The 288,358-nt window shown below is 39.6% G+C and overlaps 1 protein-coding gene across 1 annotated transcript; it reads right to left on the bottom strand.

The window, feature by feature from the left end:
* Positions 1 to 67,783: 67,783 nt before the first annotated feature.
* On the bottom strand, positions 67,784 to 266,714 carry LOC126234331 (uncharacterized). The gene is made up of 6 exons (XM_049943016.1): positions 266,587 to 266,714; positions 259,212 to 259,304; positions 239,504 to 239,702; positions 153,455 to 153,540; positions 87,411 to 87,552; positions 67,784 to 68,234 (listed from the first exon to the last, which is right to left on the bottom strand). Exons 2-6 carry the CDS (start codon positions 259,287 to 259,289, stop codon positions 68,074 to 68,076), a joined length of 666 nt encoding a protein of 221 aa, XP_049798973.1. The 5' UTR covers positions 259,290 to 259,304; positions 266,587 to 266,714; the 3' UTR covers positions 67,784 to 68,073.
* Between the last annotated feature and the right edge of the window lie 21,644 nt (positions 266,715 to 288,358).

Raw genomic sequence — 288,358 nt, 5'->3', positions numbered from 1 at the left:
CATCCCTCAGAGCTACCCATTCTTCTTCTACTGTATTTCTTTCCCCCATTCCTGTCAATTGTTCCCTTATGCTCTCCCTGAAACTCTCTACAACCTCTGGTTCTTTCAGTTTATCCAGGTCCCATCTCCTTAAATTCCCACCTTTTTGCAGTTTCTTCAGTTTCAATCTGCAGTTCATAACCAACAGATTGTGGTCAGAATCCACATCTGCCCCTGGAAATGTCTTACAATTTAAAACCTAGTTTCTAAATCTCTGTCTTACCATTATATAATCTATCTGATACCTTTTAGTATCTCCAGGATTCTTCCAGGTATACAATCTTCTTCTATGATTCTTGAACCAAGTGTTAGCTATGATTAAGTTATGCTCTGTGCAAAATTCTACAAGGTGGCTTCCTCTTTCATTTCTTCCCCCCAATCCATATTCACCTACTGTGTTTCCTTCTCTCCCTTTTCCTACTGACGAATTCCAGTCATCCATGACTATTAAATTTTCGTCCCCCTTCACTACCTGAATAATTTCTTTTATCTCGTCATACATTTCATCAATTTCTTCATCATCTGCAGAGGTAGTTGGCATATAAACTTGTACTACTGTAGTAGGCGTGGGCTTTGTGTCTATCTTGGCCAGAATAATGCGTTCACTATGCTGTTTGTAGTAGCTAACCCTCACTCCTATTTTTTTATTCATTATTAAACCTACTCCTGCATTACCCCTATTTGATTTTGTATTTATAACCCTGTAATCACCTGACCAAAACTCTTGTTCCTCCTGCCACCGAACTTCACTAATTCCCACTATATCAACTTTAACCTATCCATTTCCCTTTTTAAATTTTCTAACCTACCTGCTCGATTAAGGGATCTGACATTCCACGCTCCGATCCGTAGAATGCCAGTTTTCTTTCTCCTGATAACGTCGTCCTCCTGAGTAGTCCCCGCCCGGAGATCCGAATGGGGGACTATTTTACCTGCGGAATATTTTACCCAAGAGGACGCCATCATCATTTAATCATACAGTAAAGCTGCATGTCCTCGGGAAAAATTACGGCTGTAGTTTCCCCTTGCTTTCAGCCGTTCGCAATACCAGCACAGCAAGGCCGTTTTGGTTAATGTTACAAGGCCAGATCAGTGAATCATCCAGACTGTTGCCCCTGCAACTACTGAAATGGCTGCTGCCCCCCTTCAGGAACCACATGTTTGTCTGGCCTCTCAACAGATACCCCTCCGTTGTGGTTGCACCTACGGTACGGCCATCTGTATCGCTGAGGCACGCAAGCCTCCCCACCAACGGCAAGGTCCATGGTTCATGGGGGAAGATTCTCTTCTTGTCTAAACTATTTAATGTCCACGTTTCACTTCCATACATGGCTACACTCCATACAAATAGTTTCAGAAACGACTTCAAGAATCTTAAATCAATACTCGATGTTAAAAAATTTCTCTTCTTCAGAAACGCTTTCCTTGCCATTGCCAGTCTACATTTTATATCCTCTCTACTTGCGATGATCATCAGTTATTTTGCTCCCCAAAAAGCAAAACTCCTTTACTACTTTAAGTGTCTCATTTCCTAATCTAATTCCCTCAGCATCACCCGATTTAATTCGACTACATTCCATTATCATTGTTTTGCTTTTGTTGATGTTCATCTTATACCCTCCTTTCAAGACACTGTCCATTCCATTCAACTGCTCTTCCAAGTCCTCTGCTGTCTCTGACAGAATTACAATGTCATCGGCAAACCTCAAAGTTTTTATTTCTTCTCCATGGATTGATTATTTTAGTAATTGAAAACAGCAACACATTTTTTTTCTGAATAGAGCACGTCCCCCGGGGACGGCCACGGCATGCCAAACTGCACGCGTGTACAGATGTGCTGCACCGCGTGCCGTCCAGGGCTCGGTCCGCCTCGCCACTACTCAGCTTTCCTCGGTCTTTCGCGGCACTTTGCGACATTAGACCAGCTGTGCGATGCGACATCTTTTCATCCGACATAGGGTGCATTGTTTATTCGTAGTGGCAGCCATGTTTCTTCCTCGCTATTTTTAGCGATTCGTGGGAAGTTTATAAATACTGTACAGTGGTTGTTGCAATGGAACACACGCTCACAAAGAGGCAGGGTAGTGACAACTTCACGAGCCTTCAGAGCTGAATGGGAACTGCAATATTTTTTCGAAGAGAAGGATGAAAATTCTCTATGTCTATTATGCAGTCGCATACTCGCCAGGCACCGCAAATTTGCAATAGAACAGCCTTATAACACCACACACAAAGGACTTAATGATTTAGTTGGGTTGATAGGTCAAACAAGTTGGCGGAATTAAAAAGACGTAGTGTTATGCAGCGAGACGGACCGAACGCGAGTACCACTTACAAATCTTTGTGTTTCTGATGTTTGTATTTGTACATATTTGTCATTAGAATTCGAATTTAGAATTCACTCAATTTTTGTTTCTTTTTTTTAGCCTGCAACCGCACGTAGCGACCTGTCTTTACGAGCAAGCTACAAAATAGCGCTCAAAATTGCAAGAGCGAATAAGCCTTTCAGTGATGGTGATTTCATCAAGGAGTGTATTGTTGAGGCGGCGGAGCTCTTGACGCCACTGGAAGTAAATAAGTTTAGTGAAATTAGGTTTTCCAGACAGACAATAGCTCGCCGCATAGCTGGTATGGCAGCGGATGTCTACAGGCAGTTAATTGATAGTGCCTGCAAGTTTATTGCATTCTCGATTGCTTTGGACGAGTCGACCAACATTTCGGACACAGCACAACTTGCGATTTATGTTGGTGGAGTCGACACAAATTTGCACGTGACGGAAGAACTGTTAGATTTAGTACCAAACAAACACACAACGAGAGGTACCGACTTGCTAAAAGCAGTTGAAGAGGCAGTTGAAGCCGTTGGCCTGAATTGGAAAATGTTAGTTTCAGTCACCACGGATGGAGCGCCAGCAATTCGAGGTGCTCAAAATGGGCTTGTAGCATTGTTGCGTAAAAAAACTAGGACGATTGACAGAAAATTTGTACGGAATTCATTGTTTTGTACACCAAGAAGCTCTTTGTGCTAATTATGCAAATTTGGAGCACGTGATGAAGTTGGTAGTCACCATAGTACATTTTTTGAAGTCACGTGATTTAGTAAACCGTCAGTTTCAACAGTTTCTCATGGAACTGAACGAAGAGTACGGAGATGTTATTTATCACTGGGAAATACGTTGGTTAAGTCGAGGATCATGCCTCGAAAGATTTTTCAATTTAAGACTCGCTATTGTTGAGTTTCTGAAGGAAAAAGGAAATGCAGAGCCAAAATTAGAAGATCCAAAATGGATTGCAGACCTCGCCTTTTTAGTTCATCTGACTGCACACTTGAACGCTCTCAATAAGACTTTGCAAGGTGAGTAGCAGCTTATTTCTGATCTGATGAAAAAGGTGGATGCATTTAATAAGAAACTCGCATTGTGGAAGGAACAACTCATGAAAATGAATACCGCCCATTGCCCTACGCTCTCTAAAGTCAGAGAAAACGCAACTTCTGGCAAATTCGTTTCTGTGTTGGAGGAACTACAGGCACAATTTTCTAAACGTTTTCAGGACACTGCCAGTCTGACATCTGTTTTTGATCCATTTCCTAGACCCTTTGCCGTTTCAGCTGATAGTACTCCAGTGCATTTGCAAATGGAATTGATCGATCTGCAGTGTAATACCCGTTTAAAAGACAAATTTTTTTACGTAAAAACTGCCCAGGAATTTTACGAAGGCTTTCCTCGGGAAGAGTTTCCCCGTCTCCACAATGAGGCTGCAAAAGTTGTATCAGTGGTTGGATCGACATACGTGTGCGAAAGGTTTATTTCGATTATGAAACTAAATAAGTCAGGATTACGTGGCAATCTGAGTGACGAAAATATGAGAAACTGTATGCGTTTGTCCATGTACCGTCAAAAAAATGGTTCAAATGGCTCTGAGCACTATGGGACTCAACTGCTGTGGTCATCAGTCCCCTAGAACTTAGAACTACTTGAACCTAACTAACCTAAGGACATCACACACATCCATGCCCGAGGCAGGATTCGAACCTGCGACCGTAGCAGTCGCACGGTTCCGGACTGCGCGCCTAGAACCGCGAGACCACCGCGGCCGGCTCATGTACCGTCAGTTTGTGCCGGATATGTACTTTATTATGTCTACAGTGAACCAAAAATAATTAAATTAATGGTGATAATTATGTTGTATTTGTCATATGTTTTGTTGAGAATTGTAGTTATTGCAAATTTTGTACAGTAGTTCCAGAATATAAAGTTTGCTTGTTTCACATGTAGTTGGAATCACTTATTCCACATCATACTGCACGCTGTAGGCTACTTTCAAGTCTGTTCCTATATCTCAGCTTAAATGTTGTAAGGATTTTATGAGTGACGATGTGAGAAGCACGACATTGTTGGTGTGATGCAGTTCCAAACCCAGCGTTATAGTTATTTTTCTGTAGGTGTACGAACAGCCAACAAAGATTCAGTATTGCTCAACATGATGTGTTGTACTGAGCTTAATATTATCAAATGTCGTAATATGAAACTAAGCCACATGCTAGCAGGGCGGTGTTTCTTACGCGAATGCACTGTCGCGTGCGGCGTGTTTGTAGTTCCGCGCATGCGCGTGCAGTCAGCTGCTGAGGTAGTGGGGGACGTGTGACGTCAGAAGGCAGCAATCCACACGCCTGTGAAAGCTCGGCACGCGTTCATTCACACGTGCCGCGTTTTTGGCCGTCCCTGACGTACACTATGTGATTTTGCCTACTTTATTTCTTCATTGATAGTGCTCGGTGTCGACATACTGCATTGTTATACTAGCTGAAAAATTGGGGGGGGGGGGGTGGAAGTTCAAGACTGACTACTGTAAATGATGTAGCTGACAGTTGCAAAATTGCATTTCACATGTCTTTATTTTCACTGTTCACAACCCTTCAATGTTACACAACCATATGGCCACTTCACTATTGGTAAATGTTGATAAGCCTCAGTAATAGGCTGCAAGCAACATCAGCATACTGCTCCAATAGTTTGCTGTTGAACATCTGTGAGTAGTAAAAACCTGACCACACAGTTCACAGTTCTTGCAGAATAATACGATAATTTTTCAAATAAATTAAACAGACATTGTCATTAACTGTTCTAACACGCAGCCTATTTTTGTTACTCTTATGCCACTGTTAAGTTGATGCACTGTTGTTAATTTAACCAATACATGTTTCATTGATGAAAATCGACCGTGGATTGACTGTCTCGGGACCAAAAATCAGTCCTTTATATATCCTCAAAATAATAAGCACTGAAACTATACATTGTTCGATGTTTACATTACGGAACTTACATTTAAAACGTAACTCGTTCAAGTAACTGATACATCGAAAAATTCTTCTTTTTAACAGTTCCTTCTACCACAAATGTCAGGCTGAATTATTTGTTTAAATAACGAAATTAACAGATATAGTTATACAAACAATACTTTTGACAAATGTCGTATTTATTTTGGAACTAATTAAGGGTTGGCTTTGCTAATATGTTTTCGAATAGAGTGAAATAAATACTTTAAGAATCCTAGTAGTTCCTCTTCCAACATTTACAATTAGTACAGAATTTGTATTTGTTTATAAGTCAATAATAGAATCTAAGTCATGAAACAATTACGAGTTCACCGTATAATGATCTGTAGCAAAAGATATTAACTAGGAATGGTCAAAATACATTAGGAAATTAATTACATACACACACTATGCAGATTACACTCATGCATGTTAATGGTAATTAGGCAAAAATGAAAACAAAATGAAGTTAAGGAGGCAGATGGCAAAACAACAGAGGAAGTAGAGAGGACCCAGCTTGCTTCATCACAACCCTTCAGAAAATTAATATGTAATTCCTGCTACTATTTTATGAGAATAGACAGTAGCAAGCAATTGAAGATTTGGCAATGCAACTATGTCGCCTCATTTAGATGAATACTTGTGATGATCCTGAAAATTGCAGAAATGTAACAGAACCATAACGTCCTATTTTATTCACTTTGTACATGATCCCAAAGTACTGCAGAAAGTAATATTTATCAGCTACATGTCTTATCTCTCAAGAGACTAATTTATTCCTTAAATTACATTTCCAGACGGATTCCACATCATTACTCATCTTACTTGCTGCCAACTTTCCTAATCAATCAAGCAACTTAAAGTTATGGAAAATTCAGGTTCCTCAAAATAATTGACCTCCCGCCTAACATTCCACAAGGTCTGAACATGTCTGATGTACAGACTATTCCAAAACAAAATAAAAAGTACCACTGTTGATGTTAACATGACAAAACTGAAATAAGTATAAAGGGGATATTATTTGAAGTGGTAGTGGTCTTCCAGAAATTTCACATCATACTAGCCGTTTAACTATCCTCTTTTGTACATTCATATTAAGTTTTTTCATGGCTCATTGCAAAGAATAAATACCCAGTCAACACTGATCATAAACTTATTGTGATTCACAGCTACTTTACGTGATTAGGCTGAGAAGACAGTGTGCTGCTACAAAGCTCCTTTTCTGCTGGATTCTATTTCCTGCCTTCTGCCACCAACAACCCTCTGTGCTGATCTGCAGCAAGTCTTTATGCATTCCATCTCTCCACTCTTTCTTTGGTCTGCTTAGCGGTCTTCTCTGCTCGGAACAAAATCCATGGATTTCAAAGACCATCAATGTTTTTTAAACCAAATGATATGACCTGCCCATACAAGCCTTTCAGTTCTCATCAGGCCTTCAATACTTGGTTTGTTGTCAATCCAAATCACAATCTAGATCTATATATAGATGATTACTCTGCAATTCACAATTAAGTGCCTGGCAGAGTGTTCACTGAACAACCTACGAGCTATTTCTCTACCATTACACCCTCGAATGGTGTGGAGGAACAAGGAGCGCTTAAATCTGTCTATGCCAACTGATTTCTCTTATTTTATGTTGATGATTCTCCCTATGTAGATGGGTGCCAACAGAATATTTTCAAAATTGGAGAAAGTTGTGACTGAAATTTCACGAGAAGGTCCTGCCGCAATGAAAAATGCCTTTGTTTTAATGATTGTGACCCTAATACACATATCGTAACTGTGCCACTCTCTCCCTTATTTTGTGATAATACAAAATGAGATGCTGCTCTTTGAACTTTTTTGACGTCCTGTCAGTGCCATTTGATGCAGATCCCACACCACACAGCAATACTCCAAAAGATGGCGGACAAGTATGGTGTAAGCAGTCCCTTTAGCAGATCAGTTGCCCTTTCCAAGTGTTCTGCCAATGAATCACAGTCTTCAGTTTGCTTTCCCAACAAAAATGCATATGTGATCATTCCAGCTTAAGTCATTCATAATTGTAATCCCTAATTACACTGGATGATCCATTCCCAGGTGAATTAATTTTGAATGGGATCATTTCAGAACCTGTAAGAGGTTTCCACCCAGCATATGCATAAAATACGAAGAAGAGCAGATAGAAGAGGTTGACAGTCTTAAATTCCTGGGATTACAACTTGATAATAAATTCAGTTGGGAAGAGCACACCACAGAACTGCAGAAACGCCTTAACAAATCTGTATTTGCAGTTCGAGTGTTAGCAGACATAGGCGACATAAAAATGAAAAAGCTTGCATACTTTGCCTACTTTCATTCCATAATGTCATATGGTATAATATTTTGGGGTAACTCTTCAAGTCAAACAAAAGTTTTCAGAGTCCAAAAGCGTGTAATACGTATTATTTGTGGAGTAAATTCACGGACGTCCTGTAGAAACCTCTTCAAAGAACTGGGTATACTAACTACTGCCTCTCAGTATATTTACTCATTAATGAAATTTGTCTTTTTCCAACAAACAGCTCAGTTCATACATACAATACCAGGAACAAAAATGATCTGCACAAGGACTTAAAATCACTTACTTTAGTTCAAGAAGGGGTCCACTACTCAGGAACACACATATTCAATAATTTGCCAGTAAACATAAAAAATTTAGTTACAAATAAAGATCAGTTTAAAAGGAGTCTCAAAGACTTACTAGTGGCCAACTCCTTCTACTCCATTGACGAATTTTTTAATAGAAACAAATGATGTATTGTATATATTCATACTATTAGTATTGTTATTTCAGCTTAAAAAAAAAATAAATTGACATGTTCCACATCCACGAGGATCTCCTCAGCACGGATCTATGGAACGAAAAACTAATCTAATCTAACGATCGACTTCAATGTCATGAGACTGCTATATACGAGGGTCCCCACAAAGGGGCATTTGACAAACTTGGAGAGCGAAGGGATAGCCGCGCATCCGCGCTCCCTGTACTACAAACAGGGAAGAAGAATGTAGCAGTTGCTTTCGCACCCTTGGAACGAGTACAAGTGTGTGAAAGTTTTTCCTGTTGCTAACGTTTTTTGGTTACAATGCTTCGAAGTGAACACATAGCGAGTGCTGAGGGACTTGCAGAAGATGTTACCGACGATTCTCTACACAGCGAGAAATCGAAGTTGCTGATTAAAGATGCAGTTACCCATTTCCATGCACTGCTGGTTGAAAACGATGTACTAGCGTCAGAAGGTTTGCCGTCAATTCCACACGAAGCTATGCTGATGGCACAGAGGTTGTACAACACTGTAATAGATTAATTGAGTGAAAACACTATCGTGGTTGATGAGGAGTTACTTCACGAAAATGAAGGTGGTGAAGATGTAGAATTCGAAGAAGTTACAATAGACGATTCTTCGGACGAGTATGAACCCCCAGGGAAAAAATCCAAAGAGCCTATGTATATTCCGCTAGAATACAAATACAATGCGTCAACATTGCGAAAGCACATCCTCGATAGAGTCTGCAGGCACTGAAAAGTAAAGGATGTCATCGTTTTTTTTTTTTTTTAAGGAATATTTATCACGATGGGAAGATGAAATTAAAAAGGGTGGATCTGTATTTGACAAATACACAGCGATAGATTCGTGGACTTACGATCATTTTGTCGAAGCTAGGCACAATTACCAGGAACTTACCACTCAAAATATGCAACAATGGGCTTTAGTAGGGGCTGCACAATATGAAAACTTGGAATTTAAAGCTTCTAGTTGATGGGTATCGAGATTTAAACAATGGCGTAGAATTCGTCAACGGAAAGTAACAAAATTCATATCACGAAAGGAAACAGTGACATTGGAAGAAACCTTGGCTGTTGTACAAACTTTCCGGCTACAAACTCGAGAGCTAATACCCACTTTTGACAAGGTCTATATTATCAACACGGATCAAACAGGTATGTGACACAAAATGAAATGACATTCTACAAATGGTATTTCAAACAACGAATACCCATTTGAATAATTCTCTTATATAATCGTGTAATTGTACAATAATCTCGGTCATTAAATATCGTGCTGTTTCATTTGCTTCCAGGATGTCACTACCAGTCTTCTTTCAACCGGACTCTCACCCACAAAGAAAGCAAGACCGTACTTGTGAAGAGAGTGGACATGAAGAAAGTTATACATTCATATACAGCACAATATGCTATTACTTTTTCTGGGCGTGTCCTGCCGAGTGTTTTCATATGCCTACAGGAGACAACAGGTGCATTTGGACCCCGAGTCCAGAAGACGATCGACGAATACTCCAAAACATACACGAACGTCATTATGACGTCATCAAAATTTGGAAAGCTGACTACAAACACGTACAACGAGTTTCTTAAAAGATCTTTGAAACCCTATGTTGGGAACAAAAGGTTTCTCCTCACCGTCGACTCCTGGGGAGGGCAAACACAACCACAACTGTATGACGAGGTTTTCCAGGACGACGCACAAAGTCCCACCTGTACCCTCAATGTTATTCCACCGAAATGTAGCACCACTAGTGCAGCCCTGTGGATGTTTATTTTTACAGACAGGTGAAAAATTTCATTAAATGCCTGCAAAATTGCGCCGCGTTAATTGAACAGGAACGAGAAATTAATTCACGAGAAGTTTGAATTAAAATTCACTCGATCGTTCACCATCAGTTATCATCCCCTGTTTTTCACAATATGATCCAATACGCATGGTTTGCGTCGAAACTAACCGCAGAAGGACACATCTTTAGAAATGTTAATGAGGTCTGCTTTTCGACAGATATCCTCAAAACTCGCTGCTCGTGTAAAAAAATCTTCATTTATTCGATGCGCAAATTGTTCAAACATCTTTTGTTTCGAGTGTTTTTATGACAAATATCATTCTGGTCCTTGTGTAATTTCGGAATCCAGCGAATAAACATATCATTATTCACAGTCTTCACAAGGCAGCTTAATGTCTTCAAACTACAAAAGAAGGCAATAAGACTGATATGTAGCTTGGCACCTAGAGCTCACTGTAGGCCAAGCTTTAAAAAATGGAGGGTAGAAATCGTAGAGGGAGACCAAGAGATGAATACACTAAGCAGATTCAGAAGGATGTAGGTTGTAGTAGGTACTGGGCAATGAAGAAGCTTGCACAGGATAGAGTAGCATTGAGAGCTGCATCAAACCAGTCTCAGGACTGAAGGCCACAACAATAACAACAGAAAAGTATCTAAATGAAAAGCATAATTAACTGTATGGAAATATTTCATAGCCTATATATTCTACTTGATGATACTTGTTTTGTGGTCAGTATTGTTGAAATCAGGAGTACGTGCCAACAATGAAAATGTCAAGTTCTCCTTCCCATTTACTCAGTGCTCCCCTACTACTGTTGTCACTGCTGTTTCCTCCTACCCAGTGTCCAGTTTAGTTGAGTTAATGTTATGAACTGCTTAAGTAGTCCCAGAGGGTTCTGTTTTTGTAACAGTATTCATCTAATTGTGGTGTTATGAAGTGCTTCTTCTTACTATCATTTCTTTTGTATGGACCAAGAAAACAATAGCACTGGACCCTACGACCTGTTTTACTTGTGGTAAATCAGTTTTGGACGAAGAGACATCAATAGTGACAAAGGACTTTGTAACTCTGATACACATCAGCAAGGAACGGAAGAATAGTGCTCATAATCGTCTACAGAAAACTGGACTGATTGAAGTGCGTAATATCTGTTGGCGTGAATATATTAAGAAACGTAATATAAGGAAAGTAATTAATCAGAATGTTGCACAAGCAAATGATAAAATTTTGAGATCATCCTCCTCTTATCCATTCAATTTCAAAAAAGGCTGTTTCATATGTGCTGAAAAGCGTGACACAGAGGTGGACATAAAAAAACTACTCCATAAACACTGCGGAGTGTTCGGAGATCGCTCTTTAAATGTGAAACATACGCTGCTTGAGAAAGCAGAGAAACGGGATGATGATTTCGGTAGAAAGGTTGCCAAACACATCAACAGTGTTTTTTGTATAGTAGCTGCAAAAGCCCGTTATCATCAGGATTGCTATGCTAAATTAGTGTGAACTCCTCCTCTGTTTGAAAAAGAGGCCGACCTCAAGACTCCAACTTTGATGCTGCTTTTCAAGAATCGTGCAGATTTATAGATAGTTCAGAGGAAAGTCACTTAGCACTGCTCGATTTGTTGTAGAAAGTTTCATCCAAGCAGAGCGTATAGGTACTCTCGCCAAAATTTGGTTATTAGAAGCTTAAGCGATCCAGCATAGTTATTACAATGTGCATCTCAACTGTTAGGCTTAAAAAAAATATAACTGAAGTAGATACAACTCAGTTATTTCAGAGAGTACTGTGCATGTTTCATTCACCTAATGATTTAAAGGATTGCTTCATGTACAAATTATCAAGTGTGCCAATGTCTCTGTTTGACAACAGTGGTTTGCATATGTTGAAATAGTTGCAAAAGCAATAAAATGCCTCAGAATTTTACCAGCAAGTGATTATAGTGGGTCAAGATATGTATCTTCTTGTGCTACTTACCGCTCTTGCTCCAGATGACAGACGATATGTATCTTCTTGTGCTACTTACCGCTCTTTCTCCAGATGACAGACAGACTCCTGATGAAGGAAAGTAAAGATAGCATCAGAACAAGGTGTTACAGTTCTAAAGATATACGTAACTCCTCACTCGTTCATGAATGCAAAAATTCAATACTGTTTCTTCATTCAGTAAGTGGTTGCAACAGCTTTTCAACCTTGTTTGTGAAAGGAAAGCTACAATCTTTCCAATTTTCCAACCAGTATCCCCAACTTCCCACAGATATTCAATGATCCTGCTTCTGCCCCTGGTACCATTGCAAGCAGTAGAGAAATTTATACTCCCTCTCTCTCTACACAAAAACAGCAGAGAGTCCTGGTGATAACTTAAATGCCATTCGATTTAAATGTTTTAAAGTACTTGTGGGTCAGGCAAACAGTGCTGTCACATTCTCTTGTTTGCCACCCGCTACTGAAGCAGGATCCTTCCATTCTTACCAAGTTTACCCACAAGTCCAGCTATGCCTGGGGCACAACTTGGATCCCAGAAACTGGGGCTGGAGGAAATCAAACTCATCCATCTCCCCAATTCACATGAAATGACTACTTGCTCCAGAGAAAATACTACTATTGATTTTATGCGGCTGCACTCAAGGCTGCAGAAGAAAGTGCGGATGTGTGAAGGCTGACTTACATTGCACAACAATGTGCAAAAATTGTCATGGACAAAGCTGCATTAATGTGCCTCGCAGTGATTTGACAGAAGATTTCGATATTGGTTTTAAGTAAAAAAATTTACGTGAATTTATTTGTTTGATAGATATTGTGGCATTTTCATTGTTTACATGCTGTACATATGATTGTAAATATATTACAAAAAAGTGATTGTTGATTAGTTTTACAGTAATTCTTAATTATCATGAAAAATGATTTTCATTCCACTAATTTAAGTTGCATAAATCTATAGTAAAAGACTATAAAGCAAAATTGTTCTTTATAAATAAGTGTCTGTTTTAAAAGAAGTTTTACTTTTTTTCCTAAAAATTTTAGCACTTATAAACTTATTACGTTGCTTAAACATGCATTTGACCTCTGAGTAGAATTTCACCAAAAATATTTTCTGTCATATAGATAACTTCGTTAAATGAACCATTTTCTGTAACGTTTGGAAAAAGGAAAATAAATTACGTTAAGGGTTGGGAGAGGGGGAAGCTCCCCCGATAGTGGAGGGAACTTTTCTGTTTTTTACTTCTTCATCTCCTGAGAGTGTTTTCCCAAGGTTTCAAAACTTATAAATTTTTTCCCCCATTTTTCATAATTTGCCTGGACTACCATGGGAAGACATTCAAATTGATATTGATGCAATGAGTTTTCACCACAGAGGGCCCACGGCACAGCAGAATCGGACATGCTCACGTATCGCATATGCAATGCCAAGTGAATCCACTACGCATGTACTGGCGGGGCCTTAAATACCAGAGCTCAGTGCGTTTTTGCCAGTATCACCCGAAACGGCCAGAAGACTCTGTGCAAAATATTGTGGCAGGAAGTTTCAGATTTCTGACAGTTCTCCTGAGATTTTGTGGACTGTCACCACTGATTACTAGCAATAGAAGAGGGCCAACCGAATTGAGAAGTATAAGACATGAAAACTGCACGAGCAATAGTATCTGCAGTAATTCTGGGAGACAAGCATCCTCAACCCATTTGGTAACATAGTCAATAATAGAGAATATATATTTACAATGCTCTGAGGGGGGAAGAGGATCAATGAGATCAAGATGAAACCATCCTTTGGGGATGTTGAATTGATCCACAAGAGGGTGGGTGTGAGTATGACTTAGCTGCAGTGGCATGGTAGGTATGCACGTGTCCATGCATGACAGTCCAATTTAACTCCCATCCAAAAGAAACATTCAGTAACAAGGCAAGGGGTGGCCTTAAGACCTAGATGGGTGAGTTTGTGGGTTGCTGAGAAAACTTAGTAGCATAGGGGGTGACGTGGCGGAGGTTACATGTGGACTTGTGACATAGTACTAGGTGTGAAGAACCAGGAAGGTATCGTGGCTCAATAACTGATGACATAGTGTCATCTCATAATAAATGGTCCATATCTGGATCCTCTTGTTGCAGCCATACCAATTCATCCAAGTCCAACAGTGAAGAAATGGTGTGTATGTGAGACAGGTAGTTGGTGACAGGTCCTCAGCTACTTTGATATAACAGAAGCCAGAGGTGTACTGGCTAATGAGGTCCATGTGACAAAAGTGCCGTGGTGGCAAGTTGTTAGGATTATGGATGGCGTTCGCGAGTGGTTTGTGATCTGTGTAGATAGTCACAGACCGGCCTTCCATGCCCTCGCAAAAGTGGTGGACTGCCTCATAAATCATGAACAGCTCCCTATTGAAGGTGCACCACTTATATTGTGAAGCGGAGAGTTCCTCGGAAAAGAAATGAAGGGGTTGTGTCAAGTTGCCTATGTGCTTTTGTGAGATCGCACCAATTGAAGACTCGCTGATGTTACTAGTGATAGAAATGTGCAAGTCAGTGATGGGATGAACGAGCAGGGCAATGTTGGACAGTGCAGTTTAAAGTGCATTGCATATCATCAGACCATAGCAATTTGCAGGTTCTGGAAGTGTTTATGCCTGCCAAGGCCTCTGTCAGAGGGGTTTGTAGGGTCGCAGAATGAGGAATGTGCTTTCAGAAAAAAATAATTATTTCGAGGAAATGAAGGAGGTCCCAAAACATCTCAGATTATGGCAAATTTTTAACTTCTCAGCACATTTCCTGTATCTACATCTACATGGATACTCTGGAAATCACTTTTAAGTGCCTGGCAGAGGGTTCATCGAACCACCTTCACAATTATCTGTTATTCCAATCTCGTATAGCGCACGGAAAGAATGAACGCCTATGTCTTTTGGTACGGGCTTTGATTTCCCTTATGTTAACGTGGTGATCGTTTCTCCCTATGTAGGTTGGTGTCAACAAAATATTTTCACATTCAGAGGAGAAAGTTGGTGATTGGAATTTCATGAGAAAATACCGTCGCAACAAAAAACGCTTTTCTTTTAATGATGTCCAGCCCAAATCCCGTATTATTTCAGTGATACTCTCTCCCATATTTCGCGATAGTACAAAACGTGCTGCCCTTCTTTGAACTTTTTCTATGTACTCTGTCAGTCCTATCAGGTAAGGATCACACACCGCACAGCAGTAGTCTAAAAGAGGATGGGCAATCATTGTGTAGGAAGTCTCCTTAGTAGATGTGTTACATTTTCTGAGTGCCCTGCCAATAAAATGCAGTCTTTGATTAGCCTTTCCCGCAATATTTTCTGTGTGTGCCTTCCAATTTAAGTTGTTCGTAATTGTTATTCCTAGGTATTTAGTTGAATTTATGGCCTTTAGATTTGACTGATTTATCATGTAACCAAAGTTTAACGAATTCCTTTTAGTACTTATGTGGATCACCTCACACTTTTCGTTATTTATGGTCAACTGCCAATTTTCACACCATTCAGATATATTTTCTTAATCTTTTTGTAATTTGTTTTGGTCTTCTGATGACTTTATTAGTCAATAAATGACAGTGTCATTTGCAAACAACCTAAGACGGCTGCTCAGATTGTCTCCCAAATCGTTTACATAGATAAGGAACAGCAAAGGACCTATAAAACTACCTTGGGGACCGCCAGAAATCACTTCTGTTTTGCTCATTGACTGTCGGTCAACTACTACGAACTGTGACCTCTCTGACAGGAAATCACAAATGCAGTCACAGAACTGAGGCGATATTCCATAAGCATGCAATTTCACTACAAGCCACTTGTGTGGTACAGTGTCAAAAGCTCTCCAGAAATCCAGAAGTATGGAATCGATCTGAAATCCCTTATCAATACCACTCAACACTTCATGCGAATAGAGAGCTAGTTGTGTTTCACAGGAACGATGTTTTCTAAACCCATGTTGAGTGAGTGTCAATAGACAGTTTTCTTCGAGGTAATTCATAATGTTCGTACACAATATATGTCCCAAAACCCTGCTACATATCGACGTTAACGATATGGGCCTGTAATTTAGTGGATAACTCATACTACCTTTCTTGAATATTGGTGTGACCTGTGCAACTTTCCGGTCTTTGGGTACGGATCTTTCATCGAACGAATGGTTGTATATGATTGTTAAGTATGGAGCTAATGCCTCAGCATATTCTGAAAGGAACCTAATTGGTATACAGTCTGGACCAGAATACTTGCTTATATTAAGTGATTTAAGTTGCTTCACTACGCTAAGGATATTTACTTCTACATTACTCATGTTTGCAGCTGTTCTTGATTTGAATTCTGAAATATTTACTACATCTTCTTTTGTGAAAGCATTTCGGAAGGCTTTATTTCGTAACTCTGCTTTGACAGCACTATCTTCGATAGTATCTCCATTGCTATCCTACAAAGAAGGCATTGAATGTTTCTTGTCACTAACATACTTCACATGCGACCAGAATCTCTTTGGATTTTCTGCCAGGCTTCGAGACAAAGTTCCGTTGTGGAAACTGTTATAAGCATGTCATTTTGAAGTCTGTGCTAAACTATGAGCTTTTGTGAAAGATCGCCTGTTTAAATAAATTTGGTGTGTTTGTTTCATTCTACATCTACATGGATACTCTGGAAATCACTTTTAAGTGCCTGGCAGAGGTTCATTGAACCATCTTCACAATTCTCTATTATTCCAATCTCGTATAGCGCACAGAAAGAATGAACACCTATATCTTTCTGTACGAGCTCTTATTTCCTTTATTTTATCGTGGTGATCGTTCCTCCCTATGTAGGTCAGTGTCAACAAAATATTTTTGCAATCGGAGGAGAAAGTTGGTGAATAGAATTTCGTGAGAAGATTCTGTCGTAACGAAAAAGTCTTTCTTTTAACGATTTCCAGCCCAAATCCTGTATAATTTCTGTGACACTCTCTCCCATATTTCGCGATAATACAAAACATGCTGCCTTTCTTTAAACTTTTTCGATATACTCCATCAGTCCTATCTGGTAAGAATCCCACACCGCACAGCAGTATTCTAAAAGAGGACGGACAAGCGTAGTGTAGGCAGTCTCCTTAGTAGGTCTGTTACATTTTCTAAGTGTCCTGCCAATAAAACGCAGTCTTTGGTTAGCATTTCCGACAACATTTGCGATGTGTTCCTTCCAATTTAAGTTGTTCGTAATTGTAATACCTAGGTATTTAGTTGAATTTACGGCTTTTAGATTAGACTGATTTATTGTGTAACCGAAGTTTAATGAGTTCCTTTTAGCACTCATGTGGATGACCTCACACTTTTCATTGTTCAGGGTCAACTGACACTTTTCGCACCATTCAGACATTTTTCCTAAATTGTTTTACAGTTTGTTCTGATCAAATGATGACTTTATTAGTCGATAAACGACAGCGTCATCTGCAAACAACCTACGACGGCTGCTCAGATTGTCTCCCAAGTCGTTTATATAGATGAGGAACAGCAATGGGCCTATAACACTACCTTGGGGAACACCAGAAATCACTTCTGTTTTACACGATGACTTTCCATCAGCTACTAGAAACTGTGACCTCTCTGACAGGAAATCACAAATACAGTCACATAACTGAAACTATATTCCATAAGCAAGCAATTTCAATACAAGCTGCTTGTGTGGTACAGTGTCAAAAGCCTTCCGGAAATCCAGAAATATGGAATCGACCTGAAATCCCTTGTCAATACCACTCAACACTTCATGTGAATAAAGAGCTAGTTGTGTTTCACAGGAACGATGTTTTCTAAACCCATGTTGAGTGTGTGTCAATAGACAGTTTTCTTCAAGGTAATTCATAATGTTCGTACACAATATATGTCCCAAAAGCCTGCTACATATCGACGTTAACGATATGGGCCTGTAATTTAGAGGATTACTCAGGGCCGGCCTTAGGCATCCAGGTGCCCCGGGCGAGTCGTCCAGTTGGCGCCCTTTATTGTATAAATAGCGAACCTGGCAGTGCTTTGCAACACGGTATTTGACTGTTTTCTAGAAATCGTCTTAAGTGGTTAATGGCGTCATCTTATGATCATAACATGGTTTTTTCCATCGTAAATTTGAGTATTTTATTTTTTTAAATGGAAATGAAATCCAAATAATCTGAAAGCCCGCTAAGACGCTCCATGTGAGTCTTGTGTAGCCTGTGACGTCAGTCCAGTATGCTGCTGTCGCTGCCGTAACAGTCAGTATAGCGGTGATATATTGTTTGGGCATTCACGTTTTGGGAAATTGTCTAAAAATATTGCGTAGTACTGCACTGTACATCTACAACAACTCCAGAAATTGTTTTTGCGTGTTCCAAACAAAGAAAAGATGCGTAAAATGTGGTTGAAACAGGCTCGCATATCCCAAATATTTCTTTTCTTTTCTGAAGCACCCCCGTACTAAAGCGAACAAAACAAAACAAAGATTATTCAAATTGGTCAAGCCATTTCTTTGTTTTGGTGAGACTAACACACAACAATTGATTTTTATATATAGGAGGTAATATGAATAACGAAAAAACACTAATTTTGAATTGGGTACCATATTTTTATTGAATTTAATATAACTGTAAGCCATAAACCTATATCTGTCAGTCATCTGAACACAAAACATGTTACGCCTAATGAAAAACAATTATAAACGACTAAAATTTTACTTTTCTCGCTTTTCTGTCGGCAAAGTCTCTGATCAGATTAGCAAAGTCCAGGTTTTCTGCAACTTCATTTTCAATGGACAGTGAGGCCAAACTGGTTAGTCTTGTTTGAGACATTGTAGACCGCAAGTACGTTTTTATCAACTTCAGTTTGGAAAAACTGCGTTCGCCGCTTGCGACAGTCACTGGTATTGTTAGCAAAATACGTAACGTTATCCAGATGTTGGGATATAACTCTTGAAGATTATGCTTTTTTATGAAGTTTAAGGCTTCAATAGGCGTTGCCTGGCTATCTTCGAGATAGTGTTGCAGGCCTAAAATTTCGTCGCACAGCAAATTTCCATCAATATCTGACTTCATGTTGACAGTTAACTTTTCTTGTAATTTAGAACAGCATTGTCTTAGTTCTTCTTTATTTTGATTTTTTTAAATGTCAAACAAGAAACTCCACGTTGCAGAAAATTCTTGCATCTGTTCAAATCTTTCTTTCATGGATATGTGCATGGTGTCCAACAGTGCATTGAAAAACTCTACTTTGAACTTCTTTTTTGGGTCAGTTATTTGATCATCAACAGCCTCTTCACCCGGCCTGCGTTTAATACGTCTTAATCGCATTTGTGGTTTAAATAATGGCTGCGTATCAAGATCCGAAGCCAGTTCAGTTGCTGTTACAATAGCTTGTTCGAAACCTGTTTGTCTATATGTTTCCAAATAAGAGCAACATTTGTCAAGGATTCCCATAAACTCGACAAAGTTGATTGTGGGTGAATGACTTGCTTTACTCACAACGTTAATTTGAAACAGGACATCATACCATGTCACGAGAGAAACAATGGAGCTGAAGTCTTTTAATTGTCCTCCTAGTGTTGTCGCTTCGTGTGACACCGCAGCATCGCTTTGTTCAGTAGCATCGGCCAAGGAAACCAAAGCGTCATAAATTTCGCATAATTGATAACGAACCGCTTTGACGCTATCAATTCGAGCTTCCCAGCGTGTGTCACTTACATTTTTCAGGGTGTATATCTTCAAATGGTCGGTCAAAATTTTCCATCTATTTACCGATCCAGCAAATAGATTAAACATTTTTTGTAACATGCCGAACAGTGTCACGGATTTTACTGATGATTTTGCCGCATCACACAATACCAAATTATAACTATAGCATCCACATGGCACAAAAAGAGCTAGTGGATTTAACTTCTTAATTCTGTTCTGGACGCCTTTATTTTTCCCCTTCATGTTCGCGCCGTTATCGTAGCCCTGTCCTCTGCAGTCATTAATGTTAAGGTCAAGATCACTCAATTTTTAAAAAACGCTTTCTGTGAGGCCTTCACCGGTTGTATCAGCTATTTGCAGAAATGAGATGAAATGTTCTTTTACACTTACGCCATCCTCTGTTATGTCGGCGCATCTTAAAGTTATCGAAAGTTGTTCTTTGTGGCTTATATCTGGAGTACAGTCAGCTATGATTGCATAATACTTTGAACCCTTTATGCGGGATACGATTGTAGACATAACGTGTGATGCCATGAGTTCTGTTAATTCATTTTGTATATTTTTGTCGCAATAATGGTCAGCCAAATCACCATTCATTGCCAGTCTGACGTGCTCTTCCATGATTGGATCAAACTTTGCCAATAACTGTACAAGACCTAAGAATTTTCCATTATTTGGGGTAAATAATTTATCTGATAACCCTCTGAATGCCATATTATTTTCAGCCAAATACAAAGTAATGTATATCAATCTTTGAAGCACATTGCTCCATCGTAAACTTTCTTTAGAAATTAGCTTTTGTTCTTCCTTGTCAATAGTTAATCCAGCTTTAAACCTGATTTCAGCTTCAGTCCATTGAGTAAATGCTTTTTTGTGGTTAGGACTATTTTCATGCAGTTTCAGAGCTTCACTTAAATGTTTCCAATTTCTGAAACCCACAGTGGTAGTCAAATTAGTAGTTGACTTTAAATCAAACAGTCGACAACAAAAGCAAAAGACACTGTCGTTTGATACAGAATAAACTAGCCACCGTCGTCTGATAGTTTTCTTGTGTAATGAGTTGAAGAGAAATGACGCCCATTTTCATCTTTTGGAAAGTTATTTAGACATACTTGTGAGGGTCCACATATTATAATGCGATCTATATCTCTAGCATTAAGTACTTTTGGCCACGTACCTACATCAGAAACATTGTATTCTTTTATTGCAAGAACGTTGATACTTTCATCGACCACAGATGTCATGTGTCGATTTTGACTTGGAGAAATATCAGAGGATTCATGCAAAGATGTACTGCGCTGGTCAATTTGATCACCTTCAATAGGTGATTGTATATTTTTTGTGTATAATTGTTCACAGTCTGAAGAAATATTTGCTGATACATGGACTTTTGATTCAATATCTGAAGTATTTGCCTTAGAATTTCCTTTAAGGTACTTATAAATATTCATGAGCTTTTTAGTTTCTTCAAGAACTTTTTCTTTTTCAGCTTTTCTTTTCCGATTTTCTGAACCAGAAAGCTTTTTTTTAATCATTTCCTTCTCTTCTAGCATGATTTAATAATTTGACAAATTATTGCTTGGACACTACTCTATTTCGCGACCACAATATTCGATCTATAACAAATAAAGAAATTCACCTATCAGTAGATGTAACTAGAAAAAAACCTGAACTGAAAGATAATGTTTTTCGCACCTACCAGAAAATTAAAATGTTGACACAGTCACGACACTCGTTTCACTCACAATTATTCAGCCACGAAAACATGACCGCTGCGTCCGACTCTTACTGACAATTACTGACATGCGGGTGCAAATCGTAGCGCTGCCAACATATGCAGTCTAACAAACATTGTGTAGCGCTGTATTATTTCAGTAAGTTAGGGGAGAATTCTCTATGAATGCAGTGCACGCATTGCATGATCTATTAATTAATGTACATGAGTCATTAAGTCACAAATATTCGATATAAATACATTCGTATTAATTAAATCATAATGTAATGTATATTTCACAGTCTGTATTTTCTTTTATTTGGAGCGACCGGTAGTTTCTGTTGTAAACGAGAGATGGTGCGGCTGCATGGGCTCTTCCTTGTTGCAGTTCTTGAAACAAATAAGAGAGGCGCTTTGGTAGAGCCCGTGCTAGCCTGCGTCAAACATGGATGGTTGCAGACAATACGAAGATTGCATTCAGCATGATTTCTCTACTGCTACCCCGAATTCATCGCGCATTCGTGAGATTAGCGACATATGTTGAATGAGACTGAATAATATTTTAGTTTCGCGAAATGGGTGATTGTAAATTGTAATTATTTTTTTTACGTGCGTTTAGTACGTGGCGCCCCTTGGGCCCCGGCGCCCGCCCGAGTCGCCCCACCCTAAAGCCGGCGCTGGGATTACTCATACTACCTTTCTTGAATATTGGTGTGACCTGTGCAACTTTCCGGTCTTTGGGTACGGATCTTTCATCGAACGAATGGTTGTATATGATTGTTAAGTATGGAGCTAATGCATTAGCATACTCTGAAAGGAACCTAATTGGTATACAGTCTGGACCAGAATACTTGCTTATATTAATTGATTTAAGTTGCTTCACTACTCTGAGGATATTTACTTATGTTTGCAGCTGTTATTAATTCGAAGTCTGGAATATTTACTTCGTCTTCTTTTGTGAACGGCATTTCGGAAGACTGTGTTTAGTAACTCTGCTTTGACAGCACTGTCTTCGATAGTATCTCATTGGTATCGCACAGAGAATGCATTGATTGTTTCTTGCCGCTAACATACTTCACACACGACCAGAATCTCTTTGGATTTTCTGCCAGGTTTCAAGACAACGTTTCATTGTGGAAACTGTTATAGGCATCTCGCATTGAAGTCCGCGCTAAATTTTGAACTTCTGTAAAAGATCGCCAATCTTGGGTATTTGCGTCTGTTTAAATTTGGCATGTTTATTTCATTGTTTCTGCAACAGTGTTCTAACCCGTTTTGTGTACCAAGGAGGATCAGCTCTGTCATTTGTTAATTTATTTGGTATAAATGTCTCAATTGCTGCCGATACTATTTCTTTGAATTTAAGCCACATCTGGTCTACACTTATATTATTAGTTTGGAATGAGTGGATATTGTCTCTTAGGAAGGCATCAAGTAAATTTTTATCTGCTTTTTTGAATAGGTATATTTTTCGCTTATTTTTTGGGGATTACAATATTCAATCTCGCTATAACAACCCTGTGTTCACTAATCCCTGAATCGGTTTTGATGCTTGTTATTAACTTAGGATTATTCGTTGCTAGGAGGTCAAATGTGTTTTCATAACCATTTGCTATTCGCGTGGGCTCATGAACTAACTGCTCGAAATAATTTTCAGAGAATGCATTTAGCACAATTTCGGATGATATTTTATGCGTACCTCCGGAATTAAACATGTATTTACGCCAACATATCGAGGGTAAATTAAAGTCACCACCAACTATAATCGTATGAGTCGGGTACGTGTTCGAAATCAAACTCAAGTTTTCTTTGAACCTTTCAGCAACTGTATCGTTTGAATTAGGAGGTTGCTAAAAGGATCCAATTATTATTTTATTCTGGTTGCCAACAATGACCTCTGCCCATACTAACTCACAGGAAGTATCTACTTCAATTTTGCGACAAGTTAAACTACTTCTGACAGCAATAAACACGCCACCGCCAGCCATGTTTAGCCTATCCTTTCAGAACACCATTAGGTTCTTCGCAAAAATTTCGTCTGAACTTATGTCCAGCTTTATCCAGCTTTCAGTGCCTATAACGACTTAAGCATCAGTGCTTTCTATTAGCGCTTGGAGCTCTGGTACTTTCCCAAAACAGCTATGACAATTTACAACTGTTATACCAGTGGTTCCTTTATGTTCTTCCTGTGTTCAGCCTGCTCCCTTTGTGACTGAAGCCCTTCTTGTGTTTTCCCAAGACCCTCTAACCTAAAAAACCATCCAGTCTATGCCACACAGCCCGGATCCGTGTAGCCGCCTCCTGCATATAGTGGACACCTGACCTATTCAGTGGAACCCGAAACCCAACCACGCTTTGGTGCAAGTCGAGGAATCTGCAGCCTACACAGTCGCAGAACCGTCTGAGCCTCTGATTCAGACCCTCCACCCGGCTCTGTACCAGAGGTCCGCAATCGGTCCTGTCGACTATGCTGCAAATGGTCAGCTCTGCTATCATCTTGCAAGCAAGACTGGCAGCCCTTACCACTTCTGTTAACCGCTCGAAACCAGAGAGACTCTCTTCTGGTCCAAAGCGACACACATCATTGGTACCGATGTGAGCCACCACGTGCAGTTGGCTGCAACCTGTGCTCCTCATGGCATCTGGGAGGCCTTTCCACATCTGGAATGACTCCACCCGGTATGCACACGGAGTGCACATTGGATTTCTTACCCTCCTTGTCGACCAAGTCCGTAAGGAGCCCCATAACGCGCCTAATGTTGGAGTTCCGAACTACCAATAATCCCACCCTCTGCGATTGTCCAGGTCTTGCAGGCTGAGTGGTTTCCTCTGAAACAGGAAAGGTGACAGTATCTGGCTCAGTGATAGTGTCAACCACAGACAGCACAGACAGCACATGGAACTTGTTTGTCAGACAAACCAGGGAGGCCTTACATGTGGCCACCTGGGAAGTCTTTCGCCATCTGGTACACCCTGGGGCGACCTCCCACTCAACCACAGGTGAGGGGTCAACATCAATGTGCGCAGTAACTGGGGAGGCCACTGGTGTGGACCGATCAGAGGACTCAGACATGCTGGATGTCCGCTGGATCCCCACAGCCAGCTGACAACAGTGGTGCCCATCAGGTCAAGCTGTGTAACTGAAGCCATCTCAGCCTGAAGCTGAGAGCGAAGTGTCACCAGCTCGGCTTGCATCCACACACAACAGTAGCAGTCCCTGTCCATAATAAAGACTGTGGAAAGCTATACTATGCAGATAAAAACAGACTATTGGCATGTGCTGCACAACTCTACTGTAGACCCTGACGAAAATGCAGGCACTGTGTCTAATAAATTAGATTAATATGCAGAGATTCAAAAATCAAACTACCAAAGCACTCAGGTGAAACTAAATAATTCGCCCCAATTAGGAATTTGTAATATGTCGCAGAATCGATTTACTTTCCGTCGCTAACAAAAACACGAGAACTGTGGCTGTTAGATATTAAATAAACATGCAGAAACTCAAGAAACTAAACTATTAAAGCACACAGATGATGATATAAAATTCACTCCTGCTTAGGAACTTATGAAAGTCACAATATTGGTTACTTCCCTGTTGCTGCTTGTGTCTCAGCCGGTTACTGCTGCCTGACTGGATGTGAGAAGTTTTTTCAGAATGGCTCATAATACTGACATTTCATAAGGGACTTCTGTATGAAAACAAACTGCTGCAGGGAGACACCAAATTTTCCTGGAACTATGTGATGAAAGATCTTTCCTTGTCCTTAAGGAGGCACTAACATCTTCTCCAGTCATTGCATAGTATGATGAGAATGGTGAGAATGAACTTCACACTGATGGCAGTTGTGGAATTGGTGCAGTTCATGTGCAAACCCAGGAAGATGCTGGAAAGGTGATGGCTTATGATGGCAGAGTACTCTCTGAGATGAACAACTCTACAACAGAGAAAAGTGCACCTTCCAGTTGTTCATGCCATCAACAAATTCAAGCCATATATGTTTGGCAAACTACTCACCACTGTGATGGACTGCTAATCTCTATTCTGGATTACCATCCTGAAGGGTCTGTCGGGTTGACTGGTGATGAGGACACTGATTTAGGAGTATGACATCACAGTGGTACACAAAAGCAGACAAAAACACAAGTACACTGACTACCCATCAATGACTCCTTCCACAGGACACAGGGGGATGAAATCTGTTATTGCTGTATTCAACAACACTGCTGATGAACAGATCCATTAACGCAGAAAATCACATAAGCCTTAAAGCAGGAAGAATCTACCAAAGGAGTATTCCAATTAATAAACAGAACATTGTATAGGATGAACTATGATCCTTGGTTGCTCGTCGTCCAAGCCCATCTACGGCCAGCTATTCTGAAGCATTTCCACAAAGCTTCAATATGTGGTCATGTGGGATTGACCTTTTGGGGAGTTTCCAGAAGTTGACAAATGGAAATCGATGTATAATAGCCTGCTCTGACAGTCTTTCCTCCTATGCTGTCACCAATGCTGTGCTGTCTGCCGAAGCTCCAGAAATTGCTAGGTACCTTGTAAAAGGCATAATTTTGAAGCACAGAGCATCCCTTATGAAGACCTCTGATCCATGAAAAAATTTTACAGTCAAGACTAGTATCAAAGGTAATTTCATGTTGGAACATCGACCACAGTTCTATATATAATATTGTGATTGAAGCCTTCCAAAGATAGATCAAAGAAGCAGTGAAGGACAGTAATTTCTTTTCCATGGTTTAAGAAACTAAAGACATAATCATGATGTATCCACAAGCACCTGCTTTAAAAGCCCAACCCATCATGAATAAAGAAGGTGTCCCCGTTAGACCTTTAGTAAACTCTACAAAAAGCCCAGCATTCGTACTAAAGAGCAGACTGTTCAATAGTTAAGAAAGCATACTCCTTTGAAAACAGAAGGTCTACTAAGAACAACAGATACTTCACTAAGTCAGTCAAGGACTTACAGGTACCCAGTGAAGCTGGACTAGCATCTTGTGGTACTGTCAATCAGTACGTTAATGATGCTAGTAACACCAACATTAGACATAATTAATAAAAATAAAATTAAGCCAATTGTAGCAATAGAAATCAAATAGCTAATCAACATCCTAGAACTTATATTGAAGTCTTGTATTTCACATTAACAGACCTTCCCCCCCCCCCCCCCCGCCCCCCCCAGTGGGTCTACAACTCTTTTGTGGATACATGCGTGGCGAGCACGGGACCCTGAGCTAGTGTGGCCCTCTTTCCTTTCCGGGCTGCATACCTTCCTTTTCCACATCCATCCCCATCACCCATCCCCCCCCCCCTCCTCACCTCCGCCTCTTCCGTTCCCCTTCTCCCCCTCTGGGTGTATGTTTTGCGCCTACGTCCGGAGATGGATACCTGTAACTGTAAGACAGTCTCTCATCTTTGCTTTCCCTGCTGGAAAGTCTCTGTCCTTCCTTTGTAGAAAGTCTCTGTCCTTCCTTTGTCCTTATCTTTTTCTTGCCTCTTATCTTTACCCTCTTCTCCACTGCGGCGTTTGACGCCCCTTTTCTTTCCTTTCCTTTTCTATGTTTCTCCCTTTCCCTTTTTTTTTCCTCCCTGTGTGTGACTGAAGGCCGACCCACGCATTCCCACGTGTAGCCGGTGACAGGGTAACGCGTAATTCCCCACCCCGGGTAGACAGGTAGGACACGTAGGTACCCCCTGGTAGCGGCCAGGCCCAGGGAGGGGTGATTACCCGAGCTGGTACCTTCTGAATGTGCCGATTGGTCCCTCCGTCCGTTTCTTGGGAGGTGTGACCCAAGGAGCGCGCCATCGGAGATGCCGGTAACCATGGGGGATACTTACACAATGGTTTCCTCATCATCTACTATGTCTGCTCACAAGCGAAAGTTAAATGAGTCTCAGCCACGGACAATTCTTCCATCAGTGCCACTGCTCCTTGTTGTTTCTCGGTCGGACGAAGGTCAAGACTTCTCCACAGTCAACCCTTTCATTATTCGGAAAGGTGTTGACCTGATTGCGGGTCCTGTAAAGTCTTGCTCTTGATTACGAAATGGCACCTTGTTGTTAGAAGCAGTCAGTGCCCTCCAGGCACAAAAATTTCTGTGAACTTCACTGCTACATACCTTCCCCGTCCAGGTGGTAGCGCACCACACTTTAAATTCATCATGCGGGTTGGTTTGTACACAGTCCCTCGACGGATTGTCCGACAAGGAAATTCAAAACTACCTATCTGACCAGGGCATAATAGCTGTTCATCGAATCATGAAAAGGGTTGACAAGGACTTGGTTCCAACCCATACTATCTTCTTGACATTTGACAGAGTTCAACTTCCATCGAACATAAAAGCGGGCTATGAGATAATTTCAGTTTGCCCTTACATCCCCAACCCTACACATTGCTATCGGTGTCAGTGGTTCAATCACACCATCCAGTCGTGTTCCAATCTGGCCAAATGCGTTACGTGTGGCAAGGATGCCAATCAGGGTGCTTTTCCACGTCCATTCTCTCGTTGCATCAACTGTATGGGTGACCATGCTGCTTCCTCCCGAGATTGCCCCATTTTCAAAGATGAACTGCTTATTCAGGAAATCAGAGTGAAGGGAAAGGTGTTGACATTTGTTGCTTGTAAGTTATTTGCCAGTCGCAAGCCAATTGTGCCTCCTGCTGGTAAATATGCACTGTCCTTGCATCTCCTCGGCCTGCTAAGGAGGCAGCCACACAGACTTGTGATCTCACCTTTAGTGCCATGGTTGTCAGATCAGCCAGCGCAAAGATCGCCCGTCCAACCTTCCCACTATCACCTGCTCACTCTACGGCTCACCCTTCATCGGCTTCTGCTAAATCACAAGCCCCAAAATCAGGCACCCGGACTTCCAAAAAAGAACCTACATGCGAAGATTTTTTATGTACCTCGGCTTCACAACCATCGATTTCTTCCTCATCTCAACGTCCTGTTTCCAAGAAGGCTCATAAGAAATCCAGTTCCTTCTCCGCCATGGCGTGTCTCATCTACAGCACCACCTGGCAGTAGCCGCCCTCGGCTGTCTTCCGTGTCACCAAGGTGCACTGCTGGCGGCCAATCGCTGGCGGCAGGAGCTGCTCCCGAACAATCTGTGGATCAGGATCTTCTGCCTTTGGCTGAATGGTGTTCCAAGCTGTTGGCCACCGGCTCTCAGCAGTCATTGAGTTGAGGGCAACTGTGTTAAGATTCTTCCCTTTTCTGTCCACCCTATGTCCATTATCCATTGGAATATCCATGGCATTAGAGCCAATCAGAATGAATTGTCGATCCTCTTATGATCCTACTCGCCAGTCATCTTCTGTCTTCAGGAAACAAAGTTGCATCCCCACAATCGCTTTGTTTTCCCTCATTTTCAGTCAATCCGGATTGATCTCCCCTCTGTTGATGGCACTCCAGCACATGGAGGACTCATGATTCTTCTCCATGATACTGTTCATTGTCACCCAATCCCCATAAACAGTTCCTTCCAAGCTGTTGCTGTCCATCTTTCCCTTGCTGGATACACCTTCTCTCTTTGTACTGTATACATTCCATCGTCCACACCGATGGCAAGAGCTGATCTTCATCTCCTTGGTCAGCCCCCGTCCCCCTATTTGCTGGTTGTTGACTTCAATGTCCATCACCCGCTTTGGGGATCTCCGCGTCCTTGTCCGCGAGGCTCCCTATTAATTGATGTATTCCACCAATAGGATCTTGTTTGCCTCAACACTGGGACCCTACATTTTTGTGTGCCTCCACGACAAATTTCTCTAATTTGGATCTTTCGGTCGGTATTGTTCAGCTAGCTCAGCGCTTTGAATGGTTCACTCTTGCTGATACACAATCGAGTGACCATTTTCCACGTGTCCTTAGATATCCAGCCACAACTTCCATCTATGCACCCGAGACACTGGAAGTTTGCCAAAGCTGATTGGACACTTTTTTCGTCTCTAGCGACATTTGATGACCATCACTTTCATAGCGTCAATGATCAGGTCACTCATATTACAGAAGTTATTCTTACAGCCGCAGAATGTTCAATACCTCGCAGCACCTACGATTTGCCCTGGCGCCCCCCCCCCCCCCCCCCCCCCCCGCTCCGTTGGTGGAACAAGGCGTGCTGTGATGCAATACGTGAGTGGCGACGTGCTCTTTGCGTTTTCCGCCACCATCCTACTTTGGCCAACTGTATCCGCTATAAGGAGTTACGTGCGCGATGCCGTCGCGTCATCCACGATAGCAAGAAAGCAAGCTGGGGCTTCTTTACTAGCTCTTTTTAACACCTTCACTCCCTCCTCCGAAGTTTGGAGTCGAATTTGACGTTTATCTGGCGCGCCTAGTTTCTCCCCGATCTCTGGGCTCACTGTCGCACATGATACCTTAGTGGACGCAGTCATAATTTCTAACTCATTGGGTCAACACTTTGCTGAGATTTCGAGCTCTTCAAATTACCCGCCAGTCTTTCTCCTGAAGAAACATGCAGTGGAAGTGCTACCTCTTGCTTTCTCTTCTCAAAATAGCGAAAGCTATAATAGTGTTTTCGCCATGCAGGAACTCCAACACACACTCTCTTCTTCTCGCTCTTCCACCCCAGGACCAGATGGTATCCACATCCAAATGTTGCTGCATGTATCATATCATAGTCTGCGCTACCTCCTTCACCTTTATAATCGAATTTGGACCCACAGTACTTTTCCCAGAAGATGGCGGGAAGCTATCGTCATCCCTGTTCTGAAACCTGGAAAGGACAAACATCTTCCCTCCAGCTATCGCCCCATTTCAATCACAAATAGTGTATGTAAGGTTTTGGAGCATATGGTGAATTGCAATTTAGCCTGGTGGCTGGAGTCTCAAAGCCTTTTAACACCTGCCCAATGCGGTTTCCAAAAGCATCATTCTGCGGTTGACCATCTTGTTGCTCTCTCCACTTATCTCGTGAACAATTTTCTTAGGAAATGCCAAACAGTAGCAATATTTTTTGATCTGGAGAGAGCATACGATACCCGTTGGAGGACAGGCATCCTCCGCGCACTGTTCTCTTGGGGCTTTTCAGATCGGCTACCTCTTTTTATTCGTGAATTTATGGCAGAGCACACATTTAAAGTGCGGGTGAACACTACTCTCTCCCATACTTTCTCCCAAGAAAACGGGGTACCCCAGGGCTCCGTGCTAAGTGTTGTACTGTTTGCCATTGCCATAAATCCAATTATGAACTGTCTCCTTCCCAATGTCTCGGGCTCCCTCTTTGTGGACAATTTTGCGGTCTACTACAGCTCTTAATGGACCAGCCTTCTTGAACGATGTCTTCAAGGATGTCTCGATCGCCTCCACCCTTGGAGCAGCAAAACCAGCTTCCGCTTTTCTCCCGGTAAGACCATTTGTGTCCAGTTTTGGCGTCGTATGGAGTTTCTTCTGGCTTCCCTACATCTATGCCCTGTCAACCTTCTGTTCACGTACATCGCTAAATTCTTGGGTCTTATGTTTGACAGAAAACTGTGCTGGTCCTCCCACGTTTCCTATCTTTCAGCTCGTTGTCTGCGATCCCTCAACACCTTCCGTGTCCTGAATGGTACCTCCTGGGGAGCGGACCGAGTGGTCCTTCTTCGCCTCTATCACACCTTAGTGCGCTTGAAATTGGACTATGGAACCATAGTTTACTCCTCTGCTCGGACGTCTATTGTTCGGCGTCTTGACTTTGTCCACCACCGTGGATTGGGTTTAGTATTTGGAGCTTTTTACACCAGCCCTGTGGAGCTGCTGAACCTCCGCTGTCCAATCCACAAGCTGTCCTTCTGAGTCGTTATGCTAGCCATCTGTCTTCCATGCCTGCTAATCCGGCCCATGACATTTTTTTCGATAACTTCTTGGATTTAGGGTATGCAGGCCACCCTTCCTCTCTACTACCACCGGGAGTCTGCTTCCGTCAATTGCTACGTTCTCTTTCCTTCCACTTCCCTAAAACTTTCTTGACAATTTGGGGTACAGCACCGCCTTGGCTCTGCCCCGTGACCTCCCTGTTCCGTGACCTTTGTCAGTTTCCCAAGGATGATACCCTCTCTCTCGTTTATCGTCGGGCATTTGCTGCTGTATGCGTACAAATGAAGGATGCCACACTTATTTACACTGATGGCTCAAACACATCGTTTGGTGTAGGGAGTGCCTATATTGTTGGTGACAACCCTAATCAATTTCAGCTTCCCAATCAGTGTTCGGGTTTTACTGCGGAGATTTATGCTGTTCTCCAGGCTGTCCAATACATCCATCGCCATCAGCGGATACAGTATATTATATGCTCAGATTCGGTCAGCTCTCTCCTCAGTCTCCAAGCTCTCTACCCTGTCCACCCTCTGGTCCACCGGATTCTGGACTGCCTCCACTTGCTCCACTTGGGGGGCATCTCTGTGGTGTTCCTCTGGATCCCAGGACACGTTGGTATCCATGGAAACGAGGCGGCCAATATAGCGGCCAAGGCTGCAGACTCTCTTCTTCAGCCTGCTGTTTGCATGGTTCCTTTCGCCGATCTACAGTGTGTTTTATGTCATCGTGTTGCTATTTTATGGCATGCACATTGGTCAACACTTCCCAGTAATAAATTGCGGGACGTGAAAGCTTTTCCCTGTGCTTGGACCTCTTCCTCCCGACCTCGTCGTCGGGAGGAGATAATTTTAACTGGACTCCGGATAGGGCACTGTCTTCTTAGCCACCGACATCTTTTATGTTGCGATCCTCCCCCACTGTGTCCCCACTGCTCTCAACTGTGGACAGTGAGACACCTTTTACTTGAGTGGCCCTATTTTACTCCGTTATGTGCCAGTCTACAGCTGTCGCCTGATATATCTTCCATTTTACCAGATGACATGCGCTCAGCCAATCACATTCTCGAGTTTATTAGTATCAGTGAGATGATGTCAGTCATTTGAAGCTCTTTTTGGTGACGAACAACCCCCCCCCCCCCGTTCTATAGTAGTTTTCTAAGCTTCCCTTCTGTTTTTTAGTTTACCCACTTTTTTGAGTTTCGCTCCCATTGCTGCTGATTTCCAGTTTGGTTCTTGTACCTTTTCCTAAGCCACAGACTGGGCGCTAATGACCGTATCAGTTTTGCACCCTAAAACCATAACAAAAAAATAAAATAAAATAAAATAAAAAAAAAATAAATAAAAAATTGACAGTTGGTTTAGCCACAGGTTAAGTCTCTTTAGCTTGTTGGCTGACTTTTATATTAATCATTTAGTAAACTAGATTCTTTATTCAAATCCAGCATTAGTAAAATAATTTACTTTTATAGATATGTAGATGACATTATCACATTTCATATTTTTCCAGGCAATAAAACTGAAGTAGAGCAACTACCGCAATTACGTAACCTTTTCAGTTCGCTCCATAGCTTGCAAAAAAACAGACATACCACCATTGCGTACAGAAAGAAAACACCTACCAATAGAACTCACCTACCAATAGAACTATTTATAACAGCACCATGCATCCCACTACACAAAAATTGGCAGCATATACAGTAATAGTATGATTAGTAAGGCAGTGAATATCCCAATGGCACAACAAAATCTTTGTGATCAGATGGCAATAAACAAATATCCACCAATAATGGAAATTTACCACGCACAATTGATCAGGTTTTTAATAACATGAAAAAAAGAAAACATAAATGAAACAACACACTTGTTACTAATAAATACTAAAGCCAAAAATATTTCAGTATTCCATTCATAGGAAGAGGCTGTTATAATATTGCCAATTAGTCCAAAAGGTATGGCACTGAAATGATGTATTCCATAAACAATAAAATACATACATAAGCAACCATGCACACACACCCAGATCATCCCAGTTTTTACGTAGGTAGGGCAGGCAGGCAATTAGTCTTACAATATAAGGAATACATGACAACTCTAAATTTAAATATACAACATAAACCTGAGTCTTCCAAATATTAATAAAGATCTCACAGTCTGACATAGACAACCCTCCTGCACAAAGTTCATCTTACTAGAGACGCTAGAAATGTGCGGACAACAGATTTTCCAACCCACTGACATGCTGAATGAAAAGACAGATAGCTGTATTCAGTAATGAGTGTCTCTTAATACAGCAGCCTAAAAAGAAGTAATGAACACTGTTCCTTATCCTCGTCTCAAAAATGAATACACCGTCTCACTCCACTTATTCTGGTCTCTCTTTCTTTCTCCATCCCTTTTCACTGCGTCCTCCTGTGCCTGCTACTATCCTCCATATTGTACTCACTGTCATTTTGCAATACTCTATTTCATTTCATTTGTACACATAACCTTAGTATGCTGTTATTACCATGTTACAACCTCAGCAGTATAAATTATCCACTTAGGAATAGAAGTGGTACATTATAACAAGTATTTTGAGTCACTCTGATTGTCAATCAGCATGTTAAATCTTGTGTTGAACATGAAAGAACGTAAAACAAAAATTGTTGACTGTCACTCCTCTAAATCTTTTTATATATATATTTTTCACCAATCTAAGTAATCAGAAATAATATGGATGTCAATATTCCATCACATCACAGTAACATAGTTAAATATACATAACACTGAACAACAAATTTGAAGTGAAAGTGTAAATTGCATTATTTTGTGTTAGTTATGTTTATTTCAGTATAAAACAATACAAAATCATCATATTCATAATATTTAGCTCTAGTTGTTTTAAAAAAGTAATTACATTTTTGCATAAATAACTCACTAACTAAATATGCATTCATGTTTCATGATCCAGCATAACAAATTTTAAGTGAATAATTACTTGAATTATGTTGTGTGTTGTGCAGTGATAAATTTATGTGCCATTCTGGAAGTACAAAAGTTAAATATTAAGAAAATATGAAGATAATATTACATGAATGAAAATACTGTGTAAGTCTACTTTCTTCCAGAAATATGTAAAGCACAAAAGAAAATATATAACTTAACTGGTCACAAATGTATATAAAGGATTACAAATGTTAAATGTCCATATGTACAATATATACAATTACATAGTTTGTTCAGAGATAAATTCAAACGGTGACCGTTTTCGCTTGGCTTCACGTTTATATACATACTTGGGAACATCCCTTATGACAGTCCAGCAGTAATCTGCTAAAATAGAAGGGTTCCACTTTCTGGCATACCTCTTTTCAAATGTGGCAATACCTTGATGAAATCACTCCCCATGTTCATCACTCACTGCACCACAATCTTTGGGGAAGAAGTCAAGATGACTATGTAAGAAATGCATTTTCAACGACATGTTGCAACCAAGTTTTTCATAAGATGACAACAAGTTATCTACAATCTCCTTGTATTGCTCATTTCTTACCTGATGACAACAAGTTATCTACAATCTCCTTGTATTGCTCATTTGTTCCCAAAGAACTGTGAACAGACTGTCTTAAAACGTTCCCATGCATGTATCTCATCACCTTGTATGATTCCATCAAAAGTATGGTCTCCAAAAAGCTCTTGAATTTGTGGGCCTACAAAGATGTCCTTTTTTACCTTAGCATCACTTAAGTAAGGGGATTTTTGCCTTAAGTACTTAAACACGTCACCATCTTTGTTCATACCCTTAACGAAGCTTTTCATGAGACCCAACTTGATGTATAAGGGAGGGAGCAGAATATTTTTAGGGTCTACAAGAGGTTCACTTAATGTTCTTTATACCTGGTTGAAGAGATTTACTGTAATGAGATGCACGAGCACGGCTATCCCATTTACAGAGAAAGCAGCCATATTTAGTAAACCCTAACTGCGTACCTAATAGCAGGGGAACCACAAATCTCCCATTGAGACTCATTATACATGATGGCTTCTAGTAAAATTTTCACGTTTTGGTATGATTCTTTCATATGCACACTATACCCAACTGGAATAGAAGGAAGCTCATCACCAATATGTAAAAGCACTGCTTTTAAGCTCAACTTTGACAAATCAATAAAGAGTCTCCACTCATCAGGGTTGTAATTAATTCTGAGAGTCTTTATGTCTACACATGCGATAAGACTATCTTGAATGTTAAAAAAAGGAGTGAATTGTTGCTCTCTTCTGAAGCAGAATTAAACATTTACATTGCTTTCCAGAAAACTGAGCTGCTGCAGTCTTGATGCTAAGGTCTCAACCTTAGATTTAGAGAGCTCCAAATCTCTGAGATCACTTAACTCATTTTGAGACAATTTTTGTGGATCATCAGATGAGGATATATCTGGAAGAAACTCTGGATCTTGTGATGTACAAGGGTATCTCAGAAAGTAAAGATACACCGTACGCCAGAGGAACAGAAGAATTTTGGCAAGCAAGTTGGCAACACTGGTGTTAACCTGGAACCCTTAGCTTTCTCCTCGCGGTCATTCAGCAGTTGAACGTTGCTTCTGGTTGGAGTAGGTCGTGTTTAAAATGGCTGCGCCGATTCAGAATCCCGCCAAATGCGAAGTGCGCTCCCTCATACGTTTTCTTTAAGCAAAAGGTCAGCAATGAGCACGTATTCACAAAGAAATTGTTTCTGTTTATGGGAACATTATGAATCGACAAAATGTAACGAAATGGTGTCATCATTTCTCTTTAGGGAAGACCGATGTTCATGACGAGCAAAGAACAGGTGGCCATCTGTGGTCTCTGATGCCCTTCTTTGGAGAATGGAGGAAGCAATTCATGCGAATAGACATTGCACATTGAAAGAATTGCATCAGATCATACTGGACATGTCAATGATAACTCTTTATGATGTTGTGACTGTCAAGTTAGGGTACAGGAAATTGTGTGCGCTCTGGATTCCAAAACTGTTAACGAAAGAACACAAAAAGAAAAGGATGGGCATTGCACTCGACTTCCTTACATGCTATGTTGAAGCAGTTGATAAGTACCTTGCTCACACTGTGAAAGGTGACGAGACGTGGGTTTATCACCATACACCTGAATCCAAGCAACAATCAGTACAATGGCGCCACTCGAATTCACCAAAAGCCAAGAAATGCAAAACGTCAATTTCAGCGAAGAAAATCATGGCTTCTGTTTTTTGGGACAGACAAGGCATTCCTCTGTTGGAATTTATGCCTCCTGGAATGACAATAAATGCTGCTGCATATTGCCAGACTTTGAAACGTCTTTGAAGGGCAATTCAAAACAAATGCAGGGGAATGCTGACAAGTGGAGTCCGCTTGCTTCATGACAATGCTCGGCCCCACACAGCACTTGTAACCAAAGCACTACTCAGACAATTCTAATGGGATGTATTGGACCATCCGCCATACAGCCCGGATCTTGCGCCCACCTACTTCCATGTCTTCCATTACCTGAAGTCACATCTAGGTGGAAAATCATTCCACGACGATGAAGAGATCAAAGATGAAGTTGAAATGTGGTTCCGACAACAGGTGGCAACCTTCTATGACTGTGGGATACAAAAGCTTGTGCACTGACTTAACAAATGTTTGGGTAACGGGGGTGATTATGTCGAAAAATAACAAATAATCCGGTTAATAAGATGTAACTGACATTTTCTAAATAAATGTTCTATTTAAGGACTGCGAGCCATTGCATCTTTACTTTTGGAATTGCCCTCGTACATGGTTCAGGACATTCAGAATCCCCATCAGAAGTAATTTCGTACTCTGTCAGTGGTTCAGGTATTGGCAATCCTTCCCCATGTAGAACTGGATGTATAGCAGATGGAATGTTAGAATAGATCACTGTCCGCCTCTTCTTCTTAGATATTCCATTCTTCATAGGAGGAACCATACAAAAGTAGCAGTCACTGACATGGTTAGTTGGCTCGTGCCAGATCATAGGCACTGCAAACGGCATTCAACATCCTTTCCCATGCATCCATTTCCTGAGGTTGCTGGCACAAGTGTTGCAGATCACATGTGGAGCCCAGGGTTTATCCTGATCACCTATTTTGCACCCAAAATAACAACTGTAAGCTTTCTTAATGGAGTTATTTGCTGTTTTTGTGAAGCAAATGTCACTTCTCCACACACACAGCAAAATGTGTCAGCATTGTTAACACAAACTCGTGGCATTTTTGTTCAGTTCAATAGCAGTCATCTTGAACAACTTCTTCTGCAGATATGACATACTTCTTTCATTCTGACCGTCTGAATGTCAGCTATGCCTATTTGTTCTACAGAAGCAGTTTCTCTTCTCTGCGTCAAATTTGGTGTGTGGTGATGTTCAGTTCATCCAGATCACTTTGTACTTCTTTAAACCAGATGTTTTTGGCTTTACTGTTCCAGAACTAGTCGAAAAGTTGCTTCAGCATTCTAGTATTTGGTAGGTGAGATACGTGGCCAAAAAATGCGATCCTTCTTTTCCTCATTGTATCATTAATGGATTCACTTTCTTTATACACTACTGAATTGGGCAAAAGTCTCCACTGCCCATTAACGTGATGTTTTTTACTGATAATTGTTCCGAGTATTCTTCTATCAACTTTCTGCAGTTTGTCAGTTGTTGCTTGTGTATTTAGTTTGAATAGTGTTTCACTTGCATATATTGCTTCCGATTTAACGACGGAGGAGTAATGTCGAAATTTAGCATTTATTGAGAGAGATCGTTTTTTGTAGGTTGGCCATGTGGTTCTCTGCACTTGCTGTAGTTTTAATGTTCTATTCTCTATTGATGCTCTTTCATTAGCATTCCAGGTAATAATCTCACCCAGATATTTAAACTTTTTTACTACTTTAATTTTTTGATCATTATGGAGTATGATATGGGCTGTGTCAACTGGGAAGCTGGGCATCGTTTCTGTTTTCTCAAATGAAATTTGCAATCCAACCTTTGCTGCTAATCATTCTAGTTGTTCTATCTGAACCTTTGCTTCATCAATATTGTTTGCTAACAGTGCTAAATCATCTGCAAATGCAAGGCAGTTAAGTCGAATCTTTCTTCCAATCTTAACAGATGTGGGCACATCTTGTTCCATTCACGCATGATTTTCTCCAGCACACAATTGAACAATAATGGAGACAATCCATCACCTTGTCGAAGGCCAGTATGAATCTCAAAATGTTCCGAGAATTCATTTCTGAACCTTACTCTAGCTTTGGTATTTCGTAGGGTAACTGCAATGAGGTTGACAAGTTTCTGATGTAAACCAATTTGATTAAGAATTGACAGTATAGATTCACGATGGATTGTAGGCTTTTTAAAAATTGACAAAGGTGATCACTAGCTTCTTGTTCCTGACCCTTTGATGTTTTATTATCCATCTGAGACTAATAATTTGATGAGGACAGCTTCGTGCTGGACAAAAGCCTCCTTGATATTCGCCTAGTTCACCATCAAGCTGTTCATGAATTCTGAAATACAGAACCTTGGAAAAAAAATTGTAAGTAATATCCAGCAGGGATATACCCCTATAATTATTTGGATCCAATCTATCTCCTTTTTTGTGTAGTGGATGGATTATTGCAACATTCCATTCCTCTGGTAACTTCTCAGTATTCCAAATGTCAGTACGGTGTTTGTGTAAGTTCCAAATAGTTTGTACATTTGCATATTCCCAAAGTTCTGCCACTAGTTGGTTCTCACCTGCTGCTTTATAATTCTGAAGTGAGTTAATCGCTGCTTGTACTTCATCTAGATGTGGTGGTATAACTCTTTCTAAATGCATTTTGTTTCTTGGATAGGGGTCAAATTCCAAATGATGTTCAGGTTCCAAGCTATTTAGTAACTGTTTGAAATATTTAGCCAATATCATTGAAGTGTCATAATTGTTATGTGCTACCTTTCCGTTTGTATCCTTCATCATAAGAGTAAGTGGAGTGTATTTTGACTGGTACTGTTTTGAATGCCTGATAGTAATCTCTTGTCTTGTGGCGATTGAAAGCATCCTCGATAGGTTTTAGTAAGTCCTTATGTAATTGCCTTTTGACTCTTCTAATTTCTTTGGCAGTTGATCATCTAGCATTTATTAATTCCTCCCTGGAGCTTTCAGTTCTCTTTTGTTGGTCATTTAACCAGGCCTTATGTCTATGTTTAATTGCTTCATCACATTCCTCATTCCACCAAGCATGTTTCTTGCATTTCCATACAGGAGTTACTTCTTCAGCCAAGGCTTTTAATTGACTGATGGTGGTTTCGAGATTGTCACTCAAAGGTATTCTTGATCTCTTGTAATATGTCTGATTATTAATAATATAACTAGGATCGTATGTTCTCTTTGTATGTAACATTTGAGGTTGCTTTTTCATTTAGGTGTCAGTTTGATTTTAATTTTGAAATGTAGCTCAAAAGTTGAGGACTCAAAACAACATCCTCCATAGGCTATGCAAAACTACCTGGGGATCTTCAGCAACCACCCTGCGATCTTCAGCTCTGGGCTTGGTGTACTCAAGTGCTGAATATTGTGCACCTGTTTGAACGAACAATCATCATACAAGACTTGTTGATACCCAGTTGAATACAACAATGTACATAATATCTGGCGCAATCAGGTCTAGTCCAGTTTATTGGTTTCCACTGTTAACCGGTATAATGCCTCCTGATCTACGCAGATATACTGCCCTTATGAGAGAATTCCACAAGATCTCCAGGAATTCTAACCTACCCGTGCATAGCGACCTGCCACTTTTAAATCATAAGAGACTGAAATCATGCCATCCAACTCTGTGCGATGCTGCTGACATGGTTGCTAAGGATTTCAAACCTCTTGAAGAATGGAAAGGTTGGTGGGAAGCAGTGACAGATGTGCACCTGCATAACATATTCTCAGGTGCTAAACTTCCAAGTGGATTCAACCTACCACTCAAGACCTCGACTACTCTCAACAGAATCCGTACCAGCCATGGCCGATGCAGGGATGCTCTCTTTAAGTGGAAGAAGCTGCCTAATCCAGCCTGTGACTACGGGGCTCCATACCAGACTGTTCACCACATTGTCAGTAAAGGCAGGATTCGATCCTATCACGGCGCCGAAGAGGACTTCCTGCTAGCAACTCCAGATGCAGTGCGCTGGATTGAAGGACTGGATATTCAGTTGTAAAGACAAACTTAAGTTTCTTGTGTGTCGATATGTTCATATGTATACGTAATTTAATTTCATTAGTCATGTATTATTGTCATAAACAGGCTAAACTGTTCAGAATGTAAACGAAAATGTGGAAGTCTTGTAAAGAATGCAAAAGACAAATGTTACATGGCCAAAAGCAGATAAGATGATTTAATACTTTATTTTCCTACTTTGTCTCTAATCAGTTGCACCTGAAACAGTTTTCTCATAAAACTAACAACTGTGCCCTTCTGTTACTGTTAGGTGCAAAACACTCCTATGACTTTATAGTCCTTTATAATTTAGTTGTCACTCTGAAAAGTGTTGAACAGGAATTAGAAAATAAAGATATTGTGAGTGAAGTTGGAATATTATTAACCAGCAGAAAAATGCTCCTATCGCAGCACAAAAAAGGTGAATATGCTCCTCTTTATTAACAGGCTTTGATTGAAAAGTGGGGTACCAGCTGTCTCTTTCTACCTTCTGCAGAACTTCTATAAATTTTCACAAAAATACTGACATGCAAACATATTCACACTCTTTTAAACATACTGCTCACGTCTCATCCCCACAAGCTGAACTAACTGTAACAAGCTCATGCCCAGTAGTACAGTGCTGTGTCTCTCATGTCTATCCACCCCTAATGGCCCATTCAGTCATTCAGCTCATTCTGGTGTCATTATCTCTTTGTTGCTCTCCAACTGTCACTGTCCCCTGTCTCACACCCACAGTCACCTTTGTTTTGTCCTACTACTACTACTACTACTACTACTCTCCTCTCACTGTCACAGTCTCCCATCTCTCTTATTGCTACTATCCCATTCAATTCACTCCTTTCCACTACTGCTCTCTCTTCTTTGTTGTCCACTTTTCAGTCAGAGTCTTTTAATAAACAGGAGCATAGTCACCTTCTTTGTGCTCCAATAGGAGCATTTTTCTGCTGGTTCCCTTCTTTTCCCTGCCACAGCAAGGTATGCCACTTGATGGTTCGATAAAATTTTGATAGTCTATTTTTGTCAAATTGAAGTAAAGCAAAACTAATTTTAAATCTCAGACTGGATTTTATGTGCACAAAATCTTTGCATGTGCTTTAGTACTACAATGTGGAGTTCATAGAACCCTTCTGCTGATAATACAGACACTTTACATCATATTTCTCCATGCTAAGTCACTTCCTTATGTGCGTATTCTACATGTACAAGTATGGTAACTCTGATCGTCTGTATCTCAGAAACAGATAAAGAAATCTAGTAAATTTTAAACGTTGTTTAGGACCGGAATCTTAGGGATATATCATAAAAATTACAACCATTTGCTGTGCATAGCCATCTTGGAATCCGCAACTGAGGTTTGGTCCACTGATGATGGTGAAAAATGACCTTTTCTTTTGATGAGGGACATATTCCTCGGGAAATGTGCATGAATTTATGCAAATTCATCACTTATTCATTCATACATTCATGGGTATACCCATCTGTTTAGTTAAATCATTGATTTAATATGTCATCAATCAATTTATTTAATTTTATGTGCATAATTTACATTTACAATTAGGGTGATTTTGAGCCTCTGTATCTAGGAAAGGGAGGGATATCAAGAAAATTTTTGATGTTGTCTGAGATTGGGATATTAGAAATACACAGGGTGTTTGAGAAAGAGCTCCCTAGTTTTAATGTGTCCTAGAATATGTACAAAGTGACATGCACTATTCTAGTTTGTGGTTTTTGATTCATCAACTCTCCTAGTTTGGCTCCCCTGCACTTGATCTTGAAACAGCACCAGTGCTTGGTTGTCCCCCCCCCCCCTTCAGTTCAGTCCAGGCATGCGTGCAGTGCAGAGCAACTCAGCAACAATGTGTAGCCCGCAACAGAAAGCACAGTGTGTTATTTGGCTTCCGAAAACTGAGTCAGTTATAATAATGCAAAGTAATTTTAAACATCATTATGGTGGTGAACCACCTACAGCAAAAACTATCCATCATTGACTAAAGTCTTTCAAGGAAATCGGTAGTGTTTTAAAAGGTAGATCAAGAACTTCTGATTATACAGTAGTATTCAAAGAACTGTGAATGACGCCCGAAAAACAGGGAACTGACATGCATTGAGACTAGAAAATAGTGCATTGATAACGACTAGGCACTAATCAAAATCTGGATTTGTCAAATAAAACTGCAAAAAAAGGACGACTGATTACTGCGTTCTGTAATTTATAAATTCTGAAGATGTTGAACAGATCTGTGTTTTGTGTGTTTGGAGCCTAAAGAAGTCATTGGCCAGGCGTAGTCTACAATTAGGAGTGCCCCCCCCCCCCTCCCCCAATTACAGTAACCATGTGCGTGTGGCTCTTGACACTCACTTTCCAGGAAGCAGGAAGGTGGATAGGCAGGGCTGGCCCAATACCTTGACCACCACGAAGCTCAGACTTTACCCCACTGGACTTTTTCTTTTGGGGCCACATAAAAAATGTTGTGTACAGTGAAAAGATCAGCGACATCAATCATTTATGGGAAAGAATTGTCACGGCAGTTGGGACAGTTACACCTGAAATTTTGGTGAATACATGGCGAGAAGTGGAATATCGTCTCAATGTGTGTAGGGCAACAAATGGATCCCATGTTGACTTCTACTAACATTAAACAAAACTTGAAGCAATTCTCTTTCATTATACAAAGGTTGAATGAAAAGTAATGCCTCCACCTTTGTTAATTGGGTTTGGGTGGGAATATTTTAATAAATCAAACACAGAAATAATCCTTAGAATGTGATCTTTAATTACCAATATTAACTTTTCCTCATAATCACCAGACAATTGGATACATTTCTGCCAATGATGAACAAGTTTTCTGAAGTTGTCACAGAAGTAGTTGACACTCTGCTTCCGCAACCACAGTTTCACAGTCCTATCAACATCTTCATCATAAGCATAATGATGTCCCCGCATATTGGGAACAGATGGAAGTCAGACGGTGCTAAATCTGGACTGTATGGAGGATGCCATATGGTGGTGAGATTCAGTCTCTTTAAGTTCTGCTGTGGTGGCACGTGAGGTGTGTGGTTTGGAATTGTCATGCTGGAGGAAAACATTTCCTTTTCCTTTCAGACCCTTGTTTCAGATTCCGCACTGTTGTGATGTAACACTCTGAATTTATTGTTGTTCCACGATCAAGGAAATCAACATGGATAACATCATTTGTGTCCCAGAACACTGTGACCATGATTTTTCCACCTGAGCGCTGCATCTTGAATTTCTTTTTCTGGGGTGAGTCTTTGTGTCGATATTCCATAGACTGACGTTTTGTCTCCGGGTCATAATGGTGTACCCACATTTCGTCTCTTGTCACAATTGAATGGAGAAAGGCGTCACCTTCATTATCGTAATGAGAGAGGAGTTCCTGGCAAATTTCAAGCCTGAGGGCTTTCATTTCAGGAGTCAGCATCCAGAGTACCCATCATGCACAGATCTTCTGATAGCAAGCAAAGCAATAATATGACCCACACATTCTTGTGAAATGCTGGTTGTGCTTGCGATTTCTCTCTGAGTGATACGGTGATTGTCCTGAATCAATCTGTCAACATTTTGCTTATGAAACTCTGTGGTTGCTGTCACAGGATGTCCAACTCTGTTTGTCACGCAGGTCAGATGTTCCTGCCTCAACACCTTTAAACTTACTCGCCCAATGATGCTCAGTACTGACATCAACACAATCACCATAAACTGCTTTCATTCTCTGATGAATCTCCTTTGGGGTGACACCTTCTACTGTCAAGAACTCAATGACTGCACATTGCTTAAATCGCATTGACCGACTGTCTATGCAGGGTTCCATACTTTACACTGTAACAACACAACCGTTCAATGCTAAGGCTTCCCGCCAACTGGAGCTGTAGAGAAAAGGCTACAGAACAAGCCAGTACCTGCTGTATACCAATGCTGCCAACTGTTTATGTGTTACGAAGGTGGAGGCATTACTTTTCAGTCAACCCTTGTATGTACTCACTGATGTAATTTTTCAATTATTTCCTCATTAAATTTATACTTAAAACCAGGGAGTTATTTTTCAAACATCCCTTACTGTAAAAAGTTCAGCCATTTACTGGGCACAGCTGTCTTGGAATCCATGGCTGGGGTTCGGTACAAAAAAGAAAAAGAAAACATGTTTTCAACAATTTTTTAAGCTAACAGGTAATACAATTTTGACAAATTGTACCTGAAAATTTAGCAAATGCATCATTCACTCATTCATTCATCATCAGTATACCTGTCTATTTAAATCTGGGGGTATCACAGATATAGCCATCATCATTCAATTTATTTAATAATTTTTATGTGTGAAAGGTACTTACACAAATAGTGTTAACTCCAAACCTATTATATCTTGTCAATGGGTAAAGATACCAAGAAATTTGCAGTGTTGGTGTAGACCACAATCTTAGGAATATATTGTAAAAATTCCAGCTGTTTGCTGTCCATAGCTATCTTGGGATCACCAGATTCATTTTGTTCCCTGGTGACAGAAAAATTATAATAAAAAATCACTTTTCTGGGCTTTTCTGATGAACTGTCCATGAACTAATGGTGCCTTCATAAGATCTGTCAAGCCCACTGTAGACCACATGAAATACAAAAGGAACCAACCAATTTGTACCATTTGCCTAAGCAGGAGGAAGTGTGTAATATTCATACTTTGATATTGTGCACTAAAAAAGTCCTCCTTTTGGGTGTACAAATGATCTCTATCCCAAGAGCTACCCAAAACATGTGACACTATGTTTTTATCACTTGTAGAACCCTAGCTATGAGCACTGAAAAATCCTATTTTTACGCGCTGCATTTTGGAACATATCGGTAAGCATGCTGTCGGATGCATGCAGATAAAATATATCACCAAACTGTTAACAAATTGTGGACTAGTGCCAAATAAGAGAGGACAGAAAACAAAATAAAATGACTGAATAAAAATGTGAAATAAATATAAGGACAGTACGGAAAAGTGAGAGAGTAGAGAGGGAGTGGCAAAGAGGCAAGGGTAGTTGGAGTGGGGGAGGGGAGATTTTTTAGGTGATAAGGAATTGTAAGAAGAGGACAGTGAGGTGATGGAAGAGGCAAACATACAAAGATAGAAGTGGGATGTAACAGTAAAATAATAGAGAGGCTGACTAAGAAAAAGAGAAGTCAAAGGACTGAAAAGCAGACACACTGTTTGGTAGGGGAGAGATAGGGAAGAATGAAAATCTTATGTATAATGAGTTTTTGTGGTCAGCAGAATTAAAGGATGTGTGGGAAGGCAATTTTCCATTTTGAATGTTAAGGCAAATTAGTCCTATTTGGTCCATGTAGCATAATAAGTACTGCACATGGTAATGGGTAATAATAGTAAAAGTTTTTTATTGTATTCTGCTTCCATCACTTTAACCTAGCCTCAGGTAGTGGCATGAGAAGTTATGCAAACTACTCTATAGAACTTGCGGCTGGCTCCCACGCTATTACGGTGAGCTAGGGACACCACCATGGTATTGCTGAATGACAGACACCAACTTTCTGCCACAAACCTACCAATGAGAGGACCAGGTGCCATCATGTGAGGTATGCAAGAAGGTCGGCAAGGTAGGGACCACAACAGTTGGTTGCTCTATTGCCTGCCAGCTTCCATACCCTGTGGACGTGTTCAGCAGTCCTTCCTATTGAGGGAGAAATGTTCTTTATGTTCATTCTGTGGCCGTAGCATTTTTATGAATATTGTATCCCTTAGTGGTAGTTCTTGGGAATAAAACCCATTTTTTCCTGAATACTGGCATTTATCATTTTACTTGTAGGAAAAATACCCCAGATGCCCACCTGCTATCATCCTGACATGCACAGATTGGTGTCTGGAAGCGAAATCTTTCCCACCTTTCGATCCGAATCAGTATTTTCCTGCCAATCCCATGTGCTGGCAATCTTATGTATACTGAGTTTCTGTGGTCAGCAGAATGAAAGGATGTGTGGGAAGGCAAATTTCCATAGCAATGCCTTACACAGGGTGTATATGTGGACATGGAAAAAAAATTCCCGGATTCCCTCGTTAAAAATACACTTTCTCCCATGTGACAGTATATTTTACCTTATCAATCCTTTGAATGGTTATGGTTTTATACACGGGCGTACAATTTCCCGGCACTTCAGAAAACAAAACTCAGGGAAAAAGATACGTTTTGGAAGTATCTTTGATGTGCAGCAACATGTACGCTGTGTATTTTCGTATTACAAAAGTATACATTGGAATTCTTCCAAACACCGCATGTTACTTTCAGAATCACTGAAATCGAGATTTCGATGCACTTTTGTAAGCCATTTGTAATTGACAAACTGCCTATTGGCTTCTGTCTCGGGTTCTTCGGCCGACGTTCATCTAATGATTTTTCTGACGTTTCGCCAGCACGAGTGGCTGGCATTGTCAAAGCTTCACCCTCCATTGCCGGTGGTGAACTGGAGCCGAGCTCGTGGGCGCAGGCTATATGTACCTGGCGCGCCAACGTCCGAGGGCTTCTCCGCGGTCATTTCCGGTGCGGTTCTCCTCTTGCTACCTGCGACGGTCGTTCGCTGCAGTACGGGAAGCCAGGATCCGTTGACCTTAAGGCTTTCCTCTTTCTTGTTCAAACTGTTCGCGTGTTTTTGTATTTCTACAGCTTCTCTGAACAAGCGCGTGTGATAGTGCTTCTCTACAGCCAGAACTTCCGTGTCGGCGAATTTTATTACATGGTCGGTCTCATTCAGTGCGTGCTCTGCCACGGCCGATTTCTCCACCTGCCCCAACCTGCAATGTCGCTTATGCTCTTTGATCCTGGTGTTAATGGATCGTCCAGTCATTCCGACATAAACTTTTCCGCATGTGCATGGTATGCGGTATATTCCCGACATTGCAAGTGGGTCTCTTTTCTCCTTCGCCGATCTAAGACACTCTTTAATCTTCCTTGTCGGTTTGAAAATCGTCTTTACGCCATGTTTGCGCAATATACGGCCGATTCTGTCCGTCACTCTGGGAATGTATGGCAGAAAGGCCGTACCCGACAATTCTTTTTCCGGTTCCTTACTTCGCCGAGGTTTGGGCTCTGTTACACTTCTAATATAATTTGTGGAGTAACCATTGCTCCTCAGGACAGTTTCCAGGTGTTGCATTTCTCGTTTGAGGTGTTGCGGCTCACATATTCGTCCTGCTCTCGTTACGAGCGTACTAATCATGCCTCTTTTCTGGCTCGGGTGGTGGTTTGACAGTTTGTGCAGGTATCGGTCCGTGTGAGTCGGTTTTCGATACACGCTGTGTCCCAGATCTTCGCCGTCCCTTGTGACCAGAACATCTAGAAATGGCAGTTTCTTGTCCTTTTCTACTTCCATGGTAAATGTTATGTTGGCATGGAGGCTGTTCAAGTGTCTTAGGAAGTCACTGAGCTGTTCTTCACCATGGCTCCACACCACGAAAGTATCATCGACGTACCTGTACCACACCTTAGGTTTGCAAGTCGCCGAGTCCAGTGCCTGTGCTTCGAATTGTTCCATGAAGAAGTTGGCCACCACTGGACTGAGAGGACTACCCATGGCGACGCCTTCTAGCTGTTCGTAGAAATCGCCATTCCACGTGAAATAGCTCGTGGTGAGACATGCATGGAAGAGCTTTCTGATGTCTAGCGGAAAAAAGGAACCGATGTGCTCCAGAGCGTCACTGAGTGGCACTTTCGTAAATAACGAAACAACATCAAAGCTGACCAGGATGTCGTTTGGTGCAAGTTTCAGTTTCTTCAGCTTCTCAATGAAATGTCCTGAGTCCTTAATGTATGTGTCGGTCTTCCCCACGTGTGGCTGGAGCAGAGAGGCCAAGTGTTTTGCCAGTTTATATGTCGGTGATCCAGGAGCGCTAACGATCGGTCTCAGTGGAACGTTGTTCTTATGGATCTTGGGTAATCCATACAGCCGAGGTGGTAGGGCTTCTGTGTTGCGCAGGTTTCTCTGTATGTCTGCCGGCAGAGAAGACGCCTTGATTAATCGATTCGTATTCCGTGTGATACGTTGCGTCGGATCTGCGCTTAGTTTTCGGTACGTCGTCGGATCTAATAGGTCTCGGATCTTTTGCTCATAATCTTCGGTCTTCATTACGATGGTCGCATTCCCCTTATCGGCAGGCAGTACCAATATACTCTTGTCGGCGTTGAGATTCTTAATGGCTTGTACCTCTTCTTTCTTCAGGTTGCAAGCTGGTGGTTTTGCTCGGCGCAGTATCCTGGCTGTTTCCGTGCGTATTTCCTCTGCCCTTTCACAAGGAAGGGTACGAATGGCTGCTTCGGTGTTGGCATCCCGAGAACTATACCTATGGAGGACATCATTGCCAACACCGAAGCAGCCATTCGTACCCTTCCTTGTGAAAGGGCAGAGGAAATACGCACGGAAACAGCCAGGATACTGCGCCGAGCAAAACCACCAGCTTGCAACCTGAAGAAAGAAGAGGTACAAGCCATTAAGAATCTCAACGCCGACAAGAGTATATTGGTACTGCCTGCCGATAAGGGGAATGCGACCGTCGTAATGAAGACCGAAGATTATGAGCAAAAGATCCGAGACCTATTAGATCCGACGACGTACCGAAAACTAAGCGCAGATCCGACGCAACGTATCACACGGAATACGAATCGATTAATCAAGGCGTCTTCTCTGCCGGCAGACATACAGAGAAACCTGCGCAACACAGAAGCCCTACCACCTCGGCTGTATGGATTACCCAAGATCCATAAGAACAACGTTCCACTGAGACCGATCGTTAGCGCTCCTGGATCACCGACATATAAACTGGCAAAACACTTGGCCTCTCTGCTCCAGCCACACGTGGGGAAGACCGACACATACATTAAGGACTCAGGACATTTCATTGAGAAGCTGAAGAAACTGAAACTTGCACCAAACGACATCCTGGTCAGCTTTGATGTTGTTTCGTTATTTACGAAAGTGCCACTCAGTGACGCTCTGGAGCACATCGGTTCCTTTTTTCCGCTAGACATCAGAAAGCTCTTCCATGCATGTCTCACCACGAGCTATTTCACGTGGAATGGCGATTTCTACGAACAGCTAGAAGGCGTCGCCATGGGTAGTCCTCTCAGTCCAGTGGTGGCCAACTTCTTCATGGAACAATTCGAAGCACAGGCACTGGACTCGGCGACTTGCAAACCTAAGGTGTGGTACAGGTACGTCGATGATACTTTCGTGGTGTGGAGCCATGGTGAAGAACAGCTCAGTGACTTCCTAAGACACTTGAACAGCCTCCATGCCAACATAACATTTACCATGGAAGTAGAAAAGGACAAGAAACTGCCATTTCTAGATGTTCTGGTCACAAGGGACGGCGAAGATCTGGGACACAGCGTGTATCGAAAACCGACTCACACGGACCGATACCTGCACAAACTGTCAAACCACCACCCGAGCCAGAAAAGAGGCATGATTAGTACGCTCGTAACGAGAGCAGGACGAATATGTGAGCCGCAACACCTCAAACGAGAAATGCAACACCTGGAAACTGTCCTGAGGAGCAATGGTTACTCCACAAATTATATTAGAAGTGTAGCAGAGCCCAAACCTCGGCGAAGTAAGGAACCGGAAAAAGAATTGTCGGGTACGGCCTTTCTGCCATACATTCCCAGAGTGACGGACAGAATCGGCCGTATATTGCGCAAACATGGCGTAAAGACGATTTTCAAACCGACAAGGAAGATTAAAGAGTGTCTTAGATCGGCGAAGGAGAAAAGAGACCCACTTGCAATGTCGGGAATATACCGCATACCATGCACATGCGGAAAAGTTTATGTCGGAATGACTGGACGATCCATTAACACCAGGATCAAAGAGCATAAGCGACATTGCAGGTTGGGGCAGGTGGAGAAATCGGCCGTGGCAGAGCACGCACTGAATGTGACCGACCATGTAATAAAATTCGCCGACACGGAAGTTCTGGCTGTAGAGAAGCACTATCACACGCGCTTGTTCAGAGAAGCTGTAGAAATACAAAAACACGCGAACAGTTTGAACAAGAAAGAGGAAAGCCTTAAGGTCAACGGATCCTGGCTTCCCGTACTGCAGCGAACGACCGTCGCAGGTAGCAAGAGGAGAACCGCACCGGAAATGACCGCGGAGAAGCCCTCGGACGTTAGCGCGCCAGGTACATATAGCCTGCGCCCGCGAGCTCGGCTCCAGTTCACCACCGGCAATGGAGGGTGAAGCTTTGACAATGCCAGCCACTCGTGCTGGCGAAACGTCAGAAAAATCATTAGATGAACGTCGGCCGAAGAACCCGAGACAGAAGCCAATAGGCAGTTTGTCAACAAGTGGCCACGAAAGCCTCAACAATTTTGCATTTGTAATTCACGTTACGTGATCTCGCCAGCCGATGACATCGGATATTCAGAGCGATGTAGTCAGCCAACAGCAACATCACTGATAAGTAGCACGAACACATAAACAGGGAAAGTTAATAGTTTAAATTAATATACATAGTGTTGCTACAAGGAAAGCAAAGCTTTCACATATAATATTGGTCTCAAGCTGCAAGAGAAGCTACACTTTCGCATATACTGTTGATCTTTTTGGAGTGTGTTACTCTTTTAAGATATATCACACAAATGTGCCAGTAAAATTTTTAATAATGACATAAATGCCTGATCTTCAGGGTTTGAAATTCTTCTAAATGGCTCGTCATCAAAGAGTTGACTTTTAAATGAGAGTCAAACGCTCTGTGATTTAATAAATTCATGATACATTCTTGCACATAGGTCAACTTACGTAAAAGATATTTACTTTGAAAGTAATGCTTTTCAAACCACCATTCACAATATTTACCTGCAACCTGTCAGAAATAGGTTCGTTTCAGCAGTTTCCAGAGAGCGCAGATAACAGGTGACACCGCACTTGGGTGGCTATCACGATGTAGGAAGCCCATATATACGTACGTGTAAAACATTGGAAGATCATACATTGTCATAAAGGAAACAAGACATCAGAGGATACTGCAAGAGCATTGGAATTTTGTGAATCATATTAAAATGTGCACATTTAGAGTGCATACTTAAAGGGCACATTCGTATGTCCAGATTCCCAATGAAGTAGACCTCGACCTTATATTAAGCTTTTCAGTGTGGTTTTCGGGATGTAAATTTTCTTGGAGCACCAGTACTGTATTATATCATGTTTGGTTCTTTATTATGGCATAATGCCATACGTGCTAGAAAATGAAAACGTGCACTTGAAATGCAGCGAACAGTTGGAACTAGCCAGTACTGTGGAATTAAACATTTCGTTTCAAATACATTGACAGCATCTGCGGAAAAGGTTAAAAAAAGTCAAATTTCTTTAGCAAACAGACAAAAATAACTTCATTATTCCACAAGGCGATTAATGCTTGACTGTCAGAAAGGTGAAAATAAAATAAAATCTGAAACTAATGACATATTTCAGCCATTTCAGCCTTCCGTAATTATGTGAATGTGTTTTAATTCACTTGAGACTCCCGGGCACAGATATCCATTTTGTTCTCATTTGACGTGAGAGTAAATGAAGGGGAAACAGCAACATCACTAAATGTAAACACGGGTCACGTGGAGACTACCCACTATAACTCAGACTGCTCTGCACATCAGCCCCGGATCTACGACATTTGCGAACCAGGTCAATACTAAAAAAAATCGAATTTTCAAAATATGTTCATCTTGTAGCACACATCTTTCTGAAAAGTCTGAAACATAAAACATATGTATTCGAGGAAATGTAAGACATATTATTTGGTCTTAAGTATGCCAAAGTGCAGTGCCACGAATCTTCATAAAGCATTTTTCTACTGTACGTCCAAACTACCATCAGGATAGTGGAAACTGAAATGTCCTTTGGTGACTCTCCTTCTCCCAGTTGGCCGGTTTGACAGCCTGCCCCTCTTAAAAAAATATCACAATTAATAGCGGATGGGATTATTTGTAATCCAGAGAACAAGAACTCTTCAGAAAATCTGAACTCTTTATTATCTATTAGTTAATAACTTGCTGTTTTGTGTGACATAAAATTAAATATAGGATATATAAAACCAATACTGACAAGAGTTAAGCAAGAAATTACACATTTCTTCAAACCTTAGCTCCTAGCATTTTTTTTTCTCTCTAATCTTGCTACAGCTTTACATGGCATGCTTTCCTTTCTACGAAAGAATCTGTTGCCTCATCAAAGTTCGTCAAACGTTTTGCTACATGAAAAATCGAAATGTCGTTATCTAATACTGAAAAAGTTGTTAATACAAATGATAACCAAGACTGGTGTGGTTTCTCCATCTGATTACGTCTATTTTGTCACTGTCTTCCAGATAAAACAAAATAGGCCTTTCTAATATGGCAGCAATTTTGTAACACACCAAATAAACGAGACTGTTTGGCACAAATGGCCATTTTTATAACACGACAGAATATAATCCACAAAGTACCAATATCAAATGCCTATTAGGCCTACTACAAGCAAAAAGCTTTATGTTAGGAAATAGTTTCACATTTCATTCATACGCACCAGCTTCTCAAGCATGAGATCGAAAAGTAGTAGTATGATATTTTTATATAAATTTGGAATCGTCTTATTCTTCCATAATTTGTGTGATGTCCCCGTTTCTTCTCCTTCCTCATTCTAACAAACAATCTTGTCATCACCAATTCTGTAGCTATTGTTGCCACTGTCAAAATTTGTTCGCCGATTAACCCTGCCAGAATCACAGGTTTAGTTACCATGCGATTATTCTGCACCGATTGGGGTGGCCGAGCGGTTCTAGGCGCTGCAGTCCGGAACCGCGCAACCGCTACGGTCGCAGGTTCGAATCCTGCCTCGGGCATGGATGAGTGTGACGTCCTTAGGTTAGTTAGGTTTAAGTAGTTCTAAGTTCTAGGGGACTGATGACCTCAGCAGTTAAGTCCCATAGTGCTCAGAGCCATTGGAACCATTCTGCAGTTATGCGTTGTTACATATTCGTAGAAAGCGTTTTCTGCATTACTTCCAAAATAGAACTACTAACCAGGGACTGTACAACTGGTCCTTACTAGTGTAGCGATCTGGCCAAAAATTTTCTGTCGAAATTTCATTTTCTTGGATACACCGAGAAGATAATACATAATCTTTCTCACCTGTTATTCCTGTCAGTCATTTATTTCCATTCTGGTAGTCTGAATCCATGGATTTCGCTAGTAATTATAACAATGCTGATCATTCGCAAACCCAATCACCATATAGTCAGACAGTGATTGGAATTCATCCGTTCGGCTTTACTCCCTCAGCTCGTATAGCCCCATCCCCTTTTGTCTGCGGAAAGTTTATTTCTAGATGCGATGAGGATTCTCCTGACAGAGACATCACATACACTATGCATGCATTCATAAGTCAACTTATGATTCATTCAGAAATTAACTTAAAATGTGTTCAGAAATTTTCAAAAACTAACAGGGAAGCGTTCCAAAATCATATGAATAATCAATTGACAAACGTGCGCTGGATGCTAGGCGCTTTGTGAAACAAGTTTTTTTTCCTCAAGAATATGAATTTGGTGCCCCCTTTTCCCAGTAGATTGGAGGCAATTTGTTGTTATGAAGCCCTGCATAATCTTCCTAAAGCCTTTGACACATTTTCAATTGGCAGACACTTGCATGAGCACTGTGTGTTGTTGTTGTATATGGCGCATTTCCTTTGCAATTTGAGTTATTTTGGTTTTTTTCTCTCGTTTATGTTGTATTGTTGAAGTATTATTCTGCAGTAGCGGGATACGGTAATATCCTTTGTTAGAGTATTGGTTCTTACCAGTCAAAATTGCAAAAATCTAACTGAAAACTAAAACAACAAAAAATTCCCAGAATTCTAAAAATATCCCGGGTTTTTCCCAGTTTTCTCCCGGATGAAAAAATTCCTGGGTTTTTCCCGGACCTCCCGGGTCATATACACCATGTTACAGTATGCTGCCACAGGCTGCTTAGCTGTCTGCACTAGATGCGTCTTTAGGCCTGCATGACAACGTGTTAGACTGTGACGGTCCAATCAAGCATGTGAGCGCATTGTATGGCCATGCACTGCTACATCGTGTCCCATGCTGGGGTTATGGCCATAGAAGAGTTGCTGTAGGCTGCGCCGCTGCTTTGTGCTGTAAAGGGACAGGCACATCTTGCCATCGCCACCCTCAATGCAGATGTCACCTCCGTGCGCCGCTGCCTCCACCGCCATGTGAAGTAAGTGTCACTGCAATATGTTCTACTAGTAAACAACTTCAATGAACTTCCGCCGAGGGATCTTTTCATTGCCTAGAATAGAATGAGATCTTTTTTTCTGTACATCTGTTCAGTATCAGTCCCAGTTTTGTAACCGTGCCTGATTTATGTCCTTGCCAACCAGTGGAGAGGACCAAATCGGCTCCCGATGCTGTGGCGCCCCGCCAAGTGAGTTTGCTTGCATTATTTTACTGCAACAGCAGACAAACACCCTGTCACTTGAAAAAAGAGAGCTACAGGAGCGGCTCAATGCAATAACTCGCAAACATGAAGCCAGAGCTGCTGAAAATGCGGCAGCTGTGGGAAATTCAAGAGCTTCTAAAGTTGAAACAGAAAAATTAGTATCAAATATAGTCAGTAAGCTTCCCGCAGTAACTTTTGTACCTTCTTTTGCTGGAAAGCCAGGCGAAAATGTAACAATATTTTTGCAGAACCCAGGAGACAAGGGACATATATGCACATGGCCAGACCATATTTTATTAAACGTCACCAAACTGAAACTTTAGGGTGATGCGTGAACTTATGTTGAATCAGTAGATGCGTTGTGGGAAGCACCAACTTCTGAATTCTTGGCAAAGGGATTAGCAGAGCACTACTCTGATGAGTATGAGGTTAGCTATTACTGTGATTGGTTGCCACCCTTAGAAAGAAAAGCGGGGAGGACTTTGAAGCATTTGCAGACAGAATTAGGGCAGTATCTTGTATCACGTACACCCTAGGAAGTGATAATACACATAATGAAGTGTTAATTGAAGAAGCTGAAGTGTGAGCAATTGATGTATTCATGTGAGGAATCAATTCATATATAGGAAGTGAGGTAAAGGTAGCCTCCCCCCCTCCTTGCATGAAGCAGTCAGACTTGCTCTATTACACAACGAAGTGGGAAGATTTGTATCTGGCACCAGATGCGCCAGCGAAGCGTGTCGTATATTAATTAACTACACAAAATGCCAAAGATGCGGGAAGCCCAACCATATGGCCGAGCACTGCTGGGCTTCCTGTTGTAATAAATACCACACCGTCGGACACGAACAGGATTGTTATCCGCAAAATAAGTGGCTGAATTACCCCAAGAGGAACATGCCAGCAGGTAACAAAAGAAATAATAATCAAACAGGAGTACTACTCCACAAGGAAATGAGCATAGGGTTGCCACCCCCCCCCCCCACCCAATGAAATACGTGAACCCTATAAAAAGGGGAGAACCCACTGAGGTGACAAATTTAGTTTTAGAGGGGAAGCTCAAAGGGAAGATTCACAAAATTCTTGTAGATACCAGAGCTCAGACTAGTGTTCCTTTTATTTCTAATAATGATAGGTGTGTGCTAAAACCGCCACACTAGAATATAAGTGGACTTGGAGATGAAATTATTATTCCTGCAGGCACTTGTACAATAGACCTGCACGTTGAAGGGAAAAAATGTTTGTTTTATATGGAAGTAGTGAGGAAGCGCAGATGGGATTTTGATATCATTTCGTAACACTCTATCATGCTGTGATAGATTGTAGGACGCGCATTGTTCGGTTATTGGACAGTGAGCATGTGTCTCATTTGTGAGGGACCTGTGTCGGGAGGCCTACCTCACAAGTTCCAATTGAACCCCATAAATGGATGTTGAAAACTATCGCACCTGTAACAATTAGCTCTGGAATGGAAGAAGTTCTCTGGACTGAAATCATAGACTGGGTACTGCCAAGATCGGACTTTCTGGTCAACCGGCTCGCCCAGAATGACTTTCTTGACAGGCTGCAAATTCATGTTAAGAGAGGTCTAAGTAGACTTGAAGTTTCAAACACCAGTGTGTATTGACAATTTTGGTCAGTGGATGTAGATATCTCAGGTGGCAAAATACTAGTCAGTGGCGAAGAAGTTATGCAAATGAAAGTTTCAGACCAGAAACAGTGTCAATTAGCACCTTCGTTAAGAAATAAGTTGAAAGAGAAGTTGGCACATTTGCTGGAGTCAGAGCAAAATCTTTTGCACCCAGTTTTAGAGGAACATGCGTAGTTATTTGAAGAAAGGCAATACTTGCCAGCAACTGATCTCATCAGCATGAAATTCCCACGGGATCTCATACAGCACAGAATTCCCACAGGAGATGCTAGACCAATAGCACAGAATCTGTATCGTTTACAATCTGTTGTTGAAGATATGATCCAACAGCAGTCGGCTGCAGGGAAAATTCAACCTTCTGCAAGCCCTTGCGCCAAAAAATCAATGTATGTGGAGAAAACCTACCATCTATGTGTTGGTGTGAGAGCAGTAAACAAGGTTACCACAACAGACACTTACCCTCTGCCACATATTGATGAGACCTTAGACAGGTTAGGAAATTGTAAATACCTTACCACCCTGGACATGCATTCTGGATATCATCAGAGTCTGACTGCACCATACAATAAACCTAAAACTGCTTTTGTGGTCCCATCTGGATTGTATGAATTCTTATGCATGCCTTTTGGTCTAAGAAATGCGCTTGCTTCTACCCCTAAAATCGTTCTGTCAGATAAAGGTGTCATCACAACAAAGCAAAAGAAGAAGAAGAAGAAGAAAGATAGGGTGTTACCAGCACATCATTGCTATGTCTGAAGAAACAAGCATCCTTACACCCTGAGGTCCAAGGACTAAATGAGAAAGATGTAGTGATAAGAATGTCCAAATAGGATAAGAAAGATAAGAATAATTTACTTATTTGTTTGTATCTTCAAAATGTATTAGCAGGAAACAACTGACTGCAACAGAGATGCATGGTGTTCCTCTAAAACTAAAAAATTTTCAAGGACTGCTTGTGCTCTTTTATGCTTCTAGTTATGTCATGTTATAATGTAAGCAGTAGTGTTAAGCATCAGGAGCTAGAGCAGAGGAAAATGATAAGATTCAAGTTATGAGAACTAATTGGTAAATTACTAATTAGTTAATGCTTTTTCAGTTGTGGTAAATTTCTTACAGTTACAGGAAAATGTGAAAGTATGAGTAAGTTTGTGATGCAGCAGTAAGTTAGACATAGCCTGCCACTTGCATTTGGTCATGAACAGAAGAGCTAAACAAAATAAGTTGTTGTGAATCCACAGTAGCACAATGCTTAGTCCAGGGAGACAAAAGGCCTCCACAAGGCTTATAGTAAACTGAGTCAGTTGCATAATGTCACTATAAGGAAAATAGATGCCAAATATAGCAAAAGGCTTCTCAAATGCTTAATAGTAATCCATTCCTTAGAAACATATGTGGTCGCAAGTGAATCTAAATGTTACATACAGGTGAAGAACACAAGTTATGCTACACTTGAGAGTCAGTCAGAAACTACTACTTGTGCCATAATTTGAACACCAAAAAATGCAGTAAGTTAATTGCCACCTCACTCAATGCTACTAGGAACACTGGAGAGCTTGAGACATAAAATCTCATACTTGCAAGTAACAACTGTTACCAGTCAGTTGTTTCATTTCTTCCTACAATGCTTCACGCATAGTGCAGTTCTATTTCTTAACAAGTATTATGAGATGTTTTGTCAGTCAACTAATTATATTGCCATGAGGAAATTGCTATGTATGTCTACAAAGCGTGTAATACAAGCGTACCATGTTACCCACTGCCATTACTTTTGAAGTCATCCAATGTTACTTACACAAAGATGAAATGGTTCACTAACACAGGTAACTTCTATGCAACACTTAATACTTACACGAGTTGAGTTAAAATCCTACTTTTACTCAGATTTCACACACTGTGGCAGCAATTCAATCCCTTTTAGGTTCAAAATTGTTGATTGTTATCTGGTAATAAGGAAAATTTATTATAAAACAAGAAACTAATAAAGATAAGCTTACTCTTGTCAGCTTAGAGGCAACAGGGCAATAAGCATGTCACTAAAGATTTCTACACCATACAATCATTTATCAACCACCTGGTAAACATCTTTCTATCCTCCTAACAGGAAATATTAATAGAGTTACAATTCAAAAAACTCAGCCGGTACGGCAAGTTATGCCACATTGTTGCCTGTGCTCGGAGGTTCAAATGCCTACTAGCTCCACCACCACTTCCAGTGCCGAGCGGCAGCCATCGCTCTGACATGGTACAGTGTTCAGCTGTCCAGCCATGTGCGCTAGTTGTTTTTGATCTGCACACATGCGTTTCTGTACTAACCAGAGAATACTAGAAGATTAGTCCCCTTCATAAAACACCCACTGTATCCCAGCTTGGCAAAGAATTATTGAAATGTAAAGTTACAATAGTAAATCCATTATCAAATAAACAGTTATGCACTTGCCAATGTCCAATGTTAGACTGCTCAGAGCTCACCTGAAACCATTCTGCACAATTTACCATTGCAGTACTAGCATTCAAGCTAATAAAAAAAAATAAAAATGTCGTGTGGCGAGGGCCTCCCATCGGGTAGACTGTTTGCCTGGTGCAGGTCTTTCGAGTTGACGCCACTTCGGCGACCTGCGCTTCGATGGGGATGAAATGATGATGATGATTAGGAAACACAACACCTAGTCCCAGTCCCTCTCTGACCCAGCCGGGAATCGAATCCGGGCCATTAGGATTGACAGTCCGTCACGCTGACCACTCAGCTACTGGGGGCGGACATGCAAGCTAATGCTAATAGCTTTCATTGGATAAACGAAAATATTTCTAGTTTCTCACGCAACTTGACTCCGTTGTGTGATTGAAGAAGCACAGCCTAAATGGACAGAGTTTTGAGTAAACACAAGTCTACCAGCCCCATTAGATATTTCAGTTAACAGTTCCCGCCAGATTTGGCCATCTTATCTGTCACTGTAGCAGAAGTGATTAACGGAGATCCATATTTTAGCAAGGACGCCCACTACGATATGTGTGTTCGTGGAAATCCTTGCTACGTGTCAGAGAGACAATATAACACACCAGTATAGTCAAATCCTGCCCCAGTAAATGTATTCCTAACAGAGATTTTAAACTGAGCAGAACTTGCATATTTGGATACAAATACTGTGAAAGTCTACTCATGATACCATGCAAGTAATGCCAACTATTGATCGTTTTCGGTAATGCTTCACTCAAATTAGAGCGGTAACTGCCATTTATTTTGTAGCCGCAAGCACAGTATGAGAACTTGAGCATCTAAAAGTGACTATGCATAACCAGCTTATCAATCTGCAGTATGTCCAGTCATATCCTTATGTCACAAAATGTAGTTGATGTGAATTATGTGCTTTGCACATGTAACAATGACAGAAAACTATCGAGTATTACAAATTGATATTGATTCTACCACAGTGCCAATGAGCCAGATACATTTTCTACCATTTCTCAGTCACATGAATATTGTTTTGTCGTGAAGACACTGGGCAAGCAGCTAGTGCTCCAGGGGTACACTCGCTACCAACATGACACCAGATCCTGCTGCCTATAGCACATACCACCAGTATTGCACCACAGTGGCTGCGCGAACCCTCGCTTAGCTACAGTGTCGAGCATCGTTACATAACGCAGTTAGAAAACTTTGGAATACAGCCGCAATCTTCCCTTCGCGCATGAAAATAGCATACTGACTTTACCAAAAACAGTTATATGTGTCCTTACAAAATGCACAAAAAACAAACACACTTCAAGCTACTTTTCATGATTTACAACACTTACTTGCAGTTTTCTGATTTGAAATTAACATCATTGCTGGAAAATCAACTGTCACTGTCTGCGAGACTCTTCGATGCAGCGTAACAATTCATAGGATATTGCAGGTAGGTTGCATAAATCACCACAGAGGTCGTCAATCAGGACTTATGGTAACAAAGAGTACAGGCACAAATAAACAAAACATATAATGATACAAGATCATCAATGAATATATCACCTCAGTATTAAAACATCTAAGACAGCCAAAAATTGTTAAGAAGATCGTGTCTTATAACAAGTAGAAGTAATCTGGAATTCATGATGCACAATAAGATATACGGAGAATAGTTCAGCGCGAATTGCTCATTACTTTCATGTGAATTATACCAACCTATAATCAGAGGTAAATGACAGCAGAGATAATGGGAGAAATCTATGTGAAAATGTTTATTGTGTTTAGTGTAAGATTTTGGAGCTCCACATACATGCCTTGGTATTTCATTATGTATTTTATCTGACAATCTACCCCCTCTCTCTGAGCTTGTCTCCCCACTTTGAAGTGTGTTTTTATTTTTGTTTTATTATGTCATATATAAAAGTGTTCAATGCAGTTAAGAGGATGCTCAAACTAGTCTGTTGAGAAAAAGCAAATATAGAGTTTTGCAGCTCTGTTCATTTGAAAATAGCAGTTGAGGGAAACATCCCAAATACAAGGACCTACCTCCTCATCTAAATATGATAAATATTTATTTGCTTTCATTGAGAGACGTACACACAGTACACTTTACGCAGCATATACTTTTCATGCTGAATCCAAGCACAGTGCATGCACCATGACGCATGTTACTTCATTAATTTAGGTACAGTAGCAATCCCCAACAGAACAGGAGACAGGAAAAGATTAGCCCATGAGAACTGTTAGTAGTTACCTGCACTAAAATATATTTAGAATCATTGTCTCGGTGATGCCACAAGCTCTCGTGTATGCCAAAATAAGGCACACCAACTTGCGAAGAACTTGCTTAGTGGCCAAGCCACTACCCCCTTAGGCAAACAGAAGCACCGAAATACACAATCTATCGATTGACGCAAGACTAAACACCTATTAATTTCTATGGTAGACCGAGTAAGCTTAGATTTATTCTGACAAAATGGTTATTTAAGCTAGTGACAGGGCATGGCACATGTACACCCATTCTACTGGAGTTGTCAGTGGGCACCCATAACCACATACTGTTGCAGTTAATTTTTTGACCCTCCCGCTTTTATCTCTTACCCTATTGCCGTTTTGTCAGCTCTGTTCTGTATTTCTTTCTCCTGTTGAGAAGGAGCCAGATTAATTGGGACTAAGTCCTCCGATAGTGCCAAGACTCTCACATCCTTTTCCAGTCACATTATTCCCAGGTTCAGTCCTCTCTTGTTGTAGTGATCTGTCTCGCTTACTCAGGTCAAGGTGTCAACAGTGTCCTAATTAATTAAGTAACCAAGTATATGTCAGAAAGCAAAGCTTTACAAAGATAGCGAATGCTTTGCCCTTCGGTAACGCATGCCTAACCTTAAAGGACAGAAATACGACTTTTCTGCTAGTTGGTTGTCACTAACCTGTTTTCATTTGCCACTCTATTTCCTACAGCGCACATTGCTGAATGGCTCACTCAGAATTGTTCCAATTGAGTGTTCATTTCAAGCATTACAGCTGTGCCTGTAGTTGTACTGGTCACTGCCAATATTGCATGGATTTGGTATACCTATGGCTACAGTAAATCCCGCGAGCCACCACCACAGGTTGTGCCAGATCACAAGCCAGATGGTGAATACCATGAGTATCGTCTGATGAGTCACATTATTTCACAGGCATGGCCCTCCAAATACATTAAGCTATAGAGTTTTGTGTAACCGTGCACTCAAGTTTAATTAAATTTGTTTCAAACAATTTATGGAAAAGTAGTTTTCAGATGCCACGAGTAAAAACAAACTAACTATATGTAATGAAAATGTTTGATAAGAGTTTTGATCAATTGCCAATTTATCACTTATTTTTAATTTACCCCTTTTATTGAGTCACTTGGCCTCCATTGACATGATTCCTGCCTGTGAGTGTTGCAGTCAGTGGAACTCGACATGCTCTCATTCGGCCAGCCAGCTCTCTAACTATTTTGAATCCGGGTCCGTATTACAGCGCCCGGGTGATTATACACTTCGATTCAGCTGCAGCCCAGCTGGTTGCTGCCATTGCACCCCCACCGCTGTGGCTTCACGCACGTGGTCGACTACTGGCTGCTGCACTGACTCCATCGGTTTTGCAAAGTGTGTAGAAAAAGACATTATATTACCAGGTACTTCCAATTATTAAGGACTCTAGTGACACCAATGGCTAATGATACTGTAAAGTAAAAACACAAACTTTGTACCCCTGGCCCTACTGCATATTTCATGATCAATTTTTTAAAATGAGAATTCAACCCTCTATTGGTTTTAAGAACCCTTTTTAAATAAAAAAACACTAAATGTCTGTCACCTTCCATGTACGTCAAAAGAAAATCTTTTTGTGTTTTGAATTGGTCATTAAAAGTGATTAGTGTCAACCATTGTAACAATCATAGACCTGTAACCAGCTGTCTTGGAAGGGGGAAGGAATTGTACATGGTAACGGGTAATAATGGTAAAACTTTTTTATTGTATTCTATTTCCATTATTTTAATGTAGCCTCAGGCAGTGACATGAGCAGTTACATAAACTACTCCACAGTACTTGTGGCTGGCTCCCACGCTATTATGCTGGGCTAGGGACGCTACCATGGTGTTGCTGAGTCAGAGACACCAACTTTCTGCCACAAATCTGCCAATGGGAGGACTGGGTGCCATCACGTGAGGTATGCAAGACGGCTAGCTAGGTACTGGCCACAACAGCAGGTCACTCTCTTGCCTGTCAGCTTCCTCACCCTCTGTGAAGTCCTTCCTATCGAGGGCAAAATGCTCTTTCCATACAATATGTGGTTCACTCTGCAGTCGTACACAGTTTTCATGAAGATTGCATCCCTTAGTGGAAGTTCTTTGGAATAAAACCCATTTCCCCCCCTGAATCCTGGCATTTATCATTTTACGTGTAGAAAAAGCACCTCGGTTGCCCACCTGTTACCATCCTAACATGTACAGTGCTCACATCTCATGAGCAATTCTATAATATATGGTCAAAAAATGGATTCTTAGTACCCCTATGGTGGACAATTTGTCTTGTCCAGTCATGTAATCAGTCAGCTACGTGTTGGTCATCCCTTCATTTGAAGTAGTGCAATGAATACCGTTTCCTTTGTTCCTGCCTCACTTACTCTTTGCACCTCAAGAGACCTTTAAATCTTTAAATCTAAGTTTTGAGTGACCTATTCAAAAAGTGACAGTGAGACTGATAGTTTTGTTATGACTGATTATTCTATAACTACAAGAAATGATCTGAAAGTGGGCAACTTTGCCCAAAAGAGATAATGAAGCAAAAAAACAAGTCATCAAAAGTCAGAAAATAAGCCTATTTTGCAAACATTTCTGTGTCTGATTACATGACAGAGTGGTTCAGGAGTTCAAATCTTACTCGCCATGGAAATGTATGTAAGGTAAAAAGCCAAACTCTCTTTCAGTTTCATTAAGTGAAATTAAGTGGCTTTTGTCATCTTATATTACATCTGAGGCATCCAGAAGCAAACTGCAGTGAGTGCATCAGAACATTTTATTCAGCAAAGACAAAAAATTCTTACTTCCTTCATATGGCAGGCATTTGACATTCCTTTTCATCATAGATTTTATTTTGCCCAAGGGCTATGTTTCTGACAACCACTAAAATATTCAACTTACCTTATACTAGTAATAAACTAATATATTCATTACGAATCCTAAAGGGACGTCAAGCTGTACATTTATGTAAATGCAAACAATATAACACAGGAATCACTAATTCTTCAAGGAACTCCTCGACAGAATAGGAGGAGTTATCCAGAAGGAAACTCTTCAGTTTAGATTTGAAAGCACATGAATTACTGATAAGATTTTTGAACTATTGGAGCTTATTCAAAATGGATGCAGCAGAATACTGCAGGTCTTCCTGTACAAGAGTCAAGGAAGTGCGATCCAAATGCAGATTGTATTTCTGCCTAGTATTAACTGAGTGAAAACTGCTAATTCTTGTGAATAAGCTGACATTGTTATCAAGAAATAACAGTAAAGAATATATAAATATATATTAAAAACAAAGATTCCATGACTTACCAAACGGGAAAGCGCTGGTAGATAGGCACAATAAAAAAACACACAAACAAAATTTCAAGCTTTAGCAACAAACTGTTGCTTCATCAGGAAAGAGGGAAGGAGAGGGAAAGACGAAAGGATGTGGGTTTTAAGGGAGAGGGTAAGGAGTCATTCCAATCCCAGGAGTGGAAAGACTTACCTTGGGGGAAAATGTCTGCTTGTGTCTGTGTATGTGCGGATGGATATGTGTGTGTGTGCGCGAGTGTATACCTGTCCTTTTTTCCCCAAGGTAAGTCTTTCCGCTCCCGGGATTGGAATGACTCCTTACCCTCTCCCTTAAAACCCACATCCTTTTGTCTTTCCCTCTCCTTCCATCTTTGCTGATGAAGCAACAGTTTGTTGCGAAAGCTTGAATTTCGTGTGTATGATTGTGTTTGTTTGTGTGTCTCTCGTATATATAAAGATTAACAAACGAAAGCGCTGGCATGTTGATAGATACACAAACAAACACAAACATACACACAAAATTCAAGCTTTCGCAACCAACGGTTGCTTCATCAGGAATATGTGCCAATGTCAGAATACCCAGGCTAATGAACAAGGGTCAAAAAGAGGTTCACAAACTTACACCACTTATTGCCCGAACCACCCGTTTCTGAGCAAAAAATTCCCTTTGATAATGGGAAGACTTACCCCAAAATACAATACCATACGCCATAAGTGAATGAAAATAAGCAAAGCAGACTACTTTTCGCATCAAACTATCACTTACTTCAGCTATTGTTCTAATAGTAAAAATGGCAGCATTAAGTCTTTGAACAATATCCTAAACAGGGGCTTTCCATGACAGTTTACTATTATTGTAACATAACATAAAAATTCACCTTGATAGTGGCACAGAGGAGAAAAGAAAACAATTTACTGAATACATTTTACTGTTACTACAAAGCATGTGACATTAAACAAAAGTTTGAAGTAGTTAATGCGTCACAAGCTTAAAAGTCCTATCCTGGCCTGCCTAAATTACACCGGCACATCATTATCCTCTGGATGAATTTCAAAGTCTACGCTCTCCTCTGCACTGTTCACAGCTTTTAGCCAATTGATTATATTCCTGTAGAAAGTAAGATTTTTGGTTTCTTCCCAAGTCTCCCCGAAATGCTTTTTGAGAAGGAAATAAATGTCCCTCACTTTTGCTTCCTTTAAGTCTCTTCCAGTTTGGGCATCAATTTGTTCCCTGGACAAGTAGGCTTTGCTTGATCTGCATATCCCTCTCCCTTCATCAGCGTCCATTTTGCAGGCCACTTCACCTTTTACTAATGTGATCCATTTCTACTCCTGGTGATCACAACCCACTTTACAGGGGCAAGTCTGGAGTGCCACCGATCAAGTGGCTTAATGACATCAGCAACTGCATCCTTTCAACACTGTTGGCAACATCTATTCCTATCTGGAAAACTGTTCCATGATCCTTGAACCTCCAGTGTACGCACTCTGTGACGTAATTGTGACTTTAGGCCTGAGAAAATTTTGAACTCGACCAAAAATTCTGGCCACAGAAGTGGCCACCATCATTCCAGTATCAAACACCGGTGGTGGAAAAGAGGCAGGCTGCAGAAATGGCCGAAAACCAACCCGCAGATGTGGCCAGTTCCCATCTGGCACTCCCTGTTTGGTGGTCACACCATCAACTTCCACCCATCAACGTGGAGTTCAAGAGGGACTACAAACCTGCATTGCCACCTAAAAAAAAGTCCTGGAGGATATCAGATTTGGTGTACATACAATGATGTGCAACAAATCCATCCATATGCAGAGAGAGTTAAGTTCACTCCTGGTGATTGTCAACAATAACCAGGAGAACAAGAAGCTCTTTTCAGTGAAGAGAATGTCTATGGAGCAAGAAGGTCTCATGCTGGTGCTACTGCTGCCAAAGAGTGGGACACATGGCACACCACTGAACCTTCCCCAAGGCATCCATGAAAAGTACAGTGAACCCAAGACGCGCCCTCAAAAGTGCAAGAAGAAGACAGTAACTGTTCCGTCCGACATCCGTGCCCAAGCATACACAAGCCGGCCAGGCCGACCTACTCCTGAAGAACCTCATCACAGTGTAAACTACTGTTTTCATATCTACTAATAATGAAGTTCTTATTATTTCCATGCTGTGAAATGGCACAAAATACAGGCATTGATGAGCAAATCTTACCTTAATCGTTTTGTTCCATTCCTTTTCCAGTCAGAAGGATTTGCTGATTTGTTTCAGCATTTGCCTTTTGAAAGTGATTGTACACATATTCCATCATTAACATTCATGATTATGGAGGAAAAGATAAGCATTCTTGACATTTTGTCCAACCAAAAACACCATAAACATTCTCCATACACTCACATTATTTGTTGCAAGCCACAAAAAATGCTGCTGTTTTACATTTCATGGTATCGTAAAACAGGGAAAACCTGGCAAAACTGCCATATAGAGGCACAAAACTAATATTCATGAAGTAACAGGCTGAGAAAGTAACACTATTCAGAGAAAATACATAATGTTTACAAATCAAGTTTTACATCTTCAAACCTACTTAGATAATGAAACTTGTTAAGGATAAACCAAGTTCTATCACACAATGGATTCACTTAGTTTTGCTTTGCAAAGAGAACTGGACACACCAACTTGTGCACCTGTAGGCTATTTTGCAGATACATTTTAGGGTTGACACAAACTGTTTTTGTCTTGTTTTAAGAGTGTAAGTGAGCACCATAGGAAATAAAATGGTGGCAACAACATATTTTTGGGAAAAAGTGGATTTACTGTGGTTTGCTTCTGGATGCCTCATTTGTAAGTGTGCAGAACCAATATAGGTGCCCTGCATTACAGACTTTGGCTAGATTCTGTTTAGGATTCCTTGTCAATGATTTCTGTCGACTGCTTAAATTGTTTTCGTATCTGAGAATCGAGTGTGGGGTATGATATAAGAAATGCCCATGTTACCATTGAGGTTTCATGCCAAAATGGCTTTTATACAGCAATTCAACATAGCCAAGAGTTCAGAAGAAGGGTTTTAAAAACTAAGAAATTTATTGTACTTTCCATGTGTTTGTCTGGAACTCAGAACTTCTATGTAGTGAAAACTGATGTGTCTTCATACGTGTATGAGATGTAATATCATGCTTTTGCTACCACTAAAAGGAAAATAATGCAATGCTGAGAAAAGACAAAGATCCTTTCTTAAATAGGTATTTTACAATACATTTATTAATGAAATAAGAGGGCTCTTCACCACCTGTTTACATTAATACATTATTTTGAACTAAGAGATCAGTTTTAATTAATTTCAAATCATAAGCTATTCTAAACATAATGCTTTATCTAACAACATATTACCAAAAATTTATGGTTTCAAAAAACAAAAATACAAAGTTAATTTGAAAGTGTCGTAAGCCTAAACAAGGAGAAAGAAAAAATGAATTTATTTTTCATTGGCAATAAATGGAACATAGTAAAATTGCTGTATAACAAAATGTAGATATGTTTGAGTAGGTGAAACCCTGTGGCATTTTTTGACTGAGTGTCAGCAGTTCATACTTCTGAGGGCTTGAGCAAAGGTTCTGGATAACCAAAATTGGCTGATGTAACACATGTAGCTTCAGGGGTTATCACTGTAGTGGCTGAGCACGGAGCATTGCTGGCCTCAACAAGTTGACGGTAGTAGCTGAACACGACCATCCACTGACAGAAACCTGTAAATTTTTATATACTTTAAGAAAAATTGCTAAATGTATTCTACACAATTATACAGAACTAAATGTTGCAACTAAAGGAGTTGATGTAAAAATGTGCTAACTCATGAGAGCATAGTTTTGAGTTTTTGTATGTTATATGTTTGGTTAAATCTCTAAATTGTAAATCAAGGTGGATCTATTTGTAATTTTTTCTACAAATTGTTACACTATTTGGTTACATATGTAATCTCTTAAATGGGTAAAAAAATTCTTAGTACTACTGCTAAGAGCCTTAAAATAGTGACAAAGTCACAAAGTTTGATTTTCTGTATGATAAGTTGATGCATAAAGTGGTTTCAAACTTTTGTGATCATATTCTTTTGCATCAGAAAACAGAATACTGGTGAGTGAAAACTTGTCCCACAAATAAACTATACTTCGATATTCATAAAACATTCAAGGCAGAAATTTTGGTTTTTTTTTTTTTTTTTAAGCATAGTCACGAAACTAATAAAGCAATTTTGAATCTTCATTTTCTTCTTTATTCACTTGCAGCCTTTCAAAATAAGAATAATTTACATGTGGTAACTGTTTTACAACTCTTATTTTTTTTCTTAATAGGATAGAGTTAGGCCAACACCCATCATTTAAACTGTCAACCCTGGACAAAGACTTTGAAATTTTGGACATTTGGATCAGATTGGATTATTTTCCTGGACATATACAGTCTGTCCATGAAATATGGGCCAATAAAGAAGTGTGGAAAATGTATGTACAGTAGAGTGTGTAACTGTTCTTGCCGCTGTCTTTTTTAATAAACAACAGGCAATAACTATCTATGCACCAGCCCTCATTTATGTTTGAGTAGGTGAAACACTGTGTCATTTTTTGACTGAGTGTCAGCAGTTCATACTTCTGAGGGCTTTATACGCAATGGATAACCCCCCCCCCCCCGCCCCCCCCCCCAGGACACCCTTGGATTTCCTCAAAACTAGGAAAAATCTGGGGAAATCCGGATGTATGGCAGCCCTAGATTAGGTCTATCATATTCTTTTCCTAACTCCAAGATAGTAGGAATTGGCTCTACTCCTTTTTTGTAATGAAACATTTAAAAAGTCTGCATCCACTTGATGTTTCATTGGCACAGGAATCATGTATTCTCATTTAAGGCAAACATCATGTTTGAAGTTAATGGCTTGGCCATCATCAGAGTTTTTCTTTGTTGCACTCTGCTTTATTTCCTGTTGTTGCAATTTAAAGTGAAACAGTGACTGAAACAACCTTCCAGGCATTTATAGGTAAATATTCATTGCATTTGTATGTTTTCAACACTAAAGAATTCCTCAAAAATTTAACAAATGCAGTGTCTAAAACTTTAAGAGATTAGACTGGTGCCAATATAATGCTGTAAGCTAAACTTGTGGTATCTTCACATCAGATGTTTTCCCTGGTGCACAATCAGGATATGTATCACTGTCAGATATCAATTGTGAAATGAGTAATAAATTGAACACTGTAGTCAATAACACCCTTGTCCAGCATCTATATGTCCACTGTACTCGGTTACAAGATTTTGATGTCACTGCCATATTCATACTGTGGGGTGGCACTGTTTTCATCCAAAGAAAAGAACATAAATATGGTAATGCAAAAAAGGTATGGCCAACAAATGCTTTCTAGTACTTCAAATGAAAACTATTGGTTGCCAGCATGTAGTGCAGTTGAAACCAAAACAAATAGCATAATCAGCCTAATTTTCATTAAACTGAGGCTTAGCACTTTCTTCCACTGATCACTTCAGTTAGAAGTGCACAGATTGGGTGGGGGGGTCAAAGAAAACATTTAAATTTATTAAAAACTATGACTCCAAAATCAGGCCTACTAATTCAATAATCCTCGTAGATTTACAGTGGTTACAGCACTAGCACTGTAACAAACTGATATTGAACAACAGTAGCTGATAAAGGCAGGCAAGTAACTGAGAAACACTCTGGCCTCTATGAAGGATATTAACATTTAAAATGTCCACAAAGGCACACTAATCCAATGTGTATCTTTCTAAACTACTGAGAAACAGGCAACAGAACACTGACATCAAATGAAAATATTGATGCTTGTTTAAAGGCATGCATAGAGATGTTGGGATACAATAAAAATATGCTGCACATGACTGACATATTCACATGTAGGTCAGTTGCCACAGTATCAGTTGGTGAGGGTTCATGCTGATTGCCATTTTCCTTCAAGATCACACAGCCAACTGTTGCCTTTTGTCGAGTTTACATACACATGTCACATAGCTACATCATAATAACACCATAACAGCATCACTGATAAATAAAGCAAGAAATTGGGAAATATATCATCTGCATAATAATAACAATAATAATAATAATAACAATAGTATTTAAAATGATGTATTGGTCAGTTTGTTGGGGTGAGTCAGAAGAACAAAATGTGAAAAATGAAGTATCCATTGTCAATGTAAAAAATCTGAAACTAATTTTAAAATCTTATGTGTGCAACTATACTTCTTTAGCAGCTTTCAAAGCTAAATTACAAAGTATTTAGCAAACATAGTAAAGGAGTTTTGCTATTTAGGGAGTAAAATAACTGATGATGGTCGAAGTAGAGAGGATATAAAATGTAGACTGGCAATGGCAAGGAAAGCGTTTCTGAAGAAGAGAAATTTGTTAACATCGAGTATAGATTTAAGTGTCAGGAAGTCGTTTCTGAAAGTATTTGTATGGAGTGTAGCCATGTATGGAAGTGAAACATGGACGATAACCAGTTTGGATAAGAAGAGAATAGAAGCTTTCGAAATGTGGTGCTACAGAAGAATGCTGAAGATAAGGTGGGTAGATCACGTAACTAATGAGGAGGTATTGAATAGGATTGGGGAGAAGAGAAGTTTGTGGCACAACTTGACTAGAAGAAGGGATCGGTTGGTAGGACATGTTTTGAGGCATCAAGGGATCACAAATTTAGCATTGGAGGGCAGCGTGGAGGGTAAAAATCGTAGAGGGAGACCAAGAGATCAATACACTAAGCAGATTCAGAAGGATGTAGGTTGCAGTAAGTACTGGGAGATGAAGAAGCTTGCACAGGATAGAGTAGCATGGAGAGCTGCATCAAACCAGTCTCAGGACTGAAGACCACAACAACAACAACAACAGTTCTATTAGTGCCCAAGTTCCTTTCTCCTTTGAAGAAGGGTGAAGTAGAATTTGTAAACAAAGTGTATAGCATTTACTGATATGTAGAAAATTGCAACTTTCACAAAACGGCAAACATAATTTAAAAAAAAAAAAAAAAAAAAATCTTCCTGCACATCTTACATAGTAATTAAATTCTCTCTCTCTCTCTCTCTCTCTCTCTTTCTGTGTGTGTGTGTGTGTGTGGGGGGGGGGGGTTATGTGTGAGCACCATCAAAGGTGGAAAAGCAAATCCGGTTTCCCATTCCCAAAAGAGCTTTACTACCTGAAATGTGCAATTCATTATTTTTCAGAGGAAGGCTAATGCAGTTTAATATCTATGGTGATACTATAGTCATTAGAGAATATTTGCTATAAATGGAATAATTTTGACTTTTCAAACATACTGTGCTCAAAACATTTTAAGTCAAAATTTTACCAAATGAGTATTTTTGAGATGAGAAGCCAACTGTTAGAAATCAAAATTTCAGGTGAAGTGGCAACACCAGCTAGGCCATCCAAACCACACTTGGAGTAGTCAACATGCTATGCAAAGACATGCTACAACACAATTCTGTGGCCTACCAAAATTTTTCCTCGCAGTGTTACTTTTTGATGTATTTTTCGATGAATCAGACGTATGAAGACGTGAAATGTTTCCTCATTGTAAAGGTAAGTAAATGTTTGTTGTAAGCTAGTGTAAGTAGACTTGCTGGCTCAGACAGGGTGATAAGATATTGTCAAAGTGTAGTGAACAGGTAGTTGCATTATCACTGGGTGTGCAAGCATACCAGCAATTCGGTGGAATGCAAAGTAGAATGTAGGAGAGTGTTGAGAGAGAGACAGACAAGTTGAGTCACACAGCGTCTCTTTTGTTGAGAAATGGTCATAATGCAGTGGTGCTAAAGTATATAATGGCTCAGCAAATAATTTTATTGTTGACAGGCAAAGTATATGGCCTTAAAGGGGCACAGTAAAATTACAAGAGGATGCAAATCAACATGAAGAGTAGTGTGGGCCCAGTTTAATTTGTTATGGAGCTACAAGAAAACAAGCCTGTGCCACACATGCCAACAAACAACGCCTTACATTGCACCAACAACATCTCAAAGTGATGTAAGATCCAACTAAATATTTGGTCAGACTTTTATACAGCTAGCCAGTTTCGTAGTTCATTTTTGCGTGAATGATGCCGAGTTATACTAATGTGTTGGCCTTCAATTCCACCCAAGGAAAAATACCTAAGAAGAATCCAACCTATCCATTATTGATGATCTGAGAGAGTCCTGATGATTGAGAAACTATTGCAGTGCTTTATAAAAGAAATAATAGTAATTAAAATTTCAATAATTTTCAAGACTGCAATTAACAAAAGTGCTCAACTCTTGAAAATAGTAATTTGAAAGACAGTACTTAACAGAGCAAGATTCAGCAAAAGATATTTTTTGATAATTTTTCATGGATAAGTTAGTTTTCAATTTTATGCAACTGCAGTCAGTCAGAAATATTAGTTAATATCTTGAACAAATAACAGTAGTAATTGCACAAAGTAATTAGCAGTAATTGTTAATGAGTAGTATAAAAGTTGAAGTTGCATGAAACCGATAAAATCAAATCATCAACTGTGCCATTCTTTTACAACTGAAATTTTGACATTGCAAATTACATAACTGTAACTCACAGGAAATTGATGCTATATCATTACAATAATTTTCAAGCTAAAAGGCAGCATTCAGTAAAAAATAAATAACTTTTTGAGTAACATTAAAGACAGTAAGCATTACAGTGAGTGATGTCACAAAGATTTTTGCATTTACATAACTGTTTATTACTAATGACATTTTGTTGGTCTTTGATTCTTACTGAAAGGTATTTGTTGACTGTGACATATTCATTTGAAATTACGTCAGAACAGTATGTGCGGATTTTGTGCTGCTTTCACCTAGCAACAAAACCAAGCATTGTGATGTAATTTTCTCAGTTTTAAAAGACAGGAATTTTGCTCATGTAGTGATGTGGCAACTGTTAATTTTCATTGATTCAGTACTTAAATTTATAACATTTTAAAAATTTAACTAATCATTGTAATTCCATTCAGCCTAACTTTATATTCAATTACTTTAATCGAGTTTATCTTCCTTGTCACATTGCTACAAATACCGAGCACTAGTAATTAGGTTATAACATTTCATGGATTTCATTTATTCTTCAGAGTAGATGCCTTTTTCCGTATAACAGGGAAACTGATGCAACAGATGCAACAAACTACTGACCAATATCCTTGCTAACATGTTTTTCGAGGTCCTCGAGAAACTGGTTCCATAGAATTGTTAATCATCTGAACAGCCACAACACTCTCAGTCAATGACAGTTTGGTTTCCAGCAAAGCCTATCAATTGATGATGCTATTTTCTCTTTCACCGATCAAATTCTTGAACCCTATGTGACCTATCCAAAGCTTTTGACTGTATCAACCACAAAATTCTGCTAAATAAAGCAGACTATTATGGGTTAAGTGGAATAATGGGGATAGGGATTACATCCTACCTTACAGATAGGAAACAAAGGGTAATAATTACTGACAATAATGGAATCCCAGCTCTGTCCAAGTGGGGCAAAGTTAACACTGGAGTGCCTCAAGACTCGGTACTGAGACCTTCACTGTTTCTTATATTTATAAATTACATCCCACACAGCACCATGTCAGTGACCAAGTTCACCCTATTCGCTGATGATACTTCTCTTCTAGTTGATCAAGCAACAGGGAACAACCAGGAAACACACGCGAACAATGCACTTGATGACATTCTGAAATGATTTAACTTTAATGGACTCTCTCTGAATATAAAAAAAACCCTCATTATGTACAGTTTCATATGGCACATAAAGAACCAGGGGATATAAATATAGAATGTAATGGACAAAAAATAAAGCAAGTCGACTCAGCTAAGTTCCTAGATGTGTACATAGACTGCAAACTAAATTGGTCCAACCATACCCCAGATCTATAAAAAAAGGCTGCTTTCTGCAACATTTGCCTTAAGCATAATTGCATCAACCACACATAAGGAGGCCATAAGAGCTACTTACTTCGGATATTTCAACGCATTTTTGTCTTACGGAATCATCTTTTGGGACAACCAGCCCTTGGCAAAAAAAGTTTTTCTTGCTCAGAAGAGAGCAATACGTATCATGAGTGGTGAGCAACCAAGGCACTCCTGCAGGAATCTGTTTTGGAAACTACAGATATTTACAATGACATCTCAGTATATATACTCCCTTGTATGTTCATTAATAAAAACTATTCGCTCTTCAAAACCAATAGTGAATACCGTGGTCACAACACAAGGTCAAAAGAGGACTTTCATAGTAACCAATCAAACTTCACCCTTGTACAGAAAGGAGTAAATTATACAGGTATCAAAATTTGTAATGCTCTAGCCAGTGTCATCAAAAGTCTTGCTCCTGAAACACCAAAGTTCAAGAGAAAACTGAAGGAATACTAAATACAAAAGTCATTCTATTCAATTAATGATTTTTTTTGGGCATAGGAGCAAGTTTTTATTATACAACAGAGTTAGCCATGCAATGTAAGCATAAATGTAAACTACTTGTTGCTGTACTGTTGTGTTGTTCCTCAAATACTTTGATATTGTTAATCTTAAAGTGTACACATAAGTGTTAATTCTGATGTATGTAATATGTTTTTATTTCTTCTAATGTCCCATGTTGTTACTATGAGTCTTGTCATGAATTAACCACATTGTGTGCTGCTGTGTTGTTAACACTGTAAAAATGCTGACTCGTTCTATATCCTTGCAACTCCATTGCTATCAGGATCTACAGAACTCGCAATAAAATAATAATAATAATATAATATGTGTAAGTATTTGTGTATCTTATCTCACATTCAATTTAATGATTAAAAGGTTTGTCATCTTTGCACTTTTAATGAGTAAGTTATTATTTACGTGAAACTACACTACAGAAGACTGCACATAAACAGTGTGTTTGCCCTCTTTTGCTACTTTTGTTTAAAACAAGTGCTTCACTGATAACATATAGGTTGTGTGCATACTTTTTATTATTTCTATGTAACTTATCTTGTTTTACAGACATGCATAAGTACTTTCTTTTCCTCTAAGTAAATCTGTGATAAAACAAAGTAGCAATTATATATAATGCATCAAACAATGGAAAATCCACAATGGAATGTAACAATATTGTGAAAAGGAAAGTTGCTACTCACCATGTAGTGGAGATACCGAGTCAGCAATAGCCACAACAAAGTGACAATCTTTTTGTTGTGCCTATCTGTGACTTAGCATCTCCGCTATATGGTGAGTAGCAACTTTCCTTTTCACAATATTGATACAATGCACCCAGATTTTTGAGATATAAAACTGATGTTTATGTTGACGCAATATGTACAAGTGATAAGTTGCCTTTGTCATAAGTATTTTGCTTCACTGTGTGATAGATCCTTCTTGAAAAGTTTTAATGGTAGCTAAAGCAATGGTTCACACTTCTACATGGGATATTTGTGCAATTAGTGTATAATTATTCAGTTAAAAACATAATGATGATATCTGATATTAGAATAGCTATTAGGATGGCATCCACACACAGAAATCACTTATACCACTGTAACAATTGATTAATAATCAATGAATTCTATGCTTAATTTTTTGAATGTTAATTTCATGTTAAATTTCATTTCTCAATTAATTTAGTATCAAAGTTTTGATTTTGGTGGAGATATGTACCTTTGCATGTTTTGGATGTAAAGTAATCACTGACACCGACAGTTATTAGTAGCAGACTTGGCAAGCCGAGAGTAATTTGTGTATGACTGCAGTGAGCCATGGGAAGTATCATTAAAAAATTATTTTCATTTTTGATTTACTGTCACACAGTATTAGCTATGAATATATATTTTGAAATGTTTGTATGATGAAGAATAACAATATAAGGAAAATAATTGGCATTTCGATCCAAGCTGTCGTAGACGGTGGTCACGTGTGCATGAGGAGTGCTTGCTTGCTTGTGTGATGAATATGTGTGTGTGTCTTCTTTTCTGAAGAAGGCTTTGGCCAAAAACTAAATGTGTAACAGTTTTTTGTTGTGCCTGTCTGTAAGTCAATGTGTCATCTCTATGGTGAGTAGCAATGTATCCTTTTCCTTATGTAGTTGATATTCCTACTTGTAGTTCCCACTGCATGATGAAGAGTTGACTGATGTTAAAAAAATAAAGTTTAAACTGAATTGAGTTATGTAATTTCGTAATGGAAGAAGCCTCATTCACAATAGTAAACATAACCCAGAAAAGCAGTGAAGGTATATTTAGTAGCCAACATAGTTCACCAAACAGCAGAGGTGTCAAATTTGGTGACCAAGATATCAACATCAGCTCACTAATGTGCACCTCAAACCACTGCAGCATGGTTTCAGCCTTTTGACATGGGCAGTTACCCTGCTGGAAGATGCCGTAGCATGAAAGGATGCAGGTGGACCCAATAATGCTATCATAATCCACAACTATAACTGTGCCTTTGATTACTATCACGTGTCATTACTATCCCATGAAAGCTCAGGTGAATTTCACACACAGCATGATACTGCCTGCATCAGGCTGTGACAGTGGCACAGTGCATGTTTTGAGCAGCTGTTCACCAAGCTAATGGCGTATCCAGACACATATAATTTTAAAACTGGGGCAGCCACAACTAAAATAATTATACACAACTGACTGACAATTCATGAAGCACAATAGGTTTTTAAAAGCAGGTGTTGAATGTTTAAAAATATAAAACTGAATGAAAAGTCTAATAGTCCACTGTAGTTGTATTTATTTAAGTCAATTAGAAACCCACACAACCGGTTTCACTACTTTTAAGCTGCAAGTTCTGGTGTACATAAAAGCTGTGTCATATGGTACAGGGAGTTACAGAAAGCCACAGATTAACAGTTGGTGTTGCTAGGGAAAGTTTCCAGCCCTCCTCAATTGATAAAAACCATCATCAATGCTGAATGTCCAGTGTGTGTTAAAATTATGAACTTTACTGGTTAAAATATCTTCCTGTTGGCCTATCTCATGTAACTGATAAGATGAGGTGACTGTTATGTTTTTGTATCAGGTACAAAATATGTAACAACCGGTGAAATGTCTTGATATGTAACCATACTCATCTTCACATTCCTTGTGCTTTTCCTTTGCTACAATCAAGTCATCTTGCATCTTAAAAAACTGTGATGTAACAATTACAGAAATATGGTTGCTGACAACAATAATGTAATTGCATTTTCAAACACAGGAACATGAAATTTGCCATAAATCTTGATCATAATAGTTTCATTAAGGGCAAGAATATAGGTAGAGGTAGATTTGTAGCTCTCCAGAGCAATGATCAAAGAAGCCTATAAATTTCATCATACTGTGCTTAGCATAGAATATGCATCATAACAGAGTTCAACTAGAGTATGTACTACCCCCACATGGATCCTTCACAAACTCATCGTATTTAGTTGTCTGTGTGATCTACATAAATTTTTAGGAACTTAAAGGACATTCAAAACTACAACACTTTTCTGTGATGATCCTACCTTATATATATGAGAACTATACTGAGTAATAAGGTGTTTAACACCTGTGCACCAACATACCGTGTTGCGAAGAATACATTAACACTTATCAAGCTCCATTCACTTGAAAAGAATAGATGTCAGTAAATATCTGTAATTTCTCATTTTAGGCATTTTGCTAGACTTGTGTGAGGAAGTAATATACGAGGGTAATCCCAAAAGAAAGGTCTCCTATTTTCTTATAAGTACACAGACCTGTTCATTTCTACAATGGTTTACATCAGTTTACAGCTTGAACATTTAGCTATTTTTCGACATAATCACCATTTCTGTCAAAGCAATTTTGTAGACGCTGTGGCAGTTTTTGTATGCCCATGTCATTCCAGCTCACTGCCATGCTGTTCAGAAAGTTATGAACCTCTCCTTTCACCTCATCGTCGGAGCTGAATCGCTTTCTGGCCAAATGTTCTTTTAACCTAGGGAACAGGTGATAGTAACTGGGTGCCAAGTCAGGGCTATAGGGTGGCTGGGTGATTATGTTCCACTGAAACTGTTGCAGGAGAGCAACGGTTTGCCGAGTGATGTGTGGACGAGCATTGTCATGGAGAATGTGTACGCCCTTGCTCAACATTCCTCTTCTCCAGTTCTGAATTGCCCATTTGAGTTTTTTCAGTCTCGCGGTACCTGTCAGCATTAATTGTGGTCTCAGCGATGACAAGGCCATACAAAAACTGCCACAGCATCTACAAAAATGCATCGACAGAAATGGTGATTATGTCGAAAAATAGCTAAATGTTCAAGCTGTAAACTGATGTAAACCATTGTAGAAATAAACAGGTCTATGTACTTATAAAATATAGGAGACCTTACTTTTGGGATTACCCTCGTATATCGCTGCAATGTACTCTCTGGGCGTTTCCTTTCAACATAATACATACCACCACTAATGCAGCAACAATCACAACTGAGGAAGGAAACTTAGAGACGTATAATGTATTAAAATGATGCTTATATCACAGCTAGACATATATATTGCATCCTTGCACAAGAAACGGAAAAATATACTGAAAAAGAAGAACTATCCTGCACGTTTTTGATGATTACGATCTCACACAGGAATCATACAATGTAAACTTTCACGGCCGGTATTGTCTTCACTTAAAACTTCCGGGCTGATAGGCCGTGGTCGAAGTATAAAACTGTCTCCTAACGTTTCGTCTCCGACTGCGGGAGACATCCTCGGAGGTAAAGCGGCGAACTGCGAAGGGGACTCGAGGAGGCGCTGATTATATAGGCAGTACAGAGGGCGCCACTGTCGATCACGTGGCGTCGGCTATGAGATTGTCTCTGGTAATGCAGAGACAATCTCATAGCCGATGCCACGTGATCGACAGTGGCGCCCTCTGTACTGCCTATATAATCAGCGCCTCCTCGAGTCCTCTTCGCAGTTCGCCACTTTACCTCCGAGGATGTCTCCCGCAGTCGGAGACGAAACGTTAGGAGACAGTTTTATACTTCGACCATGGCCTATCAGCCCGCAAGTTTTAAGTCACACAGGAATTTACTGACTTACAAACGAAGTATTCTGCTGGCAGTTTAAAGAAGCATACCCCTACGTAACACACCATTTGTCCACACATCTCCCCATGTTTGGAATGCATTTAGCATAGCAGTATGATCAGAATGACTACCACCAGCAAAATACTTTTTTGTTGATGATGACTGTCCATACCAGTAGCAAAAACCTCTGGGAAGGTGAGGCTGCTGTCAGCCATATTTGCAAATGCAACATCACAAAGTAACATGCTGCACAATCTTGGTTCAATTGGTAAATTTTCCAGAATCTGCCCCCAGTGAGTTGACTGATGAATCGCAAATAGTGTCGGAAGACTGTATCATCAATTTTCACATAGTTTATGACACTCGTTAGATACAATTACTCCACACATTTTAAAAGAAAGCTCTGCAATGTACCTGAGCAGTGATTGTTAGTAAACCTACAGATTAATCGAATTTTCTGGATTTTAACATTGTGAGCTGTATGTGGAATGAAGTAAAATGTCACAACTGTTTAGGCACTTTTGACAAATAAACCTTGGCTATATATTTGACAGTATTATGGACAAAAATATGGATTGAGAAAAATACGTTTCTCCAGTTTGAATGTTGCACTTATATACATATGAAAGATGAGTCATGTAAGACATAACACCCCTTTCATTTAGTGAACAGTGACAGTGTTTAAACTCAGAGGAGTGTTCCTGGAGCCACTCTATAGCAATTCTGTACCTGTGGGGTGTTGCATTGTCCTGCTGGAATTGTGCAAGTCTGTTGGAATGCACAGTGAGCATGAATGGATGCAGGTGATAAGGCAGGATGCTCACACACGTCACCTGTCAGTCGTATCTAGACATATCAGGGGTCGCACATCACTCCAACTGCACACGCCCACACCTTTACAGTGCCTCCACCAGCTTGAACAGTCCCCTGCTGACATGCAGGGTCCATGGATTCAGGAGGTTGTCTCCATACCCATACACATCCATCCACTCGATACAATCTGAAATGAGACTCGTTTGACCAGGCAACATGTTTCCAGTCATCAACAGTCCAATTTTGATGTTGAAGGCCTCAGGTGAGGAGTAAAGCTTTGTGTCGTGCAGTCATCAAGGGTACATGAGTGTGCCTTCAGCTCCAAAAGCCCATATCGGTGACGTTTCGTTGAATGGTTCATACGCTGACACTTACTGATGACCCAGCATTGAAATCTGCAGTAATTTGCAGACGGTTCTTGCATGATCTTTTTCCAGCTGCAGCGATGTTGGAGATTTGATGTTTTACCGGATTCCTGATACTCACCATACACTCGTGAAATGGTCGTACAGAAAAATCCCCACTTCATTGCTACCTCAGGGATGCTGTATACCATTGGTCATGCGCCGACTATAACACCAAGTTCAAACTCACTTAAATCTTGATAACCTACCATTGTAGCAGCAGTAACTGATCTAACAACTGTGCCACACATATGTTGTCGTATATAGGTGTTGGCAACCACAGCACCGTATTCTTCCTGTTTACATAACTCTATATTTGAATATGCATCCCTATACCAGTTTTTTTGGAGCTTCAATGTAGAAGATGCACCAGTGGATTAGTGACTCTGAGTTGCAATGCAAATATTGAATATAAGTTTTGTGACCACTGAATGCAATGGGATGCTGCAGTACAATGGCTGGCCAGGTCTCTTGATTTGACTCCTCTTGATTACTTTCTATGGGGAGCACTGAGAAATGCAGTCTATGATGAAGGTCCGAACTATGCCAGAAGATATGCGCCACTGAATTACCACAGTGTGCAAAGGGCATATCATCCAAAGGCCTTCATCTGTTCATCTATTTCTCAAATAGCAATTGCACATATGTCTTGCAGTTGATGGTAAACAATTTGAGCATGTACTTAAGTAAAGTGTAAAACTACGTTTCAGTAAGAAAAGTATTTATTTTGTGGGTGACATGTTGTCAGCCATTCTGAATAAACTGTTTAGTTTATTTAAAGTGTACTCCATCTAATTACAGTTTCAAATAGTATTTATAGACACATTTATCTAACACTGGGTGGTTTACTTTAAGAGCATTCAGGCATCTCCAGTCAAAGACAGATCAGGTATTACTATTATTTTTTTCATATTTAAGAATGTTAATACAGTAGTTTGCTTTTCCCTTTAATAGGGCTGTTTATCATTATGAACTATGAATGACAGACATCTGAGTTTTGGTTTCGACAAGCAAGCAGCAACAGACAGCATTTAAATGAAAAACTGCCTGATTAAACTGTATGTAGTTGTTTCCACAAAATCTGGAAACATACAACCTCTGAAAGAGTTTTCCTAAGCCCAATCTGACATGCCAGAATCTAGCATATGCTGTGGTCCATATACAAAAATTATAAGTGACACTGTACCTATTCATATGGGAAAATGTTTTATCTTAGTAGCGTAGGCCTGTCTTCCTGCATATAATCGCAGAGCCCTGCGTGAGACCTCTGTCTGGAAGTGGTCACATCACAATAGCTAACTCTGGCCATGACTTCCAATTTAATACATTTCTTGGATTCATTTGCGAAGAGTTTCAGCCTCAATATTGACAAGCATTATATCACAGTACTCACCTTTCAAGCACTTTTGGGTGCTGTTAAAAAAAGTTTATCATTATAATTAAGAAATCGTACTTGCTTCCATACCTCAATCAATATAAGATGTAAGACATTTTACAACATCAGAAAGTACATGCTCTTTAGTGTACTATCACTTTCTGATAACCTAATCTCTGTACTTGCAACCATTCATGAAATAAAAAGGGTGTTATATCTTATGTGACACACACACACACACACACACACACACACACACACACACTTGACACATATGAGGCTTTATAATAGCCACAATTGAGAAATGATGAAAGAACAACTTTATTATTAAGATATATTGTAAATAAATTCAACAACTTGTATGTTTCACTCCCTTTGTTAGAAAAGTTCCAGGACAGGTTTTTTAAAAATCAAAGTAGTCTTCCTGATCTATACACAGTTGCCAATGTTTATGGAGGTCTGAGAAGTAAGCACTGAAATTTTCAACTGCAATGCTTATAAGCTTATTTGTCACAGACCTTTGGTTGTCTGAAATATCTTGATGAAGCTTTCCTTCCGGTCCCATTGACACTTGTGGAAACAAGAAAAAATCTCAATGCAAGAGGTCAGGCGAATATGGCGGATGTGAGATGGCAATAACAGAATGTCTGGCCACATACTCAGAAATACATAAAGCAGTATGGGAACTTGCGTTGTCATGCACTATGAAACGGTGCTGAAAATGCAATAAGTCAGGGCGGTGATGTTGAATTGCATGTCACAAACATTTCAAGACTTCAATGTAAAGAGCTTGGTTCACTGTTTGACCTGGAGGAACACTCATGGTGAACAAATCCTTTACTATCAAAGAATACAATCAACATTGTCTTTGTTCTTGAAGGACATCGTTTGACGTTACCTTTTTTCGAGGTTGGTGATCCAGACTCTGCCATTTAGCACTTTGATGCTTCTTGTGACGGCCATACTGGTAGCACCAACTTTCATCCCCAGCAATAATCATCGACACAAATGTAGGATCATGTCTGGCTCCATCCAGTAATTCTGCAGAAATTCTTCATCTTTCACTTTCCTGTTCATCTGTTACCATGTGAGGGTCGAGTTATGCATTAAGTTTCCATTTCCCTAAATCTTCATTTAAAATGTTGTGGCACACTTTACAATTCAAATTAAGTTCTTCTGATGTCATACACATGGTTTCATGATGGTTTTCTTATAATAATGGACTTGCATGCTCCACATTTGCATCGATATGTGTTGTAGATGGGCGACCAGCTCTGGGATCATCTTGCACTGAATCTCTGCTTTCACAAAACTTTTTGTACAACTCAAAAACATGACTTCTTAAAAGTGCCTCACATGCATATTCTTGCTTAATCATTGTCCACATTTCACTAGAAGATTTCCCGAGCTCAATGCATAACTTAATGCTCACTCTTTGCTCACAGTCAGCATTCATTGTGTCACCGTAATTAATGCACCAAGAATCCAAACAGTGTTTTGCAAAGCACAGCCCTGCCACCAAGCAAGTTTGTGCGGAAACATGGCCAAGGTCATTTCAGGGATGCACACATACCAGGTACCATAAAAACATTTTTCCTGAATGAGGTGGAGTGAACTCGGGACCTTTGCCTTTCACGGGCAAGTGCTCTACCAACTGAGCTACCCAAGCACGACTCACACCCTTTCCTCACAGCTCTAGTTCTGCCAGTACCTCGTCTCCTACCTTCAAAACTTTACAGAAGCTCTCCTGTGAACCTTGCAGAACTAGCACTCCTGAAAGAAAGGATATTGCGAAGACATGGCTTAGCCACAGCGTGGGGGATGTTTCCAGAATGAGATTTTCACTCTGCAGTGGAGTGTGCGCTGATATGAAACTTCCTGGCAGATTAAAATTGTGTGCCGGACCGAGACTCGAACTCGGGACCTTTGCCTTTCGCGGGCAAGTGCTCTACCAACTGAGCTACCCAAGCACGACTCACACCCCCTCAGGTCCCGAGTTCGAGTCTCGATCCGACACACAGTTTTAATCTGCCAGGAAGTCTCTGACAGTTTACTGAAGTAGGCTAGACCAATATAGACTGCCGAGGGGGAAGGGGGGGGGGGGAATTAGAACACCTGGAAAGATGATATTTATCTTGCCTCGATGATGACATATATGGGGGATGGCATATGTGCTGATAATGGTTTCAACATCAGCCAACAGTTAGCATAGCGGCATTATTACCAGAGCGCCATCTGTGTCTACCCAGCATTCATTGTGTCACCGTAATTAATGCACCAAGAATCCAAACAGTGTTTTGCAAAGCACAGCCCTGCCACCAAGCAAGTTTGTGCGGAAACATGGCCAAGGTCATTTCAGGGATGCACACATACCAGGTACCATAAAAACATTTTTCCTGAATGAGGTGGAGTGAACTCGGGACCTTTGCCTTTCACGGGCAAGTGCTCTACCAACTGAGCTACCCAAGCACGACTCACACCCTTTCCTCACAGCTCTAGTTCTGCCAGTACCTCGTCTCCTACCTTCAAAACTTTACAGAAGCTCTCCTGTGAACCTTGCAGAACTAGCACTCCTGAAAGAAAGGATATTGCGAAGACATGGCTTAGCCACAGCGTGGGGGATGTTTCCAGAATGAGATTTTCACTCTGCAGTGGAGTGTGCGCTGATATGAAACTTCCTGGCAGATTAAAATTGTGTGCCGGACCGAGACTCGAACTCGGGACCTTTGCCTTTCGCGGGCAAGTGCTCTACCAACTGAGCTACCCAAGCACGACTCACACCCCCTCAGGTCCCGAGTTCGAGTCTCGATCCGACACACAGTTTTAATCTGCCAGGAAGTCTCTGACAGTTTACTGAAGTAGGCTAGACCAATATAGACTGCCGAGGGGGAAGGGGGGGGGGGAATTAGAACACCTGGAAAGATGATATTTATCTTGCCTCGATGATGACATATATGGGGGATGGCATATGTGCTGATAATGGTTTCAACATCAGCCAACAGTTAGCATAGCGGCATTATTACCAGAGCGCCATCTGTGTCTACCCATTAATAAGGAATGCTCAAGGTCAGAAGGCTCAGCATGGTGAAAACATATGAAGCAAGCAGGCAACCACGCCACGGAGATGCACTCACGGTTCCCACAGCCAAATGAGTGATTTTGAAAGGGGTCAAATTGTGGCCTCCTGAGTGGCAGGATGGTCCTTTCGGAGAATTTCTGCATTAGTTGTGTAACAGTGGTCTAGTGAACATTCCCACAAATGTAGACAAGGTTCTGGATGTCCACACAGCACAGAGCCCCCCCCCCCCCCCCCCCCCGGATCATCATATTTTAAGAACAGCAGTGGCAGATCGTACAAAAAATGAAACGATCATACGGCATTGTTGGCCGGGAGACCCCATGCGGGGTAGCTGACGCCACTTTGGCAACTTGCAAGTCAATGATGATTATGATTAAAGACACACAACATCCAGTCATCGCGAGGCTGAGAAAATCCCTGACCCCGCCAGGAATCAAACCCGGGACCCTGTGCGGGAAGCAAGAATGCTACCGCAAGACCATGAGCCACGGACGCAGTTCGTACAGCTACCACAGCACAGATAAGAGCGCTTGTGAGACTCCACATGACAACAGGAACTCTTGAAAACTGGTTATTAGCAGTGGGACTATGGTCACATACACGTTTAAATGTTACAACTTTGGGATTTCTGAAGGTGACACTAACCAGTGTTCGGTATGTGCAGAATTTTGTTAGACTCGTCCTTACAACAGGAAGCAGATGTGTTGTTCCAGTGAGCTAGTGCTCACCCCCACTCTGCCTGTGAAGCCCAGTGTGCTATGCAAAGTACAGCAACTTCCCTGGCCAGCACTATCTCCAATTTAGCAAGTGAGGGATATGATGGTGCGAGATGTGACCCATATGACTCGCCAACCAACAACTCTTACAGAACTATGTGAACATGTCAAGCAGGTGTGGCATAACGTATTCCAGGACAGTATTCACTATCTGCACAATCGACTGGATGCCAGAATCAGTGCTTGCATTGCTGCCTGTGGAGACTACATCACTTACTAATAGGGGGTTGCAGCATGCGTAGATACCTGGTACCTCAGAACTGCTTGTGCTATTGATCTGTAAACGTAATCATTTCAAGTACTCCATATGCACTGTTGCAACAATAAATCTTGAGTGAATCAGAAAGCTTTAAAAGGATGTACCAATTATTTTTTTTTTCCAGCAGTGTGTGTGTGTGTGTGTGTGTGTGTGTGTGTGTGTGTGTGTGTGTGTAATATTTTACATGCTAATTAGAGATACATCCATTCATTATCAAACAACAACAACAATAATAATAATAATAATAATAATAATAATAATAATAATAGTAATAATAAGCTGCATTTCAATGTTTGACAAGTTGGAAATTTGAGTCAGTCAGGGATCGTATCCATATGATATTGCAGTGTCCGAATTCCAATGCAAAGTTCCTTCAGCAATGCATGCATGTCTGAAAGAGCAAGCACTTCAGTGACTACAGTCATTATGAAAGACATGAAATGTATTCGCAATTAAAGATATGGACTACCATCAGCTTATAATGGAATGATGACAATGAAAATTTGTGCCGGTCTGGGATCAAATCCAGATTAGCGATAAGTGGGAAATCTGGATTCGAGTCCCATTGTGGCACAAATTTTCATTGTTGTCATTCCTTTATACAGCTGATGGTAGTCCATATTCACAACTACGAACACATTTTGCGTCAGTATCCATACGGTCAAAGAGGTTAAGGCAACTGCTCATGAGAAGTGGTTAACAACGCCCTGTGTGGCTAACTGTCACAATTTCCAATCCATCTTTTCCCTTTCCTTTCCCTTCCTACATTTTATGTTTACAAACCCAAAACAATGGTGGTAGTAATACCTTTTCCACCTTACTCAAAGTATTACTATATATGATCAAATGGAGCATATCCTAAAGCAACACTGAGCTATAATCCCATAATTGAGAAAAATAATGAAATCTGATTTGATATACTTGCATGCCGATGGAAGATGGCAGAACAGTCCTAAGTTAATGAGTAAACTTTGATTAATAATAGTTAACTTCTACCCACATGCTATAGCTGAAACTACACAACCAAACATGAGATTGAAAGCACATGATATTTAATTTACAATACCACTTCAATTTTGTCTGAATTGTCTCTAAAAACATATAATTATCATACAGGGCATTAACGAGCATATTGTGAGGTAGTGTACTCACGGATTTGTATAGCAAGTCCTGTACACACAAACAGGGTTGTTGATCCTTCACCTGTGACACCATAGGCAATCAAACTAATGACGACCACTATCATTCCCACAAACACAACTCCAATCCAAGGCGCAAGCAGTTGACGCACTTGCTGTAACAGAATTGTTAAAAAATGCAAGTATTATTATTACAAATAATATTTAGAAGAAGACTGAAGAAAGCTATTGTAAGATCCTGTTTTTACACTTTTCAGCGGAAAGACCCAAAAAAGTGAAAAATGCAGGAAAGTGTAAAATACTGGGAGGCATAGGAAACACAACAAGCAAAAATGAATAAATTACTATTACTGCCACTCTGTTTATGTTGTTAAATTTTGACTAATAAAAAAATCTGAAATAATTAATTGATTTTGTTTCTTCGTAACAGCACGTAGCTCAACTTCTCTCTTCACGGTATACAAAGCATCAACCACAAAGGCAGTGGCCAAGTGATGACACACACACAAACATGCATGCATGCATGCATATTTCCCTCTTCATTCTGATCATGTTCAGTAGTGTAAATAAAACATGGAAGCAAAAGTTTTTCGTGAAACCACATTAGAAAGATATTTGTGTTATAATGTGAGACTTATTATTGATAATCATTACAAAATTACAGTAATTAAAACTAGAAACACAATATTGGTTAAAACACTTAAGTTGGCAATCTTCGTAAAGAGAGAACAATAGGCATGAAATGACAGCTTGTTGCTAATGAGGAGGTCACTCGGCTCAGGGACATCCTGAGTGAGAAAGAGGGTGGAAATTGTTGTCTTGTTATGAAGCATCTTGAGGAGGAATGTTTATGTCTGACGTCAGGTCGTACCAACCAGAGGACTGGGCACTTAGTACGAATTAGAATATTTGATGTGGAAGTAAAAATAATTTGTGAAAGCCCATTATAGAGACAGCTGTCTTCAAAAGTGGTGTTTATTTGTGTAAATGACTGTAAATTAAATTAAAGCTGTTGCAGTACAACACAATTAGCAGAAGGAAGGCTGTTGCTGGATATCGCTAAGGCAGGGACTCAGCATACCTTCCCATCCTTCCAAAAACTGCAAACCTATAATACAGGCTGCTATTACCCAACAAACTAACAATGAAAATCTCGCTTACTGCACTAATTCTACATTACATGGTCAATAACTCTGCAGGTAGTCTGCATTTTCTGCTTTATTCAAAGGCTGACTTTGAGGAGGAATATGATGCACTTTTAGCCAAAATCTGTATGAAAATGAATGTTAAAGTTTGTGATGTCAAAGAAAACTTAAAATGCAGGAAATGTTGTAACACACAATCGTTAATGATAGGAAAGCATTGTATTGAGATGACAGTACTTCTGTTGGAACCGACAAAAATGAAAATCAAAAGTGGGTAAATGTAAAACGCAGAAACGTAAAAATGGGGTTTTACTTAATTCATAGTTGCAAATATGAATAACGACCAGCTGTAGAAAGGAATGAGGACAATGAAAACTTGTGCCAGACCAGGAATTGAACATGAATTTCCCACTTTATGTGAGCAGTTCACTTAACGGATCTGGCTATCCATGCACGACTCGCGGCCAGACCCAAACTTCCACATGTAACTGTTCCCATGACACAACCTATACTTGTAAACACATTATGCAGTTCCTGTACAGAGGTGTTGTTGTTGTGGTCTTCGGTCCTGAGACTGGATTGATGCAGCTCTCCATGCTACCCTATCCTCTGCAAGCTTCTTCATCTCCCAGATCCTACTGCAACCTACATCCTTCTGAATCTGCTTGGTGTATTCATCTCTTGGCCTCCCTCTACGATTTTTACCCTCCACGCTGCCCTCCAATGCTAAATTTGTGATCCCTTGATGCCTGAGAACATGTCCTACCAACCGATCCCTTCTTCTAGTCAAGTTGTGCCACAAATTTCTCTTCTCCCCATTTCTATTCAGTACTTCCTCATTAGTTATGTGATCTATCCATCTAATCTTCAGCATTCTTCTGTAGCACAACATTTTGAAAGCTTCTATTCTCTTCTTGTCCAAACTATTTATCGTCCATGTTTCACTTCCATACATGGCTACACAACATACAAATACTTTCAGAAACGACTTCCTGACACTTAAATCTATACTCGATGTTAACAAATTTCTCTTCTTCAGAAACGCTTTCCTTGCCATTGCCAGTCTACATTTTATATCTTCTCTACTTCGAACATCATCAGTTATTTTGCTCCCCAAATAGCAAAACTCCTTTACTACTTTAAGTGTCTCATTTCCTAATCTAATTCCCTCAGCATCACCCGATTTAATTCAACTACAGTCCATTATCCTCATTTTGCTTTTGTTGATTTCCATGTTATATCCTCCTTTCAAGACACTGTCCATTCCGTTCAACTGCTCTTCCAAGTCCTTTGCTGTCTCTGACAGAATTACAATGTCATCAGCGAACCTCAAAGTTTTTATTTCTTCTCCATGGATTTTAACTCCTACTCCGAATTTTTCTTTTGTTTCCTTTACTGCTTGCTCAATATACAGATTGAATAACATCAGGAAGAGGCTACAACCCTGTCTCACTCCCTTCCCAACCACTGCTTCCCTTTCATGCCCCTCAACTCTTATAACTACCATCTGGTTTCTGTAAAAATTGTAAATACCCTTTCGCTCCTTGTATTTTATCCCAGCTACCTTTAAAATTTGAAAGAGAGTATTCCAGTCAACATTGTCAAAAGCTTTCTCTAAGTCTACAAATGCTAGAAACGTAGGTTTGCCTTTCCTTAATCTTTCTTCTAAGATAAGTCGTAAGGTCAGTATTGCCTCACGTGTTCCAATATTTCTACGGAATCCAAACTGATCTTCCCCGAGGTCGGCTTCTACCAGTTTTTCCATTCGTCTGTAAAGAATTCGTGTTAATATTCTGCAGCTGTGAGTTATTAAACTAATAGTTCGGTAATTTTCACATCTGTCAACACCTGTTTTCTTTGGGATTGGAATTATTATATTCTTCTTGAAATTGGAGGGTATTTCGCCTGTCTCACACATCTTGCTCACCAGAAGGTAGATTTTTGTCAGGACTGGCTCTCCCAAGGCCGTCAGTAGTTCTAATGGAATGTTGTCTACTCCCGGGGCCTTGTTTCGACTAAGGTCTTTCATACTAAAATGTAGACTTTCACGGCCGGAAATATCATGTCCATTATAATTATCCGGGCTGTTATGCCGTGGTCGGTTGATGAATTTTGTCTCAATTCCCAACGTTTCGTCTCCGACTGCGGGAGACATCTTCAAGGGGGTCCGTAGGTCGATGGAAGGTCCAACACACCCACTGGCTCGCTGCTGGCTGCCGCTAAATTCCGTGTCCGCGCGCTCCCGCGCCGCGGTGTGACGTCACGTGTTTTGAAAACATCAGTGCAATTGGCCGCTGTCCGTCGCCGTCGATCGCCGTTGCCATGGACGGGTGGTACACATCTTCTTTAACACCGGCATCCATATACCGTTTAATTTCACGCCCTCCTCCTTTCGGTTGAAATTATTTGGGTGTTTAGCGATTTCGATTGCCTCCCTGTAGAGCCTTTCGTAGTATCCGCTTGTGGCCGCTAGTACTTGCGTCTCCTCGAAACGAATACTGTGGTTCCCTGGCTGGAAAGCATGCTCTGCAACAGCTGATCGTTCCGTTTCTCCTCTTCTACAATTTCCCTTGTGCTCTTCCAAACGTTTAGAAACAGTTCTTTTAGTGGTACCCACATAAACATCACCACAGCTGCATGGGACCCTATACACTCCAGCTTTTTCCAAAGGTTTGCGAGCGTCCTTGGCAGGCTTAAGGTATTCCTGTATCTTCCTGGTGGGCTTGTAAATTACGGTAATATTCCGCTTCGTCAAGATCCTCCCTATTCTTTCCGTTACATTTTTAACAAACGGCAGGAAAACCTTAGATTTTGCAGTAGCCTGTACGTCAGTATGATTTCTGCGTGGCTGCCTCAACGCACGTTTTATTTCGGCCCGGATAATTATAATGGACATGATATTTCCGGCCGTGAAAGTCTACATTTTAGTATCAGACGCCTCTACGGGGAGGAGATGTCAAGAGAAGTGCGACGCCTGGAAGGACTCCAGAAGAAGAGAGTGCAGCATTTGTGTTCCCTCACATTCCTGTCTCGTTGCAGAGCCGTAGGCATTATACCGAAGTTTCTGAAGATAAAGCGACTGTTCTATTCGGGAAAGGCACAACGCATTTTCAAACGGACTGAGGAGGCCTTACTACGAGAGCGCATTCAGCAGAGCCGACGGGACTTGGCAAGCACAAACTGTAAGTTAATGTATCTCCATATTACGATCAGTAATAAACTGTGCAGCAGTGACTGGGATAAAATTGATAGACTACTGCATGATACCATGGGGAAGCGTATGTTGACAACGTCTAGTAGACAGAAGAAGTAGTTTGATAATTTGCTACCTAATCACACTGTTCGGCATTTAGACATTTCCCGGACCGTTATCAATTTGTCCAAACGTTCGTTATCTGACGATGAGACATCTGTGCTTGCCAAGGGAGGAAATTTTGCTGTTAGTCCGCGTTTTGTGCCCACGGAAGAAATTATAGCCAGTGTAGAAGCAGGAATTCGCAGTGTGGATTCTGTAACAGCTGAAGAAATCCGTACAGAAACAGTGAGAATATTAGCCAATGCAAAACCGCCGAAAAGTAATATAACTGTGGGTGAGAGAAGAGCTTTAAAACTCCTGAATGACGACGATAGTGTTTTGGTTCTCCCAGCTGACAAAGGAAGCGCAACGGTGGTTATGGATGTGGCCGACTATCAGAGTAAAATTACTGATCTACTGGATCTGCAAGCATATAGGAAGCTGAATAAGGACCCCACTAACAACGTTCTCAGAACTGTGTCGCGGTTAATAAAAAAGTCCTCCATTCAAGAGAGTGTACAGAAAGGTCTCTGCAATTCGGTTTCGCTACCACCGAGGCTTTATGGATTGCCCAAAATTCATAAAGAAAATGTGCCATTAAGACCGATACTAAGTGCCATTGGTTCGCCCACCTACTCGTTAGCCAAGTTTTTGACTACGCTGTTGAAACCACAGGTGGGCCGATCGGACTCTTATATAAAGAATTCGACACATTTCATCAGCAGATTGGATGGCATAGTGGTCCAGCCGGAGGACATATTGGTCAGCTTCAATGTGGTATCGCTGTTTACCATGGTTCCACTTAATGATGCATTGGAACAGCTGGATCGAATTTTCCCTGCCGATATTTCAGAACTGTTTAAGTGTTGTTTGACGACCACATACTTCAAGTGGAATGAACAGTTTTATGAGCAAACGGATGGCGTGGCTATGGGAAGCCCCCTAAGTCCCGTAATTGCAAACTTCTTTATAGAGAAATTCGAAGAACAGGCCTCAGGTACTGCCAGCAAAAAACCAAAGGTATGGTTCCGATACGTGGATGACACGTTTGTGCTGTGAAGACGGACGGCGACGGACAGCGGCCAATTGCACTGACGTTTTCAAATCACGTGACGTCGCAGACACGGAATTTAGCGGTAGTCAGTTGCGAGCCAGTGGGTGTGTCGGACCTTCCATCGACCTACAGACCCCCTTGAAGATATCTCCCGCAGTCTGAGACGAAACGTTGGGAACTGAGACAAAATTCATCAACCGACCACGGCATAACAGCCCGGATAATTATAATGGACATAAGGTCTTTCAGTGTCCTGTCAAACTCATAACGCAGTATCGTATCTCCCATTTCATCTTCGTCTACATCCTCTTCGATTTCCATAACATTGTCCTCAAGTACATGACCCTTGTATAGCCCCTCTTTATATTCCTTCCACCTTTCTGCTTTCCCTTCTTTGCTTAGAACTGGGTTTCCATCTGAGTTCTTGATATTCATACAAGTGGTTCTCTTCTCTCCAAAGGTCTCTTTAATTTTCCTGTAGGCAGTATTTATCTTACCCCTAGTGAGATAAGCCTCTATATCCTTACTTTTGTCCTCTAGCCATCCCTGATTAGCCATTTTGCACTTCCTGTCGATCTCATTTTTGAGACGTTTGTATTCCATTTTGCATGCTTCATTTACTGCATTTTTATATTTTCTCCTTTCATCAATTAAATTCAACATTTCTTCTGTTATCCAAGGATTTCTACTAGCCCTCGTCTTTTTACCTACTTGATCCTCTGCTGCCTTCACTACTTCATCCCTTAGAGCTACCCATTCTTCTTCTACTGTATTTCTTTCCCCCATTCCTGTCAGTTGTTCCCTTATGCTCTCCCTGAAACTCTGTACAACCTCTGGTTTAAACAGTTTATCCAGGTCCCATCTCCTTAAATTCCCACCTTTTTGCAGTTTCTTCAGTTTTAATCTACAGTTCATAACCAATAGATTGTGGTCAGGGTCCACATCTGCCCCTGGAAATGTCTTACAATTTAAAACCTGGTTCCTAAATCTCTGTCTTACCATTATATAATCTATCTGATATCTTCTAGTATCTCCAGGATTCTTCCATGTATACAACCTTCTCTCATGATTCTTGAACCAAGTCATGATTAAGTTATGCTCAGTACAAAATTCTACCAGACGGCTTCCTCTTTCATTTCTTACCCCCAATCCGTATTCACTTACTATGTTTCCTTCTCTTCCCTTTTCCTACTCTCGAATTCCAGTCACCCATGACTATTAAATTTTCGTCTCCCTTCACTACCTGAATAATTTCTTTTATCTCATCATACATTTCATCAATTTCTTCGTCATCTGCAGAGCTAGTTGGCATATAAACTTGTACTACTGTAGTAGGCGTGGGCTTCGTGTCTATCTTGGCCACAATAACGTGTTCACTATGCTGTTTGTAGTAGCTTACCCACACTCCTATTTTTTTATTCATTATTAAACCTACTCCTGCATTACCCCTATTTGATTTTGTATTTATAACCCTGTATTCACCTGACCAAAAGTCTTGTTCCTCCTGCCACCGAACTTCACTAATTCCCCCTATATCTACCTTTGACCTATCCATTTCCCTTTTTAAATTTTCTAACCTACCTGCCCGATTAAGGGATCTGACATTCCACGCTCTGATCCGTAGAACGCCAGTTTTCTTTCTCCTGATAACGACGTCCTCCTGAGTAGTCTCCGCCCGGAGATCCGAATGGGGGACTATTTTACCTCCAGAATATTTTACCCAAGAGGACGCCATCATCATTTAACCATACAGTAAAGCTGGACAGAGGAGAAAATTTTAATTTAAAGTCACTGGCTAGTACTGGCTGATGAATACAGTGTTGCAGTGCCATGTTGTTAACAAGGACAATTCAATGCTCCACTGGACATGCGTGCAAGTCCTAGAAAACAGGCACTGCGGCAACTAGAAATATGTGAAATGTATTTGCAGTTATGAATGCAAACAACCATCAGCTGTATAGGGGAATGATGACAATGAAAATTTTTGCCAGACCAGGACTCAAACCCAGATTTCCTGCTTTACATGAGGAGTCGCCTTAACTGCTTTGGGTATCCATGTACAATTTATGGCTAGACCCAAACTTCCATATGTCACTGTTCCTGCATCACAACTTGTACTCGTACACACATTATGTAATTCTCGTACAGGGGAGGACATTTTGATTCGAAGTCGCTGCCTGGTATTGGCAGATAATTATGATATTGCAGTGCCAGTGTTGTTAAGAAGAACAATGCATTGTTCCTTTGGACACGCATGCACTAAGAAGAATGATACTATTTTCCTTCGAACATGTATACATGTCCAAAGGAACACTGCACCGTTCTTCTTAACAACACAAGCACTGCAATATCATATTTATCTGCTGATACCTGGCAGCGTCTGTCAATTAAAACGCCCTCCGTGAGGGTATTACGTAATGTGCGTATGAGTACACAGGTTGTGATGCAGGAATGACAACATATGGAAGTTTGAGTCTGGCCGTGAAAAAGTTGGTAATCCGGGTTTGAGTCCCGATGTGGCAAAAATTTTTGCTGTCATCTTTCCCTTATACAGATGATGGTCATTCACATTTGCAACTGCAAATACATTTCATGTATTTCATAATGGCTGTAGTCGCTGCAGTGCCTGTTCCTTCAGATGTACATGTGTGTTCGAATGAACACTGCATCATTCTTGTTAACAACACAGACACTGCATTTACAGAATTTGTAGATTTTTAAAAAAGCAATGATAATGCTGACTAGAATATACTCTTCAAAATTCTAAATCTATTGGGGATAAATATAGGGATTTAAAGGTTATTTATAAATTGTACAGAAAATAGACTGCTGTCAGAGAGTCAAAGAACACAAAAGGCAAGCAGCAGATGAGAAGGGACTGAGAGGGGTTGTTGCTTGTCTCTCATGTTATTCATTCTTCACACCGAGCAATCAGTAAAGGAAACCAAAGAGAAGTTTGGAAATGGAGGTTGAGGAGGAGAAATATAGAATTGAGGTTTCCTGATAACATAGTAATAGAACTCATTGTGAGGCATCAAGGAATTGTCAGTTTGGCAATGGAAGGGAAAAATTATAGAGGGAGACCTAGGCATGAATACAGTAATCAGGACCTCATGGATGGAGGCTGCAGTACTTATGTAGAGATGAAGAAGATAGTTGATTGTGGAAAGCTAAATCAAATCTGTCTTTGAGCTGAAGACCAAAACAACAACAATATTTGTCATTTACTTTGAATATAAAATTCGAGATGAAATACAAGCACAAAAATTGAATGAAGTTGTCTGATTAGCAATTAATGTCATGTTCCTTTTTTGATAACCAATGATAATTTATGTGGATCTCGTTAGAGAGAGAGAGAGAGAGAGAGAGAGAGAGAGAGAGAGAGAGAGAGAGAGAGAGTGTGTGTGTGTGTTTTTTTTTTCTAATGACAGCTGTCAGTTGCGTAAATGATGAGACATTTCCATTATACTTTATATCACTATGCATGTCTCAGTCCTCTATCTACTTCTAGATGTAGTCTTTACTTGAAATAGCTGTCTGTTTTTCATCGTAAACTGCCCTTTGACAGACATTTTCCTTGTCTTAAAGTCAGGTTGACAAAAATGAGTATTCCTGTTTTAAAACATTGCATGTAATTAGCCTTCATTCTTGTAATTGAAAGTATAATCTGTGCACATAGAAGTATGTGGAAGGTATACAGAATATGAAACTTCCCAACACATTAAAACAATGCTAGACTGAGAAGAATGACCCTTACCAATTTAAGTTCAAGTCTGACACACGGTTTTAATCAGTTAGGAAGTTTTCACAATAGTGCACACTCCACTGTTGAATGAAAGTGTCATTCAGAAATGTTGTTTGGTTTATTGATTTGGGGGAGGTCATCCGTCCCATCGGATTAGGGAAGGATGGGGAAGGAAGTCGGCCATGCACTTTCAAAGAAACCATCCTGGCATTTGCTTGAAGCAATTTAGGGAAATCACAGAAAACCTAAATCAGGATGGTCGGATGTGGGTTTGAACCGTCATTCTCCCGGATGCGAGTCCAGTGTGCTAACCACTGCGCCACCTTACTTGGTATTCAGAAATGGATATTCTTATCCATTATGGCAACTCAGAGATGCTATATTTCCTTAAGATAATAAGACACTGTCCATTTATCAATAAATGAGAGCTACATTAATTTAAATCAACTTATTCAAATAGTACAGTCAAACTCATTAGCAGAAATGGGAACAAACAAAATCTCAAACAAATATGACATTTTGCACTATAGCTTGACAAAAAGAGTACATTTTAATATGATAATGGACAATCTTGAGTGAAATACAAACAACGGCATGAGCAAAGAAAATCACTTGCTATGCAGAGGAAGTGTTGAGCAGTTGATAAATATACAAATAAGAAACTGGACACTGTAACTCAGCTATTGATATTGCACCCTTCTTCAGTAAGAAACATACCACATCATTTTTTTGTACACACCAACAACTACATACTGATACACGGCTACTCCACAACTGAAAAGAGATGTTCAAATAAATCCACAGTAAAGCCACAAGCAAACACTAAGTAGTTATCACATGGGACATGGCCTTCAGTGAGCACCTTATTGATGTGGTTTCCAACATTGTTTTGAATGGTTGGAAGTGTTCAGCTGCACCTATTCTGGAACTAGTCAATCACTAGAACAGGTACAAGATATAAGCAAACATGATTTTGGCAGAAAGTTAAAGACCACTGGAGATTTGGAGGGATTCACTATCATAAAATTATTTTTGAGTACTCAGTGGCATATGATTCCTTAATATTATGTTACTGGTATACTAGTAAAATGTTTACACTAGCATAGATAGATTAGTGTGCATGACGATCCAGTTCAACCAAGGAATCAGTGTCATGTGGTTTGTTGTTCCTTGTGCACTGGTCAGTCTTCTTACAACAGCAAAGCAAGTCACACATGCTAACAAAGGTCTTGTATCAGTACATCAAAACATGATGACACAAGCTGCCTTTAACACTTGTAACAGATGGAAGTGCATGCACCAGTCTGATATTTGCAAACTCTGCTTCAAAACATCCATAAATTACACAGGCAAAATAGAGCTGAGTAGTCTTTTGCATTTACAACTTCTCTAATTTATATCAGATGTACCAAATGACAAATTAAAGAAAGAGTACAAGTTATATGAATACAAAAGACAAATACACTTACAACAAACAACAGAAAAAAGGCGAGTATGTATGTACAAAACAGAACAGATTAGTCAGACTAGTTTAGTCCACACCTGCATTAGGAGTTGCTGAATGGGGTCTATGAGGCTGCACTACTTGAGGCAGTTTGGGCATGACTATGTGTTGTGTTGTATGGACATTGCCATAATTGCACAAATTAAATGGTGTTGGTTATCTCCATTTTTGGGGATTTGTTTTGGATCCTGTTCCTGTCTGCAGGAAGGCAATAAACAAGGTATATATGTCTCTGCACACGTTAATGGGGGTGCTGAAGTGTGAAAGTAAGAATACAAAGAACACTTGGCAGACACCAACTGGAGAACACGACAGGAATATGGGATCCCCTGCAAAGACACCTGTCTAAGGAGACAGAACAAGTACCAATGGAAGGCAGCCAAACAGTTAATGGGATAGTACAGAAGAACAAGTAATATCACAGAAATGATAAGGAAACTGCAATGGAACAGCCTTTCACAAAAAAGGGAGACTCGGACACACATATAAGCATTAGCACCCATAGTAATATATAGGACATAGGTTGATCACGGATAGGGTACACAATGTTTCTAATCCCAGTTGTCCTTTAGCATAAATGCAGACATTATCCACACACTGCAGTATGATGGTGGCTGAAATAACATTTATAAGTCTCTCGTGTAAGTTATAAACAATAATGGGGGTTTTATGATGCAATGAACGTATTCCAAAACTGAAAGTTTCTGGAAGACCTAATGACATCAGTTTTTGTTGTAAGGTTGGTACCAGTACATGATCACAGGCCCCAGTGATATCTGATAACAATGCTGCCACTTTGTTTCCTTTTTTCCAGTCTCTAGTTATATCTGCATATAATAATGTTAAACTATCTGAAGTAACATTTCCTCTACAAAACCCAAATTGTGTTTGGACTAACAGTCTATTTGATACCATCCACCAAAAGTCTATTTGATACTATCCACCAGTTTAATCACAGTATGACTGTTCTTACTGGAGTATTTCTGATACACAGGGACAAAGCAGTTGATTGTTATTTGACAATGGAAAATCCATGATGGAATAATGACAAAATTATGGAGAGGATAGCTTGCTATTCACCATATAGCTGAAATGCTGAGTCGCAGATAGGTGAACAAAAATACAGTCAAACAAGTAATCTTTCAGCCAAAAAGGCTGTAATCAGAATTAAACAACATACACACATACACTCACACAAACACAACTCGTACACACAAGACCACAGTCTTTGGTTGCCAAGGCCAGACTCTGGCCTCGGATGTCAAAGACTGTGGTCATGTGTGTATGAGTTGTGTTTGTGGTATGTCGTCTAATTCCAATGAAGGCCTTTTTAGCCAAAAGCATACTTGTTTGACAATCTTTTTGTTGTGCCTATCAGCGACTCAACATCTCTGCTATATGGTGAATAGCAACCGAGCTATCCTTTTCATAATATTGGGATTATTATTTGAATACTTTCCAAGTTTCATGACTGGTAGTATTATTTGTAAATTCTATCTTTGATAGCTTTTTTTTATTAAAAAAAAAGGATGGATTTCATTAGAAGAGTTGAGTACTGGTCATATAATTTTGGAACTGTTTCTTATTATTGTATGTCGATTTCAATTAGAGTGATCTTCTTCAGTAGTTAAATAAAATAAAAACACATAAAGTCAAACATAAATGAGCGATGCAAAAACATATGTCCCAATTTCCAACAGAGAACATTGAGCTTCACAAGGTAACATTCATACCAAGACTAAGTCCAGTGGACTCATATAATCATACACCAAATATAACATCAAACATAGGTGTTTACAGTGAAGAACGTGCCAACTAGCAGGTAATATTCAAACTGAGCCAGCTGCTTACAAAAACCTATTACAGAAGGCAGGCCTATTAGGAATAAGGGGCATAGCAAATATGTGCTTAGAATCATACCTCAAAGATAAAAGCAGAAAGTAGTAGTAGATAGTACTGATGACATCCATAGTGGGCTGGTTTCTTCTAATTGGAGAGCCATTAAATGTGGAGTGCTCCAAGGATTCAGTCTTGGTGCTTTACTGCTCCTCACATTTATGTGACCTGGCTTTGTGTACAAAACTACAGTACTTTTTTTTACCAATTTTGCTGATGACACCAACAGTATGATTGAGGGTCATAATGTGAAGATCTTCATGGATCTGTTACGAATAATCTTATTGATTTAATGAAATTGTTTAGCATCAATGGACCCTTGTTGAACTTCGATAAGACTAACTATATTCAGTTCACTGAAACTGCAAAAACTAAGGACGAGTTAACTGTGAAGTGTGGCACAGAAACAACAGAAAGAGTTGAAACAACCATTTTTTTGGTACTGTAATTGACTACAGAGTAAACTGGTCTCATCATATAATAAATCTTCAGAAGAGACTCAGCTCATCGCTGTTTGCCCTGCAAGTTCTCTCCAAAAGCGAAAATATACACACAGTGAAAGCAGCATAATACGGATATTTCCATTCTCTTATAACATATGATATTATATTTTGAGAAAACCAAACACTAGCGAAGAAAATACTCTTGGCCCAAAAACGTGCTGTAAGAATAATGAGCTTCATAGTCTCTAGATGTAGTTGTAGAACCCTTTTCTGGAAACAAGAAAATTTTTACTGTTAGTTCCCAGTACATATTTCCTCTTATGTGTCTCATCAGCAAAAATACAGAGTTTTGTAAAAAAAAAAAAATAGTGAATACCATGGATACATTACTAGGAGAAAAGTACAATTTCCACAATGATTGTAAAAACCTGACTATGGTGCAAAAGGGTGTGCGGTTATCAGGTGCAAAAGTTCTTAATGTTGTCCCTCCAGATATTAAAAGTGAATTTGGTAAACATTCCTCTTTTAGGGAACATCAGAAGCAATTTCTATTGGAAAGGTCATTCTACAGTTTTGTAGAGTTTTCTTAGCCACAATGAAAAAACCTAATAGATCTGTGGACCAGAAATTGTGAGTGCGATATACCATAGTGAAAGTTTGAGCCATGATGTAGATACCATACTCATGAAAAAATCAAACAATGGAAAATCAAGGATGGAATGTCAAAATATTATGAAAAGGAAATTTGCTGCTCACCATATATGGAGATGCTGAGTCACAGATAGGCACAACAAAAGACTGTCACAGATAAGCTTTCAGCCAACAAGGCCTTTGTCAAAAATAGATGTCTACTTTCAACAAAGTCCTCATTGGCCGAAAGCTATATGTGGCAGTCTTTTGTTGTGCCTATCTGTGACTCAGCAACTCCACTATACGGTGAGCAGTAACTTTCCTTTTCATTATATTGTTACCATACTCCTGTAATGTTCATAGTTATTTTCACTGGTTTTGTATTTGTTTTTCACTCTATGTGTCTAATGTTTGCTGTAATCTGTCATTCTTACCAGATACGTATAATGCAAACAAGGAGTATTACTTCTGTGTGATTGACTGGTTTTATACAACCTAACTACAGATTGTTTACTGACACATTCCATATCCTTGTGTGTTTATCACAGGTGGATTGGCAGAGTAAGAAATAAATAAATAAACAGCTAAGTTCTGTGTTTGTGGTGGATGCCATCAACAACCTCTTTATTGAATAGATTTATGATACAGAGCTTTTATTTGTACATTAGAATACAGTGGGTTGGACAGAGATTTATATTAAATAAAATACAGAATTGTAGCATTAAATATACATTGCCATAAAAACGCAGTGCAAGATAATATGAATGCTACTAGTGCTAACTAGGTTGTTGGATGGATTTACAAACAATTTCGAATTGCTTGTGTACCAAAAGAATAGACTTATCTATATATATATTTGTTAATGAAACCATGTTATCTTTAGGAAAACTGTAGTAGACATTTAAAATACACTTATTTCTCATTAAAAACTCTTGTCCTCCTGGTACTGAAAGCTAAAACAAGATCACAGAACTATGCCCTGTGGTGTATCAAATCCAAATACATCTATTTCAATATAAACTGAATGGAAAAATATTCTTATATTAAGAGCAACTATCATGGCACTATATAAGCACACAGTGAAAGGTGTGTTGATGTCATCCTGGGAGACTGATGGATGTCTCATTTTTCAACTTGGAGAGACAGTCAACCCACGAAGAACCCTCAAAAATGGCTGCTCTTCATCCTCATGACTAACTGAGTAGGAAACTGTGAAGTGATTTTTGACTGCAGAATTTCTCTATCTCTTCAAGGTCATTGAGATATCAGCCCTTAGCCTCTCTATGCAAGCTGATTAAGCTGTGACGTTAAATCCGGAGGAGTGTGGCTTGTGGCAATCAAAAATTGCCTGTTAGTGTCCTGCTCGATGAGCAGATGATGATAAAAACAACCTATTTTTGAGAGTTCTTCATGTGCTAGGTGTCTCCCCAAGTTGAAAAATGTTATCATAACTTTGGGTGAGCACTTATATAGTGCAATGACAGTTGCTCACAATATGAGAACATTTATCATACGGCTTTGTGTGTTTTATTTCATTTTAGTACTGAAGATGATCACTCTGTTACTGAAATCGATAAGCAATAATAAAAAAAACATTTCAATTTTCCTCTTTCGCCTCAATGGCAATCTTCATCTTGCTACTGCCTTTGAGAATCAACATTCTAACAGAATATTACATGACTTCTATCTGTGACCACTATTTTATGTCTTTATTTTATGTCTTGGGATAGAGCTGTGTGCATCATCATTAACTACAATGAGAGCTTTATTATAGCATTCTTGACCAGAAAGTTTCAGATCAGTACCTTTTACTCTATCTAACAAAGTATTCCTGAATTTCTTCTTTTATGTTTCAGCTGTTGTTTCTGTAATATTCATGGAGTAAAGTCATCTCTCTTTTTTTTTTTCCTACGATTATAGCATAATGGTTTGATTCTAACGAATAGGGTTTTACTCCCCATTCTGCCACACTTTTAAAACTGCTGAAGTGATTGTGAGATCTAATGTATTTGGTCTTTTGTCTACAGTTGGAATTACCACTGGTGATCCATCATAAATTACAACTATACTATAATTGTCATAACCATTAACAAACTAGCTGCAGTAATATTCCCATACAGTAAGGTGGGCACTGAAGTCACATATACATATGTAGTTTGCAAATAATGTAATCTGCAAATATTGAATCTGGTCTCAGCTGCGAGGGACTGATCATGTTTGTGTGAGTTGCGTTTGCGTAAATGGGTGTACATATGTTGTCTATTTTTGACAAAGGCTTTGTTGGCCAAAAGCTTCCTTTCCAACAGTCTTATTGTTGTGCCTATTTGTGACTCCGCATCTCCACTACATGATGGGCAGCAACTATCCTTTTTATAATATTGTTACACTCCATCCAGGATTTTCCATTGTTCGCAAATAATGTACAGTAGCTGTAATTTATTGATTAGATTTCTTCACTGTTTTTAGTATATTCTTAAGTTTGGCCATTTTATGTACAAATAATATAATGAGGGGATTTATTGGGAGTTTCTGCATACTGCCACAGTTAACAGTTGTCTTAAAACAGTATTCAAATGTGGTCTCTGATGTGGAAAAGCATTTCTTAGAAAGAATGTTGCTCCTCCTCCTTCACCATGTGTTCGTCATCTCTAATGACATTGAAATTTTTAAAATTAACTTTGAACTTTGGCCTGAAACATGTTTCCATAACCACACCTATTACTATTTAATCATCTGTTACGTCTTGTGGAAAACACTGACTATTTGAGTTCAGGCACCCCTCTGTAATATTTTAAGAGTCATTTTTATGTTGGGAAAAATGAATATCTTATTTTGGTGGTGGATCTTGGAACTATGTGAGCCTATCATCAAAATGTAGCAAATTTTAATTTGAACCTCAAACAGTTGTCAAGTCAATATCATCACCTCTCTTTGCCCGTTCCAGGATCATTATGATTGAAGATATGCCGCTGTAGAACTGTTGTGCATCTAATTAGTTATCAGTTGGTCTGTAAGGATCAGTTCCTCTATAGGAGACCGGCAGTTCTCAACAATCTGAAGTCAACTGGAACATTGCAGATTAGCCTTTGGTTCTGCGCACACTTGGCTATTGTTTTGATGCTATAACTTTGTTCATAATCAAACATGTATTACTTTTATTGGTGATATTATTTCAGCTAACAGTTTATCTTCATAAATCTCTGTCTGTACACCTCAGATTCCACCTCATTTGGATTTTTGATGGTGTGGAATGTAAGCTTTTAAAATTTTCTCAATGTTTACTTTTGACTGGATGATAGAAGTGGCAGCTCCTGCATCATTTACTTCTGTTTTATAACCAACTGCCAGCACAACAATTTTTACTCTCTAAATATCCACGAATGGTGGTGAATCCTGGGTTCCATAAAGATCCAAGAGATTTATTTACTTATTTATTTTTACTTTTTAGCCTTATCTGTTTTCACTGATTTGATATCAGAATGCACCGAGACTGAAATGAGAATTTCTTTGATATTGTGGAGGGCTCAATTTCCAGGGTGTATACGGGGACAAGGAAAAAAAAAATTCCCGGATATCCCGTTTAAAAAATACGCTTTTTCCCAGGCGAAAATACACTTTTTCTCTGCTAAGTGACAGTAGGTTTTCCGTAGATTTTCCCTCGGAACAGTAAAACTTGTCAATCTTTTGAATCGTTTACGTTTTATACAATCGCGTAGAACTTCCCGGAAAAAAAAAAAAAGTCGGGGAAGAGAAGTTTTGGAGAGACCTTTTCATTTGCAGCAACATATACGCTGCATATTTTCGTATTACGAAAGTATAAATTCGAATTGCACCAAACACAGCGCTTTAGTTTCCGGAGCGTTGAAACCGAGGTTGCGATGTCCTTTTGTAAGCCAGTCATTTCTTAAGTCACGAGATCTCGGCACCCGATCACAGCAGCTATTGAGAGCATAGGACACGTGTTAAAGTCAGCCAATAGCAAGCTCACTGGTTACGTAACGCTTTACATTAATGTACACAGTACCGTATATCTACAAGAAAAGCTAAGCTTTCACATATAATATTGGTCGCTAAGATTAACACGTTACAACAGATGCTAAGCTTTCACATGTAATACTGATCTTTTTTTTGCGTGTGTTATACTTGTAAAGTATACATCACATAAATGTGCAAGAAAATGTAAAATTATGACATAAATGTCTTGGCTCGAAATTTTTGCAAATGGCTGGTCCTCAAACTGTTCAGTTTCGAAAGCTCTGTGATTTAGAAATCCATCCCACTTTCTCACACGTAACGTAATTCATCTTACGTGAAAAGAAATTGAGTTTGAAAGTAACGCTTTTCTAACCACCGTTCGCAATACTATTCGGAGACTGTTAGAAATAGGTTCGATTTACCAGAGCGCCAAAAAACAGGCATTATTGTGCATGTGCAACTGCAGTGGTGTAGGAATCCCGCATGTTCGTGTATAAAGCACTAAGAGAGCTTACATTACACCATAAAAGAAACAGGGCATTAGAGTATACTCCAAAGAGCATTGGAACTTCGTAAACCATACTAAAATGCACAATTCGGCTTGAAGTGCAAATTGGCTTTTCCAGAATCACAATGAAGTAGGTTCCATCTGATATTAAGCTTTTCAGTGTGGTTTTTAGGATGTAAATTTTCTTGTAGTACCAGTACTCTACGATCTCGTTTTTGGTCTTTTATTATGGCATAATGCCATACATGGCAGAAGATGATTACGTGCACTTGAAATTCAGCTAACAGTTGGAAGTATCCAATACTGTAGAATGAAACACTTCGTTTCAAATTAAATGATTGCCTCAGCGGAAAGATTAATAAAGCCAAATTTCTTTAGCAGAATTGCAAAAATAACTGCACTGTTCTGCAAGGCGATTAATGCTTTACTGCTACTAACTTGGAAATAAAATAAAATCAGAAAACTGAAACTAATATTTTTGCCCTCCGTAATTATGTGAATGTATTTTAATTCACTTCATAGCTCTCGGTCACAGAAATTCGTTTAGTTTTCATTTGACGTGCGAGCTGTACACGAAGAAAAGCAGCGAAATCACTTAACGTAAACACGGGTCACGTGGAGACTACCCCCCTCCCCACTACAACTCAGACAACTCTATGCATGCGCGAATCTGGCAGCTAGGGCGCGCGAGAAAAATTTTTCTCGTTTGCATCTGGCTGCTTGCTGCTACTGCCGATACAGCTAACACCCAAACTTCAAGTAGCGAGAAGCGGGAGAAGGTACTGCTTATACGCGAGTCAACTGCGCATGCGCAACAGCCCGCTGGCAACTGGTCAAACGAACCTAATGTGAACATTTATGACATCATGCTCATAGCAAGCAGTTTATTGTTACGAAGAATTTCATAGTCTTTGCCCTACGGCCTTCGACATATTTTTGCTATTTGCAAACGCTTGTGCATGCACGGTGTTTTGTTGTTGTAAATTGCGCATTTCCTTTGCCACTAAAGTGCCACATCTCAAGCAAAACTGCTGAGTAACACAATACAACTCATAACTGATGATGTTATTCCACATGAAAGTTGAAGTTTCGCTATGAGAGCACATGCATGATTTTGAAAAAAATAGAAAATTGAATTAAACTGGGTGACAACTCTACATCTACATGATTACTCTGCAATTCACATTTAAGTGCTTGGCAGAGGGTTCATCGAACCACAATCATACTATCTCCCTACCATTCCACTCCCGAACAGCGCACGGGAAAAACGAACACCTAAACCTTTCTGTTCGAGCTCTGATTTCTCTTATTTTATTTTGATGATCATTCCTACCTATGTAGGTTGGGCTCAACAAAATATTTTCGCATTCGGAAGAGAAAGTTGGTGACTGAAATTTCGTAAATAGATCTCGCCGCGACAAAAAACGTCTTTGCTTTAATGACTTCCATCCCAACTCGCGTATCATATCTGCCACACACTCTCCCCTATTACGTGATAATACAAAACGAGCTGCCCTTTTTTTGCACCCTTTCGATGTCCTCTGTTAATCCCACCTGGTAAGGATCCCACACCGCGCAGCAGTATTCTAACAGAGGACGAACGAGTGTAATGTAAGCTGTCTCTTTAGTGGACTTGTTGCATCTTCTAAGTGTCCTGCCCATGGAGGTATAAGGAGGGGAGATGCCATGACGTCACAAACTTGAAGCCGACAGACACCGAGCTCCGCCATTGCAGTTTGGTCAAAAGACTCGTTTCCGATTGTGCTACTGTGTAGAGCTGCGGGAGTTTTTTTCATTTTATAATGCCGGTTTGCGTTGTTTACGGGTGTACTAACCGTTGGAATAGTGCTACCAAGTTAAAAGGAATCACGTTCCATGCGTAAGTGGCCCCGTTCGTAAAATATTTGTCGTTTATATTCGTGAGACGTGCGGCCTTGTTTACGTTTCGTGAAACTGTTTCCTTCTTATTTTATTTCAGATTTCCGATCAATGAAGCTCGTAGAGCTCTGTGGGTTCATATGGTAAGAAGGAAAGACTGGATACCTAACAAATGGAGCAAAATATGTTCCCAGCATTTTCGAGAAGAAGATATTGACCGAACTTCAGTTTCGAGTGTTCGGATCAGGGAAAATGCTGTACCATCAATTTTTCCTGCCTTTCCACCTCACTTACAAAAGGTAGTCTACGTGAAATCGGCATATTGATTCTGAATTCCTGTAAAACTAGGAAATAAACGTACAATGCCAGAAAGTATGAATGTTTTAATTAGGCCCCTAATTTCAGTTGTGTTTTTGTCTATAACCAATAACATGTGCGGATTACAGTGGAGTTATTCCATGTAACAATATTTTCATAGTTTTATCACATTTTCGGGCGTAAATTTCTATTTTTTTCATGAGAGTTTCTGTGTTTTGTGTAATTTTATTTCTGTGTAATAAGACTTCAGGCATTAAGTCAAGTTATAACTGCCATAATCTGCTCTTCCTCTTAGTCATAATTAATTTTACTTCTTTCGTTCGTTAATTACTTAATCATCCATTTTGGAAAATTCAACAAGTTGAATCAGTATTCTTTGATAATAGTTTCACACCTGTAAGCATTGGTGTCTGTAGTGAAAGAACACTACTTAAATGCCCCAGTAACAGCATTGCATTTACTCATGTTATGGGCAGTGACAAATTATCATATTGGAAAAAAAGTGCTTAATTGTGTAAGATAGTTTGTCTAATATATCATATGTTCAAGTGTATATTGCTACAATTTCAAAACATACAGTGGATCAAAACCACCTAATTGGCACTTTCTTACTGCACTGAGAGTACATCGACCCCCCCCCCCCCCAATGCAGCTTTTCATAAAGGCAGGTTTCTTACCCCCCCACATCCACAGGTGTTTCTATACTGTCACTGTAGTGCAAATAAATAGTAACAAGTCCAGTCAGAATCTACAAATATTGTAAATGCATTATGGAATGCAAATAATTATAAGTAGGCTGTAAGGTGTAATTGAACAGTTTTTATTTGTTTTCAATCTTTGTTTTCTGTAGGAACAGAAGAAGAGACGACCACCAACACAGAGGCAGCAGACATCAAAATGTACAGTTAATGTAACTTCTATATGCAGAACTCAAGATGAAGCCACTGCCAGTGGCTTTCAGGCCGAAGCTTCTCATCCTGCTAATCCCAACACACCATTGGATGTAAATCCTGAAGAAACACCAATAGTGAGGAACCTTAAGAGGGATGTGTCTGTGCTGCTGACAAAAAATGAAAATTATAGGAAGAAAGTCTAAGTTCTTCAGCAATCCAAGCGCCGTTTAATAAAAAAAGTGGCATGTTTGAGTACAGTGATGGAAGAACTGAGAAAAAAACATTTTGTGAATGAAGACAGTCTAAGTGTTATTGCAAGCATACCTGGAATGCACAAGCAACTGTTGCAACTACAGGCAAACTGTAAGAGTGTACCTAGAACTTACAGCCCTGAGCTACGTTCGTTTGCTCTTACATTAAACTTTTATTCCCCACAAGCGTATAAATATGTTAGACGCTGCTACGACACGTGTCTGCCACATCCAAGAACATTAGCAAGGTGGTACCAGGGTGTGGATGGTGCTCCTGGCTTTACCACGGAGGCATTTGCCATTATTAAAGCAAAAGCTTCTCATCAGGACCAGACTAATAAAATTCTATGCAGTTTGTTAATGGATGAAATTGCAATCAGGCAACACATAGAATTTGATGGAACACAGTATTATGGGTACATAGATATGGGGTCCTCTGTTGCTATGGATAGTTTACCTGTAGCTAAAGAGGCCTTTGTATTAATGTTAGTCGCAATTAATGGGTCATGGAAGTTACCAGTAGGGTATTTTTTGACATGTGGATTGACTGGAGAGCAGAAAGCTCATTTGGTTAAACAATGCATTAGCCTTGCCAGTGCCAGTGGCATTCAAGTAGTGTCTCTCTCGTGTGATGGTTGTGCCTCCAGTATGTCTATGGCCAGATGCTTGGGGTGCAATACTGACATTGATGGATTAAAGACCACCTTTTTTGTTCAGGGTAACAATTTTGAAGTTGCATTTCTGTTAGATCCACCCCATATGCTAAAACTTGTAAGAAATGCATTAGGGGAGAGAAAACATTTTTGGGATGGGCAAGGTAATGTAATTTCATGGTACCTATTTGAACTACTGCATAAGTTACAAGTGAAAGAAGGTCTCCACTTAGGCAACAGCATTACGAGTAGCCACATCAATTTTGTGAATAACAAAATGAAAGTTAGGTTAGCAGCCCAGCTGCTCAGCACTTCCGTGGCAGACGCAATGCAGTACTGCTGCGATATGAAGATATCAGGCTTTGAAGATGCTTCTGCTACAATAAAATTTATAAGGATATTCAACTGCCTGTTTGATATATTAAATTCCAGAAGCCTTCTGCAGAATAAGTGGAAGCAGCCTTTGAATGTTCATAATTTCAAGGTTGTTCAAGAATTTTTAATGGAGGCTCAGACATACATCAAAACACTTACTGTGTGTCAGGGACAAAGAGTTGTGGACAGTAACAGGAAAACAGGTTTCATTGGCTTCCTAGTGTGTATTTCTAGTGTCTTGCACCTCTATACAAAGCTTGGACCACAATCCTCTGCACCTTCGTTGAAGTTCCTCCCCATTTATAAGTGCTCCCAAGATCATTTGGAGATGTTTTTTAGTGCAATCCGTAGTCGTGGGTGGAATAACAATCCAACAGCTCGACAGTTCATATCTGCCTATAAGAGGCTCCTGATTCACAATGAAATTCGTGAATCAGACAGAGGCAATTGTATAGCCCTGGAAGAGATCCCTATTTTGACATACAGTGGTCAGACTATAGAACAACAAATCAATTTCACCACTGAACGTAGGCAATTATTAGAAATGGAAACCCATTTGGTGAGCCATGATCATGATTACGTTGAAGCTGAAATGATTCTCTCTGAAGTGGCAACCCATATTGTTGTTTATATTTCAGGATTTGTGGTTCGTCACTTAGAGAGAGCTTTACAGTGTGAAACATGCTTGTCAGTGTTGCGAGGGGAAGGGAGTCATACTGCCTATTCTCTTATACACAGAAAGAGTAGAGGTGGTTTGATTTCACCATCTGACGATGTTGTTGACATTTGTATGTGTTCTGAAAAAGTATTTAGAAAATTAGTGCTGGAAATAGGAGGGTTCCTGTGAAAGATCTTAATACTAAATGTGTGTCAGAGGTACTTGGCACTTTTCTGTTCAAGCCTGTGTTTGAGGAATTGGGAGAGCACATGAAGGATCAGCACCCATTAGATAATCACTTGGTACTGCTGATCAAAGCTATTGCGAAAAGGTACCTGCTGACACGTCAGAAACATGCTGCAAAATGTGTAACAGATTCACTCCATGAAAAGAAATTGAGAACAGCATACACCAAATTAGTTCTTTTTAAAGGTCAATGAATTTGTGAACTTTGCTTTCCATACTTCTTTCCCCTGTTATTTAATTTTCCCTTTTAAAGCTGTGTTTTGAGGGTACATATGAAGGCTTTACCCCCCTTTGGAGAACATAGAAGTATTTTAATGAGGTAGTGTGTGCTTCTGGTGGCAGTGCATTAAACAGTTTCTTCTCCAGGGTATATATAGCCATTGTGAATTTTGTAAAGGGCTGGCACAATTTTAATTTGTGGTGTATTTTGATGATGAAATGATTACCTTAATTTGTAACTACGTGTAGTTTAAATAGTACTGCATTTAGTAACGGAGTTCATTGTAATGAGAGTTTTGTGGTTTCAGAAGGAAAATTGTGTTTCTTGACTTACACCACTAAGGCTTTCAAGGGCTCATTTGTAAATTGATCCAGGACATTGGACCACTCCTTTTGATACACAGCTGTGATCTGAAAGTGGTTTTTTTTCACATTGTTCTGTGGGATTTTTTATCACCAATTCTAGCCATACTACTTCATGTTCTGATAGATACATAATATTAAAAAGCCCATTCCACACTTACTTATTTTTACATTTGTTATAACACTGTCCAGATATAATTGTCTTGTTGGCTTGTTATTGGCACAAAACATATTGTGTAACCTGAGGACATTGAACATATGTAAGAGCTTTGTAGTAACCCAAATGTCAATATTAATATTGTACTATATCCAAGAGATTAAAATGTTTCTCAAAACTACATTGTTTGACTTTCCCAAAAATTTTGTTAGTCCCACACTTCTCATATGATTATATGGAATGTTAGTGGATAAGCTATAATGAGATTGAAACACTGACAATTTGATAATGCAAGAACACAGCTTGATAATTTGTACTTTAAAATGTGTTTTAGTGAGATGAAATGTACAAAACATCATAGTATGCCATTTATTGTTTCTCTCCTATTTTATCCTTTACTTTTGCAACTTTATCCCATGGAAGTCTGTGGTATGTTGCAGTAATTGTAAAAGGTGAATGATAAAACATTATTGTGTAAATCTAATGCTAGTTTAAATGCTATGTGCAAGAAATGGTTCCAAGTGTAGCACTGGTTTAAGATATTTTGCTTGATCCAACATTGAAGCAAATAAAAAAAGAGGTAGGTTGAAACAGTCAAGGTGCCTCACTCTTTTCCATTATGTTTTATACATTGCAGTGAAATTTCAGACTATTGCACATAAGTACCTATCATCAGCAAGTGTTCAGCTTGATTTGCAGGTTGAAATTTGAGCATGCATGTTTGCAGGGCATCCTAATTTAACTATTTGTGATTTTAATAGCAGTGTTGTCCTTTACACAAATTTGTGTAATTAAGATTTGTTTAGCAGTTCATGATTAGCATCAAAACAGCTACTTAATGACGTATTGACTTATACACTAAAGGAAGGTTTCCTAATTATCATCTGACATATAGGCCTATTGTGCTATTAATAATCACACACAGAGCAACAGTTGTGATTTCATAGTGTTCAGATGTTTAAACTACAATGGTACTGAAAATCCCATTGTGTGTACTTGTACAAGTTTGCTGTGTTGACATTCACAAAAGCACTATCATATGCTTATTTTTCTTGACGAAGCACAAACGATGTTTGTATTTACAAATGAAATTTTGTATAAGTGTGTAAACGAGTAAGAAATATCATCCGGTATGTAAACTAGCATAGCTTTCGGGTTCTGCTGTCAGTTTACATCGACACAAATACAGTAAAAGGTGATTTGAGTTTGAAAAGAGCTTTGTACACTATTATTTTTCATCATTCGAAGTTCGTATCAAAATGAAACACTTAAGTTAACGAGACCAAATCAGTTGTATAGCTGGGGCAAAAACGCATTAAAAACAAAACGAAAACGCCTGAAAAAGCTATTCTGACATTGTGTTATGCATGTAAATATTGTAACACTCAACATCATCTGAAATTATTTCGCAGACAAAACGTTAAATATGAAGAACACGCAATTCCAACAAGAGCCCTGTCACTGTTTTGACCAATCAAACATGGCGGCCGACCACGCCCACCGCCTTCAAACAGACGTACAGCAGACGGCCATAGTGCCATCTCCCCTCCTTATACCTCCATGGTCCTGCCAATGAAACGCAACCTTTGGCTCGCCTTCCCCACAATATTATCTATGTGGTCTTTCCAACTGAAGTTGTTCGTAATTTTTACACCCACGTACTTAGTTGAATTGACAGCCTTGAGAATTGTACTATTTATCGAGTAATCGAATTCCAACGGATTTCTTTTGGAACTCATGTGGATCACCTCACACTTTTCATAATTTAGCGTCAACTGCCACCTGCCACACCATACAGCAATCTTTTCTAAATCGCTTTGCAACTGATACTGGTCTTCGGATGACCTTACTAGACGGTAAATTACAGCATCATCTGCGAACAACCTAAGAGAACTGCTCAGATTGTCACCCAGGTCATTTATATAGATCAGGAACTGCAGAGGTCACAGGACGCTTCCCTGGGGAACACCTGATATCACTTCAGTTTTACTCGATGATTTGCCGTCTATTACTACGAACTGCGACCTTCCTGACAGGAAATCACGAATCCAGTCGCACAACTGAGACGATACCCCATAGGCCCGCAGCTTGGTTAGAAGTCGCTTGTGAGGAACGGTGTCAAAAGGTTTCCGGAAATCTAGAAATACGGAATCAACTTGAGATCCCCTGTCGATAACGGCCATTACTTCGTGCGAATAAAGAGCTAGCTGCGTTGGACAAGAACGATGTTTTTTATTTATTTATTTATTTAGTCCTTCAAATCCTACATGTATAGAATATATACAAGGATATTGGACATGGTTAGGTATTTACAAGATAAAATACAGTTTGTATTGCAATCCTAAGAACTAGAAATTGAAGTAATTTAGCAAATATTCAAACATACAACAAACATTACAGGCAACATACAAAGTCGAATATTTATATCTTATTTTTGTTCTTTGACTTTTATGTATTCTGTCAGACTGTAAAAGCAATGATCAATTAAATATGCCTTTACTTCAGCCTTAAAACTACAGAGTTTACCTGCTGATTTAATGTGGTTAGGTAGATTATTGAAAATCTTTATCCCAGTATGTAGTGTGCCTTTTTGACACAATGATGTTCTCACCTGTTTCATATGAAGGTCAGATTTTTGCCTTATATTTTGTGCATGTATATCTTCATTTTCTAATAAGATATCTGGGTGTTTATCAATATATTGTTTGATGAAAACTGATGTTTCATTAGATAAAAATGCAAGGAAGAGGAAGAACTGACAGTTTTTTGAATATGGGTCTGCATGATTTCGTATTGTTTACCCCTTCAATAATTCTTAATATTCTCTTTTGCATCTTGAAAAGTTTAATATTTGTTGTTGCATTGCCCCAGAAGATTATGCCATATTTAATTACAGAATGCACATAGGAGTAGTATACATTTAACAGGCTGGCTTTGCTGCAACATGTTTTTAAGATCCGTATCATGTAACAGGTTTTGCTTAGTTTTCTTTGCAAATATTCAATGTGTACCTCCCATTTTGTGTTGTTCTGGAGCCAGAGTCCCAGAAATTTAGTGCTGTCAACACTTTCATGAACTCTGTCCCTAAGTTCTATTTCTATGTTTGGGTGGTGTCTTCCTTTTACATTATAGAAGTTCAGTGCTACTGTCTTTTATTTGTTTATAATTCTACACTGTTCATTGTTTGGATAGTGGAGTCTTTTAGTTTTTCTTCTGTTTTACCACTAATAAGGAAGCTTGTATCGTCTGCAAATTGGAGGGTAGTTTGGCAGTACTTGTTGTACATAAGATCATTGACATAAAGGAGAAACAGAATGGGTCCTAATACTGATCCTTGAGGTACACCATATTTCACATTTTCATATCCTGAATAGTAGTAGCTGATTTTGTTATGGTCAGTATATCGCACTTCAACCATCTGTTTGCGACCACATAGGTATGTCTTGAGCCACTCATTGGATATACCTCTAATTCCTAATTGGTCAAGCTTCTGCAGTAGGGCATTATGGTCAATGACATCAAAAGCTTTAGGTAAATCAAGACATATGCCTGTCACAAACTCACTTGCATCCAGTTTAGTATAGATTTCATTAAGAAATTCAAATATTGCACTTTCAGTTGAATAGCCTTTCCTGAAGCCATGCTGTGAAGGAGAGGGAATTTTATTTTTATTTAGGAAATCAGACAATCTCTTATAAAAGATTTTTTCTAAAATTTTTGAAAATACAGGCAGTAGGGCTATTGGTCTATAATTTGAAACACATTCTGGATTTCCTTTTTTGAACAGTGGTTTCAGTTTTGCTGTTTTTAAGCATGAAGGGAAGGTTCCTGATGCCAGTGAGCTGTTGCACAAGTGTGTCAAGGGTTCAGCTAATGCAAGATAGCATTTTTTAATAATTGCATCTGGTATTCCATCAATTCCACGTGAGTACCCTGTTTTCAAGGTTTTTATCACTGATAAAATTTCTTTGGTATTTGTGGGTGAAAGGAACAAAGATGTAGACACATTTCTCACACTATTGGATGATGGAGGTGATATTTTGTTGTGTTCTTCCAATCCACTCACCAACTGTTCACTTATGTTTGCAAAATATTTGTTGAAGGTCCCTGCAATTTCTGTTGGGCAAGAAATCTTTTGTCCTTCATAACATAAGTTCATATTTTTATATTGTTTAGCTTCACTTGTTGTTCGATTTTTTGTAACTTCCCATAAAGCTTTAGATTTGTTTTTTGAATTTTCAATATATTTGTTATTTGCCATTGTTTTGGCTTTCCTTACAACATTTTTGATGATCCTCTTGTAATTCTTCAAGTACAAATGAAATTCATGAGACATGTTCTGTGTCTTTGCAATATTGTGTAATCTTCTTTTCTCTGCACAAGAGATTTTAATACCTGTTGTTATCCATTTGTTCTTTTTGAAGTTAGGTTGACATTTTTTTTTTAATGGAAATGCAGCTTCAAAGTATGACATGTAGATTTCCATGAATTTTTCAAACTTTTTGTTAGTATTTCCACAAGTATACACTTCATACCAAGTTTCTTCACTTAGCCTCTGTATAAAAAAGTTTATTTGTTTGTTAGTGAATTTGCTTGCGTCTTTTACAAGTTCCTCTTTCTCAGTTGTTTCACATGGGGTGTGCAAAGCAATAAACTGTGCATAGTGATCACTGAAGCCAGTATTAAGATTTCCGGCACAGAAATTGTGATTTACATTTGTTTATTAATATCTGATCAATTGTTGAGCTAGTTGTTGGTGTAACTCTTGTAGGAGAGTCTATGGTGGCTTTTATGTTATATGTTTCCAGTAGGGACATCAAGCTTTGCTGGTCTTTTGAGATTTCTTGAAAATCAATATTAAAATCCCTACATATGATCACTGTTTTGTTGGAAGTTTTTTATAGTATTTAAAGCTGCTTCTAGTTGATGACAGAAATCATTTAAGTTCCCATCAGGGCTCCTATATACATTTTAATGCAGAGAGTTCAACTGCAGATAATTCAAAAACTTCCTCTTCAGCTAATAGTTCAATGGGTTTTATGTTACAATAATCAATGCCACTTTTAACAAATATACATGACCCTCCATGACTGGATGTAATTCTAGAGAATGATGACGAAAAATCATTATTACATCAGCTTTAGAATATATTCGTCCTTCAGAAGGTTCTCTTGTACACTTTCTCCTACTAACCAGCATTATTTTCCTTCAGTAATGATAGCCTTACTCACTGTAAAATTTCATTAGGCATACACGAACATAGTTAATTATATTGCAGTCCAGCCCTGGAGAAGCTAGTGATGGGACAATATCAATTTGGTATTGCTCTTGGCATGAATTTTGCACTGTGCAGATTCGTAGCAAATTAAACAATCAATTAATGCTAAAATTAATGCTCAGTCCAAATCAATAAAAGCTCAATCCAAATCAATTAACAATAAAACAGATGCACAATTAAGTAAAATGAATGATCAGGACAAAGCAATGAGGATTGTTAACGACAGTATTGCAGTTGTTAACACAAAAGTACATGAATCAAGAAAGAAATAATTGTAATGTGTACCAAAATTGGTTCTCTTAGGCAGGACAGAGGTACATTCAAAAATAGGAAGCACAAACAGTCGTTTCACGATTGAAGTAGAGACGTTCAAACAGAAATTGGGACAGACTGCTGATCCCATTATTGAAATTAAAGTAACTGAAAAGATAGAATTTGTATCAAAAGACAATACGGAAAATGTTACAAAGTTGCAAACTTTAGTATCAGACTCGACACTACAGTGAAGAAACTACATGTAATAAGAAAAGGAAAGAAATGTAAACATTAGCAACGACCACCTGCCAAGTAGTTACAAAAGCAACTGAACTTGAAATGATATTAGTTGAAAAGCTGCACTATGTGTCATGCAAGTATGTAATACTGAAATATTAGCGAAGTATGAGCATCTCAATCCCCTCAAAAAGAGAGTGGATAACACATTACCGACTTAATTGAAAACTGTCAAAGGGTATTGGCTGAATTGTGGATGGATCATATAAAAATTAATGCTGCACTCAATGTGCAAGACTAAGCAATTGGGCTTAAACCTCAATGTTGTGAATTTAAGAATGTGTTCTTGAAACAATACTGGTTAGAGTAGAGGGAGGAGAAAGTATGGCGTGATTTCGTAGTGTCAAAATCCTGAGATGCAAACTCGCACAGCTCGATGAAAGAATTTTGCAGAAATTGGATTTGCACATTAAAATATTTGCATGATTGACAGACTGAGCTGAAAATCATCTGGGCATTGTGGAAGAAGGTACCAGATAATTCCAAAAGGTAGATATACGTAGTCACAGAACAACTACTGCATTCTTAGAAAAAGTCGAAGATGAAGTTAACTGGCAGAACAACTGTGAAAATTTTAAAAGCCTTGGTAATAACAACAATTACCACAATGGCAACAACCATAATAAAGGTAACCACGGCATAACCATCACGTTGGTAATAATAGCTCACACCACTATAACAGTCATCGTGGGAACAATAACAGTAGAAAAGGCAGAGGCTAGTATCCCGTGAACATGGTATGTGGATTTGAGCAGAATCATTGTAGGCAGTAGCAAAATCAGTAATTGTGACAGCTAGATAGAAACGGGCCTATCATACTTAATCAATGAAACTACTAGCCGTGTTGGTTTGGGGCCCACCAGATGTGGGAAGACCTTGGCAGCCCAGAAGAAAGTGCAGGCAGCATCACTATGACAGATCCAAATGCCTAATTCGGCGATGGGAGAATGTGCAAGAAGACAGAGTGAGTAACGCACCAGCGGTAACAATAATTAAAGTTGAAATGGCTGTTGAATAAGTGATCACTACCCATAATAACGATGAAAATAGAGTACCAGTCGTTAAGGAAGAGGCGGCCACTGATAAAGCAACAATGGTACTAGGATCAAATACAGTGGGATTGGTTGGTTGGTTTTGGGGAAGGAGACCAGACAACGTGGTCATCGGTCTCATCGGATTAGGGAAGGATGGGGAAGGAAGTCGGCCGTGCCCTTTCAGAGGAACCATCCCGGCATTTGCCTGGAGTGATTTAGGGAAATCACGGAAAACCTAAATCAGGATGGCCGGACGCGGGATTGAACCGTCGTCCTCCCGAATGCGAGTCCAGTGTCTTACCACTGCGCCACCTCGCTCGGTACAGTGGGATTCACTGGCAAAATTAAAGTAGCCAATATCAGATAAAACTTCCCTTATCGCGCAGGGCATTGTGGAATGTGAGGAGATGTGGCTAGGTAAGTTCGGTCATATATACGATGAACTTAGGAATTACAGAATTAACGGGGAGAGTGGACAATATTTGACGCTACTCAACCCGTATGAAATTAGCATTCATTAGGAAATGTAAAGCTCTGTACCGAAGAGACAGGCTTGTCCAAATGTTGTAGTTAGTGAAGTAGCCATGTTCAATATCACTGGTCCTAAAGAAAACAGAGGCAAAATTTCTGAAGAGGGGCGAGACAAGTTTGTCAATGATGACTGGGTGTGAATAATTGAAAGTCATGTTGTTGTTGTTGTGGTCTTCAGTCCTGAGACTGGTTTGATGCAGCTCTCCATGCTACTCTATCCTGTGCAAGCTTCTTCATCTCCCAGATCGTACTGCAACCTACATCCTTCTGAATCTGCTTGGTGTATTCATCTCTTGGCCTCCCTCTACGATTTTTACCCTCCACGCTGCCCTCCAATGCTAAATTTGTGATCCCTTGATGCCTCAAAATATGTCCTACCAACCGATCCCTTCTTCTAGTCAAGTTGTGCCACACACTTCTCTTCTCCCCAATCTATTCAATACCTCCTCATTAGTTATGTGATCTACCCATCTTATCTTCAGCATTCTTCTGTAGCACCACATTTCGAAAGCTTCTATTCTCTTCTTGTCCAAACTAGTTATCGTCCATGTTTCACTTCCATACATGGCTACACTCCATACAAATACTTTCAGAAACGACTTCCTGACACTTAAATCTATACTCGATGTTAACAAATTTCTCTTCTTCAGAAACGATTTCCTTGCCATTGCCAGTCTACATTTTATATCCTCTCTACTTCAACCATCATCAGTTATTTTACTCCCTAAATAGCAAAACTCCTTTACTACTTTAAGTGTCTAATTTCCTAATCTAATTCCCTCAGCATCACCCGATTTAATTTGACTACATTCCATTATCCTCGTTTTGCTTTTGTTGATGTTCATCTTATATCCTCCTTTCAAGACACTGTCCATTCCGTTCAACTGCTCTTCCAAGTCCTTTGCTGTCTCTGACAGAATTACAATGTCATCGGCGAACCTCAAAGTTTTTATCTCTTCTCCATGGATTTTAATACCTACTCCGAATTTTTCTTTTGTTTCCTTTACTGCTTGCTCAATATACAGATTGAATAACATTGGGGAGAGGCTACAATCCTGTCTCACTCCTTTCCCAACCACTGCTTCCCTTTCGTGCCCCTCGACTCTTATAACTGCCATCTGGTTTCTGTACAAATTGTAAATAGCCTTTCACTCCTTGTATTTTACCCCTGCCACCTTCAGAATTTGAAAGAGAGTATTCCAGTTAACATTGTCAAAAGCTTTCTCTAAGTCTACAAATGCTAGAAACGTAGGTTTGCCTTTTCTTAATCTTTCTTCTAAGATAAGTCGTAAGGTTAGTATTGCCTCAATTGAAAGCCATAAGGTTCCTTAAAAAAGAAATTGATAAAAGGTTGCAGTGTTGGCATCAAAATGGCTTCAACAAGCACAGAACAAGCAGACAGAAATTATGAATGTCCAAGAACACAAAATTAAAAAAACCCCAGATAAACCGCAATCAGTGTTTCAGCTGGACTGATTTTTCTGGTATGACCTTCATGTGGACGAGGAATTGTTATGGGAAAATTAATCCAAAGGAGTACTGAAGAAGAGTGAAATAAGATAGGGAGTATTTGCAAAAACGTGCGTCATCATCAAAGCATCAACGAAAGCTTGAAAATAGTGGAGACCCAGTGTGACGAAAACACTAAAGACGGAGAAGAGTTGAGAAAGTATTACAAGATGTATCCTATATACACGCAAAGATGGGGACAGCGACACTTGGCTGGTGTGTTGGCCCAGCATGTACATCAGTGAAATAGTAGACTTTTATCACTTAGCCTATGGTCATTGTGGACCAAAGAAATGTACTGAGAAAATGGCTCAAGTTGTGAATTTTCAACATCTTAAATAGTTAAATAGAATAACATTTAGGATAAAGACTTGCAATAGGTGTCAGAGGGCAAAAGTGAACAACTGCACAAATCCTGGTCCTATGCAGAGCATAAGCCCTGACAATGTACTAGAGTTAGTGTGTATGGACATGGACCCATATAGCCCCCTGCAAAAGACCTCAGGTAATTTTGTCTCAGTATTAGTAGCACTGGAAGCCTTTTCAAAGTTCATCAAGTAATATCCAATAGGAAAGACAGCAGCTAAAGGAGTTTATAACAAACTAGCAAATGATTACTTTGTGCGTATCGAGAAACGAAAAGTGATTTTGTCTGGTAATGGGGCACAGTTAAACCCAAATTATAGAATGAAGGTATGGAAAGCAATGGGGTTGAAGTGATACATATTTTGGACTATTGTCTGACCAAATAATCCAGCAGGTCAATGCGTGAGCTGCGGCGACTTTGCCGAACTTATTGCCAAAACAATCAGAAAGTGAGGGGCAAATATATAAACAATTTTGAAAAGATTATGAATACTTTGATGCACAAATCTACAGGATTCACTCCATAGGAAATCCTATTACACCATAGGTCTAAGACTTTGGTGGAAGAGATCACTGATTTCCCTCCGTGCGTTAGCATTGACACTGACTTGAAGAAAGAATGTTTACGAGAGGTAATGAGAATGAAAGCCGAGGCAAGAGTACGGCATCATGATGCAGAAGCACGGTTTGGTGAATTTGCAATTAGCGATCTCATACTTGTTAAAACAAATGAGAAACCAAGCAAAACTGATAATGAGATTTCAAAATTTAAATTAATTTATAATGGACCATTTAATTTAAATTAATTTGTAATGGACCATTTAAGATTGTCGGTATACCTCACACTAAAGCTTACTGTTTAGCTTTTCCTAATTCTGGCAAGCTGTTAGGTGTACATAACATTGTTGACTTGAAATTGTATCAGTCAATGTGAGAAGGAATTCCCAGTATAAACTTAATTATTAGTGTAATTTTATTTATTATGTATGAATTTATTTCTTGCACAAGACGGTCATCAACAAATTTATCATGAATGCTTACAAATGTCACTCTTTATATGTATCATTTGTCATTTTGTAAATCATATGTTGTAAAAACTCTTTTATCCATGTATTATGTAAGTGACTACTGATGTACCCAGACAATGTATAAGTTTCAGGTCTGTGTATACGTATGAATTTGGACAGCATTCAGTTATCCATTGTGGTAGAAATGTAAGGGCTCCTTGAGATTACTCAGGAGTGAGTTTTCATGCGAGACAGGTGGACGTTCTGGAATGCCACTGCACAAAGAAATGGGGATATCAAGTGTGCCACTGTGGCACATGCAACACCCCATGTCAGGTCTGAGCTGCTGTGTGCTCTTAGAACACCTTAGTAAATACAAGTGTGAAATGCGACAATTTTCTTTTTGGCAATTATGAAAAACTATGTAAAGCAAACCTTGTAATTAGTGATTTCTTATCCATTTGTGTACCTTTTGCTAAGTTACTTATGTTTTCTTGTACAGGTCTGACATGAAATTTTCGTAATACATGAATGAATTCAAACATAATGATTTTTTGAAAAAATTAATTTTGTTTTTTAATATTTGTTATGGTACACTATGATGTTTTGAGTTATAAGTCATGCTAATTACATGTCCACACATAATTGGGATAATTAATGAGAAGCTTAATGAGTGATTAACAAAATTTATGTTGACAAAACTGAATGCATTTATGCATCTGCATTTTCGTTTGTATTTCTTCGGACATTCCCTGACTCTGTTTCCCTTCAGGAAAAAACTCATGGAATGTGGAGCACATATAACACCAAAAATGTAGATAAAATACCTTCTGCACCACCCAAAATTTTTTGCTGTTTAATATCCATTGATACCTTGTACTGTGCTTCTAATTCTGAATCTGTAAGCTTTATTACATAAACTAAATTTAATATGCAATGGATGTAATAGCATATTCAGTTGTGATTGTATACAACTGATTGTAATTATAATATAAATATTGCAAATTGCTGGATATTAGCTATGGGAACTTTATTTAAATGTGTCAATACCAACAAAGAAATGGCAGTAGCTGTGCTGTTGTTTATTATTGTGTAAGGATAGTCCCTTTCACACTGTGAGTAGAGAGGAAGCAGAGCAGTTTGAGTCATGAAAAAGTGTGGGAGTGTTTGTTGGGTGCTCCCACAGACACAGTATGCCACTATGACTGAACCACTGTAGGCGCACTTATATTGTTAAACCGTGAGTATTGAGAGGAAGCTAAAATGCTAACTGTTGCTTGTCCCATAATTATCCATGAGTCTGGAGATGACTTGTGGTTCTCAACCAGCAGCAGCTGAGCACTGCCATCAACTACAGTCTGCATTGTCCATACAACTACTACATCATAGGACTGTTAACTGACAGAGTGTAACTAATATTGTACAGGCACTACCCCGTGGCATTTCTTTCACAAACTTCGACTAACCTTCTTGAATAATAACCTGCAATAGTTAAGACTTGTAGGGCATCTGTGATGTTATTGTCCTCAGACATTATTACCAAGCAGACTCCCTTTCCCTTCCATGCATCACCAAGTGTATAAAAATATGGAAATTGATTAACTATTTACTACAAGTTTTGATTGTTTGCTAATGACTAGTTTCAGTCTAAATTTTACTGACTAGTAACTGTTCATTCTTGTATTGCATAACAGAGGCTTAAAGAATTTGCAGTTTTGAGTAGTTACTTTACTCACTTAAAGTAAAGTAAAATTTCACTGGTAAAATTAATAACTCAAAATACAGCACACATTAAGAGTGTGCAGTTTTATTTGTTCTGTATTCAGCTTAGTGAATGACTTCTGCTGGCTTAGTGCGTACCTTATTGTTCTTATGTTAAAAGTAAAATCAGTTGCTCATTTGCTTAAAGTAAATTCAATTCAATCTTTCAATAATTAAAAGTAAATTGTCTGCACCTTCCAACATTTGCATTAAGTTACCCTGAAGTTACAAAAAATAATTTTTGTTATGTAATGAAGTCACAGTTACAGTCAGTCATTTATTTAACCAGCATCTTCATTTAACTTTGCTTTCAAAATTTAGTATTTCAGACTAAGTAACTGCAAACTCAGTGCTTTCTGATTCATTTATTTTATTGTGAATTGTTGTTTTATGGAAAAGTGTGCCAACCTTCTGTTGCCACACCAGTGATTATTTGCTTAATTTGCTTTTCCAATACCTTTCTTATGATTGTGGATATTCGTTGCCCTTTTTTTTTTACTTTACTAATTAGTATTTTTTCTGTATTAAATATTATGTGGTACTCTTTCCCCAGTGTGGTTCCCCACCCACTTAAAAATTATTATCGGGATTTACATTAGGTTCAGAACAGATTCTTCCTTCAGAAGGGTCTATTGTACACTCTCCTTCTACTAACCAGTATTATTGTTCTTCGGTAATGATAACCTTACTCACTGTAAAATTGTTTTAGGTATACACGATCATGATCAGTTATATCACAATACAGTAGGCCAATTAGGTAGGGGGAGATTACATGGGCACTTCAACATACACTACTGGCCATTAAAATTGCTACACCACGAGGATGACATGCTACAGACGCGAAATTTAACCGACAGGAAGAAGAGGCTGTAATATGCAAATGATTAGCTTTTCAGAGCATTCACACAAGGTTGGCACTGGTGGTGACACCTAAAACGTGCTGATATGAGGAAAGTTTCCAACCGATTTCTCATGCACAAACAGCAGTTGACCGGCTTGCCTGGTGAAACGTTGTTGTGATGGCTTGTGTAAGGAGGAGAAATGCGTACCATCACGTTTCCAACTTTGATAAAGGTCGGATTGTAGCCTATCGTGATTGCGGTTTATCGTATTGCGACATTGCTGCTCGCGTTGGTCGAGATCCAATGACTGTTAGCAGAATATGGAATCGGTGGGTTCAGGAGGGTAATACGGAATGCTGTGCTGGATCCCAACGGACTCGTATCACTAGCAGTCGAGATGACAGGCATCTTATCTGCATGGCTGTAGCGGATCGTGCAGCCACATCTCGATCCCTGAGTCAACATATGGGGACGTTAGCAAGACAACAACCATCTGCACGAACAGTTCGACGACGTTTGCAGCAGCATGGATATCAGCTCGGAGATCATGGCTGCGGTTACCCTTGATGCTGCATCACAGACAGGAGCGCCTGCGGTGGTGTACTTAACAACGAACCTGGGTGAAAGAATGGCAAAACGTAATTTTTTCGGATGAATCCAGGTTCTGTTTACAGCATCATGATGGTCGCATCCACGTTTGGCAACACTGTGGTGAACGCACATTGGAAGCGGGTATTCGTCATCGATATACTGGCGTATCACCCGGCATGATGGTGTGGGGTGCCATTGGCTACACGTCTCCGTCACCTCTTGTTCGCATTGACAGCACTTTGAACAGTGAATGTTACATTTCAGATGTGTTATGACCTGTTGCTCTACCCTTCATTTGATCCCTGCGAAACCCTACATTTCAGCAGGATAATGCACGACCGCATGTTGCAGGTCCTGTAAGGGCCTTTCTGGATACAGAAAATATTTGACTGCTGCTCTGGCCAGCACAATCTCCAGATCTCTCACCAATTGAAAACGTCTGGTCAATGGTGGCCGAGGAACTGGCTCGTCTCAGTACGCCAGTCACTACTCTTGATGAACTCTGGTATCGTGTTGAAGCTGCATGGGCAGCTGTACCCGTACACACCATCCAAGATGTTTGACTCAATGCCCAGGCGTATTAAGGCCATTATTATGGCCAGAGGTGGTTGTTATGGGTACTGATTTCTCAGGATCTATGCACCCAAATTGTGTGAAAATGTAATCACATGTCAGTTCTAGTATAATATATTTGTCCAATGAATTCCCGTTTATCATCTGCATTCCTTCTTGGTGTAGCAATTTTAATGGCCAGTAGTGTATATTTTTCATTCGTTCTACACTCATAAGCAACTGAAGTAGAGGAACCTATTTAATGCCGTGTACCACCCTCTTTCACATTGTTATTACTGGCATTGTTTCATAGAACGGATTCCACAATACACTGAAAGCAATGACGAGCCATTCTCATTCACAACCATTCAACTACTAATCCAATAATCATGGACAGTGGATGGACCTTGATCCGTGATGTACACATCTTGCTCAGTGGGTTTTAAGATGTTCTCAATAGATTTTAGGTCAAGCGAAAGAAAGGAAGGAGGGGGCTGGGGGTAGGGAGCACACATGCACACTTCTCTATGGATGTTTTGTCAAATCACTGTGACACAGTCATGGGTTGATGAATTGTTCTACAAAATGTACAGATCACCAGCAAGGGATGAGTATGCGAACAAATGGAGGCTCATGAATGGACAGTAGATTCCTGTATAGTTTGTCTCTAGGAGATGGTGGCACACACACTGGTGGCACAGTTCTCACGCCAACATTTCCAACATGACAATAACTCCATCACATGCCTTAACTGGTTGGCATGCAGTATGCATTACCTTCTCTAATTTTCAATACACTCATATCCTGCCATTATCAATCTTCCGGAAATCATTTCAGGTTCCATCAATGTGACTGAATAATAGTTTGCTTCTGGGTTTCAGCCAAGTTGTTGTTTCCATTTCATGCACAAGATTTCAATGACTGACCCAGTCAGCTCCTTCAGGTCTTCACATACTGCGAGTTGTGCTGTTACGCTGCCTGGACTGCGACCAGATAAAGTGTCATTTCACAAAAATGTCTTTGGTTTCTGAAAATATAATTCATTTATGATTTGTTTTTTCATCTCATAACAGAAACATATATATTATACACAGTTATGAATATATTACGTTTGCACAACACTTGCCACTTCCAATGAATTTTCTGTCCCTTGATGAAGTTCATCTTGTGTGCAAGGGTTGGACACTGTTGGCACTGAAGCATATGACAAACAGTCTAGTCTTTTCCACAGTCACATTGGATATTATTTTGACCAGTGTAACCCCATCTTGTCAAAGTAACTTTGATCTGCCAACTCCAGATCTCACTCTATTCATAGACTTCCACACTGTCCATTCCTCCTCATAGCGAGGGGGTAAAATTTCAAAAACTCCTTTCCAATCACAACCTAGCCTTTTCAGCAGCATTTCTAAGTGCCATCAACGTTACAAAGTAACTCCTCCTTGATTTCAGTTGTGGGTACGGTTCATCCTCACACAGAGGATGGGTTCTGTCCTGCTCCACTGTCTTCTTTCCTCATTCACAGCTATTTCTCTTCAAATAGGAAGTGGTGCTATTCTTGTGAGGTGCTAAAGCCATTTGGCTGGAGTGGATACAACCTATTACGATGCTGCATGTGTCACTGAGAGCTATGTCTACCTGTTTAGCATTTGATGAATTGTACTAAACAGTACATGCATACTCTGCCACAGAACAGCATAGTACCATTGAAGAAGTTTGTACAATTACAGATTTAGTACCCCATTGTGATCTGGACAGTTTCTGTAGAAGATAGTTCCTGGTGGAAACTTCTGACTTGCAGTTCATGTGGTGCTTCTTGAAAGTAAGAAATCAATCAAGTGTCACTCCCAAATATTTTGCAGTCTCACATCATTCCAGTTCGAAGCCTGAGTATACTATCTTTAATTTACAACTAGCTTCCTTTTTTCTCAAATGTAAAGCAAACATCTGTGTCTTTGAGGGGTTTTGTTAAGTTGTTTAAGGGCATTCGAAATGGTGTTCTCCACTGACTCAAAGTCTGTGCTCGGTGTGGCTAGAGTAGGAACATCAGCATACAAGAAGCTCCTGCTATTGGGTCCTATGGATGATCATTCATATATACAGGGTGATTTTTTCCACCATTTACAAACTCTAGGGGTTGATCGATGAGAGGATACGGAACAAAAAACGTCTAATGAATTTATGCCCAGAAATGCATGGTTTCCATGCTAGAGACCATTTATTCAACCATAAATTGTTGCAGAGACTACAGTCTAATACTAGCTGTACCATGCAGCCACAGTCACATTATTGTTGAAAATGGGTTCCATGTGCCTCAATGCATGCATTGTGGAAAGTCTGTTGCTAGTATGCCTTGCACATGCTGTAAGTGATAAAGATAGTAACATTTGTCATGGAGAATGTTCCACAAGGTTGTTCCACATGGTCATCTGGCTTACCCTGTACTGGCAGGCCAACTGCCTGGTACTGACACGGTGGTTATGTTGAACACATTTTCCTCCATGTCTGGTGTACAAACATTTTTGGTATGTCCTTCAAGATTTCCTGCTTCCTGAAACAACTTTGTCTCAGGCAAATGGAAACACTGTTGCGAACACTGAATGCTATGGTTGTTGTTGGTGGTGATAGGTCTCCTGATACAACCTTGCTGCCCACTGCCTGTTGCCATTTGCCTTTCCATAAGCAAACACCATGTCGGCAAGCTCTCGATTTGAATACACACTGTGCCACATCCTCTACAAGGTGAGTCAGCAAGAGAAGTGCATTGGATGCTACATTACCAATTACTATGGCAGAAGATGGCTGCATGGTACAGAGCATGTTAGACCACAGTCCCTGTAACAAAGTATGATTGAACAAACTGTCTCTAGCATGTAAACCATGCATTTCTGGACATATGTTCATTAGACCTTTTTCGTTCCATATCCTCTCATCGATCAATCCCTGGAGTTTGTACACAGTGGAAAAAAATCACCCTGCATATTGAACAGAATTGGAGCAAGCACTCTTCCCTGCAGGAGGCTGTTTTCCTGCAGCCTCCATCACCTACACTATTCTTGGAAGTCAACAAAGAACTTGTGGTTATGCAAAAGAGTGGTAACGAGACTAGTTAGAAGTAGTGTAACATATCCCTTTGCTGAAGTGATGTTCTACACTTGCATTTTTTGAACTGACAAATGATGATCACCACCATAAAAATCTTATTTTCTGAAGAAATTATGTAATCTAGGGCTTGGATGACTGTTTTATTCATGTACATGTAGCATGAAGTTGGTAGGAGTAGCGTATCTGCAAGCCGGGACAATGATAAACATCTTACCACATACGTGGTATCTGCTGGTCAGGCAGTTTATTCTGTGTCATCGGGTCTGACCTTGGAGATATGGTGTGATCCATGGAGAAAGATCAGCCATGACTATGCCTATGAACTTTTTATAGACTCATTCAACTGGAATCTGCTAATACACACCATTTTTGGACTTTGTCCTTCGCAATTTTACTGTGATGTTCTGAATGATGAAGCAATTTTGTATTGCATGGTCACTGTAAACAAGAGTAGAATATACCATAAGTCATTAATCAAGGGCATCGTATTTATTTAGAGAACTGGATGTTAGATATGTACTCTTAATTTCCAGCAGTAGCTGCAACACCTGGCAACACAAAATTCGATCAGAAGAGAGTGGTGAGAGTGCTGAAATAATGGCTTATGCAAGTCTGGATAATATGAAGTCTTAGCTCCTGACCAGACTTTACTTCACCAGACTTTACTTCATCCAAAAGTATCTTCCTTTTTCTGGTGGTGGTGGTGGTGGTGGTGTGTATATTTTGGGATAAACTGTTTTTGTGTTTGCAACTAGAGTTTGTGGGTGGACTACAGTGGTGTAGCCAGCCTTATTAGAATATTAAACTGAGGCTAATTAAACACATGTTACTGTAGACAATGTATGCCCATGATGACAAGAAGAATGGATTGATCTTGTGGCTTGGTTCAGAGGATTTAGGGTGCAACTGAGTAATGACTTACAGGAATTTACTACCAGTATCCAATATAGGGAACAAAATAATAATAATAATAATAATAATAATAATAATAATAATAATAATCCCCGTGGAGGCCTGGGAAAAAAATAGGCCTCCGGTATGTTCTGCCAGTCGTAAAAGGCGACGAGAAGAACAAACCACTAATAGGGCTAACCCCCCTTTCAGTGTGATTACTTGGTTCACGACAGAACTAAAGAAGCCTCGGACAAGCGCCGTCATGTTCGGGGACGACGCTTGAACCCTATGCCCGCCCACAATGGTAATGACACTGCTAGCCAACTGGAAAATGATTTAAATCCAAATAGAGGTGTTTTGCAGGATATGCTTCCTGCAACCACCCTAGAACGAAAACAAAGACAGAGGATGAGATGGTCAGATGAAGTTAATCGACACCTCATGTTCTGTTATTACCAAGCAACAAACTTAGGAACCAACACAACTGGATACAGATCACAAGTATACACAACATTTATTACCAGATACCCGGAATTAAAATTTTTAACAGATCAGCGACTAGCTGATCAGATCCGTGTAATAATAAAAAATAACAGGATACCCCAGTCAGAATTAGAAAACATCAAACAACAAGTACAACAAATACTGGAACAAAATAATGTGCAATTAGAAGAAGAAGAAAATACAGTAATGGATTCAAACATCCCAGAGCAAACAAACAAAGAACAACACGCATCAATTAAACAATCAGAGGAAAACGAAATCTTAAGACAGCCACCAGAACAAGCACAAATAGAACATGAAGTGACACACATGTTAGATATAGAAGAAAAATTTCAGTTGACATATATAGAATACAAAAACACAAATACAGACATTAGACCATTCTTGCATAGACCACCAAATAGCCCACAAGTCGAAACAACAATAAAAACTATCAACACAATCATACACAACAAAATAAATGAATACACAGCTATGGAAGAGTTACAACTACTGGTTTATGTAGGAGCACTCACTACACTAAATATACACACTAGGCAGAGATCAGAACCAACCAACACACAGAAGAAACCCACAAAACCAGCATGGCAACACAGGCTACAGTTCAGAATAGAAAAACTGAGAAAAGGCATCGGACAGCTAACACAATTTATAAGAAATGAAATATCAGACAAAAAACGGAAAAGGTTAGGTAAAATCTCACAACAAGAAGCAATAGAGCAATTAGATGAAAAGAAGCAGAAATTACAAGCATTGGCCAGACGACTTAGAAGATACAAAAAAAGTGAAAATAGAAGGAAACAAAACCAAACATTCAACACAAACCAAAAGAAATTTTACCAAACAATAGATAACACACACATAAAAATAGACAATCCACCAAACATAACAGACATGGAACACTTCTGGAGCAACATATGGTCAAACCCGGTACAACATAACAGGCATGCACGGTGGATACAAGCAGAAACAGACTCATACAAGATGATACCACAAATGCCTGAAGTGATAATTTTGCAACATGAAGTCACCCGAGCAATTAATTCTACGCACAATTGGAAAGCCCCTGGAAATGATAAAATAGCAAATTTCTGGCTAAAGAAGTTCACCTCAACACATTCACATCTAACTAAATTATTTAACAGTTACATTGCAGACCCATACATATTCCCTGATACACTTACACACGGAATAACTTATCTGAAACCTAAAGATCAAGCAAACACAGCAAACCCAGCAAAATATCGCCCCATAACATGCCTACCAACAATCTACAAAATATTAACTTCAGTCATTACACAGAAATTAATGACACATACAACACAGAACAAAATTATAAATGAAGAACAAAAAGGCTGCTGCAAAGGAGCACGGGGATGTAAAGAGCAACTGTTAATAGATGCAGAGGTGACATATCAAGCTAAAACTAAACAAAGGTCGCTACACTACGCATACATTGATTACCAAAAAGCTTTTGATAGTGTACCCCACTCATGGTTACTACAAATGGCTCTGAGCACTATGGGACTCAACTGCTGCGGTCATCAGTCCCCTAGAACTTAGAACTACTTATACCTAACTAACCTAAGGACATCACACACATCCATGCCCGAGGCAGGATTCGAACCTGCGACCGTAGCAGTCGCACGGTTCCGGACTGCGCGCCTAGAACCGCGAGACCACCGCGGCCGGCATGGTTACTACAGATATTGGAAATATACAAAGTAGATCCTAAATTGATATAGTTTCTAAACATTGTAATGAAAAACTGGAAAACCACACTTAATATCCAAACAAATTCAGATAATATCAAATCACAGCCAATACAGATTAAGCGTGGAATATACCAAGGAGACTCATTAAGTCCTTTCTGGTTCTGTCTTGCTCTGAACCCACTATCAAACATGCTAAATAATACAAATTATGGATATAATATTACTGGAACATACCCACACAAAATCACACATTTGCCATACATGGATGATCTAAAACTACTGGCAGCAACAAATCAACAACTCAACCAATTACTAAAGATAACAGAAGTATTCAGCAATGATATAAATACGGCTTTTGGAACAGACAAATGTAAGAAAAATAGCATAGTCAAGGGAAAACACACTAAACAAGACGATCACATATTGGATAACCACAGCGACTGCATAGAAGCGATGGAAAAAACAGATGCCTATAAATACCTAGGATACAGACAAAAGATAGGAATAGATAATACAAATATTAAAGAAGAACTAAAAGAAAAATATAGACAAAGACTAACAAAAATACTGAAAACAGAATTGACAGCAAGAAACAAGACAAAAGCTATAAATACTTATGCTATACCAATATTGACCTACTCATTTGGAGTAGTGAAATGGAGTAACACAGACCTAGAAGCACTAAATACACTTACACGTTCACAATGCCACAAATATAGAATACATCACATACATTCAGCAACAGAAAGATTCACATTAAGCAGAAAGGAAGGAGGAAGGGGATTCATTGACATAAAAAACCTACATTATGGACAGGTAGACAATTTAAGAAAATTCTTTCTAGAACGAGCAGAAACTAGCAAAATACGCAAAGCAATCACTCAAATAAATACATCGGCTACACCACTGCAATTTCATAACCACTTCTACAACCCTTTAGATCACATAACATCAACAAATACGAAGAAAGTAAATTGGAAGGGGAAGGCACTACATGGCAAGCACCCATATCATCTAACACAGCCACAACAATCGATCAAGACGCATCCAACACTTGGCTAAGAAAAGGCAATATATACAGTGAGACGGAAGGATTCATGATTGCAATACAGGATCAAACAATAAACACCAGATATTACAGTAAGCATATTATTAAAGATCCCTATACCACAACAGATAAATGCAGACTTTGCAAACAACAAATAGAAACAGTAGATCACATCACAAGCGAATGTACAGTACTAGCAAATACAGAATACCCCAGAAGACATGACAATGTAGCAAAAATAATACATCAACAGCTTGCCTTACAACATAAACTTATAAAACAACACGTTCCCACATACAAGTATGCACCACAAAATGTACTGGAGAATGATGAATACAAATTATACTGGAACAGAACCTTTATAACAGATAAAACAACACCACATAACAAACCTGACATCATACTCACCAATAAAAAGAAGAAATTAACACAACTAATCGAAATATCCATACCCAATACAACAAATATACAGAAGAAAACGGGAGAAAAAATTGAAAAATACATCCAACTGGCTGAGGAAGTCAAGGACATGTGGCATCAGGATAAAGTTGACATCATACCAATTATACTATCAACTACAGGAGTCATACCACACAATATCCACCAGTACATCAATGCAATACAGCTACATCCAAACTTATATATACAACTACAGAAATCTGTAATTATTGATACATGTTCAATTACCCGAAAGTTCCTAAATGCAATATAACATATACCGTACAGTTAAAAGGAAGTGACGCTTGATCAAGGTCCACGTCACTTTCCATTTTTAACCAGACTTAACGTCTGAGAAAGTAAAGAAATAATAATAATAAAACCACAACACTAGAGAATATTAGAACCAAATTGAAAGAAAATGAAATAAAAACAACAAACAAAAGCAATAGAACAGTGTATCAGTGAGTCATGTATCGGAAAAGGAAGATATTGAACTAGTATACTGCAATTACAGCTAAATTCAGAAACACTGAAACAGTGAAATTTAGTTCAAAATTAAGTAAATGAGCAAATTAGAGATGTGAATAAGGACCTGAAACATTATAAGAATTAACTGAACAAGAATTTAACACAATGTACAATCAGATCTCAAGTAGTCAAGTAAGATTTACAGCACTGGAACAAAGCAAAGATTTTCAAATGTGGCCCCTATTTCAGGCTATACACTTACTAGTTTGGAGGAGTGCCAAGTCCCCATCCTATGGATGAAGACCGTGAAGTACCTCACGCTGATCCTTGACCAAAGGCTCATCTGGGCCCCAACATATACATGACGCCAGAAGCAGAGCAATGGGACACATCCGTGCCGTGTATCCACTGCTTAATCTACGGTTGTCACTGCTGCCACTCCATGGCATTACACTCTACTGAACATGGTCAAACCACTGCTAGAGTACATGGTCATGATGTGGGGGAAGGCCACTAATTCACTTCACGGCACAGCAGAGGGTGCAGAACCGAGCTCTGAAACTCGCTCTGTGCATTCCGAGGTTGCATTCAACTTGTCTGCTGCACAAAGATACTAGAATTCTGCTTTTATGGGACAGAATCAGGCAGAATGTATGTGGTTGGTTGGTTTGTGGCCTACAGTCATTGGTTCCTTTTTCCAACACTTCAGACATCCACACAGAATAAAAACGAACAATGGAGATGACAACAGATGACGCAGGGCAAGAAAGACTCAGACAGAGATCAGACAAAAGGAATTAAAATCACACAGAGTGTAACAGTGGTTGGCTGACCATAGAGACAAAAAAGGAAAAGCCAACAACCTAGAAACACACACACACACAAACACACACACACACACACACACACACACACACACACACACACACACACACACACACACACACACACACACACACACACACAAAAACCCAGGCTAAAATCATAGGCCAAAGGCCAGACACAAAAACAAAAAAAGACAAACACTCATATTAAGTGATAAAAGCCCCCTGCCCAAATAAAACGCAAAACTAAGCCTGCCATGATAGTGTCATCTGTTAAAAGGGCAGGGAGCTTATCAGGCAGTGCAAACGTCTGCCTGAGAACAGCTAAAAGGGGACAGGCCAACAAAAGTGGACCACCGCCAAAGCGGAGCTGCAGCGACAGAGAGGTGGGTCCTCACGGCGCAATAAGTGGCTGTGCGTCATCCGGGTGTACCCAATGCGCAGCTGGCACTGCACAACAGACTCCTTGCGAGGTAGAGTGTATGTGTGCTCTATGATGATTCAGGTTAATCCTACAATCAGCTCATCATGGAACTGGGCTACCAACCACACCACTGGCTGACAACACACTGGCAGCATCCTGCAGTAGACTCACCTCCACCCCAACAGAGCCCCATCTTGCTGCAAGAAAAATTTTATCTGCAGCTGTTTGAGGACAATCTTCTTCACATTACATGAGACCAACCCAGCAAGTCAAGTAAAATTTCACATCACACCACAATGGTCAGCAGGAATATGGTTTTAATGTTTAACATGCACACATGCCATGCAAGGAAAGCTCGATAGATATAAGAGCAGTGACCAGAGTTTGGAGAGCTTATAGTTCATTTAGTTGATAACAAACCGCAATAAAAGATTGAATCATCTGTAAGTCACCTCAATCTAATGCAGAAATAGATAAAACAGTGAGTGACACTGTCATCCATAACATCAAGTCTATGAATGGCTGCAAATGGTCTCCAACTAGCTGAATATAACCATTGGCACTCAATTATCAGTTCAGTTGGACCAGACGACCCAGTCCATTCCATATAAACACAGCCCACACCATTATGGAGCCACCATCAGCTTGCTCAATGCATTCTTAACAACTCTGGTCCATGGTTTCGTGGGATCTGCGCCACACTCGAACCCTACCATCAGCTCTTACCAACTGATGTTGAGACTCATCTGACCTGGCTTTGGTTTCTCAGTTGACTAGGGTCCAACCGTTATGGTCATGAGCCCAGGACAGGCACTCGAGGCGATGTTTTGTTAGCAAAGTCACTTGCATCAGTCGTCTGCTGCCATAGCCCATTAACACCAAATTTCGCCACACTGTCCTAACAGATACATTCATCATACGTCCCAAATTGGTTTCTGTGGCTATTTCATGCAGTGTTGCTTGTCTATTATTTATTTATTTATTTACATGTCTAGTTCCGTATGACCAAATTGAGGAGTAAAGCTCCAAGGTCATGGAACATGTCAGTACATGAAATTACAACGTAAAAGTAATAACAGATAAAATAAAATGTTTATGAACCCCAAAAAAGTCAAGCTATAAGTTTAAATAAATGCAGTCAACATTGTAACATAGGAATCAGCTTAATTTTTCAAGGAAATCCTCGACAGAATAGGAGTAACCCACAAGGAAACTCTCTAGTTTCTATTTGAAAATGCTTGGATTACTGCTAAGATTTTTTAATTCTTATGGTAGCTTTTTGAAAATGGATGCAGCAGTATACTGCACACCTTTCTGCACATGAGTCAAGGAAGTGCAATCCAAATGAAGATTGGATTTCTGCTTAGTATTAACTGAGTGAAAGCTGATAATTCTTGGGAATAAGCCTATAATGTTAACAAGAAACGACAGTAAAGAATATATATATATATTGAGAGGCCAATGTCAGAATACCCAGATTAGTGAACAGGGGTCGACCAGAGGTTCACAAACTTACACCACATATATCTGACTTATCAGTAACAGAAATATTTTTACTGCGAACTGACTTTATATTGTCGACCTTGTGCTGTTGACCAGACACATCCTGCACAACTGACCATATGGTTTTAGTTTTATCCTGTGAATTAGCTATTCTACTTGCATACCTCCTACTCTTTGCCTTCCTAATAATATTTTTAAGCACCTTACAATACTGTTAGTAATGGGCTACTGTAGCTTGACAGTGACTACTTCTAACATTTTGATATAATTCCTGCTTTGTTCTGCATGGTATCCTTCTCCCACTAATCTACCACCCACACTGCCTTTTACTGCTAGTACACTGTTTAGAATGTTCTAATGGGAAGCAACTCTAAAAAAAAAAAAAAAAAAAAAAAAACATGAGAAACGTGTTAATGAAAGCATTATACTTGTCATCTATGTTATCGGCACTGTAAACATCCTGCCACTCTTGTTCCTTAACAAGGTTTAAAAAACTCTCTATTGCCACTGGATTAGCTTTACAACATAATTTGTAATTATATATAACAATTGTTTAAGTACAAAAGCCTTTTAGTGTTAAAATTTTTCCATCATGGTCTGAAAGGCCATTCATTTTTTTACTAACAGAATGCCCATCTAATAATGAAGAATGAATAAAAATATTGTCTACGGCTGTGCTACTGTTCCCCTGCACCCTGATTGGAAAAAGCACAGTGTGCATCAGAGCATACAAGTTTAGGAGATCTACCAATATCCTTTTCTTGAAAAATCTTATACAAAATTAATATTGAAGTCACAACATATAACTAATTTTTGGCACTTCCTATAAAGTGAATCAAGAAGCCTCTAGCTTGAGCAAAAACTCTTTGAAGTCAGAGTTGGGGGACCTATAAACAACAACAATTAGAAGTTTAGTTTCACTAAATACAACTGCCCCTGCACAACATTCACATACCTGTTCAGTGCGGTGCTGTGATATGTCTATGGACTCAAATGGGATACTGTTTTTTACGTACATGGCCATTCCCCAACTCTGCAAAGAACGCCATGAAAAACAGCCACCTAATCTGTATCCTGGTAAAGGAAGCCACTGAATTGTCAAATTATTTAAGTGGTGCTTCGATATACCAATAATGTCAGAGTCAACATCTATAAGCAGTTCACTAACATTGTCTCTAATGCCTCTTATATTTTGATGAAATATGCTAACCCCTTCTCTGTTAGCACTGACAACTCTACACATATTCTGCTGCCCTAGGTCAATGTCCATGCTGAGTGTTATGCCTGAAATTTGGTATTCTCAGCACATTCTTCCCACTGTGGATCTTGGAATACTGAATTCCCTAACAATTTCCAAAATGGAATGTCGCATGTGCTGTGTCATCCGAACAAGACAATGTCAGAGCAAAAGCACCACAGATGCAAAGATGCAAGCTAGTGCCAGTGCCAAAGAGATTCATCACTTATGTGAGTTCCTCCAGCAGCGCGGGCAGCACTGAGGATGAAGATATCGACTTTGCCTCGGCCAATCGCCAGCTGACTACAATCTGCAAATGACTGGATGGTAACGGACAGAAGCCTACTCAGAAGATAGAAGGACAGCTCTCGCCCACTTGTTTATAGATCATTGTCCAGGGCTGACTTAGACAGGAAACATTGTTTAGTGAACTCTTAGAAGTGAACAGACAGTAGTTGTAAATTGCATTTGTTAGGTACATACTATAAAGGGTACCTACGATTATTTGCACCTAGCCATTGGGGGCCTTTTTTGTGATATATTACATGCAGTGTTGCAGACTTTTGTTATTCAACAACTCCCAAAGATAAGAAAACCTTTTTAACTCATTTGTGTGACTTTGTTAATAATCTGTTGGAGTGCTGTAGGACCTTCGTTCTCCTATCCTGTTACATGAACCTGGGGCATAGCTGTGTAATAGTGGCAAGGAGAAATTGACTTAGTGGTGTACTGCACCAGGAGCTGTTTCACGAACTCAAAACCTCAGCCTACCATAACAACAGTGGCAACTCGGCTTCCACAGCAGTAACAAAAAGGCCTTTACTAAACTGGGATGAGGGTTTACAAAACCATGCATCTAGCTCCAAATACCATTCTTCATCCAAAGTCAGAATCCTTTTCACAAGAATGGTCTCAGTACAAATGACAGTTCTGCCAATGCACTTCCCTTTTATACCTTGTGTACATGATACTACTGACAACCAGATATGTTCATATCGATATTCCATGACTTTCGTCACCTTTTTGTAGTAGCCTAGATTTAAGATGTTTCTATCGCCCAAATCCCAGAGGAAGTACAGTTATTTTACGTCAAGGACACCACAGGGCATTTCTGATGAGGTTTGCCTCTCAAAAACCAGTATCTGTACTGGAAGCACTTTTATTTAGTTTACAATCTTGGTTAAAATTTTACAATTTTTACAATTTTGTTTACTCTTATTTACTTACCTGAGGTAATGATATTATCTACAAATTATTTGTTTATTGTTGCAGGGGAAGAATAGTGTTAAGATGAATTTGTGTCACTGTGTAATGTTAGAAAAACTGTTCAGAAATCAGTTATTTTGTCTGCTGCTGCAAAAAATTTAGGAGGGTATAGTGCTTGGTCTAGAAACATCCTGGAGCATTACTAACACAATGTCTCTCTTCTGTAACCTGGTGCGAAAATACTGAAACTTCCATTTAGTACCAAGATTTTAGAATTGTATTTATGTGTGTTTCTTGTTTTATTACCTTATTACTGAATATGTGAGGCAATATGGCCATGTTGTTAATACGAGGAATGGTGTTCAAAAGAGTTTAAGTGGCATTACTGACAGTCATGTCATACTGGAATAGTAAAGGTAGTGTATGAGAGTTTTATGATGATCAAAAGACAGTCTCATAAGAAAAGTTATTTTACAATTACCACGGTTATACATTAGTACATGGCAAACAACAGAAATTAACAAACTTTTTTAGCCAGCAAATAGACTGAGCAACCTAGATTAGATATTTCTTTTTCTAAGCGGAGCTGGATGTTGAATTTGTATTTTGCATACTACGTTTCTAAATTTGAACACTGTACTTGTACTTTTGTACATCAAGCATATATCTTTGTACAACTGTTTAATAATTTCAAAGGTCCTTTCTTGAATCCATGGAAATGAAATTTTTTCAGTACTACACTACAAACACAGTTCATTTTTTGTTCTTGTTTCTAACAAAAAAACTGGCAAACTGAATATTCGGGCAATGTTTGTTTTCTCAGTTAGGACATATATGAAATGGACAGATAGAAAGGTGATCATTAACATAAATTGTACTCTAATCTGTAAATGTGTATGGTGTGTTTGATAAGATACGTGAACACAGAGGAAAAGGATGACCTATAACAGAGAAAAAGGAGGATACATAAATAGGGACACTATCACTGTGGAATATTAAAAGCATGTTTAAAGATAATCTTTCTGTGAAAAGAGGTGCATCTTTACAGTTACTACATAAGTTGGTACCATTACTGGATGTGAGGTCCGCCAGTTATGCAAAACACGGTTTTTCTCAGTACCCAAACATGTTTTGGCACCACTGTGCCATCATCAGTGGGTTTTTGTTTTTATTTATTCTGCAATGTGAACATTTTTGTTAAATGATTATAAAATTACGTGCATTTTTAGTTCAAACAACAGATTGTTTCTTTTTGTAAATACCTTTACATTTGGTGTGCATGAATTTCTGGTTCACTTGTGTGTTAATTACTACAGGTAGCTTGTCATCTGCAACCAAACGATGTTGGTTAGAAAGTTTTTTGCTGGGAGTTAACCTATCTTCTAGAATGTAATTCAGTTTTCCGCATCCATTCTCTGCATCATGCTGAGGTGTTGTGATGCACACGTAACTATAACAAGTATTTTCCACAAATAAAGTAGTAAAACACTTTTCACTTCACCAGAACACAGTGTGATTGTGGTTTGTTATGTGTCCCAGCCCCATCAGTGTTCCTTTGTTCACCAGAGTTCGGTGCCAAATTTGAGTTTTGTTTGCATTTTATCTTTGTGTGTGTGTGTGTGTGTGTGTGTGTGTGTGTGTGTGTGTGTGTGTAGGCAACATATTAAAGAAACAGGGACTCCAAATAGGATACAGGACGGAGAACACAACACAGAAAAAGATTAGAACACAAGAAACACCAATGGATAAATTTAACAGATCAGGAATACATGAACTTACATGCAACACTTGCCAGTCAGTGTAAATAGGACAAACATGCAGGTCTTAAATGAATACACTACACTCTGCAAGGGCACACTATTTAACACATTAAAAGAACTTTACAAGTAAAAACAGCACAAACAAACGAAGTCTACACATGCACGGATGCGCGCGCGTGCGCAAGCACACGCGCGCGCGCACACACACACACACACACACACACACACACACACACACAAAGATAAAATGCAAACAAAATTCAAATTTGGCACCGAACTCTCTGGTGAACAAAGGAACACTGACGGGGCTGGGACACACAACAAACCACACACACACTGTGTTCTGGTGAAGTGAAAAGTGTTTTACTACGTTATTTGTGGAAAATACTTGTTACAGTTATGTGTGCATCACAACACCTCAGCATGATGCAGAGAATGGAAGAGCTTGTGACACGAAAACGTAAGTAAAAACGAATACAGGAAAACATCACGGAAAACTGAATTACATTCTAGAAGATAGGTTAACTCCCAGCAAAAAACTTTCTCACCAATATCGTTTGGTTGCAGATGCCAAGCTACGTGTAGTAATAAACACACAAGTGATCCAGAAATTCGTGCACACCAAATGTAAAGGTATTTACAAAAAGAAACGATCTGTTGTTGGAACTAAAAATGCACATAATTCCATAATCATTTAACAAAAATGTTCACATTGTAGAATAAATAAAAACGAAAACCTACTGATGATGGCACAGTGGTGCCAAAACACGTTTGGGTACTAAGAAAAATGGTGTTTTGCATAACTGGCGGACCTCACATCCAACAATTTTAAGGCATACACTGCCAATACAAGGAGCTGCAAATCAAAATGATGGATATTGGTACCATTAGTGTTGTGGTTCCTCCAAAACAACAAAGTAGATGAATTTACCTGTGTTTGTTAATCTGTTTCATACACTGATTTAAAGATCACCTAATAAAAAGGCAAGTGCCTGAGTTTTGTGTGTTATCCTTCAGGATTGGAAACATAAGTAACTGATTATAGAATTCTGACAACAAATGCTTGTCACATTTTTAAAACATGTAACTCCTGTGGGTCAGTGACAGTTTATGAATGCTGAAGGTTTTTGATGAGGAAACTGACCTCATGACAATAAATGTGGTGTTCCCTGTAAGAACTACACAGGGCAATATCTCAATATATCGAGTTTTGTAGCATCTCATATACTTTTCCTAGATGACTCTCCACTTTTTCATTTTTTTTATTGGAAATGATAAGTGACACCATTTATAAAAATTTTCTATGGGAGCTTTGGGTTATTTTAATCCATGGAATTGTTTTAATTTGAATGTGGAATTTACAAAGACAAAGGTTAGTACTGTGTCATGTTGCTACCCTCTCCACTTGGCATGAACAGTAAGGTGTTAGCGCAAATTTTCTCAGGGCCTGTATCAGTGAAACGGGGAAGTTCATTCTGTAGGGTATGCTGAACAACTTAATCCTCCAGCTCCTCAGTGAAGCTGTAAGGGGACAAAATCCTGGAGCAGTCTTTGGGGTCTGTTTTCTTCCTCTCTTAGCTCCTAACATGCTTAGTCTTTCTTTGACTTTCTTTCTCCTCCTCCTGGAGTACCTTGGGTATCATTCCTCTTTACCACATTCAGTAGTCTTCATCATGGAACCCATCTTATATCCATTTATTAAAACCTGTATTTTCAGGCATGCCCGAAGTGTAGCAAATCTCCAATAATTTTTCTGAAAATGTTGTGAGCATGGATAGAAAAGCTTGATTACTGGAAGAAATATATTTGATTATACGAAATAGGAGTAATAAACATTTGTTATCCGATGTCCCATATCCATAGTAAAAGAATGATTACCTGGTAGAAAGGCTAGGAAATTTAATCAAATAATAGTTGAGCAAATACATGCTTATGACTGATGGTTGACAATTCATTGTGGAACATCCCACATCCAACAAACTTCAATAAATATGTTTATTACAAATGGGATAAAAGTACAGCTACAGTTGTACATCAAATACACACAAGGTATTGGTGCTTGTAGTTGATAGTTCTGGACTTTGAATATTTATTGTAGTGACAACATCACTCACCTACAGGGAGGAACCTGTGCTATAACATATCACTTTGGTGAATTGATGCACTGCACAAGCATTTTTCGAATCGACAAATGGTTATTGGCACTATAAAAAGTTTATTTTTGTAAGTAATTTGATAATCTACTGTTTGGATGTACATTTTATTCATACACACATTATGAAATGGATGAACACAGCGTTTCTGCAAGCTTGAACAATGATAAACATCATACCATGTTCGCGCAACCTGCTGTTCAGGCAGTTCATTCTGTGTTGTCGGGTCCTGCCTTGGAGATATGGTGCAAGCCATGGAGGAAGGGAGATATGCGAATGCCTGTGATTTCATGGGAAATTTTTTAATTGTGATGTTCTGAATGATGAAGCACTTTTGTATCATGTGGTCATTGTAAACAAGAGTTGTTTATCAGAAGTAATACATTTATTTGGAATTGTATGTTATATTTGTGGTCTTAACTTGCAGCAGCAACTGCAGCACTTTGTGAAATGAGGTTCAATCAGAAGAGGTTGCCAAGTGTACAGAAATAACTAAGGTGAGCAAGGTTGGATAAGACGAAGTGTTAGCTCCCGATCAGACTTTACTTCGCCTGCCAATATCATGGTAAAGAACCAGTGGAACATTGCATAGGTTAAAATCCTTGGTTAGATTGTAGATCTTAACTAGTAGCAGCTGGTGACTGACAATGCCATAGGCTGCTGTTAAGTTGATAAATATCACTCCTTTCACCTCGGGCATAAAATGAAAACAACTCTGCAACAACTGCAAGCACACCATTCCTGAAATCATACTAATGTCTGTACCTTAAGGTTGGAAGTAATCAGAAGTATAAGCGTGGGAGGGTGGTTTATGTACTTTAGGAAATGGGTTGGTTCTGTATAATATGGCTAGTTACCAGTTATTGTCATTCTAAATCTAAATGTCCATCTATATCCGTACTCTGCAAACCACTGTGAAGTGCATGGCACAGGATACATCATGTTACACTAGTTATTAGGATTTCTTCGCACAACATTCAAGAATGGAGCATGGCAAGAATGATTTTATGAATGCCTCTGTGCGTACAGTAATTATTCTAATCTTATCTTCATGATTCCCACATGAGCAATACCTAGGGAATTGTGGTATATTCCTGGAGTCATCATTTAAAGCTGGTTCTTGAAACTTTTATAATAGGCTTTCTCGGGGCAGTTTACGTCTATCTTCAAGAGTCTGCCAGTTCAGTTTCTTCAGCATCAGTGTAACTCTGTCCCATGGGTCAAACAAATCTGCGATCATTTGTGCTGCCCTTCTCTGTATACGTTCAGTATCCCCTATTAGTCCTATTTGGTGCAAGTCCTACACACTTGAGCAATGCTCTAGAACCAGTTGCATGAGTGATTTGTAAGCAATCTTCTTTGTAGACTGATTGGACTACCCAAGTATTTTACCAATAAACCAAAGTCTACCACCTGTCCTATGTGTCCTCAGTGGTACTTCCAAGGGAGCAGACTGAATCACCCTACTCCATTTGTACCTATCTCTTGTCCGTTCAAAACTAGACTATGGGTGTTTCATTTATGCATCTGCACATCTATCCATTTTACCCCATCTCAATGCAAACCATCATTGTGGCATCCATTTGGCCACTGGCACCTATTACACTAGTCCGGTTGAGAGTCTGTATGCAGAAGCTGCTGGACTACTACTGTCTTACTGAAGTAATGTTCTGTATGCAGAAGCTGCTGGACTACTACTGTCTTACTGAAGTAATGTTCTCCTCAGCAAATATGCATACAGTTTATCTGCCATGCCTGGCCAACATCCTATGCCTCCCTCTTCGATGACTCCTTTGACAGCCAGTATGGGGTGCATCCCTCTTCTCTGTTACCTCCTGGAGTTTGCTTTTGGCTATTGCTCCGACAGCTGAACTTCACGCTACCTGCCACTTTCCCGATGGGTGTGAAACCTTTACCACCTTGGCATCGTGCGACGACCCATGTTCACCTTGGACTTCATTCACTTCATAAGTACTCTACTCCAGACTCACTCTATAGTCGTAAGTTTCTCGAACTTCACATGGGACTTCGCGACAGTACCTTTGCGTACACTGATGGCTCTTGGACTGACCACGGTGTCGGGTGTTCCTCCATCACTGGCACTGATGATTTACGTTATTGACTTCCAGAACACTGCTTAGTTTTTACAGCGGAGCTATTTGCCCTGTATCAGGCCATGCACTACATCCAGTAAGACAGGATTTTCAATTGTGTCATTTGCTCTGACTCTCTCAGCATCCTTCAGAGCCTCTATGTGCTGTACGCCGTCCACCCCTTAGTGCAATGGATCCAGGAAATCTTTCACTTGCTTACTCTTGATGGAGCCACTGTGATGTTTATATGGGTCCCTGGTCACATTGGTCTGAAAGGAAACAAGGCCATTGACACTGCTGCCAAGGCTGCAGTTCTCCTACCTCTGCCTGCTAGTTCTTCCATTCCCTCTGATGAGCTCTGTGCTTCAGTCTGTCACTTTAGCATCACCACTTATCTTCCCTTCATAGGAACAGCCTCCGGAGAATTAAACCTCTCTCAGCAGCTTGGTTGACCTCCTCTCAGCCCTCTCGCCATGAGGGGATCATTTTAGATAGAATGCGTATTCAGCACTGTCTTTATAGCCATCGCCATTAGTTAAGTGGTGATCCCCCACCACTTCGTGCCCACTGTCCTCAACCTTTGATGGTTCACCATTTCCTGATGGAATGCCCTTTTTTTAACCACTTATGTTTTAATTTATGCTTGCCATCGGGTGCAAAACTGCTACGGTCATTAGCGCCTGGTCTGTGACTTACGAAAAGCTACAAAAACGAAACTGGAAACCAGCAGCAATGGGAGCAAAACTCAAAATAGTGGGGAAACCAAAAACAGAAGGAAAGCTTAATAAAACACTATAGAAGGGGGGTTGTTTGTCCCCAACAAGAGCTTCAAATTACTGACTTCATCTCACTGGTACTAATGAACTCGAGAACGCGATCGGCTGATCACGTGTCATCTGCTAAAATGGAAGATATATCAGGCGACAGCTGTAGACGGGCATGTAACAGAGTAAAATAGGGGCACTCAAGTAAAAGGTGTCTCACCGTCCACAGTTGAGAGCAGTGGGGACAGAGTGGGGGAGGATCGCCGCTTAAAAGATGTCGATGGCTAAAAAGACAGTGCCTTATCCGGAGTCTAGTTAAAATTACCTCCTCCCGACGATGAGGTCGGGAGGACGAGGTCCAAGTACAGGGAAGAGCTTTCACGTCCCAAAGTGGGAAGAGTTGACCAATGGGCGTCCCATAAAAGAGCAACACGACAACATAAAACACTCCGTAGATCGGCCCAAAGAAGAGAGACTGCAGCCGTGGCCGCTATATCGGCCGCCTCATTTCCACAGATACCAACATGTCCTGGGATCCAGAGGAACGCCACAGAGACGCCGCCAAGTGGAGCAAGTGGAGGCAGTCCTGAATCCGGTGGACCAGAGGGTGGACAGGGTAGAGAGCTTGGAGACTCAGGAGAGAGCTGAGAGAGTCTGAGCAGATAACATACTGCATCCGCTGATGGCAACGGATGTACTGGACAGTCTGGAGAACAGCGTAAAGCTCCGCAGTATAAACCGAACACTGGTCGGGAAGCCGAAATCGATGTGGGGTGTCGCCAACAATATAGGCACTCCCAACACCAAACAATGTTTTTGAGCCATCAGTGTAAATAAATGTGACATCCTTCATTTGTGCGCATACAGCAGCAAATGCCCGACGATAAACAAGAGAAGGGGTACCATCCTTGGGAAACATACAAAGGTCACGGAGCAGGCAGGTCCGGGGCCGGAGCCAAAGCGGAGCTGTACCCCAAGTTGTCAAGAAAGTTTTATGAAAGTGGAAGGAAAGAGAATGGAGCAGTTGATGGAAGCGGACTCCCGATGGTAGTAAGGAGGAAGGGTGGCCAGCATACCCTAAATCCAAGGAGTCGTTGAAAAAAATGTCATGGGCCGGATTTGCAGGCATGGAAGACAAATGGCTAGCTTAACGACACAGAAGGACAGTTCGCCGATTGGACAGCGGAGGTTCAGCAGTCTCAGCATAAAGGCTTTCCACAGGGCTGGTGTAAAAAGCTCCAGACGCTAAAAAAAACCACGGTGGTGGATAGAGTCGAGACGCCGAAGAATAGACGGCCGAGCAGAGGAGTAAACTATGCTTCCATAGTCCAATTTCGAGTGCACTAAGGCACGATAGAGGCGGAGAACGACCACTCGGTCCGCTCCCCAGGAGGTGCCATTCAGGACACAGAGGGTGTTAAGGGATCGCAGACAGCGAGCCGAAAGATAAGAAATGTGAGAGGACCAGCACAGTTTTCTTTCAAACATAAGACCCAAGAATTTAGCGACGTCCGCGAACGGAAGGTTGACAGGGCCTAGATGTAAGGAAGGCACAAGAAACTCCATACGATGCCAAAAATTAACACAAACATTCATACTTGGAGAAAAGCAGATGCCGGTTTCGGTGCTTGAAGACATCGTTTAAGAAGGCTGGTCCGTTGACAGCTGTAGTAGATCGCAAAATCGTCCACAAAGAGGGAGCCCGAGACATCAGGAAGGAGACAATCCATAATTGGATTTATGACAATGGCAAACAGTGCAACACTTAGCACGGAGCCCTGGGGTACCCCGTTTTCTTGGGAGAGGGTACGTGAGAGAGTAGTGTTCACCCGCACTTTAAATGTGCACTCTGCCATAAATTCGTGAAGAAAGAGGGGCAGCCGACCTCGAAAGCCCCAAGAGAACCGTGTGCGGAGGATGCCTGTCCTCCAACAGGTATCATATCTTCTCTCCAGATCAAAAAATATCGCTACTGTTTGGCGTTTCCAGAGAAAATTGTTCATGATATAAGTGGAGAGAGCAACAAGATGGTCAACTGCAGAATGATGCTTTCGGAAACCACATTGGGCAGTTGTTAAAAGACTGCAGGACTTCAGCCACCAGGCTAAACGGCAATTCACCATACGCTCCAAAATCTTACATACACTACTCGTGAGAGAAATGGGGCGATAGCTAGAGGGGAGATGTTTGTCCTTTCCAGGTTTCGGAACAGGAACGACGATAGCTTCCCGCCATCGTCTGGGAAAAGTACTGTCGGTCCAAATTCAATTATAAAGGTGAAGGAGGTAACACAGACTATAGTATGATAAATGAAGCAACATTTGGATGTGGATACGATCTGGTCCTGGGGCGTAAGAGCAAGAAGAAGAGAGTGCATGTTGGAGTTCCTGCATGGAGAAAACAGCATTGCAGCTTTCGCGATTTTGAGAGGAGAAGGCAAGAGGTTGCACTTCCGCTGCATGTTTCTTCGGGAGAAACGATGGCGGGTAATTTGAAGAGCTCGAAATCTCAGCAAAGTGTTGACCCAATGAGTTAGAAATTGCGATGGTGTCCACTAATGTATCATGTGAGACAGTGAGCCCAGAGACCGGGGAGAAACTAGGCATTCCAGGTAACCACCGAATCCGACTCCAAACTTCCGAGGAGGGAGTGAAGGTGTTAAAGGAACTAGTAAAGAAGTCCCAGCTTGCCTTCTTGCTATCGCGGATGACGCAACAGCATCGTGCACGGAACTGCTTATATTGGATACAGTTGACCAAAGTAGGATGGTGTCTGAAAAAGCGAAGAGCACGTCGCTGCTCACGTATTGTGTCACGGCATGCCTCGTTCCACCAAGGAACTGGGGGGCGCCGGGGCAATTCGGAGGTGCGAGGTATTGAACGTTCCGCAGCTGTAAGAATAACTTCTGTAATACGAGTGATCTCATCATCGACGCTAGGAAAGTGACAGTCATCGAATGTCGTTAGAGACGAAAAAAAGTGTCCAATCGACTTGGGCAAACTTCCAGCACCTCGGGCGCATATATGGCAGTTAGGGTTGCAATCGAAGGACACATGGAAAGTAGTCACTCAAGTGTGTATCAGCAAGAGTGAACCATTCGAAGCGCCGAGCTAGCGGAACAGTACCGACCGAAAGGTCCAAATGAGAGAAATTTGTCGTGGAGGCAGATAAAAACGTAGGGTCCCCAGTGTTGAGGCAAACAAGACCCACTTGGTGGAAGACGTCTATCAATATTGAGTCGCGCAGACAAGGATGCGGAGATCCCCAAAGAGGGTTGTGGGCATGGAAGTCCCCAACCAGCAAATAGGGGGGCGGAAGCTGACCAAGAAGATGAAGGAGATCAGCTCATGCCATTGGTGTGGACGATGGAATGTAGCACAAAGAGAGAAGGTGCATCCAGAAAGGGAAAGACGGACAGCGACAGCTTGGAAGGAAGTATTTAAGGGGACTGGGTGCTAATGGGGAGTATCATGGAGAAGAATCATGAGTCCTCCATGTGCTGGAGTGCCTTCAACAGAGGGGAGATCAAATCGGACTGACTGAAAATGGGGGAAAACAAAGCAGTCGTGGGGACGCAGCTTTGTTTCCTGAAGACAGAAGATGACCGGTGAGTAGGATCGAATGCCACAGATATTCCAATGGATAATGGACATAGGGTGGACAGAAAATGGAAGAATGTGACCAAGGTTGCCCTCAACTCAACGACTGCTCAGAGCTTGCGACCGACAGCGTGGAACGGCATTCAGCCGAAGGCAGAAGATCATGCCCTCAACTCAACGACTGCTCAGAGCTTGCGACCGACAGCGTGGAACGGCATTCAGCCGAAGGCAGAAGATCCTGATCCATAGGTTGTTCGGGAGCAGCTCCTGCCACCAGCGATCGGCCGGTTGATCGACCGCCAGCAGTGCGCCTCGGTGACACAGAAGACGGCCAAGGGCGGTTACCGCCAGGCGGTGCTGTAGATGACACACGCCGTGGCGGAGAAGGAGAGGAACTGGGTTTCTTATTAGCCTTTTTGGAAACAGAACGTTTAGATGAAGGAGGAACTGATGGTTGTGAAGTTGGGGTACGTAAAAAATCTTCACGAGTAGACTCTTTTTTGGATGTCCAGGTGTCTGATTTTGGGGCTCAAGATTTAGCAGAACCTGATGAAGGGTGAGCCATAAAGTGAGCAGGTGAGAGTGGGGACGTTGAACGGGTGATCTTTGCACTGTCCAATCTGACAACCGTGGCACTAAAGGTGAGATCACAAGTCTGCGTGGCTGCCTCCTTTGTTGGCCGAGGAGAGGCAAGGACAGTGCTGTAGTTACCTGCGTGAGGCACAGTGGACTTTCGACTGACGAATAACTTTCGAGCAGCAGAGGTCAACACCTTTTCCTTCACTCTGATTTCTTGAATGAGCTGTTCGTCTTTAAAAATGGGGCAATCTCGAGAGGAAGCAGCGTGGTCACCCATACAGTTGATGCATCGAGGGGATGGAGGTGGACAAGCACTCTCATGGGCATCCTTGCCACACGTAATGCATTTGGCCAGATTGGAACAGGACTGGCTGGTATGATTGAACCGCTGACACCGATAGCAACGTGTAGGGTTTGGGATGTAAGGGCGAATGGAAATTCTCTCATAGCCCGCTTTTATGTTCGATGGAAGTTGAACTCTGTCAAATGTCAAGAAGACAGTATGAGTTGGAACCAAGTCCTTGTCAACCCTTTTCATGACTCGATGAACAGCAGTTAAGCCTTGTCGGACAAGTAATTTTAAATTTCCTCATCTGACAATCCGTCGAGGGAGCATATATAAACGACCCCACATAATGAATTTGAAGTGCAGTGCGCTTCCACCCATACACGGAAGGTGTGTAGCAGTGAAGCACGCAGCAATTTTTGTACCTGGAGGGCACTGACTGTTTCTAACAACAAGGTGCCATTTCATAAACAGGAACAAGACTTTACAGGACCTGCAATTGCGTCAACACCTTTCTGAATAATGAAGGGGTTGACTGTGGAGAAGTCTTGACCGTCGTCCGACCGAGAAACAACAAGGACCTGCGTCAACAATGGAAGAACTGTCCATGGCTGAGACTCATTGAACTTACGCTTGTGAGCAGACACCGTAGATGATAATGAAACCATTGCGGAACTATCCCCCATGATTACCGGCGTCTCCGATGGTGCGCTCTTTCCTTGTGGGGGCCCTCTCTGAGGGCACTCCCACCTTAGGTGATTGTTCACACCTCAGGTCACACCTCCTGAGAAACGGACGGAGGGACCAATCGGCACTTTCGGAAGGTATCAGCTCGAGTAATCACCCCTCCCTAGGCCTGGCCGTTACCAGGGGGTACGTACGTGTCCTACCTGTCTACCCGGGGCGGGGAATTACGCGTTACCCCATCACCGGCTATGCATGGGAATGCATGGGTCGGCCTTCGGACACACACAGGGAGGAAGAAACAGAAAGGAAGGAAGGAACAAAGAAAAGGAAAGGAAAGAAGAGAGGTCTCAAACGCTGCAGCGTAGAAAAGCGTAATGAGAAGAGGTAAGGAAAAAAGAAGGGCAAAGGAAGGACAAAGATTTGCCAGCAGAGAAAGCATTGGAGAGAGACTGATTTACAGTTTCAAGCATCCGTCTGCAGACATAGGCACTAAACATACTCCCAGAGGGGGAGAAAGGGAAGGGAAAGGAAGAGGCGGAGGTGAGGCGGGGGGGGAGGCAAGATGGGGGATGGGGAAGGATGAGGAAAAGGAAGGTATGCAGCCCAGAAAGGAAGGAGGGCCACACAAGCTCGGGGTCCCATGCTCACTACACACGTATCCACAAAACAGTTGTGGACCCCCTGGGGGGACGCAGGCTGTTGACTGCATTTTACTTTTTATCTGTCATAGCAATATAGGAAGTACATTTAACTTTTAGTTCAGGACCTCCATTCTCTCTATGATGTATTTTAAGGATCTTTCTCCAAGTCCCTGTTTTGAGCTGTCTTTCCTGCTATTGATTCTGTTAATGTGTAGTCACTTTTAACTTGTCTTCATCTTTGTGTTCTATGGTTCTGACATGGGTATGTATGACCTTGGTTGTTTTTGCATCTTACAACAAAACAAACAAACTACATTTTTCTTCTTTTGTGAAGTGCATAATTTTATATTTCTAAACATTTAAAGTAAGTTGTCAATCTTTGGGCAATTTTGAAATATTATCAAGATGTGACTGAATATTTAAGCAGCTTCTTTCAAACAGTACCTCATTATAGATAACTGCACCATAAGTGAAAAGTCTGATGTTACTATCAATATTGTCCACAATGTAAGTAATACAAGACATGAACAGCAATGGTCACAACACACTTCCCTGGAGCACACCTCAAGTTACTTTTACATCTGATGATGACTCTCCATCCAAGATAACATGCTGTCTCCTCTCTACCAAAAAGTCCTCAATCCAGTCAAAAATTTCATTTTATACCCCATATGATGGAACTTTTGGCAATAAGCGTAGATGTGATACTGAGTCACATGCTTTTCAGAAATCAAGAAATTCTGCATCTACCTGACTGCCTTGATACAAAACTCTCAGCACCTCATGTGAGACTGAGTGGGTTTCACAAGATCGATGTTTTTGGAATCCATACTGACTGGCATGGTGGCTGTCATTCGGTTCAAGATTCATCACTGTTCTTGTTGTTTCTGTGCAGCACTCATTAACTGGGCTGTGGTCTGTCTAACTGCTGATATAATCTGTGATCAACGTATTACCTATGGTAGTTGACTGAGGCAGTGCAGCCTTCCACTGTAACTCCATTAGGGCTAACTTTACATGCTCTCATACTTAGTAGGCGGACTAACATTTATTTGTTCATGAAACTATGTAAGGCTGGTTTCCACATGAACTATTCAAAAATAATGTCCTACAGTTTTATAACCAAAACTAAAAAAATAGCTAATATATATGGGGCGTTCAAAAATAAATGAGCTGGAGGCATAATTACAGACGCCAGTACCTGTATGTTAGAAGTACTGACTCTGGGTGTTGAGACACCAGACCCACTGTGACGCAAGGCGGTGAATAGCTGTCTCATAAAATTACCGGGTCTGCGATGTTAACCAGTTCTGCACATACAACTGAATGTTATTCTCCGATGTGACTCGTTTGCCCCCCACAGCCTTTTAAGGGGACCAAAAATGGCGTAATCACAGGGAGAGAGGTCCAGACTGTATGGAAGGTAGCCAAGAACCTCCCATTTAAATTTCTGCAGGAGTACTGCTACTGTGTTGGCCATATGAGGATTTGCAGTGTCGTGGAGCAGAATGACCCCACAATTAAGACTGCCTGATCATTTTGATTTGATCACTTAACGAAGGGTGGTCAAGGTTTGCAAGTAACGCTGGGCATTCACTGTTGTCCCACGCTGCAGAAAGTGAGTCAGAAGGGGGCTATCTTGGTCAAAGAAGAACATCAGCATAACCTTTCCTGCACTCATGTGGACGGTGACGTCGAGCTGTATGTGCGGAACTGGTTAACATCGCAGCCCTGGGAATTTTATGAGAGAGCCATTCACCACCTTGTGTCACAGTGGAACAAGTGTCTCAACAGCCAGGGTCAATACTTCTAACATACAGGTACTGGTTTCTGTAATTATGCCTCCGGCTCATTTCTTTTTGAACGCCCCTTATAAGTACTATAACAGTTTACTTACCATGATCGCACCATATAGCAGCATCACACAGCTGATGAGATGTATCGTCACCATGGCAATTCCAGTGTATATTGAAATAATTGTAACTGGTAAAAAAAAAGTAATACTGATAAGTAATATACGACTAAGTAATTAAGTTTTAACAGAAATTATTGCATTTATTTTATTTTTTAGTACATGGGAAAATGTCAAAAAGTGTACAGTAATTAAATTTGTTAAACGTAAAAATAATAAAATATGACTACATAAGACTCCAAATTACTCCCAAAAGAACAGCAGACGAAGTGTGAATACAACTAAAAATTTATTTATAGGTTTACTGATTTTCCACTTAATCACCATGGCTATTGAAGAACTTTTTTAAACCATGTACCAACTTTTACATTCTCTCTGTAAGAAGTGTGGTGTCACCACCAGACACCACACTTGCTAGGTGGTAGCCTTTAAATCAGCTGCGGTCCGTTAGTATACGTCGGACCCGCGTGTCGCCACTATCAGCGATTGCAGACCGAGTGCTGCCACACGGGGCAAGTCTAGTCTAGAGAGACTCCCTAGCACTCGCCCCAGTTGTACAGTCGACTTTGCTAGCGATGGTTCACTGTCCACATACGCTCTCCTTTGCAGAGACGACAGTTTAGCATAGCCTTCAGCTATGTCATTTGCTACGACCTAGCAAGGCGCCATATTCAGTTACTGTAATTACTATCTTCAAGAATGTATTCTGATCAGATAATATTGTGAATCATGTACCATCAAGAGCAATGTTCATCATTAATGGATTAAAGTTAAGTATCAAACTAATTACATCCGCTTTCTGAATTCTCATTCCTTGTCATGGTTGGTTGGTTGGTTTTGGGGAAGGAGACCAGACAGCGTGGTCATCGGTCTCATCGGATTAGGGAAGGATGGGGAAGGAAGTCGGCCGTGCCCTTTCAGAGGAACCATCCGGGCATTTGCCTGGAGTGATTTAGGGAAATCACGGAAAACCTAAATCAGGATGGCCGGACGCGGGATTGAACCGTCGTCCTCCCGAATGCGAGTCCAGTGTCTTACCACTGCGCCACCTCGCTCGGTTCCTTGTCATGTTCCAGACCTCATGTCAGTATAGTTCTTCCCTCTTCACGCCAGTCTGCGTGAGCTAAAACAAGTGCATTTCGGCCTCCACTCGTAACGCGGTGTTGGCTCTTCTGCTAACACAAAAAGAAGACTGCCACCTTCCCACCAAGCATTGTCATCTTGATATCCTGCAGTTCCTCATTTGACATGTCATCTGCGCAGGTTAATCCATCACCTCCCATTTGAACGGTAGAAGCTGTTGAGTTTTTGCAACAGCAAGCTGACAGGGATTGTCAGGCAGAATGCCAACAACTGTCAGCAGCATGACTCTTTGTTTGTTCTGAATAGATCTGTGCATCCTTCACAATGTCTCATAATATGCTGCCACACTGATTGAGTCCTCAGCCTTAACTCCTGTGGCTTCCTCACATAATGAACAGTGGGACACTGTGATGATGTGGCTCAAATAGCATTTTTTTTTTTCAGAAAGAACTGGAAAACTGGTACATGATTATGACATCTTTAATTTTGAAAAACAGCTGATTCATGTACTGTAAAATGTGCAAACTTTGGCCACCTGGGGTAATTTCAGCCAGTAGCTTGTCTACTTTGTGGTGCTACCATCTGTTGAATTCATGGTTTAACTATTCTGAAAGCTGTAATGTGTTGTGGATAGAAGTCTCTGACATCCTCACCGTTTCATTTGACTTTGCATTCAAAAACTGCCACACAGTTATTGTTGATTTCCAGTCAGCCCAAAATAATGCAAAGCTGAAGTGTGAAAACAAACACACACACACACTAGCAAGTAACAGTTTGGTTAAGCGGTCGTTTGGAAGACTGACATTTGAATAGTTGACGCTCTACTGTAAATGTTTCTAGTAAAAGATTATTGGCACAATTAATTTACAGATGCGTTCAGTGTAACCAGAGCACCATCTGTAAACTGCTGTGATTTCCAATATTATCACTAAACCCTTTTCAGAACACCGTTCTGGCCGACCGGTTGCAGTTTCAACTCCCTCACTTGAAAGTCCAATTGATGATATTATTCGTGCCAACTGCTGTGTGACTGTGGAAATGATAGCTGATAAAGTTCAAGTTAGTACTGGTACAGTTCATAACATTATCTGCAAAAAGCTGAAGTACAACAAAACACGTGCAAGACGGGCCCCAAAGGAGCTGATGCAGCTACACAAGGAAATCAGGTTGAGAGTGTGCACAGAGCTAAAGGAATATTATGAAAGAGAAGGTGAGCACTTCCTCAACAAAATTTTAACTTGTGATGAAACTTGGGTTCACTATTATGAGCCAGAATCAAAAAGACAAAGCATGGAGTGGAAGACACCTTCTCATCTGTCAAGAAAAAATTCAAAACCCCCTGATACGAAAAAAAAATTCAAAACCCAAGCATCAGCAGGCAAAAATCATGTGGACAGTGTTTTGGGATGCTGAAGGTCCAGTTTGTTGTGATTCTCTTGAAGAGCAGTGTACAATGAACAGCCAATACTACTCAGATTTGCTTTTAAACAAGGTGAAGCCAGCCATGAGAGAGAGATATTGTGGATCTCAGAGGAGAGGTGTGATTCTCCAGCAAGACAATGCACGTCCTCATATTGCTCAACTAACCCATGAAACCATAGACAAAATGTGCTGGGAAGTACTGCCTCATTCCCCTTACAGCGCTAATTTACTACCAGGTATTTCAATTTGTTTGGTGCACTACAGAGGTATTATGTGGTAAGAGGTTCCAGGACAACGAGGACGTGAAAAAATCTGTGGGAAATTGGTTCAAACATCAAGATAAAAAGTTCTTTGCAGCCGGAATAAAAAAGCTTGTAGCCCGTTGGAACAATTGCATAAATTTTCAAGGGGATTATGTTGAAAAGTAGTAAAAGTATTGTTTTGTAAAAATAAATGCTTTTTTCTCCAGACCAATTTGCCTCTTTAACTACTGAATGACCTTCGTACAAAAAATTCAGCTTGGACGGCACAAAGGGTAACAATCACAAACATTTGAGTATTCCTGACATGCTGACAGTCTGAACAGCAACCAACACAATCAGAAAAAGTCACAATTTTTTATCTTGGCTACTGGCTACCAGTTTTGGTACACAGTACTCCAGCTGTTCCTTGCACAAAGTCATCATGTTTGCTTCCCAAATGGGTGTTTCAAAAACACAGTACATGAAAACGAAAAAAGCTAAAGATGTCTCTACAGATGTGCTATGCATAACAGTACATAATTTGTAAGTAACAGAAATTGATCAGGAACACCTTAACAAACACAGACAAAAATAGAAACACCATGAGAAATGCATGCTTGAACATTAATGCAGATGCTACACAAGCCTGCTGATTGCACTGTTGTATTTCACCACAAATGGCGCCTGTGCATTGTCATCAATACATTGAAAGTGTCATTCATGGCCAGAACAGTATTAGGTGTACTGCAACCAGCAGGCATGTCGTGCATCTGCATTTATATTCAAGCATGCATTTCTCACAGTGTTTCTATTTTTGTCCAATCTCTGTATCTGATTAGGCATACTTGGTCAATTTCTGTTACTTATAAATGACATTCTGTTATACATAGCACATCTGTAGAGACAACTTTAGATTTTTCATTTTCATATACTGTGTTTTTTTGAACACCAATTTGGGAAGCAAACATGATGACTATGCGGCTGAGAATGGCTTATGTATGGTACTGTGTACTGAAACTGGTAGCCAGTAGCAAAGATAAAAAATTGTGACTTTTTCTGATTGTATTGGTTGCTGTTCAAACTGTCATATGTCAGGAATATGCAAATATTTGTGATTATTACCCTTTGTGCCTCTCCAAGCTGAATTTTTTGTATTTATGTTGACTGTCACAGCTGTGTCACTGCCATGCACCTCAAAGTGGTTTTCCAAGGTAGCCAAAGTGTCGGTTTTCAAGAGGCACTTTATTGAGATATATACTGCACACAGGAAAATTGGAAAAAAATCATCCGTAGTCATAAGACTGACAAAAGTGTGTGTAGAGTGATCATGACAGATAGTCATAGAAGAGGATTGTGATGAAAACTAAGAAGATGACAGCAGCAAAATTCACTGCAGAATTGAATGTCCCAATCGTGAACCTTGTGAGCACCAAAATAACACAAGAGGAGCTCCATAAGCAGGGAATTTTTGGGTGAACTTCAGTTAAATAAACCACTCATCAGAGATGCAAATGCCCGTAACAGGAAACCGTGGTGCTGAAGCCCTAAAACCTGGACTAGAGAGCAAGGAATAAAGTCATTTGGTTGGATGAGTCTTGTTTCACACAGTTTCCAACTTCTGGCTGAGTTTACGTCACAAGAGTGAAATGTGGCAGGGGTTTGTTGATAATTTGGGTACCCATATTGTGGTATTCCATTGGTACCACAGCTATTATGCAAGGAAACTTACTGTCAAGGATTAAATGACTATTTTGGCTGATCAGGTCCATCCCTTGAGTACACAACTTACATCATCCAGGACTGGTCTTGTGAGTATGCAGATGAATTGCCACGTCACCCCTGGCCACCACAGTAACTAGATCTCAAAATTATTGAACCTTTGTGGTCTAATTTTGAGATAAGGGTTCGTGCTCGCTATTCACCTTCATCGTCATTACCCAAATTGTCACTATTTTGCAGGAAGAATGGTTTTAAGTTTCCCACAAAAACCAAACAGGACCTGTATTTATCCATTTAAGATGAGTGGAAGCCATTTTGAACATCAACAGTTTCCCTACATTAAATCAGACATAGTAATGTGTTGTGTTTTTAATATTTCCATGTTTTTGTGCACCTCCTGTACAAGTATCACATTATTTAGCCCTAGCATAAGGAAAAGGGGAGTCACTAAATACACAGAAACTGGACTTCCATGCCAAATACTTATGTGAGTACTGCATTAAGCAGCTCTCTTCAGGAAAAATAACATACAAGACAACAGTTCAAACAGCATACAGGCCCCTACATCAAATGTTTTAAACTTAATTAAGCAATTACAGAAAGTACTAAACACACTTATTAGAAATAATTACAATCAGAGAGTAAATTTATGAGGAGATTTCAGAACTGATTTCACCATGGATGATTCTTCTTTTTTTGCTGGTGCCTTTTTCCACATTGACACAGGTCGTTTAAGGAGTGGCACAGTGTGCTTTTTGTCACCAACCAGTTACCTTCCGTGACAGAATATGTGTACCCCCTGTACTGTTATTCATGTGAAAGTGAGTGAAAGATTTTGAAAGAAGATGATTAAATATTCCAGAATTAGAATCAAGAACAGCTGCCAACATGAGTAACATAGAAGTAAATATCCCTGGAGTAGTGAAGTAACTTAAATCACTTAATAAAAACAAGTCTTCTGGTCCAGACTGTATACCAATTAGGTTCCTTTCAGAGTATGCTGATGCGTTAGCTCCATACTTAACAATCGTATACAACCGTTCGCACAACAAAAGATCTGTCTCCTGTGCAGCAAGCTATGTAAATTCAAGTATTAACTGTGTTTTCTTACTTGTCACTTCTTTTTCCGTGTGTTTTTGCTTTTAGGAAGCTTTAATTTTTGATTACTAGTAATAGTGTTCCAATGATTTTGTGTTTGTTTTTAATACAGTCCAGAGACAGTTAGCACTTATTTTCATTGTTTCCAACAAGAAGTGTCTAGTAACCACAGTTCAGTCAGCTATCAGCCGCCTTTAGTGAATTAGCAGTCTAGTTAAAAGTCGATTACTTAATCTCTACAGTAAATTGTTGATTTCTTAGGATGGATAGGATGTGTGACTGCTGTGTACGGACGCAGGACGAGCTGGCCACTGTTCGCGAACAGCTGAACGTGCTGATGGCCACAGTCAGCCGTCTTCAGGTTGCTGCCTCAGAGTGTAGCAGCAGTGGGGAGTCTGGTGCATTGCATGGTACACCCCAGGTGTTACATGCTTCACCCACAGTCCCTGCTGTCAAGACCGGGCGCATTTGGGCCACCCTCTCCCCAAGGGGAGTGGCAGGTTTAATGGCATTGACGTCACACGAGGTGGAGGGTCAATGTGGAGGCTGGCCATGTGGCATCGCCCGCTCTGCCTGTGAGTGGACATGTGGCTGCTCCTTCAGCAAGGTCCAAGCAGGCACACGGGGGGAGGGGTTTATTAGTGATTCAGAGCTCCAATGTTAGGCGGGTGATGGAGCCTCTTAGTGAAATAGTGGAAAGGTCAGGGAAAAAGGCCAGTATTCACTCTGTCTGCTTGCCGGGGGGTATCATCCAAGATGTGGAGATAGAAAGCACTGGGTGCACCCGACTGCAAATTGTTGCTCATGTTGGCACCAATGACTCCTGCCGTCTGGGTTCAGAGGTCACCCTCAGTTCATACAGGCGGATGGCGGAGTTGGCGAAGGTGGAAAGCCTTGCTCGCAGTGTGGAATCTGAGCTAACTATTTGTAGGGTTGTTCCCAGAACTGATCGCAGTCCTCTTTGTTTGGTGCCGAGTGGAAGGCTTAAACCAGAGGCTCAGATGATTCTGCGGAGATTTGGGGTGCAAATTTCTCGACCTCCGCTATCGGATGGAGAAATGTAGGGTCCCCCTGAATAGGTCAGGTGTGCACTACACGCAGGTAGTGGCTACAAGGGTAGCGGAGTACGTGTGGAGTGCACATGTGGGTTTTTTAGGTTAGAGAATTCCCTCCCTAGGCCCGACAAGTCGCCTCATGAGACAAGACAAGGTAGCAGTAGGCAAAACACAACAGGGAATAACAATATTAATGTGGTAACAGTAAACTGCAGGAGAGTCTATAGAAAGGTCCCAGAATGCTCTCATTAATAAACGGTCACAATGCCCACATTGTACTAGGGATGGAAAGTTGGCTGAAACCAGATGTAAACAGTAATGAAATTCCAAACTCAGATTGGAATGTATACCGCAGAGACAGGCTGGACAGTGAAGGGGGAGGTGTGTTTATAGTGATAAAATGTGCAGTAGTATCAAAGGAAATTGACGGAAATCCGAAATGTGAAATAATTTGGGTGAAGGTCATGATTAAAGCAGGCTCAAACATGGTAATTGGATAATATCTCTATAGGCTGCCTGGTTCAGCAGCTGTTGTGGCAGAACACCTGAAGGAAAATTTGGAAAATATTTTGAGTAGATTTCCTGACCATGTTATAGTTTTCGGTCGAGATCTTAATTTACCAGATATAGACTGGGAGACTCAAACGTTTATTAACGGGTGGCAGGGACAAAGAATCCAGTGAAATTTTTTTAAGTGCATTATCTAAAAACTACCTGGAGCAATTAAACAGAGAACTGACTCTACTGACTCGTGGTGATAACATATTAGAACTTCTGGTGCAAACAGACCCGAACTACTTGCAACAGTTAACGCAGAAAAGGGAATCAACGATCATAAAGCGGTTACAGCATCGGTGATTTCAGCCATAAATAGAAATATTAAAAAAGGTAGGAAGATTTTTCTGTTTAGCAAAAGTGACAAAAAGCAGATTTCAGAGTACTTGAAGGCTCAACACAAAAGTTTTATCTCAAGTATAGATAGTGTTGAGGATCAGTGGACAAAGTTCAAAACCATTGTACAATATGCATTAGATGAGTATGTGCAAGCAAGATCGTAAGAGATGGAAAAGAGCCACCGTGGTACAACAACCGAGATAGAAAACTGCTACAGAAGCAAAGTGAACTTCACAGTAAACATAAAGAATAGCCAAAGCCTTGCAGACAAACAAAAATTACACGAAGCAAAATGTAGTGTGAGGAGGGCTATGCGAGAGGTGTTCAACGAATTTGAAAGTAAAGTTCTATGTAATGACTTGGCAGAAAATCCTAAGAGATTTTGGTCTTATGTCAAAGTGGTAGGTGGATCAAAACAAAATGTCCAGACACTATGTGACCAAAATGGTACTGAAACAGAGGATGACAGACTAAAGGCTGAAATACTAAATGTCTTTTTCCAAAGCTATTTCACAGAGGAAGACTGCACTGTAGTTCCTTCTCTAGATTGTTGCACAGATGACAAAATGGTAGATATCAAAATAGATGACAGAGGGATAGAAAAACAATTAAAATCGCTCAAAAGAGGAAAGGCCGCTGGACCTGATGGGATACCAGTTTGATTTTACACAGAGTACACAAAGGAACTTGCCCCCCTTCTTGCAGCGATGTACAGTAGGTGTCTAGAAGAGCTTCCAAAAGATTGGAAAAAGGCACAGGTCATCCCAGTTTTCAAGAAGGGACGTCAAACAGATGTGCAGAACTACAGACCTGTATCGCTAACGTCAATCAGTTGTAGAATTTTGAAACACGTATTATGTTCGAGTATAATGACTTTTCTGGAGACTAGAAATCTACTCTAAGAATCAGGATGGGTTTTGAAAAAGACGATCGTGTGAAGCCCAGCTCGCGTTATTTGTCCACGAGACTTCGAGGGCCATAGACACGGGTTCCCAGGTAGATGCCGTGTTCCTCGACTTCCGCAAGGCATTTGATACAGTTCCCCACAGTCATTTAATGAACAAAGTAAGAGCATATGGACTATCAGACCAATTGTGTGATTGGATTGAAGAGTTCCTAGATAGCAGAACGCAGCATGTCATTCTCAATGGAAAGAAGTGTTCCGAAGTAAGAGTGATTTCAAGTGTGCCATAGGGGAGTGTCGTAGGACTGTTGCTATTCACAATATATATATAAATGACCTTGTGGATAACATCGGAAGTTCACTGAGGCTTTTTGCGGATGATGCTGTAGTATATCGAGAGGTTGTAACAATGGAAAATTGTACTGAAATGCAGGAGGATCTGCAACGAATTGATGCATGGTGCAGGGAATGGCAATTGAATTTCAATGTAGACAAGTGTAATGTGCTGCGAATACATAGAAAGAAAGATCCTTTATTGTTTAGCTACAATATAGCAGGTCTGCAACTGAAAGCAGTTAATTCCATAAATTATCTGGGAGTACGCATTAGGAGTGATTTAAAATGGAATGACCATATAAAATTAATCGTCAGTAAAGCAGATGCCAGACAGATTCATTGGAAGAATCCCAAGGAAATGCAGTCCAAAAACAAAGGAAGTAGGCTGCAGTACACTTGTTCACCCACTGCTTGAATACTGTTCACTGGTGTGGGATCTGTACCAGATATGGTTGATAGAAGAGATAGAGAAGATCCAACAGAGAGCAGCTCGCTTTGTTACAGGATCATTTAGTAATTGTGAAAGCATTACGAAGATGATAGATAAACTCCAGTGGAAGACTCTGCAAGAGAGACGCTCAGTAACTCGGTACGGGCTTTTGTTGAAGTTTAAAGAACATACCTTCACCGAGGAGTCAAGCAGTATATTGCTCCCTCCCACGTATATCTTGTGAAGAGACCATGAGGATAAAATCAGAGAGATTAGAGCCCACACAGAGGCATAACGACAATCTTTCTTTCCATGAACAATACGAGACTGGAATAGATGGGAGAACCGATAGAGGTACTCAAGATACCCTCCGCCACACACCGTCATGCGGCTTGTGGAGTATGGATGTAGATGTAGATTGGAAAGTTGCACAGGTCAAGAAAGGTAGTAGGAGTAATCCACTTAATTACAGTCCCATATCGTTAACGTTGATATGCAGCAGGATTTTGGAACATATATTGTGTTCGAACATTATGAATTACCTCAAAGAAAATGGTCTATTGACACACAGTCAACATGGGTTTAGAAAACATCATTCTTGTGAAACACAACTAGCTCTTTATTGGCATGAAATGTTGAGTGCTACTGACAAGGGATTTCAGATCGATTTCATACTCCTGGATTTCCGGAAGGCTTTTGACACTGTACCACACAAGCGGCTCATAGTGAAATTGTGTGCTTATGGAATATCATCTCAGTTATTTGACTGGATTTGTGATTTTTTGTCAGAGAGGTCACAGTTTGTAGTAATTGATGGAAAGCCATTGAGTAAAACAGAAGTGATTTCTGGCATTCCCCAAGGTAGTGTTACAGGCCCTTTACTGTTTCTTATCTACATAAAGAATTTGGGAGACAATCAGAGCAGCCGTCTTAGGTTGTTTGCAGATGATGCTGTCATTTATCGACTAATAAAGTCATCAGAAGATCAAAACAAATTGCAAAATGATTTACAAGAGATATCTGAATGGTGCAAAACTTGGTAGTTGACCCTAAATAATGAAAAGTGTGAGCTTATCCACGAGTCCTAAAAGGAATTCATTAAACTTTAGTTACATGATAAATCAGCCAAATCTAGAGGCCGTAAATTCAACTAAATACCTAGGAATTACAATTATGAACAAATTAAATTGGGAGGAACACATAGAAATGTTGTGGGGAAGGCTAACCAAAGACCGTGTTTTATTGGCAGGACACTTAGAAAATGTAATAGATCTACTAAGGAGACTGCCTACACTAAGCTTGTCCGTCCTCTTTTAGAATACTGCTGTGTGGTGTGGGATCCTTACTAGATAGGACTGACGGTGTTCATCGAAAAAGTTCAAAGAGGGGCAGCATGTTGAAATATGGGAGAGAGTGTCACTGAAATGATACAGGATTTGGGCTGAACATTATTAAAAGAAAGGTGTTTTTCGTTGCAACGGAATCTTCTCATGAAATTCCTATCACCAACTTTCTCCCCCAAATGTGAAAATATTTTGCTGACACCGACCTACATAGGGAGAAACAATCACCCCAATAAAATAAGGGAAATCAGAGCTTGTATGGAAAGATATAGGTGTTCGTTCTTTCCACACACTATACGAGATTGGAATAATAGAGAATTGTAAAGATGGTTTGATGAACCCTCTGCCTGGCACTTAAATGTGATATGCAGGTATCAATGTAGATGTAGATATTTGTGAATCATGTTACTAGGTGGGACTTGGGTAACAACCCAGTATTCACCTAGTGGGATGTGGGAAACTGCCTAAACACCACATCCAGGCTGGCCGGCAAATTGCCCCTCTGCTGGGTAGGTTTGGTCCGTGTCTGGCATATCTCTTCATCCTGGAAGTGACACTTTAACACAAACTGCTATCTGGACAGCTTCAACATGGATGGTTCTGATCAAGAGAGTTTAGTTCTGCTGTCCAGCTTCGATTTGGTCTCCACAGTAACATTCCACACAAGAATGGGAAGACATAGTGCAAAAGCAATTAAAATTTATTTCTAAATCCAACATTTCCTTAATGAAATAGATGTGAATCCTCTAATAACTGGTTTATGAAAAGGCAGCAATAAAGGATCCCCATCAGTTAGATTTTACTTAGAGAATAAGCAAACAATGCCACAGAATCATAAATAATGTCTCAGTTATACTATTAAAATATAAAGATTTTTAACGTGGCTGCACTACAGCAAGAGCTTCAATGGATTAGAAATAACAATGAACCAGATGCAAAATACAGGTTTATTAATCCTTAACTATGGTTTTTACAGTTTTAAAACCGTGTTCTCCAGAAGATGATGTATGTAAAATCTCATTATCTACAGCCAAAGTGGGGGTTGTCGACTCTGTCTAGTACATGTGATCCACTTAATCACCATTTAAAATACATTATATAAGACTAGTAGCTGTCTACTGTAGAGCTATGGCTTAAAAATTTTTAAAAAGTTTTAAAACAAAGCTCTACAGTAGATGGCTACTACTTCTATACAATGTATTTTGAAACATTTGAAACATAATTAATTGGATGACTTGTACTAGACAGAGTCAACGACTCGCAGTTCGACTACAGACAATGTGATTTTACATACATCTTCTGAAGAAGGTGGTTTTATAACTGTCAAAACCATGATCAAGGTTTAATAAACCTGTATTTTGCAACTGTTTGGCTATTATTTCTAATCCATTAAAATATAAATTACAGACTGATCAATGAGAAGAAATTTACCAAGGACACCTAGATGAGAAATTTAATACTTTCCTAAAATATTCTTACAACACTAAGAATTCAGTTTTCCTTTACAAGGCAAACAGGAACAACAATTGTGGAAAGCTGAAAGAAAGGATGTCTAGTGTCTTGTGCCAGGAAAAGAGAGCTTTATTTAATTCAAGGCGTAGATCTAATCATGAATCCAAAGGGCACGAGCAGTACTGTAAAATTCTTTACTATATCCTCAAAAATGGAAGAACTTTGTACTTTTGTATAAAATTCAAAATCCTAAAAATGAAACACTGGTAATTACTGGTATTATTACGTATAAAATGAATAAACTTGGTAAAGAAAATAATATTTGACTTCCTAAATAAAGTAGCAGCAAGATAGGTTATATTAAATTCAAATCATTAGTTGTTACTTGCCTTCTTCCTAACAGAACTTGATAATACAGGTTAAGAACAAATAATAATATAAAATTTATCTTATTTAACCAACATTGCATACACAACCACCAAACATAAATTTTGCCAAATGGTCTTTTAGAGGGATCACTTATTCAGTAGGTCACTAAAATGCAGTAACTCTTTGGCTTAATCGTATCTCAACCGAAGTACTTAAATGTGTGCTCACTTGGTAGGACACACATTTAGTTACCTTTATCACCAGTTAATGAGTCAAAGTGTAGCTCATGGAAAACTGAAGTATGTGGTAGTGAAACAGATTTTTAAAACAATAGGAAAATGGTGGTATAAAACTCTGATCATACACCCACTATCCTATACACTATGTTCTCAAGAATGTTTGATAACATATCTTATTTTGGAACAGTGAACCAATTCTCCTAGAATTACATTTTAACAACAGTTCAGTTTAGTTTCTGTAAAGGCATCTCTTCTGAGAAAGTGACAGTAGCTTGTCACTGGTTCTTGGTCAAAAATGCTGACTCTGCATCAATCAGCATTTTCTTATCAGCATCAGCACTCCTTTATCTTCAAGATTACATCACCACATCAATTTCTCAGGCAATTGTGCTTGTTATATTTTGCTGATGTCAGCATTCATGTTTTCTTATCATCAATGCCAACACCAGCCCACATATGCCACGCACCCACCCAAAGTGCCACCACCCAACCAACTGCATGCAATTTCAACTCCCCGACTGTTGAGAATTTTTTTTAAATATGCATGCAGTGTAGTTTTGGCATTGCTGTGAGTTGCTGAAGCCTATGATTTTGACATCATGAGAATAACTTAATATATAAAACACACAGTGCCGACACAAGCACACCAACATCATGAGAATAACTTAATATGTAAAACACATAGTGCCGACATAAGCACCATCATTTCTTCACTGTCTGTATGTACATCTAGGACTCGTGTTCAACCAACGAGATGCCTGCATTGGGCAAAGAAGAATTTAAAAAGTCTATTTGTTGTACAGATCTTTCAGAAATATGTATTCACAGCTTTCTGCATCATGAATGGAAAAGCATAACAGAGAAGCATATTACTGCAGACATCAGGAATATTATTCAGCAAATAATGAAAATGCAACAGAATGGCAAGAAGATGCATTACCTGACTAGGTCCACCAACACACTGTGGTGCATATGCTGGAATTGTTTACCATTTTTAAAAAGTCTGTCCATTCTCCTATCATGCAAGAAGCATTAGCAACTGCAGTAAGAATTCATCTATAATAATAATTATTATCATGTTGATAACGAGTGCCATCATACTGCATTTAATATGAAAGATAATAATTCGTATTGATGAATTGACAGTAGAGCTCAAGAATAGTATATACACTCCTGGAAATGGAAAAAAGAACACATTGACACCGGTGTGTCAGACCCACCATACTTGCTCCGGACACTGTGAGAGGGCTGTACAAGCAATGATCACACGCACGGCACAGCGGACACACCAGGAACCGCGGTGTTGGCTGTGGAATGGCGCTAGCTGCGCAGCATTTGTGCACCGCCGCCGTCAGTGTCAGCCAGTTTGCCGTGGCATACGGAGCTCCATCGCAGTCTTTAACACTGGTAGCATGCCGCGACAGCGTGGACGTGAACCGTATGTGCAGTTGACGGACTTTGAGCGAGGGCGTATAGTGGGCATGCGGGAAGCCGGGTGGACGTACCGCCGAATTGCTCAACACGTGGGGCGTGAGGTCTCCACAGTACATCGATGTTGTCGCCAGTGGTCGGCGGAAGGTGCACGTGCCCGTCGACCTGGGACCAGACCGCAGCGACGCACGGATGCACGCCAAGACCGTAGGATCCTACGCAGTGCCGTAGGGGACCGCACCGCCACTTCCCAGCAAATTAGGGACACTGTTGCTCCTGGGGTATCGGCGAGGACCATTCGCAACCGTCTCCATGAAGCTGGGCTACGGTCCCGCACACCGTTAGGCCGTCTTCCGCTCATGCCCCAACATCGTGCAGCCCGCCTCCAGTGGTGTCGCGACAGGCGTGAATGGAGGGACGAATGGAGACGTGTCGTCTTCAGCGATGAGAGTCGCTTCTGCCTTGGTGCCAATGATGGTCGTATGCGTGTTTGGCGCCGTGCAGGTGAGTGCCACAATCAGGACTGCATACGACCGAGGCACACAGGGCCAACACCCGGCATCATGGTGTGGGAAGCGATCTCCTACACTGGCCGTACACCACTGGTGATCGTCGAGGGGACACTGAATAGTGCACGGTACATCCAAACCGTCATCGAACCCATCGTTCTACCATTCCTAGACCGGCAAGGGAACTTGCTGTTCCAACAGGACAATGCACGTCCGCATGTATCCCGTGCCACCCAACGTGCTCTAGAAGGTGTAAGTCAACTACCCTGGCCAGCAAGATCTCCGGATCAGTCCCCCATTGAGCATGTTTGGGACTGGATGAAGCGTCGTCTCACGCGGTCTGCACGTCCAGCACGGACGCTGGTCCAACTGAGGCGCCAGGTGGAAATGGCATGGCAAGCCGTTCCACAGGACTACATCCAGCATCTCTACGATCATCTCCATGGGAGAATAGCAGCCTGCATTGCTGCGAAAGGTGGATATACACTGTACTAGTGCCGACATTGTGCATGCTCTGTTGCCTGTGTCTATGTGCCTGTGGTTCTGTCAGTGTGATCATGTGATGTATCTGACCCCAGGAATGTGTCAATAAAGTTTCACCTTCCTGGGACAATGAATTCACGGTGTTCTTATTTCAATTTCCAGGAGTGTACATTTACAGCAATCAATAAATAGTTCAACCACTTGTGACAACACCATCAAACAGTAAAGATGTTGAGAAGTATATCAACACTCAATGCCATGAGGTAGTGTAGGTATTTGTGCTAATAATTCTTCATCCTTGCAGATGAGGTGAAGTCATTGCAGCAACAGCCACATGACGTGGAAATAATGCTGTTCAATCACACCTACTGTTTGAACAACAGTGGCTGGAAGTGCATCAGTGTTCGAATGATATCGAATCAGGAGTTCTATCTGGTAGGAGTATTTGAACACCCATGATTTAACAGTTTAATGTTTACCAGCTCAGAAGAAACCATAGCTCAACTCTGCAATAAATGCAGTGTATTGATAAATGTGGAAATGAATGAATCAACTTTAACAGACATGAGCACAGAACCATGACCTTATTTATGGTTTTATGTATCCAGCTATATCTAAATGTTTATACATTTTAAAAAAATTATGAGCCACACATATGTCATTTACTGACCTATAAAACTCCTGCATCCCAATGTAAACGGGCAATTACCATGTTGACCAAGTGGATGAAACCACCTCATTGCAGAGGTCTTATAATAAGTGACTAGGCCTGCAATGATGATGCTGGAAACTGGAAGAAGAGGAAGACTGGACCATTACTTTCTGATTAACACATATGTTTTAATTATTGGAGCTTCAGACTGTGGAAGACTAATCTTGTTCACACTGTTAACACATCCTGAGGGAGCCTGCTTCGAGCAAGTACACACATTTTTGAAAACCCTATTTCAACCAAAATCGGCTGTTGCAGGAGATTTTGCATGGCATTGAAGGAGTAACATGCCACACATTCAGAGAAAGCAGCAATATTCCACTGCCTGAAAAAGTAAAGCCCAAGAGCATACTCATCTTTGATGACATCGCAGCAGAAAACCAGAATGAGATCCAGAAATAATTCTGCTTCGGCTGCCATATGCACGCCAACATATTTTGTTTGAGCCAAATATACTCAAGGCTCTTGAGGCAGTTGGTCCAGGATAATGCAAAATTCATTATCACTTTCAAACAGGACAATCTGAATTAAAAGCATATTTCCCAATCACATGTAGAAACTGACATATCAGTCAATGAATTCATTACCATATGCAGGAATTGCTAGTATAGCTGGCTTTCTGGTTACAGATATGATAAGGAAATTGAATTAGGGCCAATACAGACAAAACTTTGATGTGATTCTGCATAACTGACAGTGTATCAAAATGTAACTGTTTCAGTATACTGTTGACTATGGACAAATTTGCATGTGTGTTGCACACTTGTTCGGATGGTGCAAAGCACATGCATATATACATTAACAGAAAATTTGAGGAAATCAATGCTAAATTAGTGAAACTGGAAAGTTGTATCAGGGTGGTGATTAGAAATGGTGAAGTGTTGGAGTGCTTCAATGCTAGAATATAGCAATGTGAATTATATGTTAACGAGAAAATTGAAAAAGTCAATACAAAGCTAATGTATGTACATGGATATACAAAGGCAACAGCTATGGTACTTGACTCCCATCATCACCAGTACTCCCAGAGTACAGAAAAGTTGTGCGCTGTCACAAAAATGGCTTAGTATATGGCAACGTGTTGTTGACAGAGTGTTAAGTTATTGAAAAGTGGAAGGCTATTTCATGGAAATTACAATTGTTCAAATAAGGCAGTTGCAATGGAATCAGTCTCTCTTGGAAACATTTAAACCAGTAACTGAAACGAGTTTGTTTGCGTTGCCATCCTCCGCAGCAAGCACAGAAATATTAGTTTTGTAAATAAAAAACACCTTCTCTTGCTGCACTGTGTTTTATTTTCGCAAATACGTTTCACCTTTTTTCACTGTAATAAGACATCAGTGGGATGGTTCCTCCTGTTTTTAGTTGGCATCGGAGTTTCCTCTCATCTGGTCACATGGAGGACGTACTACTGCTCTATTTACGAAACATGCGTAAAGTAGTTATACTTACATTAGTGACAGAAGACAAGAGTGCAAACAAAATGAAAAGTAGGAAGAAAAATGTTCAAAACACAAAAACATGCTTTTGTTTTATAAATAGAATGTTAGTGCTATCTCCATGTGGCCAGATGAGAGGAAACACCGATGTCAACTAAAAACAGGAAGAGCCATCCCACTGATGATGCCTTAAAGAGAAAAAAAGGTGAAACACGTCTGGCAAAATAAAATGCAGTGCCGAAAGAGAAGGCGTTGTTTATTTACAAACAATAACTAAAAGTCTAGAAAGGATGTCACACACTGTGAACAGTAGCAGAAAAAAAGAAGAGGTAGGAGAAGAAGATGGATTGTGTGCTATTACTAATTCCATTAACGATCACAGTAATGCTGAGTTAGACAGAACACAGGGGTCAGCAAGACGAAACAATATACATGAAGTAATCATTCAATACATTTAACTGAGAATGCAGCATGAGTTGGGAATAAATAATTCAAAAGAACACCTGATTTATTAGAGCTACTATCCTTCTACTATCTTCTGAAGAAGAGAAATTTGTTAACATCGAGTATAGATTTAAGTGTCAGGAAGTCGTTTCTGAAAGTATTTGTATGGAGTGTAGCCATGTATGGAAGTGAAACATGGACGATAACCAGTTTGGACAAGAAGAGAATAGAAGCTTTTGAAATGTCGTGCTACAGAAGAATGCTGAAGATAAGGTGGGTGGATCACGTAACTAATGAGGAGGTATTGAATAGGATTGGGGAGAAGAGAAGTTTGTGGCACAACTTGACTAGAAGAAGGGATCGGTTGGTAGGACATGTTTTGAGGCATCAAGGGATCACAAATTTAGCATTGGAGGGCAGCGTGGAGGGTAAAAATCGTAGAGGGAGACCAAGAGATCAATACACTACGCAGATTCAGAAGGATGTAGGTTGCAGTAGGTACTGGGAGATGAAGAAGCTTGCACAGGATAGAGTAGCATGGACAGCTGCATCAAACCAGTCTCAGGACTGAAGACCACAACAACAACAACAACAACAACAACAACTATCCTTAAAAATTTCAAATGTCAAAAAGTATTTCCCAAAACAGATAAAAGGTTATGGTGAAATATTATGCACGGTTAATGTGCACAGGAACAGCAACTCCTCAAAAGGGTGAATGAAAGCCTCAAAGAGTGACAAATACAAGAAAATAATTACACCAGTGTTAGCAGCTGCAAATAGTGCAGGCAAATGGGTTGGAGTTCAGCATAAAATTCTGAACAATCTACCTCTGGAGTATATCTATTACAATTACCCGAATGAAATCATAAGACATTACGACTACTTATGGTATCACCTGCCGTAGGGAATACAGGTCACACTAATGAAATCATATCAATAATTTCAGAGCTTCAAGAGAGGTGCATTATCATGTAATTAGGGAGATGGTTGTTCATGGCTCTACAGGCCAACACATGTAACATCCTGTGCAGACAGGGTTGCATGATTTATAGCATGCTGATCTTGTAGATATGCGCAAATATTCATGATTCAATAAAGGTTTCAACTACACTCTAATGGTCACAGATACATACTCCGAATTTGAAAGGACTCTATCTGTGAAGGTACAGATGGGAATAAAAGTTGTGGAGATGTTTGAACAATTGCTGCAGACTGGAAGGAATCTTGATAACTGACAACCTACAAACTAACCATGGAGGTGTTGGACCAATTACTGCAGCCTGGAACAAATCCTGACAGCCTTCAAGCTGACCATGGAGGCAAATTTTACAATTGGCAATCAAAGCAGTAATGGAACAAGTTCATGGAATAAACTAGAACTCAATATTCTCCGATCTGAAAGCTAGCATTGTCGAATGGTTGAACAGGATGATCAAAAAACGGTTGCACATGGCATTTAATCTTCAAGGATTACACGAATTGTTACACATTACACTACAAATCACTGGCAAGTATAATCAGATTACTCATCATACAGTTATGTTGAGCCCTATTGATTCCATGATAATGGGCTACTAAATACAGTATACAATCATACTAAGGTGGTGGATCGACACAAGCAGAAGTTCGAGTAGGTGATTTGGTACTATTTCAAAATACAAAACTGCATTTGGGTCAATGGAGATATTTACAGTTTCCAAAGTGCAGTGAACAAACACAAACTTTCATCTTAAAGGATAGCAATGATGAAGGAATTGCAACAAGTTTTTACACAGAGGAATCACAGGCAAGCTCTGAAACAGAAGTGTTCCTCACAGAGTAGTCCATAGGATGTCAAGGGAGCAGGACATTAGTGAAATGACTTGGCCCCTCAGCAAAGCACAACAGTTAGGTGAATGATCGTGATTTGCTATGTAACAGGACATGCCTTCAAACCATACAGTAGTATGACATGAGTGCTAGGAAATGTATCAGCAAAGGTGGGGGAAGTACCCTACCGTACCAGCTGAACTCCACATCCCAAAAACGAAGATGAAAAAGTATCTAGCTAGTGGCAATAAGGGAATTAATATACTAGACAATGCCTGCAAGGAGCATGATATTTGTTATGCCACAAATGAAGACGGCACCCTTAAAATAAATAAATAAATAAATAAAATAAAAAATGAAAAAAGGAAAGAAAAGATCGCAGCAACACTACAAGACAGACTGCTTACAAATATAGGTCTGCAGAAACCTCAAAATCCCAAGATTTTTTGATTTGTTTATGCATGACACATTGTTAAAGACAATGTGGAAATCTAAAGAATGTGGGATTGTCAATTTAGAGGTTGTGAGGGGACAAGAAACTCACTGGGTTGTGTATATTAAAATAAAGTGGAATACCATCTACTACTTTGATTAATTTGGCATTCTGAGATCACTAGAAGAATTGTGTTGTTACTCCCCCAACAATAACCAGGTGTTCTACAATTTTTGACACTACCAAGACTTCAATTCATAACTCTTTGGTCACACATGTTTAATGTTTCTCCTGACAGTTGCATAAAAACAAGCAGTATGCACTACACATCAGATGAGGTTTGACTGTGATGTCACACCTCTTAACTTTAAATTAATGCTTGTCTACATTGAAAGCAACCCCTTTCCTCAAACAGATCTAGGGGAGTGGAGTATCACACCAATTGGCCTGGGAACTTACAATAGTAAAGCTAATGTCACTGAGGCAAACAATACACTGCATCCAGGAATCAGGAAAACTGTGGCAACACCTTCTGTCTCCTACGAGATGACAATTTAAATGTGTATATAAAACGATTTGTAAAAGGGCTTGAGCTATCTGTCAATGTTAATATGTTTAAAACAGAAATAAAAACAGCAGAAGAGACAGTGGACTTCAGGCATAAAGGTTCAGTAGGATCACTACTAGTTTTGCTAGTGGTCAAGTGCTGGAGCATAATACTGATAAAATTTATGAGTTGAATCAGCTAGTGGATATACTGCCAGTCAATACAGTTCATGCTGAGTGTAATATCGTAACAAATTTATACCTTAATGACATTTTAATCCATACTATATGTGGATTTTTTTTCTCCTACAACGGGTACAGGTTATAAAATACAGTGGTTCCCAATAATCCAGTGTACCTCACAGTCATTGTTTGAACGTTAGACCATCTCGAGCTGAATATTATCGAACAGAATGTCAATCTAGTCATGTTTCGCAGTGAGGATATTATAGTATGTCTCCATTTGATACAGTATTATGGGTATGAAGTATAAATACACAACACAAAACCATCAGAAGACCTATCTGCAGCAGAAGCAAAATGGGATAACACACAAGAATTATGAGTTTCTTAGATCCATAGGACAGAAACCTCGCACCGACGTCATTCGATGTAATGCCTCCAGTTCAATATGATGGGCATATTGACACAGGAATATTTTTCCCACAAACAACAAGATAAGAATTCTCATTCAACAACAAGATGGTTTAACAATACCATGCAAGAGCTTCCTATGTTTGGAAGGGGTGTTTACATCTAAGAAGACTCCAAGCAGCAACAGTAACATTGCACTTACATGTACTGCATTCACCTTTCTGTTTCAAGAAATAAGATACAAACTTAATGGCACTGAAATTCACCACACCAGAAATGTTGGAATCTCATCAACTCTTAAAACATACATCTCTGAATCAGCATCGCATCTGAATGCCTTACAAAACATTGGATGGTTCATAGATAGGTTGACAGGTGGCTCCTTTAGTGTATGTATCCCATTCAGAATGTTAGTGTGTTATTATGAATGCTAAACAGTAGCTGATTCTAGGTCAAAGTACCGCTGATAATAACTCGTGCATTCTAGGGGATGGGAAAGAAGAGCTCAAAATTGTGCTGAATGAACTGATGTGAAAGTACTGCATATATCTCTACCAGAGGAAAAAATCTGAAACTTATATGTTTGCGGAATTCCAGAACTCAGCTACAGTTAGTTACTTTCTGTTCATGGAAGTGGTTTGATATACAATCCTTCCACAATCATCTCACCAAGCATGGACAATTAAGACACCTGTTCAGCTAGAAATACTCACTTTATTATTCTAGTGCTCCAAACAGGCAGATTCCACACTCCTAGATTTTCGGAAAGTGTTGGGATGGTGCCCCACTGCAGACTGTTGCCAAAGGTCCAAGCATATGGTTTAGGTTCCCCAATATGCGAGTGGCTTGAAGACTTTAAGTAATAGAGCCTAGTACACAGTCCTCAAAGGCGAGTGTTCATCAGAGACAAGGGTATTGGTAGGAGTGCCCCCAGGGAAGTGTGTCAGGATTGCTTTTATTCTCTATACACTTAAATGACCTAACAGATAGGGTGAGCAGCAATTTACGGCTTTTTGCTGGTGATGCTGTGGTGTACGGAAGGTGTCGCATTGAGTAACCATACGACTACACAAGATGACCGAGACAAAATTTATCATTGGTGTGTTGAATGTTAGCATGCTCTGAATGCAGAAAAATGTAAGTTAATGCAAATGAGCACAAAAAACAACCCTGTAATGTTTGAATACAGCATTAGTAAGGTGCAGCTTGACACAGCCACTTCAATGAAATATCTACTAATAATACTGAAAAGCAATATGCAATGGAAGGAGCCTTTCATGTTGATAGCAGGGAAGGTGGATGCTCGACTTCATTTCATTGAGAGAATTTTGGGGAGGTGTAGCTTATCCATAAAGGAGATGTACAGAAAGTTAGTGAGACCCATTCTTGAGAGCTACTCGAGCGTTCGGGATCCTCACCAGGTCGGATTAAATGAAGACATTGAAGCAATTCAGAGGAATGTTGCTACATTTGTTACCAGTTGGTTCGATCAGCATTCAAGTATTACTGAGATGCTTCGGAACTAAAAATGGGAATCCCTGAAGGGAAGATGATGCTATTTCTGCAAGACGCTATTGCACAAATTTAGAGAACCGGCATTTGAGTCTGCCTGCCGAATGATTCGACTGTCGTAAAGATATATTTTGCATATGGACCATGAAGATTGAGAAATTAGGGCTCATATGGAGGTTTTTAGACAGTTGTTTTTCCCTTCTATTTGCAAGTGAAATCAGAAAGAAAATGAGTAATAGTGGTACAGGTACCCTCTGCCAAGCACTGTATGGTGGTTTGCGGACTATGCATGTAGATGTAGCAGGGGAGTCTGAAAAAGGATTCGAGCATGTTTGACAACTGTGAATTAACCAATGCTTGAGTTTACCTTAACTCCCATACAATAACTTACAGCTGGGACAAAAAAGTATATGGACAGTTGTACCTATCTTAGTATGAGATTGATGATGGTGCCGGATGCACACTCAGCCCACCGTAGTTCAAGGATGTATCACCCATAGTGCTGATAGATTGTTCAATACAATGTGAGGTAGTGAAGACTGGAGCTATGGATGTACATAATGAATTCAAATCATTGTAAAACTTCCCTGCAGACATAGCAACATACACACTATTCTTACGTGGCTGCCTTGAAATCCACTCGTCACTAGCATGAATTATACAATGTGTATTATAAGTGTAGAGATCTTACACAACATGTCATGTATTGATGCCTCAAAGTGTGACCATCATTGCAGACACAAAAGGGTTTTACAACTTGGCGGAGTTGTGTTTAAAGATGATTGATTCATCACACTCTCTGACACCAGACAAGTTTTAACGAAGTATTTCACAATCGTTGCTTCACCCAAACAATTTCGCTGAGTACAGCTCACTAAAACTTGAAAAACAGCAGTGTGGTTGAAACGATTTTACCATGCAAAATGCTGGGATGATGATGGGTTAGTGTATGAAGATAAGGTGTCATCGCTCTGAACTTCTGATCATAGTGACAGCATAGTTTACAACAAAGGCCATCAAGAAATTTATAAAAGTGCATCTGTTCAAAATCTTTAAACACAAGGATGTCCTACCCTCAAGCAGCCAAAACATATATATGGACAAGATGACTTATGAACGCTTCAGACAAAGTACAACTACTATTGAAATGATTTACCTATATATAATATTTTTAAACTTCGTATTTATTTACTCACTTCCTATTTTTCGACTTCTTCCTATTTTTCGACTTCTCAGTTACTGGTTTTAGGTAAATATGAGGGGCAGTCAAACAAAAAATGAACACCCACCACAATGGGACCATGGAATGATTCTGTTCAAAAGTAATCAATAAATCATTCGGTGGAAGATTCTGCTTGTGTGGAAGATGTTGCAGTGTTTCCCAACCAAATTACTGAAGCATAGCCTTTGTCCGATTGGTAGCGTGGGGTCGGGCATTATCGTGCAATTAGGTGATTCCATCCAACAGCATCCCAATAACCTGAGGGCAAACAGCGAGGCCAACAATAGAAACGTTCCACTCGCCCCCCAAAGAAATTCAAAGCTGCTCACCCAAGTTCCGGTAAGGTCATGATGATCTTCTTTGACTACATAGGACCTCTGTTTCATGAGTTCCTTAACTGTGGATCCGCAAACAATGCACAGCAGTATGAAGAAACTTTGTGGAATCTGCAAAACACCTTAAAGTCAAAATACCCAGCAATGCTGTTGGATGGAATCATCCTGTGCGTGATAACACCTACCCCACCTCCAATTTGACAAAGGCTACACTTCAGCAATGTGGTTGAGAAACACTGCAACAGTGTACAGTCTGGATCTTTCACCGTGTGATTTTTACATCTTTGGAAACCTGAAGAAAGACGTGTCAACATCAGTTTCAGTCGGACAAGGAACTGCAGGAGTGAGGGTGGTTAAGGAACTGTCAGTGGCCGACCACATTCTATGAAACAGGAATTGATCATCTTGTTCACAGTGTGATAAATGTCTTAATGCATGTGGTAAATACTTTTCAATACAACCATTTCATGGTCTCAATGTGGTGGGTGTTCGGTTTCCATTTGACTTCCTCTTGTATTTAACATATGCTGTTTGTGTTCCTCATGAAGAGTAGGAGACTGTCTATACAAACCACCAGTGGTTGATGATTACTTACATCCAGGAGCCCTTGTGAGCCTCTCTGTACGTGGTAAAATGCAAATCATCCAATATATGAACTGATGTACACACAGCATCCACATCTCTTGCAGACACAGTGCAGTGCTGCCTTGGCTGATAAATGGGAGAGCCATTTGACTCATCTGTTCTCAGGTTGTGCCAGTAGGCCGATGCAGTTACAGTGCCGCTGTAATTAGTGCAACTCATGTTCCACAGCTGTAGGCGCACTCATTTCATGACAATTGGAGAAAAATGGACGATATCACTGTTTTTCTTTCCACATGGTTTTGGGATTGTGTGACAGCTCCCAGTCAGATCACAATCGCAGGATAATGTGGGACATCTTTTTTTGTCTTGGGATTGTGTAACAGCTCTTGGTCACACCAGGATCAGATAATTCCATGGAAATATACTGTTGGAAGCAGCAATTTGCTTGGCGATTTCTCACAATAGGCATGTACTTGCAACCACATGCACACGCATTCTGACCATTGTCTATATATAATCAGCACTGAATAGCTCCTACCCATTTCAGTCTGATCAGCACTGGTCATGAAATGATTTGCACATGATTAGATTGATGGAGCAAGTAAGCGTGACCACTTCAAGAATGATGAGAATCCCCCATCACCCATTCTCAATGATACATTTTGTTGTTGTTGTGGTCTTCAGGCTGAAGACTGGTTTGATGCAGCTCTCCATGCTGTGAGGAGTACCCAAAGAAACTGGAATTATTTTTTAAAAGCTATATATTTTCAATTTGTTTACAAAACAACCTTATCCCCTTCAAAATACTCTCCATTGCAACTAATTCATTTGTCCCACCGGTGCTTCTACTGTTCCGAACATTTTTTTGCAGTCATCTTTAGGAATGGCTGACAGATCCTGCCTTGTTTTTTTCCAATGTTGTCAAATCAGTATCTTTTCATGCCCCTTTTCATGCATGTAAATAAGAAAAGGTCACACAAAGCCAGGTCATGTGAATAAGGGTTGTGGGGTAGTGGAGCCATGCCATTTTTAGCCAAAAACTGTCAAACAGAGATGGCTGTGTGTGCAGGTGCGTTGTCATAGTGGAAGAACCAGTCTCTTGTTTGCCCACATCTTCCATTAAAATTTACTGAACCAAGCTCCAAGATAACCCACTAATCTCTGACAGTTGATCAATTGTCTGTCAAGGGTCTGTGAGCACAAGCTCTTGAATTTTTTCAATATTTTCGTCGATTCAGGCATTTGAACTGACATGTCGCTGTTTTTAAATCGAGCAAATCACTCGAACACTTGAGTTTTTCCCACAGTGCCAACTTGGTAAGCTGTTCCCAAGATTAAAACAGTTTCAGCAACATTTTTATCGAGCAGAAAACAAAATTTCACAGGTGCACGTTGTTCACTTAAACTTACCATCACAAAAAATGAAACAAGAAAAAAACAGCGCTAGCAAAAACAGTCACTGCAGATGAACAGAACAAGCCAGGTCGACAACACAGGCAGCACTGAACTGTCAATGAGTTGTGCTATACATGCCTAGCAGCAGAAATGCATACTACACAAGCTCCGCCCATGGCAATGTTATTCTGGTGTTCTTTGGGTACCCCCATCATACTGTACCCTGTGCAAACCTCCACTAATGACCTCAGCAGTTGAGTCCCATGGTGCTCAGAGCCATTTGAACCATTTTGTGCAAACCTCTTCATCTCTGATAACTACTGCAACTTATATCCTTCTGAATCTGCTTACTGGATTCATCTGCTGATCTCCCTCTTACCACTCGCACTTCCCTCCAGCACTGAACTGGTGATCCCTTGATGTCTCAGAATGTGTCTATTGACTGATCCTTTTTTCTCCCCAATTCTATTCAGTACCTCCTCAATCTTCAGAATTCTTCTGCAGCACCACATTTCAAAAGCTTCTATTCTCCTCTTGTCTAAATTATTTACTGCCAAAGTTTTTCATAGTTGGCTACATTCTATACAACTACATTCAGAAAAAGATTCCTAACACATAAATCTATTTAAAAATTATAGAGCACAGCAATCAGCCGTCCTTTTTTTTTTTTTCAGTTTTACTTAGCAAATCCATATTTCGGCTAGTGCCTAGCCATTATCAATGCATTGTTTTCTGGTTTCAATGGATGTCAGTTCACTGTTGTTTAGACGTCAGTCACAGTTCTTTCAATAAAGCGGTATTCAATATTTGAATACAGTAGTATTCAAAGAACAGTTCTTTGAATACTACTGTATTCAAATATTGAGTACTGCTGTATTCAAAGAACTGTGACTGACGCCCGAACAACAGGGAACTGACATGCACTGAAACCAGAAAATAATGCACTGATAATGGCTAGGCACTACCCGAAATCTGGATCTGCCAAATAAAACCTGCAAAAAAACTAGACGGCTGATTGCTGTGCTCTGTAACTTATAAAATCAGATCACAGTCACTGAGTGCACCCACGTTCCTAATGGAAGGTAACCTGACTTAAATCTATATTCAGTATTAACAAACACTTTCCTTTCCATCGGCAGTCTACATTTTACATCCTCCATACTTTGGTGATACTCAGTTGTTTTGCTAGCTAAATAGCAAAGCTCGTCTACTAATTTAAGTGTCTCTTTTCCTAATGTAATTCCTTCAGCATCGCCTGATTTAATTCGCCTACATTCCAGTATCCTTGTGTTGCTTTTGTTTATGTTCATCTTACATCCTCCTTTTGAGACACTGTCCGTTCTGTTCAACTGCTCTTTCAAGTCCTTTGCTGTCTCTGACAGAATTACAATGTCACTGGCAAACCTCAAGGTTTTTATTTCTTCTTTGAATTTTAATTCCTACTCCAAATTTTTCTTTGGTTTCCTTTACTGCTTGTTCAATGTACAGATTGAATAACATCAGGGATAGGCTATAATCTTATCTCGCTCTCTTCTCAACCACTGCTTCCCTTTCATGCCTCTTGACTCTTATAACTGCCATCTGTAAATAGCCTTTTGCGTCCTGTATTTTACCGCTGGTACCTTCAGAATTTGAAAGAGAGTATTCCAGTCAACACCATCAAAAGCTTTCTCTAAGTCTACAAATGCTATAAACAAAGGTTTGCCTTCCCATAACCCATCTTCTAAGGTAAGTTGTAGGGTTAGTTTTGCCTCAAACGTTCATACATTTCTCCAGAATCCAAACCATTCTTCTATAAAGAACTCATGGTAATATTTTGCATTATATGTTGAGTTAATCGCAGCTGAACACTGAACCGTTCTGCCCCAGTCCGCAATCATCAGGCAACATAATGAGAAAGTTATTGCTAAATGTACTTCAAGTTAGAGACTTTTATTTTGTCTGTATCAAGTAAAATGCCTCCTCATCTGAGCCTGCCTGGCTATTGTACTGGTCTAGCAGAAGCACGGCTGGAGTGTCAATGTCTGTGTCATCATCTCAACCCCTGCACAGCAGTAGTACACCCATAGCCTGACTTGTTGATGATTGCCAGATAAAATATGCAGCAGCGTCAGACTAGTCTATGGTTGCTGGTGCTTTCAGAAACAGTTGTAAACACTCATGACATTTGTGTAAAACTTCATCTACATCTACATCTACATTTATACTCCGCAAGCCACCCAACGGTGTGTGGCGGAGGGCACTTTACGTGCCACTGTCATTACCTCCCTTTCCTGTTCCAGTCGCATATGGTTCGCAGGAAGAATGACTGTCTGAAAGCCTCCGTGTGTGCTCTAATCTCTCTAATTTTACATTCGTGATCTCCTCGGGAGGTATAAGTAGGGGGAAGCAATATATTCAATACCTCATCCAGAAATGCACCCTCTCGAAACCTGGCGAGCAAGCTACACCGCGATGCAGAGCGCCTCTCTTGCAGAGTCTGCCACTTGAGTTTATTAAGCATCTCCGTAACGCTATCACGGTTACCAAATAACCCTGTGACGAAACGCGCCGCTCTTCTTTGGATCTTCTCTACCTCCTCCGTCAACCCGATGTGGTACGGATCCCACACTGATGAGCAATACTCAAGTATAGGTCGAACTAGTGTTTTGTAAGCCACCTCCTTTGTTGATGGACTACATTTTCTAAGCACTCTCCCAATGAATCTCAACCTGGTACCCGCCTTACCAACAATTAATTTTATATGATCATTCCGCTTCAAATCGTTCCGCACGCATACTCCCAGATATTTTACAGAAGTAACTGCTACCAGTGTTTGTTCCGCTATCATATAATCATACAATAAAGGATCCTTCTTTCTATGTATTCGCAATACATTACATTTGTCTATGTTAAGGGACAGGTGCCACTCCCTGCACCAAGTGCCTATCCGCTGCAGATCTTCCTGCATTTCGCTACAATTTTCTAATGCTGAAACTTCTCTGTATACTACAGCATCATCCGTGAAAAGCCGCATCGAACTTCCGACACTATCTACTAGGTCATTTATATATATTGTGAAAAGCAATGGTCCCATAACACTCCCCTGTGGCGCGCCAGAGGTTACTTTAAAAAACGTCTGCAGACGTCTCTCCATTGATAACAACTTGCTGTGTTCTGTTTGCTAAAAACTCTTCAATCCAGCCACACAGCTAGTCTGATATTCCGTAGGCTCTTACTTTGTTTATCAGGCGACAGTGCGGAACTGTATCGAACGCCTTCCGGAAGTCAAGAAAAATAGCATCTACCTGGGAGCCTGTATCTAATATTTTCTGGGTCTCATGAACAAATAAAGCGAGTTGGGTCTCACACGATCGCTGTTTCCGGAATCCATGTTGATTCCTACATAGTAGATTCTGGGTTTCCAAAAACGACATGATACTCGAGCAAAAAACATGTTCTAAAATTCTACAACAGATCGACGTCAGAGATATAGGTCTATAGTTTTGCGCATCTGCTCGACGACCCTTCTTGAAGACTGGGACTACCTGTGCTCTTTTCCAGTCATTTGGAACCCTCCGTTCTCTAGAGACTTGCGGTAAACGGCTGTTAGAAGGGGAGCAAGTTCTTTCGCGTACTCTGTGTAGAATCGAATTGGTATCCCGTCAGGTCCAGTGGACTTTCCTCTGTTGAGTGATTCCAGTTGCTTTTCTATTCCTTGGACACTTATTTCGTTGTCAGCCATTTTTTCGTTTGTGCGAGGATTTAGAGAAGGAACTGCAGTGCGGTCTTCCTCTGTGAAACAGCTTTGGAAAAAGGTGTTTAGTATTTCAGCTTTACGTGTGTCATCCTCTGTTTCAATGCCATCATCATCCTGGAGTGTCTGGATATGCTGTTTCGAGCCACTTACTGATTTAACATAAGACCAGAACTTCCTAGGAGTTTCTGTCAAGTCGGTAAATAGAATTTGACTTTCGAATTCACTGAACGCTTCACGCATAGCCCTCCTTACGCTAACTTTGACATCATTTAGGTTCTGTTTGTCTGAGAGGTTTTGGCTGCGTTTAAACTTGGAGTGAAGCTCTCTTTGCTTTCGCAGTAGTTTCCTAACTTTGTTGTTGTACCACGGTGGGTTTTTCCCATCCCTCACAGTTTTACTCGGCACGTACCTGTCTAAAACGCATTTTACGTTTGCCTTGAACTTTTTCCATAAACACTCAACATTGTCAGTGTCAGAACAGAAATTTTCGTTTTGATCTGTTAGGTAGTCTGAAATCTGCCTTCTATTACTCTTGCTAAACAGATAAACCTTCCTCCCTTTTTTTATATTCCTATTAACTTCCATATTCAGGGATGCTGCAATGGCCTTATGATCACTGATTCCCTGTTCTGCACATACAGAGTCCAAAAGTTCGGGTCTGTTTGTTATCAGTAGGTCCAAGATGTTATCTCCACGAGTCGGTTCTCTGTTTAATTGCTCGAGGTAATTTTCGGATAGTGCACTCAGTATAATGTCACTCGATGCTCTGTCCCTACCACCCGTCCTAAACATCTGAGTGTCCCAGTCTATATCTGGTAAATTGAAATCTCCACCTAAGACTATAACATGTGGAGAAAATTTATGTGAAATGTATTCCAAATTTTCTCTCAGTTGTTGTGCCACTAATGCTGCTGAGTCGGGAGGTCGGTAAAAGGAGCCAATTATTAACCTAGCTCGGTTTTTGAGTGTAACCTCCTCCCATAATAATTCACAGGAACTTTCCACTTCTACTTCACTACAGGATAAACTACTACTAACAGCGACGAACACTCCACCACCGGTTGCATGCAATCTATCCTTTCTAAACACAGTCTGTACCTTTGTAAAAATTTCGGCAGAATTTTTCTCTGGCTTCAGCCAGCTTTCTGTACCTATAACGATTTCAGCTTCGGTGCTTTCTATCAGCGCTTGAAGTTCCGGTACTTTACCAACACAGCTTCGACAGTTGACAATTACAATACCGATTGCTGCTTGGTCCCCGCATGTCCTGACTTTGCCCCGCACCCGTTGAGGCTATTGCCCTTTCTGTACTTGCCCAAGGCCATCTAACCTAAAAAACCGCCCAGCCCACGCCACACAACCCCTGCTACCCATGTAGCCGCTTGTTGCGTGTAGTGGACTCCTGACCTATCCAGCGGAACCCGAAACCCCACCACCCTATGGCGGAAGTCAAGGAATCTGCAGCCCACATGGTTGCAGAACCGTCTCAGCCTCTGATTCAGACCCTCCACTCGGCTCTGTACCAAAGGTCCGCAGTCAGTCCTGTCGACGATGCTGCAGATGGTGAGCTCTGCTTTCATCCCGCTAGCGAGACTGGCAGTCTTCACCAAATCAGATAGCCGCCGGAAACCAGAGAGGATTTCCTCCGATCCATAGCGACACACATCATTGGTGCCGACATGAGCGACCACCTGCAGATGGGTGCACCCTGTACCCTTCATGGCATCCGGAAGGACCCATTCCACATCTGGAATGACTCCCCACGGTGTGCACACGGAGTGCACATTGGTTTTCTTCCCCTCTCTTGCTGCCATTTCCCTAAGGGGCCCCATTACGCGCCTGACGTTGGAGCTCCCAACTACCAGTAAGCCCACCCTCTGTGACCGCCCGGATCTTGCAGACTGAGGGGCAACCTCTGGAACAGGACAAGCAGCCATGTCAGGCCGAAGATCAGTATCAGCCTGAGACAGAGCCTGAAACCGGTTCGTCAGACAAACTGGAGAGGCCTTCCGTTCAGCCCTCCGGAATGTCTTTCGCCCCCTGCCACACCTTGAGACGACCTCCCACTCTACCACAGGTGAGGGATCAGCCTCAATGCGGGCAGTATCCCAGGCAACCACAGTCGTAGTCCGATCGGGGGATGCGTGGGACGAGCTGGCCGTCCCCGACAAACCCCCATCCGGACCCCCACAGTGATGCCCATTGGCAACAGCCTCAAGCTGTGTGACCGAAGCCAACACTGCCTGAAGCTGGGAGCGAAGGGATGCGAACTCAGCCTGTATCCGAACACAGCAGTTGCAGTCCCTATCCATGCTAAAAACTGTTGTGCAAAGAACGTCTGAACTAATCTACAGAGAGCGCAAACAAATCGACAAAATTTAAACGGTTATTAAAATACAAGATTGCCTAGTAAATGCAGTAATGCTGCTACTTGCGCACTGCTGACACACTGCTCGGCGGCGGAAGGAGACTACGCGATTTTACACTATTCAGGTACTAAAATGCGATGCTACAACTCTCAAATACTATAATACGCCCGAAATTTATGAATTAAACAATGCAAGTACCAAAAACACGCAAAGAAATTAAGAATTAAACTATGTAACAAATGTGTGAGCTAGGAGTATACGACTTGCTGCTGCAACTTGTGTGTAATTTCACACAATACTTCTAGACTGTTGTGAAGTGTGTGTTTCAGTGTTACTTGACACCAGTGCCAGTTCCATTGCCATGCAGCCACTGACATCTACGTCACCTCGTACGGACCTGTCTGGCTATTGCCCCAGCCTAAGTGGGCGGACTGTTGACATCTACATTGTCATCATCTCGTTCCCAGTGTAGCACGAGCAGTCCCACAGCCCGGTTTGTTAATGAATGACAGGTAAAACACACAGCAACATTAGACAGTGTTTGCATGTGCATTCAGGGATAGGATCTTGAAACCCCGCATTGATAACACCAATGCATGGTACTGAGTGGGCATTAATGATGATGCAGAGAAAAAAATCTGCATCTACATTTACATAGATACTCCGCAAGCTACCACACAGTGCATGGCGGAGAATACCCTGTACTACTACTAATCATTTCTTTTCCCATTCCAACCGCAAACAGAGTGAGGGAAAAATGACTATCTACATGCCTTCGTATGAGCCCTAACTTCTCATATCTTATCTTCATGGTCCTTACGCACAATGTATGTTGGCGGCAGTAGAATCATTTAGCAGTTAGCTTTAAATGCTAGTTCTCTAAATTCTCTCAAGTGTTTCTTGAAAAGAATGCCGTTTTCCCTTCAGCAATTTCCATTTGAGTTCCAGAAGCATCTCCGTAACACTTACATGTTGTTTGAACCTATGGATAACAAATCCAGCAGCCCACCCCTGAAATGCTTTGATGTGTTCCTCTGTTTTGACCAGGTGTGGGTCCACTCAAGCAGTACTCAAGAATACATTGCAACAGAATCACACATGCGGTCTCCTTTACTGGTGAGCCATTCTTTCCTAAATTTCTCCCAATAAACCGAAGTCAACCATTCACCTTCCCTACCACAGACCACTGTTATCCCATTTCATATCAATTTGCAGTGTTAAGCTCAGATATTTAAAAACTTGACTGGATCAAGCTGGACACTAGTAATACTGTATCTGAACGTTACAGGCTTATTCTTCCTACTCATTTGCGTTAACTTACATTTTTCCGCATATAGAGTTAGCTGCCACTCATCACACCAACTGGAAATTTTGTCCAAATAGTCTTGTACCTTCCTACAGTCACTCAACTTTGACACATGACCATACACAAAGCATCAGCAAACAACTGCACATTGCTGCCCACCCTGTCTGCCAAATCATTTATGTATATAGAGAACAACAGCTGTCCTATTACAGTTCTTGGGGCACTCCTGATGATACCCTTGTCTCTGATAAACATTCACCGTTGAGGGCAACATATTGGTTTCTATTACTTAAGAAGTCTTCAAGCCACTCACACATCTGTGAAATTATTCCATATGCTCGTACCTTTGTTAACAGCCTGCAATGGGGCATTGTGTCAAATGCTTTTTGGAAATCTAGGAATATGGAATCAGCCTGTTGCCGTTCATCCATAGTTTGCAGCATATCATGTAAGAAAAGGGAAAGCTGAGCTTCACACGAGAGATGCTTTCTAAAACCACGCTGATTCATGGACATAAGCTCCTCAGTCTCAAGAAAGTTTAAAGTATTTGAACTGAGACTGTGTTCAAGGATTCTGCAGCAAAATGAAGTTAGGAATATTGGTCTGTAATTTTGCGGGTCTGTTCTTTTACCCTTCTTATATACTGGAGTCACCTGTGCTTTTTTCTAGGTGCTTGGGACTTTGTGCTGGGCGACAGATTCACAATAAATGGTAAGGGTAGGTAAGGGGCCAATGCTGTATAGTACTTTTTGTAAAATCAAATTGGGATTCCGTTCAGACCTGGTGATTTCTTTGCTTTCAAATCTTTCAGTTGTTTCTCTACACCAGGGATGCTTATTACTATGTCGTCCAATGGTCAAATGGTAGGATGTTTGTACGATTCTCCTGTGTGGATGATTTCTTGAGTGTGAAATTGAAATCTTCGGTTTTTGTTTTGCTGTCTTCAACTGCCACACCAGACTGGTCAATAAGGGACTGAATGGAAGCTTTAGACCTGCTTAGTGATTTTATGTAAGACCAGAATTTTCTCAGGTTCTCTTCCAGATCTTTTGCTAAGGTGTGATGGTGGTAGTTGTATTCTTTGTGCATGCATCTTTACACAGACGCACAAATCTCTACTAATCTTCACTTGTTTTCATTTGTGTGTCCCGTTTTGAACTGAGAGTGCAACAGCTTCTGCTTCCTCAGAATCCTCCGAATTTCTTTATTAAACTATGGTGGATATTTTCCATCATTTATCTACTGCTCAAGACAGTTTTCAGAAAACATGTTCAAAAGTATTTGGCATACTCTCTATCTGTACCCCCGCATTGAGTCAATAGACATCCCAGCCTATGCTTGGCAAGCTAAAATCATCTCTACTAGTATTGCATAATCAGGGTATTTATGCAATATTCACCATAGACTTTCTTGAATGAGTCTAGAACTGTCACAGCAGATTTTGGTGGCCTGTAAAAACATCCAACAATTAACATGGTTTCACCTGTTATACGTGACCAGATAACTTCACAGTCACAATCAACTTTGACCTCAACAGAGACAATATTTTTGTCAACTGCAATAAACACTCCCTCTCCTATGGCCTCTAATCTATCTTTCCAATATAAGTACCATGACTCGCTAAATATCTCAGAGCTTTCCACTTCAGGTTCCAGCCAGCTCTCAGACCCAAGAATAATTTGAGTATGATAACTTTCATAAAGTGCAATAAATTCGGGAACTTCATTACAAATATGTAAAACATTCTCAGTTTTCTTGACACGTCGGTTCGGAATAAAATCTCAAGCTTTCAACTATAGCCTCCTACATCATCGTCAGGAGCAACTGACTGTCTTCACTGCTGCTGTGATGGCCCTATATAGCCTGTGGATGGCTTGTGATTGGTCAGCGATTATATACTGCTGTTGCAGACAGTGTTGATGTCTGCACTGGTGGTGCCACCACTTCTGTGGGAACATAAATCCTGCAAGGAATGTCTCTGCTGCTTCTCTGCATCGAGTGCTCATTTCTGTGCACCGCTCATATAGTATCTGCTATCACGGTTAAAGTTCTTCTCACTCATTCTTATTTCAACAGCTTCCTTAATAACAGAATCCCAGTATGTGGAGGCATGGGACAAAATTTTTGTTTCGTCAAACAGTATTTTATGTTTGTTCGTGAGGCTATGCTCCGCAATTGCCAATTTCTCCAGTTCTCTATTTTTAATATGCCACTGGTGTTCTGCACAGCAATCGGAAACGGTACGAATTGTCAGACCTATATAATTGCTTACACACTCACAGCGGATATTATAAATTCCTGGGACTCTGAGGCCGGGATTGTTCTTAACAGGGCACATCATCTCCTAAATTTTCTTAGTAGGACGAAAAATCGGTCTTATACCCCGTCCACCCAGGGCTCTTCTATTTTGGTGGATATAGCACCACAAAAAGGAAGAACCACAATCGTTGTTTCATCCTGTGAGTGTGCAGCATTTTCACATAGCACAGCCTCACAAACAAACAAAAAATACCGTTTTGTCCCATGCCTCCACATACTGGAATTTTTTACTAAGGAGGTTGTTGAAATAAGAATGAGCAAGAAGAACTTTAACCATGACAGTGGATACTGTCTGAGTGGTGCATGGAAATGAACACTCAATGCAGAGAAGCAGCAGAGACATCTCTTGCAGGGTTTACGTTCCCACCGAAGTGGTGGCGCCACCAGCATAGTCATTGACAATGTCAGCAATAGCAGTAGATAATTACTGACCAATCACAAGCCAACCAATCAGAAGCTGTCCAAGGGCTATATAAGGCCACCACAGCAGCAGTGAAGACAGTCAGTTGCTCCTGATGATGACAATGGAGGCTATCATTGAAAGCTTGAGATTTTATCCCGAACTGACGTGGCAAGAACATTGAGAATATTTTACATATCAGTGCCGTTGCGAAATACTTCGTATTCATTACGAATAATTTGACATTCGACTGACAAAATTATGACAGTCAAAGTGTCTTTATTCTGGGTGCCACTTGACTTCCCTTATTGCATATTGACTGGTGAGTGTTCATCAGAGCATCTCAAATTACCGCCTAGCCTAAGAAAAAAAGTCTTGGGGAAGGATAGTGTGATACTGTGGAGCGAATCAATTGCACAGTGATATGGAACTATTACTGAAAGTGTTACATTGAGGCATTTTTCTGATATGATAAGAAGAGGTTCTAGAAAGGCGCTCAGTCATGTTCTCCATCTCGTTGAGTACTCGCACGTTTGTAATACAGTTAATGGGGACGTCCAGTTTCGTCTCTCTTACGAAAGAGCACATATTAATGTTCAGAGTACCAAAAGGGAGGATAATTATTGCTTTGCATCATTGTTTCTGGCTTGCAATAGAAATTACAAAACTATGCATATCTTACAGATACATATGAAAGAACTAACATCTGCAGACATTATAACTTCAGAGGCATCTTATTCCCTGTCACAATCACAGACTTGCCAAAATTTGAGAGGCAAAACCCTAATTGTTTGGTTCATGTTTGTGTTCGCATGTAGATGAAAAAAAGAAGGCAAGCTATGAGGTGAGAAGTATAAAGTGGTTGGGCACCTCTACTTTTCCGAAGTAACCAGTCAGCATGCTAAGTATGTAGATTTACTGCTATTCTCCAAAGGTGAGAAGCATCACTACATCTGGATCAAGAACATGTCCTTCCTACTTTCCTCCAGAGTGAGTAAAAATAGTGGGGCAAGGCATTTTTTCTGCAGATGCCTCAACATTTTTACTAGGTGTGAGCATTTAGAAAGACTGATCGATTGCTCGAGCCAGGAACTAGCACGTGTGGAAATGCCCACAGAGGATAAAAAATTCTTAAAAGTTTAAAAATGCCTACCACCAGGAATGCTGTCCCTCTGTTGCATACGCTGACTCTGAGTGCTTACTAGTTCCTGTGGCGCATATTGAAGGTGATCCCAACACTTCTCGCATGACTTTCACAGAACGACACATACTGTATGCAGCAGTGTGTCAAACTGTATGCTCATATGACCCCAATCTCAACAAATTTGAATCATACATTGGGGATAATCCTCTGAGGTGATTGCTCTATCAGCTTGAAAAACTGGCACAGCATGTGATGTTCTTTATAGGACAAACATTATTCCAATGACCAACTCGCAGGAGGATGATGCCTTATACAAACAAGCAGTTAAATGTCACATAAGTGGGCTGCCTCGGATATGAAAGTGGAAACTTCACATAGAGGTCGTTGTCATCTAACAGGGAAGTCCATCAATGCAGCTCACAATGCATGCAACTTAAAAACGAATTGCCACGATGCATACCCATCTTCTTCCATAATTTGAGCGAGTACACTCACTTTCTTGTTGAGCATTCGGATGATTTCAAGCTGAAGAATAATAAGGTCATTATCATATATAACGATGCAGAAAAATACATTTTATTCTCCAAGTAAATCATGCCAAGGATAAAGCTCAATTTCCTGAATTCCTTACAATTCCTTCTTGCAACTCTTCAGAAACTTCTTGTGACAAAGCATGGAGAAGATATACATATCATCACACCAACATATCCAAACAATGCAAAGTTTCAGCTTATAATGAAGGAGGAGGTCTTGCCATACAAATACAAGGATACGATAGTGAGTCTCCATGAAACCATGTTACCCGATATAACTGCATTCACCAGCAAAGTCACAGGTACTGCCTTAATGGTTGCAGAATATACGCACACAGTGAATGTTTGAGAGTAGCTCAACATTTCTAATTTAGATAGATATGCTAAATTGTACATGGAGACAGATGTGGGTTTGCTCACAGACATTTTTGAGAAATTTCCGAGTGTAAGCCCAGGCACATACACTCTGGATCATGCCTTCTATTACACCGGGCCAGCATTCCAATGGCTGTCCAGTGATTTGTTGGGCTGAAGGATAAGATCCAAGATGTCGCTGCTGATGCCGGTAGGGGATATGTCCTACAGGTAGACCTGGAATATCCCACCAATTTGCATGATGAGCACAGTGACTTGCCACTGTGTCCAGAGCACCTAATCCAATGAAATGGCTTCATCATCAAGCTGATGACAAAGTCGGGGAACAAGGAGAGACACGTTCTACACTATAGAAACCTCCAGCAGTTTGTCAGGTTGGGGATGTGATTCTTAGAATCACCTGTGGCATCTCCTTCGACAAGCGTCCCTGGTTGAAGGGTTACACTGATGTTAATATCGAAAAGAGGGCTCTCATGACATGTGATTTTGAAAAAAAATTGTTATACATTAATGAATAATTCACTTTTTGGCAAAACCATGGACAATGTTAGAAGCTATCATGAAATTCAACTTGTTTACCACTGGAGCGGGTGTTATGTTGCAAGAGATTACACAGCCAATCCAAACTGTAAGCAGGCCACAATCTTCAATGAAGTACTAGTGTGATGTTTAAAGCTTTCCCGGCATACTGATTGTTCCAAAAAAACACGGGAGAACTGCCGGATATCAATAATGTCCTGCCACGATATTTCGGCACAGTATTCTGGCCATCTTCAGGTGAGTGCCACTGTAGTAGTACTGGTGATTAGGCACTGAGCTCTGCTATTTAAAGCCATACTGAGGTGACATTGCGCATGCGCTGCTCAGCATGCGCATTCATAACAATTCCGTGCGCTACACCTCGCGCCCTCCACAGTGAAAGCTTGGCATATCGATATCAGGTTGATTTTCATCTTTATGCACATAACTACGTTGACTACGAAGTTTCTCTGTAACAGGATTCCAAGCAGAGTTTAGCTGATAACCGCTATCTCGATTGATGAGAGTCTTGTTGTCAGACAATCTTATTTCCACAGATTCATTGATGCCTGAGCTCCAAAAGTTTGATGTATGGGCCAAAATTTTTGTGTCGTCATAATTCATGGAATGGTCTGTGGAAATACAATGTTCGGCGATTGTGGACTTGGTGGGTTGGAGAAGAGAGAGTATTTTGGCGATACATTAATGATACTTTTATAGTGTGGCCTCATGGTCTGGACCGTCTCCAAGAATTTTTACATCACATGAACTCCATACATGAAAACATAAAGTTTAGCATGGAGATAGAGACAGATGGTTGTCTGCCATTTTTAGACGTCTAGGTGCGATGGAAGAGGGATGGCACACTCGGTCACTCAGTGTACAGAAAGCCCACTCATACAGACCTTTATCTACAAGCTACTAGTTGCCACCATCCAGCACAAACAATGAGCGTTCACAAAACCTCGATCCGCCGTGCCCATACCATATCTGACGCCGACAGCCTTCAAGCGGAACTGGAACACCTGCAAAAAGTATTTCTGAAGACTGGATTTTCAACTAGGCAAGTGAACAGACTGATGCAGACCTACAAACGATGGAACAAGGAAGAGGAAGAGGCCTTCAGGTCGACAGCTTATCTGCCATTTATTGGGAATATTTCTTCACAGATAGGCAGAATATTGAGAAAGTATCAAGTGAGAGTCATCTTTCGCCCTCCTTCCAAAATTTCATCACTGGTGGGATCTGTTAAAGACGACCTGGTCCTGCATAAATCAGGTGTTTACAAAATCCCGTGTGAATGCGGCAAATCATATATAGGGCAAACAACACGACGCATTGTGGAACACCAACAGCATACTCACCTTCTCCAGCCCACCAAGTCCGCAATCGCCGAGCATTGTATTTCCACAGACTATTCCATGAATTACAATGACACAAAAATTTTGGCCCATACATCAAACTTTTGGAGCTCGATTATCAATGAATCTGTGGAAATAAGATTGTCTGACAACAAGACTCTCATCAATCAAGATAGCGGTTATCAGGTAAACTCTGCTTGGAATCCTGTTACAGAGAAACTTCGTAGTCAACGTAGTTATCTGCATAAAGATGAAAATTGACCTGATATCGATACGCCAAGCTTTCACCGTGGATGGCACGAGGCGTAGCACACGGAGTTGTTATGAACTCGCATGCTGAGCAGCGCATGCGCAATGTCACCTCAGTATGGCTTTAAATAGCGGAGCTCAGCACGTACTCGCCAGTACTACTACAGTGGTACTCACCTGTAGATAGCCAGAAGACTCTGCACTGAAATATCATGGCAGGACATTACTGATAGCCGGCAGTTCTCCCGTGTTTTTATGGAACAAGTACTAGTGGCTGTGAAAATGACTAAGATTGCAGTGGAGTTCATGAAGCCTCTCTTTATCATCTGTTTGTTCTAGATCCCTCCAAACTCCAAATGTACCAATTCCACTACGGGCTTCCAAAACCAAACTTCACAAAACACAACTCGCCCTTTTTTCAGTTGATATCTCGCAAACCATGGATGAAGGGTATCAGACGGATGCCATATTCCTTGACTTCCGGAAAGTGTTTGACTCGGTGCCCCACTGCAGACTCCTAACTAAGGTACGAGCAAATGGGATTGGTTCCCAAATATGTGAGTGGCTCGAAGACTTCTTAAGTAATAGAACCCATTACATTGTTCTCAATGGTGAGTATTCATCGGAGGTGAGGGTATCATCTGGAATGCCCCAGGGAAGTGTGGTAGGTCCACTGTTGTTTTCTATCTACATAAATGATCTTTTGGATAGGGTGGATAGCAATGTGCGTCTGTTTGCTGGTGATGCTGTGGTGTACGGGAAGGTGTCGTTGAGTGACTGTAGGAGGATACAAGATGACTTGGACAGGATTTGTGATTGGTGTAAAGAATGGCAGCTAACTCTAAATATAAATAAATGTAAATTAATGCAGATGAATAGGAAAAAGAATCCCGTAATGTTTGAATACTCCATTAGTAGTGTAGCGCTTGACACAGTCACGTCGATTAAATATTTGGGCGTAACAGTGCAGAGAGATATGAAGTGGGACAAGCATGTAATGGCAGTTGTGGTGAAGGCGGATGGTCGTCTTCGGTTCATTGATAGAATTTTGGGAAGATGTGGTTCATCTGTAAAGGAGACTGCTTATAAAACACTAATACGACCTATTCTTGAGTACTGCTCGAGCGTTTGGGATCCCTATCGGGTCGGATTGAGGGAGGACATAAAAGCAATTCAGAGGTGGACTGCTAGATTTGTTACTGGTAGGTTTGATCACCATGCGAGTGTTACAGAAATGCTTCACAAACTCAGGTGGGAGTCTCTGGAGGAAAGGAGGCGTTCTTTTCGTGAATCGCTACTGAGGAAATTTAGAGAACAAGCATTTGAGGCTGACTGCAGTACAATTTTACTGCCGCCAACTTATATTTTGCGGAAAGACCACAAAGATAAGATAAGAGAGATTAGGGCTCGTACAGAGGCATATAGGCAGTCATTTTTCCCTCGTTCTGTTTGGGAGTGGAACAGGGAGAGAAGATGCTAGTTGTGGTACGAGGTGCCCTCTGCCACGCAGCGTATGGTGGATTGCGGAGTATGTAAGTAGATGTAGATGTAGACTTTATATAATTTCATCTACTGGGTGAATGACTGCAATCCATACAAAGTAAGTAGGTACAATACTGAGGAATTTGACATGTCTGGATAAGCAGCTGATGATCCTTTCAGAATAACACCTCAGAACAATGTTATCAGCATGATGATCAAAGATCAAAGACACATGAATACCGTGTAGATCCAGGTGCCACCCTGGGACAGGCTAATGGTATGAACTGTGTGGCCTCACAGGCTACTATAAGATGTGTCTGCTTGTTGCTGGTGTGTCTCTGCTTATGGTGAAGCAAGTTGTCTTTCAGTCATGGAGTCATGAAACACATACTGCACTGCAATTGAAAGTTGTTCTGTCACACCGTGATGATAAAAGATTCATTTGTGCTGATGGGATCAGCACCCTGCTAGTCTCACACTATTCTCTTGAGTGATTTTGTGTGTGTGTGTGTGTGTGTGTGTGTGTGACTGCACATTACTGTATATTATTGTTTGTGCCATGTACGTTTTTCTCATGCACTGTGTGTGTGTGTGTGTGTGTGTGTGTGTGTGTGTGTGTACGGGCGGGTAAGTGGGTGGGTGAGTGGTTCTTCATATATCATCCTTCTCCTCTCTTAGTATAATGTTTCGTGTATAGTGTGCGACGCTGTAAACATTGTATATAAAAAAAATCCACTTTAGTGATCAGTTGACGCAATGTAAATATTGTATGAAAAAATCATATTCCTCTTCTCTTAGTATGATGTATCCCTGCAATCTCTTTCTGGAAAAAAAAGTATTGTTACTGAAAATAAACCATGAGTTACTTTGCTATATCTGTGTTATTATTTGATACTTTTGCCATTAAAATTATTGCAGGGTGGTAGCAAAGATGACCAATTGTTTTTATAGAACATCTTTTTTATTCACACACACACACACACACACACACACACACACACACACACACACACTGAACCACTCAGTTTTATAGTAATGTTCAAATAATTCTTTTCTGTATGTCCAGTCCTGAATTCAGCCTGAATCATATTCAGGACTATAGGTGCAAATACACACATGGATAATCCTTCAGTAAATCCAGCCTCCACAGATGTTATTGTACAGGTTCAACAATAACACACTTTGGTAAATGGGGCTTCAAACATTGATGCATTGCTCCACTTGCTCTATATTTACACTGCTGTTGTGCAGATACTCAACAAATTCATAATATGTCCCTCTTACACATGGGTGTCAATGGCACAATCTATCTGTTGCAATTGATAATGCAAAATACAGGTCTTCAAGTAGAACATACATGAATATTTCAGATATATACTTATGTCCCATGTGGTTAATTCTAGCATTGCCTATCCATATGTATCTACTACAGACCCTTTACAACCTAACATGTAAGTGTCAAGGTGATACACGTCCACCATCTTTCTCTCTATACATTCCATCATACTGCATAGATAGCCCCATTTATACCATGAAAACTGCACTTCAGCACAAACACATACTTTTTTCTGTTAGTTATATGTTCCGTGGATCATTTTGCAGGTAGACTGTAAGGATGTGGAATGAGTCATTTTACATTCACATTGCGAATTAATTTGTATATTGTGAATATTTCTAACTGTTTTTCTTTTATATACAAAAAGAAAAACAGATGTGAGTTACTAATTCCTACCCACTACCTTTCACACATTACAGTAATAGATATTCTTTTATGGGATGGAAGGAGTTGTCACAGAGAAAATTTCTCAGTTTGTTACCAAATTTTACTTTGCTGCCTGTCAGTCATTTTATATCACTGGGTAAGTGATCAAAAATTTTTGTTGCAGCATTGTGCATCAATTTTTGTGCTAAAGACAACCTCAATATGGAGTAATGAATGTCACTTTTTCTTCTGGTATTGTAATTATGTACTTCATTGTTCATTTTGAACTGTAGTGGATTATTTACAACAAACTTCACGAGGGAATAAGTGTACTGTGAGGCAGTACTCAGAGTGCCCAACTCTTTAAACAGACGTCTACAAGATGATCGTGGGTTAGCACCACACTTATTCTTACAGCACATAATTGTGCAATGAAGACTTTCTTTCTTAAAGGTGAGTTACCCCAGAACATTATGTCATATGACACTATTGAATGCAAACGCACAAAATACGTCAACTTACTGATTTGTCCCTCCCCGCGATTTGCAATGATTCTAAGTGCAAATGTGGCTCAACTAATTTCTTTTAGGAGTTCCAAAATGTGTCTTTCTGAACTTAAATTCTCATCAATATGGATCCCTAAGAATTCTGAAGCTTCCACCCTATTTACTATTTCCTCACCATATATTACACTTATCACTAGTGTAATCCTCTAGATGTACAGAACCGAATATGTCATGTCTTTTTAAAATTGAGGGTGAGACCATTCACAAAAACCAGGCAATGTTACTTTTAATAATTTTGTTTGCTATTTCTTCTGTTTCTGTGTATATGCTTGGTTTGATTACAATACTAGTATCATCTGTAAAGAGAGCTAATTCTGCTTGTTGTGTGCTAGAAGGAAGATTGTTTACGTATATTAAGTACAGTAGAGGACCTAAGATTGAACATTGGGGAACCCCATATGCGATTTCTCCCCAGTCAGAATTATGCCCCTGGACTATATTGCTGGAATTACTAAGTACAATTTTATGAATTCTTTTGGCTAGATATGACATTATCCATTGGTTGGTTATACCATCAATCCCATAAAACATCAATTTATCTAGGAGATTACTGTGACTCACACAGTCAAATGCCGTAGAGAGGTCACAGAAAATACCAACCAGCACTATTTTATTATTTGTGCTTGTAAAATCCGGTGAATGAACATGTAAATGGGATTCTCAATAATAGAGCAACCCCTCTGAATCTCAAACTGGAATTTGCTAAGGATACTATTAGAGCTAAGGTGAGAGACTGTTCTAGTATACATCATCATCTCAAAAATTTTCGAGAATGATGTAAGCAGTGAAACAGGTCAGTAATTATTGACATCTAGCTTCAATGACAATCCTGCATTCTCGTGTTTAGAGCTACTGGCAGTCAATATTTTTTGATGAGTAGCACTGTTCTTGTAGGACATGGCTGCCATGGTTGTGCTACGGCATAGTGGGACAACAGCAGTTCCAAAAGACTGGGAAGATATTCTGTGAAGAGTGACTGTTGTTGCTGTGGTTCAAGTGGGAACTTGTGAGCGTCCTTCGTCAGGGGCTCATTGAAGCCGCTGCTGCAGCTGTGCTACTGCATATTTATTTTATATATTTATTTATTTATCCATCCTTAGAGAATATACATTGTATGGATGTTGTCAATGAATGTACAAATTATGGTATGAAGTCTAAATATTTTCTTAATAAATGCCATTTACATTGTTTAATAAGCATAGGTATTTTGATGTAGAACCAATGTACATAAATACAAAGCCCAGCATACATATTACATAAATGAAAAAGATAATTTATATTGTTTAAATAAATATACTAGGTGTGTTGATATGGGACTAGCAGACATAGATACATAGGCATAAATACATAATACATGAATGAAAAAAAAAGGAACCATGTGAGGTATAACTTATGCTAAGTGTTACCAACAATTCTTTGGTTTTCATTTAAGATATTTGTCCAAAGTGTAGAAACAATGATCTTGCAAAAACAGTCTTACAGTTTTTTTAAAAGAAGAATACACACTGCTAATTTCTTTTATATTCTGTGGCAGCTCATTATAGATTATCATGTCTCGATAATCAAGATTGTTCTGAGCTTATTTTTCTATCTAAATGGAGGCAATGACTCAACCTTGTGTTATGATCATGAATAATGTTATTCAAGCTATAATTGTCAAGATTTTTTTCTGATATACATTATGGTCTAAAAAATAAACTCACAAGCAACAGTCATAATGTCCAGCTTTTTAAAAAATTCTTTGCAATGAGCCCATTTATTGCATTTTGTCATTATTTTTACAGCTCTCTTTTGTAATCTGAAAACTGTTTTTAGATTCTGGGTACTATTTCCCCAAAAGATTATTCCATAGCTAAGGATGGCAAGCACATAACCAAAGTAAGCTGACCTTACACAGATGTCACTGCATAAGGATGCAAGAACTCTAAGCCTGTAGCATGCTGTGGAGACCCTTTCTGAGATAAGTACAAGGGGCATTTGAAAAGTCCGTTCAAAAATAAAAACTACTTACGTGTTTGGGGTAAACCTTTTTTTTATTTTTCGACATTGTCTCCTTTTAGACTTATATACTCTGTCCAACACTGTTCTAATTTGTTGATCGCTTCCGAATAATATGAATTGTCCAAGTCTGCAAAATAGCTATTAGTTGCTGCAATCACCTCCTCGTTTAAATAAAATCTTTGTACCGCCAGCCATTTCTTCAAATTGGGGAACAAATAGTAGTCCAACGGAGCGAAGTCTGGAGAATGGGAGGGATGTGAAATGAGCTGGAATCCTGTTTCCATTAATTTTGCAACCACAACTGCTGCGGTGTGTGCTGGTGCATCATCGTGATAGAAAAGGGCTTTTTTGCGTTCCAACTGCCGGCATTTTTCTTGCAGCTCGGTTTTCAAATGGTCCAATGACAATGAATAATGTGCACCTGTAATAGTTTTACCCTTTTCCAATTAGTCAATGAGGATTATCCCTTGCGAATCCCAAAAGACAGGCACCATAACCTTTCCAGCCAGTGGGTTCTTCCTGAACAACACTTCACATGATTTTGTTTTTGGTCAAGCGTGAGCAATCACGGAACCCATCTTGCGGATAGCTTTCTCATGTCCAAATGTTTGTGCAAAATATTATGTACCCATACATTTGAAATGTCCGCAGCACTAGCAATCTCGCGCACCTTAACTCTTCTGTCATCCATCACCATATCATGGATTTTATCTATGATTTCTGGAGTCGTAACCTCCACAGGGCATCCAGAACATTCAGCATCACTTGTGCCCATACGGCCACTCCGAAAATTTTGAAACCACTTATAAACTGTTCTAATCGAAGGTGCAGAGCCATCGTAATGTTTATCAAGCTTCTCTTTAGTCTCCTGAGGCGTTTTGCATTTCATAAAGTAATGTTTAATCACCACACGAAATTCTTTTTTGTCCATTTTTTGACAATCACTCGACTTCCTTGATTTACATGAATGCCAAACACAAAGAAATTGACCAATATGGCTGAAACTTGGTGTGCATTCTTTCCAAAGATGCTACTAACTAAACATGACCTCGATACGAGCCGGTGGTGCCATCTCTCGTACTTTGCACGGACTTTTCAAAGGCCCTTCGTAGTTTCAAATTTATGTACTTGTGCTTCTTGTTTATTCTAAAGTACATGCTGTTTGTTTTTTAATGTTGAGAATTACTCTGTTCTCTGCAGACCATTTGTAAACATCTGCTAGTGCTTCATTGCCTTTTTCCAATAGCAGGTCAGGTGTCTTGCTGGTAATCAGTACAGTACTGTCATCATCAAAAAGTACTTTTTCTCCATGCTCCACACATTGTGGAAAATCATTAATATAAATTAAGAACAATATTGGGCCCAGAACACTTCCCTGTGGGACTCCTATATTAGCATACTGTGGGTTGGATAAGTGATTTACCACATATTTGGATGTGCTATGTGAAATTTCTACTCTCTGCACTCTCTTATTTAGGTACAATTGAAACCATTTATTTGCCACTCCCCTGATTCCACGAGACTCCAACCTGTGTAGAAGAATGTCGTGGTCAATGGTATCAAAGGCCTTCGATGGATCTAGGAAAATTGGAGTTACATAATTGTCCTTGTCTAGTGATTCAAGAACAATTTTTGTAAACTGAGCTATTGCGGTTTCAGTGCTTCTGCCCGGTCTGAAGCCATGCTGTTCCTCGCAGAGAAGATTATATTTATTTAAGTAGCTCATAAGTCTATTTTCATTGAAGTCTCCACTATTTTGGAAAACACTGGAAGTAAAGCAATTGGCCTGTAATTTTCTACGTTTTCAACATCAACTTTTTTGTGAAGAGGTATGATTTTAGCTAGTTTCAGATAGTCTGGGAAGCAGACAGTCTTAAAAGACTGGTTAATGATGTCAGTTAAAGGGGCTTTAATGCTGTCTATGCACTCTTTTAACACACACACTGGGACTTCGTCCAGTCCTGTTGAGGATTTGTTTCTTAATTGTTTTATGGTACTGCTTACTTCTCTCTCAGTAGTGGGGAGCAGAAACATTGGATTTTTTATGCAATTTGGCACTGGAATAACAGATCTTTTTGGAAATTTGCTCTGCAGGTCTTTTGCAATACTGGTGAGGTATGAATTTAAGAAGTTATCCAACTCTTTCTGATCACTCATTGTATTGCCTGATTTCTTGATTTTACTGTTTGAGTGCCTCTTTTTTTATTTCCAGTCTCATATTTAACTAAAGTCCGAGCAGATTTACTTTCGTTATTTGCATTTTTTATGACTTTGTCATTAGCTGCGTTTTTAGCTACCTTAAGTAGCTTTCTGTAGATTTTTTTGTTGTTTTTGTAATAACTTAAAAAACCAATCACTACATGTATTCTTCATGGAGCTGAGTTGTCTGAAGGTTTGGGCAGATTTTGTAATCCCACTGGTAATTCATTTTGTTTTGCTCTGTGCTCCAACCGGAAGTAGGACTTTGGGAAATGATTCTTCAAATCTGAGCTTAAACAATGGCATAAAATGACAGAACTTTTTGTAGGTATCTGTTTGTCATACACATTGTCCCAGGTTTCACAACTTAACTGTACAGTAAAATTTTGCATGGCTGATTTGGAGTAGATTCTTTTATATGCATGTAGCTTGGTTGCTTTTCCAATAGGAACATTTATTTGTGTAATTTAAGAAAGATGATCTGAAACACCCAGATTTTTTAGTACTAAGACACAGTTTTCTGTGCCAGTATCAGTGGCTATATGATCATTAGTAGAGTCTGAGTGTGTCGTCATCCTTGTTGCACAGCTGACTAGTGGTGTCATTCCAAAGCTACGTAAAATGCTCAGAAAAGCGTTAGTAACAATATCTATTTTTGCTGTGTTTAAGTTAAGATCTCCACACAGCAAGATGTTACTTTTAGTACTTGATGCCTGCTCTCGGTTCTGTATTAGTTTTGCACAGAATTTTTCAAAATCACCACTATGAGAACAATATACACATAATATGACAAGTTTTTTGAAAACATTTTGAGATGATAGCTCTATTGCTGACACTTCAAACTGTTTTTCTTCACGAAGAGAGACAATGTCACTTCTTACCTATATCAGAGTTCATTCTTAATATAAGTACATTGAGGTGTAGTGCTGTACACCGATCCTGCCTTGGAGGCGGTTAAGTAGAAGATGTGTCTTAGAGCTAGATAATAACAGACGGTGACGCGAGACTGGATGCGCACATAGTTTATGTATCAGCCAATAGAGGACAATATTGGATAGGGGGACTGTGATTTTAGTTACGATTGTGCCCACTAGAGAGCACTAAAGTAATAGAATGTTTTTCATACACTGTTCTAGTATTTTCATAAAGTGTTATTATGTCTTTTTGTGTATGTAAAATGTTATAAATGTGTTTTAGCAGTATGAATGATGCGTGAGTGTAGTTTAAGGTTAATATGAAGATAATTGTTTAACAAATTGTGTAGTAGGACTTAGTGTGGGAACAGTTTGAAGAAGTATGGATATGAACAAAGGGGATTTTTGTAGAATAGATTTGTAAAGTAAGTTTATGGTAAAGGGAAAGTTAATTCAGGTATAAATAACAATAGTAAATAACTTTCTGCATAAGCAAAACTTCAGCATATTAGATAATTACGTCGGTAAAAAATGCAGTCATTAGGTTTATTATTTTGCAATTGGTTATTGGTGAAAAGCGCGGATTGACGCGGGAGAATGTTGTTTTGCTATTGGCTGTTGAGTAAACTGACCAATGGTAAAGCAATATTCTTCGCGCGCGCCTTTCTCTACTGGTAGAGAAGACAGAGTATTCTAAGGAGGAGTGGGAGCCTAGTCATGAAACAGTTCAGATGTGTGTAGTTCCGATGGAAACGATAAGTTGCCCGATCTAGTAGTGTTTCATACATTAAAAGTGTGGTAAAGTGACGGCATAATTATTCCAATGGGCGCCGGAATTTTTAAGTGAATTTTGTGACGAGAAAAGACATAAATTCCGCATGGCGTATTGAGCAGGTCGGTGGCTTAAAAACTGTGACTGCATTTGGTACCAACAGACTTAATATTTGGCGAGCATTATCAATCAAAAACAATCAGTATTTTTGTAGCTGTTACGTTTTTGGGAAATGCAACACCATAAACTTGCTAACGTGAGTGAAAGGGATTGTGAGTGACTGTGCTAAGACTAGCACGGGCTTGGCAGTGATACTTGTTCACCTAAGTTTCAGAATATATTAATTGAGGACAAAATTTCCAACCTTTCATTTCGTGTGAAAACTTTCTCCTGAAACATGGATTAGTGACTTTAATTGCAGCCTGGTTCACGTCAAAGTACAGTAGGTTTCGCTCGGCTTCCCTACTGATGATATGCTGAGACAATGGTTCAAATGGCTCTGAGCACTATGGGACTTAACATCTTAGGTCATCAGTCCCCTAGAACTTAGAACTACTTAAACCTAACTAACCTAAGGACATCACACACATCCATGCCCGAGGCAGGATTCGAACCTGCGACCGTAGCAGTCCCGCGGTTCCAGAATGCAGCGCCTACAACCACACGGCCGGCTGCTGAGACAATGTTCACAGGTAGGTGCACGTACGTCATAAATGGACGGAAAGAACCGCGCCGCCGCAGCATGACCCTCCCCCTTTAATCGAAACTCTACAATAAGAACAATAGTTGAATGACACTCTGAGTAGCATATGAGGAATAGTAGTGGACCTAAGATTGAACCTTGGGGAACCCCATATATCATTTCTTCCCAGTCAGAATTATGTCCCTGGACTATATTACTTGAATTACTAGGTACAACTTATTACAGGATGACTGCTGCCATGATTCAAAGGGGACCATCTGCATGTCCTGGTCCAGCAGTTCAGCCACCATTGGATTGAGGGCCATAACAATAACAACAAAAACCAAAGTATAAACATGATGTTATTATACCCGGGCCAGTGAAACAAGTCACTTGACAGCTCATGTGAGGTTGGCTACACTGCGATTGCGAGGTTGCAATAGCTGCCACTGCAAATTTCCACAACTCAAAAGTACGTTTTGTAAACGTAAGCTACAATCAACGTTTATACGTAAGTGCAACAAAGTACGTTATTTTAACAATGGACAGGACAATGACGGAGACTAAGCATTTGATAGTACATGAAACCAGGAAATAAAAACACCTGAATTAATGACAATATCTATGAAAAGTCGTTCCAAATCGTAACAGTAACAGCTGCATGTAAAACGTATAATAATGTAAATATAAGCATACTAAATAACACACTATCCACACTCATAGAAAGAAATAAAGCAAAACATGCATAGCCTACCCGATTGCAGAGAGAAAAAGAATTAATTCCATGTACATTTACACTCATCAATTTACGATGTCAATGGCGCAATTCCATCCAGTTCTCTTTCGGAATCGGCGCCAAAACTGTTGTCTTCGTCATCATCATTAAGAGAAATCATTAAATGCTTGTTTTCATTTATAATGCCATCTATAGTCTGTGCTTCTCTTATAATTTAGCAACATGGTCTACTTTTTTCCTCCATGAGTTAGTGTCTACAGTAGCAAGACCTTCACGTAACTGTCTTTCCACTTCTGTTGTAGTAAAAGTCTTGTTGTTACTTCTAATGTACGCCTTGATTTCACTCCAAACCAATTCAATTGGATTAAAGTGGCAGTGATAAGGCAGTAGCCTAATTACCAAGTGACCCTGTTCGCTTGCAATTTCATCTACGATGTATTTAGGCATCACAGGCTTATTTTGTTTCACAAGCGAGGATAACAGCAGCTTTGTCATGCTCATGTCTGCAGTAATGTCTCTCGCCTGCAACCACTGCACCATAGTTTCTCTACAGTCACTAGTGGTGGGAGTTTTATCTAAAGTCACGGAATGGTACGGTGTATTGTCCATCACAAAAACTTTCAGAACACTAAACTGGAGCAACAAATTTTTAAACCACTGTAGAAACCAGGGGTGGTCCATATCCTCATGATAGTCACCGGTTTCTTTCGTTCGAAAAACTAGAAGTCCTTCACACACAAAGCCTTCGATCCTGCATGGGCCACGATTAAACGTGATCCTCTTCCTGCTGGCTGTTCGGAGTATCATCTGTCCAGCATTTCTCAACTGATTCTCCAGTGTTGACCAAGGTTTTGTCTAACCATATGACTGAGTGCATGTCCTTTCCTACAATTTTGTGTAAGGAAATGGTATGAGCTGCAACAACACGAGCTTTTTCTAGTAACAGTTTTCGTCCATCTAACTTTTTAAAACGGAAGGCCATACTTTTTAATATCATCTTAAGTGACATTTTCCCCCTGAGAAAAGTTCACTTTCTTTTAAAAAAAATTAACAACTTTGCTATTGTGGGGTACCGTATTTACTCGAATCTAAGCTGCACTTTTTTCCATTTTTTGTAATCCAAAAAACCGCCTGCGGCTTAGAATCGATTGCAAAGTAAGCTGAAATTCTGGAAAATGTTGGTAGGTGCCGCCACAACTAACTTCTGCCATCGAATATATGTAGCGCTACACAGGCATTCTTTGCAGGCACAAAGACAAATACTGGCGCCAAAACCTCTACGACAGTAAATAAATTAAAAAAAAAAAAAAAAAAAAAAAAAAAAGGTGGAAGACGAGCTTGTTTTCTCCGCCCCGAGTTTCGACCACTGCATTTTCATACATTATCCAACGAAGTAAATACAAATTCCGTATTGTTCATAATCGAATGTAGCAGCATTTCAATGTACTACGAAACTCCGACTGGCAAGACTATTTAGGATGTTTGTCAATATGGCCAACTCTGTGAGAAGAGATGGTTGCTAATAGGAACTTTTATGAATTGTGAATCACATGCAGTATTCTCTTCACCATAAGAATAATACGAATATAAACATTTTGCCATGTATTGTTTCGCATCCCAACAACAGAAAAGAGCATCACATTAACAAGAATACAACTAAATTTTGACCGGGGAGACATTAAATATAGTGTACCATAAGGTTCAGTGCTTGGCCCACTCCCATCCTTTGTCTGCATAAATGATTTACCCAGAACATTGGAGGACTTTTCAAAGACTGAGAAGTTTGTAGTCAACACTAATATACTGACAACAGAAACAAAAACATTGCGTATACGCAGAAAAGGAAACAAATTCCCGAACTTTTTCCACCTAAAAGGACACTTTTTTCTGGGCAAAATACACTTTTTCCTGGGTGAAAATTCACTTTTTCCTGAGTGAAAGGACATCACAAGTGCAGAACTTTCTGGCACTTTGGGAAATGGTATCCAGCAAAAAATAATGTTTTTTGGAAAGATTATTGATGCACGACGACATGTACACTGCATATTTTCATAGTAGAGAAGTATAAATACAAATTCCACCAAATAGCTTCTGAAGCACAGAAATCAAGATTGCACTATGTGATGCACTTATGTCAACCAATCATAGTGCACTTGACATGACCTCACCAGCCAACAACAGCAGATATTCAGTGCATAGGACATGTGGCGTAGTCAGCCAATAGCCACATAACTGTTAAATAGCTCAAAAACACAAATAGGAAATATATACATAATTTTTTTAAGCGCATGTTGTTGCGGTCTTCAGTCCAAAGACTGGTTTGATGCAGCTCTCCATGTTACTTTATCCTTTGCAAGCCTCTTCATCTCCAAGTAACTACTGTAACCTAAATCCTTCTGAAACTGCTTAGTGTATTCATCTCTTGGTCTCCCTTATGAGTTTTACCCTCCACACTTCCCTCCAGTACTAAATTGGTGATCCCTTGATGCCTCAGAATGTGTCCTACCAATCGATCCCTTCTTCTAGTCAAATTTCTCTTCTCCCCAATTCTGTTCAGTACCTCCTCATTAGTTACATGATCTACCCATCTAATCTTCATCTTTCTTCTGTAGCACCACATTTAAAAAGCTTATATTCTCTTCTTGTCTAAACTGTTTATTGTCTACGTTTCATATCCATACATTACTACTCTCCATACAAATACTTTCAGAAAAGACTTTCTGACAAATCTATACGCGATGTTAACAAATTTCTCTTCTTCGGAAACACTTTTCTTGCCACTATAAGTCTACTACATTGACCATTCTCAGATATTTTCCTGCCCAAACAGCACAACTCATCTACTAATTTAAGTGTCTCAGTTGCTTATCTAATTCCCTGATTTAATTCGACTACATCCTGTCATCCTTGTTTTGCTTTTGTTGATGTTTACCTTATATCCTCCTTTCAAGACGCTTCCCATTGCATTCAACTGTTCTTACAAGTCCTGTGCTGTCTCTGACAGAATTACACTGTCATTGGCAAACCTCAAAGTTTTTATTTCTTTCCTGAATTTTAATTTCTACTCCAAATTTTTCGACAACATTGCAACTGACATGATTGTTTTTAGAAAAGTATCCTCTATAACATTGTCTAATACACTAAATTCAAAAATAACTAGTCAATAATACCTCCAAAATTTGGTATCCAAATTTTCAAAAATCTACTTTTTAGGCCCAAAAATAACAAACAAGGAGTGATTTGTGAGAGTCTGTTTTTTTATTTTTTATTTTTTTCTTGTAGTTAGATATTATACACTAATAGCCTCATAGAGAGCAAGAACACTTACAAGTGTTTCCTTAATTTTTTATGAATTTTTGAAATTTGAAAATTTTCATTTTTTGTTAAGTTTGGGGTTAGTTATCTCAGGTGGGACTGAATACAAAAATATGATTTTTTTGAAAATGAGGAAATAATTCACATTACTCTACAACTGATCTTATGGCTGTTGCCTATTTAAATGGTTTATTGTTTCATTGTAATAAAATGTAATTGTGACATATATTTAATTAACACTATCACCCAATATTCATTTAGTTTATTTATTTTTAATAATGCAATATTAAACAATAGGAGCTTTCACTTTTGTTTTATGGTAGTAAAAATGCCCATTTACATTTAGTTTTATTGCCAAGAAAGAAGTACATTATTGCTGGGTGTGGCATGGTAGAAGTACATAATTGCTGGGTGTGGCCTTGTTGTAGTCAGTTTGTTCTGAAACCTTTGTTGCAGTGGATGTACATACTTCATCGATAGTGTAGAATTTGTTATGTGCTTTGTTCTGTGTGTAATTTGTAATTAATTTTGAGATGTTAACTGGAATGCAGTAACACGGATGAACAGTGCTCTGTTGGACAGAGAGCAAGTGAAGTGTGTTACAAAACAGTTTACGGTTCAGTTTCAAAAAACTTCAAAAATGTCAATGATTTTGATGAAGTTAGACAATCTTTGTTTAAATTTTGAGTAAGTTGTTCTGTAACATCAGTGTGTGAGTATCATGAGAAGAAATATATTCTGAAGTATAGCCACGTTTTTGGAAGAAAGAGATGTGATCCACTTAAAGTTCATAAAAAGCCTACTACTAAAGGTTTGAGGGAAACAAAACTTGAACATTTGTCCTTGTTATGTGAGAGTGAAACAGCTTCCCAAGTGAAATGTAATGTGATTCCTGGAAATTCTCTGTGCCCAAATTGTTACTCAAAAATATTTGTTGTGAATCCAGAACCAGAATCATGCAACCTTGTTAATGACATTTATATTCCTAATGAGGAAGCTGTTAGCATATTGGATTTAGCTTGTTCTAAGTTAGATGTATCTCCTTCTACGAAAATAATAAAATTAAGTAGCTGATAAAGAAAAGCAGCTATTGAAAATAAGGTACAACAAATTTCAGACAAATTAGAAGAGACATGGAATCATGCTTTAATAATACAGATATCAACATTATTTCTAAAGAAGAAGAAAACCTACCACCAGAAACACCTGACACTGAATATTTGAGCTTAATAAGGAAATTAAGAATTAAATATTCAGTGCCATCTAAAGAGGAAAAGGTTAAAATTTTAAGTTTGTTCCCTGAGTCGTGGTCAAGTTAAAAAATAGTTCATGAATTCAACGTTTCTCATCATTTGGTTACACTAACCTGAAAATTAGTGAAAGAGCAAGGCATTCTTCCAGTTTTAGCAAAGAAGAAAGCAGTAGGCATAAGTGAAGAAACAATTAAAAAGATCCAGCAGTTTTTGAAGATGATGAAAACAGTATAATGTGCCCACGTTGCAAGGATAGCAAAAGAGTTGTTATAAATGGAATTAAAGTAACAAAGCCGAAACGACTAGTGCGGTCAAATTTAAATGAACTTTATGTAGCTTCCAAAAATTCTCATCCTGAATGCAAGATTGGATGGTCAAAATTTTGTTACCTCTGCCCTAAGTGGCGTATTTTAGCTGGATCCTCAGGGACACACTCCATATGTGTTTGTTTATATCATCAAGCATCAAACTGATGATTGTGGGTGCAAAACAGTGATCTTCCCTCCACACCTTGTATCCCTGTCTCTAGTTTGAATTCTTCATAAGCTACTGTTATGATTTGTTACTGCAATTTAATACATATGTATTTTAATAGAACAAGTAATTATAATCTTTATTATGAAAAGGAAAGTTGCTACTCACCATACAGCAAAGATGCTGAGTCACAGACAGGCACAACAAAAAGCTTACAGCCAACAAGGCCTTTGTAAACAATGGAACACACACACACACACACACACACACACAGGTGCGCGTGCAAACCGTGAGTGTGTGTGCGAGTCTGTTGCCTGTTATTGACAAAGGCATTGTTGGCCGAAAGCTTATTTTTGAGTCTTTTTGTTGTGCCTATCTGTGACTCAGCTTCTCCGCTATATGGCGAGTAGCTACTTTCCTTTTCATGATATTGTTACATTCCATCCTGGATATTTCAATGTTTAATTATAATCTTTTACGTGTGTGTTCTGCTGCCGCTTGTGCGTAACTTAATGTATTTTACTTTACTATGAGTTGTTCCCATTAATGCTGTGAATTTTGATGATATTCATTGTCACACATGGCTAACTCTAGTCTTTTTGTTGCTTTCTGTAATTTTTCTTGTGTCTGTCTTCATTTGGAGTGCTAAGTTCAGTACGCCACCTGTCAGGCTTTTGGTTTGGTTTGGTTTGCTCTGGTTAACATTTGTTCACTGTAGTTTTCATGTTCAAACATTGCACTTGACTGTTTTTCTCTGTGAAATCTTGTGCGCTATATGTCAGTGCTTATGCAACTTCCTTTATTATGTAAACTGATATGTATTAAGTAAATTAGTCTGTCATTTATTTTGCTTTATTATATGGGTCGTGAAGCATTTTTGTGCTCATGAGATGGGCCATGTCCAAAACACATAATAAAAGTGTTTGGATTCAAAACAAAATTTCTATGGAACACCCAAAATCTGTTATTAGCAACCAGCCAGTATTGTATATGTTTATCAGATTATTGGTATAAATGGCTGGTCTTTTGGGCCCCAAAGTTTTTCTAAGTGGCTGGTCCTCAAAGTGTCATGATTTAAGAAATTCATCACACATTCTCACACATAACATAATTCATCTTTCATAAAAGGAAATTTACTTTGAAAGTAACGCTTCCCAAACCACAATTTGCAGTATTTTCCTGCGAGCTGTGAAGGATGTAAATAATTGTTACATCACGCTCATCGAAAGTAGTTTGTCATTACAAAGTATTGCATAATCTTCATCCTAAAGCCTTTGACACATCTCGATGTTGGCAGACACTTGTGTGTGCACTGTGTTTTCTTGTTGTAAATGACACATTTTCTTTGCATCATAAGTTTTATTTCGGTGATATTCTCACATTTATGTTTTATCGCCGTAATATTATTTTGGAACAGCAGGTTAAAGTAAAATCCTTTGTCTCAGTCCTTAATAGTCAACATTACAAAAACTCAACTGAAAATAAAAACAAAGAAAGATTTCTGGCATATTAAAAAATTCCCAGGCTTTTCCTGGATGAAAAAATTCCTACATTTTTCCAGGATTTCTTGGCTGCCCTGGGGTGTATACACCCTGAACATACTCCCTGAAACATATACATATCCAGCACAACCTGGGGAATAATAGAACTGGCTTAATTTTTATTCACAGCAAACAGTCTAACCTTAATCTTACAAAGACTCATATTATCCAATTCCAAAAAAATTAAGAGAGCTAGCAGGTACCAGAAGAAGACATCAATGAGTACATAATGGATGAGGCTCCATGTATGAAGTTCACCAGGCATCCAGATGGATAACACACCACAGTTGCACTAGACAGTGGATAAGGTAACCGAAAAGGTCATTTCTAGATGCTTTGCGGTTATAAATCTCTCTCAACGTGTTGATCTGCTGATGGAACTGTACCTTTTACATTTTCTTTCAATACTGTCATATACCATAATCATTTGGGGAGATGCAATTAAGATCAGAAAAGTATACAGGGTGATTCTGTGATGATGTTATAAACTTTTGTGGATGATGGTCAAGGACAAATCAATTTGAGATAAGGAACCCTGGCCCGGAAATGATGGAGTTGAAAATTACAAGCAAAAATCGTTCTGTTACCTCTGACAGTAGTCCTCTTCTGTTACAAGGGCTTTGATTTCCATATTTTGGAAGTTGGTAGCATAAAACAAGAAAAAATTATCTAGTAAAGTTGGGATCTAAAATGCATATCTTAAGAAGTATAATCACTAGTTCATCTTTGCCACTGTGAAATTAATTTCTTCTTCTGAACAAGTGCACATAGCTCTTACAGTACGCATTTTGGAGCCCATGTTTACTAAACTTTGTTTCTTGTTTTGGTCCATTCCACGTCCTACAAAATATGAAAAGCAAAGAGTTCGCAGTAGAGGGTATCGACCATCATAGGTATGAGAACAATTTTCACTTATAACGCTCAGCTCGGTCGTTTCCAGACCAAGGTCCCTTACCCCAAATTGATACATTTACCCTTCTCCATCATCTTTATAAGTGAGTAACATCATCATGGAAGTGTGCTTTAAGAATAATGTGTTTAGTTAATAATCCTCTTCAGGGAATCTTACACTGGAATTCTTACACTACATGCCAATACACATACTTTCGCAGGGTATTTGTAACAAGAGTGAACTTAGAGTGAAACCTGCTGTTTACAACTACAATACTAGAAGGAGTCATAATCTGTTGTTAGTATATGTAACAAAAGTGGCCAACGGCCTTGCCACAGTGGTAACACAGGTTTCTGTCAGATCACCGAAGTTAAGTGCTGTCAGGCTGAGCTAGAACTTGGATGGTTGACCATTCAGTCTGCTGAGCGCTGTTGACAAGCGAGGTGCACTCAGCCCTTGTGAAGCAAACTGAGGAGCTACTTGATTGAGAAGTAGCGGCTCCGGTCTCAGAAACTCACGTACGGCCGGGAGAGAGGTGTGCTGGCCACATGCCCCTCCATATCCACATTCAGTGACGCCTATGGGCTGAGGATGACACTGCGGTTGGTTGGTACCATTGAGCCTTTGTGGCCTGTTCAGGAGGAGTTTAGTTTTAGTTTATATGAAACAGAAGGAGCCTTCAGTGGCTCAGTAGACTGTTTATCCCCTTCCACACATCAAGTAATTCTTCCTCTTGTTCACAGAGGATAACTATTCTGTGTTACTCTGCTTTGGTAGAATAGAGTTAATGACTGCTTGCACTGGCAGTAATGCAAAGACTGGTGGAACAACAGGTAGCTCCTGAGGTCAGTGATGGTGGAGTTCACAAAACTAACAGCTAGACAAAAACAAAGTCCAGGGCATAGCAAAAATCATTTTAAGTGTACACGAACAGTCCAGGGACCAATCGGAAACAAAATCATAATACAAGCAAGATCAAAAACTCTACTAATCAATGACATGTATCTAAGGCTTCAATGAAATAGCCGGACTGACTGACAAGGATTGGGCCGCACTATGAACCAACACAATTGCGTCAATGGATGGACCCAAGTGATGTGTCTACAGCTGTGCCAAAGCCCCTCTTGGCGTGTAAGCTGCCGTTGGAGTATGAAGGCCGAGTATCCCTGACTTGTCCTCCTCATTGATGCTCGGGTTGTGTGGAGAATATGAATCACTGTCAGATGTTAAAATAAAACTGTCATCAATGAATCTTATCACTGATATACTTTCATCTTGAAGTTTATTCTCAGACCTAAATCTTTCTTTTATTTCTTTCATGGCTTCTTCGACATACAGGTTAAAGGAAAGACTGCCTTAAACCCCTTTTAATATGAGAACTCCTCTCTTGGTCTTCCATTCTCTTGGGCTTCTTATACATACTGTATATTACCATCTTCCCTATTCACATTATTCTGAGAATTTCAAACATCTTTCATCACATTACAAACACTTTATCTAATTCAATAAATTCCATTAATGTGTCTTGATTTTTTCTTAAGTGTTGCCTCTGTTATCAGGTGCAATGACAGAACTGTCTCTCTGGTGCCTTTACATTTCCTAAAGTCAAACTGGTCATCATCTAACGAATTCACAACTTTCTCTTCCACATTCTTCTGAATATTACTCTGGTCAGTAAGTTGGATGATGAAGTGTTAAGCTGACAGTTCAGTACTTTCCACATTTATCAGACCTTGCAGTCTGCAGGATTGTGTGGTTGACTTTTTACCATGTATCCAATGGTACGCACTAAGTTTCATAGATCCTACACACTAACTTGTACTGTTATTACTCCCCCCCCCCCCCCCCCCAATTACAAAAGAATGTTATCTGTCCCTTTAGCCTTGTTTGATTCCAAGTCCCCTAATGCACTATTGACTGACTGTAATACTGAAGCCTCTATGCCCTCCAAATTGATGCACATTTCACATTTCTACTTCCACCGTGTTAACAGACAGTTCCTCCTTCTTGTTGAGGCCCTCACCGTATTCTTTCCACCTGCATGCACTGTTTCAAACAACAGAATTCGTTTTGCACTCTTAAATTGCTTCATTTATTAATTCTATGAACTTTATTTGACTTTTGTTTGCTGAATCTAACTTTTTGGCAAGCATTCCCTTTTTGATTTCCTCACATTTTTCCTCCAACCATTTCACATAAGCTTCTTCATTATAAAAGATAATATTTTTGGGGATCCTTTCATTTTAGTTGGGATCCATTCATTCTAGTTTGTGGTTCCTTAGGTGGATACAGGAGGTGGAACAGATGCGATTTGTGGACAGAAGATTCAGATATTAATTTATTCTACATCTAATATCAAATAGTAGAAGTAAAACATGACTTTGTTTTGCTGTAGTTGCAGTGTAAGTTGCTAACAGTACATCTGAAAGTTGAAACATATACAGATACAAAGGTTTACAATTCAGTCAGTCTTCAATACAATGACTGTTCCACACATGATGCATCTTGACCATTATGAAAGTCTGTAAACGTTATGAAATAGCGAATAAACAAAATGAGCTTTGCGCAGCAATGTTTGTACTTAAGAAGACCCGTGCTGGAGCTCCGGAGAGCAGATGCTTGCATATCATTGGTTGCAGCATCAGTGTTTGTGGCAGTGGTCTTGTGCCGCGATGTCGCTGTAGGAAACATAGTGGCGTGACTGGCAGCAAATGTATTTGAAAGTATGGCTGACTGGATGGTGGCCAATATCGCAGCACCGAGTGAAGCAACGCACTGGTTAGCATAGTGGACTTGAATCCGGGAGAATGATAGTTCAAATACCTATGTGGCTACACAGATTTAGGTTTTCTGTGCTTTCTCTAAATTGCTCCAGGCAAGTGTGGGTATGGTTCCTTTGAAAAAGGCGCAGCCAGTTTCCTTCCCCATCCTTCTGTAATCCTTCTGCTCCATCTCTAATGACCTTGCTGTTGACTGGATGTTTAACACTGATCTTTCTGCCTTAAGGGAGTCTGTGGAATAACACACTCTTTTTCTGAACAAATGTCAAGGTCATCCTCCACAAAGAGTGTTACTGTGCCTTGTGATCTGAATCGATGCAGGTGTGCTTTTAAAACAAATGTCATGAACTAGGAGATCTATTGTGACAGTTTAAGAACTACAGCTTATTAAGGACTGGCTTACAGATTTATGAATTAACACCTCATTGGACAGCATCCCAATATGATTTATCTTGACAGACTCCAGTAACCTTGTTAGAAGGCTTCAGTAGTATGTTCCTATGGGGTTTGCCTCTTATGAGCATAATCTCTTAGCACCACACTATGGCAGTACCAAAGAGCATTCAGCATCACCTGCTCAATGATGGTCAGTTCTTTGTATTTTTCGACAACGGTGAATCCGCATCTCCTCTGCTTGTTTGGCTCATTTGTCTCAAGATAATACATCTAGCACTCATTTATGTCGATTAAGTGGGTAAAGACGTCATCTGGATCGGCCTAAACCAGCTGTAATATTTGCACTACTGCCTCAGTTCAGTGTGCTTCTTGAACATACATGAGCAATCCCAGAATCCAGTGAGGCTTGGCCTTTGTCATGTTCAAAATGTCATGTAAAATGTTAAAAATTGATGACTGATTTTCCAGTTTTCCCTTGTCAGCTCAATTGTAATACAACTTCTGTGACTACCAGGGCCTTCACTTCTCTTGTGATTATCTATTCTTTGCAGAGAGGTGGTCTGCCACTTCATTCTCCATCATTACTTAATTGACCACATTGTAAAAGTCTGCACCACATAACCATTATTTCATATACCATACACATCCATGAACTCAGCATAAGTTGCAGTATTGTTCAAATGCAGAAAACAAATTACTGCGCAATACTCCACTTTATCAATGGGCTATGCTATTTTGTTCAGACTTCTCTAGTGGCTTGCTAAGATATTGTGGCATGTGAATTTCAGTGTGTACCAGGACTGCATACATGTACCTACAAACAAAAAAATAATTATGTAACTTTATTTTGTAAAGGTAATAATTAAAACTAATCCTCATAGTTGCTAACAGAAGAATGAAAGGGCAAATGTGGTATCAGTAGATGTGTTGTGTTTATCAGAATATCATTTGGAAACAACTGACACTGATTAGACACTTGTTGATGGATATGAGCTAATGTCATACTATGTTAGTATAGTACTAATAAAATTAAAATGAGAGTGGCTTTATACATAAAAAATTTGTTTGCTGTCCAAGGGCTGACATGATAGTGAATATTCTGTTGGACATGTGCTTGATGGATAAGTTCGATGTCAGGTACTTAGGAATGAGGTCACAAGAGAAGATGTCCTTGAATGCTGCATCACAAGAGTGGATAATGAAAACACACTAGTGAGTAGCACCAGAAATTTAGAAACCACCAGAAGGGGTAGCTCTTAAGTTCCTTTAACTAATTGGTAATAGGTTGTGCAGATTTTGGAAAAAAAGCTTTCATCACAAATTGCTGGAAAAATGTAGTTATGTAACAGTACCTTATATTAACGATATTTTAAGAAAGACTGTAAATTGTTTTTTGTGTTTTGATGAGTAAGGAATGTCACATGGCTACTGATGCTAATCGTGATGGTAATGGTCATGAGTATTGAGGACACCTGTGTTAAGGCTTGAATTATTTACCACACGAAAGTTTCCACTGAAGTTTGAAGTTTACAGTGCAACTACCATAGACAGCTTGCTCAACTTCCAAATCCATTCAGTAATTAAGAGTACAAAACCAATGCTATGTTTATAATTGTGTAGGCTTCCACAGCCAGCATCAGTTGACATAAAAGTTTTCTGAGCATAACACTGCATCATAATGTAAAAAAAAAAAAAAAAAAAAGGGGGGGGGGGACGTTGACTATGATGGAGAAACTAACATTTCGACACAGTTACAGTGGCCTTCCTCTGGGTTTACTGAGGTTGTTTAGCTGTGTAGTCGCTTATACACAGTCATTGCTGCTCACTGAGCATGTCATTACGTCAAAGTTTTGAAAAGGTCATTGTTATAATTGGTAATTTGAGGCTGAAGGAGTGTGAACTTTATTTTAATAGGTTGCTACGATGGAGGGAGCATGGATCTGCCATTGCCTATTCCTTCTTGCACTGTTTGCTGTGATAGGTGCTCATCAGTGAAAGGGATGTGGGCTCCTGTTTTCCTCCTGCTGGAAGTAGTGGCGCAGCGGCAGTTGCCCACCTGTAGCACTCGCATCATATGTTGCTGGTGTCGCTTGTTGGACTCTGAGGGCTGGCAGCCAGTATGGGGCAAGCCTGTATTCATTCCTTCTGTTCAAGTTGTTAGGATGTTATATTATTTCTATGGATTCTCTGACCTTGCACTTTGTCAAGCCCGGCTGCTTGGCGAGTATGTATGTTTCGTTAAATTTGATTTCCATGCCAAGTCTTGCTGGTGTTCGGCCACTGAAGACAAATGTAACACTCATATTCTCATATGCACATTGCTATTGGCCTATCAGTCTCACTGATCTATACTTCTCCACACCCACATCCCACCTTGGATTCAGTAGCTGCTGTGATAGACAGGCTGGGAACACCAACCTGGGAAGTAGTTTGTCAGTCCAGTCAGTGCTGGTTTCTCCAAGGACCCTACATCTGTTTGAACCTGCTTACTGTATTAAAGATTTACTCTTCCTCCACATTTTTTTATGCCCCACCTTCCTTCCCTGCATTACTAAATTAACTATTCTTTGTTCTCTGCCTTAAGATGTGTTCTAACAACATACATCTTCCATTAGTTATATTTGTGTCATAAAGCCCTTGTTCTCCCCATTCTGATTCAGAACTCTTCATTAGCTATTCGCTTGACCCATCTAATCTTCAACAGTCTTCTCTAGCAACACAATTTTTCAAGGTTCTCCTCTGGCTATACTGTTTACCATTTACATTTAACTTCTTTGTATGGTTACATTCCATGCAAATACTTTCAGAAAAGACTTCCTAACACATAAATTTATGTTCTATATTAATATATTATTTTTTGGCAGGAAAGCTTTTCTTGCTATTACCAGTTTAATTTTATATCCTCCTTACTTCTGTCATTGTTACCTACTTTGCTGCCCGAATTGAAAATCTCACCTACTACATTCACTGCCTTATTTCCTAATCTAATTCCTTCAGCATCACCTGACTTAATTCTACCATAATCCATTAACCTTCTTTTACTGTTATTGGTGTTCCAAGAACAGCAGACTTATTTTTGTACAATTAGTAGATGACTTTTTGCTCCTTGTACTTTATTCGTGATAGCTTCAGACGTTCAAAGATAGTATTCACTCAAGGTGCCAAAACCTTTTCTAAATCTACAAATACTAGCTTGGAAAACACAATAGAAAGTGATTTATCTGATCATGGCAGTTGAATGACAACAATAAAACTTACTGAGGGAACAGGTGCATATTATAAATGACAGAAACATTGCCAGTGACGTATGGTGTTTAGAGAAAACAGTCAGGATAAGATTTATGAAGTAGGTAGCTTTACTAAGAAATTTAACTCTTTCTTAAACATATTTGTCAGCACAGTGAGTAGTGTTTTCCCCTAAACAATTGTGGGCAAAACTAAACAGAAGCAGGGAGCATGGACAAGGCATGGGTAATATGTTCGATTAAAATATCTTATGCCAGTAAGGGAAATCTCTAATTCAGAGGATATATTGTGACCAGGAGGTAAAACTCAATTTATACAAGTGTTATACAATCCTTTTATCAAATATTGAAAAGCAACCCATATATACTACAAAACAAAACTGTGCAAGAAAAAAGCAAAAACAATCTTGAGCATTGCTTGCAAACTATTAAAAAAAAGTAAACAAAACTGATTAAGTACCTGCCGGATAACCAAGCGCATTAAAGCGCTGTCATATTGTCTCTCAAAGCAAGTGGGCCACTGTAGCATCTGAATGCCCAACAAAGCTGGATATTGCACAATTTGAACAGTTGGTCAAATGGAGACCCACAATGAGACCCCTTTCAAACTCTGTCAGGTGCTGGTAACACTGTGTCACCTGAGCACACTGCATCTCTATGTACTTCACAGTGATCACTTAACATGACGCTATTCACTGCCATTGTATACCCTGCCAGGCCTCGTAACAACATTAAACACCAACACAAATGCATTGGCCATTCTATCTTTCAAGACAACTGCGATGCAAATCATTTAATAACCACCGATGGTGTGTATACGTACAAAGTTACATTCACATCTGAGTGTGTCTTCCAAATGTTTCACTTATTTGTCAGACAATGTATATGTAATAAAAATTAAATGATATTCTGACATGGAAGATCATTTTAGTCAGTAATAGTCAGAAAATAACAAAATATTAAATCATTACAATTAAAGGGGAGTTTCACTACTGAAAATGTTGGTAAACAGGGAAATAAAATAAAAGTAGAAGAAATTAGACTTTGCAGTATATTATACAGATGTTGGTTTTTAAAATGGGGGGTGGGCAGGGGGGCGGGGGAGACATATTTAAAAACAAATACCCATCATTTTAAATTCGATTCTGATGCTCAGAATTGTCTTTCAGTGTGAAATGTACACAGCATGAGCAACTGCTGTGAACACAAATATGGACATCAATAAAACTCTTAGCAATAGTAAACGTGAATAGGATATTTATTAAGTTTTTTCACTGACATAATCAGTCTTGGTTCAAGAACACTGTATATGAATTGACTGGCAAATGAACGGATTATTGCTGAGAATAATAATTTAATTCTGATTGATTACCATTTCAGAATATCAGCATCATCTTTCAAAATTAGAATTTCAAGGGCAGATAAATGGTTTCTCAATCATTTTCAGATAATAAATAACTTCAGGCTTGGTATTTCTAAACATACAGACACAAATAAACTCTATAGCAATACCATATGTACTCAACAAATGGCAACAGATGAAAACATATAGAAAGATAAAACTCTGCTTACTTTGGAAGCAGGTTCTCCATCTCCAGTCAGAATACAGAAAAGTGTGGAGGAAAAAAGATTGCTAAGAATTAAGAATGAAGGAAATGTCACCCAAGACCCAAGTCTTGGGAGACATACCAAACAGGTTGATACCTGAAGTGTATCGTGTTACATTAACTAAAGATTTTATTATTTTAATAAGACATGGGAAAGTTAGACCCTTGACTATCCCACAATCCTAGCAATTAGCTGTAGTTCTCGTTAGGAAGCAGAATGAGAAATTCCATTTCTCTGTTGGTTAAAGATGTCTCGGTAACATAACTTGAGAGAAAACCTGTCGTATTGCATGAATAAGTCATACCTTGGGATCATTTAAATGTGGTCATATTTCTCTTATTAATGGATTTGTTTTTCTGGTTCTCTGGAAAATTGCAGCACATGTGGCTGAGTGAGACAAAAAGCTGCAATTGCACATCTAGAAAGGTGGCTCTCAGACTGTTACCTCTGAATGTAGAATGGACAATGTTTTACATCATTATGTACCAATACTACAATCTTTTCAGAATCATTTTACAGCTGTATACATAGATTTTCTACTGACTACATGAGATTACATCAAAAATTTAACACAAATGTACCTTTCTGATGAACACATTAGTCATTTGATTTTTTTTTTTTTAAACAAAGTGTGTAAAAATATTCAGAACATTTATAACCTACAACCTATAAAATATACAAGCCATTTTAAGAGCTTCTGTTGACCCTATTCATATTACTGATAGTTTATCGATAAAAATTAAATGTGTGTTTGTATGCCACTTTGGTAACCTGCATGTTAATCTTGATAATGAAGGCAATCCCACGTGGAGAAAATCCCCGACCTGGCCAAGATCGACAGGGCCCACTGATCAAAAGTCAGCGATGCTGACCACAAGACCTTGAGTTGCTGATAGTTTTTATTGCTAAAAATCTAGTTTTGATGCACTGCAATTTCAGGACTTGTTAGGAATACATGATACCAAAAGTCACAGGCTACTCATTCGAAAACTCTGTATCATCACCAGAGATTACAAGCTGATCATTATAATCAATCATCAGTAGAACAGATGATTTTCAAGGAAAAGAAATGGATAGAGCACACACTGAAACAGGCTACCTCAGAGAAGCATACTTACCTTTTCATTTTTCAATAGTTACACCAATGCCCAACCTCTATAGAAAGGATATGAGAGCATCATTTTAAGTTGATGGTTAAGCTATTATAGGCCAAGCAAACCAGTTTGAGACCATTGACCAGTTGCTTTCTGATGACCTGAATGAACTTTCTATCTGCTACCGGTAGAATCAATTGAGCCTGAGCCTCAATAAGAAGCAAACCTGTTATTTTCATCTCAAAAACATAAAAGTAGACAGATAATTTCAAATCACCTGGTTGGGAGTTTGATTAGAGTGCTCCACAAATCTGAAATATCTGGGAGTGGGTCTGCGCTAAACCCTCACCTACAAGAAACACTGTCAAAACATCAAGCAAAAACTAGCAGCACCGAACAATGTGTGTAAGTGACATGTGCCATGTAGGAAGAACAGCAGAAAACACTTTAGACAAGCCCAAGTCTACAAATTGCATGAAATATTTAAACCTTTTAGAAAATGGCTTACACAAAGTACGAAACTTCCCCCATGCCATAAAAAACTGTGGACAATTTGGAAGTCTTTTAACTGACTGTGATTTGGAGTTGCTAGGTGCAGAAGCAACCTGCAGAACTGGGGCTTCCCCGAGGAGTTAAAAGTGTGTGAATACAAATCACTACAAATAACATTTCATCTACTGCAATATTATGAAAAGGGAAGTTACTACTCACCATATAGCAGAGATTCTAATTACCATATAGCAGAGATTCTGAGTCATAGATAGGCATAAGAAAAGGTTGTCACAATAAGCTTTCAGCCAGCAATGCCTTCATCAAAAATAGACCACACACACACACACACACACACACACACACACACACACACACACAAACGCAACTCACATACACATGACTGTAGTCTCTGGCAACTGAGTGTAACTTCACTTGCCAAAGACTACAGTCAATAGGCCTTACTGGTTGAAAGCATATTAATGACAGTCTTTTTGTTGTGCTTATCTGTGACTCAGCATCTCCGCTAAACGCTGAGTAGAAACTTTCCTCTTCATAATATTGTTACATTCCATCCTGGATTTTCTATTGTTTGATTTAATCTACTACAAAAGATAGATCATTTCAGATTTCCTGTGTAGGGGTTAGAATAGAACACTGCAAACTCTGAAATACCTGCGAGTGGGTCTGGATTGAGCTCTTGCCTACACAAAACATTGCTGAAACATCAAGCAAAAACTAGCAGCTCTGAACAATGTGTGGAAGTGACATGTGCCATGTGGGGAGGACAGCAGAAAACACGTTTGACCTCTTAAATAACCCTGTGCTATTCCCCTCTCCCTGTATATGGACATCTAGTGTAATATAGATCTAGCCATGCCAAATACATTAATGTTGTGTCTAATGAGAACTTCCGCATTACCAAAGGCGGCTTGCAGCCCATATCAACAGAGAAACCATACTGCCTGACACCCATTTCAACTCCTGGTATTCACCTAGAAGTCGTGAAACTTCTCAATCCTACCCTCTCTATGGATACCAGCCAGCACACCCATGACTAAAACCGAGAAAAAATTTCGTCAGGACACTAGAGACCCTTATAGAAACATGGTGGCAAGACTGAGTCCACAAAAGGCATGAAATACTCAAATCTTTTAGAAAATGGCTTACACAAAGTAAGAAACTTCCCCCATGCCATAAAAAACTGTGGACAATCTGGAAGTCTTTTAACAGACTGTGATTTGGAGTTGCTAGGTGCAGAAGCCACCTGCAGAACTGGGGCTTCCGGGAGGAGTTAACTGTGGTATCAATAGCTACGATGCCACGGCTTAGATTGGCACTACAACAGACACCGATGACAGCGCCCTCTAGCTGGCGCTGGAGAGCTCTACGAACATCGCTACAGATTCTCCCCATTTCTAAGACTTCGCATCTGTACAAAGTTATGTATTCTTCTTGCTCCAGTAAACCATTTTTACTGACTGCAGTACCGATGTAATTTTCCTGCTCCTGCTTCTACCCACGTGCCACCTTCCAGACGGGATAGAAAAGATGGCGACGAGACTTTTTTTTGTATCTCCTATCATTTATATATATATATATATATATATATATATATATATATATATATATATATATATATATATATATATATATAACCCAGTGTGTTTCAGTGACTGTATCTGTGTGCTCCCACCTTTCGCTATATAGACTTTCACTTGTGTAAACCGTGGCTTCGCCACAGGAACAGGCTTCACTGTCCGATCTTGTCTGTTTTCAGGCTCAGCAAATGACGCAGCTGCTTGCTGCCATAAATGGACTGGTCACACTACAAACTGCAGCTACTTTGGCGCTTCCGACGCCACCGCCTGTACCGATGCCGTCGCGACGGCGCCGCCATTTCGCGCCTTCAATCCTGAAGTTGAACGGCTGGCCAGAATACATCGCCCAGCTCGAGGCACACATCGCACCTTACAACATATCAGGTACAGAGCGGCTTGCCTTTTTCATTGCCAACGCGGGTGTTGTGTTGTACCGTGTGCTCGTGAAATTGTTTCCCAACACCTGCCCAGAAAATAAAATGTACGACGAAGTGATTGATGTTTTGAACTCCCTTTTCCGTGACAGTGTAAATGTGATAGCTGCACGATACAAATTCTTTTGTCTCCGGCGTGGCCCTACTCAGTCGTATAAATCTTTGTTAGCTGACCTGCAAGGACTAACTTCTGATTGTGACTAATTGCTCATGTGGACGCTCATAAGCGGATATAATGATTAGAGACGCTATTGCGCAGAATGTGGCGGATCATCGCAGCCGCGAACAAATCCTCAAATTTAAAAACCCATCTTTGCAGGAAGTTGTGGACTTGCTAGACAGACAAGATACTTTAGACATGGCTACTTCCGTGTTCAACGTGACCCCGGGTGTGTGTACTGTTAGTGCGGCACAACACGTGCCCTCCCACCCGCTAGCACGGCCAGCCACGCCATGCCGCTCAAGCGCTCGTAAACATGGATCAAACCAGGCACCCTCTAAGAAACTGAAATCCTGTCCGAACTGCTTTCGCGCTCACCCACAGGACAGTTGCCCATCCCGTCAAGCACAGTGTTACTTTTGTAATAATAAAGGACATGTGCAAGCTGTGTGCGGTAAAAGAAACAATAATTCCGAACTTGTCTCCCGTGACTTGTGTGGGCATCACCGCAACGGCAACCGCCATGATCATGATTCACATCTGCCGATGGATATTAATGCCATTTATTGGAAGCTTTCTGCTTCACGTGCTTCTATAGCTCGTCGTTTGAATCAAGTTTTGCCAGACACTTCCTCTCGCATTCAGCGCAATGCGAGGAAACTTTTTCTGACATTGAACATTTGTGACTGTTCTGTTTGCTTGCAGCTGGACACTGGTGCATTAGTTTCTATACTGAACAAAACAACGTATGACTTGCTTGGTTCATCCCCGCTTCATCGTTCACATTCCACACTGACTGCATGTACTGGACAGGAAATCTCAGCACTCAGCGTGTGTAGTTTGGAAGCCACGTATGGTGCACCGACCTGTACAGTGTCTTTCCATGTGCTCCACTCTAGTGATGCTACGAACATTTTTGGCATGCACACATTTGAACTTTTTGGCCTTGCAATTCAGGACAATGTACTTTGCATCAACACTAGTGACCACGCAGAGAGTGTTGCCACACAATGCGATGATTTTGCTGAACTTTTTTCTGGTGGCCTTGGTGGTGCCAAGGACTTTGCAGAGCATGTTGTAGTCAAACACAATGCCATGCCTATTTTCCGGCGCGCACGTCCGGTACCACATGCACTGCGTGACTCCATAGCTTCTGAACCTCAGCATTTGCAAGACAATGGTGTAACTGAACCTGTTTCTGCTTCGCCATGGGCTTCGCCTATAGTGTGTGTGAAGAAACCAAACAGTCGTCTCCGTATGTGTCAACAGTAAATCCCCAGACAGTGGTAGCTACGTTCACCTTACTGTGTCCTGAAGACATTTTTGATAAGCTTGGTACGGGAAAATTCTTTTCCATGGCTGACTTGCGGGACACATAATTTCAGATTCCGCTTGACGAACAGTCGCAGCGCTATTTTGTAATCAACACACACCTTGGATTGTTCAAGTTTTGCCACCTTCCGTTCAGTTGTACTTCGGCTCCTGCTATTTTTCAGTCTTATTTGCAGCAGTTGTGTGCCGCTGTCCCTGGTTGTGCCAATTATCTGGACAATATATTTGTATCAGGTCACACCCCTGACGAACATTTGCAGAATTTGCGTGCCTTATTTGTTATACTCTGGCAGGCAGTGCTGGGTGCAGGGGCGCATTCTTCGCCAGCTTGGCCGCACCTTATTACTGCCTGACTCCAGTTTCTACTCCTCATATTCACCTAGAAGTGGTGAAACTTCTCAATCCCACCCTCTCTATGTATATCAGCCAGCACACCCATGGCTAAAAACATGGTGGCAAGCCTGAGTCCATAAAAAGCATGAAATATTCAAACTTTTTGAAAATGGCTTACACAAAGTAAGAAACTTGGCAGTGCTTCGAGAATTTCCGTGTAAATTCTAGAACCACTTGGCCTTTCTCCATCTTGAAACCACAATATTGTAAATAGAAGTGTGAGAGAGACGAATCTGACTGTGGGCGGCGAGTGGAAAATTTATATTTCTATAGTACTGTTGCCATTCTCAACACAGGCTCTCTAAACTACAATGTTGGCAACCAGAAAGTGATTAGCAAAAACATGATGCCTGCAATTAAAGTTCACTGGGCCCACTCTAATGGAGAAATAAAGTTATTGATCATTGAAGTTCATTACTCTGAGGATTTAGGATGATGTCTGGGATCCATAGAAAATGCAGTTAACTATAACAATTTTCACTATATTCTGAAAACAATAAAGTGTAAAGTTTCAAACAAATATTTAAGCAAACAATGCTACTATCAGCTGTTGTACTATCAGAGCTGTTCAGAGTCTATTGCGAAACTGTTCAATAACTGTTATCAATGTAAATGTTCTAAGTGAATGCTCACCAAAATTTGATGTTAATACTGATCAAACGCCACGCTAGTAATGATAGAAGGTCTGTCATGCGGCGACACATGAAAATATGACATACTCAAACTGAGAATAAATCACTGGAGTCATTCCACAATTAGCACTTTACCCCAATGCGAACTCACTGTTACGTGCATACCGAGTTACATAATAAGGCATACAAGGCTGTTCCTTGCAATTGCACAAACGTGAAGTGGCTTCTGACATGGAGTGCGCACTGATACGAATCTAGAAGAGAACTGGGGCCTTGCTCTAGCTCACAGTGCTCTTATGTACATAGTCTCGATGTGGACTGCTGAAGGTGCAGCCGACAACATTTGCCTTCCTGAATAGCCACAGGGGCTAGCAGAGAACCACTCCAAGTTACTAAATAATTAATTGCTTCATTCGCTGAAGGCCAATGAAGCACTCAATTTAATTGTGCTATCAGCACAAAGGTAGTATCTATAATAAAATTCTGATGTGGCTAGGTTAAATACTTTTGGTGAGAGAATTATTTTAGTTGTACTGCACATAATAGATGAGCTTGAGCTCTGAACTTGCCCTTTGAAGAGATACTACAGCTATAGTTTTATAGCTACCTTTTGGAAACTTCTCGCATCTTTGCTAATATAATGTATCTCCATTCTACCTCAATCTAAACATCCTAGCTTTATCTAATCACTTACTTAATCTATCTCGCTTCTGTACTTTTAGGACACAAAAACAGAAAATCATGAATTTCAACCAAAATATTACTTTGTGAGATCTAGCATTCTGTTTCCATTAAATTGCAATGAAAAAGGAATCCAAATATAAATTTTGAAGTTTCTAGCTCCTTCCTGTTGTGCTGATTATTTTTACGCAAAATGGCCAAATTTCGAAAACTGTTAAAGTTACTAAACTGAAACTTAACACATTATCATTTTAGCGTCTTTCCCGACATGCTATTAACTTTTAAGGTATTGCGCAACATTGGTGATGTCATAGCTAGTTACAGCGAACTAGGCTGGCACACAATGGAAAGCAAATGAATTCCATATGGCGTGAGTAGGCTGCTTCCCAACACGACCTACTGCACATTGCATGTTTGTGTGTGCAAGTCTAAAAACAGTCACTAGCAAAATGTGGACGCAGCGGCTGAATGGCAGCCGGCAAGTACCTGCTGTACAATCCAGAGAGTTTCAGTGTATGTGTAGAGAAGAGCCTGTGCCATTCTTTGCTGGTATAGTGACTGTGATGATTGTTAAGAACAAATGAAGAAATGAGATTAGACTTTTAAGTAATTTGTGTGTTGGACTTGCTAGAAGCAAGACATGTTCATAAATTACAAGTGGTTCTTAAACCAACTCGCTTATGAATGTTTATATAATTCGTTTCTAAAGCTCAAAATATGAGTGAAATATGAGAAGACGGAGATATTTATGTGTGAAGTGCGAGAATGTTATTCTGCATAATCCAACACCTCGTTAATTGGTGAATACATAACGTTTGTATATTTACTCCACACATTCTATTGTCTAACAAGTTAGAACATGGCGACCGGTCAAAAAGGACTCGAAGAACAAACAGGACTCAGAGACAAAAACGAGAAAAGTTGATGTTGCATGTTGCCATAGCACCTGAGTATAACAAGACGAGAAAACAGTTACGAGAAACTTGATTTAGCCCAGAAATCAAATGAACAAGGAAATTTGTGAATGCAGCAAAGGGAAAGACATAAGGAAGTAATAACATTAAAAGAACAGAAAGAAGACCTCGACGTATTAGACTGAGAAGAGATACGACGAGAATAATTCAACTAAGAAGATCCACTTTTTTTTTTTAGGGTGCAAAACTGCTATGGTCATTAGCGCCCGGTCCGTGGCTTAGGAAACAGTAAAAAACCGAAATTGAAAACCAGCAGCAATGGGAACGAAAGTCATAAAATTGGAGAAACTAAAAGCAGAAGGAAGGCTTAAAAATCCACTACAGAAAGGGGTTGGTTGTCCCCCCCCCCCCCCAAAAAAAAAAAAAGCTTCAAATGACTGACGTCATTTCACTGGCACTAATAAACTTGAGAACGCGGTCGGCTGAGCGCGTGTCATCTGCTAAAATCGACGATATATCAGGCAATAGCAGTAGACGGGAGCGTAACGGGTTAAAATAGGGGCACTCAATTAAAAGGTGTCTTACCGTCCACAGCTGAGAGCAGTGGGGACAGAGTGGGGGAGGATCGCCGCTTAAAAGATGTCGATGGCTAAAAAGACAGTGCCCTATCCGGAGTCTAGTTAAAATTACCTCCTCCCGAGGACGCGTTCGGGAGGAAGATCCACTGTGGGGGGTATACAGCTCTCACACACATAGTGGTGACACCGACATGGAAACCAACAACCGACGCCACCCGCACCAGTTGCTGTTCACCGGTGCTGATTCCACACCTGCTCACTGACGCAGCCTAAAACTCTACGCCAGGTGAGCGTAAAACAATAATTGTTTGACTATAAAGTTGAAGAAACTGCTCAATAGACTGTATTTGTGTATTTATTATACTTAGAATTATTTTTTTAAATGCTTACTAGATCTAAAATTGGTAAAATCATGGTAAATGTCCAGTTGGTTGGAGAAACTTCAGAACCAGCCATGGCAATGAAAGTGAGTAAGTAGGTGCCAGACTGGTCTGAATTAGTGAATTTGATCAAAACTTTAAATGATAAAATAGATGGCCAGAGGACAGATTCAACTGCTCAAAATGCTTCTTTAAGAAAGGAACTAAATACAACTCCAAATGCTCAATGTCTTAAATTAGATTCAGTGAAAACTCAATTAAATAATAAATTGGATGTTCAGAGTGAAACTTTAGGATTGTTAAGTGCTAAAGTAGATGAACAAAGTAAGGAATTTAGCCATTTATTTGAAGCCATTGAAAATTTGAAAACTTAATTTGACACTTTAACTACTAAAGTAGAAAATTTTAAAATAGATTTGAAACGTGAACCAACTAGTTCTTTAAGCAGTCATGTAAATCAACTGTTCACTGACTTTAATCAGAGACAAAACGAGCAATTTCAGGAGCTGAAAAGAAGTTAGAATTTGATATTGAAGATAAATGTAATAATGTAGAATCTGAACTTAGTAAGAAGTTAGGATCATTTCAAAATGTATGTGTTACATTTGATGCTGTAAAGCAAAGCCTGCACAATTTGAGAGAGAGTTTTGAAAAGCAGGATAAGTTAATACCAATAGTCCAATCGCAAATTGCACGCATTAACACTCAAGTAGATAACGTGGAAAGAAACTTTAAAGAGAAACTAGCAACCTCAGACTTAATAAATATAAGTAGTCTGGAGGAACAGGTAGAGGAAATAATTGACCAAAAAGTTGCCGTGAGAGTAATCTCTGAGAACGTATCTCCTGTCTTATCTTCTGAACTCAATGATGCCAAGAAAGGTATGGATGAATTATGAAAAAAATTCAAACTTATTCAGGACACGGCAGATAAGAGGATGACTTCTCCTAATGTGGTATTGACTAGTGAGGTAATGACTGGTTTACAATGGGGAGCCAATTCAGGGTTACCTAGGCAATTCCCTAAGTTTAAGCCGGATGGGGGAAGTACATCCCACTCATTTTCTGAAAAGATTTAACCAAGCCTTGCCAAAGAACTGGGAAGATTCGAAAAAGATTGAATTTGCTGTTGGGTACCTTTTAGGGGAAGCCGGAGAGTGGGGTACTGTAAATATCGAGAACTTTTCTTCTTGGGGAAGAAATTTAAGGAAAAATACTGGTCCGTTAGTGCGCACGAAAAACTAATATCAGATTTGTGGGACCTGAAGTATTACAATAATATGTGGGGAACAACGAGAAAGTATTTTGACTGGACTTTTAATGCAAGCGAAGTACTTAGATAAGCCAATGGAAGAAGAGGGGTTAGTTTGAATTTTAATCAGACGCTTACCTACCTATGCAAGAAAAGACATATTGTGTAGCAGCTGGAAAACAGTAGAAAAATTGTTGTCCTTTGTGGACGCACTTGATGCCTTAAATAAGGATCGCAACAAGAGCATACACCAAAGTGAAAATCAGAATAAGTATGTTAATTTCACACACAAAATACCTACAAAAGAATGGTTGTTGCTGAAAGAACCAAGCTTGACTACCAGCAATCCACAACCAATAATAGCAGTAACCATGGAGACTTCTGAAGTTAACATATTTATAGACTCAGGGAGTGGGGTGTCACTCATTTCTAGTGTGTTCTTTAACACATTACAGATTAAGCATTACTTACTGCTGTTACCAGTAACTGGAGCTTCCACAGTTGGTATAGCCGGAACGAAAAGTGAGGTTATGAAACATGAAACCCAAGTGAAATATCAGATTTCGCCAAACACTTTTAATAGTAGAAAATATTAACAGGGATGTTTTATTTGGCCTAGATTGGTTATTAGAATTTAATATCATATTGAATTTCAAGGAAAATCTTATTTGCTTTGGTAAAGATGACAGTAAATGTTGGATAACATTTGTAACTGATAATTACATTGCACGACAAACAACTGAATGTCAATGTTTACGATTAACTGCTACAGCACAATAGTCACCAGAGATCGATAATGTAAATCCTGTATCACATCGAGCTGACATACAAAACAAACTAAATGAATCTCTAATATTTAAACAGTGAACAAAAACTAGATTTATATAAAATTCTAATGGAATATGAAGTAGTATTTTCCGATCGCCCCGCTAATATCAGCAATTACACATGTTGTTGTTGTGGTCTTCAGTCCTGAGACTGGTTTGATGCAGCTCTCCATGCTACTCTATCCTTTGCAAGCTTCTTCATCTCCCAGTACCTACTGCAACCTACATCCTTCTGAATCTGCTTAGTGTATTCATCTCTTGGTCTCCCCCTATGATTTTTACCCTCCACGATGCCCTCCAATACTAAATTGGTGATCCCTTGATGCCTCAGAACATGTCCTACCAACCGATCCCTTCTTCTGGTCAAGTTGTGCCACAAACTTCTCTTCTCCCCAATCCTATTCAATACTTCCTCATTAGTTATGTGATCTACCCATCTAATCTTCAGCATTCTTCTGTAGCACCACATTTCGAAAGCTTCTATTCTCTTCTTGTCCAAAGTATTTACCGTCCATGTTTTAGTGCATACATGGCTACACTCCATACAAATACTTTCAGAAATGACTTCCTGACACTTAAATCTATACTCGATGTTAACAAATTTCTCTTCTTCAGAAACGCTTTCCTTGCCATTGCCAGTCTACATTTTATATCCTCTCTACTTCGACCATCATCAGTTATTTTGCTCCCCAAATAGCAAAACTCCTTTACTACTTTAAGTGTCTCATTTCCTAATCTAATATCCTCAACATCACCCGACTTAATTCGACTACATTCCATCAATTACACATGTAAATTTAAAATCATAGATGACACTCCATTTTTCTGTAAGCCATATCCAATATCGGTAAGTTTGAAAGAAGCAGTTAAGGAGGAAATTGACAAAATGATTGACAACAATATAATAGAACATAGTTCTAGCGTCATGAATAACCCTTTAGTAGTGGTAAAAAAGGTTACAGGAGGTGTGTGATTAGTGCTAGATGCGCATACATTGAATAAGCATATAGAGACAGAATGAGACAGACCAATTAACATCGATGAATTAGTATCCAAATTTGAAAAAGCAAGGTGTTTTAGCATGATGGTCCTGACAGCGGGATATTGGCAAATCAAAGAAGAATACAGTGTTTCTGTTTGATGGTAAATCATATCATTTCAATGTGTTACTGTTCGGACTAAATATCTCAGTATCCATATTCATATGTGCTCTGGATGAGGCATTAGGAAGAGATTTATTGAAGGATTTAATAATATATGTAGATGATATCCTTATAGTCTCTGCTACCTGGGAAGAACATTGTCTAACCTTGAGTAAGACCCTGAAAAAATTTAAAGAAAAAGGTATTACAGCGAAATTGTCTAAATCGCACTTTGCATGACAAGAGCTTAAGTTTCTAGGGCATATTGTAGGGATGCAGGGGATTAGACCGGATCCTGAGAGCATAAAAGCTATTAAAGAAAATCCATCCCCCAGAAACGTAAGACAGTTGAAGGGATTTTTAGGAATGGCCGGATACTTTAGGTGGTATATACAATGTCAAGAACTGAACGACCCAAGAATTTTATGATTATTAAGAAAGGGAATACCCATGGGTTTGGGATCAAGAGCCAAATCATGAATTTGAAAATGTAAAAAGAGCACAGGTAGAATCACCCATATTACATTATCCGAGTATGGGTGAGCCATTTAAAATTTCGGGGTATCGCAGAAGAACTTTTTCAAGGAGAGTGTGCACAACATAATGTAAATCGTAGATCCATAGTTTTTGCTAGCAGTGGTCTTAATAAACATGAATTAAATTACACAGCTACTGAAAAAGAACTACTGGCAATAGTATGGAGTATCCAAAAAATTCCAACTAGTTTGGGGGTCAGAAATCCATGTCTATACTGATCACTAAGCTCTGTCTTTTTTAATGAGTAGTCGGTTGTTACATACTAGATTAATGCAATGGATGTTGTTCCTACAGGAATATGACATTAGGATACAGTATGTAAAAGGTTCTGAGAATATTGTACCGGACGCTTTGTCTAGGTTACCAGTGGGCATGGAAGAGTTAAAACATACGGAGGGACTTGCGTAATTTTTGCAATTAATTTTATGACAGTAGAATATACTCACACCAGGATACAAGAGGTGGCCCAAAGAATAACATACAACATCCATCTTGATCCCTACTTTACAGAAATGTTTGCTATATGTATCAGGAATTCCTTATCTCCTAATCAAGCAGGAAAGTGGAAAATTGTAGGTTCATAATTTGTTTTGGAGAGACAGTATAACACCGCAACATTGGCGCATTTGCATTCCAAAGTTAATGGAAGGTGAAGTTGTGTGATATATTCATACAGGATATGGACACTTCAGAATGAAAAAGTGTATAGTTCATATGAATAAGTTCTATTGTTTTAAGAAGCTAAGACATAAGGTAGTATCTTTTAGGCCCTATGAACTCTGTCAGAAGGTGAAAGTGAGTAACACTCATGTTAAATATAAAATGTATCAAATTATTCCTAAATCGTTACACGATCTTACAGCAGCAGATTTTTTTTGGACCAATTCCTAAAGAAAAGGGAGATGTGTCATACATTTTGGTCATCAGTGTGCTGGTCAAAATACGTTAAGTTATATCCTATGAAAAGAGTAAATACACAGATGGTTATACACTGTTTGCAACAGTACTTTCTGGAGGTGGGAAAATCAAAACGATTTCTCACAGATAATGGACCACAATTTGTCAATAACGAATTTAAAGAATTTCTAGCTTCGGAAGAATATTCGTTAAGTATTAATATCCAACTATAACCCGTACGAAAGAGTTATGAATGAAATTGGGAAATTATGCTGCACCTACTGCCACAAAAAACATACTTTATGGGCAACGAAAATTAAAGACTTTGAACTTATTTTAAATGAATTACCACATTTATCAACTGGATTAACACCTTTGGAAGTAATAGGCAAACCCTTTGTAGGAGAACCTCTCATTAAATGTTTTACTTGGCCTGGACATCTTATTGTCAACTATGAACTGAATCAGGAAATAGTTTCTCGAAATTTAGTTGAAAAGGCATGACAAAGAGTGAGTAAGCATAATGAGAAATCTGTAGAACCACAGTACAATGTCTATGACCTAGCCCTTGTAAAACAGCACACACAAGTTTTTCCAAAAGTATGAAGGACCATACCGGGTTCAAACGGTAATCCATCCCAAGACATTATTTTTAGTGGATCCTACAACTGGGTCAGAAAAAGGAAAGTACAATGTAAAGGACATAAAGTTGTATATCTCCCAGGGACATTAACATTCTGTGTTAACGGGCAGAGTGATGACCATCAGATCCCGAGCTGTTTTTGGTGTTTCTTCTGTAATAAAATTTACCTGCACCAAATTCCCCCAACTTCTTACACTATTCTATCAACCTCCACTTAGAGGTTATTAGAGAAATTGTGATCACGTCACCAAAACTTGCTCCTGGTGTGTGACTGCGTCATCCTCGGTTGTTAGAGGGTTGTGCCTGTTAGGAATTTTGACTGCGTCGTCCTTGGTTGTTAGATGGTTGTGCCCACTAGGAATTTTGACTGCTTCGTCCTCGGTTGTTAGAGGGTTGTGCCCGCTAGGAATTTTGATTGTGTCTCCCTCTATTATTCCAGGGTTGCCCCTACCTGTCTTCATGACTCGTCCCGGCTCGCCCCAACTTATCTTTACTTTATTCGGCGGTGACATGAAGTGGGAATTGGTACGCATATTATACCTGAAATAAGATTAAATTTGCCTAGCCAGCCATTCTCTCCCGTGGTTTCGATTGCAATGTCGACTGCAGCTGACGCGGTCTCCACATACAGTTAGGTTTTATTTTTACCTTAATTAGTCCTTGTAAGTAATCTCTTCACCAGTTTTCTGTGCAAATTTGTGGCCAGAAGTCTGGGTGAAATCAACGTCATTAAACTTGTTTATTCTATTAATATGAATCATAATCACAATGATTCCAAAAATTGTTTTTTTGAAAGCTGCCTGGTAATCCTTTGTTTGTCACATAGCTCTACGTAAGTAGGGAGAACCATACCTGGCACATAACTTTCAAAATAATTTCTGAAATCGTGAGAATACCATTCTCACACTGAATGTAAGATAATCGAGTTAAAGTCATTGAAGCATATTTTTATTTGTAAGCTGAATGGAATATTATATCTGTGGAAAATATAATATTGTGTGACTAATTAAATGACTGTTACAATGGAATATATAATTTTATACTTGGTACATAATATTTTATACCTTTTATGAGAGATGGGAGGATTTGTATCGATGTTGGAAGGGGGTGGGTAGTGTAGGTAAAAGCATGATTTACACTGACAGATAAATTGTGACTAACACAAAACACACATCACACCTTTCAAACGACCCTCGCAAACAAGTGTGCCTGATTCTTCACCATTTGCCATTTCCATAGGGTTGCTAAGATTTTCTTCGCAGACCTCAACGGTGAATGTGGGAATATCTGTTCTGTATGAGACGATTTAACACCATACCTCCTCCGGCTTCTCACTCAAGTACCGGCGAGGTAGAGATCCTGGGGAAGGGGGGGGAGGGGGGGGGGGGAATGGTTTCCTGTCTTTGGGGCTGTCTTCTTTCTCTTCTTCAATCTTAGCAACCACATCTACCTTTTTTCCTTTCTTACTTCTCATTTGAGGACCTATCTATTTCTCCCTCTTTCCATATTCATCTATTTCTATCACAGAAGTCCTTCCTAGTTTCCGTGGTTTCCAATAACCTTCAACTTATCTTCAGATAAGAAGGCCAAAGAATCAGACTACACAAAAACACTTCCGCATACACACAAAGAAATACGAATACACAAATAATGAAGTTACAGATTAGAAGGATTAAGAACCACCAAGGGTTGTAGGGGAAAAAGATATGTGTACATCTGGAAAGATACACACATTGTTTTTTAAGTGATGGTTCTGCGTCGTTCCGTTTTTTTGGTGTTATCTTGTGTATAGAGAGAGCTTGTGGAATAATCATAAAACAGTGATAAGCAAGGTTGGAGTTAATCATGATCATCATTTAAGAAAAGCCAGTGTAGAAAACACTCTGATGAAGTGTGAGTGAGTCATAGAGTAGTGGGACTCCATCATTATGTGTAGACATAGTATCTACTAAGAGTTGATTAATACAGGTAGACATAGTATCTACCACAAGTTGAATAATATGTGTAGACATAGTATCTACAAGATTATAGAAGTTGAGAAGTGGAAGAGGACTCTAGGGTATTAAAGGAGGTACTAAGAAGTGAGTGTGAAGTATAAAATAGATTTATTTTTACCAGGAAATATTTAATTATAGTGTACATAAAGATGTATACTAGGACAATGAACCATGAGGCCTACTCATAAAGGATAAGGGGGACGTACCCAGCATTTGCTAAGAATAAAGGGAAGGTGTACCTACAAAGAGATAGGACGACCTGTGGTCTGATGAATAGGGATATTTTATAAAGGGGTGTACGTACCAGAACAGAAGGAGGAAGTGCACTCCTAGGGTCAACCCACATGAAAGGTATAGGTACTGATCGTAGGGGAAAAGGACAGTATCTTGACAGAAGTCACACATTTAATAGGAATTATTCTGGTAAGTTTGAATTCTATACACCACTAGCTTTATTATGTTTTAGGTAAGTTTACAAGTGTCAAAAGGGAACACTTTTATTTTGCCCAGAGTTCCCCAGACTACAAACTACTATAAATAATGATACTAGTATGTACTAAGGAAAAATAGTACAAGGAATTAGAATAAAGAATAAAGTACTCAAGTGTCCTGAACACCTGGTATTTACGATTGGATAAAGAGCAGAAAAAATAAAATAAAAAATTGGTCCTCACGATTTTTAGGCCCACTGAAAGAGCTAACTCCAACATTGATTGAAATATTCACATTTTATAATTAAAGTAAAATGAAAAAAATAAGGAGTAGCTAAATAATAAGAAAAAGGGTATTCACGGTTATTAAAAGAACAAGGTATACTGTTGAAAGATGAATTGTTATTCTATGTGATATACATGTACATAATGATGGTATATAAAATATCATGTGTTCGATCTGAGAGGAGAAATATGTAGTGCTTTGAGAATTTCCGTGTAAATTATAGAACCACTTGGCCTTCCTCCATCTCGAACCCACAATATTTTAAACGGAAGTGCGAGAGACGAATCCAACCTACTGCGCATTGAATGTTTGTGTGTGCAGCCTAAAAACAGTCACAAGCAAAATGTGGACAACGCGGCGGCCGACAAGTACCTGCTGTACTATCAATAGAGTTTCAGTGTATGTGTAGAGAAGAGCCTGTGCTATTCTTTGGTGGTTTAGTGACTGGGATGATTGTTAAGAACAAATGAAGAAATGAGATCAGACTTTTAAGTAATTCATGTGTTGGACTTGCTAGAAGCAAGACATGTTCATATTCTCTGGTGGTTATTAAACCAACCCTGATGTAAATGTATCCTAATAGAGCCTAATGTTTGACGACTTGGTTGACTCGCACGAGTTCAAATATTTATATGAGAAGTGGTGAATTTGTTTTTTTGTGGAAGTTGAAATATACCATGACTGAACTAAAAGTATTCTTTGAGTACCAAATTATTTCAAGAGTAGAGAGAGAGTCTGATAAATTCCCTTAACCAGCATTATTCTTTGGAGAAGAAGTTTTTCGAGATCGACGTGGCCAGCTATCCAGAGAAGAAGACTGGCTCTGCATACCAAATAAGTCAACCTATGGGAGAGAGGTAGGAAGTTTGCAAACCAGCTCCACATCGCTTCTTGTCATCTAAAGCATTAGAACTGCCTCTGTGGCATAAAGAACAGTGGACAACCTGGAAGTCTTTTAGCAGACTGATTTGGAGTTGCAAGTTGTTGAAGCAATCTGCAGAAGTGGGGCTTTCAGCTGGAGTTAGCAATGTCTGAATAAAGATCACCACAAATAGCATCTCACCTACTACAGCAGTTTTTGCATGGCCAATGCACACCTTATAAAGGTAACAGCAGAAGTGTTTGATGTCACTAATTGCTGAATCAACATTGTGTGAAAGTGTTGTGTCATAAACCATCAATACTACTAAGTGACTATCCCAGAACCCAGTACCAGTTGCAGGTAGCATAATAGCCTTCGGGGCCAACAAAAACTTGATTTTCAATACTTTGTGTAATTAATGGCCAAATTTCAAAATTTAAAATGATACCATAATCTGCTCATTAAGAGATACAATCTTAGTTAAAGGTTGAACGCAATAAGACAAGTATTACAGCTAGAAACTGTGTATTTGTCTCAAAACAGCGTAACTGACAGCACATAGACACATGGACTTCATTCATCCAATATTTGAGAATGAGAGCACTTAGCAACCTCCAGCAAACTTTACATACAATTTCAAATCTCTGAGACACTTATTGTTGCTGACATCTCTCATAAACTAATAAGAAAAAAGTTTATCATTTACTACGTTTTCACTGTTCATGCAGTAGAACTTCAGCATCAGGCATGGCTTTTAAATTCATTACTTCTTTGCCACCAACTCTATTTGCAACACTGTTTGGAGACAGTATCTACATATATTGCTGAATATACCTGCAAAATTATATCATAGTATGACATATAGTCCAGTAGATATGACATCATAAACATTGAGATGTGTGAAGAACTTGCTATTGCTTACAGTGGAGCTCAAATTATCCAGATTGTATTCATCCAGTGTTTCACAATGAGAACACTTATCAATTTACAAAAACCTTAAACCTGTGGTGCATGAATTTCACTGCAGTGGACAACTTTTAATGGTCAGTTCTCTGGCATTTCATTTCCAATTAGTCACGAGGCTGCAAATGCATGCAGGACACAACACCAGTAGGGAGTGCCCACTGCAGTGAACTGTGTGCATTTGCAGCCTGAGGACTGATCGAAAATGCCAAAGAAGTGACCATTAACAGTTGTCCACTGTAGTGGACGCTAAGCGCCACAGGGTTAAAGTATAATTTCAAACCTTTTCTAAACTTTGTTTTGCTTACATGTTTAACATCAAATATTTAACACATTAACTCACTTGGAAAGTAATCAGGTGTTTGAAGCTGTTTTATACATACATAGTACATTTTGTACTAGTCTTTTCTAATAAACACGATAATGATATCAATATTGTACAGGGTTTGGTAATTTTAAATAATGTCATATTCTTGTCATGACAAACAAATAAATTTTATGAACTGTCAAAAGAAGAACACTCATCTACTGTAAACATAAAGAGAATCACATTAAAATCATCTATGTGACAAACTGGTAATGAGCAGTTATTGCACTCACCCAAAAGCTCATGTTCAGCAGTTTGTAACTGGAGTTCATTATTTGTAATTGGTGTGCGTTTCATTGAAAAGTCAATATCTTCAGGTTCAGTTCCCTGCCTTTCTTCACTATCTGTTATGTCATACCGAAGCATCCTAGCTATTTCTTGGGCATGTGCTGAACCAAGTAGCAAAAGAAAGAGGATAATTGCTGTCAATAACTGAAACAGAGATAAGTTACATAATGTAATTGAGGAGCAGTACTGTTATACAGCAATCTACATATGAACATATAACATGCAGCACTCAGAGTGACACAATCAAGCGTTCTGTTTTGCATGATAACAGATATTTGGCAAACGATGTTCAGTTAAATGAGAAATATGATATTTAAATGAAACACTGTCAAGAGTCTTATTATGGTTTGTGGCATTAAATCAGAATCAGTAGAAAAAGAAGCAGCAGAATTGGTGTGGTACTGACTACTATGCAGAAACTGCTTAATAAATAAAGATATTAATTGGGAATAATAAATATGTAAGTCATTTATATGGTGAAGGAAATCCACAGAAATAGTGCTAGTTGTCTGATGGAAGAAATACTACAGGGAGAGGCTTTGTAGGACCTACACAGAATATGCTGAACAGCCACACTGTGCAGTCATGTTGTTGCAATGTTTCAACAAGTCACTGACTCATCATCCTCAAGTGGCATGTCAGTTTAATGCCCAATTCATTCATTCATAACCACTAGACTACAGATTTCTCTACAGATAGCCCTACAGGTGGACCAACCCATTGCCTTCAGAAGAGCTGTTATGTCCAGTGGTTGTGGCAGGAGGGAGGGAGGGAGGGAGGGAGGACTGGCTGGTTAGGGTTCCAGAAATTCAATTCTGGTGCTGGCCCTTCCAGCGAGGTCTGGGCACTGAGCCCTGGTCCTGATGATGCCTGTCTATTCTACCTATTGCTTCTCCCACTTTCACAACAATGTTCCTGATGTACTTTTTGCAAGCACTGAATACTACAAACACTGAATACTATGAGGAGCGCAGTTGAAAACCACTGTACTGGTTGACAAGATCATCATATACTTTTGTTTTCGTCACCTCCTTGATGACCGAATCCCACAACCCGCTGGCATTGCACAGCATCTTTACCATTGCAGACTTGTCAGTCTGGCCAAGGTGAAGGCTCCTCCCTTGCTCCAAACAGAGCTCCAAGATACACTGGCTGATGTAATGTGTAACATCCTTTGCTGAGTGGTGTGCCTGAATGTAAAGAAATGTACTCTTTGAAATAACAAGTGTTTATTATAAGAATCAAACTAAATACAACTTCTGAGAATAATGTCTACACAACTTGAGAATTGTAATGTCTTGAGGAGCAAGGAAGATGAATGACGACACAGTCCTCTGAGGCTGGGAGCTCAGAGGCAGTCAACTGGTGAGCAGCAAGGTGTCGTAATGACATAGTTCCACTCGTGGGCAGTCACAATGACTACTATGCAGCGGTGCACAAGGAACAGCTGGTGGAAGCACAGTTGTGGATGTGGCTCAGTCCAAGGGCAACAGCACCTTGGCGGGCAGCAGGGTATTGCAGTGGCAGAGGGGCCCATTAAAGACTCATAGTGGAAACTTATGGCAGCTGTTGATCGCTCGGAGCTCAGGAAGTAACTGACCCTCCCTGGGTGGAGTGCTGCCCTAAGTACATGTACATTATGCAACAAATTTAATAATTTTTTACAACATGGTTTATGTTCACTGATGTAAAAACATATGTTCTATTCTCTACTTCACCTTCTTAGTGGTCGATTTTTAACTTTCTAAGGTAGCTTATATTCTTGCTCAGGCTTCAAGCTATCTCTATACCAAATGTAATCTAAATAGTTTCCATGGTTTAGTCGTGAAAATGTAACAGACAGAGTTACTTTTGCATTTATAATATCAATATTTAAGTATGGATGAAACATGTTGAGGATTGTAAAAACATTGTATTCATAACTTCGAATCATGTTACGTAGAATATATTAACCAACAAAAGCATTTTTACATATATGAGAAAGTTCAAAAGTCAAAGAGTAAATACCTTTTTCAAAGAAAAATATTTTTCCCTAATTCACATTATATTTTTCATATCAATAAATATCTCATACTACACACTTTATAAAGTGGTGTATGTTCTTCCTCAGCATACAAGTTATCTCTATACTAAATTTTTTAAAAAATGTGTTCAGCAGTTTAGTCATGAAAAGTAACAGACAAACAAACTTTCACATTTAGAATAACAGTTGAAATAAAATTATCAAAAACCACAACCCTCACATACAGGTACACTTCACTAGTACAAGATCAGACTAGGGAAAGGACAACACGCTATGTGTAACAATGACATAAACATACACACAAATCAAGGAAGTTTTGCATCACCCTGGTTCCCAGAACTCCTGAAGATAGACGTTGACTGTGTATATTGTATCACAGACACAGTCCCTTTGACTGTTCAGAGATGTCACTAAACCCACCCAAAGATGTAAACAAACATGCATGAGCAGCGCCTATTACACAGACGGGGTCGGACAGCTTATAAATTCCAGTCATTCCACGAGGAAGGAGGTACATGGCTCATGTTGTCTGTAGTTCAACCATGTCTAGATGGTCAATACTGCAGTTCAATCATGTCCGCATTGTTACTTTGTGCCAGGAAGGACTCTCAACAAGGGAAGTGTCCATGTGTCTCGGTATGAACCAAAGCGATGTTCTTCGGACATGTGACTCAAACTGTGCACAATAGGCTTCATGATGCGCAACTTCACTTCCAACGTCCCTCTTTGTAACCACGACACCATGCAGCGCAGTAGAGATGGTCCCAACAACATGCCGAATGGACTGCTCAGGATCGGAATCATGTTCTCTTCACCAATGAGTGTTGCATATACCTTCAATCAGACAATCATCGGAGACACGTATGGAGGCAACCTCGTCAGGCTGAACGCCAAAGACACACTGTCCAGCGAGTGCAACAAGGTGGAGGTTCCCTGCTGTTTTGGGGTGGCATTATGTGGGGCCAATGTACCCCGCTGGTGGTCACGGAAGGTGCCGTAATGGATGTACGATATGTGAATGCCATCCTCCGACCGATAGCGCAACCATATCAGCAGCGTATTGGCAAGCCATTCGTCTTCAGGATAATGACATTGCTCGATTAGAGTGGCCAGCATGTTCTCCAGACATGAACCCCATCGAACATGCCTGGGCTAGATTGAAAAGGGCTGTGACCCACCAACCACTCTGAGGGATCTACGCCGAATCGCTGTTGAGGAGTGGGACAATCTGGACCAACAGTGCCTTGATGAACTAGTGGATAGCATACCACGATGAATACAGGCATGCATCAATGCAAGAGGACGTGCTACTGTGTATTAGAGATACCGATGTGTACAGTAATCTGGACCACCACCTCTGAAGGTCTAGCTGTATGGTGGTACAACATGCAATGTGAGGTTTTCATGAGCAATAAAAAGGGCGGAAATGATGTTTACGTTGATCTCTATTCCAATTTTCTGTACAGGTTCCAGAACTGTCGGAACCAAGGTGATGCAAAACTTTCTTTGATGTGTGTAGATATGGTAAACTACACCTTACAAGCAAGAGTGGAGGCAAACAGCAAAATGTATGAACTTGAAAAAAAGATAAAAATGTTTTATTTCCTATGAGAAATACAGTAGGATCATGTGGTTCATATCACACTTAAAGAAGATCCAGACATGGACAGTTTCTCAAGTCAATACAATAACTATGGCGACCATTGAATTGTAGTGAGGAAAATATGTCAAGAAGTTAAGAGTTACACACTAACTAAAAGCACAGCATTAGACTGATATGTAAAATGAATTATGTTAAATATCCTACATGATGACTCTGCAATATGTTGCATAAAGAGAACTCAATAATACTCAATAAACGCTTCAGATATGTTACTACGTAAAATTTTTAAATGTGAACATCTGTCATACCCACAAACCATGAACCTTGCCATGATGGAGTGACTTGCAAGCCTCAATGATACAGACAGCATACCACTGATGCAACCACACTGAAGAGGTGTATTTGAAAACTATGGTAGGGAAATGAAACTGTCAACTTCGGTTTATTGGAAGAATTTTAGGAAAGAGTGGTTTACCTGTAAAGGAGAACACATATAGGACACTGGTGCACCTATTCTTAAGTACTGCTTGAATGTTTGGGATCTGAACCATGTCAGATTCAAGGAAGACATCGAAGCAATTCAGAGGAGAGCTGCTACATTTGTTACCAGTAGGTTCAAACAAAACATAAGTGTTACGGAGGTGCTTTGACAACTTCAAATGGGAGTCAATGGAGGGAAAGAAGCGTTCCCGCGAAACACTATTAAGAAAATTTAGAGAACTAGCATTTGAAACTGACTGTCAAACGATTCTGCTCCCGTCAACATACATCAGGCATAAGGACCACGAAGATAAGATATGAGAAATTAGGGCTCATGTGGAGGGGCATTGAGACAGTCATTTTTCCCTCGCTCTATTTTTGAGTGGAACAGGAGGAGAAATGACGAGCAGTGGTACAGGATATCCGATGCCACGCATCATACAGTGGCTTGTGGAGTATCTATGTAGATGTAGATGTGGAGAAGCCAGACTAACATTTGGTTCCTAAAGATGGTGGGCAGCAGTATTTTCAGTAATTACAGTGGTAACAGTTTGGATATCAGAGTGTAAACTGTTTTTCAGTTTGGTTAATGGACATGCAGCTTCTTTTTCCAAGGTCTTTTAAATGTGTTAAATCTTCGCAACATCGTAATCCACATGTCCATGCAAAGCAATGGAATTATCAAGATTCGTAAACGCTCAGTGAAGAAACAGAACCAAACCTTGCGATGTGTTTAGTGCTATGTAGAACATCGTCAAGAAACTGACTCAGATATTTTATCACCAATTAAAGGTTTTTTGGCATCTTTAGAAGATTTCAAATTTGTTTTCCTCTTGAACACATTTAACAAAATACTTACTCCAACCACTGTATTGTACAATATCCTTCAGAATCAAACAAATGAGATTTTGTACTGTGAATAGAAAATCCAAGAAACTCTCCATTCCATAACTGCGCTACTTGATGACTGTGAGCAAGTAGGAGAACCTTTGAAGAGGAAAAATATCAACTGTAATTGCATCTATTATGAACTGTTTCATAACAGTGATAGGCACTTGGATTTAAGATTTCAAGATTATTCTAAACTGAAAATTTTCAAAACAGGTATTTTACGCAAATTAATCAACAGGGTTCCGGAGACCTTTTCAAGTTCCAAACATCTACAACATACATACATAGACTGAAGTGACGAATGAAACTTTGTACCAAGGCTGGATCCCCTGCTCACTAGGCGGATGCACTAACCACTACTCCACCCTGTCACAGTGGCTTTGCACAACTGCACATGCTACCCTAGCACACCTCCCTCTTCAATCAAAATTCCCATTCCTACCTCAACCCACTTGGTATTCCCCCTATACTCAAAAAGCATTGCAGATTGCAGAGGCTCTCCAACTGTACCAGAATAGCAGGAGACCTGGGTTCAAGTCCAGGCCTCGATAAAAATTTTCATTTGTCACTTCAGTCTGCGTATATACACCATCATATAATTTCATTTGATTAAAGCACATATGCCTGGGTTTTAAGTAGGATACCCCATTTCGTTCAATGCTGAGGTGCTACTCCATTACAGTTGGAGAACATCTGCAATGCTGTTCAAGTTTTGGGGGAATACCATGAGGGCTGAGGCATTCAGATTGAGGACAGAGGCATAGTATTCAGTGCAGTTGTGCAAAGCCATTGTGCCAGGGTGGCCTAATGAACAGGAGACCTGGGTTTGAATCCTGGTCTTGGTAAAATTTTCATTCGTTGCTTCATTCTGCATAAAAACAACATAAATGTATGACATAATAAAAGGAATTATCCAGACTGTTACAGAGATAATACACTGTACTGTGTGGAAAAGGAATAGAGGGAAAAAATAGGCAAATATGGACTGGAGGAAAGAAATGGAAGAAGAAGGAAGCAATCTGATATGGCCCAGTAGATATCCTGGGGTAACACACAATTTATTAAATTTGTAAATAATTTTGGAGTAAAGGAGACAACACATCGGACAGTAGAAGCACTAAGTCAGCGCACACGAGCGAGCGCCCACACACACACACACACACACACACACACACACACACACACACACACTGTAGCTGCACAGGTGTGTGTGTGTGTGTGTGTGTGTGTGTGTGTGTGTGTGTGTGTGTGTGTGTGTGTGTGTGTGTGTGTGTGTGTGTGTGTGTGTGTGTGTGTGTGTGTGTGTGTGTGTGTTACAAGATGGCTGCCGAGTGAGATCATAGGTATTTTCTTTGTCCACTAAAGAACTTATTTAAGAGGAAATAGTATCAAATTTAAATTTTCTGTTTCATATATTGCTGTAGTGTCCATTATTGTTGCACAACTGAGTATTAGTGTCCCAGCAGAGCTTGTTCTTGAAAAAAAAATCGTGTTATCTGTAGTCCCAATAATCCCGACATAATCCAAAATTTTGTGTGACTTAAACACACAACATTCTATTCACATTTTCTTGACAGTGCAAAATTCATTAAAAAAGACAGCTACTAGTGTCATCAGTGTCTATCGTGCAATAAAAGTGTAACTAAACGTTTCTAAATGGTATTTAACTAACACATTTCATATTGTTTGCTAGTTAGATAGATGCGATCTAGGCCTAAATTTTCCAACTTATAAACGTTTAAAAACCTGACCAAACACACTTGATACATAAATTCTCTAAAAGCAAAGTAATTACTAATTCATTCTTCTGTCATTGTATCTCTAAATTAGTACAAAGACAACAACCACCACACATAAGACCTTTGTGTCATTTTTTGTTTACATACAGCCAATCTTGCATCCTTAACAAATTTAAAACATTCTTTAAACTTAATTATTCTTTTGAAACTGACCACGAGTGAGAAATGTGGGAGCTGTTGTAGGGTAATGAGTAGAGGGATTTGTTGCCAATCTTGTAGGAAATATTTTCACTGGGGGGGGGGGGGGGGATGCAGTGGGGAGAATGTTGGGAGAACAGAAGACACTCTCTCCTAGAACTGCAGAGTATGCAGTAGGAACATTTTCATTGGGGAACAGGAAAGGAAAATCTTTGCCCTTACGGCACAGTTGGAGGAAGCAAGGAAGGAACTGACAGGGATCAAGGGAGATAGGGGGGAGGAGGGTGGTTGGGAACTGGCAGCTGGTGGGAGGATAGGAAGAGAGAGAACGCGATCTGACAGTTTTATCATCAACACCAAAAACAGGTATCTACCACTGCCAGAGTTAAGTGGAGAAGAGCCTCAGGTAGAATAAGGAGCAGAAAACATGCAGCACACTTCAACCAAGGCCAAGAAGCCTAGGACTGTACAAAGTGTTAGGAAGAAGAAAGTGCTGCTGTGCTAGGTAGTAGCCATGGGTGAGGTGTAGGCCCTCAGTTACAGGAAAGTTTAGGGGCAGCGTACCAGACCACCAGTTACCTTCAAGCCAAATGCAGGGCTAAGTTATGTGGTAGAAGACCTAGGTCTTTATGTATGGACTTTACAAAAGAGGACCATGAAGTGATAGTGGGGGGGGGACAGTTTGGACAGGGACGGGGCATATGACTTAAGTGCTGACCTGGACAAGATAGCTTTCCTGACTCATGGCCCCAATGTACACTTTGTTGAGTTGTTCTGGCATCATGATCGGCCACACCTTGATGGAGCTGTGAGGCGAATCAATGTGGGGTTAGGGATGGCTCTCAGGGCGTCCAGCTTTGTCAATGTTTCTTTGGTGCCCTTCGGGGCTATCAACAGATGGTGTTTCACTAGGCATGGCCTACACATAAACAGGACTGGGAAGGGAAGATTGGTAAAGCTGATTCATGAAAGTATAGGGGGTGGATCTCGGGCCACACATGGTCAAATACCTGTTGTCATGAATAGGAAAAGTAAGTCTTTTTTAAAATAAATCCAGATAACAGGTTCCCCAGCCAAAAGAATATCTCCTGCACTTTAAAAAATACTGAAACAATCTCTCACAAGACAGATTTTAACACTTCAAATATCACACATGCCATGTGTCACAAAGAAAAACAAACAATTGGAAAGAGTGACATGGGCATTTCACAGACCTAACAATCCTCCAATTATGCAATCAATACAAATAAAATACAACTATTAGAAGTTGAGCTCCAATCTTTGACCTGCACAGTATTTTGTGTTGCTGAGCACTGGTGTAGAGAGACAGAAATCCAACATGTAGTGTTATCATTGTATGAAAAGGCAAACTCTTACTGCAGAACTACCTCAAGGGGTGGAGGATCATGCATTTATATCAGAAAAGGAACACAGTTCAAATCAAGACATGACCTCAGTACAGCAAGTGAAGGCAAACACATTGAAATATCAGCTATTGAATTAAGATGAGTTGATATCACCAAGAAATTAATCATTTGTGTGTGTACAGATCTCCCAGTGGTAGTGTGGACACTTTTTACAATAAATTAACACAAGTTCTAGATAAAGTCTCAAGTACAAAGGTCAACATTATTCTGTGTGGGGACATTAACATCAGCACCAATATCATAAATGACTCCATCTGCACCCTTATATATGTCCTTCAAAGGTTTGGCATGTCCCTATTGGTCAATAGTGCAACAAGAGTTACTACAATGACTGAATCGGTAATTGACCAAGTGGCTACAAATATGGACAAGAAAAAATGTGATGTAGCTGTAAAAGATCTTGGACTATCAGACCATCTCTGCCAAATAACAACAGTAAAATCAGCCATCAAATCATTCCCTAAACTACAAGCCTACAAATGACATCCATCACAAATCAAAATAAAAGATTTTTTAAAGGAACTAGCAAAACAAAGCTGGGATGAAGTGTATAAGGAAACCAATGTGAATATGAAATTCTCTAAATTCTCTACAATACTTAAATTGAACTTTGAAAAGGAATTTCCAAAAGTATGCATGTCTGTATCAACATCTCACAAAACCAGATGGATAACATCAGGTATTAGAAGTCCTCCAAACACTTAAATACCTCAGATCCATGGAAAAGAGTCTCAATGATCCAGAATTCTTAAATTTCTATCATAGATACAAAAAGATATACAGGAAGGTGCTGATTGCTGCAAAAAAGTCATTTAATGACAAAGTAATGTATAATGCAGAGAATAAAAGCAAAGCAGTCTGGGATGTTATAAAAAAGGAAATAGGGAGAGGTAAAGAAATGCAGAATAACATACTGCTAAGTGAGGGGGATAAGGTAATAAATGATCCACAACACTAAGCAAACTATGTAAATGAGCATTTTTCAAGTATTGCAGAGAAGTTACAGCAAAAATTCCCCATAACAAATATAACACCTGTAAATAATGTTGCACTAAATACAATGATGTTACTTCCAACCATAGAGAATGAAGTCAATAAAACTGTTCAAAAACTACAAAATAAAAAGTCAGTAGTCTTAGATGAAGTACCAATGTGTGTGTTGAAACAATTCATAGAGGTTATACTAGGCCCCTTAACAAATAATGAATGAATCTTTCACATCAGGGGCATTTCCAGAGCAGTTAAAACAGGCAAGAGTTGTGCCTTTGCTTAAGAATGGTAATGCAGAAGACATAGAAAATTACTGGCCGGTTTCCCTGCTGTCAGCATTCTCAAAAATAATAGAAGCAATTATGAAAGATGAAGGCAAAAATACGGAGTCAGCCATAGTAGAATTCACAAAGGTTGCACCTGATGCTCTTGACAAAGATGAGTGTGTCACATGTATATTTTTGGATCTTTATAAGGCCTTTGATACAGTTGACCACAAGATTCTATTAAATAAATGAGAAACATCAGGAGTAAGAGGGGTAGCTAATGACTGGTTTCGATCATACCTTGCAGATAGGGTACAAAGAGCAGAGATAACACGTACTTGAAATAGATTTAAACATTTAGTAAAACACTTATCAGAACTAAAATACATTAATATAGTGGTTCCGCAAGGTAGAATATTAGGACCAATACTATTCCTGATATACATCAATGACTTTCCCAGTAGTGTTACTCATGGTGAAAAAAATTCTCTTTGCTGATGACAGCAATATTATAGCCACTGAGAAAACAAGAGAACTCCTTGCAGAGAAAGCAAATGAAGCTCTCAAGGAAGTTTACAATTGGTCAATAAACAGTAAAGTGACATTGAACATAAAGAAAACTAATTTCAGTTTGAAGAGGGAACATGACAATGTTAAATTTAATGTAGATGGCACCTCTATAAATTGTGTAGCAAATGCAAAATTTCGAGGAATGAATATTGATTCTCAGTTGAAGTGATGTGAACACACAAAGTTGCTTGCAAACAGAATGTCATCAGTATGTTATGCCCTTCGAACCCTATCATCAGTGTGTAACATGCAGTGTCTTTTAGTTACATACTATTCATATGTACACGCAGTTCTTAGCTATGGCATTCTTTTTTGGGGAACAAATGCACAAAATATGAACACAATTTTCAAACTCCAGAAAAGAGCCATACGAATCATAAACAAATTCTGAAGGTGGCAGGGGTAAAATACAGGGAGCGAAAGGCTATTTACAATTTGTACAGAAACCAGATGGCAGTTATAAGAGTCAAGGGACATGAAAGGGAAGCAGTGGTTGGCAAGGGAGTGAGACAGGGTTGTAGCCTCTCCCAGATGTTATTCTATCTGTATATTGAGCAAGCAATAAAGGAAACAAAAGAAAAATTCGGAGTAGGTATTAAAATCCACGGAGAAGAAATAAAACTTTAAGGTTTGCCGATGACATTGTAATTCTATCAGAGACAGCAAAGGACTTGGAAGAGCAGTTGAACGGAATGGACAGTGTCTTGAAAGGAGGATATAAGATGAACATCAACAAAAGCAAAACGAGGATAATGGAATGTAGTTGAGTTAACTCGGGTGATGCTGAGGGAATTAGATTAGGGATTGAGACACTTAAAGTAGTAAAGGAGTTTTGCTATTTGGGGAGCAAAATAACTGATGATGGTAGAAGTAGAGAGGATATAAAATGTAGACTGGCAATGTCAAGGAAAGCGTTTCTGAAGAAGAGAAATTTGTTAACATCAAGTATAGATTTAAGTGTCAGGAAGTCATTTCTGAGAGTATTTGTATGGAGTGTAGCCATGTATGGAAGTGAAACATGGACGATAAATAGTTCGGACAAGAAGAGAATAGAAGCTTTCGAAATGTGGTGCTACAGAAGAATGCTGAAGATTAGATGGGTAGATCACGTAACTAATGAGAAGGTATTGAATAGAATTGGGGAGAAGAGGAGTTTGTGGTACAACTTGACTAGAAGAAGGGATCGGTTGGTAGGACATGTTCTGAGGCATCAAGGGATCACCAATTTAGTACTGGAGGGCAGCATGGAGGGGGAGACCAAGAGATGAATATACTAAGCAGATTCAGAAGGATGTAGGCTGCAGTACATACTGCGAGATGAAGCATCTTGCACAGGATAGAGTAGCATGGAGAGCTGCATCAAACCAGTCTCAGGACTGAAGACCACAACAACAACAATAACATCAACAACAAAAACACCATGTATTTCTTTCTTTCACTGTTATAATGTGACCTGAGAATTTCATTTATTTCCTTCCAGGCTTGGATTTCATAAGATTAATCATGACTCTACATTTTCAAACCTTTTCAGCATCTCCTCCATTACTGTTAGATGTTAATCTCACGCGACTGGAACAGAAAAGGGAGGTAATGACATTGGCACGTAAAGTGCCCTCCGCCACACACCGTTGGGTGGCTTGCGGAGTATAAATGTAGATGTAGATTTCTGGCAATATCAATAATGATACCTGAAGATAGCATCCACCAAGTTTTTTATTGGGAGGAGTTCTTGAAATGAAGTACTATTTGATATGAAAAGGTTGGTGTGGTTTAATGTTTATCTTGCATGGTGACCCAAGTTTACCACACACTTCTTCAGAAAAAAACCCTTCGGTATTTTATTAGCGTCTTTGACATTTGTTGTGTTGCAACCGACCTTAACCCTTACACAGCTGCAACTTTCCTCTGGACCTGTTATTTGCAATTTCCAATTTCTTCTGTACTTCATTTTTTGTACATATATTCTTCTTGCTCTTCTCTTGCATGCTATAGATTTTCAGATGTTACCAGTTCTTCCTGCAGATCTTAGCAAATTTTGGCACATAATTTGGTACATTCTCCCTTTTGAAACTAGTTACATATATCCCCCTCCATTGCATAGTCTCATTTTGTTCATATCAAAATCATGTTCCACCTTATCCATCCGCTCAGTTGTGATGATAAATTTTACACTTGGGTACACTATTACAATGCTACTACTTCATACTGTCTTCTGTCTTTTGTAACATCCACCAATACTTGACTTTTTATACAGCTACTTCCACAAATAATTGTCTGGCTTACGCTAAAGCTGATAGCTGGAAGGCTTGGAATATCAGCCTTTTGAATTCACCCCCCCCCCCCCCCACACACACACACGCACGCACAACTCTATGCAAACTGGGTCAAAGAGCCCTACTACTTCCTTACCGTAGATATGCTGACTGATAATTGGGTTAACTATCTCTGGTTCAACAATTTCCTTTTCTTCTAGCAGTTCCTCTTGGTCTTCTTTAAGTCCCTTTGTCCTTATAATTTTTATTGATTTAATCTGCCATCCCTCTACAACAATTCCAAGACAGGGCTTAGCTTGAACTAAGCTATGTTTCTCTTGTTACAATTCCTCTCCCTGTTGTTTTCACATTTTTGACTAAACATTTTGTCTTCTCTTGGTGTAAAAAGTCATCTATATCTGTACCCCTTCCATTCTTCCTATCTCCAATTTTCCTCGTTGGTTATAATTGTTTCTTGCTTGGTATCCAATACTATCTCCATTTTCACTAATCCTTCTTCCTCAATTTACACTCATCTTCTGCATGGTCGATCTGCTGATTTGACGATCTGTTCCACATATGTTACAGTAATATTGCTGTCTTACACCCAGTGCATTACGTCTTTGAATGGACTTTCTGAACAGTGCTTTTGTTCCAATAGCACTTCCCCACTCTTACATGGCTGGTGAATATTAGTTTTTATTAAGCCTTCCTCTTCGCTTTCTGACCATCACTTTGCTATGAAGGTATTCTCAAAATGTCTTATACATTATCTTGTCGTTTTGTAGATGCTGTATCTAGTTTGCTGCTTCCTCCTCTACCAATCTGTCAACAAAGCAAATATTTTGCTGAATTTTCTTCATTGGGAACCACACACATACAAGTGCATTTTGAATTAATATTTTGATGATGACATGTCCTTTAAATGTTGGATGTTTAATGACTTTTTTCACCTTTGCATTGAAGTTTTGTAATAATATGACAGGGTGTAACCAACCTTTGGCATTAAATCTGTGAAATGGATTGCTTTTTATAAATTCCATTTGTGACTACATGCCACAACAGCATTCATATTATACTTCCTGGTACATTGAAACTGTGTGCTGGACTGAGACTCGAACTCAAGACCTTCATATTTTATGGGCAAATGCTCTAGAGCACTTGCCCGCGAATGGCAAAGGTGCAGAGTTCATGTCTTAGTTCACGTCTGGAACCTCCATATCATGACCAGCATCACCATTACTATGACTATTACTACTACTACTACAGTGATATAGAGCATTTGCCCACAAGCGACAAAGGTCTCGAGTTTGAGTCTCAGTCCAGCACACAATTTTAATCTGTCGGGAAGTTTCATATCAGTGCAGCAGACATATCAGAGCACACTCTGCTGCAGAGTGAAAATTCAGTCTGGAAACATTCATATTACTTCATTTAGGTCCCTCTTTTTTGGAAAAATTCATGTTCAGTGACTACAATATCTTCTTTAGTCTTACTCTGTACTGTTTCCAATGAACTTAATCATGCTTTCACCATCTTTTCTATTGCCACAATCTTGCTCTCATTTTCCAGGAGAGATTCTTCTATTTTTGATTTGGCCACTGTCAGTAATTTTTCTATGTTGTTTATTTGTGTTCTGTGTTTTCTTAATTTATCCTGCTACTCGTTATTTGCTGTTACTTGTGCTCTGAATCATTTTTCTTGCTTGTGAGATACTTGTTCTACTTTTTTGATATGTGTCTCAGGCTTTTTTAGTATAGCATTCTAGCAACCTATTAATTGCACTGTTCTACAAAAAAAACCTTTTTTTCTATTTCTGATAAAAATTATTGTGATCCTAGTTGTAATTTGAGTGCTGAATTGAAAACTGTTTTTGGTTTTTTTCTGTCAGGGATAGTTTATGAGTAATCGCATTTTTATTTCTCTTTTCAGTTTCTGATATAGTGCAGCAAACGTGAGGTGAAATTCGACAAACAAATGCACATCTTTATGATGTTATAGGTTCATCACATTAATGGAGGGTGGGATCTAACATATAACACAGTAACCTTTGTGTATACACTTTGAAGCATTTATTTGACATGAAAAATTACAGAAAATTGACAAACAATGAGGCACTGCCTTCTAATGCACATCACTTTTTTCTCTTGTATTGTGAATCTTTCTTCTCTCGAATGATATTCCAGCAATAATCTGCTAACATAGAAGGTACCCACTTCCCTTCATAGTGCTTTTCTATGGTAGAAATGTCTTTATGGAATCTTTCCGCCTGTTCATCCGATACGTCACTAAAACTCTCTGTGAAGTAGTCCAGATGAGAGTCCATCATATGTACCTTTCAAAGACATATTGCACCCCAAATCCTGATATGCTTTGATCATATCCTTTGTAGTTAGTAGCTCTTCTTCTTCCGAGGAAGTTTTCCGACATCATCTTGAAACAGTCCCATGCGGTTTTTTCTTTATCAGTTAAACATGCTTCAAAATTTGCATCTTTATGCAGCTCTCTGATTTGTGGGTCCACAAATACACCTTCCTTTATTTTTGCAGCTGAAAGACGGGGTAATTTGGTAGCTAGATATGCAAACCCACAGCCTGTTGGATCCATGGCCTTCACGAATTGTTTCATCAGGCCAAGTTTGATGTGAAGCGGTGGAAGTAGTATATATTCAGGAGCTACCAGACTTTCACGTTGTACATTCTTTTCGCCAACTTTCCCTCTTCGCCTAGGCCATTTCTTTTTCACGTAGTGAGAATTTTGGTCTCGACTATCCCACTCGCAAAGAAAACAGGCATACTTTGTGTAGCCTTGTTGCATTCCCAGTTCCATAGCAATTACCTTGAAATCTGCACATATTTTCCATTTGTGTTCATTGTATTTTAATGAATTTAGCATCCTTTGTACGAATTCGTAATTCTCTTTTGTCAAACTAGTGTAAGATACTGGAACAGAGGGTATTTTATTTCCGTTATGGAGCAAAACACCCTTCAGACTTGTTTTCGATGCATCTATGAAAAGTCTCCACTCCAGTGAAATATACGTGAAGTTCAGCACTTTCATCAGGCCAGCAGCGTCATTGCAAAATGTCAGTGCTTCGTCAGTTGAAAAATAAGAAATAAAGGCATGTTCTCTGTGCATGAACACACTGATTTTAGTACTTTGGTGCAGTAGATTATACTTTTGTAATCTTGAACCAAGCAGCTGCGCCTTTTGTTTACTTAGTCCTAGATCACGTACTAAATCATTTAAATCTGCCTGTGTTAACAAATGTGGCGATGACTCACTTGTGCAGTGATATAAAGAATCATCATCTGTGATTTCTTCAGTACTACTTATTTCACTGTCACTCAGAATTTGACCTCGAGCTCTTGAAGGTACTGGAAGGTTGTCGGAATGCTGAACTGGCATTCTCGCTGAAGGCAGATCTGGGTAAACAATGTGCCTCTTCGACTTTTTGCTTGTAAAACACTGAATTTTTGTTAGACAGAAATAACAATCAGTAACATGGCCCTTAGGCTCCCTCCACACCATGGGAACAGCAAACAACGCCACATTCTCTTTACCTTTCCACCACTGAATTAGTTTGCAGTAACATGTAGCACAACAGAAATGTGGTGCCCATTCTTTATCTTGGTCTCCTACCTCTACTCCAAAGTAATGTTTGTATGCTTTCTTTATGTCTGAAGAAATTTTCTTCCTATTTCTGGCAAAAGTGAACTTCCCACAGATGTAGCAGAAGTTTTCCGGCTTATATCGACATCCACGATGACGTGAAATTTCTGCCAATTTAAAAATACCACTTTGGTAATACACCTGTATTAAATTAATAGTAGGGAACTAGAGGAACGCTGATGTGTAAATACAAGCAGTCGTTTTACCTTCAGCACCATGCTCAATCAGTTTACACACAGGAACTAAAATATTCAACCGTGCTCAGAAATATGACAGTCACTTGTCAGCCAAAACACCCACTTGTTAAGACTGACACAAATTGCGGCTAACACCTCTGTTGTAAACTCGATGCAACTGCCCCTAGGAGGCGTGAAGCTTTACTGCCGAGGCAGCGACCGGCTGTCGCCGTTCGAGTTAATGAGATGTTTCAGGTGGTCTTAATGACATAGGTGTATAGGTGTGGCAGCGGTAACCTAATGATGTCTGATTCTTCTCACCTGCTGTTGCACAAGAAATTATCACGTTCTATCACTACTGGATGCGGCAACATAACCGTATTTCTCTATAACGTCTCTGTGTTTACCATGAATTGTGAATATACATATCTATACGTATTACATAAAAAGTATCCCTGACAACGATATTTTGTTTACATATTTGAATTTCCCACGGTAAAATGGTCTAGAAGCACATACTTTAATATCAGAAATAGAACCCATGTCGAACAGTGTTGTTAATATTTTTTTTTTCCTAATCACGTCTTAAATCATCCAGCTCTCCCTTGGAAACTATTCTGAATTTCTGTTAATTTTTGTAGTAATTGCTACCTTTGCCTCCTTGCTCTATTTCCATGACTTCTTGTTAACTTCAACAATATTAATGATCTTAAAACCTGTGCTGAAAATACACTCACTCACGCAACATATTGGTTCAGAGCAAATGGTTTCCTGCTAAATGAAAATAAAACTCAGCAGATAATCTTCACTCTAAGAGACAAGCCACTATCTGATGACCCTAGTACTGTTAAATTCCTGGGAGTTTATTTAGACGAAAAGTTATCCTGGGGCCAACATGTAAACTATATTAGTGGTAAGCTATCTAGAGTACTTTATTTATTAAGACAACTCAGAAATTGTGTACCTGATTATCTTATTTTGCATTTTTCCAAAGTATAATATCCTATGTCATTTATCTTGTGGGGTAACTGTAGTCATATACATGACATCCTATTATTGCAGAAGAAAGCCATTAGGATAATTACAAATTCTTCTCATAAGGCTCACTGCAAACCCTTATTTGCTAAACAAAAAATTATGACAGTAATAAACCTCTATATATATACAATGTCTTAATCTTTACGAATAAGAACCTACAAGATGTGAAACGTTGAGAAAATGTACATTATTACAACACAAGAAGCATCAAACACATATACACGCCATACCACAGATTATCAAAATCAATAAATAGCTATGAAGTCACAGGGCACAAACTATTTAATAGGCTGCCATTTGCTATACAGGATCTTCCTGAACATACATTCAAAGAAAGACTGCATGAATGGTTTATTGCCCACCCGTTCTATGATATCAATGAATTCTTCAACTGTAAACTGCAGTAATCCAACAGATGACCTACCGTACATTTATTGTAATATAAGCTAAAATATTTCAGTAGTCAATACCTTATCACACTGTATTATAAATTGTATCTTCATGTGACATTGTCAATTGCTGTAATGGCCTAAAGACAATAAAATCTTTATTATTATTATTATTAACCACATTATGTACATCTACATCTACATACTACATTACTCTGCAAACCACCATGAAGTACATGGCAGTTGGTATGTCTCATTGTACCAGTGAACAGGGTTGTTACCATTCCAGTCACAAATGGAATGCATGAAGGATGATTATTCGAATGCCCTTTGTGTGTACTGTAATTATTCTAATCTTATCCTCACAATCCCTATGTGAGCGACACATAGGGGGTTGTAGTATATCATCATCCAAAGCTCGTTCTTGAAACTTTGTTAGTAGACTTTCTCAAGATTGTTTACGTCTATCTTGAAAAGTCGATCTTCAAGAGTCTGCCAGTTTATTTAACTCAGTATCTCTGTGACACTTTCCTATGGATCAAACAAACCTATGACCATTCGTGCTGCCCTTCTCTGTATACATTCAATATCCCCTGTTAGTCCTATATGGTATGGGTCCCACACACTTACGCATATTCCAGAATTGGTCGCACAAATTTCCTTTGTAGACTGATTATGCTTCTCACTATTCTACCAATAAATCGAAGTCTACTCCATATGACTGTCCTTTTGACAATAAGTGTGTGGTACTGAGTCAATTGTTTTTCAGAAATAAAGAAATACTGTGTCTACCTGACTACCTTGATCCATTAGAGGGATCTGTGAACTAGATTATGGCTAGAAGAGGGGCTATCTAAGCCATAAATCTGGTATAGAATCTGATAGGGATTCCATCAGGCCCTGGAGCTTTGTTCAATTTTATCATTTCTGTATCTACTGACATTCCTTTTGTTAGCATCTTCTCTTCCTTTACTTCGACTCCTTCCTGCCATACATGCCGAAATGATATACTGAAATCTTCTACTGTAAGAGAGAAGTGCCCTAATTTAATCCTCATACCACTGAAAAGATGAGCGAAATAAGTATTAGTGTCAGTGGTATTGAGAAACAGCTGAAATTGTTAAAACTGAACAAAGCTCCAGCTCCAGTTGGAATCCGCATAAGATTCTATACTGAATTGGTGGCTGTTAGTCCCTCTTCTCACTATAATCTGTTGTGGCTGTTTCACCATCTGCAAAAAAGGGTAGTAGAAGTGATCCACAAAACTACCATCCAATATCTTTGACATCCATTTGCTGTAGAATCTTAGAACATATTCTGAGCTTAAACCAAGTGAGCTGTCCTGAACAGAATGACCTCCTCCATGTCAACCAGCATGAATTCCGAAAACATCAATCATGTGAAACCCAACTCACACTTTTCTCACATGACATACTGAAAGCTTTTGATCAAGGCAGACAGGTAGATGCAGTATTTCTTAATTTCTGAAAAGTATTTGACTCAGTACACTCCTACACTTACTGTCCAAAGGATGATCATATGAAGTATCAAGTGAAATTTGTGACTGGACTGAGGACTTTTTTTTAGGGAGGATGCAGCATGTCATCTTGGATGGAGAGTCATCATCAGGTGTAGAAGTAGCTTCGGGTGTGCCCCAAGTGTGTTGGGATCTTTGCTGTTCATATTGTGTAATAATGACCTTTCAGGCAATATTAATAGTAACCTCAGGCATTTTTCAGATGATGCCGTTATCTGTAGTGAGGTACCGTGTGAAAGAAGCTGCATAAATATTCAATCAGATCTTGATCAGATTTCAAAGTTGTGCAAAAATTGGCAACCTGCTTTAAATACTCAAAAATGTAAAATTGTGGACTTCACAAAAAATTCTGACAATTTTTAAGAAAATAATGTATAATAATAATAATAATAGTTAACTCACCAATTCAACAATAGCTATTAGCATTGTGCTCTGACGAAGCGTGAACACCGAGCAGCAGTTGCGCATTGGGACAACCATCTTCAGTTATATTTTCTGGAACATAGCACCATTATAAACTGCAAAAACTATCCTAACAGCTTTTCATACATATTCACTGCATACAGTTTAGTATTCTAACAAACTTTTATTGCAAACTTATTTAAATTTAAGTGATTCAAAGAGATAACACGGCATTAGACAAATTTTCAGTGGGGGGATTCTTTTGGTTTACATGGTAAATCACTAGACACGTACATCAATTTATAACCAATTGTAAAATCATTTTGGCTCTTAATTTATGTCATGAGACAAATAATGAATTCTACCCCAGTTTTCCACTACAAAATTCTGCAAGAAGTACAAACAATTGTGTGAGTGCACAATGCTATGCCAAGATGATCCCAAATGACTGTTGAAGTATCATACCAGTGACAGGGGTAGGGTGAACAATGATTACGTGCATCAGCGGTTGTGGAGTAGTGCACATTTTATTGCCTTTCTGCACCAAGACGAGTTCCATGTGAAGCAAAGGAACTGCTCAACAACCTTGATGCAAGGCTTGTGAATGGGACTGACCCAAAAAGAACATGTGGCCAGCCTAATTTTCTCATACTAGACTGCACCAACTGTCTTCAAGTATGAAGCACTAGTAGACCTACACAAACCTGGGGTCCAACGAATATTCAATAAAAATTGCTCCTTCATATCTAGTGCCTGATGCAATTTAAAATGTTGAATGCTTTAAGAAAAATACCTTCCAATTCTTTTATTAGGTAGAATAATAATTCAAAATGAGACACAAAAACTTTTTAATCTTCCAAATTTGAAGTAATCACCATAAATCTAAGTATTCGAAAGTCGAAAATACAGTGTCACTAGTTGAAATGCCCTACCTCCAGGAACTTAGTGGTAGTTGCAACTGTTGTTTAGGTGCTGCAAAGCTGGACAAAAAGCAGAATACTGAAAAATCACATGCAGATAAGGAGCACTGAATAGGGTTCCTTGTAAGCATTTTACTTCTTGTGTGTAATATACAAAACTGAATTCATTTAAAATAGGGTCATTCCATGTCAAATCAACACACTTTAAATAAAAATTTGACCTCACCTCCTTAGATTTTGCTGAAAGTTGGTATACTTTATATGCTGAAACTAAGAAAAATACTAACTTTCAATTTTTTACCTCAAGCCATTCCTGAAATATGGGCATGTAAACTTTTCAAAAACTGGCCAAAAATGTGTGAACAGACTTTTTTTAAATTGCTCAAGAAGCTGCCCTAATTGAGCTAGAGAGCTGGTAAAGGCATCATTTTTCAGCATTTTTCATGCTCTTTCCAGGGAGACACAACAAAACATATCTTCTAATTAATAACCTTTTTCAAAATACTGCTTAATATTTTGATTTAATTTTTTTTACAAAAGTACATAATTGAAAATTTTCAAAATATTTCCATAACTACTTCATACTATTGTAAATCACATGGCAAAATATAAATGTGGGATGATGATGGGTTCATTATTAAAAAAAATTATTCCGGACTCATGCTTTTCACTAACAGCCAGTTTGACCAAATTGACCTTTAACAAACAGGAATTTCAATAAAATATACTGAAAGGTAAGTACAAAAGTACTAGAAATATCAAAATATCACCTTTGTGAAACAAAGCTAAACAACATTTTCTATAACTGATTGCTTATTTTTTTAGTTTCTTACAGTTTAAACTAATAGTCTATTAACGGGCAAAACGAAATGTTGAGTGTGGGACCTATACCTTAGATTTAAATAAGGTGTGAAAAACATGTAAGTAGACTATTGATGTAACACTTCTGGTCCAAAAATGCACATTTCATTAGCACAGACTTTAGCCACTGTATGAAGGCTTAAAGTCTTTACAATCATTCAGAGACTGGAGCCACTGTTGAGAGGGTATAAGACTGTTACTTTCTAAGGCTTAGTGTGCCTACAGCATTGTTGAGCACTGTGGCTTTAGTGCAAATCAGTTATTACCTCTGTGCTGACCAGTTTGTATCAAGTATATTTAATAGTTCATTTACAAGTAAATCTATAAATTGTAGAAGAGTTTATAAGTGGTTTTTGTATAAATATGGAACCAAGTAAAAAGTGCAGTGCTGTAAGAGTGCTGTGTTGTAATCCATTGAAGAAGTCAAACATTTTAATTGAGACAGAAAAAAACTGATAAATGTCACAGCATGGATGCCTAAAAGTGTTGAAGATTCTTCTGGATCAGTTATAATCATCCCAGACCAAGACCCTCACTTCACTGGTTGTTCAAAAACTTAACACATCACTTCAAGAAATAGGTGAGTCCCCAATTGATAAGAAAAAAAGTAACATCTAGGCGTTACGCCAAATCAAAAGTGAAAAAAAAAAAAAAAATCTCCTCCTCAGTGACACGTAAAATTTTTGTTGCTGCTGAAACTTCTCCGTCGGATACTGATGAATCTGTTCTTCAAAATCTCAAAACAAACTTTAATAAATCTATAAGTACAGCAAAAAAACTAATAAAGTTTTGATTTGAGAGCAGTTACCCAATAAATTGTCTTGGAACTTCACAGATTACATTTTAATAAAGTTTACCTGAAAAGTGGAGTGTCAGGAAAATAATGAGGTAATTTAATGCTCCTAATTACATTGTTCGGCAGTCCAAAAAAATTTTGAAAGAGAGAGGATTCATGGAAGGTCCAAACCCAAAACCAGGGAAGTGTTTACCAACAGAAACTGTCAAAACTGTACATTCATTTTATGAAAATGATGAAGTTAGAGAGGTATTAAAGATTGTGTGACAATTACAGAAACAAGTGGAAGTAAAACAAAAATATCAAAAAGACTTATTTCGTGTAACCTTAAAGAAGCTTACAAACCTTTTTAAAGATAAGTTTCCTAAGTTGAGACTGAAAGATTGTGTATTTACTGGCTCACCAAAATATAAAATTAATGCTAGAAAATGCCAAACTAAATACAGTATCAAACACCAGCTTAAACAATTGTAAGCAGTGCATTGCAAAAATGCTTTGCAACCCATCATCAGTTGATTGCAACATGGGAAACTGTGAATATTGCCCAGGAGAAACTGCCATACTTAAAATTTTACAAGACTCTTTTGATGAAAACTTAATTGAATGAGTTCAGTTCTGACAGTGGCTGTCAGTTGACCGCTGTAATCTGGAAATTGTTCAAAAAACTTCTGAAGAATTCATGAGGGGGAAAAAAAAGAAGCCAAAGAACTTGATGAAGTGAAAATAATTTTTCTTCATCCATGTGGACCAGCTAAGTCATTCTCCTATCCTGCACGTGCAGATGTCCTGTGGGTGTTAGTTGTGGATGTTCTCACAAAAGTAAATCCATTTACTCTGACAGAGAGAAAATACATTCTTAATGAAAGTGATGTAAACCAAACCCAGTTGGCTTTATTAAAATGTAATCTGTGAAGTTCCAAGACAATTTATTGGGAAACTGCATTCAACTCAAAACTTAATTTTTTCTCAGGTTAGTGTTAATGTATATTTTATAGAAAGTTGTTTCAAAATTACTGTTAGTACCTATTGTGTTAAATTTAGCTCAAAAACAAGCATTTTGTATTTAATTTTTTAAATAGTGTCATTCCAAACATCATGGACCAGAAGTATTATGTAAATACTTGTAATTTTTCATACTTTATTTCAGTTTGTAGTTAAATGCTCAAACTTTTTTGTTTTATCAGTTAATATACTGTTAGTTAAGTTGTATGAAATTAAAATAAACAACCAATTATAATGCTGATTAGTTTTGTTTTAATAAGGTGATGTTTTGATATTTAACACTTTTTTTTTACTTACCTTTCAGTATATTTTAATGGCATTCCTGTATGTTAACAGCCAGTTTGGTCAAACTATGGCTGTTAGTGAAAAACAGAGTCCAGAATATTTTTTTTTAACAATGAACTCATCATCATCCCACATTTACATTTTGCCATGTGATTTACAACAGTATGAAGTAGTTGTGGAAATATTTTGAAAATTTTCAATTATGTACTTTTTGTAAAAAAAATTAAATCAAAATATTAATTAGTATTTTGAAAAAGGTTATTAATTAGAAGCTATGTTTTGTTGTGTATCCCTGGAAAGAGCATCCAAAATGCTGCAAAATGACATGTTTCCCAGCTCTCTAACTCAATTAGGGCAAGCCCTAGGGCAATTTAAAAAACATCCATTCACACATTTTTGGCTGGTTTTTGAAAAGTTTACATATTCATATTTCAGGAATGGTTTGAGATAAAAAATTGAAATTTGGAATTTTTCTTAGTCTCAGCACCCACTATAAGTATACTAAATTTTTGGCAAAATCTAAAATGGTGAGGTGAAATAGGTGTGTTGATTTGACATGGAATGACCCAATACCGCCTTGAAAGACTACATTCTCTGGTTTAAAAGGTCTGACATACCATCACTGAGTCCACATCAAAAATAACAGAAGGAGAGGAAGAAAGCTACAAACATGGAAGACATTCACGGAAGCGACACACACAGAGCTGTCCCAGGATATCATACCTCCACATAATGTTGTAGGCCTTTTAAAAGTCAAAGAAAATACAGGCATTAGGTTATGCCTGTTGTATATGTGCCTCCAGAATGACCTGAGAGACAATGGTGGGATGAAATGTTCTTAATTTACACTGTAAATGGTGAAGGAAATGCCTGGATTCAACAAACCAGACAGTGCAACAGTTCCAAGATCTTTCCCACTCAGTTAGCAGTCCTAATGTCAACATTATGATAGTGACATTTCTGTAATGACCTGCCATTTTACCATATAAATGACTGTGTACTATTTGAATTCCTTGATGAATTTCTTGATGAAAGGCAACCTCTTACATCTACACTCAATGGAGCGTAAATCAACAATTCAGAATATTTTTCATACTCCCTGCAACACAAGCATATCTTCCATCCACTGACATTTCCAAAATGTATTATCTACAAAACAACAACACTGAAGAGCCAGGTTTATGCTGAAAATCACTCTGCTTAACAATTACTTTTAGTCATACAAAATTCTGTCAGGTAAGTGGAAGTGCTATTCCTGTTAAGTTACCTACTAGTCTGTAATTGTCAGACTATTCCAAATTTTACATTCATGCTAAACAGCAAGGAGGCTAAAAGCAGTTACTTGATGAGAATTTTAACCTCGATCATGCTCGAGGGATCCCTTACCACATAGGGCAGTGGTGGTCTTTCCCAAGTAACATAGCGACTGCAACAGAGATTGCTCACAAGCACTCACTCACTGGGCTTGACCTGTAACCTACCAACACGAATTATCTCAGAAGATCCTATCCACAAGTTTAATAAATGTGGTTTGCAAAAAATGAGGACGGTTTTACTAGGATGATTCAATAAAGACTTCACAGACAGCACATTACTACATTGCATTTTAGATTTCACATCCATGTATTTGAAGAAGTGACGGAACACGTGCCCATAAAAATTCATCATTCTCTTGCGTACATTGTCTGTGATCTTCTCCACCTCATTGTTTGGATCTTCATTTTTCCTCTTTTATATGTACCCGTACGTAACACTGTTTCTTTCTTGTGGTCTGAGTGTTTCCTTAACAATTTTCTTTCCTTCTCCTCTGTTTCTTCCATTTCTCCTTTCTTACTCACTATGGTGCTTCTGACTTAACAACCATGGTGTACAGTCTAATCTTTGGATTGTAGGAACAGATGTAATGGCTGGGAAGCACACAGAGAAATGGTTCAATATGTAACGAGATCAGAAGAAATAAGCATACAGCTAACGGAAGAAGAGAGACTGTTCTGTAAGAGTATTATCTTAGTAGGTACACCAATGCTGAATGAAGAGGCATCCTTAAAACCTTCTCGACAGCCTGCATTGAAGGAAACAGTATCACCCTTTGTGGAACATAGAAAGCATATGATGAGCGGTTCGAGACACCAGTATGCTAAAAGAATTATATGTTGAATTGAATTGAATTTTATTTGATCCTGTAAGATTACATTGTGTACAGTAAATGTACGTGTAATATAGGACATGTCAAAGAATTAACATTCATTAGGCTATCACTTACGTAAAAACGTTATCAGCAGAAGTCTAGGAGAATGCAACAGGTAAGGTATGTAAAATGCTGCTGAGGGTGAAACTGTAGTCACATGTTGGTAAATCAAGTGAACAGACCACATAATCATTTGAATGACTTCAACTTCAAAACAGTGTTTACAAGTGACAGAAGATAATATGAATAAGTAATCTGGTAAACTGTATAGGTTCTGAGAACAATATATAATGATATTTACCATTTTTTCAGTATTTATATTTAATGGCTATTACTTTCTCTTTTAATGTTCATTTCTGCACTACAACTGCCTTTGTCTTCCACTATTGTCGGCCTACATTGTCACTCTTAACAGTGTAGACTCTACACTGACACATCACATCACAAATAATTGTGAGAATGTTAATTAAGTAGCATGAAAAAGTTGGCAGCATAATACACTTGAATATAGAATACAAATGATATTAAGTAACCCTAAATTCTACCTAATATAACCGGTTGCCGTGACTCTGGCAAATAATTCTGAACATTACGACTATATCTACAACCCATAAGAAACTGGCGATGAAGCAGTCGTGTACAAATTTTTATTATGAAGGCATTATTGATTCTGGCGAAATAGAATATCAGAACTTATGGGAGGTGTAGGATGGGAGGTAATGGATGCTCATAATAGATGAAACAATATGATTAATCCCAGTCCACGTCGTCAGCGCTGTTTCCCCATTTTCTTTCACTAAAGACAATAGATTCTCCTGATATGACGATGTCTATACAACACAACAGTTGTCTACAGGCAAATAAATATGAAAAAATATGAAAATGAGGAGACATACTTCGGTATCCTGACATACGTTCAAATATAAGCTCATGTACATTCTATGGAAAACCGTGCTCTTTACTTAAGTTGTTCGAGGAGTTCTCATCAGCTATCTACAAAGTTATTAAGTTAAACACAACTGTGCAAAGACATTTGACGTACATGGTGAGCAATAACATTCTTTTCCTCTTATTTTTACTGCTTGTAACGTAATTATACTCCACAGAATTGCACATTGAAGAATAGCGCAAATGCTTTTGAAAACAAGACTGTTTTCTTTCATTCCTCCACCTTCAGTTTGGCTCTAATCAATGATGACCGGAAAGAGTACCGGTAGTACGAAGTTAAGGAATGCATTTTAATGATATCTCGAATGTCAGGGTAACATGTCGTTTGGATTGAAGGCAACTAAACTGTTCGCAACAATGCGCTCGCGGTTTTACCTTGAGCTCTGTCAGTTTAATTTGTGCTGCCTCGCTTCCACACCTCACTCCCCCGCCATGTGCGCTGTCAGTTGCCTTCTGCTTGTGGATAGTCTCCTCCGTAATCAATAAGCGAGCTTCTCTGTGACGTCACGCGCATACTGCACTTCAGCTGTTTGTTGCACACTAGCGGCGCAACAACGGCTACTCGCTGCACTGTTCTCCCGCAACATCGTTGCACGTTTGTTATCTACATATTCAAAACCCTTATGCTACATTCGATAATGCAGTGCAACAAGAAAATGCAAAATTGTATACATCTATACGGTATACATCGTAATTAATTATTCATACCTCATTCTCATGTGAAGGGTGAAATATGTACTGCGCTGAAAGAGATATATGCCAACGTGAAGTTCATATGGCTATTCATCTCAATGCTGCACAACACTTCCGTGACGTTTTAGTGACTAGTGCTTTCTTTTTTTAATTCTTCAATAATGAAATTAGAGGCAAGTGTTGAACTTAATAAGATGTAGCGTACATCTTCACGAGTAGAAGCACTGCCAAAAATTCTGTTACATCAATCGCCCTATGACTCTCCTATAAGACTCAAAAAAACAGTTCTTCGCGTTCCGGTCTACCAATTATTCCGTCCACAACTCAAAGAAACATGCAGCGGGTCTTTGCATACTGCGTTCTGGAATTTCACTACGAATATTTAATTGTAATGGCAGGACCTCTCATTTCGGCGCACACTGCGCTAAGGAGAGAAAGTCATTCTGAAAAAACTGGAAAATTTTTCTGTAGTTTTGGGGTGTCTTATCTTTCTCACCAACTTGAAAACAGAACTGATAATGTTATCTCGGATGAAATTCCAGGAAAAATTTGGCTGAGATTCAGCATGTGGTTTATCTCTGAAACTTTCTTGCATGCCTGTAGCCGAAAATTAAGTTGCACTGTACCGAAAAGTTCACTAGAACTTACAGAACGTGACAATCCGATTATTCATTTCTTCCAGACAGAGTTACATTAACATCTACACGACTTAAGGGTTATTCAGAAACATAAAATCGCATTTCAAAGCTTCATACACTGTAACACTTTTGGATAAAAATCAAATGTGTCTAGTGAAAAAGTTCTGGTGTACACTCAAATCTCTGAATGAGACGTGGCTTCGCCATCTGAAATACGTTAATTTTCAAAATTCTGTAGCTGGATAACTTAACATCCCAATGCCACATCAGAAACTTCTAACGGACACCACGAAGTAGCAGCCACCTCTAAACTACGAACACTTTTAAATTATTCGGCAAAAGTGTGGCAGGTTTTACAAACATATTTCTTCTAAGTAATAAACATTATTAAGGACTAATGTGTACACTGAAAACTACCTCCACAATGCAATTAATGTATCTTAAAAAAGAGCATGGCAACAGACACAGTTACTGAAATTTAAGGCAACAATGTGCATACCAACAGGTAGCGCGCGTTGTTTCATGTTACTGCCAAAGATATAACCATCCGGGAATTCAAAATGGTTAACTATATCCTTTGCGACTGTACGTCACGTGACTGTGGTACTACCATTTGCAAACACGCAAATTACTTGATTTTGTAGGGAAAAATTGAAATCATGAACATGTACGAGAAAGGAAAACTTGGAGTTTGGATGCAGTAATTATTGTATTGTATTGTATTTTATTGATACAGGCAATCATAGTATTGTACAGTTGTACATATGATATTGGACAGGTCAAGAGAGCATATTTACAAGTAATTTTTACAAATTGATTTTTACATTATTTTGTAGCGAGGAAATTATCTATCTTAAACAAAACAGTTAATACAAATCATAGAATTGTACGGTTGTACATATGATATTGGACAGGTCAAGAGGACATATTTGCAAGTAATTTTTAATAAATTGATTTTACATTATTTTGTAATGAGGAAGTTAGCTATCTTTAACAAAACAGTAAATACAAAGATTGTAAAGTAAAATACAAAAAAGCCAATACAAATGTAATAGTGAAATAGTCCAGTACAGTATATTTCATAGACATGCGCAGTATATAATAATCTAGTATATTTCATAGACATGCACAGTATATAATTTTCAAACCTAATTGAACATTTATTATAAAATTGTTTACAATTTTAACCCCTTTCAAAAAAATGATCAACTGCATAAAAGCATTGGTCCAAGAGATATTTTTTTAACTTATGTGTGAAGGCTCTTGGGTTCTTTGTTGCTTTGATTTCATTTGGTAATTTATTATACATTTGTATCCCAACATTTAAAACACTTTTTTGGTAGCAGCTAGTTCTGGACTGAATCATATGTATGTCAGATTGCTGCCTTGTTGCATAGTTATCAGTATCTCCATTGAATTTTAATGTTCAGCGATTGTTTAACAGGTATGAATTGACAAATGAGACGATATTATAAATGTAAGCAGAGGGCAGTGCCACAATGCCATTTGTTTTGAAATGTTGTCTGCATGTTTCATTATGTCTTAGGTTACGTATTGTGTAGGCCTATATTGCCTTTTTTGCATTTTGAAAATATATCTACCCCCAGGTTAGTTCCCCCAAAATATGATTCCATACTGCAATGTAGAGTGGAAGTAAGCATAACATACATGTATGAGAACAGATTCTGTGACTGATTTTTTGAGTATCCTTAAAATGTAACACACAGTTGATAGCTTTTTTGAGATATAATTTGTGTGAGTCTTCCACTTAAGATTATCTTCAAGCCATATGCCAAGAAACTTGACAGAGTCCACACACATAAGCTCTTGGTTATTTAGAATCACATTGGGCATTTCTTGTTTTTGGGATGAGAGTCTGAAATTGATGTACGTTGTTTTCTGTATATTTATCATCAGTTTGTTCTCGTTGAACCTTTTTCTGAGTGTTGACATAAGCGGTTTAATTTTTTGGTTGTAGTCCTCTGTATCAGTACCTGTCATCAGCAAATAATGTGGTATGTCCTGTAGCAAGCTTCGTGCTTATGTCATCAATGTATAGTAGAAACAATATGGGTGCCAGGAGTGAGTCTTGTGATACACCGTATGTAATAGGCATTGTGTCAGATGAGTGGACAGTACATTGATGGGTGGTTGTGTTCTTTTTTTCAAAATTAATTTCAACTTTTTGTAATCTGTTTGACAGGTAAGATTCTAACCATTTGTTTGCAATTCCTCTTATATTTTCATTTGCTAGCTTCTTAAGGAGTATAGTATGGTCAATTACATCAAAGGCTTTGGATAAATCTAAAAAGATACCAGTAGCGATTTCCTTATTATCCAGTGCTTTTAAGGTTTTGTTGAGATACTCATAAATAGCTGTGGTACTTGTCTTTTGTTTTCTAAAACCATACTGGTGTTTTGTTAATCAGGATAGTTTATTAATAAAGTCTTCCAATCTGGTGTGAAATAATTTTTCAAATATTTTTGAGAATGAGCTGAGTTGTGCTATGGGCCTGTAATTGGCTACATAATTTTTAGGGCCCTTTTGTGAAGTGGGGTAATTTTAGAAGTCTTTAGTAGGTCAGGGAAAGCTCCATTTGTAAAGGATGCATTTATTATGTGGGTTAGGGGTTCTACAATGGATTCTCCACATTTCTTTACAACTAAATCAGGAATGTTGTCACTGCCACTGGAGTACTTATTCTTTAGTCCTTTTACAGCTGTAAGTACTTAAAATGTGCGAAAGTCCTGCCTCTATTTAAGAAAGGCGATCCAGAAAATATAGAAAACTATAGGCCCATCTCATTACTCTCATCCTTTTCCAAGGTAATAGAAAATATAATGAAAAAGAGACTAATGGATTTCCTAAACAAGTACAACCTACTGTGTAAAGAACAGTTTGGTTTCAGGCCACGAAGAAGCACAGGTTCAGCAGTAGCTCACTTCACAAATTTTGTCTTAGAAGCACTTGACGAAGGTGAACATGTAACAGGCATATTCCTTGACCTTAGCAAAGCATTTGACACGGTAGACCACAAAATACTACTAAACAAAATGGAGGCACTAGGAATAAGGGGAACAGTAAATAATTGGTTTCAATTGTACTTGGAAAATAGGGTACAGTGTGTAGAGATCTCACAAATGAAGTTCAGTAGATTGACAAAACACATTTCCAAACCAGAACATATTAACATAGGAGTCCCTCAGGGGAGTGTGTTAGGGCCAATACTCTTCCTAATATATATCAATGATTTTCCCCAGAGTGTCAAATACGGGGAAGCAATACTATTTGCAGATGATAGCAGCATCCTTATCAGTGACGAGTCACCAGACAAATTGAGAGACAAAGCTGAAGAAACTCTCGATCATGTATGCAAGTGGGTAGTAAGCAACAAATTAACCCTCAATATTAAAAAAACAAACAGTATTAATTTCCACATAAATAAAAAACATAATAGCATAGGCCTAAAAGTTAAAGATGAACTTATAGATTGTGTCACAAACACAAAATTCCTAGGAATGCATGTTGACTCACAGCTTAACTGGACTGACCATATTGCAGCACTAGAAAAGAAAATTGCTACTGCTTGCTATGCACTCAGGATAATTAGGTCAGTATGTAATAGTTCATGTGCTAAGACGACATACTTTGCATATGTACATTCAATAATTAGTTATGGCATAACCTTCTGGGGTACAAATGTGCAGAACATACAAGCAATTTTCAAGCTGCAAAAGAGGGCAGTACGAATAATAACAAAAAGCAGCAAGAGAGCTCACTGTACTGATTTATTCAAAACCATGGGAATCTTGACAGTACCATGTGAATACATCTTTCAGACTGTGATATATATAAAGAAACACATTGACCAGTACACACAAAACAGATCTATACACCAACACTGGACTAGATCCTGCCACCATTTGCATCTCATACGAAAAAACAAAACAAAAACCCAAAATAGTTTATTATTTAATGGATTAAAAATGTATAATAGACTTCCAGAGAAGATCAAAGCTGAAACTGGAATACATGCCTTTAGGAAAGCTGCAAAAAATTATTTAGCAGATAAATGTTACTATACTGTCAAAGAATACTGTAAATGACATGTGTTCACCTCAATTCATGCAAGAGTACCTTTGTAAATTTATATTTATCTTTAATTAAGACTAGTATGTATTTGTTTTGTGTAATCCATGCAAGAATACATTTGTAAATTTATATTTATTTGTAACTAAGATTGGTCTGTATTTGTTTTGTGTACAAACGATTAAGTTTCACCATAGAAATATGTACTACCAGAAGTACTATTATATATATACTCATACCATGTATACAGTTGACGACATCCATACAACACAAGTTGTCTACGGATGAATAAATAAATAAATAAATAAATAAATAAATAAATAAAAAAATAAAAAGTATTGGAGACTTTGTGAAGAAACATTGATGCCTGTACTGGTATGGTTTCCATTAGTGTTTGGTGTTGAGTATTTGGTCTGTGACAGTTTTTCTTTATCAAGTTTTCTGCTATTTTGCTAAAGTAGTCATTAAAACCATTTACTATTTTGTGGGGATCATTTAGGTTTAGTTTTAATGTTTTGCTTATAACATGCTGCTTACTGTTTGTTTCATTTTTTACAACTGTCCACAAGCCTATCATTTTATTGTTAGATTCCTTTATAAATTTATCATTGTATAATTTTTTTGCTTGTTGGATTACTTTTCTGTAGATTGCAAAAAGGTCTTACAATATGACCTAAACTGATCATCGATTTCATAGTGTTTCATGTGATTTTTTAAGTCGCGCTTTTCTTGGCTGGTGATCCTTATCCCTTTTGTTACCCATGAGTTTGTGTGTTTGTTTCCGATTTTCCTGGATTTCAGTGGAAATGCAGTATTGAAGTGGTGGTGAAATGCTTCATGCAAGGAATTAAATATGTAGTTTACATCATTTTCTTTATAGACCTCTGTCCAGTTTTCAGCCCTTAACAGATAGTTAAAAAGCCTTATATTATCATCTTGCATTTTAGTTTTTGTGGGATATTGTCTTACGTAGTTTAAATTTGCCATTAGTATTTGGGCTTCATGGTCACTATAACCTGTGCTGATGACTTCGATTGAGTGGTGTAGTTTGTCTGCGTTTATGAAACTCTGATCTAGAGCTGTTTTTTTAATTTTTTGTGATCCTGGTTGGTGTGTTTACAGTTGGGGATAGGTTGAATGAATTTGTAATATTCAACAATGCATCTTCGTTTTTTCCAGGTGCGGTCAATATTAAAATCTCCACTTATTAATAGATTTTTGTTTAGTGAGTGAATATTTGTGAGTAGTGCTTCGAGGGAGTGATTGAAGGTTTGGATGCTCCCATCAGGGGCTCTATATACATTCAGTATCAACAGGTTATAGTCTGTTAAGATAATTAAGGAGAATTCAAGGTCTGTTTCTATTTGCATATTATTGTATTTTGTGAGTCTTTTGTAGCTTAAATTTTTTTTGACATAGATTGCTGTACCACATCCCTTACTTTGTTCCGACAAGAATAACCAGCTAGAGTAAATTCACCAAGTGCCGTTTTTTTTTTAAATTTTGTCTTCTGTTAACCAGTGTTCAGTAACACAGAGAACATCTAAGTGTGACTTTGTTTTTTGGAAGAGATCTATTTCTAGTAACTTATTAAACATTGACTGCACATTATGGTGTAATATTTTAAAGGATAATAGTGACTATTTTCCATTGGAATGATTTTAGACACCACTCACCAGGTTTTCTTGTAGTTTTAGTTCATGAAGATTTTGCTCTGCATCTGTTTTCCTTTGGTTTGCTGCTATTAGGGAGCTACTGGTGTTCTTGCCCATAAAAAATCCTGGCTGTAGGCTGGAGGTCTGCGTTTTCATGTTGAAGATCTTGTCACAGTTTCCAGTGGTACTGATTTGGAGTGTGGCTGCACATTTTTTGGTGCTTCCGCTTAGATGTCGTGGGCTGACTGATTTGTGGCACTTGGCGAGATTTTTGCACAGGATGTTGGTGGTGACTTGGTGCTGACTGTGGATACCTTCTTATTTTCTAACACTGTTTCTGATGTTTTGCTTGATGATCCTGACTGCATATTCACTTTTGTTGTTGTTACTGATGGCTCTTCAGCTCCTGGTGTTGTTCTTGGTTCAGCTACTGTATTGCTCATTCTTCTGAGATTGTCCACCAAATTATCTTCATTGGACCACAAATATGTTTGATGTCCTGGTGTAACACATTTTATGGTACTTCTTGTTACCAGTGGACTTTTGATGGCATTCAGCAGATTAACATACAGGTTCTTTTTCCCATTTTTATGTAAGTGAAGTCCATGCCTAGTGAAGTCTTTCCATTGGAGGAAGCTATTTACATCTAGAACTCTGATGTGTTCACTGTAAGATGCCTTCTGCATCAAGTAATTGTTCATTTCATAGATTTTGCAGTTTTCATTTGGCATGTCATATCTATATGGTATTGTGCATAGAATTAGTTCTGTGTGCCTAGTTTTTGCAATGGTTTCATCTAGTGATGTCATAAAACCATGTTTTGATCCATTAATATTGTTTGCACCAGCTAAGATGACAAAATAATCATTTTGTCCTAGGCTAGACATTTTGTTTTGTATATTACATGTTTGAATATAGCATTTGGCTTTATCAAAGATGTAAATTTATAGCTGGCTGTTGAAATTTTGTTCAGTACTTTTGCACAGGTCGTACCGTGACTATCTGAAAGTAACAGTACCTGTTTTTTATTATTTGTAAGCTGACTCATGTTCGTGTTTGTTTTCAACTTTTTCTTAACCATTTTTAAATTACATGTGAAGTGTTCAGAAGCACTTTGTAGGTTACCTTTGTTTACTGTTTCACATTTTTCATGTTCACTCTTCTTCAATGGAGCGTCATTTCTTTTGTTAGTAAAAATATTTAACACATCATCACTTTACAAATTTCGAACTTTTTCCTTATGTGGCGGCTCAGAAAGGTTTTTGATCATGCTTTCCAGTAGCATAGCATGTTCTCTTGTGGCATGGAGTTCTTTCTGCAGTGTTTCTAATACATTGGTTTCACGATTTTCACAATACATTCCCGTCACAGCTAGATAACCATTTCACTTTGTTCCACAAGCACACGATATGTTTTCAAGATTTACTTTTGCAAAGCAGTGTGGATGATACCACATCTGCATCACTGGGCATGTTCTAATACCGCTTTTTACCTTTTTATCACATGATATGCACTTTGTAGAATCTAAATAGTCATAGTTTACATTGCGATTTATTACTACATCAACACGAGCTGCCATCTTGTGTGCAATTATGCAATTAGGATATGGATGGCTTGCAGGATGGAACTGGAAGCCAGGGAAGTTGATTCGAGCTGTATTACTTATAGGAGAGTGTTCAGAAAGATCGCTTGCGTCAATACGGTTGTTCACAGCGAAATGATGAAGTCTAGAGAGTGAAGACATTTCTCCCTGTGGAAGAGACTAAACTCAAATTGCTGACAAAGTGTTTTATTTGTATGATATTCTACGTCCTCGATGCTGAGGTTCACACAGAGCCCACCGCCCTTTCCCCTTGCCAGGGTCAGATTCGTGCAGTTGCACGTGACCAGCAGTGCCAAGTCTGGTTGGAAAGCAGGACGCTACTGGACCAGTGATGGTGCTCGACTCTTTCCCCTTCACGCTCTGTTCACTCCAGGTGATACTGACTACGGCTGTGGTCACAGTAGTTTCGTTCAAGCAGTTGCCAGTGGGCTTATGTGCAAGTGTAGAGATCAAATCAGTCATGAGTAGTGCGTTCTCCTGCTTCTGGCTACTTGGAGTGTCGCTGTTCGTTGTATCAATAATGAGAGCAAGCAGCCACACTCTACAGGGAAAAATTTTTTTGGTGCTCCCAAGCTGCCAGATTAGTGCATGCGTAGAGCTGTCTGAGTAAGTGTGTTTTGTTTGTGGTGGGTTCTTAAATCTTTTGGAAGCTGTTGCGGCTCCCATGTTCGACTATTTTAAGTCCACAGTTAATCGTTAAATGTAGTGTAAGCATTTTATTTATTCCTGCAAAATCACCTTACAAAAGAATTGCAATTGTTTAAAACATGAAACTTATAACTGCCATTTATTCCAGATGTCCAGTGAATCGGAATCTGATTTTCTGTCAAATCGAAATCTGATTTTCTGTGGAGTGACGAGGAATGAGCAGTGGTACATCATACGAAAAGAGAAAAAGAAACGAAAATTATTTCAAGAACATTGTGCTGTAGTATAGCGACACTGAATTTGTAGAACATTTTCATATGCAGAGGAATTAAAGGGGGGGGGGGGGGGATGACATTGATAAAAAACACGCACTATTTCTAAAATACACCAAATTCACAGTTTTGGAGATATGGCAATGAAATTTTGTGCCACACTTTACATGAAAGTAACACATTTACATATAAAATCTTTTGATTATATATATTCAACTTTTTTTTAATGAAATTTGAAGTTTTATTTTCAAAAAATAATGTATGTTTCTTTTTCTCAGAAAGTATTCAAGAGATTTCTACAAATATTTCTCTGTTTCATCTCTTTATATGTTGTAAGCTTCTCTCTTGAGGTTTTTGGAACAGGTCAAATAGGAGGATTTTCATAATTTTTTGATTATAATTCCACAAGTACAATTTTAAATTCATGCAAAACTCCAACACTTTGCCCCATATCTCAGCTTGCAATCAGAATTTCAAAATTTACTCTTGAGACAACGTTTATTAGTCTAACAGAAATATGTGTACAAAATTACATAATTCTTGCATTCACAGAATCTGAGGAAGAGGTATATAAACTTTAAAAAACAAACTTTTCAGGAAACGCAATTTAAAGTTCAATCTAACATTTTTCCTTATGTAACTTCTTCAGAAGGCACCACATTTGTACTCTGGGTCATCTTTCCCATCAAGGCTTCTGTTCTGGTTTATTGTTGTCTTACTTCTTTCCTTAACCAGGTCTTCAACTGACTTTTCAGCTTCAGAGACTAATCTATTTTTCTCAGGGTGTCTTGAGTATAATTTCCTATCTTGAAGCCCATTCTTTCTAATACCTTCATCCTCTCGACATTCCCATCATTAAATAAAATAACTGTATCATAAGTTGCAATTCTGACAACTGTAGCAGATGCAAATGTGTTTTTAGGGCATCATTTCCATATGAGTGAATTTAGAGACTCATTTGGATTTTTGGTTTTGCCATGAACACACTTTTTGAGAAGTGCAGGATTGGCCAAAGATGATCTATAAAACCAAAGAGTATGTATGATGGCCTTCTAGATATATCCTGCACACGTTTGGTTGCAAGTAATACACAGAATCGTTGTTCACTGAGCTGGTATTGAACTGCTGCTTTAAAACGTGGGCGTGGCAGGGAGGCCACTTCACACTTTTAATTAATTTTCAGGCACTTTGTATGCTATTTCAACATCGAAATTTGGGAAATTATTGTCCATGAGTTGTATTAACAAATAAAAAATAAATTGAAAATTAACATTTTTGGTAAATTTCATCAACGTCCCCCCTTAAGTGAAAAATTTGGGAACTGTAGCCATTATAAGTATCGTATCAGGCAGGGGTAAATGGGAGGCTGCTTCCACTACAGCATATTCTGATTTTTTAGCAATTTGCTTACCTCAAAGCGGTATGTTATAGAGACGTGGCAGACAGATTTAACACATGTATTGGTTCTTTGCACCATGTCATAGAAAGAGTGACTTACTTTGTTGGTGGTTTAGGAATTGTTATAAACTAGCCATCTGCCAACGTAATTTCGCATACCTTCTGGCACCTCATCCCCACACGGTATGCAGTTACTGTTGCTACACATGTGAGCTGTTGATCCACCACTAAGCGCAGGAATTCATCCAGAAATGGATTGTGTAGTGTTTAAGCAGAGCAAACACCAAACACGGGTTTCTATGTCTCGTTGCTGCGCATTGGACAATGACTCTCCATCCAAGATAACATGCTGCATCCTCCCTACCAAAAGGTCCTCAATTCCAGTCACAAATTCACTTGACACCCCATAGGATCATACTTTGGCAGTAAGCGCAGGCGTGGTACTGAGTCACATACTTTCCGGAAATCAAGAAATACTGCACCTGCCTGACTGTCTTGATCCAAAGCTTTCAATATGTCATGTGAGAAAAGTGCAAGTTCGGGTGGGCATTAAGAATACATGGGATGAATGGGAAACGTTCTATTACATACTCGAAATGACTCCTAGTGACCTTGAAAAACAAGTACAAACACTCTATTTTGCTGTATTTATTTGAAGTTGTGTAGAATACATCAGTTAACCTTCAATGACTGTCATTCAGCATACACGTGAAAGACAAAACATTAAGTTACAATAAGATATTCTGAATGCCAACTGTTGGCAGTCGCCAAGACTCAGCACAACCAGGAGCACCTCCAAAGATGTCCAACGTAGCTTTGGATGAAACGTCAGGAATAGAAGAGTTCCATGGACCTCGGCCATACAACCCAGAAGAATTCTTGGCAGCCGAAACACCCGGTCTTGAAAGCCTTCATTTCTGATAAAGTTTTTGCATACTTGTGGTTTTCAATAAACCTGCGATTTCAGTCCATAGATTTTGAACTATATTCTGATTATGATATTTTTCATCCTCAGGATATAACAAACTCCTTCTGTGACTAATCTTAACAGTTTCTCACAAGCTATGTTTTGTGTTGTCTTGGCCAATATGAAAGAAGAAAACAAACTTATTTGAATGTCACCAGCTGTCGTCTGAAGTCTATATGTTTGTGGGATGTGATGGCTATATTGTGACTGTGGACATAGTGTCGTACTGATTTGAAAACATCAGCCAACTTCAGTCGATGTCCGTCATTGGTGGAATCAGCGCTGGTGTTGCAGTTCTTGGTCGTGGCAGTGGAATAATCACTTGTGGCAGTGATGAATGAGGTGGTGCGCTGTCAGCCCTCTCTTCTGTGTTTACTGGAGGCAATTGTTTCATAGGAGCTGTAATGGCAACAACGCTATCAGGTGGTAGCTTTGATGTTACTGCCTTTGGTTCAACATCATTGGGTAACTTGTAGTGGCAAGTAAACTGTCTAGAAATAAAACCGTGTTCATTTTGTCTTTCTTAATTCTTTTGTTCAAAAACGACATAATTGTCTACTATTTTTACATTTATTTCATCTGGCATGAATTGTTGTGCCCTGAGACTCACTTTGAAATAGTGTTTGGTATCCTGAACGTTTGATTTTTCACTGTGATGTGTTGCAACTTGTGTGTTTTCTACTGTTCGGGCAGCATTTGTGTCACCTGTACTGGGTGTACCTGGCGAAATCCAGGTAGGTTTGAAGTAATGTGGCACGCTTTCCCTTTAGTAATATATGTAATGTATTGTTTCATGTTCTGATACCTAATCAAGACCAGAATATGATGGATGCAGTGCTGGACTGATTGTATCATCTCATAACATAATGTACTTCATGTCTGCTGTAGTCTTGTCCACAAAACTTTATGATGAGTTGTAGCATTGGGGTGGTGCTGTTCTGATCCATGCACTATGTTGTTTCACTCACCAGACTACAGCTGGCAACTCTGTACTGGAGAGAAGAAATCTGCCAATCAATTCAGCTGCTCGTCACATAAAATCTCTACTAATGAAGCATGGATATCTTCTTTGAATGTGAAATGAACACTCAACAGACCCCATGGCAAGGACTCTTTACCTGCTGGCCCCCATGGCAAGGACTCTTATCTGCTGGCCCCCATGGCATATATGTGCGGCCTTGTTCCACAAGTCCGTTGATCTACAGAGGATAAGTTGTAGTGCAGTAGCGCTCAATACCACAAAGGTTACATGACTTGGAAAGCAATACGTACTTGAACTGGTAGTTTCGGTCAGCAGTGATGGATACTGGGCATGCGAAATGCAATACCTGCGCAGTTCTAAAGCAAGGTGCTGACCCATGTGCCAATGGAAAGAGTGGCCAGCACCACATGTCGAGGATGACAGAGTTCAGCACCCCCTGACAAATCTGGCTTAACCAGCCACCCATCACTGATTGGGCCCGGTTCGGTTGCAGACTTTGAGAGCATCAGTACTGAGTAATAGGGAGGCTTGTTTGTGTTGGTGCTGACTCCCATAGTAGCCAACACAACAATACCCACAATTGTACAAATGTGCTCACCACTGTTCCCACCATTATGTCTGGCAGGGGTGTTACCTCGACCAAGTCAGTCGCAGGAAGAATATACCAGTAACCCTCTGACTCCAGTAGTGAGTCAACTAGAACATGTTGTAACAGGCATTTCGGTATTTTTTACAGCCTGTGCTTTGGATGTGAAGTCCACAGTTTGCACTATTGTTTCACAGGCCAGACAAATTGTTTTATAACAAGCATACTGGCAGGGTGTAACACAGATGTGAAAGTTGGTGTAAGCTATCAGAGATAAACTTTCACATAGTGGAACTAGGAAGCTCAGCTGGTGTTGTGATACACCACACCAGACTTGTGTGGAGGAACCAGAAATGATTCATCACTTCAGTTTCAATCTGGTTGTAGTAGAAGTTTGCGGATCCTGTTGTCGAGCATTGGTGAGATCATTGTAGTTCATGTTAACCAACAGTGAATTGATTCAAGATAGGTAATCTGCCATGACATTATCTGCTTCCTTGTGGTACCGAACGCTTCCCTGGGACACTGAATGCCAGTGGTAAATTGCCTGATGTAAGCAAGGTGGCAGGACAAATGTGAAGAACAGTCTTTTATAGGACTGCATATGGTATCTGTTAAATTGTTTGCAGCCTGCCCTCAGCGTCTTTTTGAAGTGCCGCGCTGCACACAGCTAGTAGCTCCTGATCATAAGCTGGTCACTTACATTGAGGCTTGGTTAGCTTCTATGGAAAGAAATGTAACAGCTGTTTGCTAGCAACTGTTTGCTGAAGAGGTAATTGACAAGAAAGCTGGAGTGACAGAATGGGATAACATCACAGTTTGTAGCAAGCTGAGCTTAATTTGATCGAAGACCTGTTGCATTTTGGGAGTTCAAGGTTGAGCTTGTTTGCCACAGATGTTTCTTCCAGGCAATGCTTCCATCAATGGTGCCTGTATGGCTGACGCATGTGATGTGTGAGATCTGTAGAAAGTAATCATGTTAGGAAATTGCTGTAACTCCTTATAGTTCCTTGACTGTGGGAGTTGATGTATAAGCATTGGATCATAGGTTGGACTACAGCTCGGCTAACAGAGTTTCCTACAAATATTACTTTCCTCTGTTGAAGCTGACATTTGTCTTCATTCATTACTAATCTGAAATGTTCAAGGGTCTCAAAAATACAGGGTCTGTCAGAAAAGTATCCAAACTTTGGCCAGGAAAAAACCTGGCTTACCTAGAGCATTGGACACCTAATCACTCTCAGAGTAGTTCCCTTGAAACTCCACACATTTCTCCCAGCAGTGCCCCCATTGTTGGAAGCATGCCAAAAAAACCTCTTTCAGAATAGATTTTAGCTCTGCTATTGTTGCTGTCATAGTTTCCTCCCTTGTCTGAAACTGCATTCCTTTCAGTGGCCTCTTGAGTTTGTTGAACAGCCAGAGGTTGCAGGGGACCATATCAGGAGAGTAAGGAGCCCGTTGAAGCACAGGAATCTGTTTTTTTTTTGCCAAAAAAGTCTGAATCAAGTGCGAGGAATGTGCTGGGGCATTGTCATGATGGAGGTGCCAATTTTCTGTTGACCGCAAGTCCAGTCTCTTGAGCCACACAGCATAACATAGGCAGTGGAGGACTTCCCTGTAGTACTCTTCGGTGATTGACCCTGCACCACATCACAGGAGTCAAAGAAACCAAAGCAAGCAGTCAGCATCACTTTGACATTGCTGTATTTTGGGGGCTTCTTTGGTCTTGGTGATGAAGAATGCTTCCACTGTGATGACAGGAATTTGGTTTACCGTGTTGTACCTTAACACCCAGGACTCATCATCAGTGATTACGGTGTTCACGAAGTCACGGTCACTGTTTGAGAAGACTGGCATGTCCTGTGAGAATTCAAGATGCAGTTGCTTTTGTTCAACTGTCAGCAGCCTTGGCATGAATTTCACCAACACTGTCTACGTGGCCAAATCTTCGGTCACAATGGAATGTGCTGAAAAAATGCTGATGCCCACTTCTTCTGTGACTTCTCTGATAATTACACAATGGTCCCACATCACCACAGCATTCGCTTTGGCAATGGCTTGGTCATTTTTGCATTTTGATGGCCAACCAGAATTTGGCTCCCTCTCCACCAAAGTGCAACTGTCTTAAACTGATTGTACCACTCCTTAATGATGCCCACAGCATTGTCAATGAAAGCTGTCTGAATCTTCTGAATGGTTTACACCTGGTTGTCAGTTGTTTCTGGCAAAATTTGATGTAGTAGTGCTGCTCCAGTTGTTCCATCATTTCCCATGCAATGAAAAACTGACGTGAGCACTACACACTACCTCACTCAATTGCTACTTGCCAACAGGGAGGAAAAATTTCACACATGTGAATGAAGGTTCGAGGTTGGCTCATGCAAGCGTGTTAGATTCAAACCCATCAGGTGTTCACAAAATAAATAAATAAGGTCTGATACTTTTAGACCTCAACAACAGAAGATGTTCCTCATGCTTTTACAGAGACCTGAAGAAACTAAAAGTCCAAGAATGAGAAAGAGAATGGACGCTTGAGGAGAATTTTATTAATGAAGCATTGACACATTAGGGCATCATTTTTGAAATTGCAAGGCATGAACACGAATTCATAGAACCTGAATGGTGCTATCATAGCATTTTTGAGTATATCCTCAGTAGCCACGTTATTTTCATATACGATTGTTTACAATCTAGAATGGTGAACATGGCGTCACCTACCAAGGCATGAGTAAAGCCTTAGTTATTTGGTATGGGGTAACGATCAACTATGCAGGCATTCAGGATTTGGTAATCACCACGTAGTCTATATATCCCATCTTTCTTAGGAAGTAAATGTGAGGATGAAGTCCACAGACTATCCGGAGGTCTGACTATGCCTGTCTGCACCAATTTGTTGACAGCAGTTTCAGCTGCTCACAGTCTGTCTGGTGCAGCTCGCATGCTTTGTGGCAGGTTGGTGGGCCTAGCATGGTGTTAATTTTATGCGCTGCATCATAAGTGAAACCTTTCTGTTTACATGTTGCACACATTGTGTGGGGAATACTGGGAGCACATGTAGTAGATGCAAGCACGCCGTTAGAAAAGTTTGTAGTACTGACCACTATTTTTGATAATTCATGCGATCCAGTATGCTCTGTGTGTTCTGTTCATTGATGTGTCAGTGCGTGCTGTCTCAATCACACTGGGAATTGCTGACGTGATGTCATTCCCACTTTAACTATCATAGAGAACATTGTGTAACATCCAGTTTACTATGTAACAAATGTGCCTAAGCTTGCAATTCAAAATTCTCATTGTGTAGCCTGAGCGTCTCCATTTTTTCTTCTTCCTCACTGCTTGTAGTTTGTATTTTGAAGCCCAACAGCTATTAAGCAGTTGTAGGCAGATGTCATAAATAGGGTCTGAAACTGTATGTGAGTTGCTAGCAGACTGCTGATGATACCATGTATTGACTGTTCGCTGCTGGTTTGTCTGAAGATCCCTAGTGTCAGGTGAGAGGTAAAACCACCAGAGAAAATTCTTATCCAAGATTGGTTCACTTGCCATGTAAATTTCCTTTGGAAACTGAGGTCCACAGTGCATGTTACAGTTTCAAAGAGCCTGAGATGAGTGTTGTTTGCGGCACACTGTTGGATGATTGTCACTGTATGTTCCATGTGTGGCAGTTCCCTGGAAATGGTGCTCACTTCAGAGCCAGTATCTATAAGGAAACATTAATTTGTTGCATTGTCTAATACATACAGTCTACCACTATTACTTGTAGATGGGGATAATTTAGTTTGGGCAATTTGCTGGATCTGTAGGCGACTTTGTTGTATGTTGCAATCCGGAGTGCTTATTGCGGACTGCATCTGTCATTTGGATGGTTGCACAGCATGTGGCAGTTGTACGCCCCATTGCCGAAACTTAAGTGAAACCAACATAGGTATGGCCACGTCCCATCGCTGCTTTATTGTCAGCCATGGGGGTGGAACTCACAGCTGGCCAAAGCTTCCGGGGCATTTGGGTGTGACGTCACTCTCATGAGTGTACATAATTGCTCAGGTCTCGGCATTTTCTCAAGGCTGTGGCCAGTGTACCACGCCAGAATTTGCTGGCATTGCTGTAGGATTGCAGAGTCAGCCAGCCAGGGATAAATTGTTTCCCCTCATATTGTGTTCTTGGAAAACCATTGTCAGCTGTATCTGAGGAAGTAATTTAATTACCAGAGCATCCAGAGTCTGCTCTATAGCAGGACATGGGTTGATTGATTTGTTGAGGTGTCTCCACAGTTGAGACGGTGTCCTGCTGCTCAATTTTTCCTCGTAAATTACTTGTCATAGGTGTTGCTCTGGTATCTTGGTGAGCCAGTGGAACAGTGCTGTCTTTACCATGTCAGATTTACCTTTGCCTGGAGTGGCTTGTATGATGTCACTAATAATGTAGGCATGATCCTATGTTTTGGTTTGCAGGGTTACAAGCTTGGAAGTATAATCGATGATTCCGTAACTGTATATTAAGAACTGATGATCATTAACCATGTTGCTGCATTTTTCATTTGGAAGGTTGATAGTTTAAATTGAGAAAATAATTACATATATGCTCTACAGAAGTTCTTTCTGTAATGTACTGCAAAATTTGGCGCAAGATCAATGCTGGATGAAATCCCATGGACCTGTGTGGTGCCAATGGAAAACTGAGAATCTTCTCATGTATTTCAGCTGGCTATGTGCTGTATTTGATTACAAACTGATTCATCTGGATCATTCCCAGTGCAGATGGACTGGTAAAAAGCACATGAGGTGGTGTTATGGAGATGTGAATTCAGTGCTTGAATATTGTCTTGTTGATGTGAGGCAGAGCTGACTTATCACTGAAATCAAAGAGATCAAAATGCATTAGACATTTTTCATGGACACATTCACCATTGTTGCTCCCAATGGTAAGACATGATAGAATGTCACTTTTGTGTTTCACACAAATTGTAGGCTGATCAGGGTGGGAAAGGACATTCTGAAAGTCATTTTAAAGTCGCCATTTTGTCCATATTGTTCATATTGACTGCATGGAACGACTCCATTGTCAAAGCTAACACTGTATCACCGAATATACTTGTTATGTCCAAATAGAAGCAGATGTTTATTGCAGCATCACCACTGTAGGAATTCCAGTGTTGGTGGCTTCCAGAATGAAGGTGGAAGCCAGTGACTGAAGCTGACAATAACAAAATGCACAGAAAGATCATATGCATAGAAAACGATAGTTCACAGCAAACTGAGGATGCCTAGAGAGTCAAAGCCATTCCTCCATGTGGGATTTCTAAACTTATATTGCTGCTGCAGAGTACTTCACCTCATTGATGGTGAGATTCCCACATAGATATGGCAGTGTGGTAAAACACAGATCAGTGACATTTTGAGAACTAAAAGGAACATCCTTAAACTGTGGACAGGAAATGAATTTTTTCTGCTAAAAGTTCATTTACCAATACACCAGGCTTAAATATTGCCAACCTGACATTTTAAAAGTTTTGCTGTGACCGTAGAAACATGATGCCTGTTATTGAGCACTTTATCCTTCAAAAAACACTTGAAATTGCTAAATCTTTACAGTGTCAAGAGCTTAAAGTGTCAGCATCCATGGCTGACATGATAAGTTCATGTTTAGGTACAGACCCTTCAAAACATGCTGCAAATCACATTCAGTTGATGAACACGTTATGTCAGAGTGTGATATGGATTGTGAAGAAAGAAGTGTGGACAACTTTGAAGAGATTCAGAAGAGGAATTTCGCCTTATGCAAGACACCTTTTTTCTGTTTTGTTTCACCCAGATGTGTTTCAGCACATTTTGTGCTATCTTCAATGGGTTCTTTTTTATTTTTTAACTGTAAAATTGTTGCTACATATTAACATTTAGCAAAACTTTTGGCACATAATATTTACAAATGTGAATGAATAACTGTTGGAAAATATTATTATTATTATACATCATTTGTTCATTCACAGTTGTAAATATTATGTACCAAAAGTTTCTCTAAATGTTAATGTGTAACAACAATTTTACAGTTAAAAATAAAAAAAGAACCCACTGAAGATAACAAAAATGTGCTGAAACATGTCTGGGTGAAACAAACCAGAAAAAAATGTGTCTTTCATAAGGTGGAATTCCTCTTCCCATTTCGTAGCAAGCACAGACATCACAAGAAGAACTGCAACACCACAAGATGATTATTTGAAGAGATTGCTCTTTTCCTCGAAGCTCTAACTAGTAACACATTGTTGTAAAAAGGTGAAAAGTGTGTGGCAGGAAAAATTTCAAGATAAATACACTATGTGATCAAAAGCATCCGGACACCTGGCTGAAAATGACTTACAAGTTCATGGTGCCCTCCATTGGTAATGCTGGAATTCAATATTGTGTTGGTCCACCCTTAGCCTTGATGATAGCTTCCACTCTCATAGGCATATGTTCAGTTAGGTGCTGGAAGGTTTCTTGGGGAATAGCAGCCCATTCTTCATGGAGTGCTGCACTGAGAAGAGGTATTGATGTTATTCGGTGAGGCCTGGCATGAAGACAGCATTCCAAAACATCCTAAAGGTGTTCTATAGGATTCAGGTCAGGACTCTGTGCAGGCCAGTCCATTACAGGGATGTTATTGTCATGCAACCACTCCGCCACAGGCCGTGCATTATGAACAGGTGCTCGACTGTGTTGAAATATGCAATTGCCATCCTTGAATGCTCTTCAACAGTGGGAAGCAAGAAGGTGCTTAAAACATCAATGTAGGCCTGTGCTGTGATAGTGCCACACAAAACAACAACGGATGCAAGCCCCCTACATGAAAAACATGACCACACCATAACACCATTGTGTGATGTATGGCTTATGAGCAGCTGCTCAACCATGAAATTCAAGTTTTCTCACCTCCCACCTAACTATCATAGTACTTGCAGTGGATCCTGATGAGTTTGGAATTCCTGTGTGATGGTCTGGTTGGTGTCTGCCTATTACACATTACGAGCCTCTTCAACTGTCAGTGGTCTCTGTCAGTCAACAGACGAGGTTGGCCTGTATGCTTTTGTACTATATGTGTCCCTTCATGTTTCCACTTCACCGTCACATTGGAAGCAATGGATCTAGAAATGTTTAGGAGTGCGGAAATCTTACATACAGACATACGACACCCAATCACTTGACCATGTTCGAAGTCTGTGAGTTCCACGAAGCGCCCAATTCTGCTCTCTCGTGATGTCTAATGACTACTGAGGTTTCTGATATGGAGTACCTGGCAATAGGTGGCAGCACAATGCACCTAATATGAAAAATGTATGTTTTTGGGGGTGTCTGGATACTTTTGATCACACAGTGTACTTACCATCTCACTGCGCATCAATGTAATAGTTGAATCAAAAAAATATGTCACTATAGTTAAGACTGATAGACATAGAAGCTTTGAGGAAATTGTCTTGAGTAAACTGGAGTGGTGTTCCAGCTGCCGCCTCCTGGATGATAAGGACAATAATGACTGAGTGGCTGTTGTCATTTGATTGAAATATGGGAAGGCAGTATAGGAAAATGAACTTGTTCCTGGGATAATGCTACATCAGAGTACCACTCTAATGAATACAAACCATTCTTTTACATACCAAACACTACGCAACACTGCAAGCCCTTCAAGAGTACCCTATGGAAGCATGTTGGACCCTTGCCCTTCACGTTCATTAATTAGCTGGAAGCCAGTATTAAGAGTAACCACAGACTTTTTAGATGACACAATAGTCTGTAGTGAAGTACTATCCAAAAGATGCTTAATAAATATTGAGCTGCATCTCATAGTATTTCAAAATAGTGCAATGGTCGACACTGTACCTTAAATGTTCAGAAGTGTAAAATTATGCACTGCTGACTACAATATCAACAAGTCACAGTTGAAACCAACCAACTCATATAAATACTTGGATGTAACAATTTGTGGGGAAATGAAGTGAATTAACAATATGTGGGGATATGAAGTGGAATGAAAGGCAAAGCAAAATGTGCAAAATCTATCAGCCTAGCCTACCAGATGCAACTTTGTAGATTATCTTCTGCCTTGAGACAAGTCTCTTTCACCACAGCCAGCTACCGCATTCCATGTAAAAATGCAGTGTGTGAAATTTGGATCCTGCAGAATGAGGGGAAGAGATGCCTCTGGATTTTCAGAACTGAAAAATCTGCAACAGAAAAACCCCATCAGATTTGCAAAATATGCCATCTGCATGATAAATTCATTTGTTACCTAATGTAGGCATATTGTTTATTTCAGTCTCCTTAAGTGAATTTGTCCTCATTTCACAGGTCTCAGTGCTTGAGTGACTTGGCAAGTCAGTGGTCCCTTGTGTAGAGGGGGGAGAGTGAGCTGAACTATTTATTTATGTTAATCAACTAGAACCAACCCGTGTGTCTTTCACTTCTGAAGGATGGTAGCAACCACAACAAGCACAATGTCATCTTCAGTTTGTTTACGGGAGATCATTTATTTGCTTGTGTATTATGGTAGGGAAGAGTGTTGTGCCTTGAGGATAGTGTACCTAGGAACATCGTATGTATCCTCATCAGTTTTTCAATCTAGATGCCGATAACAGAATCACGTGA

Source organism: Schistocerca nitens, chromosome 2, assembly GCF_023898315.1.
Source record: "Schistocerca nitens isolate TAMUIC-IGC-003100 chromosome 2, iqSchNite1.1, whole genome shotgun sequence".
Classification (NCBI taxonomy): domain Eukaryota; kingdom Metazoa; phylum Arthropoda; class Insecta; order Orthoptera; family Acrididae; genus Schistocerca; species Schistocerca nitens.
Note: the sequence above shows the minus strand (reverse complement) of the source record. Positions and strands in the feature narration are given on the sequence as shown.

Bases quoted from the DNA above. Each gene is read 5' to 3' on its own strand.
- LOC126234331 (XM_049943016.1), bottom strand. From the start codon at position 259,289: ATGGTTGTCCCAATGCGCAACTGCTGCTCGGTGTTCACGCTTCGTCAG. The intron at 153,541-239,503 runs GTGAGTGCAATA...TTTTTTTACCAG, and splicing joins TGCTGAACATGAGCTTTTGG to TTACAATTATTTCAATATAC. The intron at 87,553-153,454 runs GTAAGTAAACTG...ATTCTGTTACAG, and splicing joins TGCTATATGGTGCGATCATG to CAAGTGCGTCAACTGCTTGC.